The 285,531-nt window shown below is 49.6% G+C and overlaps 2 protein-coding genes across 14 annotated transcripts; both read right to left on the reverse strand.

Moving 5' to 3' along the window:
• Nucleotides 1–8,316: 8,316 nt before the first annotated feature.
• Nucleotides 8,317–174,392, reverse strand: MAN1C1 (mannosidase alpha class 1C member 1). 2 transcript variants are annotated; one of them, XM_016956569.4, is made up of 12 exons: nucleotides 173,570–174,392; nucleotides 105,386–105,482; nucleotides 45,283–45,398; nucleotides 42,731–42,811; nucleotides 38,561–38,655; nucleotides 33,434–33,551; nucleotides 28,190–28,283; nucleotides 20,978–21,093; nucleotides 14,431–14,650; nucleotides 11,643–11,815; nucleotides 10,070–10,185; nucleotides 8,317–9,104 (listed from the first exon to the last, which is right to left on the reverse strand). In XM_016956569.4, the coding sequence occupies exons 1-12, from the start codon at nucleotides 174,107–174,109 to the stop codon at nucleotides 8,978–8,980; spliced, it is 1,893 nt and encodes a 630-aa protein (XP_016812058.1). In that variant the 5' UTR covers nucleotides 174,110–174,392; the 3' UTR covers nucleotides 8,317–8,977. The 2 variants fall into 2 exon arrangements, with proteins under 2 accessions (XP_016812058.1, XP_054520030.1); XM_054664055.2 differs by lacking the exon at nucleotides 105,386–105,482 and having other exon boundaries at nucleotides 173,570–173,589.
• A 25,311-nt stretch (nucleotides 174,393–199,703) lies between these two features.
• On the reverse strand, nucleotides 199,704–247,241 carry LDLRAP1 (low density lipoprotein receptor adaptor protein 1). 12 transcript variants are annotated; one of them, XM_016956563.4, is made up of 11 exons: nucleotides 247,021–247,203; nucleotides 236,772–236,914; nucleotides 235,868–235,980; nucleotides 233,574–233,688; nucleotides 231,706–231,768; nucleotides 228,143–228,215; nucleotides 227,706–227,789; nucleotides 227,072–227,202; nucleotides 225,656–225,690; nucleotides 205,517–205,574; nucleotides 200,599–200,691 (listed from the first exon to the last, which is right to left on the reverse strand). In XM_016956563.4, the coding sequence occupies exons 1-11, from the start codon at nucleotides 247,106–247,108 to the stop codon at nucleotides 200,683–200,685; spliced, it is 912 nt and encodes a 303-aa protein (XP_016812052.1). In that variant the 5' UTR covers nucleotides 247,109–247,203; the 3' UTR covers nucleotides 200,599–200,682. The 12 variants fall into 12 exon arrangements, with proteins under 12 accessions (XP_063660241.1, XP_016812052.1, XP_054520015.1 ...); XM_063804135.1 differs by lacking the exons at nucleotides 200,599–200,691; nucleotides 205,517–205,574 and adding exons at nucleotides 221,968–224,010; nucleotides 225,278–225,295; XM_063804171.1 differs by lacking the exon at nucleotides 231,706–231,768 and having other exon boundaries at nucleotides 199,704–200,691; nucleotides 247,021–247,221.
• Nucleotides 247,242–285,531: the final 38,290 nt, after the last annotated feature.

The following is a 285,531-nucleotide window of genomic DNA, read 5'->3' on the forward strand; positions in this document are numbered from 1 at the left end:
ACTTTGGGAGGCTGAGGCGGGTGGATCACCTGAGGTCAGGAGTTCAAGAACAACCTGGCTAACATGGTGAAACCCCGTTTCTACCAAAAATACAAAAATTAGCCGGGTGTGGTCCTGTAGTCCCAGCTACTCGGGAGGCCGAAGCATGAGAATCGCTTAAACCTGGGAGGCGGAATTTGCAGTGAGCTGAGATTGCGCCATTGCACGCCAGCCTGGGCGACAGAGTGACATCGTGTCTCAAAAAAAAAAAAAAAAAAGAATAGTGCATTTTACACATTACTGTATCTACATTATATCTCAAAAAATTTTTTTTTAAAGTTTCACTTAAAAACTCAAGGAGAAATAGGACTGGTTTAAAACACTGGAGCCACGGAAAATTAAAGCACAACAAAGGCTTAACACTGGAGCCATGGAAAACAGTAGTATTTTATTTTATTATTTTATTTTATATTTTATTTTATTTGAGACAGGGTCTTACTCTGTTGCCCAGGCTGGGCTTGCTAGGGCACAATCATAGCTCACTGCAGCCTTAGACTCCTGGCCTCAAGTGAACTGCCTTGAAACACCGGTTTGAAACACTGGAGCTTTGGAAAATTACAGCATGATGAAGGCAGACATGCTGACTGGGCTGGAGGAAAGGAGTGATTTCTCAGGAGACAGCTGGGACATGTGGACACAGATGAAAGGGAAGAGGAGGCAGATAGTTCCTGACTGCTCCAAAGATAGGCTAAGGGGATCGGGAGATATTAGGGATCCAAATGGCTCCATGACCCCTGGGAGGACCTTGAGAGCTATAGTTGGTGGCACCAGTCAAGGCTGTGGGGTGGTCCCTTGGTGATCAGGTGAGCTGTGGACAGGGAAGGTGTCCAGACCACATGGTGATCATAGGTGGGGAACTGTGTGGAGTCAGGACCCTTCAGGAAGCACACGGAGAATGACACAGCAGAAGGTGACCCAGCCAGGCAGACTTAGGTAGAACCTGGGCAGGTGCGGAGCACTCAATGTCCTGCTTGGAATTACCCATGGAGGAGGGGTGAAGGTAGACAATGTTATGTTTCAGCAATATGTGCTTTTGAGAGACCCAGAACTCCCTGACTTCATACCTGCCACAAATCCTGAAGGTTTCAAAGAAGAATGAAAAGAAGGCCCCAGGCCCCACAAACAGCCTCCGTTGGCGCATGTGCGAGAGAAGGAGCCGGGCCACCTTGGGAAGCAGCTTCCATTTTTTAAAAGTGCAGCTGGGCCCGCTTGAAAGGAGTGGTAGAAACAGAGCGGGCAGCAGCCTGGAGGCTTGATCCGTGGCTACAGGGAAGAAGGGTCAGAGGAAAGGTTTCTGGTGCCCTTGAAGTCTCCCAGGCTTCTCAAAACCCAGGGAGTAAAAAAGCAGAGGAGAGGTCATGCACACAGGGCAGAGGGCACTCGGGCCTCGCAGCACTCCTGGGGCACAGGCTTCAGAAGCTTCCGCTTAGGAATCTGAGAATGGTTTTCCACTGAGACAGATGTAAGAGGAAAAAGAATTCCTAGGTCTCTCCACTCAGAAGTTGGAGGAAACTTTCAGAAATGTAAAGTGGGTCATCTCATGTGCTGCTTTAAACTCTTCCTAGCTTCTTGCTGCTCTCAGATTAAAATTAAACTCTGTCTTAGTCCATTTTATGTCACTATAACAGAAAACCACATACTGGATAATTTATAAAGAAAGGAATGTATTTCTAGAGGCTGGGAAATCCAAGGTTGGGGGCCTGCATCTGGCAAGGGCCTTCGTGCTGCGTCCACTTGTGGCCAAAGGCAGAAGGGCAGAAGAATGCCAGAGAGCAAGCAAGCAAGCAAGCAAGCAAGCCAGCGAGGGCTGAATCGGCTTTCAGAACAACCCACATTAATGCATTCACAAGGGCAGAGCCCTCATGGTCTAATTACCTCTTAACAAGCCAGGTTCCACTTCTTAATACCATCCAAAGGCAATTGCATTTTGACATGAGTTTTGGAGGGGACATTCAAACCATAGCAAGTACTTACCTGCCCACCAGGCACTGAGGGATGGAACCCCTTCTGCCGACTTCCTTTGACCCCCCAGACCCTCCCACTCGCTTACTGCCTTTCTGTGTCTCAGATGCAACAACACTTCCTGCCTCTGAGTCTTTGCATTCACTGTTCCCTCTGCCTGGAATGCTCTTTGCACAGCCTGTCACAAATGTCAGCTCCCCAGGGGCCATCCCTGACCTCTCCATCTCTAGTGATCTCCGTGTGAACTCAATTCCTGGAGAAGGTGGTCCATGCAGGTCCTAAGACCTGGGAAAGCCACAGTTGAAATTTTGTAACTTGTGCAAGACGATGGAATTATCCCTAAAGGTCTCTCTCTTTGAGAAGTGGCCCAGAGGGGTATGGCGCTGGCCCACATCTTCTCCGTTCTCTGCTCTGTTTACACTCTGTCCTTGCTCTGGTCCCTGGATGGCGAGGACATCGTGGATCTGGGTTATCTGGGTTCTGGGAGCATGATTTTGCTAGGATAACTGCCAGAGGAAAAGGAGTGTGCTGGTATTTTCTAACCTCGGGCAGCTGCTGGGGGTCTCATCTCTATTGAGTCAGACTTTGGAAGAGCAGATGCTCCAGAAATTTGGGCTAGGGTTAATTCAACAGTGGAGGAGGTGAAAGTACGACACCAGCAATGTAGGAGTTGACCCAGGAGGTGGCTAGGGCTGCAGAGTCTGACCCTGGAGCAAGCCTGTTAGGGCCTCAGTTCCCTCCTCTATAAATGGGGGTGCCATCTTTTCCTGCCCATCTCCCTTCCAAAGTTTTGTAGACAGGATTTATCAGGTACTCCATGAAGAGGAAACACTAATCGGACCTCAAACATTCCTGGGCAAGCTCTCGGCATCTTTCTCAGCCCTAGGCCCCTGCCTGAGCATCCCCCACCACCAGACGGGTCCCTGGAAGACCTTGGACAGTCAACAAATCTTCATCCCAGTTTCCCAATTTCTGTAGATTCAGGGCTAGCTAATGGCAAAATGCTTGCTCAATGGGAAAAGCAGAAAACGTTCAGATTTATTGCTTTGAGATTTTGGTCTGTCTCCTGGGCCTGGTTGATGCGGTTTCCCCCAAGTTTCAGAGCATTTTGTTTAAAAAGAAGAATTTTTGACAGCAGTGTTCTGCCTCACATTTACACAAGGTTTTATAGTTTACAAAGAGGTTCACATCATAACAATCACTGCTAGGATGCACTGAGTTCTTACAAGGGGTGGGGTGGGGAGGCTCGATTAACCCTTGAAAGCACTTTCCTTTTCCATGGATGGAGAAGCAGAGGCTCAGAGGAGCTTAACTAAGGGGCTTGCCCAAGGCCACACAGTCCTGGAAAAGGGCAGGGCAGAGCTGAACACAGGTCCACCAGTTTCAAATGTTGTGCTTGTATGAAACCGACATGGGTTGTCCTCTCCTGTCGCACCCCTCTGCCTCTCTTGCCTTCAGCCTACCCACTGCATGCCCTGCTGCAGACAGTGAGTAAGAAAACACAAAACCAAACCAAACCAAACCCAGAGGCTTGTGCAGAAAACAGGCTGGGATGAGTATAAAAATAACCAGGTATGTTCAAGGAAATCCTTGAGTCCCTAAACAATGTATTTTCTGCTAACATGATTTATGTAGTGGTGCAGGTGATGGAGGTCTTCGCAGCACCAACAGGGTAGTTGCTTTCTGAGTTCTAATTCTGCACTGTCCAAAACAGCAGCCAGCAGCAATGCATAGCTCTTTAAATTTAATTAAAATGAAATGAAACTGGCCAGGCGCGGTGGCTCACGCCTGTAATCCCAGCACTTTGGGAGGCTGAGACGGGTAAATCACAAGGTCAGGAGTTCAAGACCAGCCTGGCCAAGATGCTGAAACTCTGTCTCTACTAAAAATACAAAAGTTAGCCCGGAGTGGTGGCATGCACCTGTAATCCCAGCTACTTGGAAGGCTGAGGCAGGAGAATTGCTTGAACCCAGGTGTCAGAGGTTGCAGTGAGTCGAGATCAAGCCACTGCACTCCAGCCTGGGCGACAGAGCAAGACTTCGTCTCAAAAAAAAAAAAAAAAAAAATTAGCTGGGTGTGGTGGTGCACGCCTATAGTCCCAGCTACTTGGGAGGCTGAGGCAGGAGAATTGCTTGAACTCAGGAGGCAGAGGTTGCAGTGAGCCGAGATCGCGCCACTGCACTCCAGCCTGGTGACAGAACGAGACTCTGGTCAATTAAAAAAAAAAAGGAAATAAAATTAAAAGTTTAGTTCCTCCATTGCACTTGCCACATTTTAAGTATTCCAGATCCACATGGGGTGACCCTATTGGACGCCACTGTTCTAAGCCACCAGCAGCCTGCTCCTGTCTTATCCTGGCTGTCCTGAAGAATGGAGAGCTGTTGACATAGGTGGCAGGCACACACCTGTTTTAAGGTAGGTCGCTTTGCAGTCAAGGTATCTATAGATGCTACCCTAACACCTGAGCCCCTCTACTCCACTCTGGAGCAGTTACAGCTCCAGGGATGCAAATAAAAGGCAGAAACCAAGGCAGTGGCCACCAACTGGGGTCTTGCTACTCAAAGTGTGGTCCAAGGACTGGCAGCATCAGCATCTCCCGGGAGCTTGTTAGAGAAAAGCAGAATCTGGCTGGGCACAGTGGCTCATGCCTGCCATCCTAGCACTTTGGAAAGCTGAGGCGGAAGGATAGCCTGAGCCCAGGATTCTGAGACCAACCTGAGAAATGTAGCGACAAAAAAAAAATCAGCTGGATGTGGCGGCACACCTGTAGTTTCAGCTATTCAGGAGGCTAGGTGGAAGGACTGCTTGAGCCCTGGAGATGGAGGTTGCAGTGAGCTATGATGGCCCCACTGAACTCCAGCCTGGGTGACAGAATAAGACCCTGTGTCAGGAAAAAAAAAAAAGGCAGAATCTCAGGCTCCATGCCAGAGCCGCTGAACATGAACCCGGATTTTAACAAGCTCCCAGGTGATTCCTGTGCACGTTCGAGAAGCTCTGACTTAAGAGACAGGCTGAGCAGGAACAAAACAGTGCTCCAAATATAGGAAACCAAACTGATATTTTCAGATACAAAAAATAGAATCAGCCCCCCTCCTCCAGTAGGGTGTAATTAAGCATTAGTCACAGAGGGCCGAGCATCTTTGTGCCACATGACCAATGACCATACTTCCAAGGACAGGCCCCCAGGGGAAACGCTGGGGGAAGCTGGCCCATTCATCTCTAGCACTTTCTCAAACCACAGTGGGGTCACCTCCTCAAAGCAGAGGGAACGGAACTGAGCATCCATCTTGGATGCTGCCTTTAAATCAGATTTTCCATTTTTGCTTTTCTTCCCAATGCATTTGGCTGGTCTGACCAAATAGCCAGTCATTTAAAGGGATGCACCTAGAAAAGGACTGTGCCCCGCTCGTCCCCCTTCCCGGGGCCTTGAGGCTCTGCAGGCCTCAGTGCCAGGAGCTGGGTGTTGATGAAGCTTTCTGGGAAGGAGCTGACATCACACCCTTCTATGAGGGAAGCAGGTGCAAATGGTGCTTCCATCCTCAGCGAGGGCGCAGATGAGGCTTAAAATGAGCTTGGCAGCCACAGGCTGACCCCCAGCCGGGGAAGGAGAGGGCTGCTTCAGGGAGAGGTTTGGGTGTTCAGATTCTGTGGCTTGCAAAGCTCTCTCCTACCTTCAGTGAGGATGAGTCATCCCTTAATTCCTCTCTCCTCTCGGCCTGTCTTGAGTCGTACTTATTTTTATCCGTGGAATGGAGTTAAGTTGCCAAAAGGATGATATTTCTCCACCTGCAAGGGCCCTCCTGGAGGATACATTTTGAAATATTCATTTTTACAATTTCCTCCCAGCAATACAGCAGAGGACAGGAGAGGAGAGGTAGACAGCCGCACGGGCCTGGCGGGGGAGCCTGGGGCTTGGGGAACTGCAAAGTGGCTTTGAGACAGAGAGACATTCTAGAAGTTATTCTGAGGACATAATTGGACAAAAGTGAAAAGGAGGATGGTTAAGTATGCTCTTCATAACTCTCTGTATAATACTGAAGAAATCAAAGCTAACTGTAAACAGTCCTGCTGTTTTTGCCTGTGCAGCCTGCAGATCCCTTATTTTGGTGATGAATCTCATGTTTTTCTCTAGGGAACAGCCCAACACCCATTGCACAGGGTAATCTTAGGGGGTCTGCCAAGCCAAGATGCCTGGCTCTGCCCTTGGCTGGGGCGGGCACGTGACCCAGGCCAGGCCACATGGAAAGGAGCCACAGTAGGATCTGGAAACATTTGGATTCAGCCCTCCTGATGGTGGTGCCTAGAGAGGCTTCCCTGGTTCTTGAACGGGTCCCTGGCCAAGTCCTCTTTCTAGCCCTTATTGAGGTTTGGCTGTTTACTCCTTCCTGAGATTCCATAAGCCACCCCATGGCATTTCAGTAAATCCCTTTCTGTGCTTAAGTTGACAGAGTTGGTTTCTGTGATTTGTAACTAAAATCCCAGATGGACACAAACCCAAATGCCTGGCAACAGGGGCTTAGATCAGCAAAGTAGGCTACAGCACACAATGGAATACTCCACAAGCACGTACAGCGATGAGATAAACATGTATTTGTTGACATGGAAAGAGGTTCACAATGTACAGTTAAGTGCAAAAGCAGATTATAAGAAAACAGTGTGCATAGTAGGATACCACGGTGGCAAAATATATATTCTATATATTCATAGAAAAAGGCCTAGAAGAAAATATAACAGTATTCACCCCAGAGAGTGGGATGGCCAATGAGTCTTCTTTCTGCTTCTATTTTCTAATCTTTCTACAATGTTTGTGTAGTCAGTTTTCCTGGTTTGCTTTTTTTTTTTTTTTTTTTTTTTTGAGCACAGGTGGGTCATGGGAGTCATGCTCTCATGCTGCCTGTCAAGAGCATGGTACTTGCTACAGGGGCTACTCCCCAGCAGCTCTGCTTAAGAAGATTCTGGGAATGTCTTGAGTCTCCAGAACAAGGAACAAGCACTTCCTGTGCCCAGGGAACCAGCAGCTTCCCACTTCTTCTCATAGCAACCTTGTGGGGTTGAGGTTTTCTGTCTGCTTGATGGAAAAGAAGAGCCCAGAGAGGGGAGGTACCTGCCTAAGTTCACACAGCAGGGATTTAAAGCCGGGTCACCTGGCCCAGAGCCCCAGGGGCTATTAAAGCTTATGAACAGAGCAAGCAGCTGAGCCCAGGGAAGGGCTCAACATTCTCCCGTGATTTCCGCTGTGTTGACAAGCTGCAAATGTGCCAGGAAAGGACTGGGTGTGGTGGCTCATGCCTGTAATCCCAGCACTTTGGGAGGCTGAGGTGGGCGGATCACCTGAGCTCAGGAGTTCAAGACCAGCCTAGGCAACATGGCAAAACCTCGTCTTTACTAAAAATACAAAAAATTAGCCGGGTGTGGTGACGCACCCTGCTACTGGGGAAGCTGAGGCAGGAGAACTGCTTGAACCCAGGAGGTGGAGGTTGCAGTGAGCCAAGATTGCACCACTGCACTCCAGCCTGGGCGACTGAACGAGACTCTGGGTCTCAAAAAAAAAAAGTGTCAGGGGAGGAAGAGCTGTCACTTCAGTGTTAGGACCTGAACTCCTTGCTCTGCACAACAGCCCCAGTGTTTCAGGCCCCCTCCCAGGGAGGGTGGGAAAGGGGGCTGGGTTATGGGAGGTTCATTCTTCTGCCAGATAGTCTTTCGGCTGCTCCTTTTTATCTTCTGGGTCTTGGCTTGAAGGTCACCTGCCCAGAGAGGCCCTCCCTGACCCCGTAGGGTAGGTCCTCAGCTGTCTGTCTATCTCCTTTGTAGCATTTCCTATGACCTGCAGTCACTTCACTTACTTGTCAGTTTCCCTTACCATCGCTTTCTCCCCTCTTGACCCCTTGACTGCAGGGCTTATGACTGTCTCACTCTCAGCGGTGTCCCTGGCCTCTAGCCCAGTGTCTGGTCCGTTGCAGGCACTCACCAAGCATCTGCTGAATGATGGAACAGACGGACACTCAACTGGGGTGGCCAGGAGACGGCAGGGGCGAGACTCTCCTCTGCCTTTTTTGGGCTGTGTGACCTCAGGCAAGTTGCTGCTCCTCCCTGGGCCTCTTCCCAATCTAAACCTGAGTATAAATAAACAACTCCATCTGAAGGGCTGGCCTCGTGCTTCTCGAATATATCAGGACCGATTTCAGGGGAGGTAATAGAAGTTGGAATCGTTTACTAAATTATACCTTAAATCAACTGCTGGCTGATTATTCTTTCTGATGGTAACATTGCAATGGTTTTTCTAGGAGTCACTGATGTGCAATGAGCCCAATCATATTTCTTACTCAATAAACTCTTTTATTTTAGTCCACAGATTTTTCCATTACAATAATAATGAAAATAGCACTAGTAATTTGTAACACTGAGGCCCAAAGGGAAACCCCTCCTCAAATTATAAGGTAAATGACACAAAGTTGAACATAGGGTCAGTGTTGGGCAAAAAGCATTTAAAATATAGATAACAGGGTCAAGATTTTGTGTGTGTGCAAACACTGGGTTTTGTTTATCAGGATGACACCATTTTAGAAAGTGCATGATTTTGAAAACTATATGTATAATTGTGACAAAACTAAACTGTAGAGAAAAGACAAAATCAAGCAAAAACAAAAACCAAGAAACCAAAAGGAAGCAAATCAAATACAAGGGGCGGATATGCAAACCTCCGGTCCTTTGGCCCTGGAATGGCAAGTGAGTGGGCTTCATAGAAATTCTCTGTAGAAAGGAATGTGTGGGCCAGTGTGGCCATGGCCCTGGCCTGACATCGCTGAGTCTCCAAGTCTTGTCTCCTCACAGAGGAAAAGAAGTTGCTTGTCCGACACATCTGCTGGGGGTCTGCCCGAGATGGGGCCTTCGTTCCCAATCCCTTTGAGAACAGTCTCAAATCCTGAAAAGGCAAGGCATCCCTGCAGCGGCCCCAGGGCGGCGGCAGGAGATGGGGTCAGTGTCTGCCCCAGGCTCTGCCGGAGCTGTCTGAGTGGTTCACCGGGAGTGGGTGGGCCTCGGTGTTGAACACCCAGTCTTCCAGGGAGAGCAAGTCATCTTCAGAGAACAGAAGATAGAGATACCTGTGCCCCATGCAGGGCAGGGAAGCAAGACACAGTCTGTCAGTGGCCTGGGGAAGAAGGGTGGGCCTGGGAACAAGTCTCAGGGCCTTTGTGATAGGCCTATGGTCAAGGTCTGGAGCCTTGCAACCCCAAAACTGTGGGCAGCAGGGTGGGGGTGCTAGTCCTGGGGAAGGAGGCTGTGGCTGCAGAGAAAAGCCTTGAGCTTTGGGGTCAGAAGGACTTAGTTTACCCTGGCTCTGCCATCAGCCGGCTTCACCTGCCCGGCCCTGTATGTGAGCCCTTATGGTCCAGATTCTCCTCTGCAGGGGTGCCTGAGGGCTGCTGCAGTCCAGTTGACTCTCACGTGCCCCGCTGCTGCCCACTAAGACTCTATATTCAGAGTACACATTGGGGCACTGAGAAGAACATGGGGTTGTGACTCTAGAACTCCAGCTTCCACGTTGTGGGTTTTTTCCCCACTGGAAGGAACTGATCATTCTGACCCACCCTAAAGGGTTAAAGCACAAGGGGCTTGCTTTGGGGAACAGTGAGGAAGTGGGATGGCCAACTTCCATGGCATGAAATCGAGGAGGGCACAGCAGCCACACTGCAGAGGCCACAGGAGGGAAAGTCAATGCCAGCAACCAGCACTGACATCATCATCGTTAACCCTATCCCATTTTACACACGAGGACGCGGTTCCCAGAATGGAAGCAACCTGGGGAGATAGGTGAGAAACTGAAGGAACCTGCGGTATCACACGGTGCGTCCCTAGGGAACTTGGATTCTAGCCCAGTCTCACTCTCCGAGAAAGCGGCCTGGCCCAAGGCTCACACCTGGGGTGCAGCCCTCTGGATCCCAAGCCCTTCACCCCTTTTGGGCTCCCGTCCTGTGACCACAGAACCTGACTGTGGAGGGGAGGGACTGCGGACCCCTACCCCCAACCTCCCACCTGTCCATCCCTAGGAAGAGCCCACACTGCTCACTTTAGTGTCTCCGCTAGAAAGAAGCTCTGCTGCTTGTTGTCGTGGTTGGGGGTGCTACTGTACACGTCTTGGATCCCGGAGAAACCGGCTTCTGTCCGACAGTATTTCTCCAAGGCCTGAGGAAGGGGAAGAGGAGGAGGAAAACAGCTTTAACACGGGACAGGAAAGGCCCCTCAAGACTTGTGCATGCCTGGCAGGCTGGAGCTAGAAGAAAGCAGACAGCACCCTCACCCCTTGACTGGGGACTCCTGGCATTTGTGGGAACAGAAGGTCAAATTATTCTTTCGGGGTTTAGCCACCTGTCCCCAGGCTGGAGGGGCCACACTCCTTCCACCCACACCTCTGAGAGCTCTGGCCCGATGGGCTGCCTGTCCTGACTTCTTCACCTGGTTTGAACTTAGAGGAAGCTTCTCTTCGTGTTTCAGGGGACTAGGCTGGTCTTACAGATTCACCCACAGTGGTAGGCAGAGGTGAAGAGAAGCCACTGGTGATGGCCATGGGCTGGGATTTGGGGACAGACTTGGTACTCCAGGGATTCTCAGGAGAGATGGCCCCTGGGCTGGAGGCAAGTGAGCCAAGCCATTCATCTTTCTATATAAATGCATTTTTTTTTTTTGAGACAAGGTCTCATTTTGTCACCCAGGCTGGAGGGCAGTGGGGCGATCAGAGCTCACTCTGCAGCTTCAACCTCTGCAGTTCGAGCAATCCTCTTGCCTCAGCCCCTCAAGCAGCTGGGACTATAGGCGTGCGTCACCATGCCTGGATAATTTTTGTATTTTTTTGTATAGATGGGGTTTCGCCGTGTTGCCTATAGGCTGATAAATACAATTTCTACCCACGGAGGGCATAGGAGCACAAGATGCTTGGCCTTTGAAGGCCAAGAACAATGGTCCTGGGGAAGCAGGTGGACTTAACAGGGCCAGTGAACCTGAGCATGCCCTGGACCCCGTCTGAGTGCAATGCTCGGAATGAGCACGGGGGTGGTGGGGGAGATAGGGGCAGAGAAGGCTCAGCATCCACCAGGGAACCTGCTGGAATCCCCACACCTGCCTTTGACACCTCCCCCAAGACAGCCATTAAATTTCCACCTAGGTGTGGGGCCGGAGGCTGAGGGCAGGGTAGGCCTCAAGGGCCAGCAGAGACTAGGGTGGGGGGGTCCCTCAGGCTGGGCTGCCTGTGGGAAGAGGAGGGAGGTGGAGGTGAGCTGCCCAGCTTCGAGATCAGGAAAGCGTCTGTTGGGACAGCGGTGGCCGCGTGGTGCCTGCGTGGTGCTCTAGGCAGCTGCCTAGCCTCTGACCCTCTAAGTTTGCCGAGGCCTGGTCCCAGGCCCCAAGGATATGGGCACTCAGAACCCTCTTCACAAGTCTGGCCTGTCCTGTCTCAGGACAACTTTGCCCAGCTGGGGACTCTTGGCTCTGTAACCACCACCTTGACCCTTTGCACTCTGAACTGTGGTCAGAGGTCAACGTGGCTTGGCCTTCCACTCCATGCCCAAGCCAGGGCACCTAGCACCCAGCCTGTAAATTCTCAGGGGCATCTGGCACCTTGCTGCCCATCCCTGGGGCCCACTCACCAGCACCACCTCCCAGCCCCACTCCCTGTAGATGGGGTTGTGGGTCTGTCGCCACAGGTACATGTAGCTCTCCACCACCTCTGGCCGGAGGATGTAGTAGCTCTCGCTCAGCTGGGTGGCCACGGCCTCTCTGCCGGAGTTAAACCAGAAGGCCTCAGGCCCGAGTTTGGTGTCTGGGGAAACAGCCAAGCAGAGGGCCCAGGTCAGACCTCCCACCTCCTGCTTTTCGGGATCCAGGAGAGATGTCAGTTGCCTTGAACCCGCAGCCAGGGTGATGTCAGGGGTGTGTGGGTGTGGGGTGCCCCTGCCTGGACTGCTGTGTAAGGCTGCACCGGGCAGATGCACAGCTTCCCTCTTGGCCTGGGCTGGACAGAACAAGACCCTCGGGGACTGGAAATGTGAGCAGCTTTGGACTCTGAGAGTCCAAATGAGCTACTCAGCAGTCTGGGTAGGTGAAGGTTTGGGCGGGGTTCCACAACTGTGTACTTTGAGGCAATAGCTCTGCAAGAGGTTAGCCAGACCTCAGCCAAGAGGGTTTCGGGTTTCAACACATCTGGGGAACCGAGGGTTAAACAAAATGAGTCTCCCATCTGCAGGATTTATCAGATCCTTTAATATGCTAATGTGAAATGAGGCTTCTCCTTGGGACCCTTTGTCTTAGAAAACTGCTTTTAACACCTCCCAGGACAAACTTCGAGAGTCTGGGAACAGCTGAGGTAGAGATGGAGGGAAGACTGCCCAGGAATGCACCTACTCCCACAGAGGGAGCTGAGGAAGGAGGGCCTGAGGGAGCCTGGGTTCTGTCATTGTCACTGTTTGGTTTTGAGGCAATTTGCTGTCATTCTTGTCATATGGCCATAATTATAACCACTTCTGTAGCCACTATTTATGATTTCAAAGGCCGTGCTGGGTGCTTTAATACACTATTTCTATCCTTAAAAAATGTTTCTTTAGTAAGGTAATTGCTACTATCCCTCTCACGCATGTGGAAACTGAGGATCAGAGAGGCTAAGTAATTTGCCCAAGGTAACACAGCGAGTTGTGGCTGAGTTGGGACTTGACCCTGGATGTGTCTGATGCCTCTCCTAGGGCGGTGCTCTTTCCCTCCTGGGTCTAACCCTCATAGGCCCAACATGTAGGGTATGAGGGCCAGATCCTTCTCCCTTTAATGCCTGTCCCTCCTGTCCAGGTCACCCAAGTCCCCAGCTCCATTCCTAATGTGAGCCCTCTTCCCTACTACCAGGGTTCAAAACCCTGAGAGGCCCTAGGTTGCTTTTACTTTAGAGGCAGGGGTTAGAGGTTTGCAGGACTTCCTGCTCTTCCATGGAGGGCTTCAGGGAAGAGGAATTAGCTAGACCCTAGCCTCTCTAATCTTTTCAAATGGTGTAGCGGCTCCTGGCCACCAGAAAACAGTCATTTTGCCAAGTCGCTAGTGGGGTGAAGGCAGGAGCCACTGCTACAGGCGTCCACAGGACAAGCCGAGGCTGGCTAGAACAATATGCTTTATTAAGCGGCTGTCTTTTATGGTCTGGGCTGATTGTCTCAGACAAATAGCGAGCCTTTTATTATTCCTGAGATTTCTTATTTGTTTATGGCCCTGGCAGAGCAAGCTCTTTGAAGAGAATGGACAACCAGTTTTAAAGACCCATTGCGAATCTCTGACTTCCTGGAAACAGCTCCAGGAGACCCCATTCAGCTGGGGCGGGCACAGACACATCATGATGGGCGGTCAGCAAGTGCCTGCAGTGCTGCTGGCCAAAGGTGGCTGCCAAGGTACTTTCTCATGGGACCCTGTGCCTCACTCTGAGACCTGTGTCATGATTCCCATCGAACAGATAAGAAAACAGAGGCTGCCCATCTGGCCTCTCTAATCTTTTCAAATGGTGTAGCGGCTCCTGGCCATCAGAAAACAGTCATTTTGTCAAGCGCTGCTTGAGCCTGGGATTTTTACTGTAAATCTTGGGTCGTCCCCTCCAACCAACACTGGGATTACCACTCAGAGCGGTGGGCGTCTCCTGGGACCACACGGGGGCTGGGGATTTTTCTGAGGGGTGCAGTTTGCGCACGGGGTGGAACCAGGCATCAGAAGGCCTGGGTTCCAGCCCAGGATCAATTCCTCATGTGCAGTGTGACTTTGGCTAAGTCACTTCCCCTCTCTGGGCTGACTCCACTTCTCCGTGTAGAATGAGGAGCCAGGCTCAGGCTCTCAAATGTGACCTCTGATTCTAGCATCGGACAATTCAGTGGTGAGTGGTGGGTGGGGAGGACCAAGCTGTCAGGCTTTCCGGTGATCATGGGTCAAAGAGGGCGACTAAACAGGTGGGAGCAGGAGGCGGTGAAACCCCCTCTAAGGAGGGTGCCGGGGGAAAGGCAGAGGCACATTTGAAAGTAGGAGACTCAGGGTGGGACATGTGCCGGGCTCAGGAAGCCGCCGTTTCTGCCTCCGGGGCTGGAGGATCCTTTACTCTGTGCCCCTCTCAAGGGACCTTGGCCAAGTAATCTCTGAGCCTCAGTTTCCTCATCTGTGTGGTGAGGTTCAGTGATGTTGTGTCAAGTGCGGAAGAGTACCAGGTACATGCAAAGCGCTTCCTGCGTCTGTACTAGTTTCCCTTTCATTCAAGGTATGGTCTCGGAGCCTGGAGAGTACCTCTCTCAAATTCTACTTAACTTCCAAGGGGAGGCTTCCCTAAGGCCATGTGCTCCCTTCGCTCACTGCTGCCGGTCTTTCCAGTTCTTCCTGGTGTCTAGCCTCAGTCTCTCCTGCTGCCCCTTCCCCTTGCAGGGTTACCTGAGCGGGCGTATGACTCGTGACACGTCTTGGTGATCTGGGCTGCGAGCTCTCGGTAGTGGGCCCTCTTTTCTTCCTTGGCATCCTCGGCGCCAAGGGCGATCATGCCCCCGGAGAAACAGGCCAGGTGCCCCATCTTGTGGTCCAGAATCCCCCCTCGCCACTCGGCAATGTAGGTCAGCCCCCCGGGAGAGACATTCAGCAAGTAGGTCTCTATTGCCTGGGAGCAAGGTGGGGATTGGGCAGGGAGAAGGGGCGTGGGAGGGCACAGAGAAGGGGGGGAAAGGATGGAAAATGAACATTTTGGAGACAGTAGCAAGGGCAGCTCTGCCAAGCCCTCTATCCCAGGCAAAGGAGGCCCATTGATCTCTGCTGGTCAAGATGCCTGCCAGGGCACAGGAGGGGCTGCTATTCGCTGGGAGGCTCAGACACAGGGCAGCTCCCCAGGGCAAGTCTCTTACACAGCCTTTAAAATCTTCCACGTTTTAAAAAACGTTAAAAAATATTTTAAGGTGATCCTCCTCCTCCATTATGTCCTCTGTTTGATCTTAACCAGAAGCCCAGCTGGCCTGTGGATGGGCTTCAGGGGTCCCGGCCCTTAAAACTGTACCCAACACTTTCTGGTGGATGTGCATCTTTATGGGAAGAGTGTCCATCTATTCTTACCAGTTTCTCAAAAAGAACCTGCAGAAAATTAAGAGCTGTTCTCTAGGGGTATCTTGTCACACGTTTCCTCATTTAATGCCTACAGCAAGCCAGGCACCTGGGCTGCAGCGCCCTACACAGACAAATGGGAGGTGTGGCAGCTTGTCCCAGGCCACCCAGCCACACCAGCCTAGAAACAAGACCCCACAATGTCCAGAGCTCTGCTTCTTCCACTACCCGATGGCCATGCCTTTTGGTGGGAAGGGAGGTGATGCTGTTGTAAAGACTCTGGGATGTCGGGGGCGTGAGGGGGTCAGACTGCTGTCACCCCAGGAGCCCTGGGGACCAAGGGGAGGGAGGAAGCTGCTCACACAGTCTCGAGGCCAGACTCCATGGGCTGGTGGGGCCTGGCCCATGGCTGGGGTCCTCTGGGGCCCTTGCCAGGCCTCTGCCTCCACTTTCACTCCTCCAATCTACTCTCCAGGGGGTCTCTGTACTCTGCAATTAACAAACCGGATCATATCATCTGCCTGCTTAGAACCTTCAGTGGTTTCCAAGTGCCCTTATGTGAAAACACCAGAGGGGCCTCCAAGACTCCACGATCTGGACCCTGAGGGTGGACCTGATTCTATGGACATGGCTCTGGGGCACAGACTCATCAGGTTCAAATTTCATCTCCACCAGTTCCATGCTGTGTGACACTGGGCAGGTTGTATGTTCTCTCTGTGCCTCAGTTTCCTAATGTGTAAACTGGGGATAAGAGCATTAACTGCCTCATAGGGTTGTGAGAATTAAATGAGATATGCCTGCAGGACTTGGCCTATTTCCCAGCACAGAGCGAGTCCCCACTAATTGCTGGCCCCTATGATTCCACTCTAGTCTGTCTCCTGCCCCTCCCTCCTCACACCCTACCTCACCTACACTGGCCTTTTTTCACTCAGGTACCCTCCTGGCTTACAATATCTCGGCAGCCATGTAATATTTCCTTGGTGTCAGCGCTGTGCTAGGTACTGGGGCTACAGGTGTGCTGGAGAGGAGCCTGGACTCTGCCTCAGGGAGCTCACCCATTAGTGCAGAGAATTCCCAACCAAACCAAATATATATGAGAGGTGCAATTCGTTTTGTTTTGAGACACAGTCTTACTCTGTCACCCAGGCTGAAGTGCAGTGGCATGATCTTGGCTCACTGCAACCTCCGCCTCCCAAGTTCAAACCATTCTCGTGCCTCAGCCTCCCAAGTAGCTGGGTAATTATAGGCGTGTGCCACCACCCCCGGCTAATTTTTGTATTTTTAGTAGAGACGGGGTTTCACCATGTTGGCCAGGCTGGTCTTGAACTCCTGACCTCAGGGGATCCACCCACCTCGGCCTCCCAAAATGTTGGGATTACAGGCGTGAGCCACCACAACTGGCTGAGAGGTACAATTTGTGATCAGCATTTTGAATAAAACAAAGTGAGAGGATGAGATTAAAAAATGCAGGGGTAGGCGGGGAGGGGCTGGACACAGTGGCTCACGCCTGTAATCCCAGCACTTTGGGAGGCTGAGGCAGATGGATCATTTGAGCCCAGTAGTTTGAAACCAGCCTGGGCAACATGGCAAAAACCCATCTCTACTAAAAATATAAGAATTAGCCAGGCACGGTAGTGCATACCTGTAGTCCCAGCTACTTGGGAGGCTGAGGTGGGAGAATCACTTGAATCCAGGAGGCAGAAGTTGCAGTGAGCCAAGATTGCACCACTGCACTCCACTCTGGGCAATAGAGTGAGACTCTGTCATAAAAAAACAAACAAACAAAAAACCCAAGAAAACAAAACAAAACAAAAAAAACTGGGGTGGGGGCAGTGCTGTACTTTGCAGAGGGAGGTCAGGGAAAATCTCTCTGCAAAGGTGACATTCTTGAAAGCTGCATTTTTCTTCCTGCTTCGGGGCTTAGCTGGTGCTGCGCCTCCTTCCTGCATGCTCCAGCCCTGACTCTGCTAACCCCACCTCCTCCAGAATGTCACTTCCTTGGAGAGAATGCCCCAATTTAAACCAGCACTGCCACTGCCATTACCTATGGGCCCCTGTCACCCTTCTACATGGTGCCATTCCTACTTGGCATCTGTTTCTGTTGTATATCTGTCTCTCTCTCAGACTCTGAGTGCCGTGTGACAGCAGAAGCCACCAGCAGCAGCCTCCAGCCAGTGCCCGACACACAGAAGATGCTCAAGGAACACTCGCTCACTCCTGGGTCTGTTTTTTCCTTTTTTCTCTCCTGTCAGGGCCCAGGGCTGGTGGGCTGGCTGCAGGACCCACACTGAGTGGCAGATGGAAAAGCGCTGACAATGTGACATGCCAGGGCACCTGCTCCACATGGGGGAGTGCTGAGGACACCTGCAGAGCAGCCGGGCTGCAGGCAGGGGTCTGCTCTGGGCCCGGCCTGGCTCCCGGGCAGAGCCATGTCCCTGGCAGCTGCTCGGCGTCACTAAGCCTGCGGTGCAGGGGAGGAGTGTCAGGGCTCAGAAACCTGGGTCAGAGTCACCAGTTGTCAACACTTTGGAGAGAACACAGACATCTGAGGGAGACCTCAGGATGCTGCGCACCAGACCTGGCACCTGCAACTTCCAGACGGCCTCCCACGGGTTATTTCCACTGGGGGTTGGCCCCAAGCTAAGTAATTGCAGTCAAGAGGAAATTATAAACCACCGCCTCTTTGAAGACACAACTGAGACACGCAGATGCAAAGATAAAAAACAAGGCTTTCTAAAACAAAACACAAGACAGTGCAGGCTGGCAGACGACTGGTAAAAGGTTTAAATCACAGCAAGCAGTGGTGCAAGGAGCTAAGTGGGGCACAAGACCAGGGTTTTTTTTTTTTAATGTATTAACAAAAATATTTGTGCTGTTCCTTGTGGAGCAGGGCTAACCCATAGGCAGTGAGCCCAGCGTGGCGAGAGGCCTGGGTTTGAATCTCAGCTCTGCGATTTAGGAGCTAGATGACCTTGGGCAAGTTATTTCACTTTAATGAAGACTCACTTTGCTCATCTATAAAATGGGAATAATGATTCCTGGGTTGGTTGTGAGGATTAAAGGAGAGGATATTCGAAGCCTGGCTCAGTGCCTGGCGCTGGCTGTTCCTTCCTTTGCCGCCTGCAGGAGCCCCATCTGAGCACTCGCGGGAGGGGTTTCAGGCAAGCCAGGCCCCTCTGTGATTTGGCTGCTGGTAAGTAGAGGCCGGCCCAATGGATCTGGAGTCGGACCCGTGTTTGTGTCCTGGCTCTGACACTTGTTGCTATATGGACCTTGGGCCTTTCTGACCCTCAGTTTCGTCATCTGTAAGATGGGGGCTAAATAAGATGAGGTACTTAGAGCACTAGCTCAGAGGAGGCCAAAGTGACCAAAGCTCCACCTGTTCTTGTTTGTCTCCTGCCGTGACACTCAGGGGTGTGCCCAGTCCGATCTGTCTGACCCTCCCGGGTCCATCCCAGCTGGACACTGGTTTAACCTGGTGGTTTTCTGACCCCAGGTGCACAACAGAATTGTGGAAGGAACTTTTTAAAAATCTCGGATTGGGATTTATTGGCCTGGGATGAGGCTAGACATGGGATTTTTAAAGCTCTCCAGGTGATCCTAAGGTGCAGGCAGGGGTGAAGGTCTTTGGTCGGTGGTTCCCAACCCTGACTATACACGAAATCCCAAGGAGGTTTATGTGTGGCCCGGGCCCGGTGCCCAGAGGTTCTGAGTCAGGGGTGCAGTCTGAACATCAGGACTTTGCAGCTCCCTAGGTGATTTTAACATGCCAACAAGGTTGAGAACCACCAGAAAATTCTTCAAAACCCCAAACTTGCCAGAGGCCCAGCCTTCACCCAGGGTCAAAGATGCTCCAGGCTCTTCACTGGGAAGATCAAATGCAGAGAGCAAAGCCTCTTCTATTCAAAGTTCTCTCCTACAAAATCAAGTGCTCTGAGTTTCCTTAAATAATTCATGGCCATTTCTTCCCTTGATGGCTCAACTACTGTGTGCCCTGAGGGCAGGGAGCCTGGCTGCTCATTAACTTTATGTTTACTCTGCAAGGGAAGGCAGAAAGGGCCTCTGGGCAGCACACTCCGGCCACCACCAGCTGCACACTAATTCTCTGACCGGGGCTCTGGTCTGAGCTCAGCCAAAGACAGGAGTGAACAAGACTGGGACCCAGACTGAGATGGGACTGCAGTCCCAGAAGCTGCTTCATGACTGAGGTCTTGTGCCAGGGAGCTGAGCAGGGAAAAGTCATTGCTGAGCCTACAGTTTAAAGGGTCCATGGCTCTAGCAGTCCGTTTCAATGTGTGTCTTTTAAGCACCACCATTCCTGGCCAGATTCCTGTGATCAGAGGGTAGTCAGAGACCATCTATCCATCCATCCAACTGCCCACACCCACCCACCCATCTATCTACTCACCCATCCATCCTTCCCTCCATCCATCCTTCCCTCCATTCATCCTTTCAGCATTCATGCACGCATGCATTCATTCGTTCACAAAACAGTTACCATGGGCCTGCTATGTGCCAGGCACTGTTTTAGGAGCAGACAAGATCTCTGATCCCAGATAACTGATATTCTATTTGGGGAAGATAGAGAATGAACAAGTAAACAAATATGTGCCTGTGATAATTTTAGAGGCTGATGAAGGTGAAGAGAATAAGCCTGAGTATGTGACAGGCTGGGAATGGTAGTTTCAGTGGCATTTGAATTGAGAGTTGACTAGTGAAAGGGACCCAACCATTGGAATGATATTCCAGGCAGAGGGGACAGCAAGTGCAAAGGCCCTGAGGTGGGAGTCGCCTGGGGTGTCTGAGGAAGAGCAGGAAGACTGGTGCCCAGGGCCCAGAGAGCACAGAGCAGAGGCAGGTGTGAAGTCAGGGTGATCAGCAGGGCCCAGGGAAGGCGGACCTGATGGGTAAAGGAGAGGAGTTGGATTTTTCCAGGTGCTAAGGGAAGCCAGAGAGGAGAGGGATGTGCGTGTCCAGCTCTTCTGGCTTCTGTTCCCCACACAGCATTCAGAGGGCAGGGCAGAGGGGAAGCCAGTTTAGAGAAAATAAGGAGGTAGTGTAGACCAAGGTGGTGGCAGAGTAGATCCAACTTGCTCAACTTGCTTTATGGGGAAACTGAGGCCCAGAACAGGCCCAGTGCCTTTTCCTTAGTTGGGCTCCAAGGTATCTGTTGAGTGGTGGGATTCCTTAGCCCTCTTCCCAATGGCTCAGGCTAACTGATTCCCTCTTTCGTCCTCGTCTCTCCTCTTTGGAGGGACTCACCTCAGCCTTCCAGCCCTCGTTCATTCCACACCCCACGGACAGACCAGCAGTGGTGCCAGCTTGACCAGCTCTGTGCTGTGTGGCCTTGGGCAAGTGCCTTCCCCTCTCTAGGCCTTGGTTTCCATCCACACAAAGAGAAGGAGCAAAACTGGATGCTCTACTGAAGGAGGCCTCTTCCAGCTTGGACATACTTCTCATGTCACCTCTACTGTCCAAGGAAGACACAGCTGAGGGTCTCACTCTGGCAGCCACCCTTGGGGTTGCCAGCCCACAGTCTAGCTGCACTCTGGGCTCTGATACATCAGCCAAAGCATAGACACCGAGCAGGTGGTGGTTTCTGAATCAGACTGACGGTCACTTCCCGTGAGACCTTGGATAAATGACTTCACCTCCCAGAGCTTAGGTTTCACATCTAACAAAGCCCCAGTCTTAGAGCATGTGGGAGGGTCGCAGGGTGTAAAATGCCTGGCTGGGAGGGGACTGTCCTGTCAATCTTCTCACCAGTTCATTGCAGGGGGTGGGAGCAAGTCTCGGCCCATCTGGCCCCGCTGCCCGCAGCACTCTCGCTCGGCCGTGAGACAGCCGGGGGCTGGTGACCAGCAGCCTGTGAATAATCCAGGGCTTGTCTTACCTCCAAGGCTTCGTAGTACATATTTTTAGCCTCCATATCTGTCTTGCCCGACATCAACCAGGATTTGATCAAATATTCATAAAAGCTGTCCCCGAGTCCTCCAACTGAGACATGGTCTGTGAAGGGAAAGAGGACAAGAACATTATCTCCATCTGCCGCCGGCTCTCATGGGGCAGGGCCTCGCACACCCGCCTGGCCTCAGGGGCCCGGTGCCTGCACGGGTAGGAAGCGGGCATCTCGCCAGCAGCCACCGAACCTGGAACGGGTACTGCGAGGCAGACACAGCCTGCGACTTGGAGGAAACCAGGGCTGTCTAGAGAGCGCTTGTCCTGCACGAAAGTGCACGGGCTCATCCGGCGGCTGCTATAAATCACCTCGCCTTAGCAGGCTGGGGACGGCAGGGCCTCTGGTTATTAACTGTAAGTGAGTTGCATTTCTTTACAAAGATAATCTGGTGGCAGGGAGTTCAGAGATTTTTATTACCCAGTGACAAACATGATAATTAATGCTGGGTAGCTTCATAAAAGGCCACGGGAAAGAGGAAGAAAAACCTTAATTTAGCTGGCCAAGCCCTCAAGTAGAGCCACTCTGGAAAAACGGAGTTTAAATTTAGCAAATTGAGATAAATGGAGTTCAAAGGAGCGGGAAAGAGAATTGAGTTGGAACACCCCCTCTCTGCCCTGGTGGCCTCTGCCTGCTGGATAGTGGGCCAGCCAAGGAGCAGGGCCTCACAGGCTGTGGCTGAACCAGAGGTCTCTCCACCCAGGGCCGTCCCAGGAGGAAGACGGGTTGCCCGAGGAACACTTCACCGCAGACGCAAGACAGAAAACACTTCGCTCCCAGGCTTTGAAAATTAACAACAGGGAAACGTAAAGGCATTTGATAGATTTAACAAAGAACAAACCAGTTCTGTGTTCTGATTCACTTAAGCAGAGAGACAGAGAGAAGAAAGAAAACGGGGGTGGACTGAAGGCGGGGCGGGGGGAATGGGCAGAGTGTTTTCAACTCCTCAGCAGAAGGGGGCAGACAGAGAGGGGAGAGGGAAAGTGGGCGGGGGGAAGAGGGACAGAAAGAGAGAACACGTCAACAGCTACCATTTATTGTGGGCCAGGAGCCTCACTGTATTATTTATAACTTAATCTTCCTGGGCACCCTGCAAGGCAGGTGCTATCGGCCCCATTTCCCAGGTGGGAGAACGGCAACTGGGCCTACATGGCTCATCCAAGACCATCAAGCTGGTGAAAGGCAGAGCCTCACCTTCCACAGCTGCACACAGTCAACCAGAGAGTGAAGACAGAGACACGTAGAGAAAGAAAGACAAATGTGAGGACCAAGGGACCAAAAGACAGGGCAAAGACAGATGGGACCCAGGAATGGGGGTCGAGAGGAGGCCAGCCACATGGTACACTCGCCCTTCCGGCCCCCTCCAGCCCTGATCCATAAATAAGTCCTGGCCCAGCAAGGGTTCCAGAACGGACCAGCATCTGCAAAAATTGGAACAGACAAGATGAAGCATGTGCTTTGGGGAGGAGCTGGAAAGGGCTGGTGTGGGCTGGACTGTGCTCTGGTGTGGAGGAAAGAGAGAAGTGGCTCCTCTCTCCTTCCTAGGTGCCCCACAGAAGAGAAGGGCTGGGCCAGGCCTGGCATGTTGAGGAGGGGCAGGTCTGTTGCAGAGGAGGGGCCGGGGAGGCTGGAAGTCATGGGTTGTCCTCTGCTCAGAGCCCTTCTCCAGCCCCGTCATGGGCACGGCAGCTACGAGAGCACTGTCACCTCTCGGTGTGGCGCACCCTCCCCACCTCATTCCCCACGCGGGGGCTCAGGCATTCTCACAAGCCTGCTCCCGGTCCCTCCCCATAGGGTGGCCACGGGGATTAAGTGAAACAAGGCCAGGCACCATCTGAAGCCCTCGGCGGCAGCACTCCCCTTGGGTGGTGGGCCCCCCTTGCCATCGGGTGCCCGCCGGGTGTGCGATGAGTGCCTGCGTACGGGTCTGCCTCCCTCACTAGCTCGTGGGCTCTTTGTGGGGAGGGATTGCATGCGACTCCCGCTCTGTGCCCAGTAACTACACGGCGCACAGAGATGCCCACGGAGTGCTGAGCGGGTGAATGGAAGGGAGGCTTGGGTTCTGCCGGGATGGGAGGCTTGGGCTGTGCCAGGAAGGGCCTCGAATGCCAAGCCAAGGAGTTTAGCCACAATCACGCGGTGGTGGAGTGTGTGCGTGACAAGGTCCAGGCTTCCTCTGGAGGGGCATGCAGGGGAGGGAGCCAGGTCATTAGGGTCCGCGGTGTTGAGATGCAGCTTGTGTGTGTGTGTGTGTGTATGTATGTATGTATGGGGTGTGGGGTGAGTGTGTATGTGTGGTGAATGAATGTGTGTGGTGTATGTAGGTGTATGGGGGCGTGTGTGTGTGCTGAGGGGTATGGGTGTGTGGATGTGTGTGTAGGGAGAGTGTGTGTGTGTCAAGGAGTGTGGTGTGTAGTGTATGAGGGGACTATGTGTAGTGTGTGGGGTGTGTGCATGAGGCGAGTGTGTGTAATGTGTGGGGTGTGTGTGGAATGTGTGAGGGGAGTGTGTAGTGTGTGAAGGGAGTGTGTAGTGTGTGTGTGGGAGGGAGTGTGGGTGATAGGTGTGTGTGTGGGAGTGTGGGTGGTGTGTAGTGTGTGTGGGAGTGTGGGTGGTGTGTAGTGTGTGTGCCTGAGGGGAGTGTGTAGTGTATGTATATGTGAGGGGAGTGTGTGTAGTGTGGGTGGTGTGTAGTGTGTGTGCCTGAGGGGAGTGTGTAGTGTATGTATATGTGAGGGGAGTGTGTGTAGTGTGGGGGTGTGTGTAGGGGAAGTGTGTGTAATATGTGTGTGTGGTGTGTGTGAGGGGAGTGTGTGTAGGGAGAGTTTATGTAATGTGTGTGTGTGGTGTGTGTGAGGGGAGTGTGGATGTGTGTGAGAGGAGTGTGTGTAATGTATGTGTGAGGGGAGTGTGGATGTATGTGAGGGGACTGTGGGTGTGTGAGGGGAGTGTATGTAGGGGGAGTGTATGTAGTGTGTGTGTGTTAAGGGAGCGTGGATGTATGTGAGGGGTGTGTGGGTCTGTGTGTGGGGGGGAGTGTGTGTGTGTGAGGGGAGTGTGGATGTATGTGAGGGGAGTGTGGGTGTGTGGGTCTGTGTGTGTGGGGGAGTGTATGTAATGTGTGTGTGGTGTGTGTGAGGGGAGTGTGGATGTGAGGGGAGTGTGGGTGTGGGTCTGTATGGGGGAGTGTGTAATGTGTGTGTATGAGGGGAGTGTGGATGTGTGTGAGGGGAGTGTGGATGTATGTGAGGGGAGTGTGTGTGGGGGGAGTGTATGTAATGTGTGTGTGTAGTGTGTGTGAGGGGAGTGTGGATGTACGTGAGGGGAGTGTGTAATGCGTGTGTGTTAGGGGAGTGTGGATGTATGTGAGGGGAGTGTGGGTGTGTGGGTCTGTGTGTGTGAGGGGAGTGTGTAATGTGTGTGTGAGGGGAGTGTGGATGTATGTAAGGAGAGTGTGGCTGTGTGGGTCTGTGTGTGTGGGGGAGTGTGTAATGTGTGTGTGTGAGGGGAGTGTGGATGTATGTGAGGGTAGTGTGGGTGTGTGGGTCTGTGTGTGTGTGGGTGTGTGAGGGGAGTGTGTGTGAGGGGAGTGTGTGTAGGAGCGTATGTAGTATGTAATGTGTGTGTGTGTGAGGGAAGTGTGGATGTATGTGAGGGGAGTGTGGGTGTGTGGGTCTGTGTGTATGGTAGAGTGTGTAATGTGTGTGTGTCTGGGAGGGTGGGTGGGGTGGTAGGGGTGTGTGTGAGGGGAGTGTGGACGTATGTGAGGGTAGTGGTGTGTGGGTCTGTGTGTGGGGGGAGTGTGTGAGGGGAGTGTGGGTGTATGAGGGGAGTGTAGGAGTGTATGTAGTGTGTAATGTGTGTGTGAGGGGAGTGTGGATGTGAGGGGAGTGTGTGTGTGTGTGTGTATGGGGGAGTGTGTAATGTGTGTGTGGGAGGGTGGGTGGGGTGGTAGGTGTGTGTGTGTGTGTGTACGAGTGTGGTCTTCCCCAACACTGCGAGGCGGGCTGGGAGAAGCACAGGCATAGGAATGAGAAGACATTGTTCTGCATTAGCTCAGGGTGCACCCCTGCCCACTCTGGGCCTTGGTCTCCCCATCTGCAGATGTGTGAAGGGGGCACGAGCTGGTGTCCGTGAGCCCCAGAGCAGAGGCAGGCTCTGCTGCTTCCTGACCGTGCCAATGCGCTCGTCACACCTGGCAGCAGGAGGCTGGGCCACAAGCCTGGAAATCAGCCGATCTGATGCCAGGGAAGCTGCCAGGCTGCAGCTCACACTCCTGTACCTACCAAGGAGGTCTGGACTTGCCACTTCCCTCCCACAGAAGAAAGTGTGGGATTCAGGCAGTGGACAAGTTACTCAGGTGCCGCACCGAGGGGCTGGTGACCCCTCCTCGGCAGCTCTCAGGGGGTTGGCCTCAGGGTCGTCTCATTTGTGTTGGGCACCATCGGGAGCCTGGTGGATTTATCCTGGATGTGAAGTCTTAGCAGTAGGACGGTCTTGGGGCTCCCCTGTTACCCCTGAAGCTCGGTTTCCAGGAGGAGTGGGAAGCCAACAAGAGCAGAGGCCTAGGTAACTGAGATGCAGTCCTAATTCCTCCTTCGTTTCTCTAGGCTGCAATTTCTGTGGTTGCAAATGGGCTATGCAGACCCTGCCTGTCCTGCCTTCAGGCTTGTTCTGAAGATTCAAGAAGAGAAAATGATGTACGTGCACTTAAGCTTATGCAAGGTGGTAATGCTATCAAGTGCTAAAAGAATACGTATGCACCAAAAAAAACCCAACAAAAAACCACAGGAAACCTGAGATGACCCCGGGCACCAAGGCCAGGGGAGGAGGAAGGCAGACGTTTGGGCGAGCTGGGCATTATAACCCCCTCTGCTCTTTAGCAGGCCGAGGGCTCAGATTTTATTAATAGGAAACAATTTCCCATATGCGACTGACTTTGCCCAGACCTGCAGGCCCTGGCTCTGCCTGAGAAGAAAATTATGCTTCCCGGCAGGGGCTCCCTTATAATTTGCCAAGGTAACTGTTGAGCTAGGAAGCCCACACCCCTTTCAGCCCTTTTCATGGGTTCTGCTGCCTTGCCCTGGAGCAGCTCAGAGGGGTTTATCTCTTTATCCAGTCAGGTCTCGCAATTAAAACCAGCAACTGTTATCGAACTGCCTCTTCCCGTGGCTATAATCTGCAATTCAAGCTTCATTTTCTCCCCGTACTTTTGGATTCGGCAGTGTGTTTTGGTTAAAAATACTCTGCATTTCTGTAAGTGGTTTTTACGGGAGGCCACTTGGGGTGAGGTCGTCACTGGGGGAAATTCCTGGGTTGAGTTTTCTGGGGGAGGTTCAGGTTGGAAGGAAAGGCCTCAGCTGCTTCGCCACAGTGTCCCCAATGCCGCCTCTCTAGGCCCCACTTGCATTGTTCCCTTTTGGGACAACTTGGACGATCTTTGGAAGATGGAAGTGAAATCTGTTTCCTGCAGCCTTTGACCATTCTTCCTACGCCCCTCCATGGCACACAAAGAATGCATCTCATTCTCTTCTTTCATTTTGCAGGACGGGAAACCAAGGTTCAAAGAGATACAGTGAATTCCCCCCTAAGCCACACAGTCATTAGACTCATACCCACTTTGCCCCTGAGCCCTTGCTGATGTCACAAAAACTGGGTTGGAGGCAGGGGAAAGGGAAGGGGGTCCTTGTTTGCACACAGACAGTGGGGGTGGGGGCTCTGCCAGGTCTTGGGAGGCCCTAGAGGCAGTGCTCACGGAACCTGTCACTGCCAGTTCCAGCTGACCATGACCATGTGACCAGGGCCTGCCTCTGCTTCCCAGAGCTGGGCTTCTCAACAGGCATGCACATTCCAGTGGCCTGGGGGACTTCTCCACACTCTCACACCTAAGCGACCCCAAACCCCATTCTGTTGCAATGGGTAGGGCTGGAGGCTTGTGAATGATGTTCCATGGGTGACTGGCTGTTATCTGGCTGAGAAACAAGTCTCTGAACAGAGACCTTCTGAAAACTCTGGGACTGATTCTTGTAGGTCTAAGATGTATAGATGAATTCATGATGTCTTTTGTTTTTTTTTTTGGGACGGAGTCTTGCTCTGTCGCCCAGGTTGAAGTGCAGTGGTGCGGTCTTGGCTCACTGCAACCTCCGCCTCCCGGGTTCAAGCGATTCTCCTGCCTCAGCCTCCTGAGTAGCTGGGACTAGAGACACGTGCCACCACACCCAGCTACTTTTTGTATTTTTAGTAGAGACAGGGTTTCGCCATGTTGGCCAGGCTGGTCTAGAACTCCTGACCTTGTGATCCGCCTGCCTCGGCCTCCCGTCAGGTGCTTGGCCTGAATTCATGATTTCTACACTGTTGTATGGTTTTTGTTTGTTTGTTTGTTTTTTAAATTAAAGTTGGAGCCAGGCGTGGTGGCTCACGCCTGTAATCCCAGCACTTTGGGAGGCCGAGGCGGTTGGATCATTTGAGGTCAGGAGTTCGAGACCAGCTTGGCCAACATCTCTACTAAACCCCATCTCTACTAAAAATACAAAAAAAGTAGCCAGACATGTTGGCACATGCTTGTAGTCCCAGCTACTCGGGTGGCTGAGTCAGGAGAATCACTTGAACCTGGGAGGCAGAGGTTGCAGTGAGCCGAGATCACGCCACTGCACTCCGGCCTGGGTGACAGAGAGAGACTCTGTCTCAAAAACAAAAAAACAAAAAAAAATTGAAGTTGGAAGTGGGGAGCCTGATCAAAGAGGCTTGGAAAGGATGCCTGGCCTCTCTTGGAGCCACTTCTAGAATGGATGACTCCACCTGGGACCCTCCCGAGAACCTGGGGTATAATGCAGGAGGCTCCCGCAGCAGCATAAGAGATGGAAGGCTGCGCCATTGATGGGGCCAGAGAAGGTAGGGTTTGGAACGCACAGGGCAGGCCTTCAGTAAACAGCAGCCATCACGTCCGGCACTGCAGCAGCAGACAACCACAGGCAAGCCCCCAGGATGCGTGGGAAGGCAGGTGGTGTCCAGGAGCACCGAGGGAATGCCTTGCTGGCTGCATGGCTCTGACAGACACATCCTGACTCAGCCCAGGGGCCTGGCAGGGTCTTCCTAGGAAGCCTGGGCAGGAACCCGCTGAATAAGGGGCAGTGGCGTCTCTGTACTCACGTTGCACCCAGTTCCCACTCACTGGGCTGAGGAAGTTGGGGTAGAGGCCAAAGGGCTTTTCGATCTTCCTGAGGACCTTGCGGATGTTCCTGACCTGCCGAGAGACGGACACCAGGTGAGCCTTCATGCTTCCGAAGAAGCCGACTGCACCCAGCCTGCTGAGGATGGGAGGCAGCTGGTTCAGATGCATGGAGGAAACCTTATGAGGAGGCAGGAAGGGAGAGCTGCCCAACGGACTGCAGGCTCCAACCCGGGGGTTGACGTGGCCTTGCCCTGGTGCCACGTGAAGGGTGTGGTGGGGCCTGATCCCTAGCCTCTCCACTGACTGCTCTGCCTGGCGCCTGGACAGTCTCAACCCCAGAACCACTGCCTGGCCGACTCCTACCCCACCCAACTCTCAACACTTCCTCATTGCTTGCTGCTTTAGGGGTCCTTTGAGGGATTCTTTTGGGGAGGGTTTTTTTTTTTTTTGAGACAGTCTCACTCTGTCACTCAGGCTAGAGTGCAGTGGCACGATCTTGGCTCACTGCAACCTCTGCCTCCCAGGTTCAAGCAATGTTCGTGCCTCAGCCTCCTGAGTAGCTGAGATTACAGGCCTGTGCCACCATGCCTGGCTAATTTTTGTATTTTTAGTAGAGACAGGGTTTCACCATGTCAGCCAAGCTGGTCTCAAACTCCTGACCTTTTTTTTTGAGACAGTCTCAATCCATCACCCAGGCTGGAGTGCGGTGGCGCAATCTCAGCTCACTGCAACCTCCACCTCCCGGGTTCAAGTGGTTCTCCCGTCTCAGCCTCCTCAGTAGTTAAGACTACAGGCATGCACCACCACACCTGGCTAATTTTTGTATTTTTAGTAGAGATGGGGTTTCGCCATGTTGGCCAGGCTGGTCTTGAACTCTTGACCTCAAGTGATCCACCAGCCTCGGCCTCCCAAAGTGCTGGGATTATAGGCGTGAGTCACTGTGCCTGGCCTAGGGAGGGTTCTTTTAAAGGTGGGGTTAATTGACAGTAGCTCATTTATTAGCTTTAGGTAAAATTGCCTTGTTAATAGGTCAAAAATGGTCAAATCCAGCAATCCCACTATTGGGTATATATACAAAGGAAATGACATCAGTATGTTGAAGAAATTATCTATATTCCTGTGTTCACTGCAGCATTATTCAAATAGGCAAGATGTGGAATCAACCTAAATGTCCATCAACAGATGAATGAATAAAAAAAATGTGGTATAGCCAGGCATGGTGGCTCACGCCTATAATCCCAGCACTTTGGGAGGCCAAGGGAGGTGGATCACTTGAGGCCAGGAGTTTGAGACCAGCCGTGGCAACATGGTGAAACCCCCATCTCTACTAAAAATATAAAAATTGGCCAGGCATGGTGGCACAGGCCTGTAATCTTAGCTACTTAGGAGGTGGAGGCACAAGCACTGCTTGAACCTGAAGGAAGAGGTTGCAGTGAGCAGAGATGGCACCTTTGCACTCCAGCCTGGACTCTGTCTCAAAAAAAAAGAAAAGAAAATGTGGTATAGTATAGGCTAGGGGTGGTGGCTCACTCCTGTAATCCCAGCACTTTGGGAGGCTGAGTTGGGCAGATTGTTTGAGCCCAGGAGTTTGAGACTAGCCTGGGTAACATGGCGAAACTGTCTCTACAAAACAAACAAATTAGCTGGGTGTGATGGCACATTCTCATAGTCCCAGCTACTCAGGAGGCTGAGGTGGGAGGATTGTTTAAGTCCAGGAGATTGAGGCTGGAGTGAGCTATAATCGTGCCACTCCACTTTAGCCTGGGCAACAGAGTGAGACTCTGCCTCAAAAAAAAAAAAAAAAAAAAAAAAAAGAAAAATAAAAAGAAAATGTGGTATACACAATGGAATATAATTCAACCTTAAAAAAGAAAGAAATTCTGTCATTTGCAACATGTATGAACCCAGAGGATATTGTGTTAAGTGAAATAGGCCAGTCCAGAAAGACAAATACTTGATCTCACTTACACGTGCAATGTAATAAAGTTGAACTCATGGAAGTGGAGAGTAGAGGCTGGGTGCAGTGGCTCACGCCTGTAGTCCAAGCACTTTGGGAGGCCGAGGCGGGCAGATCACCTGAGGTCAGGAGTTCGAAACCAGCCTGGCCAACATGGTGAAATCCCATCTCTACTAAAAATACAAAAATTACCCAGGCATGGTGGCAGGCACCTGTAGTCCCAGCTACTCGGGAGGCTGAGGCAGGAGAATCACTTGAACCTGGGAGGTGGAGGTTGCAGTGAGCCGAGATGGTGCCACTGCACTCCAGGCTGGGTGACAGAGAGAGACTCCATCTCAAAAAAAAAAAAAAAAAAAAAAGTAGAGGCAGAGAGTAGAATGGTAGTTACCAAGGGTTGGGGAGATGCTGATCAAAGGATATAAAATTTCAGTTAGGAGGAATAAGTTCAAGAGATCTATGGTATAAGACATGATGACTGTAGTTCGTAACAATGTATTGTATTCTTAAAAACTGCTTAGTGCTAAGTGTTGCTAACTTAAGTATTCAGAATGCTTAAGTATTCTGGCCATTTAAAAAACAGTTAAGTATATAAGGCAATCAAAAAAAGGTCCGATATTGGCAGTTTCATATGGCCCAATCTAGTAATATGCCATTTTATCTGATACCCTGGAATTATTTCGGGGGAGAGGCTTGGGCTCCTGAATAACCCCATGCCCTAACAGGCATTTCAGGGTTTTAATAAAAATAATAATAATTATAAAAAGCAATAACAGCTGTTATCCTTTTTCAGTTCCTTTGAGCCAGATCTGTTATATACATTATCTCCAACCCTCATAACCGACAAGGGATTATCTCAGTGTAACAGACAAGAAACCTGAATCTCAGAGAGGTCTGGTGACTTGCTGATGGCCACCTGGTCCTTAAGTGGCAGAGCCAGGACGTGAATGAATTCTGACAACATAAACCATACATATTCCTGCCCAACACAGGGCAGCACTGGGCCAACACAGATCAGGGCGGTGACCATGGAGCACAGTCTGCCCCAGCTGGAGCAGAAAGAGGCTGGGTTTGCAACCTTTGGGGCTATGAAGGTGAGAAGTGGAATTCAGGAGGGCTTTATCTATAGTGCCTGCTCTCCGACAGTGGTTAAATCCTACTCAGCACGTCCTAGCCAGCACAAGACCCCTTGGGAGAGAAAGGCCCTTGGGACCACACTGTCTCATGTTGGTAGAGTTATGTGTGTATGGGGCCGGGAGTGAGGGAGAGCCACCTTTCTGCAGGCAGACCTTCCTTTCCAGGTGACAGCACTTGGCTTTGCCACGTCAGATTTCATATCCATTTATGTTAACGAAGTCCATTACGGGGACAGGAATGTGCTTGTATCTGCGTTACTCTCGACTGTCCTGGTGGTGAGCAGTGAAGCAGGCTAAATTAGCTCCCCTGGAGGGTGCGGGCGCTTCTAGAATTTGGGCCAATTTGTTGACTGCCAATAATTGCCTCTGTGGGAGGCATGATTGGGGGATGAAAATAGCCAGAGTATGTAAATGTAGAGGAGACAGAGATAGACGGATGGACTCTAGAGCAAAAGCCTGCAGCCTGCTCTATCAATCTGGTCTGGAAGGAGCCAGCACGTCCTGGGCTTGAATCACGGCTTTATCACTGACCAGCTGGAAGGCCCAGGGCAAGTGACTTGACCTCTCTGAATCTTAGTTTCCTCCTCTGTAAATATGGGAACTCCAGGAAGACCCACCTCATAGGGTTGTTGGGAAGAGTAGAGCCATTATAATGTGCCCAGCACATAGCGGGTGCTCAGGCGGGGGTAGCTACTACTCCAGAATAACCAGGGACTGGAGTGAGCTCCCTGTCCCACTCCATTCGGAGCTGGTCAGAACCTTCCTAGAGGAGTCTGATTTAAGAGCAATGGCAACAGGGAGGTTGGGGGATGGGACTTGGAGGTGGGAAAGGATCAGAAAATAAGAGCTACCAGGAAGTGAGGTTAAACTCATTCCACGAACTTTCAAATGGGGGAGTTTCAGGGAGGCAGAGTCCCTCTCAATGTAAGGAAAACACTTTTGAAGGAAGGGCTGCCAGGAGGACGGACTGTTTAAGGGTGGCAGTGAGCTCCTTGTCAGAGAAAGTAATCAAGAAGAAGCTGAACAGCTCTTCTTGAGCTTCTTAAGGACACTCAGGTGGACTCCTACATTGAGTAAGTAGTGGTCCCAAACCATGCGTCAAAAAGCACATGAATGCATATTAAAAATGTAGATGCCTGGCCCTGGAGTGAAGCCCAGAAATCTGTTTCCTCACAGCTGTGCCAGGTAATGCTTTGAGGCTGGATGGCGACATGATACTGGGAGCCATGGGGTAGCTGTGGGAATCTATCATCTCCCAGTTGCCATGCTGGGAGCCGTGGCATAGAGGTGGGAATCTATCAGTCATCTCCCAGCTCCCGTACTGGTCTAAGAGGCGGGCATTCCAGGGGGAAGACAAGGCTTTGGGAGTGGCACTGCCACAGAGTTCTCCTTGGAGGGCTCCAGAGGATGGGCAGGGCTTCCATCTCCCCAGGCAGCCCTCAGGGAGGGACTGTAGCTGCTGGAGCCTGAGTGCCATATGAGGGAGGTGTGAGCACTTCCCTTCTTTGGATTTGAGGTCAGACCTACAGCGACACTTCTAGCTAGTGGGGACTGCCCAAGGCCAGGTATGAGCAGCTGTCAGGGCTGATTGGTGTTCTAAGCTTCCCATGTGGCCTTAAACAGCAGGAATGAACAGTCGGGGCATCTGCCATGGCAGGGTATTGCCATGCCAGCCTGCTGATGGCATGAGCTAAACAGGCACAGGGAAGAAGGCAGGCAGATCTCACATGGAAAAGCTAAATGTCTCTGGAAAGGGGATTTCTGCAGCGGGTGGCCAATTCCTGCCAATGCAAGGTGGTGCCTAGATTTCAGTTGCACTTTCTCCAGATTTCACATATGGGTGGTTGCCACTGAGCTCAAGCAGACCAGTGAGAACCTTTTCCCCGGCAGAATCTTGTCTCTCCTTTTCCCTCTGTAGAATCTTATTGACTCTGCGTGCTCACCTTCCCTGCCACCTGGCGTTGGGGTATAGGTAGCTACTATTTGCTATCTTAGTGGTAGCTTGGGCTCCCGGGCTCCCCACTGCCCTCCTGCTGATCCATGAGGGAGGACCCACTCGCCTCTGAAAACCCTGTGGCAGCCGCACGCTCATCCCTCTGCTCCGCAGGAAGAAGGGTGGGGAGGAGACTTGCCTTTTCAGCGAAGACCTGGTTGCCAGAGAGTTCAGTGAGGTGTAAGAATTCCAAGTGCAGGGATCCAAACTCCGCCAAGATGCTGCTGCTGCCGGCTGTGGCCCAGCCCCAGTTCCCACTGAAAAGACAGAAGCAGCCTCTGTCATCCCCCTTTGGCCAGGCTGGCTCCTCTGCTGACAGTAACAGCAGCTGCTCGGTGGGGGCACCTACTATGTGACAGGCATGGAACCAGGAGCTTTCGCCATACAATTTCAGTGAATCCTCCCTGGCCCCATGTCCTGATGAGGACACTGAGATAAAGTGACTCACTGAAGTTCATTTGAACCCAGGCCTGTCTGACTTGGAATATTCTTTGTCTCCATCATCAAGCAACCCCTGTAAGACTTGGGAGCTCGAGACCTGGTACAAGAGTTATGCTGAATTTACAGATGATGTGGATAATGCTATCAGGGGCCACAAAGACCCCACAGAACACCCAGTTGCTGTCCTCTGGCTGAAGGCACCGGATGGCTCACAACCATTGGTGGTTCTGCATGTGGAGGATAAACAGTGCTGTGATTCGGGTGCAAATGGGACCAATGAAAAGCAGAGTCCCCGCCTAGCTCTTTCCCTCTCCCAGCACACTGTCAGTGCTGCCCAAGGACATGAAATGGCCCCGGCCTGGAATTTCATGGAACCTACATAGGACAGGCAGGGAGCTCTGGTGTGACCACACATCTGGAGCTGTGTGCTTTCAAAGACAAAGAATGCAGAGGCAGGATCCTGGTTAATCCTCACAGCTGCCCCTTTTGCAAATGCGGTAAACAAGGCACAGGACAGTGATGTCCCCTGCCTGAGATCACACAGTAATTTGAAGAGCTGGGACCCAGAGCTGGCTCTGATGCCAGAGCCTGTGCTAACTGCCGTGCAGTTTGCTTCTCTTTTGATCATAGGATAGGGAACAAGGACACTGCCTTTCTGGGAGCATTCACTGAAAGTCTCCCTGAGATCTGGAGCCAGAAGGTGCAGGTTCAAGTGTCGCTCAGCTGGAGACCTCGGGCAAACCACTTAATCCTCGCATGCCTCCGTGCCTGCATCCGTAAGACACAGTGAAGGTGATGCCTCCATCTCCTAGGTTCATGCCTCCTCCTTCCTGGGCTTTTGTGGGGATAAAGAGGAAAAGAAGGTGCAGAATGGGGGTGGTTCTGGGCAAGCTGCCCCCCCCCGTGCCTCAGTTTCCTCATATGTATCATGATTATCTTTCCTGTGGGATATTTAGGACAACCAAGGGCACAGGGTCTCTGCAGGAAGGCTGTGGTGGACAGAGGTGGGGCAGAGCAGGGTGGTGTGACCTCCTCCCATTTGTAGACGCTCTGAGGTGTAGTTAGTGTGGAGCAGGTTGAGCGACTGGCTCTGCCAGGGGCACTCTGCTTCCTTGCTCCTGGTCACACCGCCCTCCCAGGAACTGGCCCCTGTCTGCCCCTCCATCTCCATGGACAGGACTTAGGAAGGCAGGCGTGGGGGTGTGGAGGTCACTGTTTGCCACTAGAGGGGTGCTGCTTTTCTTGGGATAGGGCTGGGGATCCCCTGATACTGCTGTTCTCTCTAAACTCCATTCTTGGGGCTGGATGTGGTTTCTGGGAAAGTAGGGACACTTACCAGCCTCCCAGCTTGTGGGAACAGATGAAGGGCTCGGGTTTTGAGATCTTTGGGGTCAGGTGACCTCAACACATATAGAGACAGCCACCTTCATCCTGGCTTGGGGCAGGGGACAGTGGGGGAGGGATGGGTTGCACAGGAGGGGAAACTTGGCTCCTGATCTGAATAAACAAAACAACTTCCATTTATTGAGCCGGTATAGTGTGCCAGGCACGGGGACAAGCAGTTTGCATCACTACTTTCATTGAAAGCCCATAACGTAAAGCATCATTCATACCCCTATGCAAAGGAGGAAACTGAGGCTCACACAGGGAAGTGAAGTGTTCGAGGTCAGAGGCGGAAGACGATGGAGACAGGATTCAAACAGGTCTGCTGGGCCTCCCACCCTAAGACAGCCCCGCACTCACCCAGAGGGAAAGAGAGAGGTGCCACCCTGCCCCATCTCTGTCCCTCTTCCCCCAAGGCTAACTGAGACTTCTCTCTCCAGCTTGTGATCTCAGTGAGTCTCAGAGAGCTTCCTGAATAATTGATTCTTCCTGCATTCTCAGGGAAGTTTAAGGTAGGAAAAAGCCACCAGCCCTCCAACAGCCTTTTGTTCTCCTTTTCCCCAACATGGGCCTCTCCTTCCTCTCTCCCACCCCCACACGCTCACCCTCCCAAGTGGGCTTCCTGTGGTGGAGACGCCCTGGCAGACAAGTGAGCTGGCCTGGGCAGAGGCAGGCAGGTGGCTGGGCGCCTTTCCTCTCCTGCCCAGCTTCCAATGGTGGCTTCTCCGGATCCCAACAAGGTGACCTCGGGAAGGTTGGTTAACTTCCCTAGAACTCAGTTTCCTCATCCCTTAAGTGACAGCACCCACACTTCATAGTTATTGTGAGGTATAAATTATGCATGTAAGTATTGTCATTTTTATCATTATGTAATTATGCACATGTAAATGTTGTTGTTACTAAGTTTCTGATCTGTGCCAGGTGGTTCTGGTGGTTCTTATTTTACCTTCACAACCAACTTCGGAGGTAGATACCATTGTCTTTATTTCATAGAATGAGGGCGAGGCCACAGAGTAAGTGGTAGAACTGAATCCAATTCCAAATCCTAGGTGTTCTGTGCCCCAAATGCATCTGCTCTGGGCAGCATCCCAGAGACCAGGAGGGCCTCTGCTCAGCCCTGTGAGCCAATGGGCCAGCAGGAAGCTCTGCTCTCCTCTCCCAGCCTTTCAAGTGCAAGTGGGCCCATAGCCTGTGTTCTCTCTCCTGGCAGGAGGGGCTGCTCCACAATGCCCCTTCCCACCCTGGCTGTAGCTTCTAGGCAGGTACACTCATGAGTATGGTGTAATCATCAACTTTGGAGGTAGACAGACCTGGATTCTAATTAAGTTTGCTTTGCTGCTGTGTGACCTCAGGCAAGTTACCTCACCTCTCTGAGCCTCAGTTTCTTTACCGGTAAAATGGAGTCCCTGTGGTTGCTGTGAGGTTGAAAAGACAATCCATGTCACGTGCTCACGTAATGCCTGACACACAGTGACTTCTCACCAGACGTTTGCAATTGTGAAGACATGTCTATTTGTGTGTGGCGGGAGCATGCATGTGTAAATGGATATTCGTTTGTGAATGTGTGTGCCCATGTATGGATGCCAGCATGTCTGTGACAAAGGCCAGCTTGTGTATCCAGGCCTTTATGATCTATAAGGGTGGCAGGAGAGTGTCTGCATGTGTGTGAGAGAGCATGAGTGAAAAAGACCAGCTTGGCTGCAGAGGTCCTTGCACAGGCCACCGTCACTCTCCCAGGCAGTCCAGTGTCCCTGAAGGTCCCAGGTCAGGCTGGCCCTGCCTCAGTCTCCCAGGCCGGTCTGTGCAGACACCAGTGAGGAGGTGCAGCTCACACCTGCCAGGGAACAGCCTCCCCTCAGGGTCCTTCCCACCCTGACAAGTAGGGCAGGGCTGGTTACCTACTCTCCTGAAGGGCCCACGTTCTTGCCCCTCCTGTTGGGGCTGCCCACAGCGAGCCCTGCCGGGAGCAGGTGCAACAACAGTAGCCCAGCTCCTGCCAGGAGGCGCCCTCCGAAGAGCAAACTCAGTGCCACATGGGCCCATACAGCCCTGCCACTCTCTGAGCCAGGCATTTTTAGCAACAGACTTTCTTACCAAGAACAAAAAGGCGGATGTTGCCAGGAAATATACATGAATGTACATGCGCACACGGCATGGACAGCACGCAAGCAGCCTAAAAGCAAATGCGCTTCCTTAATCAGAAATGTCAGGATTCGTGTCAGATCAGGCCCTGCTCTGAGAGACCTAGGGAAGGGCTGGGGACAGAAGAGGAAGGGATGCCCCCAATGAGGTCCTACCCCAGACCCGGGGAGGGGGAGCCAGAGGACAGTGTGTGTGTGTCTGGGCTTCATGACAGCTGGCTGTGTCTCTCCAGGATCAGTGTTTATGGAAGAGGGATCTGAGCAGAGATCGAGGAGTCCAGCTCTGAGGAGTCAACCCTGGCATCGAGACTGGGATTTCTCCGGCCCCCGAGAGCACCCCCCTCCCTGGCCTATGGTGAGATTCCAATGAGTTCACACCCTGAGAATTCTTCCCAACTACAGGGGAGGACAGTTGACGAAGATGCTGAACATGCCAAGCCCTCTTTTTGCAAGACCAGAGAAAGGTGGTGAAGCCCTTGAGGCCAACACGAAGGTGCAACCTCCCCAGGACAGTGATCGGAGCCACGGGTCCTCCAACCAGAGCCCAGGGCCCCTGCCTCCCCTCCCAGACAGCTGGCTGAAGCTTCTGTTGGTTTGAGAGCCCTGAGATGAGAAATCACTTCAGGAGATGGGATGGGAAGTCTGGTGCAGTGGAACGTCACAGCCTTCCTAGCGTCGGGGTTGTTGGAGGGCCTCGAGGATGGCCCCAGAGAGCTGCAGGGTGCCCGGGGATGTGGCTTCTACTAAGTAGCTCCATGAAGCACAGGGACAGTGGCTAGGGCTCCTTGAGAGCTAGGCTCCTGTTTGGGAGGGCTGGGATCCTGAGATCTCCTAGCAGCTTCAGGGACCTCCTCGTTGTGGGAGGAGGATGGTGTGATGTGCCTGCTGGCTCCGGAACCCCAGCGGGGGAAGTGTTTGGGGCCATTGTGGAAGACTCTCAAGTCAAGACAGCACTGTGGGATGTCCAGAGGAACTGCCCCCGCCCGCCCCAGGAGGCTCAGGCTTATGTGGACTAAACCCTGACACCCAGGTTTGGTGACAAACACCTGTCCAGGGAAGTCGCTGGCACTTTCACCATGCCACCGACTCACTGTGGCTCCCAAGGTAGGTATGGTCCTCTCCCTGTGCCTCAGTTTCTACATCATAAAAGAATGGGTTCAACAGAGGTGGTCCCAAGGGTCCCCCCTCCTGCTTGCCTGCCTACTGCCCCTGGAGCCTCCTCACCAGCACCACCCAGAGAAAACACAAATGGTGGGCATGGTCGCAGTAAAGCCCCAGTGGGGAACGCGATGGCGCCCTACCTTTTGAAGCTCACCACGCCCTTTGGGATTCCCGTGGGGGTGTTGAACGCCGGCAGGAGCTTCTCTCCCAGCCTGATGGCCTTTATTCGGAACACCTGTAAAGGAGGGGATCAAAGGGCTTTTGACTCCAGGCTGGGTGAGGGAAGGTCAACCCCAGAACTGCTGCAGGCAGGATGAACCCCCCAGGGCTGCAGGTCTAGAGTAGGGGGCAGTGCTGCAGTCCACCAGCCCGGTTCTTCCAACTGCTGGCCACGTGGACTTTGGCAAGGTACTTCTGAGCCTCAGCTTTTGTCCATAAAATAGGATAATACTGGCCTTCTTAGAGAGTTGTTGGGAGAAATGAAAATTAGATAATTGTGGCAAAGCATCTACCACAGTGTCAGGACTCTGGTGGCAAAGGCTGGATGCTGCTTATTGGGATGGGGCAGCCACTGGGAAGATGAGGGAGAAAGCAGTGAGGTGCGGGGGGTGGGGGGCACCTCCAAGTCCAGATGAAGACCTAGCAGAGACGGGCCGGTCTCCAAAGGTCAATGCCTGCCCACACCGCAGGACTACGATACCACAGGCAGAGGGCATGGGAACAGGTGGTGCCGTTCGGACAGACTGTCAAGAGCACTGAACTGGGAGCCAAGACCATCCTCAGGTTCCAGAGACCACTTCCTCCTGGGCGACAGTTTCCCTCTTCCTGCGTAAGAGCAGTGGACAGGCCTGTCCCGCTTTGACATCCTGATCCTGCCCACTGTTCCCATTTCACAAATGGGGAATGAAGGGAGAGGGTGAGTGGCTTATCCTCAACTACCCACAGGACAGCAAGGGAGCCACAGCGAGGTCCCAGGCCTCACGGCCCCTGCCTGAGGCTCAGACCCCTTCAAACTGTTCTGAGATGTCTGATTAATTCAAAAGGACCTGTGACCTTCTGACCCAGCCGTTTCCTGCCTGGGAATTTATTCTGAGGAAATAAATAATCGAGAATGTTGTAAAGACTTATTTATTCCAGCATTGTTTAGAATAGTGGGAAAAACTGGAAGTGTTCTAAATATCAAACAATAGGAAAGTGGTTAGATAATGGCTCCATGCAACAAAATACCATGCAGCTATTGAAATGATGCTGTGGGCCAGGCACAGTGGCTCATGCCTGTAATCCCAGCACTTTGGGAGGCCGAAGCAGGTGGATCACCTGAGGTCAGGAGTTCGAGACCATCCTGGCCAACATGGTGAAACCCCGTCTCTACCAAAAATACAAAAAATAGCCAGGTGGAGGAGCGGGGACAGTGGGAGGAAACCTCGCTGCACCTTGGTTTCCTCATCTGCACAACACAATGGTGGCACGAGCCTGGCTGCTGCAGGGGTCTTTGTGGAAATCAAATGAGAGGATGTAGAGAAATGAATGTACTTTATAAACTGTGAAGTGCCGTGCCAACCTCACGAGTGCAGCTGTGGTTATACGAGTTACTCCCATGGGCACTGGCTCTCGGTAGGACTGGCCTACCCAGCAGGGGGTCTCCCTCTGAAGCTTCATCTTAAGCAAAGAAAGGCCTCAGCCCAGGAAAAGTGTGGGGTCTCCTTCACCCTTCATTCCACAAACCTTTGTGGGAAATTTTAAGAATGGAAAGACCCACCCAACAGGCACCCACTGCATGTGAGCTCAAGGACTAAGGGAAGAGAGAGGCCTCAGTCTGGTGTGGCTGAGCCCTGGTGACAAGCAGTGATGCCATGCCAAGCTGTGACCCAGGCCCATAGCACAAAGGCCACAGGGTCAGGAGTCAGGCCCAACACAGCCCTCAGACACTGTGTGACCCGGAGCCAGTTACTGCTTCTAAGTCTCAGTTTCCTCATCTGCAAATCGGTGATAACATGCACCTGATGGGGCCATCCGAGGCTCCAGTGAGAAAGTACACGAGGTATGCAGCACGGCATCTGGCTCAGGGAGGTGCTCGGGGGATAGATCAGGAAGGTGTGGCCAGAGGGCAGGGGCTGCATTGACTGACACAGGAGCCTGCCTGCCTGCCCAGGGGTTCTGGCCACGTTGGCCCCTCCTTGAGTCTTTTGAGCTGTTTTTCAAGTCACAGGTGCTCCTGTCCACACCCCACTATCTGGTCTATGTTCTGGAAAGCTGGGTTGCTGGTGCCTTCTAGGAAGTTGAGGCCTCAAAGCAAGTTCTCAGTACCACAGATGCCCTTGAAGAGAGAAGGGAGGAAGGGAAGAAAAATGCAGGGAAGATGCATGGAAGGAGAATGATGGAAGGATGGATGGAAGGAGAAAAGGACAGAAGAAAAGATGGATGGAAGGAGAAGGAAGGAAGGAAGGAAAGATGAATGGAAGGAAGATAAGACAGAAGGAAAGATAAATGGAAGGAAGGATGGAAGGAAAGATGAACGAAGGGAAGGAAGGATGGAAGGAAAGACGGATGGAAGGAAGGAAGGAAAGATGGATGGAAACGGGGGAGGGAAGGGTGGAAAGATGGATAGAAGGAAGGAAGAACGGAAGGAAAGATGGATGGAAGGACAGAAGGAAAGATGGACGGGAGGAAAGATGGATGGAAGAGAGGGAAGGAAGAAGCAATGTGTCTCAACTCTTTCCTGAATTGCTCACCCCCAAACCGCCCCCTGAGAGCCCTGAGCTGTGTCCTCCCCTCTTCCTTCCTGCAGGCCATCTCCACTGACCACGGCCAAGTAGGAAGGCTGGGCATATGCCCTGAAGAACACAGATGCTTTTTCTGCTCCTTCTGTCATTTTCCTGTTCTGGAGTTTTCAAATGAAATTCAGGCTCCGGGTGGCTCAAAGCCGAGGGCTTCCATCTACAATTATTTGGGGACAAATTGGTACAAGCGCTAATCTCTGCTGAGGAGATTATGCTCGATGGAGAGAGGCCTGGAGCAATTGGAGAGATAAGGTGCCCGCCTGTTGCTTCGAAACCCTTGACTTCAGCCCCTGGCACCTTCACAGATGAAGGGAAGCGGAAATGACTTTCCAGACAGCAGCAGTGGAGGTGAAGAGGGATTATTCTGTGGCTTGCCCGCCTCACCTCCATGGCTCCTTGGGTGGCGGGGGGCAGGCATCATTATTTGTCTCTGGGTGGTCAGAGCAGGGGGGCGTCCAGCCTCACAGCAGCCTCTCTGAGTAATGGGGAACAGAACTGACCAATGACTGATGTTTTGGGGACTCAGCCAACCTCGCCACCAGATATCTGGGCTGTGCTTTTACCGGAGCTCGGGAGCGGGGATGAAGAAGCCTCCCATTTCTAAGAGCTCTGTGGTTTTCAAAATTCTCTCACAGGGAGGAGAAGATGGGCTTTGGAGCCATCAGCCTTGGGGCCCCACCCTTTCCTTCCTATCCCATGTCCTAAGAGGTCTTTGAGCGAAGGGGTATCAGAACCATCCATGCTGGGGAAGGAAGCGAGGCCCAGGGTGGGACAAGGAGCTCGCTAAGGCCATGAGTAGGTGAGGGTGGTGTGGAGTGAGGGCCAGGTTTCCTGACTGCACCAGCTCTGCCTTCCTGTAGCGTGCACTTCCCAGCCCTCCTTGTGGAAACCAACACAGCTCACCTGGGGGCAAGGCCTGGCACTGGCAGATACAGCAGTGGCTGCCCCACCTCACCTGCTGCCCCCGTGAGACCTGGAGCAGGTGTCTGGCTGGTGGTTGGCCCAGGAGGGGAGGGCAAGGGGTGGCTGTGGAGGACAAGGCCTGGGGGTCTTGGTCTTGGCTTTATCAGTCCTAAGAACCAACGCTTGTGAAAAGCAGCCCAGGTGCCTGCTGGATGCTGAGTGGGATCCCAGTGGATGATGTATGGACCCAGCTGCTGCTCTCAGAGAACATACAAGCACCTGTGGGAGCCAGTTGGGCTCACCTGGGCAGCAGAATGGAGGGATCAGAGAGTAAAGGAGGAAGAGCCATTCTCCTCTTGCTGCCGCTGCTTTGTGTGATAGATTCAGCCCTGGGGGGCCGTCTGGGGTGGGAGCAACATGCCCATGATGAGCAATGACTGATTAAACAGGGAGCGGAGGGATGGTCGGAGGGAAAACAGGCCCTCAGGGGTGGACTTGGGTGGCCCCAGGCCCATCCCTGCCCCCTTAAGTCCCTTTTCCCATGGATGGCATGAGGGGGAAGGACTGGATATTCTCCAAAGCCCTTTCCAGCCTGGACAGTTCAGGGGTCATGAAAGGCCAACCCACCTCTTCTCCTGTCAGGTAGAAGGCTGAGAGGAGTCCCCCGATGTAGCGGATGTTCACCTCAAACAAGGATGCTTCTCCGCTCTGCAAGACAGAAAGAAGGAGGGGGACAGTGGGGACACTTGTAAGATGCAGGCCCTTGAGACAGGTCACCCTGGCCACTGATATTCCTCCCATACCTGTCCCCGGCTCTGGTAAGCCAGGCAAGGTGACGATGGTTTCCATAACAAAAGTCAAGAGGAACCTGCACCTGCCTGGCAGAACTCCTGCAATTTCTAGCATTCCAAATAAATGCTGGGCTTGGCTTCCTTCCCCAGCCCTTGCTGAGATGATGGCAGCAAAGCGATGCCTGGTTGTGCTCCAAGGAGCGCCAGAACCTGCCGGGAGAGCTGCTGGCTGGAGCTTAGACTGAGGGGAGGTAAATCCCACTCTGGCCAGGCTACTTCGCCTTCCTGGAGGAGACCCCAAGGCTTAGCAGGAAGACAGCAAGGCCCTTTCCTGGTTCTCTGAGGAGGCTGTGGGGCAGACAGGGAAAGGCTGGGGCTAAGAAGGAGGGAGCCAGGCAGCTACATATTCAGTGAACAGCAGTTTCTTGGGCCCTCAGCTCGGAGCGCACAGGGCATGCCCACACTTGCCTTAATCTTTTCTATTTTCTTTCTTAAGTTGGGATTGCAAATCAGGGGTGCTGGAGCATCATGCCAGGACCAGATCTGGGGTAAACCCCACCTGAGCCACTGACCTGGCTTTGGCACCTCAGAAAAGATGTGCAGCCTTTCCCTGCCCCATTTCCTCAGCTGCAGAAGGGGGCTGCCAACCCCTCCCGTGCAGGGTGAACACAGGACACAGGGGAGCTGCAGAGAGAGGCCTGCCCACAGCCAGACATGCCTGTTGTCACCCTCCTTGCCCCAGAGGGTTCCCTCAGCATGCTTTGCACACCACCGTCTTTATTACTGAGAACAGCAGTGCTCATCTGTTAACCTGGGGGAGCTCTTCATCCACAGAGCACCTGCAAAACCGCTCCCCTTCAGCTTCCCAGGGCTCGGTGAGGTCAGAGTGTGGCGAGGGTCATCATTCCCATTTCTCAGATGAGAAAGTCAAGGTTCGAGGTCGAGTGACCCCACCTTGCTTTCTTCCAGGGACATTTCCTCACCTGCCCCACCTGCCTGAGTGTCCCCCAGCTCCTAAGGCACTGTGGGCAGCTGCCTGAGCCCGTTCTGTATCCCAAAGAGCCACTGTCTACACAGGGAACGAGGCAGGCCTATGGGGACACTCCTTCCTTCTCCTTCCTCCGCCTTTCTCCAACCCAAAGAGGGGTAATGGGGGGATTCTCAGCTTCCTTGGCCTCACACAAACAACCAGAAATGTCAACAAGCCTCAAAATCATCCTAACAATGACAAGGGTGACCTCACTTTACATCAGTATCAGACTTCATAGTGTTATAAAATGCGGTTACAACTCTCCACTGTATTTAATCCTCATGATAAGCCTATGAGTTAGGCATTATTAATATTGTTGCTGTTGTCATCATTCTCATTGTATAGTTGAGGAATCTAAGGCTCAGGGAGGGTCAATGACTTTTCCAAGAGACACAGGGCAGCCAGGACTCCAGAGGTCTCTGTCTCCAGGGAAGCTCCCCTAAAGTGTTGCGTTCCCAGGCTCTCCCAGACTCTCTCTCCACCCTGCTCTGTGCTGGCAAACTGTCTCTCAAGGAGGCAGGGTCCTCGCTGCTGCCAGGAGCTGCAGGAACCAGCCCCAGACCTGTCTGCAGCAGGACCTGGCACTCCCGGAGCCCACATGGAGCCTGGTGTGTGCTTGGATGCGGCCCCTCCTCCCCTCCCGGTCTCCACTGCTTACTCCCCAAGTCTATGTAAATAGCCTCTCTCCGTGGGGAGCTCCCCTCTGGGATGCATGCCTTGCTTTAGTCTGGGCTGAGAGATCAACATGGTGGGGTGTGGTGTTCAAGGCTGTTGTGCCATCCAGACACATGACCATTCCCTCTGAAAGGCTCTGGTCCCTGACCAAGTGTGCCTGCAAGGCTGGAGACCAAGAGGTCCCAGGCCTGGTCATGGGTCTGCAAAGGGATATGCACCACCCACTCCACGCCCACCCCACCCGGCCATCTCAACAGGCCAGTGCAGGGCGGGCTCAAGGCTGGAGCAGCTCTGAGCAGATGAGCCACTTCCCCCCTCCACAGAGCCATTCCCTACTTGCTGCAGCTGCTGTGTGTGATAGATCCAGCCCCAGGGGCCGTCCAGGGTGGAAGCAATGTGCCCCAGATGAGCAATGACTGACCTTGCAGGGAGGGGATGGATGGTCGTGGCTGGTCCCTCCCCAGGGAGGATGCTAGACTGGGGAGGATGTCCCCACCTCAAGGCTGTCTTAAGGGAGGGACTCAGCACAGACTGCACGGCAGCTCCGGTTCCGAGACTGCTGGGCTGTGCAGCCGTGGGAGAGACCCTCAACATCTCTGGGTCTCAGAGATGACAGGGTGAAGCTGGCTGTTGGGCCTCTTCTGGCCCCCACCCCCCTCCCCCGCCGAGGGCCTCTGACTCACCACGTTCAGGTGGAAGCTCTCTTCCACCCAGGCCTTGGCCTCCTGGAACTCCTCCTTCAGCTCCATGAGGTAGAGGGTGTCGAGGGAGTCAATGACTGTTGCCCCGCTGAGGCCTCCTGCAGGCACAGAGCATTGAGGGTGTGACCCAGGGCCATCTTTCTCTTTTCCCCAACTGGACAAGCCACCGTTCTCAGGGCCCCTCCAATGCCAGCGCAGGCTTGGTGGCAAAGGCTGGCCTCAGGCACCATCCGGGGGACTCCAGTGCCACCATCGAAGGTGACGCCGAGACCCAGAGTCCCCGCCATGGGCTGCTTCCTCCTCAGGGCAGCAAACAGCGGCCAGAGAGACCGAGGGCCCAGGCTGAGCCACTTCCCAGACTCGGTCCACTCTTCTGTTGGTCAGCGGGTCAACTATCAGTGCCAATCAGCCACCCACTTTTCTCTGCTTTGGCATATAAAAATCTTTGTTTGTTTGTTTTTGAGACAGGGTCTTACTCTGTCACCCAGTCTGGAGTGCAATGGTGCGATCTCGGCTCACTCCAACCTCTGCCTCCCAGGTTCAAGCGATTCTCCCACCTCAGCCTCCCAAGTAGCTGGGACCACAGGTGTCCACCACCACGCCCAGATAATTTTTGTATTTTTAGTAGAGATGGGGTTTCACCATGTTGGCCAGGCTGGTCTTGAACTCCTGGCCTCAAGTGATCCACCCACTTCAGCCTCCCAAAGTGCTGGATTACAGGCGTGAGCCGTGAGCCACCTCATCCAGCCTGGCATATAAAAATCTTTTTTTTTCGGAGACAGAATCTTGTTCTGTCACTCAGACTGGAGTATAATGGTGCTATCTCAGCTCACTGAGACCTTCATCTCCTGGGTTCAAGCGATTCTCGTGCCTCAGCCTCCCAAGTAGCTGCGATTACAGATGCATGCTACCACACTCAGCTAATTTTTCTATTTTTAGTAGAGAGTGGGTTTTACCATGTTGGCCAAGGCTGGTCTCAAATGCCTGGCCTCAAGTGATCTGCCTGCTTTGGTCTCCCAAAGTGCTGGAATTACAGGCGTGAGCCACCACACCTGGCCCAAAAATCAACCGTGCCAATCCTCTGTCTCTTCAAGATTAGTTGTAGCTAATAGAGGGTGAACTATGGCTCAAATATAAAATAGGATACCATGCAGTCATCCACGCAGGTGAGGTCGACCTGTGCCTATTTACCTGGGGAGACATCCACGGGATCTTTTTCTTTCTTTCTTTCTTTCTTTTTAAGTAAATTGCAAATAAGAACAAAACACAGTATAATTCTTATTGTACATCAAAGTGTAAGTGTACAGAACTAAGTCTGGTATGACCCACTGACTACCTCTGAGTGCCGGGATTACAGGTGCTTTTTGATTTCTTCAGCTCATGGGTTACTTTTTTATAACCAGAAACTTATTTCCATTTAAAAAAAAAAGGAAAGAAAATTTGGGCAAAGAAACCAAACAAATACACAAAGTAAAAATTTGCGGCCATTCTCATTCTAGTGCACGAACCAGCTATGAGGCCTGGCCCCTACCACTGGGCATCAGGCACCTGTCCTGGGAGTAAAGGCTGAGATAAGTGCAAAATGATAGTTTTCCATCCCATGAACCAGACAGAAGAGTAATGAGGAAGACACCCTCTGGCACAACCAGAGCCTTTTGCACTCAGTGCAGAAAACTGTGAAGGTGGAGGGGAGGGAGAAAGAGACAGGCCTGCTACTATCTGAAAGGCTTCCTGAAAGAGGTGGCGCCTCCCATCAACTCCTTACAACTATGGAGTCATTGCAGGCAGCAGTAGTTTCCTTTAGGGACCAGAGTGTAACCCTAAGAGGAGTAATTGTTCCTTCAGTGTCCTCCCTGCAGAGGCTGAAAACATTGAGAGTCACAGGCTCCACCTTCCGCAGTGGAAACTCTGGAGCCTGTTGAGCCCACTTGAGTCTGCAGCGTGGGCTTTGCGGCACCTCCTGAATTCAGAGTTAGCCTCTAATCTCCTTAATGAGTGCTTCCTAACTGCTCACTTGTGTTGACTGAAGGCAGAGAATCCTTCTGAAATTCACACACTTAACCACCTCTCTAGGCTGGGCAAGGTCTGAAAAAGGACACAGCCTGGAAAAAGAACGGAAGTGAGGGTGAGAGGGAGGGAGAAGTTAGGAGGAGGATGAGGCTGGAGGTCAAAGAATCTATTACCAGAAGGGAGGGCCCACCAAGGAGGGAGCAGAGGGCTGGAGGCCCCCAGCCCTGTGTCCTGGGATGGGCTGGAGGTTGGAGAATCTATTACCAGAAGGGAGTTCGCCAAGGAGGGAGGAGAAGGCTGGAAGGACCCAGCACTGCGTCCTGGGATGGCTTCCCTGTTTGGGCTGAAGCGAATTTCCAGAATGTCAGCCCCTCCCACGCTTAAGGAGTGGTAGGAAAACACATCCCAAAGCCAAACAGACTTGATCCTTTGCCGGTTCATCCCAGCTGCTTCCCCTGTAGGTGGCAGGGCTGAACAGAGTTCCTGGCCCGTATTCACCCTCTCGAGGTGCTCAAGCAGGGAGGCACTGAGGAGCCCAGGCAGACTGAGCAAAGCAGATCGTGCCCAGCACACAGGGTACAGGCCTGGTGTCCATGCTCCTGGCTGTAGCTCAGGCCCCTTCCTGTTCTATCACAGGACCTCAAACCAGACGTTTGAAGGGCCTGGAAGAATCTGGGGGATCCTGCTGCCCCTACCCCTTCATTGTCATAGATGAAGACCTCAGAGAGGGGATGGGACACACTCAAGATTAGACCAAGGGGGGACTGGCCCAGCCCCAGGCCAAGTGGAATGTGTTTTCCACGCATCAGGCATTGCAGGGCCGCTCAATTCTCTGTGAAAACAGTTGCAGATCTGATTGCTCACCCCACCCCACCCACTCTGATCAGTTACGGATCAAGAGAGGCCCAGGCCGTATGTCCTTCAAGGCCAGGGGAGAGGCAGCCGCAGTGTCTGATTTCTGAATCCTGCCCTGAGCTCCCTGGTGTTTTCACCCCATGCGCCCTTCTTCCTCTAGATCAGGCTGGGAGGGCAGCCAGGACTCCTCGTGACCAGCTCTGCCCCGTGATGTCCCTGGGGACGCTCTATGAGGCCAGCTGAGAAAGCAGCTTGCTAAGAGATTTGTTGGCAAGTTCCTGCCCCTGCTCTCAGGCTCCTGAATCCTTCTCTTGGTTGGTCTCCCACCCCCATTCCCACCTGGCACATGGCTGAGCTGCAGTCCAGCAAGGCACTTACTGGAAAGCCTTTCATTCCAGGCCAGAGGCTACTCAGCGGTCAGGCTGGGCAGGAGAGAAGGCCCTATCCTGAATTCAACCCTATTTGCACCTGCAGCCACCCTGGGGCAGATCCCCAGGAGGAAAGACACACTCCCTGTTCAGTAAACAGACCATGATTTATACACAAAGAGCCAGCTTGGACGCTTCCCTAGGGCTGTGGCTGGGGCGGGCTCCATGTTGGTCCACTTTCCTGTTCCAGTTCTGAAGCCATGGGGTTCACCCGTTCCTGCTAGTGCAGAAGGCAGTGAGGTGTCTTAGAAATAATACAGGCCCAGAAATCAGCAGCCCCGCGTTCAAATCCCGCTATGAGCCAGCAACACATCTGCTCTAAGCATCAAAGTTCTCATCTATAAAATGAGGTTAAGACCACTGGACCAGGGCGCTGGGGAGCCACTGCAGGTTCCTGAGCCAGGATAAATACATCACATACACACCTGGCCTAGATACATCTGATAAATACAACCTATATGCTTGGCACAGACTAAGTGCTTGATAAATCAGTTCATTGAACTGATTGTTCATCAGTTCTGGGGTCCCTTAGTTCACCTTGAAATAGCAGCCTGGCCAGGGAGTGAGGAAGGGCAAAGAGGTCAGGGAGACCCTCTTGATCCTTTCCTTTGGGAGGGTTCGGACCTTTGGCTACTGAATAAAGCCTTTGCAAGGCAACCTCACACATAGCTAAGAGGCTGGCTTTGGTGTCAGGGAGATGTTCAAATCCTGGCCTCTTATACCCTAGCTGTGCAATAGGGCAAGCCATCCTACCTCTTTGTGCCTCGTTTCCCTCATCTGTAAAATGGCAGTGACACTAGGACCTGCCTCATAAGGCTCCTGGGAGGGTTAAATGGGGTAGGTTGATGGACAAGGGCTGGCGTGATAGTGAGTACATGTGGCCCTCCTTGCCCCCACTGGCACTGGGCAGCCCCTCCACAAAAATCTTCTTGGGTCAGTGAGGCCTTGGGGTGCAACTACATTCCCGGCCCTCTCTCTCACCCTGCAGGGCAACGTGAGCGTGAGATTGCAGCTTGCAAAAACCCTTGGCCCAACTTAAAAGAAAACCGCCCCACAGGTCCCATCTGTATCTGCTGCCGAGGCCATCACTACCTGATCTGGTTGTGTAGTTGCCTCCAAAAGGGTCCTCCTATCTCCAAGACCCCTTCCCTTTACCTCTTATTCACTCTAAAGCCAGATCCAACTTGGGTCTCTCCCCAAGCTCAGGAACTGCCAATGGTTCCTCAGTACCCATGTAGGAAGGGGTGCAAGCTCCTGCTTCCATATCTTGGCAATTGTGGTCTTCTCTGCCAAGAAATCTTCTCTGTGCATCTTGGCATGTTCAACACTAACATGTTCTTCAAGGTCTACCTCCCAGGGGCAGCCTGACCTGGTTCCACTAGCTAACCTCTTCTTGCCCTGAGAGTGCCCACAGCACTTTCTTGGGCACCCACCACTACCTCCCTGCACTGTGGGGCTTTGCCTCCCTAACTAGACTGTGAGCCCCTTGAGGTCAAGGGTCCCCACTGCCTCTCTCATACCCCTCCCCACCAACCTTCCAGCCTTGTCTCCAAGCATCCCAAAGGTCAGAACCCCCCAACCCAAATGGGCCACTTGCCATTCCCTCCTTACATACCGATACTTTTATGACTCTTCTACAGACTCTGCCAGAACTGCCTTTCCCCATCCCACCTTCTCCTGTGGAAATCTAGGGCCCACCTCTAATGGCTCATTGCCCACAAAGCCATGCATGCGATTTCACCCTCTGATGTCCGGCTTAGAGCCCTTCTTCCGTGAGCGGGTCTTCCCCAAGCCCCATTGTCCACATTTTAGGCCCCTACACTGTGCACCTCCACCTCCCCCCATTCTCATCTCATGCTAATGGACTCATGCGTTTCCCTGTCCCTGTCACTTTATAATAGTGGGGACTGTAGTCTGCATCTGTGTCCTCCCCACAGTGGGACGGCAGGAGGGCAGGAGCCAGGCTGGTCTCCGGGTGTCACGGATCCTGGCTCCTTACTGGATCTTGGCCTTCAGGCTGCCATTCTTCCTCTTGCTTCTCCTTCTACCCTGGGATGGCTTCTTCCCAGTGTCCTGTGCTGGTTCCTCCCCATCTCCAGACCTCTAAAGACTGGGGTGCCCTGGGGCTCTGCCTTTGGGCTTCCTTTCTGTCCTCCCTCATTCTCTTAGTGATTTCAAATCTTAAAATCCATCGGCCAGGCACAGTGGCTCACGCCTGTAATCCCAGCACTCTGGGAGGCCGAGGCAGGCGGATCATGAGGTCAGGAGTTTGAGACCAGCCTGGCCAACATAGTGAAACCCTGTCTCTACTAAAAGTCACATATCCAACTCTGCATGCATGTCTCCACTTGAAGGTCTTTGGGCATCTCATGTTTCACTGTCTGAAAGCCAATCCCATGCCTTCCTCCAGACCTGTTCCTTCCAGTCTTCCCCATCTTGATTAACGCCAATGTCCTCCTCCCAAGAGCTGTGGCCCCCAACCCTTGACCCTGTCTCACACCCCCTCATCCAGTCCTGCAGCAAATCCTGCTGGCCGTCTCTGCGAGATTTCCAGACACTGCCCACATCTCACCTTCTCCGTGCTACTGCCCTGACCCAGCTACCTCCTCTCTCTTGCATTTATTCCACTGGCTTCCTCCCTGCCCCCTTGGCATCTACCCTTGCCCTTCCCTCTTCCCCGATCCACCCATCTGTCCTCAGCATTGCAGCCAGAGAGATTTTTTAAAAAATTCAAGTCAGCCGGGCGCGGTGGCTCACGAGGTCAGGAGATCGAGACCATCCTGGCTAACACAGTGAAACCCCATCTCTACTAAAAATACAAAAAATTAGCTGGGCATGGTGGCGGGCACCTATAGTCCCAGCTGCTTGGGAGGCTGAGGCAGGAGAATGGCATGAACTCGGGGGGCGGAGCTTGCAGTGAGCCGAGATAGCGCCACTGCACTCCAACCTGGGTGACAGAGCGAGACTCCGTCACAACGACAACAACAACAACAACAAAAATTCAAGTCATATCATGCCACTCCTCTGCTCGAAACCCCCCATGGCTCCCATCTGACTGAGAGTTGAAAGCCTTAGTCCTTCCCGTCCCCGGGGCCCTGTGATCTGTCCTGGTTCCCTCACTGCCTCTCCTCCTCCACTTTGGCTGCACTCTGTCCCTTCAGCCTCCACTTCGGCCTCCAAACCTGCTCCTCGCCTAGGCCCTGGTAGCTGCGGGCTACTCTGCTGAAACTGTTCCTGCCACTCACTGTCCCCTTGTCTTCTCTGGTTTTCCCCAGCCTTCATCACCAGGGGCATCACGCACGGATCTGCTTTCCCAGCCACTCCGTCTTCTCCTGAGGGGTTGGCTCCTAGGGGGAGAACTCGGTTCACCGCCAACTTCCACTGCCCAGAACACTTTCCAGCCCCCACGGGGGCCCGTAAGTATTTAGGAATGAAAGAAAAGCCCCCTCCAACTGGATGGGGAGGGCTGTGGCACATTCACAACTCCCAGTGCCTGGCTACAGTCTGACCCTAGAAGGCATTAAAGGTAGGGGTTGGGCTGAACAAAACGAGCCCACAGCATGGGCGTCTGTGGTGACTACGTCCAGAGCAGGGTTAAGTGTCTACTCCAGGGGCTGCCACCACTAGACAAAGACCCTCCCACCAGGCTGCCCAGAATGACAACATGTGCCCAAAGCCTCGCCCTGCACAAAGCTTTCTGTGAAGAGCGTGTCAATCTCTACAAGGAAACGAACCTCCAGCTCCCAGAACCTCCTCCCCAGGAGCTGCTGAGCCAGGAACCAGCCTGCCTCCCTGGATCACCGTCTGTATCCCACCCTGCTGACTCTGCCATATTAATGATGATGAGGTTTTTATGTGATATCATATTAGCAAAGAGAAATGGTCAAGCTGGCAACACAAAGTCCAGGAAGAACATTTAGAAGAAAAAAAATCACCCAAGGCATAGCCTATTCCCACAATATCCCCAGAGCCACATACTAATGGCTGCATTTAATTTAATGAGACAATGCACAGAGACTTTTCTTAATCTGTAAAGAAACAACACACACGTTTTTCTCAGCATCCACAGAAACCCATGTGGCTGTGTGGCAGACCATCTTTTCAAAGGCGGCTGCTGTGGTGTATCTTATCCCACAAGAAGAACGAAGCTTTTCTTGTGACACTGACACACCTCCCATGGCTCCTCCCCTTGAACCTGGGCAGACCATTGTGATCATCTGGACCAACGGAATGAAGCAGAAAGGATGAGGTGCTATTTTCTTTATTTTTTTGAGACAGGGTCTCTTGCTCTGTCATCCAGGCTGGAGTGCAGTGTGTGATCATAGCTTACTGCATCCTTGAACTCCAGGGCTCAAGCCATCCTCCCGAGAAGCAGGGACTACAGGAGTGCACCACTATATGCCTGGATAACTTTTAAATTTTTTTTGTAGAGATGGGGGGTCTCACTATGTTGTCCAGGCTGGTCTTGAACTCCTGGCCTCAAGCGATCCTCCCATCTCGGTCTCCCAAAGCACTGGGATTACAGGTGTGAGCCACTGTGCCTGGCTTGACCTTAAGGCCCAGACCTTAAGAAACTGGCAGCTTCCATTTCCTGCCTCTCAGAATGTTGGATCTTGGAACCAGCCACCATATTGTAAGGAAGCCCAAGATAGCTAGCTCTCAAGGAGAAAACATGTAGACAGCCATGTATCAGTTTTCTGACTGACAGTCCCATCTGAGGTTCTAGCCAACAGCCAGCATCAATTGCAACGCATGACTCAAAAAGCTTCCAGATAATACTAGCACCCAGCTGTCGAGTCAGCCTCAGCCTTCAAGCCTTCCCAGCTGAGGGTCTATACATGACTGCACAGAGACAAGCTGTCCCCTGTTGTGCCCTTTCTGAATTACTGACCCACTCAATCTGTGAGCATAATAAAATAATTGTTTTAAGCCCCCAAGTTTTGGAGTAATTTGCAATGTAGCAATAGCAACTAGAATGTTTTTGCCACATGGGTTTTTTAGGAAGATGAATTAAAGTGACATCCCCATTACCCAAAGTTTATTGTTTAAAACCAGATCGTCTAATATGATGAGGTCTTCTGGTGGCATAAAACCCATTTACGGACTGGGACCTCTCCATTTCTATCTGGTCCGTTTTTCGTGTGTCGTGTTTTAATTTTTTTTCCTCGAGCAGGAATATTTTCCTTGAATTTTCCCATGATAGCTATTTCCTGGGTGACATAGCACTGTGCTCTGAGGCTGAATATTTCCAGGCAAAGGTTTCTCGAAGCCTCTGGAAGGAAAGATATTTTTTAGGGATTCTTCCTGGAACCCAACAGAATGCTCTTACTGGAGGCTGACACATGAAAGATGAACATAATGATCACATCACCGCCCTGTTTAACAGCCCTCAACCTCACCCCTGCCTCGGTTCTCCAAGTTCAAACTCCTGGACACAGCGTGCAGAACCCATGGTCCCAGCCGTGGCAAGTTCTCCAGCCTCACCTCTTGTCCTGCTCTCTTTGCAAAGTGATGCTTGACCCACATCAGACCACCAGCAGCTCCTCAGACTCCCTGGCGTGCCTGCTGATATGGGTCCCTCTGCCTGGGATGCCTTCCTTTGCAGAGATGGCTCGGTAAACACCTACTCATCTTTCTGGCCTTGGCTCATACATTCAGCCTTTTCCCAAGATGTTCCTGAGCCACCAAGCAGAACTGACCATGCCCATTGATGCCCACCAACTCTGCTGCATGTGACTTTGTCCCAGCACTGTGTACACGATATTGTATGTCTCTGCATAGGTGCCTGTGAATCCCAGGGTGCAGTGGCTGGGTCTAACATTTCCCAGTGGCCCCAGCATCCATCCTCAGGCTGGGCACAGAGAAGGCAGAAACGAGTGGTTGTTGAATGAATGAACGAATGAATGGCGATTGGAAATGCCAACAGCTCTTTCTTGGGGCTCTCCAACACTTTACCAGGCCCCTGGGACTCGGAGAAGACACAGCACACACAGTAGTGGCCAGCTACCAAGGAAATCCCTGTCGGGGGGGCGAAATGGGCAGCCACAGACGTCAGGGCCCTGGTGGAACTAATGGCTTCCTCCACCCTTCCTGAGCAGATGCCACGCTTTGCTGCCACAGCTGGCTGGAGAATGATTACCGCAGCCAATGGCTGGAGGAGGTTCCCTGTGACAAGTGGCTGGACACAGTTCACTGAAGCAGTCTGCTGGACACAGCTCCTCATTGGAAAACAGGGTGTGTTTGTAAAATGTTAATGTTTGTTTTTAAGTAAGAGCTGAGGGTGCTGTCTGATCTGGAAACCTGTGTTTAAAAACTCCCTCTGACCGTGCTGTAGAGCAAGCTCTGAACTGCTTTCATCTCAAAACTGAAGCCCAGAATTCCGGAGTGATATCTCCAAAGTCACAAAACTCAGGGCAGAGCTGTGACCAGAAGCCACCTTCCAGACCACACGAACTTTATGTTTCCTGCGAGGCCTGGATAGGGAAGACAGCGTGGGCTTTGAAGCCAAACAGACCCGGTTCTGATCTCAGCCTCATCCATCCTTGCTGTGTGAGCTTGGGCAACTGACTTGACCTCTTGCACCCTCAGTGAAATGGGATAATGAGCCGGGGTGCAGTGGCTCAGGCATGTAATTACAACACTTTAGGAGGCTTAGATAGGTGGATCGCTTGAGCCCGGGAGTTCAAGACCAGCTTAGGCGACATGGCAAAACCCTGTCTCTACAAAAAATGCAAAAATTTGCCAGACATAGGGGCATGTGCCTGTGGCCCCAGCTACTTGGGAGGCTGAGGTGGGAAGATTGCTTGAGCCCAGGAGGTAGAGGCTGCAGTGAGCTGTGATGGCGCCACTGCACTCCAGCCTGGGCGACAGAGCAAGACCCTGCTGCAAAAACAAAAATTAAACAAAGTAAAATGGGACAATGAGGTCTCCCTTTTAGGGTGGTATGGTGATGAGTTTGGAAGAATACATATAAAGAACCCCCATACACTGTCCAGCACTCAGCAGGCACTCACTACAAGAGAATATGACACACCCAGCATACCAGTAGGTACTCAATGCATGGGGCTGTTATCACAAGGTTCAGTTCCAGCAGAGAAAGTCACCCTCAGGCTTGGCAAAGCTATGAGCCCTGGCAGATGATTGGCCCAGCAGAGAAGGTACTACCTTTGTGCCAGGCAAGCAGAAAGTGTGAGCCATGGGGAAGTCAGGACAGAGCTGGGCAGGGACTGGGGCATTTTAACTACCCAATAGGACTGCAGTACTCTTTTTGCCTCAATGGGGAGAAGGGCAAAAAATCAGAGCCCTTTGCCGCTCATCCCACCAGACATCAAAGTCCAGCTACTGCTCTGGTCAGCTCCTGACAGCAGACACAGAGACCCTTCACACTCTGGCCTCTACTTGCCTGGGGAAATTAGATGGTTGTTCAACAAACCTTCACTCCTTCCCTCTCCCTCCTTGGGAGGAGTAAATATCCCTATCCCATTAACCTTGTGCTTTTCCATGTAACTTGCTTTGGCTTCATAGTGGGTGGGGAATTAAACTCTGCCCTTGATCTTGGGTTTGGCCATGAGACTTGCCACAGGGATTAGAGGACATGATCTGAAACATGCTTGCATGGCTGGGCTTGCTCCGTTAGGCTCCCACCCTTCACCATGAGAAGAATGAACCTCAAATGGCCACTGGTCCAGGAAGGATGAGATATGTGCAGAGCAGACTTGGACCTACCTAGATGCAGCCTAGATAAACCAAATTCCAGCCTATCTGCAGTCACAAACAACACTGTGGTCTGCCTCTCACTGTGGAATACTTTGTTATAATACAACCCTATTATGGAAATAGATGACTGATACAATGCTCTTACAGTCCTATGTCATATATATACATATATACATACACATATACATACACATATATACACATACACATATATACACACATATACATACACACACATATATACACACATATATATACACATATATAGATACACACACATATATATACATACACATACATACATACACATTTTGAGACACAGTCTCGCTCTGTCACACAGGATGGAGTGCAGTGGTGTGATCTCTGCTCACTGCAATCTCCACCTCCTGGGTTCAAGTGATTCTCGTTGCCTCAGCCTCCCGAGTAGCTGGGATTACAGGCATGTGTCAGCATGCCCGGCTAATTTTTGTATTTTTGGCAGAGGCGGGGATTCGCCATGTTGGCCAGGCTTGTCTCAAACTCCTGGCCTCAAGTGATCCACCTGTCTCGGTCTCCCAAAGTGCTGGGATAACAGGCATGAGCCACCGCGACTGGCCGCCTATGTCTTAATCGTCTTTTCATGTGTTCCACATTCTAGGCAAACTACTGCTTCCATGTGGCCCACTCTCTCCAGCCTCCAGCCCTTTCTTCAAGCTGTTTCGTCTACCTGGCATGCCCTCTTCTAACCCACAATGTCCCCACAAGTCTCAATCCAATGTCTACTTTAACTTCTAGATAAAATGTTTCTTCCTCCGTGAAGACATTCCTGACTCTCCCACGTGGACCTGAGGTTTTTCTCCTCCAAACATTTATATCAAAGGCATTGTTTCTCAACTTCTATTACAGTAATTTGTGTCCTTTTCTCAAGTCCGTTCCAGGCAGGGAGTGTCTTCACGGCTAGATCTAAGCCTGGTTGATTTAAGCCTACACAGACCCCGCAGGGTCAAGGTGCCTTTGGGATCTGCGGAGTGAAGGATTGGACACCCTCCCTGCACTGCCTCTATGTGAGGAGGCCACCTAGACAGCCAGTGCCCTGGCCAGAGGCAATTCCTCTGTGGTATGAGGTGCTGGGAGCCAGACACTGACTCCAAGAGGCTCTGAGATCCTAGCCCAGCGTAGACACCCCCACAAAAGCTTCTTGTGGAATGTGGAATTCTAAATGCCAGCCAACCCTTCCTTATCAGAAGTTAAGAACAATCCTTTTGTGCCTGGCACTGTGCTGTTTGTTTCACATCCATCTTTTAAAAACTCTATCATTGGGCCAGGTGCAGTGGCTCATGCCAGTAATCCCAGCACTTTGAAAGGCTGAGGTGGGTGGATCATTTGAGGCCAGGAGTTCGAGACCAGCCTGGCCAACATGGTGAAACCCCATCTCTGCTAAAAATACAAAAGTTAGCTGGGCGTGGTGGTGCACGCCTGTAGTCCTAGCTACTTGGGAGGGTGTGGCATGAGAATCGCTTGAACCCAGGAGGTGGAGGTTGCAGTGAGCCGTGATTGCGCTACTGCACTCCAGCCTGGGTGACAGAGAGAGACTCTGTCTCAAAAATAAATAAATTAAAATAAATTAAAAATTAAAAAAATAAAAACTCGGCTGGGTGCAGTGGCTCACGCTTGTAATCCCAGCACCTTGGGAGGCCGAGGTGGGCAGATCACGAGGTCAGGAGATCAAGACCATCCTGGCTAACACAGTGAAACCCCGTCTCTACTAAAAATATAAAAAATTAGCCAGGCATGGTGGCGGGTGCCTGTAGTCCCAGCTACTCAGGAGGCAGAGGCAGGAGAATGGTGTGAACCCGGCAGGCAGAGCTTGCAGCGAGCCAAGATCACACCACTGCACTCCAGCCTGGGCGACAGAGCAAGACTCCGTCTCAAAAAAAATAAAAATAAAAATAATAAATAAATAAATAAACAAAATAAAAACTCATTGTCCCCCTCTTACAGATGAAGATTGAGGCTTAGAGGAATTAAGTCACTTGTTCAAGATTCATTCATTCATTCATCCCAAATGTATTTTTTGGGTGCTCGGGGTGTGCCTGGCACTGGAGCCTAGTGGAATGAGGGGAAAGACACACAGAGACACATCTAAATGTAACGTGTGTGATGCAGAAAAACAGAGTGGCTAAGGAGGAGCTCCATTTAGGTGTGGCGGGGGAGCACAGCCAGGAGATGGGCAGCGTTCGGGCAGAGGCTTGAAGGAGGCCCAGGAGAAAGGGGCCAAGGGCACGGCGGGCAGAATGCACAGCACATTGAAAATCCCAAGATAAAGGTTGTGTGCAGCAGGAAAGGGGGAAAGTAGTGGGCAGTGAGGGGGTGGGGGCCAGATCACACATGGCCCTGGGGCTTCAAGAAAGGGGGTCTGGATGGCTTAGGAACTGGATCTGACTGGCTGCTGTATGATGAGTGGCTGGGCCCAACGGGACTCCAGAGCTACCCATCTTGGTTTGGTGAATTGTCCTCTAGGCACTTACAGATGAGGACGGGGGCAGGAGCACCTAGGTCTGTGCTTTGAGACCCTGTGAAGGCAGCTGGAGATGCTCCCCAGCTGTGGGGGTAGCTGTTTACCAGTCCAGGAACAAGAATTCAACAAGACCACGGGGCATGTGAGCCAGGTGCCTCACCTCAGCTCCTGGGGGAGCCTCCAGCTGTCTTTGACAGTGCCAGAGCCTCCCAGGCCCACGGGCACAGGGTTGCAGTGCTGTCTTGGGTACACATTGTGGCCACACAGAGCTATGCATTGATCATGGCAAACACGGCCTGTGGACCACAGCCAAGAGGCGCAGATGCATGGCTCTGATAACAAGATTAATGATGATTATTGGAAAAGAGAAAAGAAAGGAAATCAAAGAGGTCCCATTCACCCCTGTAAAACATTAAGAGATAGCAGAGGCAGTGCCAGGAGAGCCTGGTAGGGAGCTGAGCCCCAGGGAGGGTCTTTGTAGTTGCTGGGATGGCTTAGCTGCAGGCAGTGGGCCAGCAGAATGGGTTGAGTCCTGGAAACCCACGCTTGGATCCACCACTTACTAGCTGCCTCAGTTTCCTCATCCTCCACAGTGGGAGCAAGACCTCCATCTTGCAAACCATCCTGAGGGCTAGAGATCATGCAAAATGCCGGACGCCGCAGACGCAAACCTGCGTGAAGGCCGACACCATGTTGCTGAGCGCACCACAGACAGCACCTCTTTTAAGTCTCACAACACCTGAGGAGGAGGGTGCAATTCCTGCCCCTATTTTACAGATGGGGAAACTGAGGCTTAGAGAATCATCTAAACCTCCCAGGGCTGATGAACAGGGAGCCAGGACTCAACTCCGGCCATCTTCCTTGGTTGCTCTGCCCTTCACTGCTGTGCCATTCCATTCCTGCACAACTTGGGAGACTGGGCCTGGTTTGGAGGGTCCAAGAAGGTTCCAGGGAAGTACTCTTGGCTTTGAGACCACAGGCTACCTCCTGAAGGCCTGTGGCTTAGCCTGACCCTATCTCCCACCTCTGGGCTGGAGCAAGGCCCCCCTGCAGCAGGCACTACCTTGCAGAGAGCTGCCGCCTCTCCCTAGGAGCCTGGGCACCCTCTGCAGGAGCCTCCCCAGATGACCTCGAGGGATGGCTCTTCTTACCTACACCATTCTGGGCCCCACCACTGATCCCCTGGCCCAGGCTCACTCATAGGAGGGTCTGAGTTGGTCTTTTTCTCTGACAGATGGTAGCCCTGGAAGGAAGAGATCCTGCCAGATGCATCTTTGGAGCCACCAAAGAGCCTAGTGTGATGCCAGGTGCATGGTAGGTTTGGAGTAAATATATAGTAAATTAACCCTGACATAGAACAGAGCAGGAGCCGAGAGCACGCATGACCACAGGCCAGACAGGTGGCCCTCTCTCCATCAGGCCATGACGAATCCATCTGGTTTACTCCCAGCATCAGTAAAGAGGAGACCAGCCCACACTCCTATAGACCAAGGGCCTCCCTTTTCTTTGGTCCACAAGCCCCTTCCAGAACCTCACAGAAGCCACTCAGGCTTCCCCTTGCCAGACTTACCTGTGTTAGGGAGGGAGGCAGGAGCCTGAGACAGATTCCTACAAAGGACAGAGTAGGGCAGAAACTTTGGAATCAGGTAGACTTAGAATAAAATCATAATTGTCCTATTACTAGCTGTGTGACTTCTGGTCAGCTACCTTATCTCATGAGCCTCAACATCCTCCTCTGTGAAATGCAGATAATGTAGACGACTGAAGCCACTGATGCTAGTGGATACACAATGAGGTTTGTTTTCCTTAAATGTAAATGGACTACAGAGGATACCTATGAGTTGCCTATCATTTGATGATGATGATGATGACGATGATGATGATTATTGTTATTTTTTGAGTCAGGGTCTCACTCTGTTGTCCAAGCTGCAGTGCAGTGGCACGATCACAGCTCACTGCGGCCTTGACTTCCCTGGGCTCACGTGATCCTCCCACCTCAGCCTCCTGAGTAGCTGGACTACATGAGCATGCCACCACGCCTGGCTAATTTTTTTGTACAGACGAGGTTTCGCCATGTTGCCCAGGCTGGTCTCAAACTCCTGGGCTCAGGCGGTCTGTCCACCTCGACCTCCCAAAGTGCTGGGATTACAGGCATGAGCCACCAGGCCTGGCCTCATTTGATTTTTTTAAAGCAGCAGCGATTGTGGGGGAAGCACAGGCTTCTGGTGAAACCATGTGCCTTGGCTCTGTGGCTTACCAGCCTGTGACCACAGCCAAGTGACTTAACCTCTCTGAGCCAGCAGCGAGTCTGCATCTGTCCAAGGTACTAGCAATAACCCTGTTGCAGATGTGGGTGGCCTGAATCAGGTGAAGGGTGCAGGACTCCATGCACAGAGTCTGGCAGGAGAGTGAAAAGGAGGAGGAAGTGCCCACACAGGGAGAACCCCCTCCCCACTTGCCCTGTCCACCCACCCACAGCCAAGCCAGGCCTCATCCAGTCGTGACAGCCCTGAGCATGCTTCTGGGGCAAGAACTGCCTCTGTTTCAGACCTCAGTGCCCAAACAATTCACAAATGCAGCAAACGTGCCACGGCCCAGGAGACAGCTCTCCGCTTCAGAGAAAACACACAGTTCAATTTCCTAAAGATCGAAGCCCAGGAGCATTTCAAGGCTTTCCCGGCGAGAGCAGTTCTCAGAACTCAGGAGGCACCACCCTCATGTGACTGAACAATTAAAGCCCCTAGTATTTGTCATTCTCAGCTAAGGTTTTCGAGGATGGCTGAGAAAACTAAAAAAAAAAAAAATCTGATTTTGGCAGTGTGGCTTTCAGAAATATATGGTAATCCATTTTTGTCAATTCACAGAAGGCACAGCTCAAATCATTAAAAAGCCATCGTGCTTAATCATGCGTGGAGAAGGCCAGTCTCTGCCTCTGAGATCATTTTAAAACGGTTTCAGGGTAACTGTCAAAAACTGACAGGGAAGCAGGGAGGGGATTATGACAGACCATAATCTGAGGAATTTCTCTTTCTGGTTCTCAGAGGGTAAGGGATTTATCTGAGAGGAAATCACCACCCAGATCTTGGCCTTGGTGCTGGTGGGGACAGTGGTGAGGAAGATTCTAGGATGCATCAGGCCTGACCTCTGTCCTTACGGAGGCTGCAGCTGCTTTCTCAGAAAGACAGTAAGCAATTTCCCAGCAAAACAGCAAGTAAATGAATGATTATGAAGCCTTGTGACAGGTGCTAAGAATAGGTGGAAGTTTATGCAGCTGTTAAGGCCTGGCTGTGAGCCACGGGGACCTGGGTTTGGAATTTGACTTTGCCACTCTGCAGCTGTGTGACCTCACACACACTCCTCACAGACCTGGGTTCCTCATCTAGAAAATGGGATGCCTGGCCAGGCACGGGGGCTCATGCCTGTAATCCCAACACTTTGGGAGACCGAGGTGGGCAGATCATGAGGTCAAGAGATGGAGACTATCCTGGCCAACATGGTGACACCCTGTCTCTACTAAAAATATAAAAATTAGCTGGTCATGCTGGCGGGCGCCTGTAGTCCCAGCTACTCGGGAGGCTGAGGCAGGAGAATTGCTTGAACCCGGGAGGCAGAGGTTGCAGTGAGCCGAGATCATGCCATTGCACTCCAGCCTGGGTGACAGAACTAGATCACATCATTGCACTCCAGCCTGGGCAACAGAGCGAGACACCATCTCAAAAAAAAAAAAAAAGAAGAAAAAGAAAATGGGGTGCCTGCCTTGTAGGCTTGGGAGCTCAATGAGTTAATTCCTGGGAAGCTTTTATTGCAGTGCCTGGTACACAGTAAGCTCTCAATAAATGCTGGCCGAGTGGCTAACTCTGCTCAGGAAGCCTCATGGACCTGTGATGGCTCGGGAAGGATGAGCGGGAACCCGCAGGGTGGAGAGCAACAGGGGGGACATTCCAGGCAGAGAGCACAGCACGTGCAAAGGCCCTGAGGTAGGAAGCTGGTCAGGGAGGAGCATAGGTTTCGGCGGAGGGAATAAGGGGAGCAATGTGGCCAGTCAGCTGGAGCCATCCTGGGAAAGACTTCAAATGCAGGCCAAGGGGTTTGGTCTCTATGTTGAGGGCCATGAGGAGCCACAAAGGGGTGTCTCAGGGCTGGGCCATGAGCAAACCATGTACATTAGAAGCTAACGAAGGGGCAAGAGGCTGCCGAGAAGGCTGGAACAGCATTTGGAGATCCAGAATCCTTCTGGGGTCAGAGCCACACAGCGAGTCTTCTTCCAGGTCTCAGACCACACTGGGCACTTGTTGACGCCTAGGTGACCAAACTCTCACTAGGGGTCCCCAGCCTTTATTTGAGGGTAATAGCCTCTACTGTGCCAGCAACGATTCTGCGCCTGTTCCCCTTCCTTAGACAGAGCCGTTGAAGGGAAATAGCCGCCCAGGCAGGCACTGCGTTTCCCAGCCTTTCTGCATCTAGGTGGAGCCGCAGGACCCAATGGGGTGTGGGCATAGGCTCCATACACCACTTTGAGGCCTGGCCCATAAAAACCATTCATGGATATTCCAAGGCCGAGGCAACCTTGGGGGTTACAACCTGAAGATGATGGCGCCTCCATCACCCTGAGTGCCTGAGTCATCAGAGGGAACAGAGCTCTCCCCACCATCAACATGACTTTACATGAGCAAGAAAGAAATGTCTGTTGTCTCCAAGCACTGAAGTCTCTGGGTTTATCTGTCACAGCAGCCAGCATTACCCTAAACAGACCCACCAGGCAGAATGACCTTGGGCACTTCACCTCCCTGAGTCTGTTTCTCTCAAACAGATTGTTGTGAGTGCCTAATACAATGACAAGTGTGAGTGCTTTGCAAGCAGCGAGGAACCACAGAGATCCGTCTGTCATGGGGTTACTGGCTTTGGTCCCTCTGAGAACCCGAGGTTGCAGAGGGGAGGGGACTCTGGCCAGTCCCTGCTGAGGCAGGGGAGTGCAGCAGCTAAGGCCTGGAGAAGCTCGCAGCAGGGGCTCAAGATCCACCAGCAGGTCCTGGCCTAGGCTGGGGACTCTCACTCCAGGCTTTAGTTCAGCCCTTTGAGAGATGCTCCTCAAATAGCTGAGCCACCCAAAGGGAGGAGGCTGGGGCCTGGCTTCCATCTCCTGGAAGCTGCCCTGGGAAGCAGTCCTCCCAGCCTCTCTCTGATAACTTGTTCCAACCTCTCACAACTCATTAACAGGAAACTGCATTCCCTGCCAGGAAGACGCACACCTGATTTTTCAGACATGGCAGGTAGGCTGTGTTATCAAAGCCTTGTCATGTGTCTGCACGGCCCCCATGCTCTCCTGCTCTCTGGTGTCCTCGGCCAGGCTCTGTGCTCAGAGCACACATTGCCTTTGGATGTGGCTGGGCAATCTGCCAGCTTGTCTGGCCAGGGCCAGGGGCCCAGGATGGATTCCCGTGAGGGTGGCTGAGGCTCAGCCTGTACCCCGCTCCTAAGCATCCCACACTCCCTGCCCAGGACTGGGGCTGAGACCCCACAGGGGGACAGGGTGGGGAAGGCCTGAGTGACACAGGATGTGAAGAGCTGTCTCTGGCCTCAGCGACTTTCACACAGAATACCATGGGCACTCCGTGTCCTTTTGCTGCAGGGTTCCTCTGCCATAGCTTCGGGATGGGGGTAGAGAATGCTCACCCCCAGCCTCTGGAGCCTGGAGTCGGGGGCAAGGCCATTTTGTCCTGCACGTATCCCCCACTGTCCCGTTCTCGGGCAGGGTGGGTGCAGACACCAACCTCCTCCACCTCCCATGCTGTCTCATTCCTTCACATAGTCGCTCACCGCCTCTCACTGGGGACCCGTGAGGAGTTCTCAAATCACCTGGCAGAGGAAATACCACCAGTGCCCTGGACTACGACAAAGACATGAAGTATCCATTTCCAAAGTCTATCCACAGGCAGGACTTAGCCTGTTTGTTCCTTATCCCCACCCTGAGCGGTGTTGTTAAACCTGGTTCACAGAGGAGGAATTTAAATGACTAGTGCCTAAGGTCATCCAGCTAGTCCACTGGGTAGTAATCTGAGCTGGGTCTAGCAGCCTCCATGATCATCATGGTTATGTGTCTAATACAGCCTTCATGCCAACAACTAAACCAAGAATTTTACTTTTTTTTTTTGGAAACAGGGTCTTGCTCTGTCAACCAAGCTGGAATGCAGTGGCGCACTTTCAGCTCACTGCAACCTCCACTTCCCAGGTTCAAGCCATCCTCACACCTCAACCTCCTGAATAGCTAGGAGTACTGACACATGCCACCGCAGTTGGCTTTTTTTTTTTTTTTTTAATAGAGATGAGGTCTCACTGTATTGCCCAGGTTGGTCTCACACTCCTGAACTTAAGTGATCCTCCCACCTTGGCCTCCCGCAGTGATGGGATTACAGACGTGAGCCATCATGCCTGGCTGAGAATTTTATACTCTTAATCTTCATAATTATACTGCAGTGTAGGTGGTTATATTATCTCCATTTCCAGATGACAAAACTGAGGCTCAGAGAAGCTAAGAAGCTTGTCCAAAGCTGCACAGCAAATAAGCAGGAACCATGGCCCGAATGCCTACTGTACTTGTGCTCTCTCCCCACACCAGCGGCCTCACACGTGAGATGGGGCCCACCTGGGGAAGGCAGATGATGAGGCTTCAAGATCCTACCAAGCAAAAAAGCAGGGTATAAAATGCACACATGCTGGTCACCACACCCCATTACAAAGTGTGTGTACATGGATGACATTGGATGGGATCTGGTAGTCAGTGGCTGTGTGTCTCAGAGGGAGGCAGGGCCTGGCAGCTTCTATTAGTGCCTGGTCACTCTTGGCTGAATTCTTCCTTGTAAGGATGGCTAAGGGTTAAGGTAAATAGGAACGAGTTGGGCAGAGGTTTGGTGGGTCCACCTTGCCGTGGCCCTGGAGACAGTGGTCGTGGTGGTCCTCCCTCCCTTTCCCTTTCCCCAGGTGCAGGAGCCACCTGGTCAGATAACCTCTCCACCTCACTGCATTCCAGACAAGCTCTGCCTTTAGGCAGAGATCCAAGCAAACCAGAGACCACTGCTCTGAGCACTGACCTCTTTTGAAGAAGTGAAGACTTGCAGGAGAGGGGCTACAGTCGGAGCAGTGTTAAGAGAGTCCCCCATCATAGAGGCCAAGGCCAAGGAGCTGGTCTGCAATGGCCTGTAAATGGCCCTTTGTGATCCAGCCCATGCCCAGCTGGGCAGCTCACTCAGATGAAAGCCTCACCTTTCATTTCATGCCACAGCCACACTCAGCTCAGCATGCCATACCGCTGAGCCTCAGCCCAGGATGGACCTTCTGCCCTGAGCACCCTCTCATTCTTCAGCTCTACCATGTGCATCTGTTGTTCTCAGGTGCCTTGAACCCAGCCCCCGGCTTTCAGATGGTGCAGTCTCCCTCAAATGCCATACGCCTTCGACTTCCATTAAAACAAACACTGGGAGAGAATCCTTAATAATGCCATCTAGAGGGCAAAGTGGGAGGCGAGGCAGGATCCCCAGGCACTGAAAAGTTGAGGTGGGATGGCCCAAGGACACTTTATTCTAGGAGGAGCTAGGATAACCCAAGAAGCCCTCAGCAGGCTTGCTCTAGTGGACCCCTAACAAGTACTCCTGTACTCTCACACCACCATGCCCTTGCACGTGCTGTGCCCTTTACCTAGAATGCCCTCCTCACCTGGGAGACTCCAGCTTATTCTTCAAAGCCCAGCTCAACGTAAACTGCTCTGTGAAGTTCCCAGAGGCAGAATCAGTGGCTCCTTCCTCTGTATTCCCGTAGCACTTTGACCACATAATTACGTGTGAATCCCTCCTCTAAGAAGAGAACTCTTTCGAGGCAAGGGACATGGCCAGTGCACCTTTGCATCTCTAGCATCCATCCCAGAGCTGGCCTAGAAAAGCCTCTGAATGAATGAATTAATGAGCTTCCTTTTGCTAAGATCCCAAGATACCTATTTTCCCACCTCCTGCTGGGCCTTCCCTCTCCAGTCACAAGAGGAGCAAACTGAGCCTTTTGTCTTCACACCACATTGGTATTGACCAGAGCTGGGTTTTAACGGTGCTTTGACAAAAGGCAGCTCCCACATTCATTTTCCTTGGCTAATTACATTTCCCAATTGAAATGCTTATCTCTGGGCTGGTGTTAAAGACATAATCAGTTTCTAGAATGGATTCAAAAGAGGTGAGAGCAAGAAAATAATTAAGCCAACTTCTGATTGAATCAAATAATTAAGCAAATTTAATCGGTTGCCTGTGATCTACAGCTCCAGCCTGGGCCTGGAGAGTGTACTACTCTATCAGAGAGATCATGTCTGATTGTTTTAGAGATGGGCAGCATTTCTTCCAGTAGCAAGTAGAGGATTAGCTCTTTTAACTGAATGCAAATCAGGGTGGCAGAACCCCAGGTTCCTTGTTTAGGCAAAATATTCTGTGTTTGCAGGAAAATAATCGAGGCTGGGGGGTGCTCTGTTCCTGAGCCATGCCTAGACACTCATGGTGGAGTTTGCACCAATGGTCCCAATTCCTTACCCCTTCCTGCATTCATGTCCTTTGCACTGAGTAGGATGCCTCTCCCCACTCTCTTCCTCTGGGCTCAGACACGTGTGGCTAACTTCAGCCAATGAGAGCAAATGTGACACACGCAGAGGCTTGAAAAAGCACTTGCATGTTTCTGCTTGCTTTCTTGTCCTTTTGCCACCTCCATGGGAATACATATGAACTAGAGCTGAGAAGCAGAGATGCGTGGAACAGAGCTCAGTTGGCCCAGTTGTCCAAGCCAAGGATCTCTTAGATCATCCGACAGTCAGCTGCCCCCAGGCATAAGGGTGAGCCCAGTCAAGATCTGCAGACATAGGCTAGGCGTGGTGGCTCATGCCTGTAATCCCAGCACTTTGGGAGGCCAGATGGGCGGATCACAAGGCCAGGAGATCGAGAACATCTTGGCCAACAAGGTGAAACCCCATCTCTATTAAAAATACAAAAATTAGCCGGGCGTGGTGGCGTGCACCTGTAGTCCCAGCTACTCTGGAGGCTGAGGCAGGAGAATCGCTTGAACCCGGGAGGCAGAGGTTGCAGCGAGCCGAGATTGTGCCACTGCACTCCAGCCTGGGCAACAAGAGCAAAACTCTGTTTCAAAAAAAAAAAAAAAAAAGGTAGGCAGTCGTTTGGCCTGCCCAGCCTGGATCAGGTGAACTCTGAAGACTCCTGAGTTACCTAAACACTTATTGCTGCATGCCAGTGAGGTCTGTGGTTGTTTGTAACTGATACAGTATCCCGCAGCCCAGGCTGGCCTTTTCTCCAGTCCCAGCCTCTAGAGGGTACCCCTCAATCCTTTAGTCCAAGCACCACTTAGAACAGACAGTCATACATCCCACTGTTTGAATGGTAAATCTTTATGCAAAAACCCATCTAATCTTCACAAAGGCTCCTGGGCAGACATCAGGAAAGGGATCTTTTGTCCCACTCTACAGATGATGATGTTGAGGCTCAGGGAACCCAACAGAAGAGCCAGAGATCGTGGTTAAAGATTGTGAGTTCAATGAATGCACTAGCCCTATTTCCACCCAGAAACTCCACTAAGACAACGGTATAATTTTTTAAATAATGCATCAATCCACAAAGATAGAACAACCAGGGAAGAAGATGATAGTAACAAAGTTTGGCAGCTGGGAAAGAGATGTGGAGTGCTGACTCAACAAAGCCAAGAAAGCAGAACCCTAAGCCATGACGATGCAAGCAAACAGGCACTCAGGTTTGTGCTAGAAAACCCCAAAGGCTCTGGGATTGGTGGCAACACCAGGTATCTCTGGAAGTGAAATAAGAGGAGAGCTTGTTGCAAGTCAGCCTAAAGGCAGTAAGATCCCTAGATTCTCTTCCTACTTCTGCCAAGAAAATGTTTCCTCTCATCCCAGCAGAAAACCAGAGGCAGAGTCTCAGAAAGGAGTACGACAGAGGGCCTCTTGATGCCTGGCTGAGGCACAGGGTGCCATCCTGGGAGCAGAGGTGGTAAGTGAAGATTTTTGGATTGCCCACCTTTGCCCTCTTGCCCACATGGATCTCAGAAGGTCCATTAATTTCCCGGCACAGTGAATGAAAAGAGACCTACACTGAGATATATTGTCATGAAATACTACACTGAGGTATATATGTCATGAAACATTGAGGACAAAGAGTACGCCCTACAAGCTTCCAGAGAAAAGACAGGTCACAATCAGAAGGCTGTGATCAGGAGTCCATTTGCTAGGTAGGAGAATGAAAAATTTTCTATGCAGAACCAGACTAGCTCTAGAGAACAAACACCTATATTGAGTTCCCATTGGATTATCCTACTGGGATTATCAGTCAGCAGAGCCCACTCACCACACAGATCCGCAACCATCTTCTTTTCTGCCCCACATTTAACTTGAAGACACAGCCAAGGAGCCACAAACATTTAAGGGAAACCTAACACGAGAGATGGACAAATACACAAACAGGAAAGGTAACTGGAAGGACACAGAGACTCTGCAGGAAGAAGAAAACTTCAAAAACAAAATATCATCAGAGACTAAAGAAAATGGTGCGTCTGTGAGACAAGAACAGAATGCTCAACAAATGAACATTCACAAAATAAAATGGAGCTCTTGGAAATAAATACACAGTCTGACAGCAGAAATGCAAACTCAATAAAAGAGTTGGAAGACAAACTTGAGGAAATTTTGTAGAGTAGAAGCAAAAATGAAGAGACAGATAGAAAACAGAAGATAAATTGGAGGACCAGCTCAGGGGTCTAACATACAAAATGTAGGAATTCCAGAAACAGAAAAATAGGTGGAAGGAAATAATCAAAGAAATCATTCAAGGTGTCCCAGAACTGAAGGCATGGATTTCTAGACTGAGAAGGTCCATTAATTTCCCAGCACAATGAATGAAAAGAGACCTACACTGAGGTATATCGTCATGAAATTTCAGAACATTGAGGACAAAGAGTAGGCCCTATAAGCTTCCAGGGAAAAGACAGGTCACATACAAATGACGAGATATCAAAATGGCATCAGGTTTCTCATCCGGAATGTCAGAAGCTAGAAGCAATGGATCAGTTTCAAAATTCAGAGGGAAAATGACTTCCATCTTATAATTCTTTATTCAGTCTAATTATCGATTAAGCGTGAGAGTAGAATAGAGTTTCAGATTTCAAAAATCTCAAATATTTTACCCCTCCCCTATGCACACTTTTCCAGGAAGCTACTGGATGGTGCTGACCAAGAAAGAGACAAAGGAACCAGCAAATAGGGGATGGAAAATGAGAGAGATTCACAGCTCACATCACACTTATGGGGAAAGGCCAAAAGCTTTCCCCCAGGATCAGGAATAAACAAGGATATCCACTTCTATTTAACACTGTAATGGAGGTTCTAAACAGAGCAACTGGGCAAGAGAGAGAAATAAAAGGCATCCATATTAGAAAGAAGGAAGTAAAACGATCTGTTTGCAGATGACACATCTTGTATATGAAAAATCCTACGAAATCTACTAAAACACCATTACAACTGATGAATGAGTTCAGCAAGGTTGTAGGATACATCAATTGTAATTTTATATACTAGCAATGAACATTCCAAAATGGAAATTAAGAAGACAATTCCATTTACAACGCATCAAAAAGGAATAAAATACTTAGGTATAAATTTAACAAAATAATTGCAAAATTTGTATACTCTAAACTATAAAATATTGTTGAAGGAAATTAAAGAAGATCTAAATAAATGGAAAGACATTTCATATTCATGAACCGGAAAACTTAGTATTATTAAAATGGCAATATTCCTCAAATTGATCTATAAATTCAGTGTAATCCCTATCAAAATCCCAACTGGCTTTTTCGCAGAAGTTGACAAGCTGATCCCAAAATTAATATGGAAACTGAGATTACACCTGTAATCCCAGCACTCTGGGGGGCTAAGAATGAAGGATTGCTCGAGGCTAGGAGTTTGAGACAAGCCTGGGCAGCACAGCAAGATCCTTGTAAAAGAAATTCATATGGAAATAAATATAAGGGATCCAGAATAGGCCAAACAACCTTGAAAAAGAACAAAGATGGAGTACTCACATTTCGTGTTTTAAAAACTACAAAGCTACAATAATCAAGACAGTGTGATACTGGCATAAAAATAGACATAGATCAATGAAATTGAGAGTCCAGAAATAATACCTGATACTATGCTCAACTAAGTTTTGACAAGGATGCTAAGACAACTCAATCGGAAAAGAACAGTCTTTTCAAAAAATTGTGCTGGAACAATTGGATATCCACATGCAAAAGAATGAAGCTGGAGTCCTACCTCACACCACAACCCCAAATAAACTCAAAATGAGTCATGGCCTAAAAGTAATAGCTAAAACTATAACACTTCTAGAAGAAAACACAGGAATTATGTTCATGACCTTGGGTAAGGCAATGGATTCTTAGACGTCAAAAGTACAAGTAACAAAAGAAAAAAATCGATACACTGGACTACATCAAACTAAAAACTTTGGTGCTGAAAACTATTCCATCAAGAAAGAGAAAAGATAACCCACAGAATGGAAGAGAATACTTGAAAATCATATGTCCCATAGAGAACTGGTATCCAGAACAAACGGAGAACTTCTACAGCTCAACAATAAACTACCCAATTAAAATATGGGCAGCTGGGTGCGGTGGTTCACACCTGTAATCTCAGCACTTTGGGAGGCCGAGGTGGGTGGATCACCAGAGGTCAGAAGTTCAAGACCAGCCTGGCCAACACGGTGAAACCCCATCTCTACTAAAAATACAAAAATTAGCCGGGCATGGTGGTGCGTGCCTGTAATCCTGGCTACTTGGAGGCTGAGGCAGGAGAATCACTTGAACTCGGGAGGTGGAGGTTGCAGTGAGCCGAGATTGCACCACTGCACTCCAGCCTGGGCAACAGAGTGAGACTTTGTCTTGAAAAAAATTAAGAAAAAAAAAAAGGATTTGAATATACATTTGAATATACATTTCTCTAAAGACAACACACAAAGGATGAAAAAGCACATGAAAAGATGTTTAACATCATTAGACATTAGGGAAATGCAAATCAAAACCACTACGAGGCCAGGCACTGTGGCTCACGCCTGTAATCCCAGCACTCTGGGAGGCTGAGGCAGGTGGATCACTTGAGGTCTGGAGTTTGAGATCAGCCTGGCCAACATGGCAAAACCCTGTCTCTACTAAAAATACAAAAATTAGCCAGGTATGGTGGTGGGTGCCTGTAATACCAGCTACTCAGGAGGCTGGGGCAGGAGAATCGCTTGAACCTGGGAGGCGGAGGTTGCACTAAGCCAGGATTGCGGCACTCTATTCCAGCCTGGGTGACAGTGAGACTGTCTCAAACAAACAAACAAACAAAATAACAATGAGATATCACTTTCCACCCACTAGAATGGCAATAATAAAAATGTAGGTCAGGTGTAGTGACTGACACCTATAATCCCAGCACTTTGGGAGGCCAAGGCAAGGAGTTCAAGACCAGCCTGGGTAACATTATGAAAAACTTAAAAATAACTAACCGGGAAAGGTGGCATGTGCCTGTAGTTCCAGCTACTCAGGAGGCTGAGGTGGGAGGATTGCTTGAAACCAGGAGTTCAAGGCTGCAGTGAGCTAAAATGATGCTACTGCACTCCAGCCTGAGCACAGAGAGACCCTATCTCGATAAATAAATAAATAAATAAATAAATAAATAAATAAATAAAAGATAAAAAATAATAAGTATTGGGGCTGGGCGCAGTGGCTCATGCCTGTAATCCCAGCACTTTGGGAGGCTGAGGCAGGCGGACCACCTGAGTTCAGGAGTTTGAGACCAGCCTGGCCAATATGGCGAAGCCCCCTCTCTACTAAAAACACAAAAATAAGCCGGGCATGGTGGCGTGCACCTGTAGTCCCAGCTACTCGGGAGGCTGAGGCAAGAGAATAACTTGAACCCAGGAGGCGGAGGTTGCAGAGAGCCAAGATCGCGCCACTGCAGTCCAGCCTGGGCGACAAGAGCAAAACTCCGTCTCAATAATAATAATAATAATAATAATAATAATAAGCATTGGAAAGATATAGAGAAAATGGAACCCTCATATATTACTGATAGGAATGTAAAATGGTGCAGCCTCTTTAGAAAACAATTTGGCAGTTCTTCAGAAAATTCAATGTAGAGGTCCCAAGAGAAATAAAAACATATGTTCATAGAAAAGTCTGTACACAATGTTCATAGCAGCATTATTCATAGTAGCCAAAAAGTGGAAACAACCCAAATGTCCATCAACTGATAAATGAATAAATAAGATGTGGTAGATTTATAATGAATTGTTCATCAATGTAAATAAATGAAATACTGATGCATGCTACAATGTGGATGAACCTTAAAAAACTTATGCTCAGTAAAAGAAGTCAGATACAAAAGACCACAGGTTGTTGCTTCTATTTTTATGAAACATCCAAAAAAGGCAAATATATAGAGACCGAGGGAGGTACTGGCTGCCTGGGGATGGCAGTGGAAATGGGAAGCAACTGTGATGGGCACAAAGTTTCTTTTTAGGTGATGGAAGCATTCTGATGATGTTTATACAATGCTGTAAATATACTGAAACCTACTGAATAGTACATTACAATTGGCAACCTTTTATGGTAATGTAAATTATGTGTCAACAAAATTATTTAAAAACAAAATGAATAAGAGAGAGGTAAAAATATCCCAGGGACAGCAGCTGTGCAGCAGGCAGAGAGTCAACTGTCCAGAACAGGACAGGTCAGAAGCCTCCAGGAGAGACGTCTTCAAGAGGATGAAGCTGACGTACCACCTAATGCGCTGGGACACACTGCGAGGAGGTTTACACAGGTAGGGGGGACCATGGAGTTAAGAAGTGATAAACATGTGACAAACTAAGCATCAAACAAAGAGGATGATTATTAACTCTACAGAAAACAAACAGTTACGTAGGAAAGGGAAGGAAATCATACTAATGAGAATCAGCCATGAAGAGTGTGTACACAGCCATAGGAGGTTACACCCCGAACAACCAATATTTTGATGTAACTATAATAGAAAGAATGGGGGAATGGCTATGTGTGTGTGTGTGTGTGTGTGTGTAAATAAAGCTATAGTGTGATATCAACACACATCTACTAGAACAGCCTTAAAAAGAAAAAGACTGATTTTACCAAGTGTTGGTGAGGAAATGGAACAACTAGAACTCTCACACACTGCTGGTAAGAATGGAAAATGGGGCCGAACGTGGTGGCTCATGCCTGTAATCCCAGTACTTTGGGAGGCCAAGGTGGGCGGATCACCTGAGGTTGGGAGTTCAAGACCAGCCTGACCAAAATGGAGAAACCCCATCTCTACTAAAAATACAAAACTAGCTGGGATGGTGGCGCATGCCTGTAATCCCAGCTACTCGGGAGGAGAATCACTTGAACCCGGGAGGCGGAGGCTGCAGTGAGCTGAGATCGCGCCACTGCACTCCAGCCTGGGCAACAAGAGAGAAACTCCATCTCAAAAAAAAAAAAACAAAGGAAAATGGTACATCTGCTTTGAAAAAGACAATTTGGCAAATTCTCTGTTTTTGAAACAGGGTCTCACTCTGTTGCCTAGGTTGGACCACAGTAGTATGATCACAGATCACAGCAGCCTTGACCTCCCTGGGCTCAGGTAATCCTCCTGCCTCAGCTTACTGAGTAGCTGGGGCTACAGGCATGCACCACCATGCCCAGCTATATATATATAATTTTTTCTTTTTTTTGTAAAGACAGGGTTTTGCCATGTTGACCAAGCTGCTCTTGAACTGCTGGGCTCAAGTGATCCACCCACCTCAGCCTCCCAAAGTGCTGGGATTACAGGTGTGAGCCACTGTGCCCAACCAGCAAATTCTTACAAAGTTAATAAATTTAACATATGACCCAACAATTCCACTTTTGGGTATATACCTAAGAAAAATGAACGCATACATCCACATGAAAACTGCTTGTGAATGTTCAAAGCGGCATTATTTTTAATAGCCTCAAACTGGAAACAAATCAATTGCCAAATGGAAAAAATAAACCATAGCATATCCATACGATGGAATACTACTCGGCAATACACAGGAGCAACTATAGACAGACAAAACACCATGGAGGAACCCCAAAAACATGATGAGTGAAGGAACCAGACACAAGAATACACACGGTGTGATTCTAAGGAACTCTAGAAGGCTCAGGCTAATTTAGAGTGACAGCAGATTGGTGATTGCCTAGGCCAGAAGCTGAGGAAGGATGAACGGCAAAGGGGCCTGAGGAAACTTTTAGATATAAAAATGTTCAGTACCTTGATTTTAGTGGTGTTGAAATACATTTTATTGCATTAAATTAAACTTTAATACAGTGGATTTAAAAATTTAGAAAGGGTAAAGCTATTGATTCCAATTGGGATTAAAACCCAGGAGACTCCATAAAGGAAGGCAGTCTGTAAGCCTGGTCTTTAAAACTGAATTTGAGGGCCGGGCACAGTGGCTTATGCCTGTTTGGGAGGCCAAGGTGGGCGGATTGCTCAAGCTTAGGAATTCGAGAACAGCCTGGGCAACACGGCAGAATCCTGTGTCTACTAAAAATACAAAAACAATTAGCCAGGTTGTGCCTGTGGTCCCAGCTGCTCAGAAGGCTGAGGTGGGAGGATGGCTTAAGCCTGGGAGGTGGAGGTTGCAGTGAGCCGAGATCATGCCACTGTACTCCAACCTGGGTGACAGAGTGAGACCCCGTCTCAAAAAGAACAAAACTAAATTCGAGAGACACACAGAAGAAAGAGCAGGGACCTGTCAGGCAGATCTGAGTATGGCCAAGTCTGCTAGTTGCCCCTAATATCCATTCTCCTTCAATTTCCATAGAAACAGAAGCAACAATTTTAGCTGAGCACATGGCCATGGGAATAAAAACTACATTTCCCAGCCTCCCTTGCAGCTACGTGTAGGCATATGACTGAGTTCTGGCCAATGGGATTCAGTTGAAGTGCTGCATGTGACTTCTGGAAAAATATGTTTAAAGGGAAGTGACACTCTCTATTCTTCCTCTTTTTCCCTTCCTGCTGGCTGGAATGTGGACACAATGACTGGAGCCACAGCAGCAATTTTGGACCGTAAGGTGGAAGCCAGTACTGAGGGCAAACAGTGGAACCTAAGTCCCTGACGATGGTGGGGTCGCTACTCCAGTCCTAGACTACCTACCTGGACCTGTAAATGAAAAAGAAATAAACTATTTGGTTAAGGCTTGCTATGTTGGGTTTCCTGAGTTCCAGCAGAATCCAATCCTACCAGATAAAATGAACAGTAGCAGAGAAAGATGTGAAGTGCTAGCATCCTTAGTGCCTCAGGCTCTCCTGAAACCACCATCGTTCTTCTGCTCTATACTGCTCAAGGGAGAGGCCCTGGCTTTCCTCATCTTTCTGTTTCCAGGGCTTGGCACATAGTAGGTGCTCAGTAAAGACGTCTAGTCAGCTGAAAGACCATGGCATGGTTCAAGCCCTGGCACAAGACCAGCTAGATGCTCTCTGAGGGCAGAGCCTGGACCTTTCTGTTCACCACAGTAACTTTCACACCTAGGTCCACAAAGTCTGTTGTGAGTGCTTAGGTATTTGTTGAGAGAAGGAGTGAAAGGCTGATGTGGCAGAAATCTAGGGTTTCACAGCCCAGCATCCACCTATACTTTCTCTAGTTGACGGGTCCCTGAATCACCTTCTACACCTCCCCTCCTTCCCAACTCCTAGTCCATGTTCTGCTTGAGGTAGAACTGCCTTGACCCCAGCAATGGGGATGATCATGTGACCTAGGCCTTGGTCAGTCCAGCCCTTTCATCCCTCCGGACATGAGGATGAGTTAGGGATAGGCAGAGCCATGGGCCCAATTAAAGCTCACCAGCACTAATTTTGGGCTTAAACTGAAACAGAGTGGCACTAGCTCTTCTGTACCAGACACAGGTTGGGCAGGCTAAAGTTGTTGTACCAGCTTGTTCACATCAAGGAAGAACAACCTGAGAATGAAGACAGTGAAAACAGGCCACAGGGAAGAGAAATAAACAGAGTGTCCGTCTTCATTTGAGACATGGATCAAGCTGTGCCTGAAGTCTAATCCTAGTGACTTTCAATCAAGTGATCTAGTAAATTGAACTTAAATGGGCTTGAGTTTTTTTGCATCTTGCAAACTGGAGAGTGCAGACTAACATAGTTGACCTTGAGGGTCAATGTCACCCTTAAAATATGTCATCTTAGGTGTAGTGCTAGCACTTAATACAGGTGGGAGCCAGGGTACCACCAGCTTGTGGCATTAACTCCACTTCCTTTAGAGTGTAGCTGACTCTGAGAGCTCGAACAAAGCTTCATTGATTCTACCTGGTATGTGACATTGTAAACCAATCTCACATTATCAGCATTGCAAAAATTCCCCTATAAAAACACAGGAGTCTAAAATGTTAATCTGAGAATTAGTGGACATTTATCTTCTTTTGGATCGGTATAATTTCCTCCCATTTTTTTAATCTGCTTTCTGAGCCACCTCATTGATCTAAGCTTTCAAAAGCTCATGCAAAACACATAATGCACTTCAGCTACAAAAATCAATGCTTGAGGATGCATTTTTACCAGGGTTGGTACAGAAATTCTTCTACTGCTTCTCAGAGGCCTTACTGCAAACATTTTTATTCATGAATAAGAGCCAGAATAGTTTTACTTATAAACAAAGCTTTTCCCTAATTATCAAATTAAGGAGTCAATGTCACTTAGAAATATATTCTTTTTTATTTTTGAAGGGATAAAAGTGTGTATTAGTTTGTGCTTCAAACCCCTCTCCTCCCCTAACCATCCAAGACAACTGACTGACTTTAATTAAAGACCATTTACCCTGGGAATGGATTGCTTGCTGCAATTTGTACCGAAGAGACACATTTGCAGACAAATGAATCGCAGTCCTCAGATTTCGCCCATATGACAAAAGAAGTGATTATGTTCCCTCATCACTTCCTCACTCTGAAGAACTCTATTAAGAGAATAATTTGAACTGACTCTCTGCTACGCTGCATTTTAAAGTGTGATCTATTTCAACGCCACCAACATTTTTTTCCCCTTTTAAAAATGAGTGGTATTTAAGGAAAAATGCCAGCTGGTGTGTCTATTTGAGGAGGGGCTACAGGAAACACGAAGGTTGATTTAACTCCCTCGGAAGCTCCAGTCACTTGCAAGTGCATGAGGAACCTGGAGCCTTGGTTCCCGGCAGCAAAGAGCAGACACTGGGCCCAGCGAAGTCCAAACTCTGGTGCTGTGTTAAACTGAGCCCAAGGAATGCCTTCTCCATGGCCCTCTGATCACCTGTGCAGGCTGCATTATAACGATTTATGTGTCTGTGTACCCTACAGTCTGAACAGAGGCCGGTGATGAGGCACATCCATAGGCCTCTTTTCAGACCTCATACGAATCAGGAAGGCTTAGGAGACAGCAGCATCCAAACACCTCTAGCAAAATAGTTCCAGCCTCCAGAGAGCTGCTTTCAAGAGCCAGTGCCTAGATTGTGCACTGTTGTGTCCTGCTTATCTGTTTCACCCACTAGACTGGACCCTAATAACCTCTTTCTAGAAAGTAGGTCTCTGCCTGCTGCTGTGGAGACTCAAAACCTGCGTATGAATTTTGCTTTGCCATTTGGTATGCTTATGCTGGGCAAACCACTCAGCTTACCTGGGTCTGTTTCCTCATCTGTAAAGTGGGTATGGCACCATCTCACCTGACTGTGATGAGGGTGCAATGTGGTAACACAAAAGCACCCAACACATCCCTCCATCTCCTTGTTCCCCACCCTCACCTCATTATGAGAGGACATGACATATAGTAGAAAGAGCACTGGACTGAGAGGCAGGCAGGAGGCCTGTGTGACCCCAGGCAAGTTATTTACCTCATCTGTAATGACCTCAGTTTCCCCATCTGTAATGGGAAAATGGGAAGACTAGTTCCTAACTCTGGCCAGCCTCAAAGGGGTAAGGTTAGAAGGATTATGCAAGAAGATTCATATCAAAGTATTTCTAAAATATAAAATATTGGACAACTGCATAGATGATCCTAGTATCTGAGGCAGTGGGGAGTTTAATCCCAAGTCAATATCAAAAGGCCACTGGCTTGGAAAGTATCTGAGAAAGTCCCTGATAAATTTCATTCCATTCCAGCTGGGGTCTTGGCACTTGCATTTTCCTGAGCCCAGCCCCAGGGACCGTGGGAATCCACAGATCTGCAGGGATAAGACACAGCCGATGCCCACTGCCATGCAGGAGCCTAAGACCTACTAGGCTGAAAGTCACCCCAGGGCACTAAGCCAGGGAGGGTTGAAGGGGGTGGAAGATCATCAGGGAGAGAGTAGGTTTTCCTATTCGAGAAGTGAAAGGCGGTTTGAATGGCTGTCCTCCATGCCTTGGATTGTAGGTGGCATTTACTGCTCAAGAGAAAGGGACTCAAGACAGGTAAGCCGTTTCACAAAGACCTCTAAACATGCTAGAACCATCAGGATAGCTCACCTTTCTGCCACCTTTACAAACCCTCCCAACAGGCCAAGGCCCCTTCTCCCAGGAAGCCGCCCCAGATTACCAGCATGAGCCTATGTGCTCACTCACTTCCTCTGCTAGGCTGGGGCTGCTGTGGAAAGCTCCATAAGTGGCCCATCTCCTCTCCAGACCCTCCCTGAGAGCAGCCCACCCAGGGGCTTCCCCAGGGGCTTTACAGCAAGTGAAATCAACAAGGTACCTAATGGGCACGTTAGTATGTGCAAACCACCCAAAAATGTCTTCTATAACTGGAGGTTAGACGTGGGGAGCCAGACAAAAGAGCTCCCCTGCCAAGACGCCAGCCGAGCATAGCAGAACGCTGGTTTGATCCAGTACTGTTACTTTCCACAAGATTCATTCATTACTTCTGCAGACATTTATTTAGCACCTACTATATGCCAACATTGAGGGCCTGGAGCTGCTGTTGTTATGACTACAAAATAAGTAGGTGGCCCTGCTGGACTTTCCTAAACTCACCCAGCTTAGCTGGTCTTGTCGCCTCCTCTGTGGTCTGCATCAGGATGAGCAGGGCCTGGGCAGAGGGATGGCGCTCCCTGACACACTCACTGTGAGTCCATTTAAACAAACATTCCTGAAAGCTGTTTACACATCTCTTCTTAAAGACCAAATTTTTAAATTTCCCAATTCTGTCTCATGATCTGAATGAAAGGAATCTTTTAGTGAAATAAAGAAAGTATCCTCTTTCACACACAGGACAGCACGGCTTGCAAAGACTGATCACTTCCTCCCACCAAGACAAGCAGTGGCCTGGGCTGCGCACGCACGGAGGAGGGGAGGAAGTGGGGCCCGGGGCAGGCTTGCAGCATGCAGGGGAGGGGCGGGGCCGCAGGGAGGAGGGGCGGGGCCGCAGGGAGCAGGGCCTGGCACACAGTGGTGCTCAATACATGCAGAATGAGTGCTTCAATAAAAATATGTCCTTTAGTTCTGTCCATTTGATCAAACGGAGCTGAGCTCAGCACCAACAGGGACCAGGTATCTGGTCCATTTATCTCAAACCCAGGAAAGGCATGTCCAGCTTTGGCCTGAGGAGATGAGAATTCGACTTCTTTCTCCCACACTGACCCATCCATGAGCGATTTGACTTTAGAGATGTCTGAGTGGGAAGGAGTCTGGTGTGATAGAAGGCAAAAATGTTCCTGGTTTCCTACTTCTCCCTGTAGCCCTGACTTTGGCCATGAGACTTAGCGGTTGTTCCCATCAAGAGATGGAGTCTCTCTCTTCACTCCTTGTGTCCAGGCTGGCCAATTAACTTACTCTGACCAACAGGATGCAGAGGAAGTGACTGTGTGCCAGTTCTGAGCCTAGGTCTTAAGAGACTGTGTGCTTCTGTCTGTTCTTTTGGACCCTATCTCTGCCATGAGAGAAGTCCAGGTCCACATGGAACAGAGCTGAGTCATCTAACCAAAGCCATCCTAGACCAATCCTGGCCTAGCCAAGACCCACAGACTCAAGAAATAATAAATGGTCTTTGTTTAAGCCATTAACTTTCAGGGTGGTTTGTTACACAGCAACCGTTAGTTGATACAATGAGTTCAGCATTCCAAACAAGTGGGGACCCCGAGGCCTAGAGAGGGGAGAGACCTTCCCTAAGACCACAGCTGCCAACGCAAGAGTCCAAGTAAGAAACCACTCACCCAGGGTCCCATCAACTATACTCAACCTTGACCTTTCTTTAAGAATTCATTGTTTTCATCTTTACTAAGTCATCAGCCTTCAGGTTCTGAACAAAGGGCAGCAGCAGGTACTTGAAGGTCACTGAGCAGCCATGACAAGGGAAAGTCTATCTCGCTATTTCCTATCCTGCTACCTCTGAGGTTCTAGAATCATGCTTCCAGAAAGCCACTGGGTCCCCGCAATTTACAACCAAGTGTTTCCATGAAAATCAAACCATAGTAGCCTTTCCCCACTCTGTAAAAAATTACAGAAATCAATAGGATTTTTAATATTAATAGTAATCTATAAAAGGTACTTAGAATAGCACTTGGCACACAGTACATGTTCAATAAATGTTAGCAGCTATTATTATTAAGGTCTGTTCTGACACAGCTTTCTTAAACCTTTGGTGCCTGTTACCATTTGTCAGCCAGCAGGCAAGATGAATGAACAACAACAAGCACAGTGAACATTTACTGAATGCCTGGGCAGGCCAGGCTTTTACATATGACATTGCAGTTCATCTTCTCAACACTTGTTTGAGGTACCAACCCCATCTTACAGATGTGGAAACAGAGGCTCAGTGAGATTAATTTACCCAAGGTCAATAAATCTAGGAAGTGGCAGAGCAGGATTCCCACTCCAGCTGTCCGACCCATGCCAGTGGGAGAACAGCAATGATTACTCACCTCTGTTTTCTCCAGTGCTTAGCAGAGTATGGATTGAACAAAAATGCAGAATGAGTACATAGATAAACTTCCAGGGGCTCAACAAGAATATAGTGTTTCCGGCTGGGCGCAGTGGCTCATGCCTGTAATCCCAGCACTTTGGGAGGCCAAGGCAGGCCGATCGCCTGAGGTCAGGAGTTCGAGACCAGCCTGGCCAACACAGTGAAACCCTGTCTCTACTAAAAATATGAAAATTAGCTGGGCGTGGTTGCGGGCGCCTGTAATCCCAGCTACTCGGGAGGCTGAGGCAGGAGAATCGCTTGAACCTGGGAGGCAGAGGTTGCATTGAGCCGAGACTATGCCACTGCACTCCAGTCTGGGCGACAAGAGTGAGACTCCATCTCAAAAAAATAAAATAAATAAATATAGATAGATAGATAGATAGATAGACAGACAGACAGACAGGTAGATAGGGTTTCCTTCTGCTAGAAAGGCTAACGTTACGAAGACTGACAGTATCAGGCATTGGTGAGGAATCTTCATGCATTCCTCTACCCCTGCCACCCCAGGCCCTTGCAACTTAAAGGACATTTACTGTAACCAAGAGGGCGGGGAGGCAATGCAGCCGCATCTGATTAACACAACTGAATAGGGCTCACAGAGGCCTGGGTAAGAGCATGGGCTTTGGAGCTGGAGAGTTAGGGTGCACAAGAAACATCTGTGTGCCTGCCTCCCAGAACACTGGTTTGATTCAGTACTGTTACTTTTGACAGGACTCATTCATTGCTTCTGCAGACATTTATTGAGTACCTACTACATGCCAGCATTGAGGGCCTGGAGCTGCTGTTTTTATGACTGCAAAATAAGTAGGTGGCCTGCTGGACTTTCCTAAACTCACCTAGCTTAGTCGGTCTTACTGCCTCCTCCATGTTCTGCATCAGGTCTCTGAGTGTCCCTTCTCCTTGAGCAGTAAATGCCACCTACAATCCAAGGCATGGAGGACAGCCGTCCATACCGCCTTTCACTTCTCAAATAGGAAAACCTACTCTCTCCCTGATGATCTTCCACCCCCTTCAACCCTCCCTGGCTTAGTGCCCTGGGGTGACTTTCAGCCTAGTAGGTCTTAGGCTTCTGCATGGCGGCGGGCATCGGCTGTGTCTCATCCCTGCAGATCTATGGATTCCTGCGGTCCCTGGGGCTGGGCTCAGGAAAATGCGAGTGCCAAGACCCCAGTTGGAGTGGAATGAAATTTACCAGGGACTTTCTCAGATACTTTCCAAGCCAGTGGCTTTTTTTTTTTTTTTTTTTTTTGACAGCGTTTCGCTCTTGTTGCCCAGGCTGGAGTGCAGTGGTGCAATCTCAGCTTACTGCAACCTCCACCTCCCAGGTTCAAGTGATTCTCCTGCCTCAGTCTCCCAAGTAGCTGGGATTACAGGAGCGCAGCAACTGCCCAACTAATTTTTGTATTTTCAGTAGAGACAGGATTTCTCCAGGTTGCCCAGGCTGGTCTCAAACTCCTGACCTCAGGTGATCCGCCTGCCTCGGCCTCCCAAAGTGCTGGGATTACAGGCATGAGCCACTGTGCCTGGTTGCAACTCCATCTTGAATAGGGACTGGGTAAAATGAAGCTGAGACCTACTGGGCTGCATTCCCAGGAGGTTAGGCATTCTTAGTCACAGGATGAGATGGGGGGTAGCTGAAGATACAGGTCACAAAGACCTTGCTGATAAAACAGGCTATGGTAAAGCAGCTGGCCAAAGCCCACAAAAACCAAGATGGCGATGAAAGTGACCTCCCATTGTCCCCATTGCTCATTAGGCACTAATTATAATATATTAGCATGCTAAAAGACACTCCCACCAGCGCCATGACTATTTATAAATGCCATGGCAACATCAGGAAGTTACCATATATGGTCTAAAAAAGGGAGGAAACCTCAGTTCAGGGAATTGCCCACCCCTTCCCTGGAAAACTCATGAATAATCCATCCCTTGTTTAGCATATGGTCAAGAAATAACTGTAAGTATATTCAGTCAAGCAGCCCAGGCTGCTGTTCTGCCTATGGAGTAGCCATTCTTTATTCCTTTACTTTCTCAATAAACTTGCTTTCACTTTATGGACTCGCCCCAAATTCTTTCTTGTGTAAGGTCTAATGAACTTTCTCATGGGATCTGGATTGGGACTCCTTTCTGGGAACAAAATGAGCAAACAGCTGCTCTCCTACAGCCAGTTCATGACTTCTGACAGGGTCCATCCTGGGGGTCCATCCCAGCCTCCCCCAGATAGGAACAGAAGCCACAATCCTTGCCCCAGGCAGTTCCTCATAGAGTGACTAAACAGAGGCTACAGGCCCTTCCTTTCTACTCCCAATATTTGTTTCCCATGCCTGCATTTTAACTGTTTGCAGCTGTCTTCCATTTGACAATTACAAGCAATGTAAATGCAGATCCAGGTCGGGTTTATCTCTGAAATCTCCAGGGCCTAATCCACTACTTGGATTTCTGTAGTGGCTCACTGAATGAACAAATGAATGAATGAATGGTAAGTCCTGTCCAGTGGCTGGCTCATTGTACCAGGGACCCTAATGATAAGGAGGAAGAGGGGAAGTTGTTCAAGTTTACAGCAAAGCTCAGAGCAGAACAGAAGCTGACCTTCCCAACCTCAAGGCCTGCAGTAGCCTTTCCCAGTTGGTCTGTACCCTTTAAAAGCCCTCAAATGCATTTTCTCCTCCAGATCAAGTTACTTCAGAGGCAAACCAATTCTCTTGTTAAGTAAAAAGAATGTGAAAAGATTACGTATTGATTGCCTTCCTCCCTGGGTTTTACAGATAAAGCCCCCCTACCTGGGCTCTGCACAGAGCACTGATGGGCCAAGTGGCAGCTTGACGGGAAGTCCAGGGGCCAGCACTTTGAATGGTCTGATTTTAGTGCTTTGGAAATCTCTGCCTCGTGCTGATGGCTTTATACGTTGGCATTTCCGCTCCCTGAGTTTTAAAGAATAAGAAATCTGTGGCTGATCACATATTCAGCAACCAAGTGTACTTATTTGAAGACCCAAATTGCAGAAATAACTCATGTGATTAGTTGAATGAATATGAGTCTGGATCATCAAGCTCAATCTATGGATAAATCGGGAAGAGATAACTGGGCCAAGTGGAGGGCAAGCCCTCCCCATTCTGTCTCTTCTGCTGGACCAAGACATTCCCTGCAAGGCAACTAAGGTGGGAATCCTACAGCCCCTGCTGCTTGGAGATGGTATGCCCTATTCTGCCTGTGTACTGGAACCAGCCACACCCTGTTCCCCATGGCACAGGCAGCTGGAACTCTGATTATCCCCAAAGGACAGAGCCACTGACAAAGAGCCAGGCCTAGTAGGGTCATGAGAGGAGGGCTCTGCTCTTACCTCTGGGCCACAAGCCTGTCTTAAGTGCTTGCAGGTGAGTAGTCTGTGCAAAACAGGTGGCCCGCTTCAGAGCCCTGGCCTTAGATTTGCCCAGTCTAGGGGCATTCTCACCAAGTAAATCACCCACATCCCCTGTCTAGCATTGTATCTCACTCAGCATTCTTCTTTTCCCAGAACACTCTCTGCTGAGGACTCAGACTCCCAGGCTGCCCTGCGCATGTCCAACTCTCCCTAGAATGGCCTGCAAGGATTCCCCCCCGCCAGAGTCCAGTCTCTGTAAAGAACCTGGTCTAGGGAGAGCACAGACTCTCCCAGCACAACTTGGCTGAGCCCTGACCAACACGCCCACAACTCCCCTAAGGCAGGTCTCCAGTGGCCACATGTTCCTGTCTCTGGATGGTTCCCTAGAAGGTACCTCCCAGGGACTGAGAATCCAGGAAGGGGTGCTAGATGCACATCTGGGTCATGTGGGACAATGCTTTGTGATCCTTCAGGCATGGCACAAACACTGCCGATTCTTCCTTCCCTGTTCCTGTTATGCAAGTGTGGGTGTGAGAGGACTCCAGGAGACCACAGGGACAGGCATCCTTATACCATGCAGCAAGGCTAAACAGACCTAACCTTTTGCATCAGAAGCTTCTGGGGTCAGAGAGCTTGGGTTCCAATACTGGCTCTGCAGTTTGCCAGCTGTGTGACCCCAAACAAGGTACCCAACCTCTCCATGACTCAGTTTCCTTATCTGTAAAATGTGGATATTTCTGTATAGAATCATGTGTAAGATTCAATAGATTATTTATTTATTTATTTATCTGACATAGGGTCTTGCTCTGTCACCGAGGCTGGAGTGCAGTGATGCAATCATAGCTCACTGCAGCCTCAAACTCCTGGGCTCAAGTGATCCTTCCACCTTAGCCTCTTGAATACCTAGGACTACTGGCATGTGCCACCATACCCAGCCAATTTTTAAATTTCTTGTAGAGACAGGGTCTCCCTATGTCGTAGACTTTCCAGGTCTCCTGGCCTCAAATGATCCTCCTGCCTTGGCCTCCAAAAGTGTTGGTATTACAGGCGTGAGCCACCATGCCTGACTGATAATATACTTAAAGCCTTTAGCAGAGTGGCACGTGGTAAATGCTTGAAAATGTTAGCTAGTCCTGTTCTAAAAACTTATCCTAAGACAACACTAAGACAAATGTGTAAAGATTAGTGAACCAAATTAAGACACTCATCTCACCAGTGCTTAGATTGGCCCAAAATCAGAAATAACCTAAATGTCCAGTAAATGCAATATAATAGACTATATAACAACAGTCCATCCATGTGATAGAATACTGGACAGCCATCGACTATGACACTTCAGGTGTTTACCATCTGACAGCTTCAGAAGATCCCAAAATACTGAAAAGTGAAACTGCAGGTCACAAGACAGCATTTATCAAATGATTCTGTGTATGCAGAAATACATATCTTCTCTTTCCTTTCTTCCAAAGTACAGATTTATATCTGTTCATCTGTATGGGAACGCATCTGCAGGGATACACGGTAGTGGAACTTCAGCAACTTTTCCTTCTGGTTCTTGTTTGTAATTTCTAATTTCACTATAATGGGCATGTATTAAACTGATCATTTAAAAAAGAGAAAAAAACGGATCGAGTAATTTTAAGGGCAGAAAAGGATTTTCACACTCAGATACTTCCAACATAAATAAAGGGATTTGTTCAAACTTTATCACTCTCCAACTGAGAAGAGGCATGAAGACTGCAGCCTTAACAAGAGGGAAAATCCCACGCATTTTAAGGCTTTGCATTGGAGGAGAGGAGCTTAAAAATGCAAGTGTCTCCAGCTATCCTCCTGCATCCTTCTCCATGGCTCCGTCCCATGGAAACCAACTGGAAAATCAGCAACAAACCAGATAGGAAACATGCCTTCCTCTCAGATAATGCTAAATCAGAGTATCTGGATGACAACAGATTTTTCTTTTTTCTGGCAAAGAGACCCTGCCTGCTGAGATGAGAAAATTTGGGGGCACAAATCAGCTCTCTGGAAGGAGACATTTTAACAGGATTAGCCGGAGGTCGGGGAAAACTGCAAAGTCTAAGCATTCTTGGTGTCATAACTTTGTCAGCTGTGTTAAAGTTGACAAGATGCTTACCCAGCACCTCTACACATGTGCCAAAGGGAAGTGGTTAAATGTGTAAGCCATAACAGCCATCAGGGATTCTCTAGCAAGCACGTGCTGAGCGGCCAAAGCCACGCTGCCAAGTGATGCCCAGATGTCGCTACTGCTTCCCTCTTATCTCCACATTGGGAGCCACGTGGTCCTGCTGTCCGGGATTGGGTCTAAGGATAGGATATGGCTTGGTTCTGTCGGCCGCCCATTCCCAGCATCTGTACTGCAGGCCCCAGGCTGGCTTGGGGGCAGCTCAGAGGCAGCTCCTGCCTTCAGGAAGCCATTTCTACTGCAGAGCTGTTCTCCAAAGACAGAAACACAAGTCTAACTTACCTCACAAAGGCAGCAGCAGGACTGGGGGCAGGAAGGAAGTTTAATAAAGGGGCTGGGTGGCTAGAAAGAGGCTGTTCTCAGCCTCGGGAGAGATTAAAGGAGTGGGCCTGAAACACTGCGGGACTGCTTTCCTGGCTGGTTGCTATTGATCAGGGAGACGAGGAGAGACAGGAGCCGGGATGAAGGGACAGGCAGCCAGAAGCATGTGGCAGGGGCGTCTGTGGGCAGGCTGGATGATGGGATGGGCTTGGGCAACCAGGAACTGGGCAGACGGATCCCGCCAGTGCCCAAGAAGGTGGGCCCTTTGTGACCCGAAAGCTCCTTGGAGGTTTGTCCTACCCAAAGCATCCAAAAGCTTCTGGGTGGCCATGAAGGAAAGCAGGGCTGACATCCATCCACACCTCAGCCCCTTTCAATCACACTTCAGAAGCAGTGAGGAGAATCTCCTGTGATACCTTGAAGGTAGGATTAGCCCCCAGGCATCACATGGCCAGAGGACACCTCATTTTCACAGTTGTTCTCCTCCCATCTGCAGATCCCACTTTCTTTTTTTTTTTTTTAGACAGAGTTTCGCTCTTGTTGCCCAGGCTGGAGTGCAATGGCACGATCTCGGCTCACTGCAAACTCCACTTCCTAAGTTCAAGCAATTCTCTTGCCTCAGTCTCCTGAGTAGCTGGGATTACGGACATGCGCCACCACGCCTGGCTAATTTTGTATTTTTAGTAGAGATGGGGTTTCTCCATGTTGGTCAGGCTGGTCTCGAACTCCCGACCTCAGGTGATCTGCCTGCCTTGGCCTCCCAAAATGCTGGGATTACAGGTGTGAGCCACCACGCCCAGCCTACAGATCCCACTTTCACCAAACATCTGCTGAATGAAAACTCCTAGATGTGCCGGCTCCACTCACGCCTCAGGGCTGTTCTCCAGCCACCACTGCTTCCCGTGGAACTGGTGACCTGCCACACCTAGTAAAGCGGGACCCCCACCCAGGCAACAGCCTCAGAACCCACAGAGAGGGCAGGAGCTTCCCCTTTGCTAAAACACCACCTGAGCTAATGGGAGTGAGGGAAGGGGACCAATCACTTCAGGATCCTAACCCAGTTAACTGTGGCTCCCAACCTGGGTTGTGCATCAGAACCATCAACAGAGATGCTATTTTTAATGCAGATCCCTGGGCCAGCTCCAGACCCAATGAACCAGAATTTCAGGAGACGGAACTTGGAAGTCTACATTTGCAAAAGCCCTGCAGGCAATTCTGATGCTTTCTTCTGGCGAAGAGCAGCACAAATTCATCCAAACTGTTCAATTCACAGGGTCTCAGTCCCAGGGAAGGGTGAGGAAAGTGATTTGTCCAATGCTACATAGGCAGTCACTGGCACGGCAAAGATGCCACCCAACTCTCCTGCTTCCCTGGGCAGCTTTGACAATACTAATGGTAAAGATAATGGTAATCATGATGACAGCAGCTGCTATTTATTGGTAATACTTTAAGCCCTTCACAGTGTATTAACTAAGTGGATTTTCACAACTACCCTATGAGGTAGGTACTATAATTCCTATTTTTCCAGAAGAAACTGAGGCACAGAAAGGTGAATTCACTTGCCCCAGGTCACACAGCCAGAAAATGGTGAACCAGGCCCCCTGGTGCCAAAGCCTGTGCTTCTGTTTAACTGCTTCAAATCCCTGGGATCCTCCCTCCAGGGTTTTGCTTCCTCCCCATTTCAGTGAGTTGAGCTGTAGACTCTGGGATGTTTTGGGGGGATGGGCCCTGAGGAGCTGCCTGGCTTTGCTCCTTGGAGGAGAAGGAAGAGCTGCAGCCCCGACCCTCAGAGCCTGGGAGAGCCCAGGGAGCGCGCCTCTCCACTGACTGTGGGACCCACTTGTGTACTTACATCTGGATCTGGGCAAGTTTCATGTCCTGGGAATTCAAGGCCCTTCGGATGAAGCCACACTGCCAGGGGTGATGTGGGCCCTGCTGTCAGCTCTGGCTAAGAATGAGAAGCGGCTTGCCCTGGTCCATCTGGGTGCTCAAGTTCTTTCTAAGCAGCCCCACGGGGACATCCTCTTAGGCCGGCGATTGTCATGCATTAGCCTCCTCTCGGGTGTTTGGGATTTTATCCTCCTTGGTTTGGGGAATAGTAACTAACTAATTTGGCTTTACTTTTATTTACTTATTTATTTTTTGAGACAGCATCGAGCTCTGTCACCCAGGCTGGAGTGCAGCGAGATCTAGGCTCGCTGCAACCTCTGCCTCTCAGGTTCAAGCGATTCTCCTGCCTCAGCCTCCAAAGTAGCTGGGATTACAGGTGTGCACCACCACGTCTAGCTAATTTTTGTATTTTTAGCAGAGTTAAGGTTTCTCCATGTTGGCCAGGCTGGTCTTGAACTCCTGACCTCAAGTGATCCACCCGCCTGGGCCTCCCAAAGTGCCGGGATTGCAGGCGCGAGCCACTGCTCCAAATCATGGCTTTATTTTTAAAGCCTAACAAGGGAGGAGGGACACAAGGGTGAAGACGAATAGGGTCAACAGAGGCACGTCGCACGCCCTTTGAATCAATGGCACACACACAGACACTGTTTTGCCGTTTATCATCTCCAAATACCCCAAAAAGTGCCACCTGGGCCAATACCATGTGTTGCTGCACAAGGTAAGTTGAATGGGAGGTCCTGCCTGCTGGGCAGTTCCCAGTCCCTGAGGCAGAGGAAACAGGGAATGTGGGCGTTGGAGGCAGACAAGCCTGGCTATGACCTGCTGCACGCCTCTTTGCCAGGTGTGCAGGCCTGAGCAAGTCACCTCCCTCTCAGCCTCAGTTTCCTCATCAGAACGACACCCACTTCAGAGTTACTGTAAGCAACACATGAAACTCACAGGAAGGGGTCTGCACTAGCCGGTGGGCACCCATGGCTATGCCCTTCCCGCCCAGCACTAGAACTCGAGTTCTCAGTGGGTTTATTTGCCAGCTTTTGTGACAACAATGCAAAGGGACCCTTCCCATGGAGCCTGAGCAGGCGCAGGCTTTCAGGCCCCTGGGCTGGGGAGGAAGCCGAGGACCAAGGGAAGGGCTGCACGATGACTCCTCTGGCCCTGGCAATGGTGCCTTTGCCGCCCCTTCCTCCATAAACGAATATTAAAATGATCCTTGACAATTGTATTGGCATAAAGATGGATATAATCCAGGCTGGCTTCATTATCATGTTCGCTTTTTCTCCTTGGATTTTAAAAGAAATTAAAATGAAAACATTTTTGTGGGCCCTAGGCGCCAAGCCTAATGGAGAAGTTAGCCCTGTGCAGACAGCTATCTGGGGAGTGCCTGGCTGGTGCCGGATGCCCCAAGAGGCCTCTTCCCTCCAAGCCTGCATTCCCCGCCTCCCATCCCAACCCCATCTGCAGCACCAACACTGCCCAGCAGGGCCTCCTACGCTTGGCCTGGCCTGTCCCCCCACCTGTCACAGAGAAATTTACTGATGTCTGTCAAAATCTACCACCCCAGCCCACCTCCTCCCAGCCTCCATTCAAATTCTAGTATCTGTGTGATTCCCTGGCAGTGAACTGTGGGGAACTTTATGAAGACACTTAAAGAGTTCGAGGAGTATGACAAGCCTCTCTTCTTAAATGCCCGCTTTCTCATAGATGTGTTCCTTAGGCCGGCATCATGTCTGCTAGCACAGGGGGATGGCCTGTGTCTTCTCTCCGAGGAGCCCACTGTGTTCTGCTCATTTTCACATCCTCTGCCCAACTCTGCTCCCAGCTCCCAGCCTGGTAGAGAGAAGGTCCTCAAGACAAACTTGCAGAAACTGAAGAAATTACTCAAATAAATTCTCCATGTCCCCATGCACTGTCAGTTTCTTGTTGCAAAACAATCTCCAGATGCATTTCTGGGCAAGTGCTATTTCAAGAGGAGCATTATCTGGGAGCCATGCCCTGAGTGCTGGAAGGAAGGCAGGGAGCCAGGGTGACTCCTCTCCTCCCGGTCCTAAACATTTGTGCAGCCATTGGAGGGATTAGACAGCAGCAGTTATCCCCACATGGTCTATTCCCAGAATTCAAAGTTATTGGGGGAGAAAATGCAATTGTGCTTTATCCAGTCGTTAAAAACAAAAACAACAACAAAAAAACAAGGGCAGTGGATTTCCAACTGCCTTTCAGACTTTGATGAAAAGAGAAACAAACTTGAGTATTAGCACCAAATTGTGCTGACAACATACTTCCGGGGCTCTTTGTCTTCCTCCGGGCTCTCTTTTCAGAATTTTTCAACAATTCCTATTGATCCCTGCATAGTTCTCATGCTGACCGTTTATGCTTGGGAGAACAGCTGTCTGTGGAGCTTGGAAACAGATCTGCCTGCCTCAGAGGCCCCGAGTGGCAGCGGGAAGTGAAGCCCTGGCTCCCACCTTCCAGAGAGGTGGCCGTGGCTCAGTCTCCACTGGCTGTGGGGCCAGCATGGGGCCACTGTGACCCAAGAAGCACCTCTGTCTCCACGGCTGACCCTGCTGTCTGCCTGGCTGCACCAGGCTGTCATCAGCCAGGATGAAACACACCCAGTAGTGGCCCAATCACCTGCTATTTTAGGACCTAGAAGTAACTCAAGAGACCATATGCCAGACACCCACGCTCTGTGATGGAGATCAGGCCTCATCTGGGTGGCAGAGTCGACTGACAGCTGAAAAGCAATTAGAAGGCAGGTATCGTGGCTCTTGGGACCTGGAGTGGGGAGGAAATACCAGGAGCTGCATTTATGACCCCATTTATATGCCAGCACCACTCACAGATGGTCTCTTACCATGGCCCCCACCCAGTACAGCCACACTGAACATCTTTTAGACCCCAAGGGGCCGAGGTCTTGCCACATCTCCCATCTAGGCCTTTGCCCATGTGTTTCTGTGCCATAATCCCTCTCTCATGTTTCTTCTTCTTCTTCTTCTTCTTTTTTTTTTTTTTTTTTATTTATTTAAGATGGAGTTTCGCTCTTGTTGCCCAGGCTGGAGTGCAATGGCGCAATCTCAGCTCACCGCAATCTCAGCTCACCGCAATCTCGAACTCTCCGGTTCAAGCGATTCTCCCGCCTCAGCCTCCTGAGTAGCTGAGATTACAGGCATGTACCACCAAGCTCAACTAATTTTGTATTTTTAGTAGAGATGGGGTTTCTCCATGTTGGTCAGGCTGGTCTCGAACTCCCAACCTCAGGTGATCTGCCTGCCTTGGCCTCCCAAAGTGCTGGGATTATCGGCGTGAGCCACTGCGCCCAGCCTTTCATGCTTCTTCATTTTCCAGTCTCAGTATGGAGGTCAGCCTTCCCAAGAAGCTTTTTTTTTTTTTCCAAGACAGAGTCTTGCTCTGTCTCCCAGGCTGGAGTGCAGTGGCACGATCTCCACTCACTGCAACTTCCGCCTCCAGGGTTCAAGCAATTCTCCTGCCTCAGCCTCCCAAGTAGCTGGGGTTACAGATGCACGCCACCATGCCCGGCTAATTTTGTATTTTTAGTAGAGATGGGGTTTTACCATGCTGGCCAGGCTGGTCTCAAACTCCTGACCTTGTGATCTGCCTGTCTCCACCTCCCAAAGTGCTGGGATTACAGGCATGAACCACTGCACCCGGCCCCAGTAAGCTTTTTTGAAGCTCACCCCTCCAAGAATGAGTTGAGGAGCCCTTGGTGTAAGCCTGTACCTCACAGCATTCGCACGGACGGTCTTCACTGGAAGTATGATTCATGCGTCTGTCTCCTCACTGGCCGGGGAGGGTCACAGAGCGTCTGTCTTGCTCCCTGCTACTTGTCTTATGCCTAAACAGTCTGTAGCGCATGGCAGGCACTGAACAACCACCCACATGAAGCAACGGTCTCATGAGATCCCAACACCAATCCTGTAAGAGGGCATTATCATCCCCATTCTACAGGACAGAAAACTGAGGCTAAGAAAGGAAACGTGATCCCTGCCCAGTGAGTTAGTGGTGGGGCCAGGGTTTGAAGAACCCAAGCCTCCTGACTCCTAGGTCAACACTTTCTCCATTAATACCCCTATCCTGGTACCAAACTGGAGAAGCTCTACTTCAATAGAACCTTAAGCCTGTCACACCAGAGCTGCAGTGGAATGGGAAACAGAGGCCACCCCATGGCACCAGGGAGTGTGAAGAGAAGAGGGTGAAGGATGACTTCACTGATTGCTCCTGCTGCTGCAAGAAGCACTTGAGGCAGCTGGTGTGGGAGCCCCAAATCACCCGTAAGTGAAGGCAGGAAGGGCAGGGACCATCTCTAGACCAGCGTTTAGCAGGCAGTGCAGGGGAGCTCTGGGCCAGGAAGCTGGGGCTTTGAACATTGTGGGGTTTGACGATGAGAGAGGCAGCATTCAGCAGGAGGCGAAAGTTAAACATACTGACAATAGCAAGCACGGGCAAGGATAATGGGGCAACTAGAATTCTCACACACAGCTGGCAGAACTACGAATTGGTTTAACTACTTTGGAAATCTGGCAGCCTCCAACTAAAACTTAACATACCAATACAGTATGACCCAGCAATTCAAATCCTGGGTGTATTCCAACATAAACGACTCCTCATTTCCACCAAAAAACATGCACAGAAGTGTTCATAACTCTTAAACACCCCTGGTGGGAATTTAAAATGGTGCAGCCCCTATAGAACAGTCTGGCAGTTCCTCAAAAAGTTACATGTAGAGCTACCAAAAGAGCCAGCAATTCCACTCCTAGGCATGTACCCAAGAGAAATGGAAACCTATGTCTACACAAAAGCTTATACATGAATGTTCGTATCAGCATTATTCGTAACAGCAAACAAACGTAGAAACAATCCAAACGTCTATCAGCTGCTGAATGGACAAATAAAATGTGGTATATCCATACAAAGGAATATTCCTAGACAATTCCAAATAACACTAGGAATGAAGTACTGATAATACATGCTACAATGTGGATGAACCTTGAAACCTTATGCTTAGTGAAAGAAGTCAGTCACAAAAGACCAGATACAGTATGATAGCATTTATATGAAGTGTTCAGAACAGGCAAATCTATACAGAGACAGAAAGTAGATTAGTGGTTGCCTAGGGCTGGGGAAGGGGGGAAAGAGGATGAGAAATGAGGAGTAACTGCCATTGAGTACAGGGTTTCTTTCTGGTATGATACAACCAAATCCTGAAAATAAAAATGTCCAGGAACAGAACGGAAAGAAAAACAGGAAAAACAAACTAGTGTTCATGATACAATAACAACGAAAAAAGCACACCATAAAAGAGTACACGCAGTATAATACAGAATTTTAAAGCAGACAAAACTAATCTATGGTGATAGAAGTCAGAATAGTGGCCACTCAGTCAGGCATGGTGGCTCACGCCTGTAATCCCAACACTGTGGGAGGCTGAGGCAGGAGGACCCCTTGAGGCCAGGAGTTTGAGACCAGCCTGGGTAACATAGCAAGACCTCATCTCTACAAAAAATTTAAAAAATTAGCCAGGCGTGGTGTCCTGTGCTTGTAGTCCTAGCTACCCAGAGGCTGAGGTGGGAGGATTGTTTGAGCCCAGGAGTTAGAGGCTGCAGTGAGCTATGGTCACACCACTGCACTCCAGTCTGGACAACAGAGCTAGACCCTGTCTATATTTAAAAAAAGAAGAAAAAAAAAAAGTAAAAAAAGAACAGCAGCTACCCTTGGGGAGCCACAGACTAGGAGGGACCTGAGAGAACCTTTTAGGGTGATGGAAATGCTTTTAATCTTGACCTGCATGGCAGTTACACAGAGGTAACTATATGTAAAATCCATTAGACTGTGCACTTAAGATTTGTGCATTTTAATGTAGACATGTTATAAGTTATACCCCAATTTTTAAAAAGTAATTTTAAAACAAAAAAAATAGAGGCTCAAGTTAGAAGACCAGGGTTCGATCCTGGCTGTCTGACCTCAGGTAGTCCCGGCCCTCTCAGGACCTGCCTCCCGGTCCTCAGACACTGGACCACAGGCTACAAAGGATCCAAGTGGCCTGGCAGTCTGAGATTCTGGGAATGCACATACCTATTTGTCACAGGGTTTGCTGGGAAACTTGGCAAGTGCTGCCATCAATGCGGTGAGAAGAAAAGGAGGCTGTTGCTGTAGGCTCAGCCTTGTTTCTAAGGAAGGAAAGGTCTTCGCAAAGTGGGCGGAACACGCTGCCACCAGGAGAGAATGTCAATTTCAATATGAATCATCTCCTACATCCCCAGCAACTTGCTCTGGGAATAGACACCCTGACTCACTCCTCTCCTGACAGGAACAAGACTTGTTGCTGAAATCTCAGATTCCAAGAAGACCAGCCCAAATACCCCCTTCGAAATGAAAAAGAAAGAAAGACAGAAAGAAATCAACCTAGTAACCAACCAGCAGTCACAGAACCCTGGGCAGAGACAAAGCAAACCCCTTTGTACTGATGAAGAGACGAGGCCCAGAGGAGGCCGGATCACTCGGCTGCTGGCGCCAGAGCGGGGACACGAACCCAAGGCTAGTCCTAACCTCCAATTTTCTTTTGACAACAACTTGCTACTATATTTTCTAGAGAAATAAATTATGCTCTGTGCTAGTGGAAAGCCTTTTAAAGAACAAGAAAATGGCCAAGATGCATCTTAATTAGAAACTGCTTGGCAAAAAACTCTTTGAAGAAGGAAAGGGCAGAGTGTGGAGCGGTGAGTGGTCGGTCGGCGGTGTGAGTGCACGACACTGCAGCAAGCTAATTTCGAGGCGTGCTTTGCTCTGATGATCATCCCTTGGGCCCCAGGAATGTTCTGATCATCAGAAGGTGGCCGAGGAATTGTGCACATGTCACTCAAGGCCACAAGGAGACCACCATGGGGCCGTAGCATCTGTCTAACAGCAGGTTCTCTTATCTTCCTTGGGCTAAGGGCCTGGCTATCAGTGACCAGTGCTCCTAAGCCATTTCCTCCGACTTTTATATCCTCTGGCCTCCGGATGGAGCTTTCAGGGCTCTCAAAGCATGTGACTACCAGGAAGGTTTGCTTGCTGCCCTTAAGCCTGACCCATCCTATCCAAGGAATTGCAACATCACCACTTACAAAGCTGATGACAGCTTTTTCTCAAAACAAACTCAAAGCCTGGGTCAGGAATGTGCACCGCGGCCTGCCAGAATCAGTGAGCAACATAGCCCAACACTGAGTTTCCAGGAGCTATGGATTTTTTTTCTCCAGAAAAAAACCTCCAAAAACCAAAACTCATCAAGTAGTTATGGTATTTTCAGCCAGATAAGTCAAATGTATACACCGGGAAGGGTGTGTATACCTGCAGGGAAGAAAAAAAATGTAATGTTTGGTGAAGGCTTACTATGTGCTAACCCCCCATTTCACAGGTGAGTAGACTGAGGTTCAGAGAAGTTTGTGACTTGCCCAATTTCACTCAGCTGGTAAGTGCTAGGGATGGGATTTAAACCCAGGCATATCTCTGAAGTCAAAGCTGCTACCTCCCAGAAACATACGTGGAGATCCATGGAAAACTAGGGAAGCAGCTGGTTTTCACAAACTATCTATCTGGCAACATCTGCAGTTCCCAAGGCAGCCACACTGGTGGAGTAACTCTCACCCCCACAAAAAGACCCACCAAGGCTGGTGTGTGTGTGTGGAGGGGGAGAGTATGAACAGTTTGCAGAAGGCACTACTAAGTCACACGCCAAAAAGCAATTGTAAAAATGACATCTTGGGGCCTGGATTTATTCCCTCTTCAACATCACATTTGCTCCGTTTACAAGGCAAAGATGATTTTTCTCTCTGCCAAGGCTGAACATTCCCAGCCTGTGATCTGAAAATCATGCTGTGTTCATTTTGCCTCTTAACTCACCCAAGGCCATAAATCATCCCTCAAAATGGGGATTTGGCTGGCAGTTCTATTGGGGATTTGCGAGGCAGAGGCGGAATCCAATTTGGGGCTCCTCATGGTCATCCTGGGGCTGGCTCAGAGCAGGGAGATGTTACTTTTGGCCACACAAGCACAGAGAAGATGCCTGAACATCAGATCTGCTGACTAAGCAGAACTGCTACTTGTTACAGGGTCTGTCTGCTGATTCGGAGTGTACTCTGTGACGAGAGGTCAAGGCAGCTGCAGGGGATGCGAGGAATAGAGAACACAGCAAGACACAGCCCTTACCCAGCCAAACCCAGGCCGAAGGACATGAGGGAAAATAGGGCACTCAGAGACTGCACTAGGCAATTTATTTATTCTACAAAATGTACTGAAAGCCTACTCTGCGCCAGGCACTGTTTCTTTCCTTGGACTATACTTATTCTCATTATTACTTTTTACAAACATAATAATGACAGCAGCCTACATTTTATGAATGTATATGGGCAGGTACTATACATCAGGTGTTTTACACACATCAACTTTCTTTAATCCTTACAGCTGTTGAGTGAAGTAGTTGTTATCCCCATTGTACAGATGGGGAAAATGAGGTGCAGAGAAGTTAAGAAACTCGCCCAAAGTGACATGACTACAAAGTGGCAGAGACACGATTCAAACTTAGGCTGGTCTAGTTCTCAAATCCATTCTCCTCTCTGTCCGTCACACTGACAGCCAATGGTATGTTTTGCAAGTACATTTGGCCTTGATCAACAAGAACTTGTAATGCGTGGGTCCACCTAATCGCAAATTTTCTCTTTTTTTGAGATGGAGTCTCATTCTGTCACCCAAGCTGGAGTGCAGTGGGGCGATCTCGGCTTACTGTAATCTCCACCTCCCAGGTTCAAGCAATTCTCCTGCCTCAGCCTCCCAAGTAGCTGGGTCTACAGGTGGGCGGCACCGTGTCCAGCTAATTATTTTGTATTTTTAGTAGAGACGGGTTTCACCATGTTGGCCAGGCTGGTTTCGAACTCCTGACCTCAGGGGATCTGCCCACCTTGGCCTCCTAAAGTGCTGGGATTACAGACATGGACCACCGGACCCAGCCAACGCAGATTTTCTTTTGCCTCTGCCATTCCTGAGACAGAAGACCAACCCCCACTTCCTCCTCCTCAGCCTGCTCAGCAGGAAAATGATGAGGATGAAGACCTTTATGATGATCCACTTTCACTTAATGGACAGTGAATATATTTTCTCTTCCTTTATTTTCTTAATAAGATTTAATTTTCTCTAGCTTATGTTATTGTAATACAGTACATACACAGAACATACAAAATATGTATTAACTTTTTATTATTGGTAGAGCTTCCAGTCAACAGTAGGCTAATAAGCAGTTAAGTTTCTGGGAAGTCAAAAGTTATACTCAGATTTTCAACTATGCAGGGGGTTGGTGCCTCTTACCCCTGTGTTGTTCAAGGGTGAACTGTAGATGTTTTTAGGTTATTAGGCACGGATAAAAGATGTTCCTATGGTGGAAGAAAAGAGGGAAATCTGAGTCTTCTGTTCGACCCCTGAGTACTCAGCTGATGTCTAATAAATGATGATGCCTAGAGATGGGAGGCTGCAGACCCTGACCACGATATCACATGCCTTCCCTGGCCTTCCACTGGGGGCAGTGGTGTACAGGACGTGGCACACACCAACCCAGAGACCATTCCCCTACCCCACTGTGTTCTTGGCGGCCACTGCATGTGGTCACTGGGGGACATGGCAGCATGGTAGTTTATGGCTTGGGTTTTGAAGTCCAGCGGAACTGGGATTAAGACTTTGCAAGTCCTCAAACTTGCCAAATCCCAGTCTCCTCATCTGTGCAATGGGGATAAGATGGGTAATTTAGATTTTATAAGGGCTGTGAGGCAGACAAAGGGAATACAGCTATGGGCTGGACGTAGTGGCTCCCGCCTGTAATCCTAGCACTTTGAGAGGATCACTTGAGCACGGGAGTTCAAGATCAGCCCAGGCAACATAGCAAGACCCCGTCTGAATTAATTAAGAAATATATATATTTTAGAAAGAGAGTGAATACAGCTATGGTGCCTGGCATAATGTATGTGCAAGGAATGGGTTCTTGGGCCCGAAATCATACACCTCCTAAGAGACAGTTTCCCCCTGCTAATGCTCTGAGGATTTCTAGTTGCTAGTGGTGACTTGGCCATGATGGGCAGAGCTCTGTTTTGACAGCATGGCCTTGAACGATCTAGCTGATCTCAGAGTGTGCGGTGCAAAGAGCGCTGCACTGAGACTCAGGACACCAGAGTTCCAGTCCCAGTCCCCCAGTTAACACTCTGGATCACACCAGGCAAGCCCTTTCCCCTCTCTGAGCCTTGGTTTCCTCAACTCTAAATGAGGGGGTTGGACTCGCCATCAAAGAACCCTTCTAGGGGTGACATTCCAGGACTTTGTGCCCCTTGACAATTTCCCCTGCTGCCAAGGGAGGATGAATTTCTCACGGACTACACAGATTTATTGGAAAGATGGATATCTGTTAAGTACTTTCAAGGCTGGCCAGCTGACCCCCATTGGCCATTGGCAGGAGGCTGATTTATTCCAAGATTGTGAACCCTAACATTCCCCACCTCCTCCTGTTAAAAGTTCCAGTGTAAGCTGCTTAAATGAAGTTGTGAGAGGTACACAGCCTACCAATGATCGGCTCACCCAAGATTTCTGCCATGGGCATTTGAGGGCTGGGGGAAAAAACGGGGAATCAGGGCTGGGAAAGCCCTGAAGTCCTCATGGGGGTTCCTGGGTCCAGGGGACTTGGACTCCCACCCCAATCAAAATGGGAGCAGCACACACTGTTCTAAGGGTTTTGCAGCATCCTCATCGCAGCTGATGCTTGATGAATGCTTCCTATGTGTTGTGCATGAATATAAGCACTTCACGTGTGTGAACTCATTTTGTTCTCAAAACAATCTTGTGAAGGCGGTACCATTATTGTTCCCACTTTATAGATGGGAAAACTGAGGCCCAGAGAAGTTAAGAAACTCGCCCAAGGTCATGCAGTGGCAAAGCAGCATGCACGTGCAAACCATCTGGCCCCAGAGTCCAAGTTCTTTTTAATTGTTGTTGTTGTTGTTTTTGAGACAGGGTCTCTGTTGCCCAGGCTGGAGGGCAGTGGCGCGATCTTGGCTCATTGCAACCTCCACCTCATGGGTTCATGCGATTCTCCTGCCTCAGCCTCCCGAGTAGCTGGGATTATAGACATACGTCACCACGTCCAGCTAATTTTTGTATTTTTAGTAGAAATGGGCTTTCACCATGTTGGCCAGGCTTGTCTCGAACTCCTGACTTCAAGTGATCCACCCGCCTCGGCCTCCCACAGTGCTGGGACTACAGGTGTAAGCCACTGCACCCGGCTGAGTCCATGTTCTTTAGCTAGCTTATTTAATATTCCCCCAAAGCCTAGCAGCAGGTGTAACATCTGTACCTTTTTACAGGCGAGGAAGCCGGGCCTCAGGGTACTGAGCCACTTCACGGCTGGTTCCTCCCCTGCCTCCCCTGACTCTGCCATGCATTCTTCAAGCTGCAAATTCACCTCTGTGACATAATGGCAATAACAGCACCCCCCTGATCAAGTGCCTGCTCTGTGCCTGGCACGGGGCTAAGCCTTTGCAGGTCTCCTCTCTAATCCTCACCACAGACTGGAGGCGGGACCCCTGCCCCACTCCACAGCCTCTAAGCAGTAACCCAGACTTTCCACCCAGGCCTGTCTGGATTCAAAGCCCATGCTCTTTCTGCCACCCAGCCAGACAATAACTGCCCTGTCTGGCCACCTCTCAGCAGAGGAGAAAGAGGCAGATATGCGCCGGGCGCAGTGGCTCATGCCTGTAATCCCAGCACTTTGGGAAGCCGAGGAGGGAAGATCACAAGGTCAGGAGTTTGAGACAAGCCTGACCAACATGGTGAAACCCCGTCTCTACTGAAAATACAAAAATTAGCCGGACGTGGTGGCACACGCCTCTAATCCCAGCTACTCAGGAGGCTGAGGCAGGAGAATCACTTGAACCTGGGAGGCAGAGGCTGAAGTGAGCTGAGATCGCACTACTGCACTCCAGCCTGGGCGACAGAACAAGACTCCATCTCAAAAAAAAAAAAAAGAGGCAGAGATCAGCCTTAGCCTGAGCCACAAGGTGAGGAACGGGCTGCATCCTCTTTGTTGGTGGCCACTGGGGTTTGGGGAACATCTTCTGACAGGGCCTGCTGAGCTGGATGTGGGTAAAAACAAAGCCACTTTGACACTGACTTGCTTAGGACACAGAAACTGGCTTCAGAGACGCCTCACCCAGAGATCTTGTCCTTAAAGTAAGAATAGATTCAAGGAAGGGCAAGTGGGCGACTGGGAGGGGGATTCACTTGGTGAAGTGCCGCACCAGGAGACCAGGCTTGGGCATCTGACTGCCCTCGCTGCAGCTCCTGTAAATCTCAGCAAAACTAGGCACCTGTGTGAACTCATTACCCTTCCCCACACACAGCCCTGCCAGCCCTGCAGGCCAGGGACGAGGCCATAGGAACCAGTGTCCAAGCCGAGCACCAGGAGGCGGGGCGCTGCTCAGGGTCTCCTCGTATACCCTACTCAGACAGCACAGCAGAATGGGCACAACCTGCCACCTGACTGCACCCAGTGTCCCATGTCTGCAGGGCTCAGCCTATAGGGAGGACATTAAATGTCCAGGAATGATGCAACCCAGCAGCCCCCATAAGTCCAGAAAAGAAGGTGGGTGACAAGCTGCTTCATTCAGGCCAGTTTATCTCCTACCTTCAGGAATAGTCTAGCTTCAATGCCCCTCATGGGTTCACCCCAACTAGAACCCCTCTCAGGCTCCAAGAATGCCCCTCAGCCCTCCTCCTTTGGGTGTGTACCCATAAGCCTCCGTATCCTATGACCCATTTGTGGTGACAGTAATCTGAGCTACTACCTACGAACAGGTTCTATTTGTCAGGCAGTCCTTAGGTCAGGATTTGAGTATATCATTAGTTACAATTTACAGAAAAACTCAGCCTTGGAGAGAAATGACTTGTCCAAGGTCACACAACCAGGAAGTAGTAAAGTCTGAATTTAAATCAGGTCTGCCGGAAGTTCCAGCCCGTAAGGATGGTCCATGTCAGCACTTGTGGTCACCCCCACTTGTCCCTCTCTCTGAGAGCACCTAGACAGACCTCCAAGAGGCTCCAGGAAGGGTTGCCAGTGCATGTCTTGGCAGAGTTGGTAGAACTTTCGCTGTCCCATTTATCCCTGTATCCCCAGCAGTCACCACTAGGCACTGGCACCTAACAAGTTACATATGGAGTGAAGGAGTCAGTCAAGACCGGCTTTCCCCACCCAGCACCTGGTCCTCATGCATCTCCCTTTCCCAGGTGCCAGCCGCCCACTGCGGCTGATCTGCTAGCTGCAGAGGGAAGGCTCTGCCTCACTGCTAGGAACGCTACATGTACTGGATGACAGGGCTCCCTGGGCCCTGCCAAGGCCACTCCTGAGACAGACAACCCAAGGGACCTCAGAGCCTGCCACGGGCTCACTGGGACAACTGCCAACCTCATTTATTACAACAGAAATCATAAATCACTCATGTAGACATGGCCCTTTGCTTGTTCGTACATACTCATTTATATCCTTATAGCAGTCCCAGTATGAATGATGAACTAACAGGGGCCAAGAGAGGTTAAGTGCCTTGGACTTGGCCACACAGCTCAGGACAGAGTGAGGACTTGTGCCCAGGTCATCTGATTCTAACTCCGGGTTCTTTCCACCATTCCAGACGGCTCAAGCATGCGCCACCAGGCTTGATGACTGGAAAGGGGCCAGAGGGTTGAGATTTAAATCCCAGGCCCTGAGGAATTTTACAAAATGGAATCCCTCCCAGAAGTGTTTCCTGTGATGGTATAAGCAATAGCTGCGCCCATGCTGTGTGCAGTTTCAGGAATCATCAGCCCCTCCCACCCCACCACCAATTCCCTGAATATTTGCAAACTGTGTTTAGAGAGAAGGAGGAAGCTTTCTTGATAATGTCCCTGTTTATACTAACAGCAAAAGCTCCACAACTTTGATGGGATCTGCACCAGCAATCTTTCCCCAGGGCTGATGTAGGATATGCGTGGAAGTTCTCTGTTCTAGGCAGGTAAGACAGCCAGGTTCCTAATGGGAATCAATACATCTCTTTAATTCATATTTGAAGTAAAAGAAACATCTCTCTTCCTCCCATTTGACTCAGGAATTCATCTCTAAAAATCCATCCTGAGACAAAATTTTATGCACAAAGATAAGTCATGCATTATTTTTAATAGCAAAAAAATGGAAACAATCTTTGCCCAACATTAGCAAGATAGTTAAATGAATTATGGCATATCCATACAATCACAGACACCGTTAAAACATTCTTTATGAAAACATTTAGATGACTTCGGGAAACACGATATAACATGAAGTCAAAAAAAAAAGTAGAAAGGACATAAAATGGTATATAAAAGGGAAAAAAAGCAGAAAGAAGATTGAGAGGAAATAAGCAAAGATGTCAATGAAGGCTGCATCTACAGAGCAGAACAGATTTTTTTTTTTGCCTGATTTGCACTTTTTTGATACTTTCCTTTTCCCCCATACACTCCTAGGATAATGAGAGAAATAAATACATAAAGCTGCCCCAGTCCACACCCCACTTCCCGCAAGGGGAGTGAAATGTCTGAACAGTCAGACAGGTGACGATCTGACTGGTGAAGGGGAGGAGGGCAGATTCCTGTCACTCTTTCCATAACATGGACATCTCTGATAGGGCTGCACACGATGGGGGTGATGGGGGGATATCCCTTGTAAATTTGCCTTGAAGATTTTCCTGGGAATTTCCATCTCAGACTCAGTTATTTGGTTCCTGACTTCAGGAGCCTGTATCTGTAAGGGGTGAGGAATCCAGGTATGGGACTGCCCCTCTCCAGCCCCACACTACTCCTGTCCCTCAGGGGAGATGGAGGCCAGGCTGCAGACAAGGGGGCTGGCAACTTGCATGGGTGTTACTGTTGGAATCTGAGCCCATGCCCACAAGAAGGCACCCTGCAGTCCCTCTGAGCCACAGAGAGAGACTCCCAAGGCTCTAGGTTAGGAGAATCCTGTGGCTGGAGGAGGACAAAGACACCAGCAAGTGCGGCTGCAGATAAAATACAACGAGTTGCCAGGCAGTAGCAGGCCCCATGCCCCATGCCCCCGCTCCTGATGTGCGGCTGCTCCACTTGGCTTCCGAGTAGCTTGTGAGCCATGACTCTATACCCTTTTGTTTTTGCTGCTGTTGTCGTTTTGAAATGGGGTCTCAATATGCTGCCCAGGCCGGACCTGAACTCCCAGGCTCAAGGGATCCTCCCACCTCATCCTCCCAAGTGACTGGTACTACAGGTGAAGGCCACCACGCCCGGCCCTCCGCCCCGACTCTAAATAGCATGTACCCAGCCCCATCAGATATGTGTTCAGCAATCTACGAAAACATCCAAGACCATTTCACGGCCACACTCCAGAGGAGTGGATTTAAACCTGGTCCTCTGTGTCCTTTAGGTCTCCAAACCTCCACGGAAACAAATCTCCATCCTTCACTACCCCTACTCCATTTCTTCACTCTAAAAAATAAATGATAATTTCATACAAAGCAGTCTCTAAGGCTAGAGAGAAGCATATAGGATTCCCCCTAAATCTAGGAGGACTCAGAAGCCTGAACAGCCCAGAGGAAACACAGACTTGGAAGGCCCCAGATCTGGAGAACTGTGGAGCCCCCCACAACTCAGGAGGTGAAAAGCCAAAAGTAAAATTCCACTCAGCCACTGGCGGGGCGGTGGGTCCCTCCCGATATCAAAGTGGTTTGAATCGACTCACCGAACATGTTACCCTCGTAGCCATCTTTTGTTAGTGGACGGAGTTCGTTTTTCCCCATTGCATAACGCTTATAGCTCTGCCAAGCAAACTGCATCATCTGCAAGAAAAAGCAGCATAGAGAGAACCTCAGTGTGACGATTCCTGGCAGTGCGCACTGGCCGCCTGGCTTTGCCCTTTGCAACAGGATTTTAAACTAAAAGATAACCTTCCAAATTTTCCAAATTGAAGAAAGTGACTTCCTCTCAACATGATTTTATTTGTACAGTTATAGCTGCTGGGAAGGTCATTCTTCTTAGACAACGCCATGTGTCTAGGGCCTACCCACAGATTTCTTAGAGAAGACAGAAAAAGCACTAAATTCTAGATATCCTTCAGTGCCAAAGTGAAAAGTCACCTCTTCCAGGAAGCCTTCCCTGTTTTGCTCTGGCTTAAAGTCATCCTCCGAAGGGAAGGAAAATGAGTGCTTGCTATAATGGAACATTCCCGAGCCAGGTATTGTTAACCCATTTTATAGCTAAGGAGACGGGTTGTAGACATGAGGTAACTCATCCGAGATCGCTCAGTGAGTCAGTGATAATGTTGGGAATTGAGCCATCCCCTCTGGCTCCAAAGCCTTAGGTCTGTCCCCAAAGCCTTGGTTTTGTCCCCTAAAATCACCATACGAGTCTCTTTGAACTCCTTTGACCTACCCTGGCCTCCCATGCACTCCAGCTCACCCCAGTTACTTGTTGTTCCTCTGGCTCTGGATCATAAACTCCTTGAGGCTAGAAACAACACTTGCCTTGCCTCAGTTTCTCCCACAGCAACCAGCACAGGGCTTGGCACAATGGATGCCTATGGACTGTCACCCAGAGTATGCACAAGTTCTTCCTATGTGGACTGTCACCCAGAGTATGCATGAGTTCTTACTATGCAAGGCAGCTGCATCAGCTCTCAGGAGCATCACGCCAGCACCTTGCTCCCCAGCTGCCCCAAGACCTTCAGGCTGAAGCAGATGCAAGGTGACAGTCCACCCCCAACCCTGTGCTGCAGCCCCCAAGGTCTCCCTCACTTGCCTTTATGGTGTGCCCCTTTTCCCTTGGCATGGCTGGCTGCAGAGGGAGCACAACACAGCAGAGTTCTGGGGTGACCCGTTGAGCAGAGGAGGAGCCAGGGGCCCGCGGTGGCAGCAGAGCTGAGGCGCAGGTGGATGGGGAGGCAGCCTAGTGTGCTGGGAAATACTCAGGCTCCTAGATCAGAGATGCCGAGGTTCTAATCCCACCTCTGCCGCTATCTCTGTGACTTTGGCGTGAAATCAGTTGCATCAGCTGAGATCTGCTTTAGCAAGGGACAAGGCAGGCCTTGCCACCATCCTGATAGGTTTAAATGAAAGAGTGTAGTGGGAATGCCCAGTTTCCAACCAGACACAGCAAGTGATTGACAAGCACTAGCTCGATTTCCTCCTTGACCTTTAAAATACTGGCTCTCCAAGCCTCATCTATCCACCCCTCCTTTCATCCAGTCTCTTAGTTCTCAAATGTTAGCTTGCATCAGAATCACTGGGGGACTTGTTAAAACAGACTGTTGGGCCCCACCCTGAGTTTTTGATTCAGCAGGTCTGGGGTGGGGCCCAAGAATCTGCTTTTCTACCAGTTCCCCTGTGCTGCTGCTGGCCCAGGGGCCACATCTGAGAAGCACCAATCTGTTATATTGTTTGTATCACTCACCTCACTTCCAGACACTGTCCTGTGTCCGCTGGCTTTCCCCTCCTCTCTCCCAGCCTGTGTTTCCCGCCTTAGCGGCCCGCTTTCTAGGATATCACCACCTGTATTCTCCATGCTCGGCCACTCCTGGTGCCCGCGCTTAGGAGACGTCTCTTCCAGGCACACCGGGATAGTAAACAGCTACTCTCACTGCTGCAGCCCACACGCACAGACCAGGAGGGCAGGCAGACCCGACAGGTGCATGGCCTGGACTCTCCGTGAAATGGCAGAATAATCTAGCACCACTGCCCCATTTCACAGATGATGAAACTGAGGCCCAGAGACAAGAAGTGGTCATGGCAGCACAGCAGCCAGGCCAGAACCCCGTTCACTCATCTCCCAGGGCAGCTGACACCCCCCAGGCTTGGCCAGACATGTGGCTTCCCACGTGACACACAAGCAAACGTCATGGTAACACAGCCAAGGGCTTGGCGTGGGCTTTGAGTCCTGGTTCCATTCCTCTGTTATTTTCTACTTATCTTGAATTGGCAATAACGACAAATAATTGCCAGGCATGAGTGCTTGAGAGAGAATGGCCTCCTCCTTCAGTCTCTCTTATCTGAGGGCTCTATTAAGTCAGTATCGGGGGAGAGAGGGCAGGTGGCTGGGGGGCTGGCAGGGGCAAGCAGCAAGCTGTTAAAGCATAAATGACAGCAGAAAAGGAGGAAAGGTCTAAGCGGGGGGCCACACCCTACCCTGAAAATTCCCCCTACCTAGAGAGAGAGAAGTGGGTGTTCCGGAGTAACTACGAGAATCATAGGTATCTACGTGGTCTCAAAGAAGCTGTCACTGCAGGAATGTGAGGTTTGGAACGTGGCCCGTTTTCATAGTCATCCATACCAAGGGAGGGAATGAAGGCACAAAACATCCCAGCATCGCTGGGGACTGAATTCACAAGGCAATCAGAGCTGCCTCTTCTTGCTTTCGTTCCTTCAATGCACACATGCCTCCCGACTCCGGCCATGGGTGGCTCAGCCTAGGTGCTGGGTGAGCAGGGGACAGGGGATGAAGCGGACAGCCTCCTAGCCAGGTGGTCCTTCTCTCTCTCCCTAACACACCCTAAGCAAGCCCCTACCAGGTATCCTGTCCTGTGTCTGGGCTATAGCCATGGTGGTAATGCACTTCCAGCCCCTACCCCCCACCCCCCTGCCAACTGCCCATCTTCCTTCAGGTCCCAGCTGAAAGGGCACTTTTGCAGGGAGACCTTCCTCCCAGCCTGAAGTCATCCTTCCCACATTCCTGATGCAGACCCATGGTGGTCTGCAGTCAAGCTTTTATACCTGCAACTATTTGGTCAGACCCTCCACCCCCATTCACTGCTACGTGCCCCACAATGCATCCAAGGACTGGCACAAAGAAGGTGCTTGTTAAGTATTTGCTGAATTGGCTCTGGAGCTTAACACGTGGCTGGAAGACTCAACGTGGACCACACGCTTCACAAGCAAGACATATAACAGGCAATCAAGCCAGAGAGGAGGGGCTGCTGGGCAACAGGTGTTCAGAAGGGGGCAAGTGTGTGTCTCAAGGGAAGCTTCGTGGACAGATGAACAAGAGTTCTGATGGACAGGTAGGACTATGAGGGGCACAAGAAAGGGTGACCTACAGAAAGGCTAATGTTTTCACTCTGGAACTGGGGATGTGTGCCGTGGGTAATACCTGGACTTTAGAGATGGACAGTTCCTGCTGTCATGCTTAGGCAGTTTTAAGACCTCAAAGGTCTCCTGGGAAGTTCCTTAATAGTAGTCTCTTTTTTTTTTTTTTGAGATGGAGTCTCGCTCTGCTGTCCAGGCTGGAGTGCAGTGGCGAAATCTCAGCTTGCCACAACCTCTGCCTCCCAGACTCAAGCAATTCTCCTGCCTCAGCCTCCCGAGTAGCCGGGATTACAGACACGTGCCACCACGCTAATTTTTGTATTTTTAGTAGAGATGAGGTTTCACCATGTTGGCCAGGTTGGTCTCAAACTCCTGACCTCAAGTGATTTGCCAGCCTCGGCCTCCCAAAGTGCTGGGATTACAGGTGTGAGCCACCGTGCCCGGCCAGTGGTATCTTTTTGAACACTCTCAGTGATGGGCTGCTCTCCACCTTCCCAGGCCCATTTGATTGTGGAGTTTCACAAAGTTCTTCTTTAATCAATTGAAATCTGTTTTCCCTTATGGGCCACAGGGGAGACAATTCTTCCTGCTTCCATACCACAGACCTTCAGCCACGGGGAGCCAGCTCTTGAAGTGCACTCACCTATTGAGCCCTCTGAAACTGCAGACCCACATGACATAGTGTTCTTCCAGGAGCCCCACACCTCTGTCACTCACTTGTCATGGCTGGCTGTTCTTTTGGAAATGGGCAGAAACCAAAGTGCACACTCGCTCTGGTCACCTCTGTGCCAGATTGTGTAGGTGTGGACTTGTCATTTGTCCCTAATAACTTCCATCTCTTTGGACTTTGCCTATCATTCCACGCTGTAAGGATCTCTCTGGTTCCAGATCCAACCTTTCTGGAACAAGATCTTATTCAACACGTGTGTCTGCCTGCTTTGCATAATCTGCAGACTTGATGGGACTGCTATCTGCATCTACCCTCAGGTTTTGAACGGAAACATAAACAGCCAGCTGAGGACTAAGTTGGGAAAACAGCCTCAGGAGTCTCTCTCCTGGACCCAGCTCTGTTCTTTGTTTGTTTGTTTTGATGTCATTCATCAGCAAATAAGAAATCTGCCAAGCAATCCGTACACCCCCCGATTCTCCATTTTTGTACACCAAGATATTGTGAAAGACAGGCTGAAATATAAAAACACTCTGCCCTAGTACAGCTAGTACAGAAAAATAAATTGCTTTTTTTTTTTTTAAGGCAAATAGGGGGTTAGACTGGCATGATTGTTCTTAGAGAACCCATTTTGGCTCCTACGGATCATCATTTTTAATCCTAAATGCTTGTAAATCACTAACTTAAAAACCTATTAGTCCCACTAGGATGATCATACTAAAAAAGATGGACAATGAAAAGTGTTGGCCAGGATATGCTGAAATCAGAACCCTCATACATGGCTGGTTGGAATGAAAACGGTGCAGCCACTTTGGAGAACAGTTTGGCAAAAAAAGTTAAATATGGAGTTACCATATGACCTAACAATTCTAATTCTAGGTACGGACCTGTGCAGAAAAGTTAATGCAGCAGGTCTTAGACGTCTGTCCTCAGAAAGGCCTGCTTGCGAGGTGGGTCCTCAGCTGGTGTCTAGGAACTGGGGTTTTGCGAGTGCTCCTATCAGTCTCTAACTGATAAAGGTGGTGTCCTGTGTCTCGACCGTTTGTACAATGTGGCTTATGCTAAACAGCTACTTTCCTTCTGGAGTGTGGAATGCTGGTACTTGTTAGGAAGGGGGTGCCTACCTTGGGCACCAAGTCTCTAAAGAGCTTCCCTGGTCGATAACACCTTACACATCTTCACTGGGAGAGAACTCTTGGAAGCCTGCACCTGGTTTCCTCCGGGTTGTCCCCATCCACTGTTTCCTTTGCTAATTTTGCTCTGTAACCTTTCTTTTTTTCTTTTTCTTTTCTTTCTTTCTTTCTTTTTTTTTTTTTTTTGAGACGGAGTATTGCTCTTGTTGCCCAGGCTGGAGTGCAATGGTGCGATCTCAGTTCACCGCAACCTCCACCTGCCGGGTTCAAGCGATTCTCCTGCCTCAGCCTCTTGAGTAGCTGGGATTACAGGCATGCTTTTTCTCTTTTTTAGTAGATTTTTTTTTATTTTTAGTAGAGAAGGGGTTTCTCCATGTTGGTCAGGCTGGTCTCAAACTCCTGATCTGCACACCTCGCTTCCCAAAGTGCTGGGATTACAGGCGTGAGCCACCGTGCTCGGCTGCTCTGAAACCTTTCACTGTAATAAATCATCGCCATGACAAGAACTATGGGCTGAGTCCTATGAGTCTTCCTAGTGCATCACTGAACCCAGGGGTGGTGTCTTGGGAACCCCTGACACATACCCCAGAAAGATAACAACATACAGCCACACAAAAACTTGGATACAGATGTTCACAGTGGCACTATCTGTAATAACCAAAAAGTGGAAACAGCCCAAATGTCCATTGATTGAATGGATCAACAGAATGTGGTATACCCTGCAATGGAATATTATTCAGATGGAAAAAGGAATGAAGCACTGTCGTAGGCTACAGCATGGATGAAACTTGAGATACTACGATTAGTGAAAGATGCCAGATGCACAAATGCTACCTGGAGTATGATTCCATTTATAGGAAATGTCCAGCATAAGCAAATCCATCCAAGCAGAAAGCAGATTAGTGGTCGCCAGGGACTAGGGGAAGGGAGAAATGGGGAGTGACTGTTCATGGGCATGGGGTCTTTTCAGAGTAACGAAATTTTTCTACAGTTGATTGTGGTGATTATTCACAATTTGTGAATATATTAAAATGACTGAGGCTGTGCGTGGTGGCTCACACGTGTAATCCCAGCACTTTGGGAGGCCCAGGTGGGCGGATCATCTGAGGCCAGGAGTTCAAAACCAGCCTGGCCAACATGGTGAAATCTTGTCTCTACTAAACATACAAAAATTAGCCAGGCGTGGTGGCAGGTGCCTGTAATCCCAGGTACTTAGGAGGCTGAGGCAGGAGAATTTCTTGAACCCGGGAGGCAGAGGTTGCAGTGAGCCGAGATTGCGCCACTGCACTCTAGCCTGAGCCACAGAGCGAGACTCCGTCTCAAAAATGAAATAAAATGACTAAAATTTATACTTTAAAAGTCAGATATTATGGTATATGAATTTTATGGTATGTGAAATATATATATGTGTGTATGTGTGTGTGTGTGTGTGTATATATATATATATATTTTTTTTTTTGAGACAGAGGTCTTGCTGTGTCACCTAGGCCTCTACCCAGAGGAAGGCTCTATCTCAAAAAAAGAAAAGAAAAAGAAAAATGTCATTCTTTTTGGAAATATACAATGAAGTATTTAAGGGTAGAGGACATTATATTTGCAACTTTCAAATTGGTTCGCAAGACAATATGTATGTACATGTGTATATATATATTATACACACAGTGTGCATATATATGATATATATGTAAAGCAAATGAGTGAAAAACAGAGAGAGAAAGCAAACAGGGTAAAATTAATGTTAACGTTTGCGGAATCTGGGTGAAGGTAAACGTAAGATCCTTGCTAGATTTTTGTAACTTTTCCGTAAGTCTGAAATGCTTTTTTTTTTTTAACTCATTTAGGAAATTTTACTGGAGGCTGTTATTTTCACCCAAATTTATACATTACAGAATTCTATTTTCCTTCACTTTTTATAAATTACAACAGAATGTGGCCATTGTCAGTCTCCCTGAAGTTCTTCTTAGCCCCCAGTTCCTCAATGGCCTGGATGGGTCTTCGTGTCTGTCTCACCAAGCCTGTTCCCCACGCTGGTCAGAGAAGGAAGAAGTCTGGTGAACAAATTAGGAACTAGCTATTTTGGTTTCTCCTTTTATAATTATATTAGCATGCTCAAAGGAGGTGCCTGTTTTCTTCCCACTCCAAAAAAATTAAAAGGCTCCTTTGGTGGTTCTGAGAATTTTCTACAAGTCTCAGCTCAATTCAGGCTTCAGCCCTCATGCCTGCTTCTCCCACTTCTGGGTCACTCCCTTCTCTTGAACTCAGCTCTGTGCCCCTTCCTTCTCTCTTCTGCATAAATCCTTTCAGGTAATTTTAAAAACAAGGTTCACCTCTCTCTCTCTTGTCTCATCTCTCTCTCTCTCGTCTTGTTTCTCTCTCTCTCTCGTCTCCTCTCTCTCTCTTCTTGTCTCTGTCTCTCTACCTTTTAATGTATAAAGGCACACAAGCTCACTGAAGAAAAGCAGAAAAAGAGAAGGAAAACAACTGTCCATTATTTAACAACCACCATTCCCATTTTGGCGTCTTTCTCTCCAGGTACCTTTGTTTTTCCCTCTCATATTGTACCTTTGTTTCTTCCCATAATTATGACATATTCCAATTTTATTACAAAAGCTTTGTAAACATCACTTTTAATAGCTATATAATAGCTTAGAAAGTGGGTTCATCATCATTTACTTCACCTCCTTCCCATATAATTAGACATTTTGGTGATTTCTAGTTTGGGGCTATTGTAAATAATGCCATAGTGAACATCTCTGTGCACATAACATTTTGAATAATTTCCTTATACCAGAGTTTCTAAGAAGTTGCTAAGAAAAAACTTTTAAAGTTATTAATATGTAATGCCCTTTTAAGAGATTACAGCCAGACAGCATGTTTTGCCCACCACTGTGCAAAACTTGGTGAACAGGAAACTGTGTAACGATTTTGAGACAATACGGTAAAGTAGTTCACTTGGGGAGATAAAACTAACAAAATGAACAATCATCACTTACATCTGTGCAGCTCTTTGCATATTTTATCTCATTTGATTTGGCCAGTTCAGTGGGCTGGACAAGATAGATATTTGTTCCATTTGGAAATAATTATGCAAGGGCTAAAGTAGGAGATGTAAAGTAGTAAATAGGTATTAAAAATTATGTTTACAAATGTTTCATGATAGGCAAAAATGCTCAGTATATATTATTAGGTGGAAAGGCAGAACACAAAATTACATAGTATGAAATTCACTGGCCTATGTATGAGTGTTTACAAAAAAGACTGAAAGAAAATACACCAAATTCTTAACAGCAGTTATGTCTGATAGAAGTTTAGTGATTTCTATCTTTTTCTTCTTATTGACCTATATTTTCTGAATTTTCTACAGTGAATATCTAGAAAGGTTTTGTGATGTGAAAAATACAGGTTGTTAAAATGAAAAACAAAAAGAAGACATCGTATGGTGCTACCCTTAAGTCAAAAGCAAGTGCCTGGGTGGTCAGCCATGGGGTAGGTCAGACCAAGTTAGGTTTTGATTAAAAAAAAAAAAAAAAAAAGGAGGTCTTTACAGCAGGGAGTCAGAGAGAAGGTCACCCAGCAAGAGAAACAACATCAAACAGAAGCACAGATCCAGAACTCCAGAGTCAAAGAGAATTTTAAGACCAGAAACATCATCTATTCTCAAAGCCACATTTTATAAGAATATAGACTCAGAAAGGGAAGGGACTTGCCTCGGCCAGGACACAGACACTAATAGCACAGAGATAACCATGTCTCTAAGAAACATGGGCCAGGGCAGTGCAGTAGCTGACTGGGGAAAGGGCCAGAGCTACAGCAAGAGATACTCAGGACAGGTGCAAGAACATGACAGTCGGAACCAATCAACATGAGAACTACGCACCAAAAGAAACTGTACCCCTGTCCCCACTAGGTTCTAGAAATGCGCAACAGGCAGTCATTGTGTGTGTGTGCGTGTGTGTGTGTGTGTCCATGCTAGAGATAGAGGGTGGCTCTAGATGGTCTCTGGAAGCCCCTCCCTTCCTGTAGCCTGTGATTTATTGATTCAAAGAGCACCTAACAATAGACCACAAAGCCTTCCCTTCACTCAAGTCTTGCAAAGGCGGAAAACAAAGCTCCAATGATAGAGAGATACAGGCAGAGCCATCGGAGCTGAATCCCAAGAAATCTCTTCAGTTCTTCCTCAAACAAAAGATGTTCTTGTCTACCTGAACAAATCAAAATGACACGGAATTTTTTAGTGCAAAATATTTACTAGTGTGAGGCAGAACATTATTATTTGGTTTAAGATTTTCTTTCTACCTGTCTCAGAGCTCAAGAGTTCTCTCCTGCAGAAAAGAGACTAGAATCGATCACCCAGGCACAGATGCCCACTCAGCTGAGGACCCCAGAACAATGCGATCAAGAGAGAAAGGATGCATTAGAGGAGGGGAGGACATGTGGGTGCCAGCAGACCACTCCCAGAGTGGAAAACTCCAAAGTTTGCTTTGGACAGTTCTCTGGGGGGACAACTTGGAAGGAAGGGGGTGAGCACTGAATATTGAGACATTCTCCCCCACTTTAAAAAATCACACACATACACACAAGGCCGGCTCTGGCAGTGACCCAGAACCACAGTTGCTACATTCAAAGCTGCCAAGGAAGGAAATGGATTTTCCCAGTGATTAAAGACAAGTGCTCACACCATGACGTGCAGCCTTACTGGCGTCTCCCAGCAGTGACACCTGGCCCCATTTGCAGGGGCCAAGTGGGAAGGGATTTGGTCTCTAATGATCCTGGGATCTAATGACTATGTAGACAGAGAGCTTAGAACATTGGGTTGATTTTTTTCTCCTCTTCCACTTTCAGCACAGTCCAAGGGAAGAGCTGACAGCTTGGCACCTAAAAACTATCCACGTTAGATTTTCTGATCCAGTTCCATTTATTGGGGCAACACAACATGACCTGGTTGGTGACCCCAGTGAGGCTCCTGCAAATACACAGCCCAGGTCTATCGCTCAGAAGCTGGGCACAGGTGGGGTTTGGTTGCCCTGGGAGGTGAAGCGGGGGAGTAGAAGGGGAGATGCTGCCTCCAACCCTCTCAGTTTCGGGTTTACTCAAGCTATTGAAAGGCCAATGTGGGAAATGAGCATGTGATACAACTCCCACCCACCTGAGGTCCAGACAGCTCACCCACATCCTGCCCATGGGGTTTCAGGTTTGAGCAGTCTCAGGAATCGCATCCTGTCTGCAGCTGTTTCTAAGGCATCAGGGTCGAGAGTGTGGGCCATACAGGCAGAGAAACCCTTGCTGCTCAAAGTGCTCCAGGGACCAGGAGTAGGGCCACCCAGGGGGCACGTCAGAAACAGAGTACCTCAGTTCCACCCTCCCACCTGCTGAATCTGTAGCAGCAGTTTAACAAGAGCCCCAGGTGATTCAAATGCACATTGAAGCTTGAGAGGCTGCTCTAGGGCTCTGCCACCTTACTGGCTGTGTGGCCTTGAGTGAGTGACTTAACCCCTGTAAGTCTCAGTTTCCTCATCTGTAAAAGGACAGAAATACTTAATCCTTAGAATAACCCTAAGAGTAAATAACAGATGTAAAGTGTTGAGCACAATGGCTCGTATATAGTATGTGCTCAATAAAAAGCAGCCATGGCATGGATGTGGTGAAAAGTGAACACTTTTACACTGCTGGTGGGAATATAAGTTAGTACAACCACTATGGAAAACAGTATGGAGATTCCTTAAAGAACTAAAAGTAGAACTATCATTTGATCCAGCAATCCCACACTGGGTAACCACCCCCCCCCCCCCCCCCACAAAATAAGTCATTATATGAAAAAGACACATGCACACACATTTATAGCAGCACAATTTGCAATTGCAAAGATACGAAACCAACCCAAGTGCCCATCGACCAATGAGTGGATAAAGAAAATGTGGTATATATACACCATGGAATACTACTCAGCCATAGAAAGGAATGAAATAATGTCCTTTGCAGCAACTTAGAAGGAGCTGAAGGCTCTTATTCTAAGTGAAGTAACTCAGGATTGGAAAACTAAATATTGTATATTCTCACTTATAAGTGGAAGCTAAGCTATGAGGACACAAAGGCATAAGAATGATATAATGGACTTTAGGGACTCAGAGTTGGGGGAAAGACTGCAGGGGTTGAGGGATAAAAGTCTACATATTGGGTACAGTATAAACTGCTCAGGTGACAGGTGCACGAAAATCTCAGAAATCACCACTAAAGAACTTATCTATGTAACCAAAAACTACCTGTACCCCAAAAACTACTGAAATAAAATGAATCAATCAATCAATAAAAAGCAGCCACAGGATACTGCTATCCTATTAACGTATCCACTAAAAGAGAAGTTTCTCTCCATCCACTTCTCTTTGTACCACCACATGAGCACCACCCTAATCCAAACCACTCCCATCTCTCCATGGAACTCCTGCGACTGCCTCCTGACTGGCCTAGATGGGTCCTCCCTGGCTTCCTACACTGCTCTCCACATTGCAGCCAGGGTGGTTATTTGAAGTGCAAATTTATTCATATCGCTCTGCTTCATCCCAAACACACACTTAAATAAACTCCTTCTTGAGGCCCATCAGGCCCCAGGAAGTCACCCACTCACGCCTTCAGTCAGCTCATCCTCCCCATTGCTGCCACAGCCACACTAGCTTTCTCTCTCTTTTCCTCAAGGAACCATGCCTCCCCCTGCCACAGGGCCTTTGCACACAATAGTCCCGCTCCTTGGACAACTCCTCCCTCCTCTTTTTGCCTGGTGAATTCCACTCATCTTTCAGTGCCCAGGCTTGGTTGCCACTTCCAAGAGAGGTCTTCCCTTCAGGTTGAATCACCCTATTATGGAGGATTATTAAAGTCAAAATTTTACATTAGTTGTGTGATCAATTAGTATCTATTTCCCCCCATGATTATGCAGGCTCCACATTGCTCATTACTGCTCCCTAGCACCTAGGAGAGTACCCAGCACATAGAGACTTTCCATAAAAATATGTTGATTAAATGACTAAGGATGGTGACAACACGAGGCAACCTCTAGGGCTGCTCATGTCAAAGGATTAAGGAGGATGCCTGGGACAGAAGCACTCACTGCCCAGTGGCCTTGACTCAACAAGGATTTATCAAAGGCCCAATACAGGGACAGCTCCAATTGTGAGGCCACAACAGCAAGAGCAGGTGAGACCCTTCCCGGCGAGGCTTTGGTCTTGGTGCAGCGTGCAGACAGACAAGAGCAGCTGCACAGAGAAGGCCACCAAACCTGGGAGCCATTGCACTGGGACAGGTCCCCAACCGCTCTGTTCTATCACAGATTGGGTGTTAGGTGGGGGCAGGAAGACAGCATGTGGGGGACAAAGATGAGTGACAGTGGGAAAGATCTTAGGTCACCCACAAGTGAAATTCCAATGCGAAATGGTTCAACAAAACCTGCCCATGTGCAGGTGTCTCTACCATTTCCAAAATGCTTTGCCTTTTTCATTTGAGCCTTACAGTCACCTGTGAGTTAGGCAGGGTAGGGGTAATCACCCCCATTTTACAGCAAAAGAAACCGCACTTCCACATACAGACATTTATGGGACATATTGTGTCATGCACACTGCTAAGTGCTTTTGTATGCATGTGCACATGCCGTTTTCACCACATCTCCGTGACGTGCTCCTGGGGAGGAGGTAAGGCATAGCAGTTCAGAGCCTGGCTTTGGATCCTGGCTTTACCCAGCTGTGTGTGTCTTTGGACAAGATACTTAACCTCTCTGCGCCTCAATCTGTTCATCTGTGTAAAAATAATGATACTGTTATATTTACCTAGTGTTTTCCATGAGTCATCAGTGCTTTACATATAAACTCATTTAATCTTCACACTAATCTTATAGGATTGGTGTAACATTACTCTCATTTTCAGGTAAGGAAACTGAGGTACTTGCCCAAGTATCATAGCAAGCAAGCAACAGAGACAGGATATGAATACAGGTGGTCTGTGCTCACGGCCACAATACTCCACTGCCTCACAGAATGGAGCAGTAACCGTGCCTGCCTTCTCTGGGTGCTGCAAGGATCAGTTACAATGCCAAGGCCCTCGGCACAGCACCTGGGCACAGCATACTCCACTAAGTGTTCGCAGGTGCTCCGCCTGCCCCGGGCTTCCCATTCATCGTCTTCCCTGCATCAGGAGACGGCGCTGTCATCCTGCTGCTGGCTCACATCAGAAACCAAGTCCTCTCAAGTCTCCTTTCCTCCCCCACAAATCTATTCAACAGTATTTCTGGCGACGACATCTCTGACTCACCTCCTTTCCCCCTCCCCGTTCACCTCTGGCTGTCATCTGATTGTCTGTAATGGTCTCCGGCTGCCCTCTCTCCCCGCATGTCACCCCCATCCTTTCTCCAAACAGCTACCAGGGCCACCCTTTGAAAAGGCAAACCATTAAATGCCATTCCTCTGTGTAAGAGCCTCCAACGGCCAGCCCCATGGCACTGAGCCTCAAAACACCTACCTGCCTCTTGGACCTTTCCCCACCACACTTCAGCCACAGGGCCTTTGCCCATCACCTCAAACACACACAGCCCCCCTTGCCTAGGGCAGGAAGATCAATGGCCCCCAAATGTTCTAATCCTCAGAGTCTGTGAATGTTGGGTTACAAGGTAAGATGGAATTAAGGTTTCAGATGGAATTACAGTTGCTAATCAGCTGACTTGGGGAGAGGGAGATTAGCCTGATTATCAGGGTGGGCCCAGTATAATCAGAAGGGTCCTTATAAGTAGGACAGAGAGGCAGGAGAATCAGTGTCAAAGTGATGAGATGTGAAAAAGACTCCACCACTGCTGGCTTTGAAGATGGAGGAAGGTGGCCATGAGCCAAGGAATGCAGAGATGCAGGTGGCCTCTCAAAGGGATTCTCCCTGTGATGGTTCATGGTAGATATCAACTTGACTGCACTAAGGGATGCCCAGATAGCTGGGAAAGTATTCTTTCCAGGGTACTGGAAAGGGTATGTCTGCAAGGGTGTTTCTGGAAGAGACTAACATTTGAGTTGGTGGGTTGAGTTAGGAGGGCCCACCCTCGCCCAATGTAGGTAAGCACCATCCCATCAGCTGAAGGCCTGCATAGAAAAGGTAGAGGAAAGGCAAATTATCTCTCTCTCTCTCTCTCTCTCTTCTGGAGCTAGGGCACCTTCCTCTCCTGCCCTTAGAATCAGAACAACAAGTTCTCTGGCCTTTGGACTCTGGGACTTGTACCAACTGCCCCTCCACCCCCAGGTTCTGAGGCTTTCAGCCTTGAGCTGAGAGTTAGGCTGCTGGCTGCCCTGGTTCCCAGGCCGTTGGGCTTGGACTGAGCCATGCTACTGGCTTCTCTGCTTCTCCAGTTTACAGATGGCCTGTTGTGGAACTTCCCAGCCTCCATAATCATGTGAGCCAATTCCCCTAATAAGTCCCACCTCTACCATCTCCTACTGGTTCTATTTCTCTGGAGAATCCTAATTAAAGCACTCCCCTAGAACCTCCAGAAAGGAATGCAGCATGGCCTGGCCAACACCTGCATTTTAGCCCAGTGAGACCTGTTTCAGACCCCTGACCTACTAAACTGTAAGAGAACGAATTTGTGTTCTAAGTCACTGAGTTTTTGTGATTTGTTACTAGAGCAAGATAAAACTACCTCACGGCCTTCGTACATGCCAATGAATAACCAAATGAACAAACCAACCCACCAAATCTCCAGTGCATTTTCCATTCCACCACAGCACATTCCTACATGAGGCGTTCTGATGTTCTGGGGCACAGGCACCAGCATTCTGAATTCACTATCCTCCTACGGCCCCCTATTGTCCATCAGTGACAATACCTAACACCTCTACGGGATAATCATTTATTTCATGTCTGTCTCCTTTGCCCTTGAATGCTGGAACCTATTCCCCTCTGTATCCCCAAACCCTAGCACAGAGCTTGGCCATAAAGAGGGAGTCAACATAGCACATCAGTACAACAATGGCTCATGCATTACCTCTATTATCCAGTAGTGGACATCCACTGAGCACTTACTGTGTGCCACCCACTGGGTTAGGCCCTTCACAAGCATTTAATCCTACGCCAGCCCGTATCCTTATTTTACAAGATGAAGCAATCAGTCCTGGAGGGTGAAATAACTTGCCCAAGGACATGGAACAAACAGCAGCAGCGACCAGGTGTTGTGGCTCAAGCCTGTAATCCCAGCACTTCTGGAGGCCGAGGCAGGTGGATCGCTTGACCCCAGGAGTTTGAGACCAGCATGGGCAACATGGTGAAACTCCATCTCTACTGAAAATACAAAAAAATTAACTGGGCATGGTGGCACGCACCTGTGGTCCCAGCTACTTGGGAGGTTTAGGTGAGGGGAATGCTTGAGCCCAGGAGGTGGTGGTTGCAGCGAGCCAAGATCACGCCACTGCACTCCAGCCTGGGTGACAGAGTAAGACCCCATCTCAAAAAAAGTAGTGGCAGAGGCAGGCAATGGATGCAAGAGGCTAAATCAGAGCTGCAGTCTTAACCATGACAGCAAATTACTTCTTACCCAACCACCCTCAGAGGTAAGATCAGCCTCTCTCCTTTTGCCAACATTTGGGCTCTGTAGCTGGCAGGTGGCAGAGCCAGTGTTTGAAGCTGGGGTCTGGCTGATTCAGAAAGCTTTGTCTCTTCCATCTCACCAGGCTGCTCTACTGTCTAATGAATGAACCAACACGACATAGACCCAGCACCTCTGGACAGCATGTGGCACACAGAGCATCAAACGAAGGCCGGCTGCTGCCCTGTGCCTGGCTCAAGTGGCCCATCCTTACGTCTGCTTCTCTTTGAAAATGAGAAATGTCCAAATTCCCACCCCCTGAAGGCTCAGTCTGCTAGAAGGAATGGATGACCTGCTTTAAAGCTGCCCCAGCAGAGCCTGGAGCCTTTGGAAACATGAAAGAGGCGGAACCAGTTCTTTTACCCAAACTTTAACAATTTTTTTTAAAGAAACAGGTTTAAGTGAAAACAAAGAAAATACCAATGCGAGTGGCAGAGAGATCCTGCAAGGCACATGGAACGCAGGAATCTCCAAGTGCTGCTTTCCCAGGGAGGTGATACTATTTGAAATCTAGAAGTTCAGCCTTGATAATCTCCATCTAAAGACTCCTTAGTGGCGTCTCTGCATCCACAAGGGGATTTGGGTGATGGGTTTCAGAGCCTTTGGGGCTTACAGGGAGGCCCTGGGCCAAGCACAAGAACAAAGGCTCCAGGAGGGCAGGAGTCTTGTTTTCCAGGCAGTGTTGTCATTTCTGGAGAAACCAGCTGTGGGCATAGACTGCTTTGGAAATCCATTTAGAATCATGTGAAACCATCTACATTTTCTGGTAGTTCTACATTTTCTGGTAGTTCTTGGAACCGAAAGAGGATCAGCAACATTCTCCTGACAGATTCCTTTCCTGGACTCAAGAAGGGGGCCTGAGAACTACCAACATTCATGGGCAGTAAAGGGCCTTGTTTCTTGTCCTGTGAAAGGATTTCAGTTAAGAACTGGAGAATAAGCCAGTATTTATTTGTATCTATGTATTTTTAGAGACAGAGTCTTGCTCTGTCATCCAGACGGGAGTGCAGTACAGTGGTATGATAGTAGCTCACTGCAGCCTCAAACTCCTAGGCTTAAGTGATCCTCTCACCTCAGCCTCCCTAGTAGCTGGGACTTCCAAGTAGCAGGTGTGTGCCACCACACTTGGCTGATATTTACAATTTTTTTTAAAAAAAGATAGGGTCTCAATACGTTGCCCAAGCTGGTCTTGAACTCTTGGCTTCAAGTGATCCTCCTGCCTCGGCCTCCCAAAGTGCTATGATTAAAAGCACAAGCCAGTGTGCCCGATGGTGCCAGTATTTATTGAGCACCTCCATGTACCAGCCCTTCTGCCAGATGTGATCACATATTTTATCTCATTTAATCTTCCATTGCTACTCCCAGAAGCAAGTATTGAGCCCATTTTATAGATAAGAAAACTGAGGTTCAGAGCGGTTCAGTAACAATTCCAAGGACACACAGCTAACTGTGTGCCCAAGAACTGAATACACCTTCTCTAGGTCTGCTGCTCTGATTTCTAACAAGAGACCAGAATTTTCTCATTCCTATGCTGCCTCCAGATCTGGGACTTCCTGCTGGGGCCTGTAAACCAGCTACAGGAAACGGCAGCTCCCGTCAGTGGGCAAAACAGACCTTGCCATACGCAGGGCACAAATGAACCCATGGCCCATGACAGGTGTTTCAAAATCGTCACAAAATTCCTCTCTTCCCTGCACTTGCTTTTGAGGTACAACTATGGGTGATGGTGGCTCACCCGGACTCTTTCAAAATTTCAGAGACAGGCCCTTTCAGTTTCTCCCCATAAAAGAAAGGCCTAGCTGAGATTTCTGTCGCTGATGGCTGTATGCTTTGTATAAAGGAGGAAACCATCAGGTTTTCTCAATTCTGAGCACAGCAGCTGAAAAGTAGAAGGCTTGGGCAGGGCGCGGTGGCTCACGCCTGTAATCCCAGCACTTTGGGAGGCCGAGGCGGGTGGATCATGAGGTCAGGAGATCGAGACCATCCTGGCTAACATGGTGAAACCCCGTCTCTACTAAAAATACAAAAAAAAATTAGCTGGGCATCGTGGCGGGCATCTGTAGTCCCAGCTACTCGGGAGGCTGAGGCAGGAGAATGACGTGAACCCAGGAGGCGGAGGTTGCAGTGAGCCGAGATCGTGCCACTGCACTCCAGCCTGGGTGACTGAGCAAGACTCCGTCTCAAAAAAAAAAAAAAAAAAGAAAAGTAGAAGGCTTGGATTCAAACCCAGGTCTGTCCGATTCCAATCTCTGCATGTTAACCGTTCTTTTCTCTACCTCTCCCCACCTGACATCCATTCAGAAAATATTTACTGAGCATCTACTATGTACCCCATGTTCTAGTACATATGGGAGTAAACAAGATAGGAATGGCGCCTGCCTTCATGGCCTCTACATCCTAGTGTGGGGAGGCAGACAGCAGCCAGCAGGAGAATTCTGAATGGTGACAAGCACTATGAAGGAAAGTCAAGCAAGGTAAGGGGGTGGGGGGTAACTGAGTGGGTGGGGTGGCCAAGGAAGGCCTCCCAGATGACAGCTGAGCTGAGAACTTAATAAATATCTGAAAAAAATGCACCTCGTTTCCCATTTATAGCCTGAGAAATGCATTCGGCTTTTCTTTGTTCCTCCAAGCCCCCATGAGAAGAGATTCCAAAGTACATATTTTCTTTTCTTGGCTAGAAAAGCTTGTAAAACCCACTGATAAGGTTACCAGTTCACCCCAGGAGAGAGAATTCCAAAGCAGTAAACAGACCGGCCTAGCCTTACAAATGCCACATAAAATAACTGAGGTCCTGGAGTCATTCTTCCCATGAAGCCAAGTAGCTGCCACCCCATAAGCACTCCTTGAGTTTGCATTAATCAGGCAGCTCAATGTGGGTTTTCTTTTCATTTTTCCAGGTTTGTGATGATGGGTGATGTGTGGTGGCACTTCTGGGTTCATAATAGGGGCTGGTGGTGTTTTCTCACTCCTACAAGACTGAATTTCAGGGGCCACTTAGGATATTGTCTTTGACACTGCTGAGCTAAAGCGCTGTGTTCTTGAAAGGATTATTGCAGCTGTATTATAAAAGATAACCTAATCACACAGGAGAGAGAAAAGATCGAGCAATTTGATTTCAAAACCCTGAAATAGAATGCCGAAGAACAATTAACTATGAAAATCAAAAGGCTGTAATCGTGATGAACTAATGGGGACAGAGAGAAAACTCAGATCTTCAAGTTTCATTGTTTCTTTTTCTTTGAATTGCTTTTTTTTTTTTTTTTTTTTTTTGAGATGGAGTCTCACCCCATCGCCCAGGGTGGAGTGCAGTGGCCCCATCTTGGCTCACTGTAACTTCCAGCCTTCCGGGATCAAGCGATTATCCTGCCTCAGCCTCCCAAGTAGCTGGGATTACAGGCACCTGCCACCACGCCTGGCTAATTTTTGTGTTTTTAGTAGAGACGGGGCTTCACCATGTTGGCCAGACTGGTCTCAAACTCCTGACCTCAAGTGATCCGCCCGCCTCAGCCTCCCAAAGGGCTGGGATTACAGGTGTGAGCCACCACTCCCAGCCTCTTTGAATTGTTTAAATGGCCAAAATTAAAGCTCACACAGGCCTTCAACTGGTGGGATTTTGAGCTCTCTCCTCCTACCTCCCTCCCATCCTCACATCCTCCTCCCCAAGAACTGTATACACCTTCTCTAGGTCTGCTGCTCTGACTTCTAACAGGAGACCAGGATTTTCTCTTTCCTATGCTGCCTCCAGAACTGGGACTTCCTGCTGGGGCCTGTAAACCAGCTATAGGAAAAGGCAGCTCCTGCCAGTGGGCAAAACAGACCCTGCCATAGGCAGGGCACAAATGAACCCACGGCCTATGACAGGTGTTTCAAAACCTTCACAGAATTCCTCTTCCCTGCACTTGCTTTTGAGGCACAACTATGGGTGATGGTGGCTCACCGGGACTCTTTCAAAATCTCAGAGACAGGCCCTTTTAGAATATCCCCATAAAAGAAAAGCCTGGCTGAGATTTCTGTCGCTGTAGGCCGTATGTTTTGTATAAAGGAGGAAACCATCAGGTTTTCTCAATTCTGAGCACAGCAGCTGAAAAGAATCTATTACATAAAACGATGTCTGCTCAGCTGCCAGTTGTGGGGGGAGTGGGGTCCTTTCCAGCTGCTGTTAATTAAACACCAAGTCTGCCTTTTCTAAGGAGGGTGGCTTCTACTCAACCTGCTGCCCTGAGAAGCTGCTCTTTTTGTCTAAGCAAGAGGAAGAAATTCCTCTCCCTTTCACTATGGACTTGGTGTTCCGTTTGTGAACCTGAGAAAGATGTGTGCTACCATTTGCTCTCAGATTTGACTCCAGGTCTAGCTGGGACCACTTAAGAGGAGTAAAAAGATGAGGCTCATTAGCTGGAATTCAACAGCCCCCCTCCTGGATGTGAAGTCACTAAGTGAAAAATGGGGTCGGGGATGAAAATGATGCAAAAAGATGGAGAACTGAAATGCAAAAATGTTTCCTGGGTGGCTAGCTATGGCTATTTAAACCGTTAAAAGTCTAAACCCTCCTGAGGTCAGGGAAAGAGCCAGAAGAAATCAGAGGCATAATTCCTCCTTCCTATGAACCCAGTAAAATTTTAAAATGCAAAGCATCTCTAAACAGCTATTTGATTAGAGGGTTTTTTTTTCTTCCAACTAGGCTATGATAATTAGCAAATGCCTGAGAGATGAGATTTAAATATGCCAATCAGTCCATCTCAAGAGTTTAGCATGAACAATGTGGAATGTAATTATCTTTAAGCGATAGCCACTTTTGTGGAGTTACAGCCATAACTTGAGATCTGAAACCCAGTAGATGACCTCTCCCCATGGCTGGAGCAGCTGCTTTCCCGCAAAAAAAAAAAAAAAAAAAAAGCCAATGCCAAGTATTACCTGAAAATTCCACTAGTGTGACCTTTCAAGAGAATGATTTTGAGTACTTCTGGTGATAACTCTGACACCATTTCTTCTACTAATGGGCCATTTTCAAAATCAGCAGGATGATGGAAATAACCTGACTTCACAGAGGGGCCAAACAGACTCCACCTGCAATATCTAATACCCTGTTTTCTCCATCAGTGATCATTTCTTAGGTGGGAAATCATCAAAAACCTAAAGACTCCCAACTTGTCGTGTCTCGTGTGGTCCACAGGGGTGTGCAAAATGGCTCTCGAGGCAGAGATTGGTCTGTAATGGGACACAGCGTTATCCAAAGATGATGGCAGAATGCAGCTAACTATTTGGAAGCGTTTTTCTGTCTTGCTACTGGGGAACATTGCATCGTGAAGAACTACTCTGGTTAAAATTAAGTCTTTTTGAAGATGCAGGCTGTTATCACACCAAGTCCATTTTTCACCCCATAGATTGGGCACTCTCAATTCTTAAAATAGCTTTTTATAATATTGTGATGGCAAATGACTGAGAGGAAGGTATCAATTCAACAGCCCGTAACTACAGAGACGTGTTACGTGTGTCTCAGGCACAAAGGGACGTTACCAGGCAACATTGCAGAAACGAGTAACATTGATAATCCATTCCATAGTAATAGCCTCTATAATTAAAGATTACTGCAAATACAATAGATCGTAACACAAATGGAAATAATGAAGAGACACAACCATCTCTCTGCCTTTGTCAGAAACCGTTTCTACACAGGCCGTGCACCTTTGTGGGAATGGAGGGGCCTATAATTAACCACCTGCCAGCGTCAGTGGCCATAACTCTTAACCAGGCTAGCACTTTCTTGACTAAGTTCTCACAAGTGATAATTAAAGCCGCCAGCCTCGCTTGTGAGGTCTGCTCTCAACTGAGCAGTATATATATTTGTTGGCATGTCTAACAGTGACGGATCCTCCAAGTAGCACTGGCTGGAGACTGGGCCGCCAGCATGTCCAATCGTGAGATAACTGCCTCCTTATATGAGTGCCTTGAGTCACGGCCCCCGCCCAGCGAGTCTTCCCCTTTTCTTTTAATCGAACAATGCTTTGCAATTTCAGCTCCATCTATCAGATGCTTCCATTGTCTGCTAATAGAGTTTACAGAATCCTATTTCCCACTCTGTAGCCAAGGCCAAGAAATCTTCCGTCATTCCTGTCTGTCCGAGAACATTTCAGATGCACTGTAAACTCAACTTGAACTCTGTACACCATTGGCTGCCGAGCTGTAAAAGTGCCAGCCAGGGCTTTAATTCATAATTAGATGTTGGCTAGACAAATTATCTGTCTACAGTACCTTTGCCTACCACTATTATATGGCAGAATATTGTTCAACGTGGGGATACATGGAAAGTGAGCACTCTCCTGGGAGGAAATGTTTTGCAAAATCTATTTCCTTGACAACTGTTTTCCAAGCAAATTCTAGTACTGTAAGGTTTTTTTCCCCATGGTTTTGAACTATTGTGGTGTCTAAAAATCAGCATTGCCAAATGCCTCATACGAAAAATAGGGATTAAAATTAAAAAAAAAAAAAACTAGTAGGGTTGAACATTTTAAAAGCCAGGATTGACTACTTTTTGGGGTGGTAATGAGCAGCATGGGGTGCCACTAACGCTCAGGTCCCCCAACACAGGTGACCACAGAGAGTGTGGAGGGCAGATGGGCTGCCATACTGGGCCCCTCTACCCAGAATAACCTAGTCTCTGTGGGGAATGCAGCCTAATCCCTGATCATCCCCCTTCTGGGAGGCTTAAAGAAGCACCAAGAAGAACCCTACCACAAGAAGAACCCTACCAGCCTCAGGAAGAACTAAGTCATGTTCTTTTAAATTCATATAACCCTGGTTTTGTGAGACAGGCCCAATTTCAAATATTCTGTCCCATTATCAGACAATGTGTCAGACACCGTGTTCTAACTTTTTATTTGGAAAGTGATCTTATGGACTTGGTGGGCCTCCTGGGTATGGGGAGAACCCGCAGGGCCAGGACAGAGCAGTGGTATAGAGTGCTACCACTCTGCTCAAGTGGCCCTCTCCCTCGCGACTTCAATGGAATTGTCAGCTCAGCTCTATGTAGGTCATGGCAAACCCAGACACTTTTTTACATACCCATCTCCCCATTCGTCCCACTGTGCCCCCGACACAGTAATCCCCGATACAGTAATCCCCCCATATCTGCAGTTTCACTTTCCGCAGTTTCAGTTACCCACAGCCAACCAAGGTCCAAAAATAGGTACGTACAGTACAATGAAGTATTTTGAGAGCAAGAGACACCACATTCACATAATTTTTATTACAGTAGATTAGTTGTTCTAAACATGTTGTTAATCTGTTACTGTGCCTAATTTGTAGATTAAACCTTATGGCAACATATGTATAGGAAGAACATAGTATATATAAGGTTCAGTACTATCCGAAGTTTCAGGCATCCACTGGGGGTCTTGGAACATATCTCCTGCAGGTAAGGGGGAACTACTGTATTACATAATAAGTGCTCCCATATGCTAAGAACTGTGTTAGATATTGGGGCTATAGAGGAATAGGAGGTGTGTCTGCTATGGAGATCATATTATTTATTTATTTATTTTAAATATACGTATTGTATATATATGATATATATTTAAAATAATATATAAATAAAAAATATATACATGTATTTAAAATAAATAATATATATAAATAAATTTAAAAATATATATATATATAATTTTTTTTTGAGATGGAGTCTCACTCTATTGACCAGGCTGGAGTGCAGTGGCATGATCTCGGCTCACTGCAACCTCTGCCTCCCAGGTTCAAGCAATTCTTCTGCCTCAGCCTCCCAGGTTCAAGCAATTCTTCTGCCTCAGCCTCCCGAGGAGCTGGGACTACAGGTGCCTGCCACCACACCCGGCTAATTTTTGTATTTTTAGTAGAGACGGGGTTTCACCATATTGGTCAGGCTGATCTCGAACTCCTAACCTCGTGATCCTCCCGCCTTGGCCTCCCAAAGTGCTGGGATTACAGGCGTGAGCCACCGTGCCCGGCCTAAATATATTTTTTAATAGAGAGGATTTTACTGTGTTGGCCAGGCTGGTCTTGAACTTGGGCTCAAGCAGTCCTCCTGCCTCAGCCTCCCAAAGTGCTAGGATTACAGGTGTGAGCCACCATGCCCAGATGGGATCACATTTTTTAAAGCAGAGTTCTTGATTTGGAGTTTACGGATGGGCTTTAGGGAACCGTGTTTGTGTGTATGTGTGCGCATGTGTGCACGCCATGAGCATTATTCTGGGGAGGAACGTTTATAGTTTTCATCAGGTTAGCAGGGAGTCTGTGACACGAGAAAATGTTAAGAATCATGTATAAGCTGTAATACAAACTGCTGTGCTCTGTTCTAGAGGTCTCTCCACAGAGGAATATGACTACACAATGGAGGTGTTGTCTAGCCGCACCTTGACAAATGCTGAGGAGTCTGGATTCACTTGCCTGATGTCAAAGAATGAAGGCTCGTTCTCCAGGACACCCCTGAGGTTTCTCACACCATCTCCCTCCTCCACTCTCAGTCCTCCCTGCATTTGCTTATTCAACAAGGTTTTCCTGAGCATTTCCTCATGCCAGGCTCAGTGAACAGGACAGACATGGGTCCCTGCCTCCTGGAGCTGACATTCTTGTGAGAGAGATAGACATCAATCAAACACAAAAACAGATGCAGAATTATAAACTGAGGTCAATTATAAGTGAGGGGACAACAGAGAGAGAGGAGGCTGACTACCTGCAAGGGCCTGATGACTCCAGAGAGATGGGGAAGGTTTCCAGAGCATTCTGACCACTGTTCGCTGGCCAGCAATCTGGATTATAAATTGCCCCTAAGTTAAAAAATTCCTCAAGGGGAGAGACCGTAGATCATTTGGCTTTACAGTTTATAGCGCTTATAGCACCTGATGTGGGGTAGGACTTGTATTTGCAAAACAAATAGATGAGGGAATGAGCAGGCTATCCCGTGATATTTCTTTCATTACATATTTTTAACTCCTTGCAGGTGCAAAGGTTTCATCTTAGATCTCCCTTCAACCCCACACACAGCACTGAGAACAATTAGCAAATCATTACATTGGGAGGAGACATCCCATTTTCACGAACTCTAATGAAACTGTGGCTCTGCTTCCTGCTTCCTGCCTGTCTTCCACAAAGCCAGGCTTCAGTCTCGAGTTCCCAGCTATGCACACATCTCTGCTCAGACCCTGTGCTCAAGCTAAGCCTTGTCTCCTTTGGTGTGAGGTTGAAAGATCCTGCCACAATGGAGGCAGAACTCACCCTCGGTGGGGGAGAGCAAGACACAGAGCGGGACATTTGTGCTCTGGGGAAAAGGGGGAAGAGTTTGAAACTGCATACCATGCCGTTAACATATTTATTTTGCTTATTGTTCCTCTAACTCCACTAGAACAGAATTTGTATTTTGGGTCTGTCTTGTTCATTGCTGTGTCCCTGGTGCCTGGCACATAGTCCACACTGGATACTTATTTGTTAAATAAATGAGTCAGTGAATGAAACGGGACTCGGGCAAGACAGTAAAAGGAAATAGCCAGGAGCAAAGGCATAGAGGTGATGAAATACATGGGCCACGCAGCACAGCTGCATCCAGCAGTGTGCGGTTTAACAACTAACCCTCTGCATGTAGTTCCAACATGGGCGATGGTTGATATTTTCATGTACCTTAACAAATAAAACTGAAATTTAAAAAAAAACAGAATTTCATGTGTTTATCAATGATGTGAGCCACTCCTTTGCTGAATTGGATGGTAAGTTTTGAATACTGTCATTTACAATGACACACTTTTGGCCAGGCATGGTGGCTCACACCTGTAATGCCAGCACTTTGGGAGGCTGAGGCAGGAGGATCACTTGAGCCCAGAAGTTTGAGACCAGCCTGGGCAACATGGTGAAACCCCATCTATACAAAAAATAAAAAAATTAGCTGGGCATGGTTGCATGCACCTGTGGTCCCAGCTACTTGGGAGGCTGAGGTGGGAGGACCCCTTAAGCCCAGGAGTTCGAATCTGCAGTGAGCCATGACTGCACCACAGCACTCTAGCCTGGGTGATAGAGTAAGAGTCTGTCTCAAAAATGGAGTTTCAGGCCAGGCATGGTGACTCACACCTGTAATCCCAGCACTTCTGGGAGGCCGAGGCAGGCGGATCACGAGGTCAGGAGATCAAGACCATCCTGGCTAATTCGGTGAAACCCCGTCTCTACTAAAAATACAAAAAATTAGCCAGGCGTGGTGGCGGACACCTGTAGTCCCAGCTATTCGGGAGGCTGAGGCAGGAGAATGGTGTGAACCTGGGAGGCGGAGCTTGCAGTGAGCCGAGATGGCGCCACTGCACTCCAGCCTAGGCGACACTCAAAAAAAAAAAAAAAAAAGAAATTTCACTCTTGTTGCCCAAGCTAGAGTGCAATGGCACAATCTCAGCTCACCGCAACCTCTGTCTCCCAAGTTCAAGCGATTCTCCTGCTTCAGCCTCACGAGTAGCTGAGATTATAGGCATGTGCCACCACGCCCAGCTAATTTTGTATTTTTAGTAAAGACGGGGTTTCTCCATGTTGGTCAGGCTGGCCTTAAACTCCCGACCTCAGGTGATCCGCCCACCTTGGCCTCCCAAAGTGCTGGGACTACAGGCGTGAACCACCACGCTGGGCCATATATAAACACTTAAGTTTAATCTGATTAGCATTCTCTCTACCACTTTCCTAAGTCTAGGCAATTATCAAAACAATAAATCAAACCCGAGTTTATAGTGTTTGCCAATTTCTGTGGCAAACAGAAATATTCCCACCAGGGCTGATTTAGAGCTACCAACATGATGTCACTGAACATGGATTTGGTGTGGGCTGCGACATATCATTATGCATAGATACAACAGGTGAAATAGATAAATAATACAGTAAAACAATTAGGAAGGGATGAGTTTTGAGTATTGGCTACCCTTGTTTTTGATTTATTTAACTATTATATAATTTGTTTTTAAAGAATGGCTATTATTAACCATTGGCACACAACATTTCTGAAAATTTAACAACTGGCTCTCAGGAGTCATCCCTGAGTGCATCCTACAGGCAGACCAAGCCTTGCTTTGGGCACTGGCAAAGCTGGAGTCCAGGAGATTCTGCTTCAGTGGATTTACCTGGGACTGCACAATTAGAAATGCTAGAAAGAAGCTACATCAATGTTTGTACAACATGTAACTTTTATCACTAAAAAAGAAAGATTTCTTTTGAATTATATTTTAGGCTCCATAATCTCCCCCAGGTTTAGGGATTCTAAAAGTCATGTTCTGGCCACATCCCAGGCCTGTTCAGTTCCTGGAGGGAAGAGCTTGAGAAAGAGGTAGCCAGCACTGTGCTTTTTACATAAGGAAGTATGTAATGTAGGAAACTGCAGTCTGAGGACCAAAGCAGCAGCTCCCTGCAGGTCATCCAGGTGAGACGTATTTCCAGGTCTGACGTAAGGGTCGGAGGCAGAGCCAAGGCTGCTACAGAAATAGAACTGTAAGCCCCAGGGAGTGTGGGGAGATAACCCTGGAGACAAGCCACCTAGAACCAAACAGCCTTGACTCTGAAGGCTTCCCAGGATGCTGGCTCAGCAACAGGACAAACCAATCCCCAACCCGAGTCACATCCAAGTCCCAGCTGGATACAGCTGGGCTTAGATCAGGGAACATCCGAGGCAGGCGGGTGCCTTCGCAGCTCCAGTCCTTCCTCAGCCCTGCAACAGCCTCCTGCTCTTCCCAATGCGTCCCCTCTGGGCAGCAGGCTCAGGCACGATGCAGGGGTGTCTGGCAGGGCCAGGGCCACCGATGCTGCTGCTGGCCAGGACTGAAAAATGCAGACTGCAGGCAACACAAGCAAGCAGGACAACCCCGCTCAGATTGTGTGTGTGTGTAAAGTTTGATGGAACTGCACAGGCTGGGGGCGTCTGGGGAAGTATCTATAAGTGGCAATCGGCTGAGCAGCTGGGAGGAACTTCAGAGAAGAGACAGAATATTAAGAGGTGAGTTTGGGGCTGGGCACAGTGGTTCACGCCTGTAATCCCAACACTTTGGGAGGCTGAGGAGGGCAGATCACTTGACCTCATGAATTCAAGACGAGCCTGGGCAACATGGTGAAACCCTTGTCTCTACATAAAACACAAAAAAAATTAGTCAGGTGTGGTGGCATGCGCCTGTAGTCCCAGCTACAGGGGAGGCTGAGGTGGGAGGATGGTTTGAGCCTGGGAGGCAGAGGTTGCAGTGAGCTGAGATGGTGCCACTGTATTCTAGCCTAGGCGAGAGAGCCAGACCGCATTTAAAAAAAAAGAAGCAGCAGCAAGTTTGGATGTGTCTCCTTACTAGGCTCATTCCAAACCTGGGGCCACCTGCCTTCACTCCCCATGAAGCCTCGAGTCCCCTCCCACTCATGCTAGCCCTTAGGGTCTATGGTTTGGGATAACCAAGGGCTTCACTCTAGATTCACAGCCAGGCTCCAGGTTCACAACCTGACGCTGCCACTTTCAAGCTGTGTAACTCTGGGCACGCTGTTTAACACCTCTGAGCCTCAGCTTGCTCACCACTGTGAAGGTGAACAGTTTATGGGAAAGGCCCACCCTCTGCAGCAGTCACTGAGTTTTGATTTTGAATTTCTAATATCTACTAGGCCACCCTGCACAGGACCAGGGGCTCCCAGAGAGCAGGAAAGGTGGTCTCATCTTCAGACAGGTCAAGGCCAGGGGGCAGGGCAGCAGGCAAGGAGATGGTGTCGAGCACCACAGGGCCTTGGCTGGAAATGCTGAGGTTGGTGAGCCCTGAAAGTGAGCAGTGGTCTGGCTGGTGGGTCAGGCTGTGTGTGTGTCTATCCACTTCCTTCCATCCACACACAGGCTCAGCCTGGGGTTCATATCCCTGGGGCCTCAATGCAGAGCAAGCAACTCACTAAGAGTTACATGGGTGTTTTCATTCTAGTGAGGATGATATATACAAGGTGGTGGTAGCCAGTAATAACTTACTGAGGCCAAAGCCCCCATGAGTAACAGGGCATGACAAAAGGTTCCCATGTTCCCAGGGCCTGTCATCTTGTTTGTCTATGGCTCCGGCTGTATCAATCTCCTTTTTGTGTGTTTGTCAAAGGGCAGCCCCCAAACCCCCAAATGGGACATAAATAGAACTGAAGTACAACAAGCTACTATATTCTCAGCACAGGGAGTGTGAAGCCCTTAGTCTTAAAGTGACAAATGGGTAGGAAATTATTTCTTGCTAAAGAATAATGAGGAGCATAAATTGCTTCTGTGTGCGGATGATTCACTAGAAGGTAGGCACCTCCGGCTGCAAGAGGAAGGCACCACCACTTCAAGCCTCAGGCCCACGCTTCATGGCTTTCCCCCTACATCAAGCACCACCACCCAGCTGCATCCTGGCCAGGCTGGCCTGATAACCCTTGCCCTTCCTTCTCCCCAGCCTCTGGGGAAGAGGCACTGAGAAAGGCGTGGGGAAGGGCAGTCTGCTCAGTCTGAAAGCTCCTTTACTCCTAGAAAAGGGTTTTCAGGACCCAGAACTGTGCCCTGGGTAATGGTAAGCATGGCTATCTATGGCAGGCTCTCCTTAGAAGGCTGAGGGCCCCAGGCAGGAGACCTTTCCCCTGCTTGGTTAAGACCCAAGGTTGGGGCTGGGCACGGTGGCTCACGCCTGTAATCCCAGCACTTTGGGAGGCCAAGGTGGGTGGATCACGAGGTCAGGAGATCGAGACCATCCTGGCTAACACGGTGAAACCCCGTCTCTACGAAAAATACAAAAAATTAGCCGGACGTGGTGGCGGGTGCCTGTAGTCCCAGCTACTCGGGAGGCTGAGGCGGGAGAACGGTGTGAACCCAGGAGGCGGAGCTTGAAGTGAGCCGAGATCGCGCCACTGCACTCCAGCCTGGGTGACAGAGCAAGATTCCATCTCAAAAAAAAAAAAAAAAAAAAAGACGCAAGGTTGGTCTATCTTTCCATCTCTCTCTCCATCTCTCTCCCCTCCTTGGCTACTCCCTGAATAGCAAACCTAAACAGACAGCAAGATGCCAGCTTGGGCAGGACCCAACAAGTGTCTTCTCCTTTAATTTGTACTTCTAACAGCACTTTCAAGTGAACCACTGCAATTAAGCAGGCTTAAGCACAGCCTGACATACAGCAGAAAGACACACACAGAAGATTAACCACAGAAGGTAGAGACCCCGGAAGGAATTCAACACTCAGGCTTATTTATCCAAACATGAAGCTGACCCTGTAACATTGAAGAAAGTATTTCAGTGAACACTTGGGCAAAGCACTATCAAAGCAGGCAACTCAGCCGCCCAGTGCAGGCGCCAAATGTCTTCGTAGCCGTATTATGAAACGACGTCTTTAAAAGTACATTATAGGCCCGGCGCAGTGACTGATGCCTGTAATTCCAGCAGTTTGGGAGGCCAAGGTGGGCAGATCACTTGAGGTCAGGAGTTCGAGACCGGGCTGCCCAACATGGTGAAACCCCGTCTCTATTAAAAATAAAAAAATTAGCTGGGCATGGTGATCCATGCCTGTAGTCCCAGCTACTTGGGAGGCTGAGGCAGGAGAATGGCTTGAACCTGGGAGGCAGAGGTTGCAGTGAGCCGAGATCATGCCACTGCACTCCAGCCTAGGCGACAGAGTGAGACTGTCTCAAAAAAAAAAAAAAAAAAAAGACTGATAATCCCAACCTAAGACATACATCAGCTTTGGACTGCTAGTCCATTTGGGGCCCTCCCAAAAAGAGGAGGCAGCTCCTGAGCACCCTGAATCCAGGGCCTATACTCACTCCCTCATTCACAGCTCCTGAGCACCCCCAGTCCAGGGCCTGCACTCTCTCCCCGACCCACAGCCCTGGGGGAGTTATTCCATACTGTCAGCCTCAAGGACAAGACTTTTCTTCTTTAAATCAAACTGCAACAAGAGAAATGGAGGTTTGGGGGCAAAAGTGAATTTCTCCTATTCACTCTCCTATTAACTCTCCTATTAACCCCCAGAACAAGTCCCTGAGGAAAAACTGGCATCTTTTTCCGGAGGAAAAAATGAAGAATTTCATCCAATAGACTTGCAAGTCAGTACCCCTAATTAGAGGCCGATAAGAGACACAAGGAGAGAAAGCAGGAGTTGCAGAGGATGTCGGAGGAAGAGTCTGCCTTCTAAAAAGCTAGACTCTGCCCCAGACATCAGTCATCCGCTATCCCCAAGGGCCAGAGGAAAGAACCTGAGAACAGTTTTCCATTTGTGCTTGTCAAACTCAGCTCACTCCCTTGAAGCCAAGGAAAGAGATTTAAACTACAAGTGTCCACCAGTTCCCTGTAACTAAACTAGTTATTTGGTATTTTGAGAGCATCTGAGAATCATAATCACAGAGGCAAGAGGGGCTCATTTCTTCAGCTCGCCCTCACCTTGCAGAAGGGGAACTTTAACCCTGGAAGAGCAGTGTTGGACAGCAGGTTCCCTCCCTGAGATCCACGGACTCCAGGAGCTGAGTGAGAGGCTGCAGCAAGGGAGCTTGGAGATCGAGTTTTATCCCCACATTTTGTAGTTGAAACTCAGACCTGGAGAAGTTGAAAGGACTTTCCCAAGATCACACGGTAAATAAATTCCTTACTTAGTCCGGATCTCTGGGGGTGAAGGAGGCTGAAGCTCTCAATTGGAGATATGGTGTCAGCTTTGCTTTTGTTTTAAAAAAGCACAAGCGCACATGATGGTTTGTTTCAAACCAATAAAGACTTGTTTTGTTTTAAGCCACTTCAATTATCAGAGGACAGCATGTGTTCCAGTGAACTCTACAGCACTTTGGAACCATGGAAAATTTACAGCCTAGGCCCGACACGGTGGCTCACGCCTGTAATCCCCACACTTTGGGAGGCCGAGGTGGGCAGATCGTGAGGTCAGGAGATCGAGACCATCCTGGCCAACATGGTGAAACCCCGTCTCTACTAAAAATACAAAAATTAGCTAGGCGTGGTGTGTGCCTGTAGTCCCAGCTACTCGGGAGGCTGAGGCAGGAGAATGGCTTGAACCCGGGAGGCGGAGGTTGCAGTGAGCCAAGATCGCACCACTGCACTCCAGCCTGGTGACAGTGCAAGACTCCATCTCAAAAAAAAAAAAAAAAAGGAATAAAGGAAAATTTACAGCCTAAACATGAGCAGATTACGTTCCACAGCATCTGCCATAAAGTTACCCTTTCCAGTGCAGCCACACACAGATTAAAGTAAAAGCAAAGCATAAAGAAAGCAGTTATTTGGAGAAGAGAAAAGCTGCTTCGGCAACAGCTAAGTCCTGGGACCTGGCAGGCTTGCGGGTGAGCACCCACTTGGCGTGAGACAGTTTCCTCGACTAGGGGCCTGGATCTCACTCAGCAGCAGCAGCAGCAGCTCAACAGTCTCCCCACCCCAAAGTAAAAGTCAAAACTGCTTTCCTTTTGTAAAGCCTTACCCTTTGGAAGGGGTCAGATGCCTCATGGATCGGTATAACAGCCTGGGGTCCTCTAGGACCACATACACAAGACTTCAAGTCTTTGATAGATCTTCAGCTGGAAGGCAACCCCAGGACCGCTGTGTCTAAGAAATGCAAGCCAAGGCTCTGGTGAGGGGAAGGAATTTGTCCATAATTACACAGCACATCAGCAAGGATAAGTGACTCGGGTTGGGGGATGAAGGGATGAAGGGCCCAGGCTGACCCATATAGGTGATACTGCTTCTATAACCCTGGGAGTTCCAAAACTTGTCTCACTGCGCAACCAGAATAGGTCAGGGTTTCCCAGTCCCGGCACTGCTGACATGTTGGGCCAGATAATTATTTGCTGTGGGGTCTGTCCTGGATGCTATCCTTTGGTTATCAGCTTCCCTGGCCCCTATCCACGAGATGCTCATAGCATCCCCAGTGTGGCAGCCAAAAACGTCTCGAAAAACTGACCTTTGACTCCCCTGGGGGAGCAAAAGTAGCCCAGTTGAGAACTGGAGAAGATGGATGGCAAGTTTTGAAGCGTGCTGCTCCCCGCCCCGACCTGGCCCTGCTCTGCCCTCCCAAACATGCCTGATCCCCTGCCCTCTAGGGAAGAGCTGGGCTACTCAGCAAACTTCCTGCAGAAGCCAGACTTGTGGGGAGCCAAGGCCAAACCACAGCAGCCTTGTTCTGGGGAAAGCAGCTCTTAAGACCAACAGCCTCTGTGATGTGACCCCTTGGCCCTGGACACTGATACCTACTAGGTCCGAGAACATTCAGAAAAATCAGGGAATCCGTGGAGCACCCCACCTGAGAAGCCAGAGGTCCTCCTCCAGGGTGGGATGACAAGACACCTAATTTGGCTTAGGGCCACACGAGTAGTCACAGCACAACACAAAAAGATGGTTTCCCATAAAGGCCCCTAATAAGGGACCAGCAGTATTGGGAAATGGTTGGGGGTTTCAACAGAGGAGGGACAGCTGTGCATGGTGGCTCACACCTGTAATCCCAGCACTCTGGGTGGCTGAGGCAGAAGGATCACTTGAGCCCAGAAGTTTGAAACCAGCCTGGGCAACTTAGTGAAACCCCACCTCTACAAAAAATTAATAAATTAGCCTGGCATGGTGGCATGTGCCTGTAGTCCTATATACTTGAGAAGCTGAGGTGGGAGGATGGATTTGAGCCCAGGAGGTCAAGACCACAGCGAGCTTAGATTGTGCCACTGCACTGCAGCCTGGGAAACAGTGAGACCTTGTTTCAAAAAATAAAAACAAAATGAAACAAAACAAAAAAACAGGCTGGATGTGGTGGCTCACGCCGATAATCCCAGCACTTTGGGAGGTCAAGATGGGCAGATCTCTTGAACTCCCGAGGCCAGGAGTTCAAGACCAGCCTGGGCAACATGGCGAGACCTCATTTCTACAAAAAATACCAAAAAATTAGCCAGGCATGGCGGTGCATGCCTGCAGTCCCAGCTACTCTGAAGGCTGAGGTGGGAGGATCACTTGAGCCTGGGAGGTTGAGGCTACAGTGAGCTGTGATCACAATAAAGCCGACATTGATTAAACACCTCCTACGGGCCAGGCACCCTGCTGAGCACTGCAACCCCGAGGGTGATCCCACTGTCACTCATTGTGCAGAAAAGGACATTGAGGCAGAGGTTGAATAACTTTTGCTCCGGGCCCACCACTGATCTTGCATGTCGGTGGGAGGGCACCCACGCTCTGCTTCAGGAGGAAGCAACTTCATGCCAGTGCCAAGACCCACCAAGGCAGGGGAAAAGATGACACGGCTTCAGGCAGGCAGCAGGCTCTGGTCTTTGCTAACCAGCCATGCACCAAGGGCTGCCAGCAACTCGGCCCCATGCCTGAGCGGGTGCTGGGGGCCTCCAGCCTGTGGGGTGGGAAGGGCTGGCGCCAGCTGGAACAGAACTTGAGAACACATTTGCAGAGTCTCACTTCCCAGGAGAGCGCCACTGCCACACTGAGCAGACTCCTTGGCAGTGAGTGATCCTTACAAGAGTTCCAGCGTTACTTGGAGAAGCCATTTGTTTCCCAAAAGCAACCAAGAAGGCAGCAGCTGTCCTGCACAGGAGTCCCTCCTGCTTCCTGGACCTCTGGTCAGGGAGGCCTCTTCCAGGAGCTACACAGGCCTTCAGGGCCTGACATGCGGCAGCAGGAAGGCTCCTCAGCTTAGACCCCAGGACAAGAGTGTCCACACATGTCCTCAGGAAGTGCCTGGAGGCCTTGGGGTCAGACTTTTAGGAGTCAAGAGCTGCTATGAAGAGGCCAATCAGAAAGATCAAGCACTTGGCTTTGAGTGGCCATTGCTGGGCAGCAGGAGAGTTTGGGTTCCCAAACTACTCCACAATCCCTGCTCAGGCCAGTCTCTGGCCCCGGCAGGCAAGCAGGCAGCAGGGTCTTCTCTCCTCATTCACAAGCACCCGTTATAGTGACATGGGAACATGTTGCTAACACCCTACATGGAGCAGGACTTAGTTGCTTTTCTAAACCTTACAACCTATCAGTCTGAGGAAACACCTGAAATCAGCCTGATATAACCCCCAATGCATAGATTTTTCCCATGGGGAACATCTTATTTTCTTTCTGACATTTAACCTCAGGTCATAGCCAGGGTGGGGATTATAACATCTTTGAACAGGCCAGAAAGACCCGTGTGTGGTTACAGAATAAGCATGTTAATTCTGAGCACCTGCTCCGTGCAAGGGCAGAGGGAGGCAGCACTGGTCTCTCCCTGCAGACAGCATTTTCCTCTAAGAAAAGGATTTTCACCTTGGGTCACGGCCCTTCCAACAAGGGAAAGGCTGGATACTTCTTTGAGGAGACTTGGTCCACAGTGCTAGGCTGCCCCTTCCTTCCTGCCTGTCACACATGACCAGGGCAGAATGGGAACAGGAGTCCATCCCACTCATACCACTTGCAGGGCAATGAGCAGCCCAGGCGCCAGCAACAAGGCAGTGAGCTCGGGAGAGGCTTACAGGCCAGCTGAAGAGCCGTGCAAGGCCAGTGCAGGCCGGGACCAACCAGGGCCTTCCTGCCCCTCACTCGGGGAAGTCTGTCTTTCTGGCCAGCTGAGGCTGGTCACTGTCAGGAGTCTCCAGCCAGGGCCAGTCTGCCCGCTTCTCCTCTGGGACGGAAGAAAGTGTAGCAGAGGATTCCCCACTGGTGCTCTAGAATTGCAGTAGCCGTCCCGGGTCCTCGGGATCTGCTGATTTCCAGAACACCTGTTCAGTTGGTGAGCGGCCCCTATTGTGAGTGTTCACCCAGTGGGAATCTCTCCTACCAAGCTTCCACTTACTCACCTTCTCCCCTTCTCCTAAGCCAACCCCCTCCAGGTCTCCTTGGAGGAGTTCTTACTTACTGAATGAATAAGTAAAAAAAAAAGTTTTAAAATAAGCCTGGATAAGAGCAATAAAGCCTCCCTTTAGCCTTTGCTATTAAAACTGATTTGAAATAGGAGAGCTAGATTTTCCAGGTGAGAATTACAGGGTTTGTGGATTAGGGAGACAACCAAGTCTCCTTTATTCTCCTTCTGTAAGGACTAAATTGATATTTACTTGCACAAGCCAAGAGTGAAAGTGGGCAGCCAGCTCTCCTAACAGCCATTTATACATCCAAGTTTGGTAGATTTATCAGTGTCTAAAACAGCAGAAAGAAAGAATGAGAATACACTATGTCAAAGCCAAGTTCTCTATTATCCCAAATAGAATTTACTATTGTTAAAAGCCCTGTCCCTTGCTGAAGAGATTTGGTTAGGCCATGGAGGGGCCACAGAGTCAAGCAGGCCATACCTGGACCTGCTCTCTCTGCAGGGTGTCATGAGCTCCCCAAACAGGACCCCAAATAACCTCAGAACAACCTCAGAAGCAAGAGTTACGTGGAAGTAGACTGGAGCAGTGGCCACCTGCAGCAGCCTCAGAAGAGCAAACACTGGACACTGTATTTGGTAATAAAAGGCTCTGAACCCCTACGGAGTTGCTGGTACGATTTCCTCAGCTCTTGGTCAAATTTACACACATTCATTAAGGTCACAGCCCAGCCATGAGCCAGATGCCTCTTGATTAATCCCTTTAGGGCCAGAGAAATAAACACTGGGTAAGAAACAATGTTAAGGACCTGATTTATAAAAGCAAGAAGGACATTGTCTTTTGGCAGAAATGACCTGCTGCTTGACCCACGGTAAGTGGAGACCCACACGCCCCAGTCAGTGGTGCAGAGCTGTGGACATGGGAGTGTACAGAATTTATAGCCCCTGCTTTGAGTGTCAGAAGCTGGGTCTGTGCACTGCCCCCTCCCCTGACTTTGGCAACTCAGCCAGGCCAGTGGCTAAAGGTCTTCTCGGGAGCCAGTACAACCACAGACAAGATGGAGCATCCTAGAGTTTTCGATACTAAAAGCAACAAGGCCAGGCCGGGCACGGTGGCTCACTCCTGTATCCCAGCACTTTTGGGAGGCTGAGACAGACGGATCACTTGAGGCCAGGAGTTCCAGACCAGCCTAGCCAACATGGCGAAACCCTGTCTCTATTAAAAATACAAAAATTAGCCAGGTATGGTGGCACACACCTGTAATCCCAGCTACTCGAGAAGCTGAGGCAGGGGAATTGCTTGAACCCGGGAGGGGCAGGTTGCAGGGAACTGAGATTGCGCCACTGTACTCCAGCCTGGGCGACAGAGTGAGACCCTATCTCCAAAAAAGAAAAAGGACTGCTACCCAGCCCCAAAACTGGGGAAAGGCAGCCCAGTGACCCAGTCAAAGGGTCCGCTAATATGGACCAAGGATCCCCTCAGAGACTGCTGGTAAAGTCCAGAAATACGAGGACCTCATTGCCCACAGAAAGGCTCAGTTAAGAAAGTCAAGAGGACAAGTGAAAACAAGAGTGAGGGTGAGGATCAACCTGAGCCTGAGCCGGGAAGACCAGAGGCATCCAACCAGCCTTAGGTCCCACACTGTGGACTCACACCACCACTAAGAAACATTTGGGATTTCCGACACTCAAAAAGTGCCTTCGTATTGGCATGCTCTATATGCTGTCACATCATGGCCTTGTCACAAAGACAAAAGCTCTGGTGGGAAACACAAAGCCTCTTCAGAAGTCCTATTCAGCCTGCACTTGCCACAGAGAAATGGTGCCAGGAGTTCTTCTGAGTACTCATGCGTGGCAAGTGCTAGACAGTCCAGGAAGGTACCTTCTAAGCTTCTAGGTGCAAACTCAAATCAAGAAGACCTGGTGTCCTTCCTGGTATGTGCTTGACATAAGTGTTAAGAACAATGCTTGTGAAATTCCTAAGGAAATGTGAGAGACCCAGTCCTGCACACTGATTTGCCTTCCCCTGTTCAGTTGCTGACAGGAAGTAGAAGACAGGTAGTCAGGGAAGAATGACAGTTTGGGGATTAGTGTGATGACAATTAGCCAAGTTCTGCTCTGCTTTTCTTTTCAAAGAAAACTTCCCTTCTCTTTGCTCTTGGAATGCCATGTTAGAAGACAGACATTTCCATGGCAACCACATACACATTTGGTGATGTCTCACTAAATTTGTGTGTGCACAAAGGCACATGAGGAGATTTTTTGAATGTGTAAGAGAAATAGATTTTCATAATTGAATTATGCCCTCAAGTAGAGTTTACCATTTGCTGAAAGCCAGGGCCAGAGCAGAGGATGCTAATTGTGTCTCATCAGAATTGAGGCTCCACTCAAAGATTTCTGCCAACTCCAGGTGAGGGCTTGTCTCTCGGGGAGGCTACTGCCCAGTAAAGGGCAGGGACAGATGGGGCAGAGCCAGGGGTCAAGATGGCCTTGACAGAGCTGGGTAAAATAGATCCATTTCATATGTGACCAGAGCCTGGGGAGGAGAAAGCACCCTACATAAGAATCAGGTGTCACCCTCCTCCTCCTCCTCCAGGTTCTTTGCAACTTATGACCCCAAGACCATCATCTGCTCTAACAAAGAGAGGGTAGGAAAAGATTAGCACCAATATCAGATAGCTTCTGCAAGAAATGCAACACAACAAAAAGAATGCTGAATCTAGAGCCAGAAGCCTCAGATGTGTGTTCTAGTTCTGGCTCTTCCTAATCATGGAACTTAAAGCCACTCCTTTTCTAAAGCTCAATCTGTCAACTGGGAATATGCTCCCTGATGAGCAGATGCTTCCAGGAGGCAGTGACTGTAGAAGTGTCACCAGGAGATGGTAGCACTGCTAAACCCTAATGCTGCTTATAAGATGGCACTGACTTGGCCCACATGCCCCAAAGGAAGCCTCTGCCAGATGCAGGCGGGGCTCCCAGAGCTTGGGCACAGCGACAAGTGCCCAGCCGACACTACTTGTGTTGATTGGGGCTGCTGTGGGCTCATGGTGGCCTGGCTCCAGGTCTTTCCAGCAAGGGGTGGGAGGATAGCCCTGCAGCACCTGCCCAGCACCCCAGAGGCTTTAACGTCAGCCTTTCTGGTCCTCTTAGACCCCTATCCTACCCTAGGTCCTAAGCCATTAGCCAGCAGCCAAGAGAGCCTGGGGACTCACAACCCACATGCATTCAACTCACACATATCCCATTCCATCTGTCTGTACCCCTCATCCAATTTCTATTCCCCCATCGCTCTTCCCCACCCAAACCAGACCTTGGCTTTTTCTGCCCTGAAGAGAGAGAAGCTACCACTGGGAGCAAATAAAAGCAGCCAAATCTTGGCTCTTGAGCTTCCAAGGGACTGGGTCCTGGCCAGAGATTTTCGAGGGTAGTTTTGACCATGTGTGCTTGATTCAGAACCTAACCCCCAGGTAAGAATCAATCAGTTGCCTTGGCCTCAGGAGAGGGGCATTGCTTGGAGTTAAGACGAGGTACCTCCATACTGGAGCCCAGTGAAGCACCCCCAGCGCCATCACATATCAGCCTAATCTGTGGGCTGGGCTTGGACCCACCTCTTCCTTTGGACTCGTAACCTGTCTTCCCTGGGCGAGCCCACACTCTGCCATTATCCCAGCCCTAGGGTCAAACACCTTGCAACACAGGCACCACCTGGAACAGCCCTCCCAAGCTCCCATGCAGCCTTTCACCACCCTAGTCCCCTGGCTTCCCACCACATGCTCCCAAAAAACTGGAGAGGGCTCAGCCACCCCTGAGGACCAGACCCTGGCCTACCCAGCTGCACTTGTGAATGCCACCTGACTTCCCCAGGCCCCACGTGCCCTCCCTGCTCACTCCTTATGCCACTGGTCCCAGCAACCCTCCACTGAGGGTCACTCCAGGTAATTCTGGTTTATGCTAGAGAGGGGCTGGCACTCTCAGCTTCCAAAGTCACCACCTCCCCTCATACACTGCTATTGAGAGTGTAAAGTGGTGCAGCCACTGGGAGAAACAGTCTGACCGTTCCCCACCAAGTTGAACAGAGTCACCATATGACCCAGCAATCCCACTCCCAGGTATATGCCCTAAAGAACTGAAAACATGTCCACCCAAAACCATGTACACAAATGTCCACAGCAGCATTATTTATCACAGCCCAAAGGTGGAAACAATCCAGATGTCCATCAACAGAAGAATGGAGAAAGAAAATGTGGTCTACCCATACAATGGGATTTTATCCGGCCATCAAAAGAAACTCTCGCACACACTACAACACAGTGAACCTCAAAACTGTCATAAGACCTCATATTCTATGGTTCCATTTATATAAAGAATCCAGAATAGAAAAATTCAGAGGCAGAAAGCAGATTCGTGGCTGCCAGGGACTGGGCTGGGGGTAGTGGGTCTGGAGTGACTGCCTAATGGGTATGGTTTTCCATCTGGGGAGATAGAGTTGTGAAACTAGGCAGTGGTGATGGTCACATAACACTGTGAATGTATTATACCTAGTGCCATTGAGTTGTACATTTTAAAATGGCTAACATATATTTTTATGTTATATGTATTTTACCACAATTTTTTAAAAGCCACCACCTCCCACAGCCATCTATGCAGTTCCTCAGTGCTCCCCGCACCCTCTGCAGCCTGGAAGGCCCGGGACGATGAGGGCACCATCTCCAAGCGGCCAGGCCTGGGCCCAGCAGGGAGGCTGCACCGCACACGGGCGTGGCGTCAGAAGTCAGATGCGTTTCGGTGTAGTTGGTGAGATGGCCACAGGGTCCTCCACCACAAGCCCTGCGGGGACCAGCACGGAGGAAGGAACAGGAACTCAGGTTAGCTTTCCGCACCTATCCGAGAAGGCTAAGTGCCCAGCACTGGCTGCTGAAAACGCAGCGAACACAGAGGAGAAAGTCCCCGCACACTTCTCAGTTCTGCAACAGTGAACTGGAATAGACATGCACCGGCCCCATCTCACCTGCTACCCTGGGGGATAGGCAGACCTCAACATTCATTCTTCAAGATGCTCACACCACTGAAGAAAGCTCAGAGTGATTTGGGCAAGACAGCAAAAGCCAAGGCTACTTGTTGCCAGAGACAGGGACTGCTGTGGCATCGAGCCTTCAAGACCTCCTTAGACATGCAGCCCAGCTGAGGAGCTGTCTTCAAACCCAGGCAGGGCCAAGAAGCAGGGCGGCTCTGGTGGCAGCAGTGAGGGCTCAGATATCGGGGAAATCTGGAAGGATGGCTGGAGCCAGAATGCCACTTAGGCATAAGTGGATGGCAGTTTCAGCAGGAACTTTGCCAAATGACTCTCCCTTCAATGGTCGGGGCTTGGTTTCAAGTGAATGCTACCGTTCAAGTCGAGGATTCCAGGCAGAAACTGAAAGGAACATGGTGTTATCTATTTGGCCCCTGTGTGCTTGTGGTCACTGAGTAAAGACAAAATACATCTTCACCACTCTGCAATTTCTTCCTTTCCTCGAGAGCAATGAAGATGAACTTCTTTCCTGATGAAGGAGCTAGCCTGTGAATCTTCAGTGTGTGGCCAGGCCAGAGATGCATCCTGTTTCCAGAAAGGCGATGGAGGAACCGCTCTGGGCATTCTGCTGGGATAAGGAATGAGCTACAAGCCTGGGTTCCTGCAGCACAGCCCAAGAGAAGAGGCACAGGACAGTCCTCAGGTGAGCTCTTGCACTCTCAGTGGGAAGCCAGAAAGCAGACAGCTCAGAGCGCCTGGAGCTCCTTGGCAGAGGTGGAATGGTGAGCCTTGACCAACGTCAGAAGATGGGGGAGAAAGAGGCTTTCCAATCCTTGATGCCAGCAAGGAAACAAAGCCCAGGAGCCTGCAGCCAGTGAAGACGCCCTCAGCACACCAGGCGAGGGGAGAGGACAAGAGGAAACTGCAGGAAAGCCCCCCCAGTGGCTGAGGCATGCTCACCAGGGTCAGCAGGCAGTCAGGTTTGGCAGAATCAGCTAGTAAAGGGAAAAGCAGGCTGGATGTGGCACTTGGTCTTTCTGCTACCTGACTCAACCTTCTCACCCAACCTCTGGTTGTTCTTTAAAACACTGGTGTTCCCAAAGGCTCTGAGCCCTCTCCCTTTCCATCCAGGTTTTCCTCGAATGGCTCTGTGCTCAAGCCTTCAAGCCCTGACTCGCTAAACAAGGACCTCTAAATCTACATCTCTCGGCCGGGCGTGGTGGTGCATGCCTGTAATCCCAGCACTTTGGGAGGCTGAGGCAGGAGGATCGCTTTGAGCCCAAGAGTTCAAAACCAGGCTGGGTCACATGGCAAAACCCCATCTCCACAAAAATGCAAAACAATTAGCTGGGTGTTGGTGGCATGCTCCTGTAGTACCAGAGAGGCTGAGGCTGGAGAATTGCTTGAACCCGGGAGACGGAGGCTACAGTGAGCCCAGATCGCATCACTGCACTCCAGCCTGGGTGACAGGGTGAGACCTTGTCTCAAAAAAAAAAAAAAAAAAATATATATATATATATATATATATATATATATATATATATATAATGTCTCTGGTACCATTACCCCAATCAGTCCTAAGCCCATATTTCCAACAACCCATTAGATGTGTCCGCCTAGATTTCACAAGCATCTCATTTTTATCACGCCTAGCATTAAACTCCTCTCCCCCTTCCAAGATGTCTCACAGTCTCCCACTTCTTTATGTCACCTTGTGTCCCAGGTAGAAGCCTTGACCTTTCCAAGCTGCACCTATATCCACATGCACAACACCTCCCACAACTCAGTACACGGAGCTTTCTGCTAGTTTGCAAACCCACTACCCCCAGGATTGCCCACATTCTCCTGAAATGCCATTCTTTCCCCCACGCCCATGGCTCACGTCATCTTCAGGTGACTCTGCAGCCCTTTGCTCACACCTTTATCTAGCATCTCCATGGTGTTACCACGGTGCACCCGTAAGACCTTTCCATCCTCAGCATGTCAGGCATTGCCTGGCACACAGTAAGAACAAAGTAAGGCCCTGAAAAAGCTGAAGTGGAACAAAACAGTTAAGCAGCACTTAATATTCCTCTCACTGCGTATCAGTTCAACTACATTATTTCATGAAGTCTGGTTTGGACCTGTTTGACAACTAGATTTCCAACATGAATCAGTTCTGCAAATTCTACCAGCCACATGAAGGCAATTTTTAGGACAATAATGTTAGGGGGTAGAAAACAGCAGATAAAAGGAGGTAGGGCTGGGCACGGTGGCTCATGCCTGTAATCCCAGCACTCTGAGAGGCAGAGGCGGGTGGATCACTTGAGCTCAGGAGTTCGAGACCAGCCTGGCCAACATGGAGAAACCCCGTATCTACTAAAAATACAAAAAAATTAGCTGGGTGGGGTGGCGGGTGTCTGTAATCCCAGCTACTCGGGAAGCTGAGGCAAATAATAATAATAATAATAATAATGATAATAATAAATATATATATATAAAAGGCCAGGCGTGGTGGGTCAGGCCTGTAATCCCAACACTTGGGGAGGCCGAGACAGGTGGATTATCTGAGGTCGGGAGTTCGTGACCAGCCTGGCCAACACAGTGAAATCCCATATCTACTAAAAATACAAAAAAAAAAATTAGCCAGGCGTGGTGGCGGGTGCCTGTAGTCCCAGCTACTCAGGAGGCTGAGGCTGGAGAATCGCTTGAAACCAGGAGGCAGAGGTTGCAGTGAGCAGAGATCGTGCCATTGAACTCCAGCCTGGGTGACAAGAATGAAACTCTGTTTCAAAGGTAAGTAAATAAACAAATTAATTAATTAATTAAAAGGGAGGTAGGACTAAGGATTGCAGCCAGACAAAATAAGAGGATAGAGGGAGAGGATGGAGAACTAGAAGGTCCCTCCCCAACCCCGTCCCTCTGCAACCTAAGAAATGGCGTCCACCTGGGAGAATGGGCAGAAATGGACCCATGCAGAAATGCCTCAGCATCTAATTAAACATCTTAGACTGTGCTGCGCATGAGAAGGGAACCTATGTCCCCCACAGAACCCTGACAAATGAGTCATTTCCAATCAATCTATCACCATAGCATCTGGGTACCTCAGGAAGATGAAAATAAGACCAATACATAAATGAAAACCAATATACAAACAATCATCTCCCCACACAGGCCTCCAGGAAACCACAGCTACAACCATCTGCCAAGCTCCATCCTCGTCACTGCTTCCTGCAGCCAGCGGCCTCGGAGCAAGCTTGGTTTCATATACGATTTAACAGAGGGAAATATCTTCTCTGAAGTCTGACTCTCTATGAATGCTCTTAGGCTAAATGTCCACCCCTTGAAGCTGGAATGAAATAAGTCTGGGACAAATAGGATGTGTTTTCTATGCTGTATTAGCCAAAGAATTTGCTAGAAATAGTTGGGGCAGATTGAAGAACGATTGCAAGTTGGCAAAGGTTGAGAATTCACAGGTTTCTTGCATAGAAACAGAGCTCTCCAAGGGACCATCATTAAGCCCTGGGGAGGATTCTCACACTAATCTACAGCATATTCTCACTTTCTGCTGCTCTGCCAGAGGTGGCCTGGATAGATTTGATCTGATCAACCCAGGTCAGCAATTCTCAGGTGAAGTCATGTCTAGCACCTGGCATGGCTGAGATGAAACAGCAGAGCATGGCTGCAGAGTCGGAACCACCTGGGACTGGGTTAGGCTCTTTCACTTCTTCAGTATCTCTTATTTCCTGAGCATCAATCAGTTACTGGATTTTACAGATGACCACCAGCTTTGTTGCCCTCAGGATCTCTGTAAGGCCCAGACAGCAACAGGGCAAGGCTGCTTAGCTAATGAGAACAGCAGAGGCAGCCACAGGAGGGAGGGCGATGGCCTGTGGGGAAATCGACTTCGGGACAAGCAAATATTTTCATTTCAGCTGTTTATGTCCTGGCTACTTCCTCAAAAAAGATTTAGGTGGGACAGGCAAATATTGATGCAGCCAAGTAATATTTCCCTACATCCATGCATCTGTATGTGGTTAGAAGTGATTCCAGTACATGCCAAGATTACACAATAAAATTCCTTAAAGCCAGAGACTCGTCTTTGTCTTTCCTTCAGCTCATGCAACTGAGACTCAATAGATGGTGGGTGTTTTCAATATTTCTCTTACAGTTTTAATAAATTCATGGCTTATCCGGATCATGTAAACAGTGTCTGCTCTTAACTCTGGAAAACTCAGTTTTGACTCTTGTCTCCAGCTTTTTTCTCACTCAATTTCGGTGCAGGTCTTAATAAATATAGAAAATTTCCAACCTCTCCCATAAGTGGGTCAAAGGGAACTACAGCCAGAAAAGAAATAAGTCGAGGCTAAGACAAAATTGCCATAGGTTCATTCTAAAGATTTTTCAATCCCTGTGCTCAGGCTACACCCAAGACCAATTAAATTTGCATCTGTGATTTAATTGGAGGAACTCAGGCATCAGTATTTACTAAAATGCCCCAGGTAATTCCGGACTGCAATAAAGGGTAGATACCCTGGTCTAAAGATTCACAAGACCGGTTCTTTTACATGCCTATCCAGGCTATGACAGTTTCTACTCTCTTCCATTCCAAAGTGAAAACTCTTCCTCTAAGTTATCACCCACTAGCCTTCAAATGATGTCACAGAAAGAACATCACCCTTGGAGTGGGGAGGGGAGGTTTAAGTCTAGGCATCACAATTTAAACTGGTGGGACCTGGGGTTGGTCACATCCCTTTTCAGGGTCTTCAGCCCCTCAGCCATAAAACAGGATGACAGCCCATGCTCTGTATGCCGCAAGGCTGTTGGCTGGATCAGCTAAACTCTTAAGAGGATGTGTGGGCTCTAAGAATACCCCACGCACTGGGAATTTTTGACCTGATCTGTCCAGGAAGCATTGTTCCAGCCTAGCCCCGACTACCCTTCAAAGCAGACTCCCTGGGGATTCTTACATTTAAAAGACTACAGGCTATACAGAATCCAAAACCCCCTTCTCTAACAGGCAAGTCGACTTCGAGTTCCAGAGCTCACAAACCTGAATCCCGCTCCTATTAGCGCCAAGTTGAAGAGCACTTCACTCAGAGCACAGAGAACCTTATCATGCTATAATCTACTCCAGTGCCTAATCACAGAAATGTCTAATGTTGGTCTCCCTTGGCTCGATCTGGATTGATACCTTTCTGGCACCATTTTTAGCTACTCAAGGATCAACAATCAGGCATAGATATCCTAGCATGATTATAGGGAAGTTATTACACAATACCACCTCTGAGGGTACATTAGTGTGGGGTCTCTACCCCTCACCTAATTATACACACAAAAATGCCAGTATCTGAAACTGCTAGAGAAGTTTCTAGACTGAGCTATTATTCTGCCAAAACATGAACCTTTCTCTACAAAGGGTTTCCTTATAATCTGAAGTAGCAAAATTGATTCTATTTTATAGGCTGTTCTCTAAGGTCCAGTTCTGAAAGGAAGAAACTAAAGTCTTCTTTTTCTTATTGATTATTATAATTAAAAAACAAGACTACTCCAGAGCTCTGTAAGGTATGTGACAGACATGGAGAATGGCTTCTGGGAGACTTGGAAAGGAGGAAGATTTGCTAATTTAGGTCAAGAAAGTGCAGAAAAACAGAAAAGGTGCTGAAATGTCTTCCCAGGAAATCAGCATTTACTTGGCAAAGTATAGGTTTAACCTCTCAAAAGTTCATTCCAAGAATGAGGATGGGGGAGAGGGATCTCAAGTAAGATACTTAAAACTTTCATTCAACACCTTCACCCATCCCAAATCAGACAAATGAAATTAAAGGCAGCCTTTGCAATAAAATACGATATTTACTTCACATTGAAATTTTCTGAATGAGGAGAGACAAGAGATCAGACCTCACAGATGGTGCCTTGGAAACTCCTTCAGCTACTTAGCATCCCTCTGATTAGTAATTCAGCAATTTGGCTTATGTGAACGATTCTCTTTTTAAAAACTGTTTTAATGTGAGAATTTACAAACTAAGTTTTAAAAAGCAGTCATTAGGCTTAAGGTAAAAAGCCCAGAGAAAATATTTGACAGGTTATAATATACTGAAATTCAAACTGATAGAGGCTACTAGAACACGACAAATATCAACAAACATTTTCTTCTAATAGCTAAAAGCAGATGAGCAAAAAATACACAAATAACTTGAGATGACATCAGCCAGAAATTAGGAGCCCTTTGGAGAACTGTTGTCTCTCTTCAGGTCATAGTTTCAACACAAAATTATATTTCACTCATCCAATGCCAATTACAAAAAAATAAGTAAGAATCTTTAAATATCTAAATTATGCAAAAACCTGTACACTGAAGTTCATGCATTTGATTCAGGAGTCTTTAGAGATCTACTCAATGTCTGTTTATTTGTACTTTACATATAAGGCCAACAAGCTAGATTAAATAGTATCCTAGCCAACCGCAGGTTAGAAAATAACAAAGAAGGAAGGGTGGAGAATATAGTAGCCAGAGGCAAGTATTCTGACAGCTACAAGAAGTAACAGCTGACAGCCCAACAAAAAGAGGGGAGAAAAACTGTTTCAAAGCAGATGAACCTAGAATCTCAAAAAAGTAGCATCCACAATGTGTAGCATAGAATAAAAAGTGTCTAAACATGTTAAGATGTAGGAAGCTGTGACCCATACTCAGCAGATAAGTCAGTCAATATAAACAGGCCAAATGATGACAAAGATGTTGGAAATAGCAAACAAAAACTTTTTTAAAAAGCTATTATAAATATGCTTTAGGATTTAAGGAAAATATGGAAACAATCAGTGAACAGATGGGAAATCTCAGAGAAACAAAAACCATTAGAAAGTCCAAATGGAAATTCTAAAAGTAAAAACTGCCTGAAATAAAAAAGTCATTGGGTGAGCTTACAACATATTGTACATTACAGAAGCGTTCAGTGAACTTAAAGATAGGTTACTATAAATTATCCTCACAGAAGTACAGAGAGAAAGGAAGACCAAAGAAAAAAAATGAGCAGAGCCTCAGTGACCTCTAGGATGATATCAAGTAATCTAACTTATATGTAACTGGAGTTATAAAAGAAAAGGAGATGGGCTGAGAAGAAATATGGGCCAAACTTTTTCCAAACTGACGAAAAAATATCAATCCACAGACAAAATAAGCTCAAGAAACCCCAAGAAAGATCAACAACGACAATCACACCTAACTACAATAGTCAAATTGCTGAAAACAAAGATAAACTGAAAATCTTATAGCATCCAAAGGGAAGGAGAAACCAGCACATGCAGGGGAATATCCTGTAACTTCTCATCAGAAAGAATTCAGGCTACAAGACAATGGAATGACATCTTTGGTGTAAAGAGTCAACCTAATATTGTATATCCAGCAAAAATACCCTTTTGAAATAAAGGCAAAATAGAGATGCTTTCTGATAAAACAAAAGCTGCAAGGATTTGTCACCAGCAGATCTACACTACAAAAAAAATGTTAAGAAGGATTTTTCATGCTGAAGGGAAACAATACCAGATGGATATCAGACATATAAGAAGAAATGAAGAATATTGGAAATGGTCAGTATATGGGTAAATAAAAGGGATCTAAGTTATTAATTTATTTAAGACAACTGACTGTTTAAAGCAAAAATAATACCAATGTATTGTGAGGTTTATAACATACATAGCAGTAAAACACATGACAGCAACAGAATGAAGACTGGGAGAAGATAAATGGAAGTATATTGTTGAAAGGGCTTACATTATACATGAAATGATGTATTATTTCAGGGTAGATTGTGATAAGGATGAAAATTCTAATCATCAAAACAATAACTTAAAGTATGTTTCTCTGTGTGTGTATGTGTATAACGGATGACATAAAAATAGAATCTGAAATACCTGATTAATTCAAAAGAAGGCATGAAAAGGAAAAACAAAACAAAGGATATGAGACTAATAAAAAATGCTATACAACAGATTTAGATCCAGTTATATAAATAATACATTAAATATAAATGGAATAAACACTAATTCAAAAGCAGATTGTCAGACTAGATTCAAAAAGCCAGACCCAATTATGTGTTCTTTATAAGAGGTACATTTTAAATACAAAGATACAAATGGGTTAAAAAAATAAAAGGATGGAAAAAGTTCTACCATACAAACACTAATCATATGAAAGCTGAAGAGGCTATATCAATCAGGTAAAATATACTGCAAACAAAGAGAATTATCAGAAATGAAGAAATACATGTATAATGTTAAAAAGGGCCAATTCTTTAAGAATAATCCTAAATGTGTACATATCTAATAACATAAATATAAAAAATACGAAGCAAAACCTGACAGAATGAAAGGGAATCATGGAACAAATCCATAATTAGAGTTGGAAAGCAATATTTTTTTCTCCATAAAAGATTTTAAAAGTAGACCAAAAAAAAAAAAAATACATAGAGTTTTGAACACTATCAACCTATCTGACCTAAGTGACAGTTATTGAACATTCCACCCAACAACCATACAATACACATTTCTTAATTCAATGTACATGGAACATTTGCCAATATAGACCATATAGCTGGCCATAAAACAGGTCTCATGTTTCAAAGGCTTCAAATTAGAGTATGTTCTTTGAACATAAGGGACTTAAATTAGAAATCAATAATTAAAAGATATCTGGAAAATTAAATCCCAAATCAAAGAGTCTCTATCTTAAGTTAGAAAAAACAAAGTGAATTAAGCTCAACATAGGCAGAAGGAAGGAAATAAAGACTGAAAATTAATAAAATTTTTAAATGGATATTTTTAAGAAGACTAAAAGTTGATTCTTAGAAAAGATTAATAAAACTGATAAAGTATGGCCTAAATTATTTTTTAATTTAATTTTTTTTTTGAGACAGAGTTTGCTCTGTTGCCCAGGCTGGAGTGCAGTGGCGCGATCTCAGCTCACTGCAACCTTCATCTCCCTGGTTCAGGTGATTCTCCTGCCTCAGCCGGCCAAGTAGCTGGGATTACAGGCACATGCCACCATGCCCGGCAAATTTTTGTATTTTTAGTAGAGATGGGGTTTCACTATGCTGGCCAGGCTGGTCTCAAAGTCCTGACCCCAAGTGATCCACCCTCCTCGGCCTCCCAAAGTGCTGGGATTACAGGCGTGAGCCACCATGCCTGGCCGAGTGTTGTGGGAAGTCAGGGATCCTGAACGGAGGGACCAGCTGGAGCCACAGCAGAGGAACATAAATTGTGAAGATTTCATAGACATTTAACAGTTCCCAAATAATACTTTTATAATTTCTTATGCCTGTCTTACTTTAATCTCTTAATTCTGTTATCTTCACAGGCTGAGGATGTACGTCACCTCAGGACCACTGTGATAATTGTCTTAACTGTACAAATTGATTGTAACACATGTGTGTTTGAACAATATGAAATCAGTGTACCTTGAAAAAGAACAGAGTAACAGCAATTTTCAGGGAACAAGGGAAGACAACCATAAGGTCTGACTGCCTGCAGGATTGGGCAAAATAGAGCCATATTTTTCTTCTTGCAGAGAGCCTATAAACAGACGTGCAAGTAGGGAAGATATCGCTAAGTTCTTTTCCTAGCAAGGAATATTAATAATTAATACCCTGGGGAAGGAATGCATTCCTGGGGGGGAGGTCTATAAACGGCCGCTCTGGGAGTGTCTATCTTATGCAGCTGAGATAAGGACTGAAACACGGCCTGGTCTCCTGCAGTACCTTCAGGCTTATTAGGGTAGGGAAAAAACTCTGCCCTGGTAAATTTGTGGTCAGACCGGTTCTCTGCTTTTGAACCCTGTTTTCTGTTGTTTAAGATGTTTATCAAGACAATACGTGCACAGCTGAACATAAACCCTTATCAGTAGTTCTGATTTTGCCCTTGTCCTGTTTCCTCAGAAGCATGTGATCTTTGTTCTCCCTTTTGCCCTTTGAAGCATGTGATCTTTGTGACCTACTCCCTGTTCGTACACCCCCTACCCTTTTAGAATTCTTAATAACAACTTGCTGGTTTTGTGGCTCAGGTGGGCATCACGGTCCTACCGATATGTGATGTCACCCCGGAGGCCCGGCTGTAAAATTCCTCTCTTGGTACTCTTTTATTTCTCAGCCAGCTGACACTTATGGAAAATAGAAAGAACCTACATTGAAATATTGGGGGTGGGTTCCCCCAGTAGCCGAGATAAATTATTTTTAAGAGGAAACAGAAAAAGCAATTGCCATAACAGGAATTAAAGAAGGAATACCACCATAGATCTCACAAACATTAAAAAGAAAATGAGGTGGGGTATAGTGGCTCATACCTATAATCCCGGCACTTTGGGAGGCCGAGGTGGGTGGATCACATGAGGTCAGGAGTTTGAGACCAGCCTGACCAACATGGTGAAACCCTGTCTCTACTAAAAATACAAAATTAGCCAGGCGTGGTGGCACATGCCTGTAATCCCAGCTACTTGGGAGGCTGAGGCAGGAGAATCACTTGAACTCAGGAGGCAGAGATTGCAGTGAGCTAAGATCGCACCATTGCACTCCAGCCTTGGAGACAGAGTGAGACTCTGTCTCACACACACACACAAAAAAAAAAAAAAAAAAAGAAAGAAAAAAGAATGAGAATCTTAGGAACAATTTTAGACCAGTAAATTTTACAACTTAGATGAAATAGACAAATTTCTTGAAATACATATTGAGAAAAGTGCCACAAAAAATTCTGACTACCCTATATCTGTTATATAATTAATAATTAACCCCCCCCAAAAAAATCTTCTTGGCTTTATATAATGCTGTACTGATGAAGTCTATGAAATATTTAAGAAAGAGAAAACATTAGTATCCCACAGACTCTTTCAGAAAACAGAGAAGCTGAGCATGGTATATGGTAGCACACATCTGTAGTCCTCATTACTCTGGAGGCTGAGACAGGAGATCACTTGAGCCCAGGAGTTCGAGGCCAGCCTAGGCAACATAGTGAGACACTGTATCAGGAAAGAAAGAAAACAAAGGGACATTGAATACAAGTCAACATACAGTTTATTTTATGATGTCAACATAATGTTGACACCAAAAACCAGACAAAGGATTTACAAAAAAAAAAAACTATAGACCAATATCCCTCATAAACATAGATGCAAAAATCCTTAACAAAAATATTAGAAGATCAAATGCAAGTTTGATTTAGCATTCTTTTATTTTATTTTATTTTATTTTTTGAGACAGAGTCTCGCTCTGTTGCCCAGGCTGGAGTGCAGTGGCACAATCTCGACTTACTGCAACCTCCACCTCCCTAGTTCAAGCAATTCTCATGCCCCAGCCTCCTGAATAGCTGGGACTACAGGCGTGTGCCAAGAAGCCCGGCTGATTTTTTGTATTTTAGCAGAGATGGGGTTTTACCATGTTGCCCAGGCTGGTCTCGAACTGCTGAGCTCAGGCAATCCTCCCACCTCAGCCTCTCAAAGTGCCAGGATTACAGGTGTGAGCCACCATGTGTCCAGCCTAGCATTCTTTTAAAAATATAATTCACTGTATTGACTGAATTAAAGAGGAAAACAATATAATCTCCATAGATGCAGAAAAAGCATGTGACAAAATTTAATCCCAATACAGATAAAAACCTCAGCAAACTAGGAATAAAAGTGAACTTCAACTTGATAAAAGGCATCTACCAAAAACCTACATCTAACAACATACTTAATAATGAAAGACTGGCTGCTTTTCCCTCGAGATCAAGAACAAGGCAAAGATGTCAGTTCTCACTACTTCTTTTTAACATTGAACTGGAAGTCCCAGTCAGCGCAATGAAGCAAGAAAAGGAAATAAGAAGTATATAAACTGTAAAGGAAGAAGTAAGACTGTCTTGACATAGACAACATGATTGTATACATAACAGATCCTAAGAAAGCTACCAAAAAATATATATACATAATAAATTGGTTCAATAAGGTCATATGATACAAAATCAATATACAGAAAAAACCCTATTATATTTCTATGTACTGGCAACAAACAATTGGAAAACAAATATTTAAAGAATATCATTTACATGGTGAGGGAATTTGTCACTACCAGACCAGCCCTACAAGAAATGCTAAAAGGAGTTCTAAATATTGAAACCAAAGCTTGATATGCACCAAAACAGAATCTCTTGAAAGCATAAAACAGAGCCTATAAAACAACAACACAATAGAAAAAAACCAAGCATCTAGGTAACAATTAACATGATAAATGGAACAGCACCTCACATCTCAGTATTAATGTTGAACATAAATGGCCTAAATGCTCCACTTAAAAGATACAGATTGGCAGAATGGCAGAAAACGAACCAAATATCTGCTGTCTTTAAGAGACTCACCTAACGTATAAGGATTCATATAAACTCAAAGTAAAGGGGTGGAAAAAGATATTCCACACAAATGGAAACAAAAGCAAACAGGAATAACTATTCTTATATCTGATAAGACAGACTGTACAGCAACAACAGTAAAAAAAAAAAAAGACAAACAAGGTCATTACATAATGATAAAAGGATCAATCCAACAAGAACATATTACAATCCTAAATTTATATGTACCTAACACTACTCCCAGATTCATAAAACAATTACTACTAGATCTAAGAAATGAGTGAGGGACTTTAATACTCTACTGACAGTGCTAGACAGATCATTGAGACAAAACATCAACAAAGAAATAATGGACTTAAACTACACTCTAGAAAAAATGGACTTAACAGATATTTACAGAACATTCTACCCAAGAACTGCAGAATACACATTCTTCTCATCAGCACATAGAGCATTCTCCAAGACAGACCATATGATAGGACACAAAACAAGCCTCAATACATTTTTAAAATATCGAAATTGTGGCCAGGCACAGTGGCTCATGCCTGTAATTCCAGCACTTTGGGAGACCAAGGATGGTGGATCATGAGGTCAGAGATCAAGACCATCCTGGCCAACATGGTGAAACCCCATCTCTACTAAAAATACAAAAATTAGTTGGGTGTGGTGGCACGCACCTGTAGTCCCAGGTACTCGGGAGGCTGAGGCAGGAGAATCACTTGAACCTGGGAAGCAGAGGTTGCAGTGAGCCAAGATTGTGCCACTGCACTCCAGACTGGTGACAGAGCAAGACTCCGTCTCAAAAAAAAAAATCAAAATTGTATCAAGTATCTTCTCAGATTGCAGTGGAATAAAGCTAGAAATCAACTCCAAAAGGAACCCTCAAAATGGTACAAATACATGAAAATTAAACAATCTGCTCCTGAGTGATTTTGGGTTAACAATAAAATCAAGATGGAAATTCAAACATTTTTTGAAATGAGTTAACAGTGACACAAGTTATCAAAACTCTGGGATACTGTGCTAACAGGAAAGTTTATAGCACTAAAAGCCTGCATCAAAAAGTCTGAAGGATCACAAATTGACAACGTAATGTTACACCTCAAGGAACTACAGAAACAATAACAAACCAAACCCAAAGCTAGCAGAAGGAAAGAAATAACAAAGATCAGAGAAGAAGTAAATGAAATTGAAACATAAAAAAATACAAAAGATGAAATAAAAAGCTGGTTCTTTGAAAAGATAAACAAAATTGATAGACCATTAGCTAGATTAACCAAGAAAAAAAGCAGATTCAACTAAGCTCAATTAGAAATGAAACCCAAAGTATTATAACCAACACCACAGAAATACAAAAGATTATTCGTGACTACTACAAACATCTCTACGCACATAAACTAGAAAAATCTAAGAAAACTGCTAAATTCCTGGAAACATACAACCCTCCTAGATTAAATCAGGAAGAAACAGAAACCCTAAACAGACCAATAACAAGCAGCAAGATTCAATCAGTAAATTTAAAATTGCCACACACATACAAAAAAGCCCAGGGCATGATGGATTCACAGCTGAATTCTATCAGACATTCAAAGAAGAATTGGGGCTGGACACGGCAGCCCGCACCTGTAATCCCAACACTTTGGGAGGCCAAAGTGGGTGGATCGCTTGAGGTCAGGAGTTCAAGACCAGCCTAGCCAACATGGTGAAACCCCATCCTACAAAAAATACAAAAATTAGCCATGCGTAGTGGCACACACCTGTAGTCCCAGCTACTCAGGCAGCTGAGGCAGGAGAATCACTTGAACCTAAGCAGGCAGAGGTTGCAGTGAGCTGAGATCGCGCCACTACACTCCAGCTACTGAAACTATTCCAAAAGATTAAGAAAGAGGAAATCCTCCCTAAATCATTCTACGAAGCCAGTATCACTCTCATAACAAAACCAGGAAAGGACATAACAAAAATAAGGAAAACTACAGACCAATGTCCCTGATGAATACAGATGCAAAAATCCTCAGCAAAATACAAGCTAACCAAATCCAACAGCACATCAAAAACGTAATACACCATGATCAAGTGGGTTTCATAGCAGGGATGCAGGGATGGTCTAACATATACAAGTCAATAAATGTCATATATCACATAAACAGAATTAAAAACAGAAACCATACGATCATCTCAATAGTTGCAGAAAAAGCATTCAATAAGATCCAGCATCCTTTTATGATCAAAAACTCTCAACAAACCAGGCATAGAAAGGACTTATCTCAAAATAATAAAAGCCATATATGACAAACCCATAACCAACATCATACTGAATGGGGAAAAGTTTAAGGCATTCCCTTCTAAGAACTGGAACAAGACAAGGATGCCGACTTTCACTACTTCTACTAAACATAGCACTGGGCTGGGTGCGGTGGCTCACGCCTGTAATCCAGCACTTTGGGAGGCTGAGGCGGGTGGACTGCCTAAGCTCAGGAGTTTGAGACAGCCTGGGCAACACGGCAAAACCCTGTCTCTTCTAAAAACACACAAAAAATTAACTGGGCGTGGTGGTACATGCCTGTAATCCCAGCTGCTCAGGAGGCTGAGGCACAAGAATCACTTGAACGCGGGAGGTGGGGGTTTCAGTGAGCCAAGATCGTGCCACTGGACTCCAGCCTGGGCAACAGAGCGAGACTCTGTCTCAAAAAAAAAAAACAAAAACCAACCAAACAAACAAAAACATAGTACTGGAAGTCCTAGCCAGAGCAATCTGGCAAGAGAAAGGAATAAAGGACATCCAAACTGGGAAAGAGGAAGTCAGACTATCACTGTTCACAGATGATATGACTGTATACCTAGAAAATCCTAAAGATTTCTCCAAAAGACTCTTAGATTTGATAAATAAATTCATTAAAGTCTCAGGTTACAAAATCAGTGTATACAAATCAGTAGCACTGCTATACACCAACAACAACCAAGCTAAGAATCAAGTCAATAACTCAATCCCTTTTACAACAGCTGCAAAAATAAAATGAAATAAAAAACTTAGGAATATACTTAACCAAGGAGGTGAAATTTCTCTACAAGAAGAACAACAAAACACTGCCGGAAGAAATCACAGATAACACAAACAAATGGAAACACATCCCATGCTCATGGATTGGAAGAATCAGTATTGTGAAAATGACCATACTGCCCAAAGCAATCTACAGATTCAATGCAATCCCAAACAAAATAACAACATCGTTGTTCACAGAATTAGAAAAAATAATCCTAAAATTAATATGAAAATTTTAAAAAGAGCCTGAATGGCCAAAGCCCAACCTAAGCAAAAACAACAAATCTAGAGGTATCACATTACCAGACTTCAAATTGTACCACAAGGCTATAGTTACCAAAACAGAATGGTACTGATATAAAAGTAGGCACATAGACCCATGGAAAAGAATAGAGAACCCATAGATAAAGCCAAATATTTACAACCAACGGATCTTTGATGAAGCATATAAAAATATTTATTTTTTAAATAGGGTAGAGGACACCCTATTTAATAAATGGTGCTGGGAAAACTGGCTAGCCACACATAGAGGAATGAAACTGGATCCCTATCTCTCATCTTATACAAAAACAAACTCAGGATGAGTCAACGACTTAAATCTAAGACCTGAAACCATAAGAATTCTAGAAGATAATGTCAGAAAAACTCTTCTGGACATTGGCCTAGGCAAAGACTTCATGACTAAGACCCCAAAAGCGAATGCAATAAAAACAAAAATAGATCAATAAATGGGATCTAGTTAAACTAAAAAGTTTCTGCACAGCAAAAGAAATAATCATCAGAGTAAAAAGACAATGCATATAATGGTAGAAAATATTGCATACTATATACCCAACAAAGAACTAGTGTCTAAAAACCACAAGAAACTCAAATCAGAAAAAAAAAAAAAAAAAAAATCCATTAAAAAGTGGGCAAATGGCCAGGTACAGTGGCTCACACCTGTAATCCCAGCACTTTGGGAGGCCGAGGTGGGCAGATCACCTGAGGTAGGGAGTTCGAGACCAGCCTGACCAATATGGTGAAACCCTGTCTCTACTAAAAATACAAGAAATTAGCCAGGCATGGTGACACATGCCTGTAATCCCGAGGTAGGAGAATCACTTGAACCTGGGAGGCGGAGGCTGCAGTGAGCCAAGATCGCACCACTGCACTCCAGCCTGAGTGACGGAGAGAGACCCTGTCTCAAAATAAATTAATTAATTAAGTAGGCAAATGACATGAATAGACATTTCTCAAAAAAGATATACAAATGGCCAAGAAACATATGAAAAATGCTCTACATCACTAATCATCAGGGAAATGCAAATTAAAACCACAATGCAAATTAAAACCACAACCTTACTCCTGCAAGAATGACATTACTAAAAAGTCAAAAAACAATAGACATTGGCATTGATGTGGTGAAAAGGGAACACTCATACACTGCTGGTAGGAATGTAAATTAGTACAGCCTCTATGGAAAACAGTATGGAGATTCCTTTAAGAACTATAAGTAGATCTACCATTCGATCCTGCAGTCCCACTACTGGGTATCTACTCAGAGAAAAAGAAGCCGTTACATGAAAAAGACACATGTACACGCATGTTTACTGCAGCACAATTCACAATTGCAAAGACATGGGACCAACCTAAGTGTCCATTGGCCAATGAGTGGATAAAGAAAATGTGGTATATATACACCATGGAATACTACGGAGCTGTGAAAAGGAATGAAATAACATCTTTTGCAGCAACTTGGATGTAGCAGGAGGCCATTATTCTAAGTGAAGTAACTCAGGAATGGAAAACCAAATATTGTATGTTCTCACTTATAAATGGGAGCTAAGTTATGACTATACAAAGGCATATAAAGTGATATAACAGACTTTGGAGACTCAGAAGGGGGAGGGATTAAAAAAATCCTATATATTGAGTACAATCTATACTACTTGGATTAAGGGGGCACTAAAATCTCAGAATTCACCACTATATAATTCATCCATGTAACCAAAGACCACTTGCAGTACAAAAGCTATTAAAATTTTTTAAATGGCTGGGTGTGGTGGCTCACACCTATAATCCCAGCACTTTGGGAGGCAGGGGCAGATGGATCACCTGAGGTCAGGAGTTCGAGAGCAGCCTGACCAACATGGTGAAATCCCACCTCTATTAAAAATACAAAAATTAGCCAGGCATGGTGGCGTGCACCTGTAATCTCAGCTACTCGGGAGACTGAGGCAGGAGAATTGCTTGAACCCGGGAGGCGGAGTTTGCAGTGAGCTGAGATCACGCCATTGAACTCCAGCCTGGGCAACAAGAGCGAAACTCCTTCTCAAAAATAAAAATAAAAATAAATGAAATTTTAAAAATATTTAAAAATAAAAATAAAGAATATCATTTACAATATTTAAAAAGTAAAATATAGTTAATGAAATACATTAAAGCTCTCTTGAACATAAACACTATTCAAAACACTGTTGAGAGAAATTAAAGAAAATCTAAATAAATAGAGACAGATACCACATTCATAGAATGAAAGACCCAATACTGTTACGATAACAATTTGATCTATGGATTCAAGTCAAACTCAGTCAAAATCTCAGTTTTTTAGACAGTGCCTCACTCTGTCACCCAGGCTGGAGTACAGTGTTGCAATCATGGCTCACTGCAGACTCAACCTCCTGGCTCAAGTGATCCTCCCACCTCGCAGCTTTTCCAGTAGCAGGAACCATAGGTGTGCACCATCATCATGCCTGGATAATTTTTGTTTTTTTTTTTTTTTTTTTTTTAGAGATTGGGTTTTGCCATGTTGCCCAGGCTGGTCTGGAACTCCTGGGCTCAATCGATTCACCCATCTTGGCCTCCCAAAATGCTGGGATTGTAGGTGTGGGCCACCATGCCTGGCCTCCCAGCAAGATTTTTCATGGAAAGTGACAAATTTGTTCTCAAATGTATACAGACATGCAAAGGAACTACAATGGCCAAAGCAATTTTGAAAAAGAAGATCAAAGATGGAGGAATCACTACCTGTTTTCAAGACTGACTTACTATGAGGCTATAGCATCAAGAAAGCATGGATTGGCTGGGCACAGTGGCTCACGCCTGTAATCCCAGCACTTTGGGAGGCTGAGGCGGGCAAATCACTGGAGGTCAGGAGTTTGAGACCAGCCTAGCTAACATGGCAAAACCCCGTCTCTACTAAAAATACAAAAATTAGTTGGGCGTTGTGGCTCATGCCTGTAGTCTCAGCTACTTGGGAGGCTGAGGCAGGAAGATCGCTTGAATCTGGGAGGTGGAGTGAGCTGAGATCACACCACCGCACTCCAGCCTGGGCGACAAAGCGAGAAAAAGAGAAGAGAAGAGAAGAGAAGAAGAGAAGACAAGAGAAGAGAAGAGAAGAGAAAAGAATGGAATGACATAAAAGATAAATCACTAGAGTGGAAGAATCCAGAAACAAAACCATATTGTATATAGTCAATTAGTTCAGGGAAGGCATCAAAGCAATTCAGCAGGGAAAGGAAAGTTTTTTCAACAAATAGTGATAAACAACTGGACATCTAAATAGCAAATAGTGAACTTTAACTCCTACCTTACATTATATACAAAAATTAACTTGAAGTCAATGAAAGACCTAAATGTAAATACTGAAATGATCAAGCTTCTGGAATTAAAAAATATTCATAACCTGGGGTAGGCAAAGATTTTTTTAAACTAGATACAGAAAGCACTCATCAAAAGGAAAATACTGATACACTGGCCTTTATAAAAATTAAAACTTCTGCTCTTTGAGTGACACCATTAAGAAAATGAAGAGACAAACCATAGACTGGGAACAAACATTTATAATACATATATCTGTTAAAGAACTTGTATCTAGAATATATAAAGAATTCTTGCAATTCAATAAGACAGTAAATAGACCAGTTTTTGACATTAAAAAAGAACAAAAGTTTTAAACAGACATTTATAAGAGAGATACAGAAACAGCAAATAAATGGCCGGGCGCAGTGGCTCACACCTGTAATCCCAGCACTTTGGGAGGCCGAGGCGGGCGGATCATGAGGTCAGGAGATTGAAACCAGCCTGGCTAACACGGTGAAACCCCATCTCTACTAAAAATACAAAAAATGAGCCAGGCGTGGTGGTGGACACCTGTAGTCCCAGCTACTCAGAAGGCTGAGGCAGGAGAATGGCGTGAACCCAGGAGGCAGAGCTTGCAGTGAGCTGAGATCGTGCCACTGCACTCCAGCCTGGGCAACAGAGCAAGACTCCATCTCAAAAAAAAAAAAAAAAAAGAAAGAAATAGCAAATAAACACATGAAAGGACATTCAATAACAACAGTTAACAAGGAAACAAAAATTAAAGCCACAACAAAATATCACTATAAACCTAAAAAGGCTGACAATAACAAGTGTTGGCAAGGATGCAGAACTCTCACATATTGCTGGTGGAGTATAAAATGGTCTAACTACTTGGGGAAAGCGCTTCCAGTTTCTTATAAAGTCAATCACACATCTGCTCTATGGGCCAGTAATTCCACCCCTAGTTATACAGAAGAAATGAAAACATATGCCCACACACAGACTTGTACATAAAATGTTTATAGCAGCTTTATTCACAATAGCCAGAACAACTCAAAAGGCCAACAGGTGAACGAATAAACAAATTGGGGTACGATCATACAATGGAATACATCTCAACAATAAAAAGGAATGAAGTACTGATATGCACAATATGGATCAATTTCAAAAACTGTCTTCAATGAAGGAAGCCTTGTCCACAGGGCATGGACTGTACTATTCCACTTATTTTGTACCTTTTTTTTCTTTGAGACAGGGTCTCCCTCTGTCACCCAGTCTGGAGTGCAGTGGCCTGATCAAAACTCACTACAGCTTCAGACTCCTGGGCTCAATGAATCCACCCACCTCAGCCTCCTGAGTAGCTGGGAACACAGGTGTAAACTACCACGCCTGATTATTTTATATATAGAGAAAGAGAGAGCGACAGGGTCTTGCTATGTTGCCCAAGCTGGTCTTGAACTTCTATCTTCATGTGATCCTCCACCTCAGCCTCCCAAAGTGCTAGAATTACAAGCATGAGCCATTGCACCTGGCTTACTACTCCATTTTTCTGAAGTTCTAGAACAGGCAAAACTAATCTCAGCTAATAGAAATCAAGACTGTGATAGGGGCTAGGTGAGAGGTTTATGATGGGGGAATCGTCTGGCAAGGAGCAAAGGAACTTTCTGAGATGATGGAAATGTTCTGTATATGATACGACTGTGGTCTACACGGTTTTCTGCATTTCTGAAAATACAACAAACTGTATATTTAAGATCTGTGCATTTGGCTGGGTGCGGCTCACACCTGTAATCCCAGCACTTTCGGAGGCTGAGGCGGGTGGATCACCTGAGGTTAGGAGTTCATGACCAGTCTGGCCAACATGGCAAAACCCCATCTCTACTAAAAATACAAAATTAGCTGGGCATGGTGGCAGGTGCCTGTAATCCCAGCTACTCGGGAGGCTGAGGCAGGAGAATTGCTTGAACCCAGGAGGCAGAGGTTGCTGTGTGCAGAGATTGTGCCACGGCACTCCAGCCTGGGAGACAGAGCAAGACTCCATCTCAAAAAAAACAAAAAACAAAAAACTGTGCATTTCGCTATATGTATTAATAAATTATACTTAAATAGTAGCTACAACACAAGGTTGTTGTATAAAAAATAAGATGAGATCACAAAGAACAAACATTGGGAAGCAAACAGTCTTAGTGATACAACCCATCAGCCCCAACAGGACATCGCTGCATTGTACAGTGGATTTTATGGCGACCACGAGGCCAGCAAGAATGATTTGTGTTTAGCATGATGCTTAAGAAGATGGCAGAGGTGGAAGGAGGAGAGAAAAACTTCCTTTTGTTTGGCCATTGAAAATGGTTGCTATTTAGTGACAATTGTTTGCCCAGAAGGTTCGCCTTGGCAGCAGCTGACTCCCAAGAAGATGCCAGATAAAAGCACAATTATTGATCATCTATCAAGGCGGGCACTAATCAATATAGCAAAGTTTCTTCTGTAAAAGTTACCACTAAAACAGATGGACAATTGCCCTGGTTGTAGCCTTTAATTAAAGAAGATTCCAAGTTAAGAAATTCAGACCCCCTTGTGAGTAAGAACTGTTCTGACCACCTGCCTGCCAAGTGTGGGGAGCTCTCAATCAAATCTTAGGCAACAGCCTTCTAGGGGAGGAAACACCCGCAACTGAGTCCCCACACTGAGGCTGTGGTCTCTGTGGCTTCTATTCTCTTTGAGGGTGGAGACACCAAAGCAGGTCTGACTTAACAGCAATCTCAGTTGCATCAACTCTACATTTAGGACATCCAAAACCCTGCTGTCTGAGCTACTGACCAGCCCCCAGAGTGAAGGGGGAGTGAGGAGGAAGACGGAGGGGCCTAAGTTCCTTGAGTCCCTGGAATTCTTTGAGGAGTCTCCCGTTTGGCTTCTTACCATCATCTGCATGGCAACACAGAGCTAAGAACATTTGTTGTTTCTTTTCCCCAAATTATGCAAATGTTTATGCATAAAGGCCTTGCTTGGCCCAGGAATAGCAGAGAATCAAGAACCAGGGCTTATTGTTTGAATGATCCTTGTCTTTTTGGACTGCAGGTGCACAGAACTGGAAAGATAACAATCCTTGACTCATGACACTTGTCCCTGCTCCATGCATGGCCCCTGTTTTCAAGAAATTTAATCATAAATCCATGAGCTCGCCTGAGGCAACTAGCCTACGTCCGTCATTCCCTTGGGAAATCCTTCCCAATTTTGCCAATGAAAGCAACGCAGGGAGAGCCTAAAGCTCCCAACACTTCCTCTAACACAGATTCAACTTAGGATGCAAAGAGAGGTTTCTTCTCCAAGCCAGCGTCAGTATCCACAAGGCTGGGTGCTCACCTGGATTACCAAGCAGCTTCCCTGCACGGGGGCTTTACAATCTGCAAGACTGATTTATTTTTTTCAATAAGAGAAAAGATGTAAGTCCCTTTGAGCAACGTATGCCTGATATATATCACAATATTTATTTTTGGTGGAGTAATGGATCTGTCTTCTGGGAAAGCTAGAGAAAAAGCATTTCTTGAACTCGGATGTAAATCAGTCACTGTGAAAACCACAGGGGAATCTATATTCTTACCCCCCCACCACCACTAACTATACTGTGAAATAGGCAGCAGACTTTTAAAAATCATCCTTCTATTTGTTTCTAGCCCTGACACTAAAGACAGAGTTAAGAATACGGGGCCTGAGATGCAATTGCTCCTGGAATGCCTAATTCCCTCAAATGGTACAACTAGAAATGAAAGCAGAGACCCAACCAACGTGTGGGAGTTAAGTTGTATACCTGGTAGGGACAAGTGCTAAGCTTTACTCAACTGCACACTTGGTCCTACGGAAGGAGGAGGCGTGTGGCTGGGCTGAGGATGTAAGGGTTTTCCAAGGGGCCTGTCCAGTTATTACAGGCCAGTCTCCACCTATGTTAAATGCACTGTAGAGCAGGACAAGAGGGAAACTGAAGAGACTGAAGGGCCAGGGAGGAGGGAAAGGATCTTGAATGGATTTACAACTCAAACAGAGCTCTTGGAAGGAAAGCTATTTAAATCTGAGCTGTTCCTAATATTAATTATCCTGAACATCTCACAGGCTCAGATTCACATGCTACAAAGCCTTTTAATTTTCCTACCTGTCCCTGGCACTAGTGACGATAAATCAGATATACAGAGAAAACAGAAAAAAATCACACATGACTAACGAACCAGCCCGTTAATGGGGAGCAAAGATCATTTGCCAAGATGACTTATTCAGACACTGTCACATATCATAACCAGCAATACCCTGGTGGTTGAACACAGCAGGCACAGAGGGCAAGAGCTGGGGTGCTCCCTCCCTGCCAAGTTACAGGCACCCTCCGATGCCTGCTCTCTAGGCATGAGAGATTTTACTCATGAGTGTCACCTCCACTCCCTCAAGTCAGATTTACCCTCGGAAAATTGCTGCAACTTCTAAAAGGCCTCTTGGGTCACTGAGCCGCTAAGCCCCTAAACCTGACTACAGCTCTTACTGTGAGGGTCCTTTGAATTCCAGGTACCCTAAGGGAGAAGACCCAGCCTTGGCCACTAGCAACCTTAACTGTTAGTTTATAGATCTTTAATGTAGCCATTCATTAAAGTAGGTGAGTTCCAACTAAATGTTAGACCCTATTCTAGGTGCTTGGGCAGATCCATAAACAAACAGTAAAGAGGTGGAAGAGAAGAGAGAAGGGTCCCCTAAATGCCAGCCTCTTGGTTTACCATGAAGACTGAGGCCCAGTAATAAACAGGAATTTCCAATCAGAGTTGATGGAACAGCTAGGACTTGACCCAGCTTGGATTCTTAACAGAACTGCAGCATACAGCGGTTTGCAAGAACACTGGGCCAACAGCACAGGGAAGGTGGGGAAATTCAATCCACATTCTCCTCACCCAGCCCTGCACTCTGGAGTGATGCTGGTGCTGCACCTAACCAGAGGAAGGAGCCCTTTCTGAGGTTTGTCTGAAAACACCATATGGGCAAGGGCAAGTCCCAACTCCAGTACCGTGTGCTCAGTGCCCCAGCCTGCCTAATTCCCTTTTATAAAAAGCCCCCTTCACTGGAAGGAACTGAGGTTCCCCAGAACAACAACCAAGCACTGGCCGGGCGCGGTGGCTCGTGCCTGTAATCTCAGCACTTTGGGAGGCTGAGGCAGGTGGATCACCTGAGGTCAGGAGATCGAGACCAGCCTGGCCAACACAGCAAAACCCCGTCTCTACTAAAAATACAAAAATTAGCCAGGTGTGGTGGGGCGCCTGTAATCCCAGTTACTTGGGAGGCTGAGTCATGAGAATCGCTTGAACCTGGAACCTGGGAGGCGGAGGCTGCAGTGAGCCAAGACCACGCCACTGCACTGCAGCCTCGACGACAGAGCAAGACTCAGTCTTAAAAAAAAAACAAACACAAACAAACAAAAACAACAACAACAACAAAAACACAACCGAGCATCACGGGTAGGACCCAGGGCAGTCTGCATTCTTCCACTGAGATATAACCCTGAAAAGCTGTACATTCCCATGTGTGAGACAAGTCTGTTTGAACTTGAATCCATAAGAAACCCGCCTATGAATGACATCCCCCATTTCCTATATTATCCTCAGATCTGAAAGGCAAGGCTACTACCAAGCCTTCACCCCTTTACATTCCAGCCAACACCTTTACTCTTCGTGATTCCAAGCTGAGGGTAATGGGAATAATTAACTTAACCAACTACCTGAATATCTACTCTTGGATAGGTGCTAGACAGAGATACAGCAGTGAACATCACGACCCCATCAACACCACCACTACCACCACACCATTGTCCCTGATTTCCAGTACGAGATATCTCAAAACAGAGTTCGGAAAGCCCAACCGCTATGGAGTCCCTGACCAGACTGGCAGTTCACTTAGGGGCCAGGGCCAGAAGCAAGAGGGTCTATAACCAGCTTATTCTCCTCTCCCTCACCCCATTTTACAGGAAGGTCCAGGAAGGAGAGGTGGATTGCCCAAAGTCAGACAGTTGAGAGTGTGCTGAAACTCCAACCCATGTTCTGTGGGTCTCCTCTCTCCACCACATTGCTTTTGCCAAGGTTCCAAAATTGGAAAGTGAGGAAAAATAGTTGGTTCTAGTGACAGAGTGTTTCCTGACATATGCATGCCCAGAACCTGCAGCCTCAACCATCTTAACAACACAGACCTGGTGACCATGTCCATCTCTCGGGATGCTCATGAATGCACAGTATTGATCTAGAGTCCAAGTGTCCAGTTTTCATTCATGCTCATTTATCACCTTCTCTGACTCTCTCCTGATATTTACTTTCACTTTAAAATCTTATAAGAACAAGGCCTTTTTTTATCTGATGCCAGCTCCCCCTCTGTTCCTTGGATTTAATCAATCCATGTCTGGAAATAAACAAACCAGAGAGGAAAGCAACAGTCCCTTTTGTGAAAACAGGCACCTTTCTAAAATGATCTACCCCTGGGCATGACGCAGATAGAATTTAAATGTGAAGGAAATAAAGACATTCTCCAGCAACCATCATATGCGTTCTTCCTGGGGTGGGACAGCAGGAATGGTAACTGTGTTAACAACTAAACCAAAACCCACTCTACATCTTTCAGGTTGTCATGAGAGCGTGGTCAGTGGCAGGAAGCCTGAAGAGACAATAGGTTTCAAAACAACAGAAACCAGCCCTCTCTTCTTCAAGATTAGTAAGAGAGGGCTAGCTGAACACCAACTCCAAGTATATGCAGCATGCCTCCAGCTAGTACCAGGGGTGCAAGGAGATGCCAGCTAGAAAGATCCAGACATCTGGTCACCAACTTAGACCTTCTCCCATCATGTTATTTTATACCCACCTGCAAAGCACAGAATCCTCATCCCTCTTCCCACCCTCCAGCCGCTCCAGCAAGCATCATCCCAGACTCTGCTGGCAAAATAAATTGTCTTACACAGAGAGGGAGAATCAAGTTCCCTACTAGCCAGCCCTCCCTTCCTGCCATGACTCCCCAGCCCCTGGCATTCGGAAATGGACCACCATCTAAGTGCAAACACAGAGAGCATCTTTTCTGAGGAAGATGATAGTTAATTCTTAATCCTTTGGGGGATGAGTTTGAAAATCTGATGGCACCTCTGGATGCCCCATGAAAAACTGCATGCATGCAATTTATATGTAATTTCACTGGGGGTCACTGCCCTACTAGGAGGTCGAGAGGGGCAAAAAGAGCCACTGTGCTCAGAAGCAGCTTTGAGAAAGAGCTATGGGTGGTCCAGGTGAGTATTCAACAGCGTAGTTCCTTAACAAGAAAGGGAGAAATGAATGCCCCTTACTTAGCTACTGTAAGTTCCAGCTGTCAATCAACCTGAGATTTCAACAGGAATCTGGAAATGAGAGCACACAAACATGCACACACACACACACACCAAGCACTCAGCTTCCTTGTGGCTTCCTATTGTAACTTCACAAAATGTCCTGTGATTGCTAGTTAAGCCTCCAAACAGAGTAACAGCAGAGATAAGAAGTGGAAGAGAGGTGGGCGCTGGAAGGGAGGATGGTTCAGACAAGGAGAAGGGGATAATCTGGCTAAGCCCTCCATCGGCTCTGAGCAGGTCTTGACAGGGCAGGTCCTGATCCTTGCTGCCTGCTCTTCCTGGAAATCAGGGTCGAACTGCTGACTTCTTCGCAGCAAATCAAGAAGTCCAGGCAGAAGCAGCCCTTTCTTTCCTTTGAGTCCATGGGGAGGGGAGAGCATCCTCTCGTTTCTAGGGAGGAGACCCTGGCCCACAGCTTGCCCACGGCCCCCTCGTGGCCTGGGGGTGTCACTGCAGCCCCCTCTGCATTGCTGGGCACCATCCGCACGCAGGCAGTTCTAACAGTGGTCCAGCAGAATATTTAGTGGCAGTGGCAAGCTGGCAACTGTCTTCAAGCCTTGTGAGGCTGTGTTTGCTTTTGATTTCTTAAACTAAGACTCAGACTTAAAGTGATCCTTCTAAATCCCTCCTGGTACAATCCCTACAGGGAACCAGCTCAAGATCTGCTTCATTATGCCAATAACCTCGGAGCTTCTGTAATATGACCACTGCTTTATCATCTCTTCCTGCATCATATGCAATTATGTACAATTGTGTACAATTGTTCCAAAGCTCAATAAGCTCAATAGAAACAGAATGCACAACATCCTCTGGTTTGTAGGTTGCTTACTAGATTACAAAATATTCGCAGGACACCAAATACCCCCTTAAATCCTGGGTTTTCAGGTAAGCAGGTCCTACAGGGGTTTTGGACTTAAGGTCACACAGTGAAAAAGAATGGGACCAGTGGCTCTGTGTCCACAAATGCAAAAAGAGGGTGCACTAAGGAACCTGAACTCCACTCTCATTAGCAACTCCACAAAGGGAAGGAGTGGAGCTCACTGGGCCTGGGGGTTGGATAGGACAGACCAGAGTCTGGGAGTGAGGGGGCAGTTGGTCTAGGGGTTCAGCTGCCATCTGTCACGGTGGGGACGATTAACTGACCCGAGTGGTGGGAAACTGTGTAGGGAGGAAAGAAGGTGGGACATTTGGGAGGAAAGGGGAAGGTGCAAAGTGCAGTCTGCAGGGCCAGAAGTAGACCTGGGACCAGGAGTGACTGAGGCAAGGGAAAGGGGTGGGAGCGCCAGAGGGTCTTCTCTCCTTAGTGGGGGCAGTTGGTGGGAGGAATTGGGGGGCTGAGTCCATACCTCCTTGATTTTCTCCCGCTGGGCTCGCACTTGGCTCTGGGGCTCCTGACTCTCATCGGCCCTCGTTCCCAGGACCGGGTGGCGGAGGCGGCTCCGGAATGCGTTGAAGTCAAAGCGGAAAGGGACGCCCTCGTCCCCGGGCCTGGAGGCCGGGATGCTATTGCCCCGGGCCGCCGTGGCCTCCACGCGGGGTCCAGTGGGGCGGGTGCGCCGCAGCCCCCCTTTCCTGCGGCGGGGACTGGCCCAGCTGCTGGGGTCATCCTCGCCCGGGGCCGGCGCGGCGGGGGCCGGGTTGGGAGGCGGCTCCTGCTCGCGGGCCGGGGCATGGCCGGCGATTTCAGCCACCACTTCCAGGCCAGGCTGCTGGGTCCGGGGGGCCAGGAAGAGGCGCTTGAGGCGAGAGGAGTGGGGCAGCAGGAAGAGGGCCCCGAAGCACAGGGTGACCAGGCCCGAGAGGAAGAGGAGGAAGAGGAACTTCTGCGGCAGCCGCAGCCCCCACGGGGAGGCCGGGACGAAGCCGGGCACTTTCCTCATGAGCATCGTGGCCCGGCCGGGGGCTCCAGAAGCCCTCGGAGTCCAGGCACGTGTCTGCGGGGGCGCGGTGAGGGGAGGGCGTCCGGAGCGCCGACCGGGATGGGGGTCCCTAGGCAGGGTTGCCAACCCTGAGAGTTTCGCCGCTTCGGGGGACTGTCCCCGAAGTTCAGGGAGTTTGGAGCGAGTCCTCCCGCGAGGAGGCGGGGGCGCAGCGGCCTCGGCGGGGCCCGGGCGAGCGGAGCGGCACGGCTTGGGGCCCGGGCCCGCAGCGACCGGCCGCGCGCCGCAGCCTCCCCTCCGGCCGAGCCCTCCCCGCCGCGCCGGGGCCCGCGCCTTCCCGCGCTGCGGCCGCCGGGGCCGTCACATGCCGTCCGCGGCGTCCCGGCTGTCCGCGCCGAGGGGCGCCCGCAGGCCCGCACCAAGCCGCCCTCCGCCCCCTAGGCTCCCGCCCGCGCTGGTGGGCGCCCAAAGTTTCAGCTTCAGAAGCAGTTTCCGGAGGGGACCGAGGCGATGGGGGGCTGGCGTGTCAGCGCCGCCCCGAGCGCGCGCACACCCGGCCCGGTCGCGACAGCGCCCGGGCTCGACTATCGGGACACGTCCACAACTTTCTCCGCCGCGAACAGGGCGCCGGGAGCTGGGAGCCGGGAGTGGCCAGGGAGCAGGAGCTGGCACTTCCGAGCCTGCGGGGGCAGGGGGCTTCCCCCGGGCCCCAGACAGCGCAGGGATGCCTGGGTCCGGAGCCGCGGCTGGGCGGCTGCAGATGCGCCCGGGAGCGCGGGCTCCCGCCCCTCGAACTCGGCAGGGCGCGGGGCTCCCGCTGGGATCACCTGTTCCCGGCCCCGCCGGCTCCGCGGAGCGCGCAGCCCTGGCTGCGCCTCCCCCGCTGCAGCTGTCTTCCTCGCAGCGGCCGCTCCAGACCGGCCGCTGCCGCCGAGCCTGCGCCCCACACGCGCGCACAGCCACCCGGCCGCCTCCACCGCCGTCCCCGCCGCCGCCGCTCGGGCTTTCACTGCGACAGCGCCCGCCGCCCCGCCTCCTGCCGCCCGCCGGCCACGCCCGCCGGCCACGCCCACGCGCGCGCCCCGCGCCCCCTCCCGCCGCCGCCGCGCCGCGCCGCAGCCGGGCTGAGGGCCGCGCGTCCGGGGGCGGGGCAGAGGCCGAGCGCGGGCGGGAGCGCAGCCCGCTCCAAGCCCCGCCCTCCCCGAAGGGCAGGCGTCGCGCGCACCCCCCATCCAGCGGGCGCCAATGGTCCAGCGGCGCGGGGCAGGCGAGGGCGGGGGCGGAGAGCGCAACGAGGGCATTGGCTGCATCCGAGGGATCCCCGTTGGGCCACAGTCGTCCATTGGTTACTGCCCAGCCTTCGCTGGACCCCAAGCGACAGAGACCACCCCCCAGCCCGCCCGCGAGGCTCGGGTTGGTGGCCCCCGGAAGCGGTGTTGCTCTGGAGGTGTGTGCCCGTCGCTGGGTGACCTCTCTCGCCCCTGAGTGCCAGCCCGGGGTTGTCAGGGAGCTGGCAGCCCGCGCCCTGGCGGCTGCCCCGGGCTTCTCAGCGCTAACGCCGGGCTGCAGGGGTGCTGCTCGTGGCTGGAGCCAAGCCAGAGAGCTGTGACCGCGGCCGGGTCGGCGGAGGTGGTGTTTCCACTGGCCCCCTCGCAGACCCCTGGCGTGCCTTCCTTTTCCCACAACCCTAAACGGGGCCAGGGCCCCTGGGTGGAGCACGGAGGGAGGCTGACCGCAGCCTTGAGAAGCAGCGAAAGGAAGAGAGCCCCGGGCGTGTCCACAGAAGACCACACACATAATGTGACGGACGTCTACCTTGATGCCTACGTGTGTTTATATGCACATGTCTGCGTCTGGGCATAGATCTATATGCACACAGAGACTGGCATGTGGGTGTGTACATGCACTCAAACATACACTTAATTTGGGTATGGACACCCAAGTGATTATACCACAGTATGCATAGACATATATGTAAATTAGTACAAACATGGACATGTGCACCCGCATACCCACAGACACTCAGGCAACAGATAACCTCCAAAAACAGCCAGGCATCAACTCCCAGACACGCGTGTCCTCAACCCCAAGGCCCTCACATCTTCCTCCTTGGACTTAGTCTCTGCATCTTCCCTTCCTGTTAAACCTAACCCAGGGTGAAGCAACATTGTGCTGTGTGGGTCTTTCATGCAAAACACTTTATAGAGACAAATAACAGCAGAGGGAGAGACAAATTAAGAGGTTTGTAATAGGCAAGAGGGAAAATATCTACTTTCAGCTGCAATTTAAAATGAAATGCAGTGTTGACGAGACAGAAAATACTGCAGGGAAGCCTTTCCCGACAGAAGAAGCGGGCCAGGCAGGCTCTCGCCTCGTAAATCTTGCTTCTTCCCTGAGGCCTGCTGGGGATGGGCGGCTGGGACTCAGTCATCCTTCTACCTCTGGCCAGACCACTGACAGCAGACCCACCCTCGATGTTTAAATATCCCTGGCATGCAACTTTCTCTCAACTGAAAATGAAAGTGGGTAACAGGTGCAAACATTTTGGTCACTGGAGATGACTAATCCTTCCCAATCCCACAAATATATGCAGCTTAAATATAAAATTCTAATTCAGATATTTCAATCTCTTGTGAGTTTCGTTGGCAGGTTGATGTGGAGCCAGCTGTGCACATCAGAGATAAGCATGTGACCCATTTGGGTGCAGGAGCCCAGAGACCTGGCCTGGCCTCACCCATGTCTCCAACACCCAAGCATCGCCTCACTGGGTCCCATTGCAGGAAAGGGCAACCTTGTCTTTGGAGAACCAGGCAGGGACCCAGCATTCATTAGAGTCATCATCTGCGTTGTTCCTCACTGAGAGTGTAGGGGAATCACTGTTCAGTCCCCTGTGAAGGTAGGATCCAGAAAGGGAGAAGAGCAGAGCTGAATCTCAGAAGGAAATGTCTGTTTGAACTAGATGCTCACTGTGATGTGACACTCTGACCAAACTTTGGTGTGCCCTGTGAGCCAGGGTGGAAAGTGGGGCTGCAGCAGGACTGACGTGCCTTTCAAACTCAGACTATGAAAACCAGAGGCCCCAGCAGGTAACTCCATTTCAAAGTGATGTGATGTTGGTGATCACACCAAGTTGTTGATACCATCACTTGCTAGGGAGATACCAGTCTCTCTAAAAAGCTCTCTGAAACCCTGGGTCCCTTTGCCCCACACCTCTAGCCCCCAGAGACCTCATACATCCCGTGGCTCTTCTCCCACTGACTTTTAAAGACTATTGGTGTGCTGTCCCAAAGCAGATGCTCAGTTCTTCACCACGGCTTGCTCACTTCTCTAACTCTCTAACTTCTCTAACTGCCCTGGGTCTTAACCACAATGCCTTCCACATGGGCACTGTATTTGCTCAGTAAATGAATGAAGAAATGAGTGAGTAGATGCCCATTTCACAGAGGTAGAAACTGAAGCTCGGGGAATGGAACAACAGTGAACTAACATTTTCTATGTGCCAAATACATATTGTCTTATTTACTTTTCAGAATAATCTTTGTGGTAGATAATTATTAATAGCCCCATTTTACAGATAAGAATACCAAGGCTTAGAGAGACTTGGGATGAGTTATAAGTATCTATATTAATCAGAGTTCTCCAGAACAGAACCAATAGGCTATATATAGATAGATAAAAAGAGATTTATTATGAGGGATTGACTTCTGTGATTATGGAAGGCTGAGAAGTTCCACAATCTGCCATCTGCAATCTGGAGGTCTAAAAAGCTGGTGGTGTAGTTCCAGTCCAAGCCAGGAGGCCTGAGAACCACAAGAGCTGATAGTGTAAATCCCAGTCTGAGTCTGAAGACCCGAGAACCAGGAGAGCTGATGTCCAAGGGCAGGAGAAGATGGATGTTCCAGCTCAAGCACAGAGCATGGATTTGCCATTCCTCTTCCTTTTAGTTCTGTTTCAGCCATCAGTGGATTGGATGCTGCCCACCCATACTGGTAAGGGCAGATCTTCTTTACTCAATTTACTGATTCAATTACTAATCTCTTCCAGAAATTCCCTTACAGACACACCCAGAAGTAATGTTTTACCAGCTATGTAAGCATCCCGTAGCCCAGTCAAATTGACTCACTAAATTAACCTTCACAGTATCTTTCTCAGTTTAATTCAGAAATTCAAATGGAACTGGGAACAGAAACAAACAGCTATTTCTAAAAAATCTATTTATTCTGTCAACAAATATTTATTCAAATTAGATGCAAGGTATTGCACTAGTTTTGGACACAAAGGTGAGCAAAGCATGGTCCCTTGTTACTATTGATTTATTCATCCAGTGAAAAACTACTTATTGAACATCTACTATGTGCCAGGTACAGAGAGGCAGGGGATACAGCCCTGACACAGACATGAAGCCTACCTTCATGGAACTTCTTGTCTAAAAGGCAACAAACACAGACCAATCCAGCCCATCAGGAAGGGAACCCCCAGGCACCAGTGCTAGTGCTTCACTCACATCCTATCTCACCCTCGCAACAGCCCTCTCTGAGGTAGGTTTCAAGACCCCAGTTTAGCAGATGGGGAAACTGAGACTCAGGATGTGACATGACTTGTCCAAAGCCACACAGGGCGAATATGAGAAGAAATCAGGCCCATCTAATCACAGAATCTATGTGTTTTCTGTTAATGATATTAGCAACTACTAAGATGGATGGAGAACTTACTATGCGATTGAGCCCTTTTAAAAACAAGTTAAAGACTAAACTGGCCAGGCACAGTGGCTCATGCCTGTAATCTCAGCACTTTGGGAGGCCAAGGTGGACGGATCACCTGAGGTCAGAAGTTCGAGACCAGCCTGGCCCACATGGTGAAACCCTGTCTCTACTAAAAATACAGAAATTAGCTCGGCGTGGTGGCATGTGCCTGTAATCCCAGCTACTCAGGAGGCTAAGGCACGAGAATCACTTGAACCTGGGAGGTGGAGGCTACAGGGAGCCAAGATCACGCCACTGCTCTCTAGCCTTGGTGATACAGTGAGGCCGTGTCTCAAAAAAAAAAAAAGACTAACTTATTTAATCCTTACAACACCCCATGTGAGGGGTACCATTAAGCACAGAGATGTTCAGGAACTTACCCAAAGTCACACAGCTAGGAAGTGGCAGAAGAGAGATTTGAGCCCAGACAATCAGGATCCAGAGCCCTCTATGCCTGTCAGAGTCTACTGTCTCCCTCTTGTAATGCTGTGAGAGCAGGTTCTATACGTAGTGAGAGCAAGGAAAGAGCACTGGCCTCAGGCAAGATCATCACAGGCTCATTGGGAGGATTATATAAGTTCATTCAGTCATTCAACAAGCAGGTACAAGGCGCCTGATGTATATACCCAACCCAAAGCAATACACTAAGCTTTAGGGATACAGTGGTGAGGAAAAACAGACACATTTCTCCTATCATGAAGCCTACAGTCTCATGGGGAAGATGAGTTTAAACAAATAACTTCCAAAGGAGTATGAGCTGAGATCAGAGAAAGGAAGGAGAGTGAAACATTGCCCTAAGAGCAGGTAACAGTGGACCTGGACCCAGGCTTCACTGGGTGGGCCAGGGGAGGCTCCCCCTGAGGATGAGTGCAGTTACCTAGCAGAAAGAGAGTGAGAATGCCCAGGCTGAGGGGGCAGCACAGGCAAGGTGCCTGGGTTGGAGGGAATATGGTGCTTTTGAGAATAGAAATCAGTAGGTCTGGAGTAGAGAAAGTGATGGAGAAAGACAAGAAGTGACACCGGATGAATTAGGGTAGGAGTGGGAAAGTGTAGGGGGAGGTGGGTGGGTAGGTTCAGATGAACACTTTTAAAGGTTACTCTAGCTACAGTGTGGAAGACAAAATGGAAGACAGGGGTGAATGAAGGGGGTACCTTTCAGAGGATATTGCAATAGTCTGTGCTAGACTATTTTGGGAGTGGGAGATGGATAGCACCACAGGATTCAAACCATATTTAGAAGCCAAAATTGACAGGATCAGGTGATGGCTTGAACTTGGGCAGTGATGGAGAGGGAGGTATCTCCAGGGTCTCTTATTGCCTGGTGGGGGTATTTGTTGAGATGGGAGCAGTGAACCAGGCTGTAAGGGATTCCCCTTCAGCTCCTTCACTGAGGAGGCAGCTGGGCAGTTGGTGCAGAATCTGAATCTCAAATGGTCATTAGTCTCATTTAGAATCGAAGACTAGAGATAAAGCCAAGCTTGAGCCAACGGATAATCATCAGGCAGCTTCCTTAATAGCCACCAGACAAATTTGGCACTGGGCAGAAGAGACACTGATGACTGTGGGAGGGGCTCCACCCCCGAGAGCACACCAAGTTAGTCTTGAGAGACAAAAGGCCCTCCAGCCATCCTGGGCTCACCCCAGCAGGCTGCGGGACCCAGTCAATACCTCACTGTGCAGTGGGGGTCAATTTCGGGGTCATAGAGCCAGGAACACCTGGCATGAGGCTTTTAAAATGACAGCGTAAAGGTTTTATTTTAACTCTTCTTACCCGAGACCCCGGTCCTGCAGCAGAAGCAGCAGTCAGCTCGGGCTTTGCCATGGGTCCTAGCACTGGGTACTTAGTGGTTAGAGCAGGGGAGCAGGGGTTGTCCACTGGGGGCAGTTTTGCCCTCAGGGAATATTTGGTGATTTCTGGAGATAATTTAGATTGTTGTAACTGGGGGCAGAGTGCTACTGGCATCTAGTGGGTGGAGGTCAGAGATGCTACTGCACATACTGCAATGCACAGCACAGTCCCCTACAACAAAGAATTATTGGGCCCCAAATATCAATGGTGCAAAGGGTAAGAAACCCTGGCTCAGAGCCAAGGCTGTGAGGTCAGACAGGTTCGGGTCTGAAATCCTGGTTTTACCACACATTTGGCTGGTTGATCTTGGGCAACTTGTCTGACCTCTCTGAGCCTCAATTTCTCCATCTGTCAAACGGGATTAATAGTGATACTCACCTCAGAAAGATGATGTGAGGATTAGATAAGATCACTGACTGTAAAGAGCTTGAGGCAAATGTTTACTCTTCCTTCGAGTGAGCAGATCTACTCCCAAAGCCAAGTCCTTAGTATGCTGGAGAAGGGAACACAGAGTGATAAGAATGAGGACCCTGTAGCCACAGTGCCAGATCTAAGCCTGGACTCAGTCACCTACTAAAGTGACACCTTGGGACATTGCCCACTTTTTGAAGCCTGAGTTTCCTCATCTGTGAAATGAAGATGATCATAGTACCCACGAAGTAGCATGGATATGAGGACTTAGGAGCTAATTTTTGTAAATATCTTAGCATAGTGTCTGGCACACAGCAGCACTCAATAAATATGAACTGATGTTACAAAAGACAAAAAGAATCAGCACTGCCTCATTTCCTAGTGGCAGGCAAGATAGCAACCCAAACTGCTATATTGTAACTCAAAGCTTCCAGAGATGCTATAATCTCAAATACTCTGTCCATGGTCCCTATGAGAACTTTCACTTGTCAGACTGTACACGCCGCTTTTCATTTCAGAAGACATGATCCCTGTTTGGATGATAATAGTGGCTGTTTAGGAAGCCCTGTTGTGCTGAGCACTGCTCAGAGAAGCCCCTCCTCTCCGGGAGTTTCGAGATCATTCAGCCCAATGGTGGAATGTTGCAATTTAAGGATCAGAGCCTGTAAGTAACTTGCAGCTGGAGGCAGAGCAGACGCTGGCTAGCAGTACTTGAGAATCCCAGCTGATGCCGCTTCCACAAGCACAGGAAGGCATCAAGGTTCTTCTTGTTTCCATGGTCCTGGGTTATGTTTACCTCACTGACATTGTGAGGCTAAAATGAAATAATCCATTTTAATGTTTAAGCAGTGTGCCTGGCATATAGTAGGAACTAAATGTTAGCTATTATTATTTACAGTCCTGGCACTTTTTAAAGGGCATGTAAAATAAATATCTTTGATTCTCATAAAAATACATTTCTAAAAGCTTACATCAAGCACCATAAAGCCAGAAATAAAACAGTCTCTTTAAAATGCAACCCTGACATAATTTAGTCACCTGGTTACCTTTGCTAATATCAAGGAATTTTTGTTTGTGTGTGTCTGTTTTTTAAATGTCCATGAGTTGAGGCTCCAGGTTCTATGCAGGGTGTCAAAATATCTGCCCTTCTAGGGTTAGGATGGTAAGAAGGGCTGAAGGCATCAGGCAGGTGTTGCTGGGTGAACACCACCTGGACCATACAATCATGGGAAGTCCCCTTAAAACTTATCCCCTATGCCATTCAAGTTTTTTTCTAGAAGCAGGTCAATAAGCCAGAGTGGCAGAAGGGCATTGTGGTTGTAGCTTTGATTCTCATAAATCCACATTTGAATCCAAGTCTTGCCTCTTCAGGGCAAGTCTCCTCCTCTGAGCATTAGTTTCCTTAGCAGTGATGACAGTACTCAGTATGTTAAATGTTAGTGTTATTAAACGAAGTAAAGAATACCAAGTTTAAGATTTGAGGTTGATATAGGAAAGAGAAGAAATATTGGGGTTTGAAGAAGTCTCATGGGTTATCTTACTTGTTCCCAAGTCCCACTTCTGCCACTTGATTGGGTGACCTGGGGAGGTCACTCACCTGTCTTAGATCAGTTTCTTCATCTGCAAAGAGGCCCATTATACCTTAAATGAGATGACCCCCGGGCAAGCACTTTGTTAGTAATAAAGCCAAAAAGACATATTCATTATGGCTGTGATCCCTTTTCAAAAAGAATTGTCAACATTCCACAAATATTTATTGTACTTCACACGATATAAAAAAAAATAAACATAACCTAATATTTAAAGTTTTAAATTAAAAATTTTAAACATACTATATTTCTTATTTTATTCCGTTCTACGTTTTAAAAATTATTCTATTCTATGTATTTTAAAGAAATAAAAAAGCTGCACGGAGCTAGTCATTTTGCCCTGTTCGCCAAATAGTTCCAGATCGCTGCCTTTGGGGCACTTGGTGAGATTGCCCCGCCCCCTTGTGGTTGAGTGGAGCCGTGTGACTAGTTGTGGCCAATAAGCTGTGAGCAGAAATCACAACTGTCACTTCGAGTCCCAAGCATTTAATTGAGGGTGCCATATCCTCTAGAGCTGCGACTGTCCCACTAGCAGGGCGACTGACAGTGATGAGATGGTAGCTGCACCCTCCGCCAGGGCCCCGGTGACCAGCAAAGCCTTCTGAGGATCCGCACTGGCTGCACCGGCACGGGGCTTAAATGAGAGATTAATGTGTGTGGTGTAGACTTCTGAGTTTTGGAGCCACTGAATTTTTAACTCTTCAAAAGTTTTTTTTAAGGTAAAATTAATTTTAGTAATATATTTTATTTAACCCCATGCATCCAAAAGATTATCATTTCAATTTTTTTTTTTTTTTTTTTTTGGAGTCAGAGTCTCACTCTGTCGCCCAGGCTGGAGTGCAGTGGTGCGATCTTGGCTCACTGCAGCCTCCGCCTCCCGGGTTCAAGCGATTCTCCTGCCTCAGCCTCCTGAGTAGCTGGGACTACAGGTGCACGCTGCCACGCCCGGCTAATTTTTTGTATTTTAGTAGAGACGGGGTTTCACCATATTGCCCAAGCTGGTCTCAAACTCCTGAGCTCAGACAATCCACCCGCCTCGGCCTCCCAAAGTGCTGGGATTACAGGCGTGTGCCACTGTGTCCGGCCAAATCTTTTTTTTTTTTTTTTTTTGTAAATCCTTCGTGAGGCTAGGCGCAGTGGCTTATGCCTGTAATCCCAGCACTTTGGGAGGCCCAGGCAGGTGGATCACTTGAGGTCAGGAGCTCGAGACCAGCCTGGCCAACATGGAGAAACCCCATCTCTACTAAAAATACAAAAATTAGCCAGGCCTGGTAGCACAAACCTGTAGTCCCAGCTATGCGGGTGGCTGAGGCAGGATAATCTCTTGAACCCAGGAGGCGGAAGTTGCAGTGAGCTGAGATCATGCCACTGCACTCCAGCCTGGGCAACAGAGCGAGACTCCATCTCAAAAAAAAAAAAAAATCCTTCATGAGAAAAGTTATATTCTTTTTTACATACCAAGTCTTACAATCTACAGTGGGTTTTACATTTATAGCCCATCGCAATTCAGGCGAGCCACATTTCCAGTGCACTGCAAGCCCCAGTGGCTTATGGCTGGTTCCTATGGACAGCTGTGCTGTCCAGCAACTTATCATCCCCTAAAACTGAAACTCTGTACTCATTAAACACTAACTCCGCATTCTTCCCATCGCCCAGCCCCTGGTAACCACCATTCTACTTTCTGTTTCTATGAATTTGACTACTTTAAGCACCTCATATAAGTGGAATCATACAGTATTTGTCTTTTTGTGACTGTCTCACTTCACTTAGCGCAGTGTCCTCACAGTTCATCCATTTGGTAGCATGTGACAGAACTTTCTTCCCATTTAAGGCTGAATAATAGTCCATCATGTGTATCTGCCACATTTTCCCTGTCCATTCATCCATCGATGCACACTTGGTTTGCTTCTATGTTTTCATTATTGTGAATATGCTGCTATGAATATGAGTATGGGTATATAAATGTTGACTCGTTATGATATGTGTGTTGTTGTTGTTAAAATGGGATTGTACCATGCTCACTGCTTAGGCAGTCTGCTTTTTCTAATGTACTAATATGTCAGGAGCATTTCCATGAAATTAAATACTCTTCTACTTAATTGTTCTGAACAGCCAAATAGTATTTCTTATGTGGCTCTATGATTATTTATTTACCCAATCTGCTACCGTTAGACATTTAGGTCATTTCTAATTGTTAATTACATTTGACAAATAGTTTCTCCTTCTCATAATGCCTCATCTCTAACACAGCAGACAGTAGGAGGACACATTCAGATGGAAGATGGCGTGGTCACCCCAGGGCATCCACTGTCACCAGGGTTTTGCCACAGAAGACCCAATATCTTTGTAGCTGTGGAGGGCACAACCTTCTCTGGGCATTGCAAGGAGAGCTGTGCACAGCTGTGCAAAGAGTGTTGGAGTCACGGGGCCGTGAGCAGTTCCGGGTCCTACCACATTCAAGCCCTCAGACATCCACTCTGAGCCTGTTTCCTTATTTGGAAAATGAGGATAATGATACTGGCCCCTTGGCATTTTTTTATTTTTTAAATTGACAAATACAACTTGTATACATTTATGGTGTACAGCACGATGTTTTGACATCTATGCACATTATGGAATGGCTAAATCAAGCTAATTTATATATGCATTATCTCACCTATTATTTATGGTGAGAACACTTAAAGTCTCCTCTCAGCAGTTTTCAAGTATACAATACATAGCTATTAACTATAGACACCAGGTTGTACAATCGATCCTTGAACTTATTTTTCCTGTCTAAGTGAATTTTGTATTCTTTTACCAACATCTTCCAATCCTCTCCCCTCCTCGCCCCTGATAACCACCATGCTGCTTTCTGCTTCTATGAGTTTGACTTTTTTAGATTTCAGTTTTCAGTGAAATCACACAGTATTTGTCTTTCTGTGTCTGGCTTATTTCACTTAACAATGTCCTCCAGGCTCATTTTCTTTATCCGTTCATTTGTTGATGGACACTTAGGTTGATTCTGCATCTTGGCTATTTGAATAATACTGCAACAAAATGTGAGTACAGATATCTCTTGGACTGACTTGATTTCATTTCCTTTGGATACATACCTAGTAGTGAGATTGTGGGATCATATAGTAGTTCTATTTTTAGTTTTTTGAGGAACTTCCATACTGTTTTCCCTAATGGCTATTTTTTTTTTTAAGTCAGAGTCTCACTCTGTTGCCCAGGCTGGAGTGCAGAGGTGCGATCTCAGCTCACTACAACCTCTGCCTCCCAGGTTCAAGCGATTCCCCTGCCTCAGCCTCCTGAGTAGCTGGGACTACAGGCATGCACCACCATGCCTGGCTAATTTGTGTATTTTTAGTAGAGACGGGGGTTTCACCATATTGGCCAGGCTGGTCTCAAACTCCTGACCAGCCCATAATGGCTATTCTAATTTACACTCCCACCAACAGTGTATAGGTTTCCTTTTTTCCACATCCTTGCCAACACTTGGTATCTTCTGTCTTTTTTATAACAGCCATTCTAACAGGTATTAGGTGATATCTTGTGGTTTTAATTTGCATTTCTCCGATGATCAGTGATGCATTTTTTCATATACCTGTTGTCCATTCATATGTCTTTTTTTGAGAAATGTCTATTCAAGTCCTTTGCCCATTTTTTAATTGAGTCATTTGTTTCCTTGCTATTAAGTTGAGTCCCTTATATATTTTGGATGTTAACCCCTTATCAGATGCATAGTTTGCGAATAATTTCTCCAATTCCATTGGTTCTGGCTTTACTGCGTTGATTGTTTCTTTTACTGTGCAAAAGCTATCTAGTTTGATGTAGTCCCATTTGTCTATTTTTGCTTTTGTTGCCTATGCTTTAGGGATCATATCCAAAAAACCATCACCCAGACTGTCACGGAGCTTTTCCCCTATGTTTTCTTCTAGTAGTTTTCTTCTAGTTTTGAAGTCTTTCATCAATTTTGAGTTGATTTTGATGTAAGAGAAGGGTCCAATTTCATTCTTCCACATGTGGATATCCAGTTTCCCCAACACCATTTCTTGGAGAGACTATCTTTTCCCCATTGTGCATTCTTGGCCCCTTGATGTTGTTGTGGAGGTTAAGTTAGACTGACTGTGAATTCTGTTAAGGAAGTTAGACTGAGCACACAGACAGAGCTCTGCCTTCTCCCGATGCTCCACTAAACTCGAAGGCAAAAAGGATTATTTTTTAAAGACATAAAATCATGAGGATAATTAGCACAAAAGAGGAGATGACATTAGAAAAATTTGGAAGACAGAAAAGCAGATCGATGGCCTATAACTTAGCGGAAGCAAGAACCCCTAACCCACCGGGTGCAGTGGCTCACAACTGTAATCCCAACGCTTTGGGAGGCCGAGGTGGGTGGATCACTCGAGGCCAGGAGTTTGAGACTAGCCTGGCCAACATAGTGAAACCCCGCCTCTACTAAAAATATAAAAATTAGCTGGGCGTGGTGGCATGTGCCTATAATCCCAGCTACTCAGGAGGCTGAGGCAAGAGAATCGCTTGAACCCGAGAGGCGGAGGTTGCAGTGAGCCGAAATCGTGCCACTGCACTCCAGCCTGGACCACAGGGTGAGACTCTGTCTCAAAAAAATAAATAAATAAAAATAAAGAACGCTGAACCCTAAACTGCCAATGGGGAAAGATGAAAGCAACCCAGTTTATGCTGCAGAACCCCCAATGGCTCAGTGATTATCTGCAGATACCGAGGTGAGGCGGAGCTGATGACAGCAGAGTGCTTCCCTTCCCTTCTTTGCCTTCCCTGCGCCCAGTTACTGTGTCTGATGGAAACACTGGTCAGGTCTGAGGCGCAGGGGTGAGAGAGGCTGTCCCCTCTATGGGCACATGCAGCTGCTGTGTGCCAGGCATTCTGATGGGCTCCAGGTGTCTGGGGTGGGGGAGGGTGGCAGACACAGAAGGACAGCCGAAGTGGGTCTGTCCCAGGAGATGGACTCTGCCGGACCTAGAAGAAAGCCTGCAGAGGCAAGTTAGAGACCAAGACAAAGGGGATGCAGGCAGGGAGGTCTGGCGGGCTGCCTCACCCAGAGCATTTGCTCCAACCACCCACATTAAGACAGGGACTTAGAGGCCTGAGGGGACAAAGGCCTTGCCCCAAACTCATACTGAGCCTGGCCCTGCCCATCACTCCAGCCCTGGCTCTCTCCCTGCCTCCTTTTCCTCCGCCCAAGCAGACAATGGCTTCCTCCAGACCTCTGCTCCAGGTTCTTTCTCTTCAGCCCTCGCTTGGAGAGGTGCAGGGGACGTCCTGCCAGTAGCTAGGCACAGAGTCCCCAATGTGGGGCCTTCCCACTCCCACACGAGACCATTCCTGCCCTCTGTTAGCACCATACCCCCTTCTAGGAAATCAACCCTGAATCCTGCTCTCAGAAACTCCTGCTCCCCATTGGTTGTCACATAAAGTGCTCGCTAACTTGCCTTTAACCCTCCCGAGGCACATGTGCTCTCCTAACCATCTGAAAAGAAACAAGCCTCCAGCAGGACACAGTGGGTCACGCCTGTAATCCCAAAACTTCGGGAGGCTGAGGCAGGCAAATCACTTGAGTTCAGGACTTTGAGACCAGCCTGGCCAATATCATGAAACCCCATCTCTACTAATAATGCAAAAATTAGCCGGGCATGGTGGCAGGTGTCTGTAATCCCAGCTACTCAGGAGGCTGAGGCAGGAGAATTGCTTGAACCCGGGAGGTGGAGGTTGCAGTGAGCCAAAATTGCGCCACTGCACTCCAGCCTGGGTGACAGGGCAAGACTCTGAGAAAGAAAACGAAAGAAAGAAAGAAGGAAGGAAGGAAAGAAAGAGAGAAAGAAAGAAAGAAAGAAAGAAGAAAGAAAGAAAAGAAAAAGAAAGAAGGAAGGAAGGGAGGGAAAGAGAGAGAGAAAGAGAGAGAAAAAGAAGAAAGAAAGAAAAAAGAGAGAGAGGGAGGGAGGGAAGGAAGGAAGGAAGGAAGGAAGCCTCCAAAGGTCAAAGGGTTGTAGTTATAATGGTGGATACCTAGGCAATGGGACCAGTCATTTAGACAAAGGAGTGCTGCTCCAATCTCACTGGCAGGCAGCCAGCCTTCTCCCGTGTAGGTAATGCCCACTATGCTAAGGGAAAGTAGGGGGAAGGTATTCCAGCTCCTGTTTACCCACATGGAGTCAAGCGCCTTTAGCCAAGGCAAACACTCCCATAGGACGAGGGCCAAGTTATTTCAGGGCCATGTCCTCTGCCCCTGGGGTTGCTAGATTTAGCAAATAAAAATACTGGGCAGGGCCGGGGTGGTGGTTCACGCCTGTAATCCCAGCACTTTGGGAGGCCAAGGCAGGTGGATCACTTGAGGTCAGAAGTCCAAGACCAGCCTTGCCAACATGGGGAAACCCTGTCTCTACTTAAAACAAACAAACGAACGAACAAAAAAACAAAAATTAGCCGAGCGTGGTGGTATACGCCTGTAATCCCAACTACTTGGGAGGCTGAGTCAGGAGAAGTGCTTGAACCTGGGAGGCAGAGGTTGTAGCGAGCCGAGATTGTGCCACTGTACTCCAGCCTGGGTAACAGAGCGAGACTCTGTCTCACAAAAAAAAAAAAAAAAAAAAAAAAAAAAAAAAAATACAGGCCAGGAAATCCAGTTAAATTTGAATTTCAGATAAGCTACAAATAATTTTTACTAAGTACGCTCCATGCCTTATTTGGGGACATACATATACCAAAAGGACACTGATTATTTATCTGAAATTCAAATTTAACAGGCTTTCCTGTATTTTTCCTGATGATTCAAGCCCTTAGCTGACTATATCACACACAGGGGCTGGCACACAGTAGGTACTGATTGAAGGAGGGATTTGTTTCACCTTCTAACTGGAGGCGAAATCAAAATTTTACATTTCACTGGGTCAGAGTGGACTTTCTAGTTACTGCTGTGAGTTTTAATTATCAAAATGAAACTGTTTACTTTGACCAAAAGGGAACAGAAAGCCATAGAACTGCCTGAATTATCAGCAGGAGTCAAGAAGGGAAATCTGTTCTTTATAGAGCAAGTTTGCAGGTAAAGGAGACCATTTCCTCCTTGTCCCCCCTCAATTCCAGCCTATTCAATTCATTTATTCAACAAATATTTATTGAGTGCCTACTGTGTGCCAGGCACTGCTCAACAAATCAATGAAATTATTATTATCATCCTTCTTATGGTCCCATTTGATTGAAGAGGAAAACTGAAGTCCAGAGAAGTTAGGTGACTTGTCCGAGGTAACACAGCAGGTGGGTGTTGGATATAAGATTAACACCCAATATATCTGATACCTGAGCCCTTGCTCTTTCCATTGTGTGACTCTGTAGAGGTACAAGGCCCTTAGAAGGAACTAGGCAGGTAGAACTCATACAGAGAGCCTGCAGCCCCTCAGCCAACACCCAGTATTATCCTTTTATCTCTGATGCATCTACCTGGCTCCCCTTCAACCACTACCCCCCGTCCCAAGCCACACTCAGCTCTTGCCTCAACAACAGCAATAATTTCCAGGCTGGTCCACCTCTCTGGCTCCCTGCAATCTGTTCTCCATACAGCAGGCAGAATGGCCCATATGAAAGGTAGATGCAACCATGTCACCTTTCCACTATGTCATTTTTCCACCTTTCTTTCTTTTTTCTTTTCTTTTCTTTCTTTCTTTCTCTTTCTTTCTTTCCCCTTCCTTCCTTCCTTTTTCTTTCTTTTTCTTTCTTTCTTTTTCTTCTCCTTTTCTTTCTTTCTTATTTCTTCCTTTCTTTTCAGAGTTTTGCTCCTGTTGACCAGGCTGGAGTGCAATGGCACAATCTCGGCTCACTGCAACCTCCAACTTCTGAGTTCAAGCGATTCTCCTGCCTCAGCCTCCCGAGTAGCTGGGATTCCAGGTGCTCGCCACCACATCCAGCTAATTTTATATTTTTAGTAGAGACAGGGTTTTGCCATGTTGGTCAGGCTGGTCTCGAACTCCTGACCTCAGGTAATCTGCCCACCTCAGCCTCCCAAAGCCCTGGGATTACAGACATGAGCCACCATGCCTAGCCACCTTTCCACCTTTCTACCTTTCTATCTATCTCCTCGGATATCCATAAAGCTGCTAACCATGGCCTGGCTAATAATCCACCTTTGCTGACTCCTCTTGCTTCCCTGGCCTGTAGCAGTCAGTGTTTTGTTATCTTTTACTGCATATCATCCCAACATTTAGTGCCCTAAAACAACTGTTTATATCTCTTGTGATTCTCTGGGTTGACTGGGCTCAGCTGTATGGTTCTTCTGGGGCTGTAGTCATCTGGAGGCTTGACTGGGCTGGCTTTCCAAAGTGGCTTACTCACGTGTCTGATGGTTGATGATGGCTGTTGCCTGAGAGTTCAACTGGGGCTGTTGCCTGGAGTGCCAACATGCAGCCCTCCATGTGGCTGGGGCTTCTCACAGCATGCCAGCTGGGTTCTGAGACAGAGTGTCTCAAGAGTGAGCATTCCAGTAGCTCTTAATTTCCAGGCTAGGCCTGGAATTGACAGAGCATCAGTTCCACTTTCTTTTTGGTTAAGCAGTCACAGGGCCAGTGCCAGTTGAAGAGAGGCGAAATAAGCTTCATTTCTCAATGGGAAAACTTCATGGTTTGCTTTAATACACCACAGTCAGTCTCCGTTTCAGATCACAGGAACTGCAGCAGCTTGTTTAGGAAGAAAGGAATTTAATACAAGGGAAAGGTACTTACACCAGTGTTGGGAGGGCTGGAGAGGCTGACTCTATGCTGAGCTTCCAGAAATGATCCCCAGAAGAACACTGCAGAACTGGCCTGCCAGGGGAGCTGCAGCCACCACCATGATCAAGAAGCTGTGAAATCAGGTGACCACCACCCCTGCCGGCTCCAGGAAGGACAGTACTCTACCCTGACCCATGCCACAGAATGGGTGACCCAAGCTCTTCCCCTACAATCACAACACATGGATCTAGACGCTGAGCCCTCTGCAACAGCTGCTGTGGAAAAACAAATACCTCCTTGACTCTGCTTGTCCAAAGACCAGAGAAACATGGCCCCTGACTTAGAACATTAACATCCATGGTACATCTGATTGGTAGAGCCTAAGTCGCATCTGACCTGCACCCTTGGCTTCAGAAACATCTAGCTTCTGAGTCTCTCTAGTACAAGAAGACACACAACAAAAGAGGCTGAGCGAGCCAAGCTGTCGCCTCTCTGCAGTCCTGGGCCTTCTCTCAAGTCTCCCTGCCTCTTCTTGCTGCTACAGTGCTTTGCACACGCTGTTTGCTTCTGTCTGTGATTCCCTTCCTTCTCTCTTCTTCTCCTCTTCCTTCGGTTCCCAGCACAAGTATTTTCTCTGATCTTCCTATCATTTTATATATCCATTCTACAGACGAGGAAACAGGCCAAAACTGGTTAAGTAATTTGCCCAAGAGCACACCAGTGAACAGCGTAGCTGAGATTTGAACCCACACAGCCTGACTCCAGAGCCTGCTCTTAACCATCGCATGATGTTATACAAAGGTGAGTTCACCTGTGTTAAAAGGCCCTGGCAGGGCAGATAAACAAGGATGATGCTTCAGCAAATGCTGGTGAGAACAAAAAACTCAGAGTGACAGCAAGTGCAGGTGGAAGGTCGCAGGACAAGGTCAGATGCTAGAGAGCTTGGCCCTAGATCCCAGAGAACATCAACAGGCTGAGTTTCAAATGGAGCTGAGCTAGAGGAGTACAAAAATCCCCAAAACTGCTGCCCTCCACTCAGGGAGCAGAGAGCCATTTGCCCCGTGTATCGGGGGAGGAAAGCATCCTGTGTCTCTCCTGCGTGGGACTGCCATTCTCAGTGGCAAAACCCACAATCACAGTGAGCAAAATGTGCTCAGCTCTCATAACTTTAACAGAATTTGTAAGGCAAAGAGACAGCTATGAAGGGGAGGGCTGGGCACGGTGGTGCATGCCTGTAGTCCCAGCTACTCAGGAGACTGAGGCAAGAGTTTGGAGTTGTAGCACGCTATGATCATGCCTATGAGTAGCTACTGTACTCCAGCCTGGGCAACATAGGAAGACCCTGGTTCTAAAATATATATATATAATTTTTTTTTTTTTTTTTTTGAGACGGAGTCTCGCTCTGTTGCCCAGGCTGGAGTGCAGTGGCGCGATCTCGGCTCACTGCAAGCTCCGCCTCCCGGGTTCACGCCATTCTCCTGCCTCAGCCTCCCGAGTAGCTGGGACTACAGGCACCCGCCACGACGTCCGGCTAATTTTTTGTATTTTTATTAGAGACGGGGTTTCACCGTGTTAGCCAGGATGGTCTCGATCTCCTGACCTCGTGATCCACCCGCCTCAGCCTCCCAAAGTGCTGGGATTACAGGCGTGAGCCACCGCGCCCGGCCTAATTTTTTTTTTTTTTTGAGACAGAATCTCACTCTGTCTCCCAGGCTGGAGTGCAATGGCACAGTCTCAGTTCAATGCAACCTCTGCCTCCTGGGTTCAAGCAATTCTCCTGCCTCAGCCTCCCAAGTAGCTGGGATTACAGGTGCCCATCACCATGCTCAGCTAATTTTTGTATTTTTAGTAGAGATGGGGTTTCACCATGTTGGCCAGGCTGGTCTTTAACTCCTGACCTCAGGTGATCTGCCTGCCTCCCAAAGTGCTGGGATTATAGGCATGAGCCACTGGGCCCAGCCTTAAAATATATATTTTTAAGAAGAGGAAAAAAGGAGAAGGGAAGAAGCCATCATACAGGAGGGACTTAGGGTACAATTTTCACCCTGCCTGCCTTCCCTCAGCAGCCAGAGTCTCCCTCTGTCACCCAGGCTGGAGTGCAGTTGCGCAGTCTCGGCTCACTGCAACCTCTGCCTCCCGGGTTCCAGCAATTCTCCTGCCTCAGCCTCCTGAGTAGCTGGGTTTACAGGTGTGTGCCACCATGCTCAGCTAATTTTTGTGTTTTTAGTAGAGATAGGGTTTCACCATGTTGGCCAGGATGGTCTTGAACCCCTGACCTCAGGTGATCCACCCGTCTCGGCCTCCCAAAATGCTAGGATTACAGGCATGAGCCACCATGACCGGCCCACATTTGATTTTTTCTTAAAGTGTAGTATCTCATCAGTTTATGAACAGCAAAATTGCAGCATTTGCCTTCCCTAAGCCAGATCTGGGAATTCCTGAAATAGAAGAGTAGCATTCCCTCTTCCCTGGCCACCACAATTCAGGTCCCTCTAAAACCAGCAGATGCTTAAGCAAATAAAAATGACAGGGCCAGGAGACCTGATTTAGTGACCCAGCTCTTCCACTTACCTACTATGAGACCTTAAGTAAGAACCTCTTCCTCCCTGAGCCTGCTGCCTTGTTCATAAAGTGAGGGCATTGGATAAGAACAAAGATTTTAAATCTTTTTCTTAGCAGCAAAATCTCCTGTTCAAAAAAATCTTACATACTCCTATCCTGTGGTTGAATAGGGATGTAGGAGCCAGGAGAGGTGGCTCACGCTTATAATCCTACCACTTTGGGAGGCTGAGGCCAATGGATCACTTGCGGTCAGAAGTTCGAGACCAGCCTGGCCAACATGGTGAAACCCCGTCTCTACTAAAAATACAAAAATTAGCCAGTAGTGGTGGTGCATGCCTGTAATCCCAGCTATTATGGAGGCTGAGGTAGAAGAATGACTTGAACCTGGGAAGTAGAGGCTGCAGTGAGCCAAGATTGCATCACTACACTCTAGCCTGGGCAACACGGTGAGACTCTGTCTCAAAAGAGAGAGAAAAAAAGAAAAGAATAGGAATGTAGGACTCAGCAACTAGACCATTCCCAACCTCCTTCTCTGTGAGACCCTTCTCCTTGAGTGAGAAAACACTGAATGAGCTGATGTCTAAGGATGCTTTGAGCCCTGTCATTTTAGAAATCAATACATACTTCTGGGAACTGGAGGATTTAGTTTGGGAAAGTAAAGGTTCCTTGCACTGTGAGTGGCTCACACTGTCACCTTGCTTAAGCACCTTGCCCACTCTAGACCTCAGTTTTCCCATCTAGAAACTGGAAGCACTGGACTTGGTTGTCCAAGTCCTTCTAGCTTTGACACTCTAGGCCTCTGCCCTGGTAAGGTTGTGGGAAAAGAAGACCCAGGGAGGAGTATATGGGGGCAAGGGGTCAGGGACAGCAAGAATAAGGTGATTTTCAGAGATTCTATCCAGGAACAATCCAAGAAGCAACTCAGGTAGGACTGAGGGTTGTATGAAGCAATAAGACTCCACATTCGAATCAATTAAAGAGGTCATGGCCACAGTTTCTGTGTTAGAAAGAATAGGAGGAGAACTAGGGAATTGTATTATGTGGGACTGTATTTCGTGGGATAGATGGATAGATAGACAGACGGGTGGACAGATGGGTAGATGGATAGATGAATGGATTAACAGATGAACAGATGGATAGATGGATAAGTGGATAGAAGCTTGGGTGGACATATGGATGAATTGGATGGATGGATGGACAGATGGATGAAAGCTTGGGTGGATGAATAGATGGATAGACAGCTGAATGAAAGTTTGGGTAGAAGAATGGATAGACAGATGAATGGAAGGTTGGGTGGATAAGTAGATGAATGGACAGGTGAATGGAAGGTTGGGTGGACAGATGGCTGAATGAATGGGTGGATGGATAGATAAATGGACAATGAATGGAGGGACAGGCAGGTAGATGGAGGAAAGGATGGGGAATGTTTAGAAAGTGGTTTGGTGGAGAGAGTGGGTACATATATTTGGCAGGTGGGAAGATGCTCAGATAGAGGGGCAGGCAGATACAAGTGGGTAAGTAGATGGGTTTGTGAATGGGCAGGCAGATAAACAGAAAGGTCAGTGGGTGTATGGGCAGGCAGGTGTATGCCCAGGTGATTGGATGGGTGGATGAGTGGATGAATAGGTTTTACAATGTAAGGGAGTGAGAGGACAAAACTTGACTGATTGATTGATTGGCTTGTTGGTTTTCTTAGCTATCTACCTCATTTCCTCTTCCATATCCTACTCCTATTCAGCCAGACACCTGAAAAGTTTACAGCAAGTTTCTCTATGTGTGGAAATTGTACCACTTATAAGATTATTTGGCCTGGTGCGGTGGCTTACACCTGTAATCCCAGCACTTTGGGAGGCCGAGGAGGGCGGATCATTTGAGGTCAGGAGTTTGAGACCAGCCTGGCTCACATGGTGAAATCCCATCTCTACTAAAAATACAAAAATTAGCTGGGTGTGGTGGCGCGTGCCTGTAATCCCAGCTACTCAGGAGGCTGAGACAGGAGAATTGCTTGAATGCAGGAGGCAGAGGTTACAGTGAGCTGAGATTGTGCCACCGCACTCTAGCCTGGGTGACAGAGCAAGACTCCGTCTCAAAAAAAAAAACATTATTTTATGTAATTACTGAAATACAGTAATCTTAGAAAGAACCGAGACAGAAAGTTCCATCTGGTGCTACCATGTCTTTAACACTTTGTTGACACTTGTGATTCTCCCTTTTTAAAAAGAGAAAGTAGACTGTAAAATCAGAGTCTTAGGCAATGAAATATAACACTGCAAACAGTCCCTGACTTAAATGATGGTTCAACTTACAATTTGTTTGACTTTATGATGATGCAAAAGCAATGAGCATTGAGTAGAAACTGTACGTGGAATTTTGATTTTCGATCTTTTTCTGGGCTGGCAATATGTGCTTTGACTTGGAGCTGCAACTCACAGTCAGCCACAGGACTATGAGGGTAGAGAGCAGATACTCCACCATGGACTGGGTTGCCAGATGACTTTGCCCAGCTGTAGACTATTTTAAGTGTTCTGAGCACATTTAAGGGAGGTGAAGCTAAGCTATGATGTTCAGTAGGTTAGGAATATTAAATGCATTTTTGACATAGGATATTTTCAATTTACGATGGGTTTATCAGAATGTAACCTCATGTTAAGTCAAGGAGCATCTGAATTTTGTTTTCATTTGGTTTAGTTTTACTGTTACTTTGTGTATATCATACAAATTAGGATAGTGTTACAGAGGGTTTCCTTTTTATATGAATGTATTTAAGTAAAGTGATTCAGCTATAAGTAAAATATTAAGCAAATAGTATTTATTACCAGGACAAGAGATGCTGGATATGGCAAAGTTCCTGGAGCTATTTGCAGATATTTGTTCTGGGCATGTCATGTCCAGACTTAAGAGCCACTCCAGATCCTTCATGAGCCCACCCTGTTCTCCCCATTCTCATACACACCCATGAATCTTCTTTATTTTCTACCCACTTGCCAGACTCTCTCTTGCCTTCAGAACTTTGCTCCTGTATGTCCCTCTATCCTGAACTCTCTACTTCTCTCTCTCCTTTTTTTTTCTTTGAGACAATCTCGCTCTGTCACCCAGCCTGGAGTGCAATGGCCGGATCTCGGCTCACTGCAACCTCCACCCTGGGTTCAAGCAATTCTCCTGCCTCAGCCTCCCAAGTAGCATGATGGCACCCACCATCATGCCTGGCTAATTTTTGTATTTTTAGTAGAGACAGGATTTCGCCATGTTGGCCAGGTTGGTCTGGAACTCCTGACCTCAGGTGATCCACCCACCTCGGCCTCCCAAAGTGCTGGGATTACAGGCGTGAGCCACCGCGCCCGGCTCTCTCTCCTCCTCTTTAAGAGAATTCCTACTCAGCCCTCGGATCTCAGTTTAGATGTGGCGTCATCCAAGAAGCCTTGCCTCGTCCTCCCAGCAGGGCTGCAAGTCCTTCCTCGGGCTCACACGGCATCCTGCACTGCCTCCATCACAGCGCCCGCCGGCCCGTGCAGGAGACACAGCTGGGCCAGTTGCCTGCGCTGCTGAGAGGGGGCTGGTGAAGGACTAGGACGCTGTCCTCACTCACTCATTTGGCACAGTTTTACCAAATGCCTGCTTAGGTGCCAGGCGCTCTTCTCGGTGCTGGAGATAGAGCAGTAAACAGGACAAACTTACGTATTTATTTTTAAAAAACGAAAAATGGGCCGGGCGCAGTGGCTCACGCCTGTAATCCCAGCACTTTGGCAGGCCAAGGCGGACGGATCACGAGGTCAGGAGATGGAGACCATCCTGGCTAACACGGTGAAACCCCGTCTCTACTAAAAATACAAAAAACATTAGCTGGGCGTTGCGGCAGACGCCTGTAGTGCCAGTTACTTGAGAGGCTGAGGCAAGAGAATCGCTTGAACCCGGGAGGTGGAGGTTGCAGTGAGCCGAGATGGCGCCATTGCACTCCAGCCTGAGTGACAGAGCGAGACTCCATCTCAAGAAAAAAAAGAAAAATGGCCAGGCGCGGTGGTTCCCGCCTGTAATCCCAGCACTTCAGGAGGCCGAGGTGGACAGATTACGTAAGTCCAAAAGTTCAAGACCAGCTTGGGCAACATGGCGAAATCCCATCTCTACAAAAAATACAAAAATTAACGAGGCATGGTGGCATGCGCCTGTAGTCCCAGCTATTCGGGAGGCTGAGCTCAGTAGGAGGATGGCTTGAGTCCCAGAGGTGGAGGTTACGGGAGCCAAGATCGTGCCACTGCACTCCAGCCTGGGCAACAGAGCAAGACTCTGCGAAAAGAAAAGAAAAGAAAAGGAAAAGAAAGAAGAAAAGGAGAAAAGGAAAGGTCAGGAGCGGTGGCTCATGCCTGTAATCCCAGCACTTTGGGGGGCCAAGGCTGGTGGATTGCCTCAGGTCAGGAGTTTGAGACCAGTCTGTCCAACATGGTGAAACTCCATCTGTACTAAAAATACCAAAAAAATAGCCATGCGTGGTGGCGAGCTCCTGTAATCCCAGCTACTCAGGAGGCTGAGGCAGGGGAATTGGTTGAACCGGGGAGATGGAGGTTGCAGTGAGCCAAGATCGCACCACTGCACTCCAGCCTGGGTGACAGAGTGAGACTCCATCTCAAAAAAAAGAAATAAAAGAAAAAATAATGTATTTTGTCCAACTTCCCCTCTAAAATGAAGAGGGAATCAGATAAAATTAATAAAAACAAATATATCTTATATACAATTTCAACTTGTAATAAGCCCTTTCAAGAAATTAAGGCAGGGTGCAGTGGCTCACGCCTGTAATCCCAGCATTTTGGGAGGCCAAGGTGGGCAGATCACCTGAGGTCAGGAGTTCGAGACCAGCCTGGCCAACATGACGAAACTCTGTCTCTACTAAAAATTCAAAAATTAGCCGGGCATGGTGGTGCATGCCTGTAAATCCCAGCAACTCAGGAAGCTGAGGCAGGAGAATTGCTTGGGCCCAGAACCTGGGAAGCTGAGATTGCAGTGAGCTGAGACTGCGCCACTGCACTCCAGCCTCGGAGACAGAGGGAGACTCCATCTCGAAAATTAAAAAAAAAAAAAAAAAAAAATTAAAACAGGGTTAGGGGATTTTTTTTTTTTTTTTTTTTTTTTTTTTTGTAGCCCAGATGTCCTTTATTTTTTTTTTTTTTAACACCTATTATGCCATGAATTCATAGGGAATAGGTTCCAGCAGCTCAGGCTCCTTCCCATTGGTTCTCACAAAGTGTGCTTCTCTGGGTGGAGCAGGCTGGCGCTTTAGTTGAACCCAGGTACCTTTCTCTTTGGCTTCTTTCTTTTTCTGATCATTTTCCTTCACACGTTTCAGGAAGCTATCTCGGCTCTTAGAGTGCTTAATGTGCTCAATACGCACATTAATTCTCTTGGCAAGAATCTTGCCCTTAACTTGTTTGTTTACAACAATGCCAACAGCATGCTGGGTAACATTGTAGACTCTTCCCAGTTTTGCCATGGTAACACTTGTGGGGCATTCCTTTTTGAACAGTACCCATTCCCTTGATGTCTACAATATCACCTTTCTTATAGATTCGCATATATGTGGCCAAAGGAACAACTCCATGTTTTCTAAAAGGCCTAGAGAACATATATCGGGTGCCTCTCCTCTTTCCCTTTGTGTTCGTCATTTTGGCGAATTACTGGAAGATGGCGGTTCCGGCCGAAAGGGCGGGATTTTTTTTTAATGGATAACTATGGCAACAGCAGCTGCTATTTTATTTTATTTTTATTTTTAAATTTTTCTCAGCATATTATACCTCTGTGTGGCTGCTAATTTTTAGTGGGGTCAGATGAGGCCTCTCTGAGGAGGTGACATTTATACAGAAACCTGAAGGAAGTGAGGAAAAGAGGAACAACGGAAGAACACAAGTGAAGCCCCCAGGGGCAAACCAGCATGGCATGTTTAAGGACCATCTAACTGGGTCTGACCGCACACTGCATCCCTGCATAACTGGGTCTGACCACACACTACATCCCTGCATACCTGGGTCTGACCGCACACTGTGTCCCTGCGTACCTGGATCTGACTGCATACTGAAGTAGGGTGAGCTTCCAGGATGCGGCAAGCCTGGGACTGTGGCACCCATTCTGGGGTTCAAGAAGGAGGCTCCCCTAGGCCTGAGAACATGTTCTGAGCAAACAGGAGGCAGGAAGTCTTCTTCACCAGCATGCCAGCCTACTCTGAGCCCAGCCTGAGAGACCGCCAACATTTGCAGAAATACTTCCTGTTAACATTTACCTTGGCTGATGTTTATTAATCGGGTCTATTAATAGACTTTTTGTTTGGCCTTTCCTAAGGAATAACTTCTAGAAGAAGCATTCCTACCCAATTATGCCCTGCCTTGCACAATGCTTCGGGTTTGTAAATTGCTCTTCCATCCTTATCTCTTGATCCATTCATTTACTTATCCATAGCACACAATTATCGAGCAGGGAACAAGACAGACTCAACCCCTGTCCTTGTGGAGCATATATCTTTTATGAGAGACAAGTGTGGAGGCCCCTGGTGGCTCATTTTCTTCCTGCCTGTAGTAGTTTAGCAGAGCTGGCTCTGCTGGACCAGGCCAGTCTGCAGGGAATAGCTGACATCAGCTTTGGCGGATAGCAGTGTTCTTGTGTGTAGAGGATTCTTCGAGACTCTTCCTGAGTCCTGGGCATGCAGCCCTGGGCCTTGGCGTATTAGTCAGGATCTCTGGAGAAACAGAACAAATAGTATACAGAGAGATATACATATAAGAGGGTATTTATTTATTTATTTAGAGACGGAGTCTCCCTCTTTCACCAGGCTGGAGTGCAGTGGCACAATCTTGGCTCACTGCAACCTCCACCTCCTGGGTTCAAGTGATTCTCCTGCCTCAGCCTCCCAAGTAGCTGGGACTACAGGCGCGTGCCACCATGCCCAGCTAATTTTTTTGTATTTTTAGTAGAGACGGGGTTTCACCATGTTGGCCAGGATGGCCTCGATCTCTTGACCTTGTGATCCGCTCGCCTCGGCCTCCCAAGGTGCCGGGATTATAGGCGTGAGCTGCCACACCCGGCCCGTAAGAGGGTATTTATTATGGGAGTTGGCCCACACAATTATGGAGGCCAAGAAGTTCCATGACCTGCCATTTGCAAACTGAACAGCCAGGAAAGCCTTGGTGTAATTCAGCCCAAACCTGAAGACCCAAAAACCAAGAGCTTCAGTGCTGGAGGGCGGGAGAAGATGGAGGTCCCAGCTCAAGGAGAGAGAGGGAGAATTTACCCCTCCTCCAGCATTTTATTCTATATTCTATATTATTACTCCATTCTTTCATTCTATGAGAGACTGGATGGTGCCTACCCACATTGGTGTGAGTGGATCTTCTTTACTTAGTCTATGGATTCAAATGTGAATCTCTTCTAGAAACGTCTCACACACCCATAATGATAATGGCTTTATCTGGGCATCCCTTACCCCAGTCAAGTTGATGCATAAAGTCAACCATCACACTCAACAAGCATACTCCTTAGTGTTGCTCACCCCCAGCCCTTGATATATTTCTTTCTTTCGAGATGGAGTGTTGCTGTGTTGCCTGGGCTGAAGTGCAGTGGTGTGATCTCGGCCCACTGCAACCTCCACCTCCCAGGTTCAAGCAATTCTCCTGCCTCAGCCTCCTGAGTAGCTGAAACTACAGGTGTGTGCCACCACGCCTGGCTAATTTTGGTATTTTTAGTAGAGACGGGGTTTTGTCACGTTGGTCAGGCTGGTCTCGAACTCCCGACCTCAGGTGATCCCCCCGCCTCGGCCTCCCAAAGTGTTGTGATTACAGGCGTGAGCCACCATGCCCGGCCCAGGAAGACTTCTTAGAGGAAGGAACACTACATCTTGCAGATGCAGAAGTGGACATGGAAAGAGGAGTGGTCCAGGCAGCGGGGAGAGCACATAGGACCTAAAGACAAGATGGAAATGGCACTCTCAAGGCGCTCCATGACCCAAGAGAAAAGCAGGGCGGACCCACTTTAAGACGGAAAAACAGAACCTCTGTGAGGCCACTTTGAAGGGGTGGGTTGCCCCTCCACACCTGTGGGTGTTTCTCGTTAGGTGGAATGAGAGACTTGGAAAAGAAAGAGACACAGAGACAAAGTATAGAGAAAGAAAAAAGGGGGCCCAGGGGACCGGCGTTCAGCATATGGAGGATCCACGCCGGCCTCTGGGTTCCCTTAGTATTTATTGATCATTATTGGGTGTTTCTCAGAGAGGGGGATGTGGCAGGATCATAGGATAATAGTGGAGAGAGGGTCAGCAGGTAAACAGGTGAACAAAGGTCTCTGCATCATAAACAAGGTTAAGAATTAAGTGCTGTGCTTTAGATATGCATACACATAAACATCTCAATGCCTTCAAGAGCAGTATTGCCGCCCGCATGTCCCAACTCCAGCCCTAAGGCAGTTTTCCCTTATCTCAGTAGATGGAATATACAATCGGGTTTTACATGAGACATTCCATTGCCCAGGGACGAGAAGGAGACAGATGCCTTCCTCTTGTCTCAACTGCAAAGAGGCATTCCTTCCTCTTTTACTAATCCTCCTCAGCACAGACCCTTTACAGGTGTCGGGCTGGGGGACGGTCAGGTCTTTCCCTTCCCACGAGGCCATATTTCAGACTATCACATGGGGAGAAACCTTGGACAATACCTGGCTTTCCTAGGCAGAGGTCCCTGCAGCCTTCTGCAGTGTTTGTGTCCCTGGGTACTTGAGATTAGGGAGTGGTGATGACTCTTAAGGAGCATGCTGCCTTCAAGCATTTGTTTAACAAAGCACATCCTGCACAGCCCTTAATCCATTTAACCCTGAGTTGACACAGCACTTGTTTCAGGGAGCACAGGGTTGGGGGTAGGGTTACAGATTAACAGCATCTCAAGGCAGAAGAATTTTTCTTAGTACAGAACAAAATGGAGTCTCTTATGTCTACTTCTTTCTACACAGACACAGTAACAATCTGATCTCTCTTTCTTTTCCCCACACACACCTGACCCATCCAAAATAAGGTTACTGATATGCGGTGGACCCTAGATTTGAACCCCAGCTGTGACTGCACCCAGAGTCCTCCCGCCACGCCCACTCCCACCGTGGATAGCAGTTCTCGGTAACTCTTTCTCTTCTCGGGTTGGCCATTTCCATTCTCCACATTCCCACTCCACGCCTATGTGCACAGTTTCCACAGCTCCGCTCGGTGAAACACTAACTTTCCTTCTGGCTCCAGCACAAGTCCTGCCATTGGAAGGGATCTTGCGCTCCCATTTGGGCTAGGTTTGAGGTTAACGGTTGGTTTGTTGTTCGGAAATTAGGGGTTAGACTGTGGTCACAGGCACAGATCAGCTAAGGACGGAGGTCAGGACTGAAATTAAAAGTGAGTCATGGCCGGATGCAGTGGCTCACACCTGTAATACCAACACTTTGGGAGGCTGAGGCAGAAAGATCACTTGAGGCCAGGAGTTCAGAACCAGCCCTGGGCAACATGGTAAGACCCTGTCTCTACAAAATAAAAAATAAAATTAGCAGGGCATGGTGGCACATGCCTGTGGTCCCAGCTACTTGGAAGGATGAGGCAGGAGGATAGCTTGAGCCCAGGAGGCTGGAGCTGCAGCAAGCCAAGATCACACCACTACACTCCAGGCTGGGCGACAGAGTGAGACTCTGTCTCAAAAATAAAATAAAATAAAATAAACAAAATAGAAGTGAATCATGACAGAATTTCTGATCGGAGTCAAGGTTTAGTTAAGGGCCAGGATTAGAGTTTAGAGTATAGTAAGGGCCCAGCCTGGAACAGGGTTCAAAGAATTGTCTAAAAGACGAGGGCTCAGTTTTAGAGCAAGTTCAGGGCTCAGCCTGGAACCAGATTGAGGATCCATCCTGGAACCAGGATTAGAGCTCAGTCTGGGACTATGATCATGGCTAAGCATGGAGCTGGGGTCAAGCTCACTCTAGGGTCAGCTTTGGGTCTCAGCTTAGAACTAGAGTCAGGGTTCAGCTCAGGCTGGGGCTCAGAGATGTGAATCTGCATCTGAGAGTGGATTGAGGACCATCAGGGCTCAGGCATCCCTGGTCAGGGCCCCCATCTGCTCAGGCCTGGAGTGTGAGCTGTGCCCAGAGTGGGAGTGAGGCGGGAGAAGCCCAGTGAGGGCAAAGACACACCTCAACAGAGCCCCCACCCCTGCTGCAGTGCTGTGCTCCAGACCTCCTAACTCAGCCCCCTCCCTGACCCAAAACACATACACACACACACGTGCGCACACACGCATGTACACACACATATGCACACACCTGTAGGCACACACACATGTGCATGCACACACACACACATGCACACGCACGTGGGAAGCAGAGATTTAGGTATGTGGCCCTGGGAAATGCTGTGGCCCTGATGGACGCTGGTGTCTGCAGGGACCAGTCTGCCCTGATCAGATGCGGCCGCAGCACAGTCAGCTCTCAGGCAGGCCCAGAGATGAGTGTAGGGACAGGGAGGGGCTCAGGCTGCAACTCTCTCCAGCCAGCCTATCATGAGAGCCCCTGGGCCACCCAATCTGAATACCAGTTCTTGGTCACGCTTTCTCTTCTTTGGATTGGCTATTCCCATTCTCATATCATGAGAGACCCTGGGCCGCCTATCTTTAGAAGTCTGGGCCTCTACAAAAACCATCCATATTGCCTACAATTAGTCCGCTTGGACTGGCACTGCCCAGACCCCTGGAAAGATGATGGCCAGGTGTAGGGGAAACAGCCCTGGGCTTGGTGCTGGGCTCCTGGGTGCCACTGTCTTGCTTCCCTTCTCTGGGCCAACTGTAAAATGGGAATAAAATGACACTCTCAAGGAGGGTGGGTATTTGACAAAGGAAGAAACTGACAATCAGAGAAAAAGGAAGAATCTGACCGAGGGTCACACAGCCCAGTGAGGGGCAGTGTGGGGACTAAAACCCAGGCCTGCTGACAGCAAAGGCCTTACTTCTCTTGCCAATCAGGCCTCCTTTGTCTCAGAGGCTGACCTGTTCATGCTCACCTCAGCCCCTCATACAGGCTCCCAAGAGTAGGCAGTAGAAAGGGAGAAGGGGTGGGTAGGGGCAGGACAGACTGCCCCTTCCTTGGGTCTGCTGGGATGTCGGAGCACAGGAGAGTCAAATAGGCCCAGAGGCCAGCTCCAGCTCTGGACCCAGGTTAAAACCCCAGCTTCCGCCGGGCGCAGTGGCTCACGCCTGTAATCCCAGCACTTTGGGAGGCCGAGGCAGGTGGGTCACAAGGTCAGGAGATCGAGACCATCCTGGCTAACACGGTGAAACCCTGTCTCTACTAAAAATACAAAAAGTTAGCCGGGCGTGGTAGCAGGCACCTGTAGTCCCAGCTACTCAGGAGGCTGAGGCAGGAGAATGACGTGAACCCAGGAGGTGGAGCTTGCAGTGAGCCGAGGTCGTGCCACTGCACTCCAGCCTGGGCGACAGAGTGAGACTCCGTCTCAAAACAAACAAACAACCAAACAAAAAAAACCCAGCTTCCCCACACACCTGCTGTGTGCTCTCAGGTGAATCGCCCCACCTCTCTGAGCAAGATGCGAACCTCCATCTACAAAAGAGAGATAATCAGAGCTACTTCCTCTTTTGTGATTATTAAATAAGAAATGCATAAACAGAAATGATCTATAAATGTTGCTGTTGCCACTGTCGCCACCGCCAGCTTCAACTCTCACCGCTCTGCCCTCAGTCTCACCACCCCACACCCACCAGTCTTCCCATCTCCCCATGTGCCACACTGCTTCTTGCTTTGGGACCTTGGGACATGCCATTCTTTTGACCTGGTCTGACCTACAAAAATCACTTCCTCAGAGCACCCCCAGATGAGATCAGAACATTCTCTGCCCTGCCCTTTGTAGCACTTGCCAGGACTGTAACATGAGGCTGGGGTTATAGGTGGAACAGGATAGCAGCAGGAACTTTTCCATTTGCCCCAGAATTGACAGCTGGGGTCCAGAGCCAGGGTAAAGAATTGCAGAACACCCCAAATCCTGAAGACAGGCCCCAACAAATAGGGCCAGATGCTCCCTCTAGGGCTTGCTGAGAAGGCAAGACTGGCCCTCCCATCCCTCTACTTCTAGATTTATGTGGGGGAAGGGATTCTTCAGGGATATGAAGCTTCAGCTTCATATGGAAGCTGTGGATTTTCTCTCCTCTTCCCCACCACCCAAGACCCCTCTCAACCAAGCCCAGTGGGAGAGGCACCAAGAAAATCACATGTTATTATGGAGGTAGGAAGGTCCCTGCTGAGAGGCAAGACTGGCATCTCCCTCCTGGGGACCTTTGCTGGTGTGGCCAACTTGTTCTGTCCCTGGGCCTGTCTGAGCAGGGGAAGAGAGTAGTGGAGAGAAATGGCAGGGTGGAAGGCGCTGGCAATAAGGCAGTCCACATGCCTGCCATTTGCTGAGGCCAGCAGAGAACACAGAAAAAAGAACTGAACTTGTACCATCTTTTGGGACCCAACCAAGAAGACACCCACCACACAAGGGGCCCCAGCAACAGGAACCATGGGGCGGACTGCTGCAGGCAAGAGCAGGGGGTTGGGGGGCATTGGAAGAGGTTATCTAGGAGCCAGATAACCACATCAGGTGACTGTGGAGGCTGAGGCCCCCACAGGACCTCCAAAGAGCACACACATGTTCCCACAGAGCCAGCATTCAGACACCTGCCACGCGGAGGACCTTGGCAGCTGACAGGCTCAACCCACAGACAGGAGCACAGTCTGGGTGGATGAAGAAGGAGATATTGCCTGTCGAGCCCCTGTTCTCTCAGCCCCTGTGCTGGAGAAGCCAGATGTTAAAAATAGAGAGGGAGACACGAAGCACTGGCATGTGCTACAACGTGACGAACCTTGAAAACATCCCACAGAGTGAGAGAAGCCAGACAAAAGACCACACATGTCATAGGAATCCATTTATATGAAATGTCAAGAACAGGCAAATTCATAGAGACAGAAAGCAGATTAGTGGTTGCCTAAGGCTCGGGGGTTGGGAGTGCAGAGACATGGTGGAGGATGGCATAGGGGTTTTAATGGATAGGGATGGGAAACTACAAAAGGTGTAACATACATATAATGGGCATACCAGAAAGAGATGACAAAGAGAAAGGAATGGAAGCAATATTTGAAACAATGATAACAGAAGTTTTCCAAATTTATGTCAAGCACCAAACTACAGATCCGGGAAGCTCAGAGAATACCAAGCAGGATAAATACAACAACAATAACAAATCTACACCTAGCATATTATTTGCAAACAAGAGAATATCAAAGATTTTTTTTAATCCCAAAAAAACCTGGGCTCAGTGGCTCACGACTATAATCCCAGCACTTTGGGAGGCTGAAGTGGGCAGATCACTTGAGGTCAGAAGTTCGAGATCAGCCTGGCCAACATGGCGAAACCCCATCTCTACTAAAAAAGTATAAAAAATTAGCCAGGCATGGTGGCAGGCTCCTGTAATCCCAGCTATTCGGGAGGCTGAGGCACGAGAATCACTTGAACCTGGGAGGTGGAGGTTGCAGTGAGCTGAGATGGCTCCACTGCACTCCAGCCTGGGCAACAGAGTGAGACTCCACCAAAAAAAAAAAAAAATCCCCAAAAAAGCCAAAGGAAAAAAAACACCTCACCTACAGAGGAGCAAAGATAATTATATCCAACTTCTCAGAAACCATGCAAACAAAAAGAGAGTGGAATGGAATTTTTGTTTTTTTTTTTTGAGATAGTCTCACTCTGTCCCCCAAGCTGGAGTGCAGTGGCACGATCTCGGCTCACTGTAAGCTCTGCCTCCCGGGTTCAAGTGATTCTCCTGCCTCAGCATCCCAAGTAGCTGGGACTACAGGCCTGCGTCACCACGCCTAGCTAATTTTAGTATTTTTAGTAGAGACGAGGTTTCACCATGTTGCCCAGGCTGGTCTTGAACTTCTAACCTCAGGTAATCCGCCCACCTCGGCCTCCCAAAGTGCTGGGATTACAGATGTGAGCCACTGTGCCCGGCTCATTGTATACTTTAAATGAGTTGTATGATATGTGAATTATATCACAATAAAGCTGTTATTTTTAAAAGGATGGGGATTCAAGTCTAAGGTGATGAAAAGTTCTGGAGATAGACAGTGGGGAAGGCTGTACAACAATGTCAGTGTATGTAATGCCATTGAACTGTATACTTTAAAAAGTCAAAATGGTAATTTTTTTTTTTTTTTTTTTGAGATGGGGTCTCGCTCTGTCGCCAGGCTGGAGTGCAGTGGCACGATCTCGGATCACTGCAACCTCTACCTCCCAGGTTCAAGCGATTCTCCTGCCTCAGCCTCCTGAGTAGCTGGGACTACAGGTGCATGCCACCATGCCCAGCTAAGTTTTGTATTTTTAGTAGAGACGGGGTTTCACCATGTTCGCCAGGATGGTCTTGATCTCCATATCTAGTGATCTGCCCGCCTTGGCCTCCCAAAGTGCTGGGATTACAGGCATGAGCCACCATGCCCAGACCATTCTACCATAATTTTTTGAAATAAATTTTAAAATAGAGTGGGGGAAGTATCTTAGAACCAGATAATGCATCCCCAAATATCTGGAGTCAGTGGGCCAAGGACGTACCAACTCAGTCAATGTCTGATGAAAGAATGAAGAGCTTCCCTTATTTGAGAGACAAGAAAACTGAGGCCCAAGGGGAAGCCATGGCACTGCCCAGGGCTGCACAATAGGGCCAAGGCAGAGATCAGGACCAGAACCCAGATAAGTTCCACCCCTGGGAAGCCCAGGCCTGCGCTGGGCGGGGCTGGATTTCACCAAGCCCCTCCCCCAGCTGTGCACATCTGTCCATCTCAGTGGGATGAGGCCGTTGCCCAGGCAGCTGGCCAAGGACTCAAACATCCAGGACAGAACAACAGAGGCGCTTCCAAGGGGCAGTATTGGCAGCCTCATGCTTGAACCTGAGCCCTACGGGGCTGCCCCCTCCTGCCTGGCTCTGGGGGCTGTATTCCTAAGGCCACACTTTGTCTCCTTACCCCAAATCCTCCTACCTCAGCAGGAGTACCGGGATGCGGTCCAGGTCAGCTACTGCCTGGGGGAGGCACTCAGCAGGTCCCTGCCCCTCCCGGGGTCTCCATTTCCCCTTCAGCATAGTCAGGTTTCATCCAGCTCTGCCGGTCCCACTCCTCAAATCTGCACAGCCTTTGCTGACACTGCTGTCTTGGAACACTTAGCCCTTCAGGTGCCCTAGTTGGAGGGAAGAGACGCCCTGCCGTTAGAAGCCTCAGCCCGAGGTGGGAGACAGGGCCCTGCACACAGGAGCTCCCGATGTGTCAGAGGAGCGAGAGTTCTGCCCTTCAGAGCTTCCAGCCTGAAGAGGGAAACAGACCACCCCGGATTCAGCAACTCCTGGTCTGATGGGGGAGACCTGAACCATCACAGGAGTCTCCTGTGTCAGTGCTTGGGCCCTGTTTGGTATCTCTCTTTTTCAGAAACCCTCTCCTCTCCCTGGCTCAAGAGGCCAGGGGCCCATACCTACCTCTCTGCTTCTCAGAATTCAGCTGCCCTCCTAGTTTACTCAGCAGTGCCCCCGCCCCAGGCTGCTGGCTACAGCAGGCATCACGACAGAATGCCCATGTGCTGAGGCCCGGCAGAGAACACATGTTCCTCACACCCCATTTGCTTTTGGTGAGAAGCTCTCCAGCCCAGCACGGCACCCTCTTGGTCCAGGACTGGCCCCCAAGCAGGCCAATGGCAGTAACATCTAGAATTAGGAAGTACTCAGTCTAGACAGGCTCTTCCTGCTTTTGCTAAGGCCAACAGACTAAGGCTGGCCTAAATTTAGGGAAACTCCTCCAGAGCCTGGTTCTGAGCCTTCCAGGATTCATGGTGTCCTGCCGGGTTCTCACAGTACCCCAAAGCCTGGGGTTACTACTGATGAAGAAACTCAGAGCCTGGTCCCCATCTATAAAATGGGGTTGATAAAAGCAACACCTCTTGAAAGATAATTGTGGGCCAGGTGCAGTGGCTCACACCTGTAATCCAGCACTTTGGAAGGCCAAGGCAGGAGGACTGCTTGAGACCGAGAGTTCGAGACCAGCCCGGGCAATGTAGTGAGGCTCCATCTCTACAAAAAAAATTAAAAAGTTAGCCAGGTATGGTGGCTCACACTTGTGGTCCCAGCTACTTGGGAGGCTGAGGAGGGAGGATCACCTGATCCCAGAAATGTCAAGGCTGCAATGAGCTGTGATTGTGCCACCGCACTCCAGCCTGGGCAATGTGAGACCCTGTCTCAAAAATAATAATAATTGTAAAGATTAAATTGAGATAATGAAGCCAAAATGTTAGCACAGTGTCTAGCCAAGGTGAATAATTTCTAGCTTTTGGTTTTGTTTTGTTTTTTTCTCGCTCAGCATTTAAACCCCCTTTTTAATTTAATTTTTTTGTTTTAGAGACATTCTGTTACCCAGGCTGGAGTGCAGTGGTGCTCCTTAGCCTCCCAGAGTGCTGGGATTACAGGCAGGAGCCACTGCGCCCGGCCTCGAGCCTAGTGAACCTTACAGGAGACAGCTCTGCCTTCCCGTGCAGAAGCTGATGTTCAGCCTAGTCAGCTAGGAGCAGGCATGACACCGACTGCATCCACCAGGAGCCTACCCTGAATCTGCGGAGAAGAGACAGAACAGACAGAAGCAGACATCTTCTGTAGGGGCACCCTGCCTGTGTCCTGACTGCCAGCCTCCCTCGACAGCTGTTCTCTCTCTGAGCCCACTTCTCCAGCCGATTGCCTGAGCTCCTTGGTGTCTTTCCAATAAGTTCCTTTCTGCTTAAATTAGCGAGGGTCAGTTTCCATTGTTTTCAACTCAGAAACCTGGCGGGTTTGGAAATTGGTTGGAGGGGGTGGGTTTCGAGCTCCATACCCTCGGGGAAATGATGATCTGGTCTAGTCAGAGCTGAAGGAAGGGAAAATCCAGTTAGCGTTCAGGGATGAGAATCTAGCAGCTGTGGTATGTAGTGGTGAAACAGCTAATTAAGTTATATTAATTAATTAAATTATGGCCTGTGGCCATCTGGGAAAAAAGCGCCATTGAAGGCAGAGCTTCGAGGGTCTGAGTCGACACTGCTATTGAACACATGAATGGCACGAAGATTTCAGAGATGGGGTAGCTGCTTCTGTGGCACTGGGCGATTCAAGGAAAAAGAATAACAAGCTTAAATCCCTACATTCTTGGCTCAAGGCATGGACTGGAGCCTAGGAACTTTCTATAACTGTGCTGAAAACAATTCTCTTATCTTTGATGGCAGCAGGATTAAGTCTGTGAAAAACCAAATGTAAAATCTGACCCTTAGCATCACCACGTGACAGTGGCAGCTGAGCTCGCGGCCTCCTCTTCCTCTGCCTGCTGCATAAATCCTATCAGTTCCTCTGGGCTGCTCCTGGGTTTTCTTCTCTTCTTGCCCTGCAGCCCTGCAGGGTGTGGGACGCATTTGGCCCCAAGTAACAGAAAGCTGCGCACGTGGAGGCGGATCCTGGTGCAGATGTGTGTGCAGGTGCTTTTCACTCCCAGCTCTGCTGTTCTCAGGGCTGGCCTCACCGAGTGGGGTGCTGGAGCTGGGTCTTTCTGCCTTGCAAGAACAGACTGTGTGCATCTTAACTCCAGGTTAAGTGATGTCATGTTGGTAGCCTGACATTGGCCATGGTGGCCATATTTACACTAGGAAATCGACAAGCGCTACAAGTCAAGGCTTTAAACAACACACGGAGAGGTGGCACACTGCATACTGTTAGCGTCATCCCAGATCTGGTCCTCTGAAGGCGTAGCATGGGTCACATAAGACAAAGTAACAAATTTAAGAAGCCATGTTTCTCATTTCTGCATGCCAGCATAATTTCACAAGCCCCTGATTCTGTGACATTGTACAGCTCTCCAGAAAGATGCTTTAAAGACAAAACCCTCACGTCTCTCGCCTGAGTCACTATATTCTTTAAAAGATAAATGGCCCCACACCAGGCACAGTGGTTCACACCTGTAATCCCAGCACTTTGGGAGGCCAAGGTGGATGGATTGATTGAGTCTCAGGAGTCTGAGACCAGCCTGGGCAACACGGTGAAACCTCATCTCTACAAAAAATATATAAATTATCCAGGTGCAGTGGCATGTGTGTCTGTAGTCCCAGCTATTCAACAGGCTGAGGTGGAAGGATCGCTTGGGCCGGGGAGGTTGAGGCTGCAGTGAGCCATGATCACACCACGGCACTGCACTCCAGCCTGGGCAACAGAGTGAGACCTTGTCTTAAGAAAAAAAAAAAAAAAAAAGACAAACGATCCTAGTCCTTGCCTTTTCCTACACATAAGGTAATGATGTCTAACGGGGTTAGTGATGATGCCTCTGTAATCTATCACCAGATGGACTCCTGCACCCAAATTTCAATGTGATTTTGCACTACCGAACCTCCACCAGCTGCATATCAGCAGTGGGCTCAAATGCTGTGCCGGAGTTGTCTGACAAACCCTCTCTGGAGGGCTGCTTGCGGGCCATAGGCCTCTGTCTACAGTCATCAGCAAGACTTCTGTATAAAACTAATTTTAACGCTTTAAAAGCTTGATTTTTGTCTTTAGTCAACGGTCACCCGCTTCTTTGTGTGCTGAGGAGAGAGAGACAGAGAGAGAGAGAGGAAATAACTCTCCCAGTGTTCCCTGAAGAGCCAGAGCCCTGTTGGGGTGAGATCTCTGAACAAAACTGTCTTTTTCAGGGAATGAGGAAAGAGCAAATGGAGGTGGGGGGCTCACCCACACCTGCCGCTTCACTGATGACAGAGCTACATCCCCAGCCCAGATGCCCCCTGAGCTCCCGACCTGTGTAACTGATGACCTGCTGGAGACCTCCACTGCGACAATCCTAACAACAGTCCCAATAGCTGGTGCACACGCACTGACGCGGGCCAGGCACTGTTCCAAGTGCTCTCTGCAGCTCCTCTCATCCACACAAGAGCCCCACTATCACCCCCATTTACAGATGGGGAAGATGAGGCGCCGAGGGTGGCATAACCTGCCCAGGTCACTTGCCAGAGCCAACTCACGGTGATGCTGGGACCTGAGCCAGCCACCCGGCGCCAGGCCTCTGCTATGCACCCTGTCTTGTCCCCGCCAGGTGCCTCAAATGCTCCGCCTTCCCTCACACCTGCTTTGAGCCCTTCCCCTCCTCGTCTAACTTCAACACAGTGAGGTCTCACCGCAGGCCTCCCTGCTGTAGAAAGCCTTCCTAACCGCACACCAGGCTCGACGCTCATCTCTGGCTGGCATGTGACTCTGCCTCCTGCACTGGGCGTGGCAACTGTCTGGCTCCTCGTCTGTTCCCTGCATGAACCTCGAGTTCCTTGAGGGCAGGAAACCAGCCCAGGACCTGCCCACAGGGCCACCTGGTAAGGAACAGGTCAGGGAAAGCCCAGCCCAGGTCCTGGTGGTCCTGGCACGTCCCCTCTGCCTAGCCATCCAGGCTCGCATCCTGGCAGCCCCTCCCCCACTCCACCTCCCAGCTGGGTCTGCTCCTCACGCTCAGCAAGGCTCTCCTCAGCTCCGTTCATCAGCCTCCTTCCTGCTCTACTCTTTTATTAAGATTCTAATTAAATAATTCTAATTAAATGTAATGAGCTGATTCCACAAATTTATTGCAATAAAGCAGCGTTCAGGACATGCTTCCTCCCGATCTTTCTCAGGAGGTGGATGCGGGGATGGCACAGGGTCTCTGCTGCCTGGGGTGACTAAGTGGGGCTAGGACGGACTGCCACGCTCACAGGAACATCGCCACGGGAGGGAACCACTGGCTGGACATCCACAGCCCGGCCAAGGCCTTCCCATGTGGAGCCGCCCCAGGCTCCCTGCACCAGGCAGAAGCTCCTCTGCTCTTAGAGACAGCAGGTGCAGGCCTGAACCCCACTGCTGGCTCCTCCTTGGGTCTGTGTCTCAGGCCACTCCTAGTGCCTCTGCCTGATGGCACCATGCTGCCACCTCCACATCAGGAGGGGCAGCCTCCTTCTGTGTGACCTTAGCTAAGTCCCACCCCAAATCTGGGCCCCATCTCAGTTTCCACTGAAGGGCAGGCCGGACGGGGTGGGAGAGAGCCCCTGTGAAAGATAAAGTGGATGGTCTGTTGGGTTAGGATTGGCCTTGAATCTTGGCCCCGTTCCTTCCTGGCTGTGTGGCCTGTGGCAAGTTGCTTCATCTCTCTGAGCCTCAGTAGTAACAGCCACCACTGGCCGGGCACCCAAAGCCAGGCGCTTTGCTTTCCTTTCACTGTCTCATACTGCTACTTTTGTTTTTATTTTGTTTTATTTTGTTTTTTGTTTTTTTGAGATGGAGTTTCACTCTTGTTGACCAGGCTGGAGCGCAGTGGCACGGTCTCGGCTCACTGCAACCTCCGCCTTCTGGTTTCAAGTGATTCTCCTGCCTCAGCCTCCCCAGTAGCTGCGATTACAGGCATGTGCCACCACACCTGGCTTATTTTGTATTTTTAGTAGAGATGTGGTTTCTCCATGTTGGTTAGGCTGGTCTTGAACTCCCGACCTCAAGCGATCCACCTGCTTTCACCTCCCAAAGTGCTGGAATTACAGGCGTGAGCCACCACGTCTGGCCTACTTTTGTTTTTTCTGAGGAGTCTCACTCTGTTGCCCAGGCTGGAGTGCAGTGGCACGATCTTGGCTCACTGCAACCTCTGCCTCCCGAATTCAAGTAATCTTCCTGCTTCGGCCTCCCGAGTAGCTGGGATTACAGGCACATGCCACCATGCCCGGCTAATTTTTTTTTTTTTTTTTAAATAGAGATGGGGTTTCACCACGTTGGCCAGGCTGGTCTCAAACTCCTGACCTCAACTGATCCGCTCACCTTGGCCTCCCAAAGTGCTGGGATTACAGGCGTGAGCCACCACACCCAGCCTCATGCTGCTGCTTTTGAAGTCAGACTGCCTGGTTCAAATCCTGGCTCTACTAGTTCCCAGCTGAGTGACCATGGGCAAGTCATGCCACCTCTCTGGGCCTCAGTTTCCTCTTCTGCAAAATGGGGCCTGTACCCATTCCAGAGAGTTATTGTGAGAAGCCCATGGGGTTGTTCGTGTAAAGCTCTTAGCCCAGGGCTGGGCACATACTCAGTGCTCATTTAATCTCCACAGTAGGCCCAAGACGCCGGTCCCGCCTCTACAGATAAGGAAACGGAGCAGCCATTTGACTAAGGTTTTTGAACTAGGAAATGACAAAGTGAGATTTTTGTTTGTTTGTTTGTTGGTTTTTGTAAGACAGGGTCTCATTCTGTGGCCGAGGCTGGAGTACAGTGGTGCAATCACAGCTCACTACAGCCTTGACTTTCCAGGCTCAAGTGATCTTCCCACCTCAGTCTCCTGAGTAGCTGGGACTACAGATGCATGCCACCATGCGCAGCTGGTTTTTTTTTTTTTTTTTTTTTTTTTTTAGTAGAGACAAGGTTTCTCCAGGTTGCTCATGCTGGTCTCAAATTTCCGGACTCTAGTGATTCACCTGCCTCAGCCTTCCAAAGTGCTTGGATTACAGGCATGAGCCCCTATGCCTGGGCAAAAGTGGGATTTGAACCCAGGTCCTTTTGACTTCTACCTCCATGCTCTTTCCACAGTGCTGGAGTCCTGGCTTTCCCAGGAGGCCCCCAGGTTTAGAGATCTGACCCTTCCTTGGGGCTGGCAAGGCCCAAACATCATACAGTCTTCCCACCCGGGTAGTGAGAGCCCTGGTCCAGCCTTGCGGCCTGAAGAAAGGGTCTCTGATTTAAAGCACTGCATTTGGGGACCAGGACGGTGAGTCGTCCCTACCTCAGCTGTCAGAGACCCTTGGGGAGGAGACCCTGAACCCAAGTACCCAAGAAGCACAGGCCAGTCCTACTGGGTCCTGGGTGCTGTTTCCATTCGTTCCAAGAACTAGAGCTGAGCTGTGGAATGTCAAGTGAGCATGAAACAGACAATGACAGGCCAAAGTCAAAGACACCCCTCACTGCTGCCCACTACAGACAAGCAGGAACCCACAGACGCACAAGGAAACACACAGGCCTCTCACCCTTGACTCATGTACAGACCTTCAGGTCTACACGCTCCTGGCACATACAGGCCCACAGAGCCAACACAGGCTCACTCATGCACACCCAGAGAAATGATATAGCATGCCCAGAACATTCGCTGCATCAGCCTCTTGCTCGGCTGGCAGGGACCAAGAGACACCAGCCCTCCACATCACATGGGGATACACCAATCTCTGACTCAGGCTACTGCCAGAGGCCCACAGACACCCACAGGGCTCCCGACACACAGATTTGGGACCACCACCAAACCCAGGCAGCTGGCCATGCACACATCCTTTTCTTCAACCTGGAAGCCCCCCGCTCGGACAACAGAGCAGGAGGACATGGGGTTGCCTTTTCTACCTTCCATCTGCCTGCTTGCAAGCCCCGAGGTTGCTCTCTCTTGGGCTTGACCCTGGATGACAGCCTCAGTATCCTACAGCCTCAGTCTCTGCATTGCCCCTGGCTGTGCAGCCTTTGTGTCCTCGAGACCCCACACTGAGCCCTGCACAGCAGGTCTGAGCCTTGCCACCGCCCTGTGGTCCAGGCCTGCACCTGCTCTGAGCCCATTTCCCAGTCCACCTCCTTCCTCCCTCCTCTCCAGCCTCAGACTTCCTCCTGCCCTTGGCACATTCCAAACTGCAATCCTGGGGCTTTGCGCTTGCTCTTTGCCCTCTCAGGTGCCCTTTCTCTGGGGCCTCCCTACCTCCTCCAGCACTCTGTCCAACTCCGACCACCCCAGGTGCAGCAGCGCTGCCAGCCAGGCCACTCCCCATCCCCTCCCCTGCCCTTTTTCCTTTGGAGTGCTTACACCACACCTATTTTTATGTATTTACAAATATTTATACATATTTGGGGGAGCGTCAGCTCCATGAGGATGGGGATTTCTGCTGTTTTGTTTGCTGCCATGTTCCAGACGCCTGGCATGCATCCTGGCATGTGGTGGGCACTCAATCGCTGGGCATTGGATGAATGAGCCTGGCTCAGGGAGAGGCAGGAGCAGGCCCCGCCTGTGTGAAATAGCCCTGGGGTGCTGTCCTAGCTTTTCACATCTCGATCAGGTCAGTTCGTGGCCTCACGTGGCTGTCCTAAGGATTACATAATGTGTGCAAAGCCTCGGCATAGCTCCCGACATAGGTGTGGCAGCCAGGTTTTCTCTGGGCTAACCTCCCTCAGCTCCTTTTACCCTCCCTGCCCCCCAACAGTGTCGGGGTGGTGGGGTGCCAGGGGGTCTGCTGCATCTCAGCACCATTTCCCTTCCCTTCCTTGTGCCCTCCTGAGCCGCAAGGGCTGATGCCTGCAAACCACCTCTTCCCAACTTCCCTTGCCAGCAGCTTCCGGCCAGCTAAGCCCCGGGATGCAGCCACTGGGACCTACAGGAGCAGCAGCCGCCAGATCCCTGAGCCCCTGCAGGGACCACCTGCACCCTCGCCCTGCCAGGGCTTTTGTGATCTGGTGCTCTTCACTAAATCCCTTCCTACTGGAAACAGCTAGACTGCAACGCTTTCCTCACTAGACAGTAGAGTTTGTTGAGTTTTTCCTGAGGGCATAATGTGGTGGTCTCAACATGGCGGGGCCTGAGTGTGCACCTGGGTGCATCAGGGGAGCTGGTAGGACACAACTTGTCTCCTCCCCACCTTGGCTACCCTGGGTGGGCCTTACCCCTGGGGAGAAACTGGTCTTCCCCACCCCCATCTGACCTCCCCCCGCCCCGCAAAGCAGCCCCTGTTTGGACTGCACCTTTATCCTATTTAACAGGTGAGGAGACTGAGATACAGGCTACTAAGTTGTTTCTGCGGCTAAAAATCGGCCGTCTGGGATTGAAAGCCAGTCCTGACTGCTGTGGCCCCAGAGGCTGCACTCGGAACTGCAGCTCCATGCCCCCTCTTCTAGGTGTCTGGCCAGCAGCCTGAGCTGCAGATGAGACTTCAGCGTCCTTGAGGGGGACAGTGGAGAGACGGATGATGAGCTGGTGCTCATTACATGCTCAAGAATCCACCAAGGTCCTTTCTCCAGCCTCTTCTTACCAACATCACATCCAGTTCCCCGCAAGCACATGGCCCCCTTCTAGCAAGAGTGGGAGGGACTTCTCTCTCCTTTACTCCAGGTGGATGGAGGACTGGGCATGGAGTCGGTGGAAAATACAGCTCAGATCCCAGCTCTCTTAACTGCCTGTGAGTCCCGGGCAAGTCCTGTGCCCTCTGCAGGTCTCAACTCCCCATTATAAGCTCAGTGCGTGGGCTGGGGAACCATCAGGGGCTCTCCCAGCACTAACATTCTAGAATCTCACTTTGAAGACAGCATGAAAACCAAGATCTTGGTTGGGGCAGAAGGTGGACCACACAACGTTTTACCAAACCAGGCTGGGCATGCCATGCCATCGGCTGTGTGTGACGGAGACCCAGAGTGCCTAAGCCCAGTGCACCCGGTGCACACTGGGGAGCTGTCACAGGAAGGGTCTGACAGCAGGCAAAGTGGACTCCCAGGCTGCAGGGACTCCAGCACTGCCTGCTGAGCCAGGGCTGCCCTTTCTCACAGCTCTCATGGGAGCCAGGCTGTTCTCCCCTCCTGATGAACTGACTCACTGATGGCCGCTCTGTGCCAGGTGCTAGGCTGGGCACTGAGGCCGTGGGGCAAATCAGACAGGCATGTCCTCAGGGAGCTCCCAGGCTAGCACATGCAGTCGCCAACCATTCTACCCTTCCTTTGATGCCCAGCAGGAATATGCCCCTCTCCCAGGAGCCTGCCCTGGCTTCCCCAGCTGCCATACCTCAGCTCTGACTTCCAATGTCCCGCTGGCCTAGTGCAAGCCCAGCTCATGCCCGGTGACTTTCCAGGGCACCATGAACTATAACCCCTGGACTGCGAGGGGGTCAAGGGCAGCTGTGCCTCAGTCACCCTGAGACAGGCCGTGCTGGGGCTCAGCAGGTGCAGTCAGAATTGCTGTCTGGCAACAAGGATTCATGACACAGCCCACATCTGTCCTGGCCACAAACGCACCATCTGATCCAGTACCTCTGTGCTGGACACTTGGCTAAGGTTACTCTGGGCTGGGTTCAGAAGTTCCTAAGCAAGCAAGGTCATCCTGATTTGCCAATGTCCCAAGTGACCTGCAGAGGCAGGGCCACCCAGCACAGTGGGGAACACACTGGCTCTGAGTCCCAGGCCTGCCTCCTAATAGCTGTGTGAGGCTGGCTGATCACGTAACCTCCACAGGCCTTGGTATCATCATCTCTAAAATGGGCTAACAATACCTGCAAGCACAGGCGCCGTGCAGCAGCTTCAACTAGCTGGTACGTGTGGATGCTGCTGGTGTTCAAGATGTGCACCCTCCTTCCTGCCCTTCCAAGGCTGGCATTCACCTCCCAGAGGAAGCCTTCCTTCTCTGAGGGGCACCAACGCTCACTGTGGGCCCCACTGGCAGGCTGAGCAGTGCCACTGGGGACAAAGCAGGGTCTCAATGCAATGAGACATACCCCTGCGGAGTTCTAAACTAGGCATGTCCAGAGAAGTGGCCCCAAAGGGCAGCCACTGGGGAAGAGGTGGGATCTGCTCTGGTGTCTAGCTAGGAAGTCAGCCTCTGCCTGTGGAGACACCCACTGGCCAGCAGCTTTCCAGTGTCTTCCGTGGTAGCTGGGGCTGCTGGCGAGGCAGAGCAGGGCACGCCAGGTCGGTTGGGGTTTGCCTTGATCTGCACGGAGAGGCACTGTGCAGTGGAAATCCGGAGCGCTGGGGTCAGAGAGCAGGGTTCAAATCCCAGATCCCCGAGTGGATGTGAGACTTTGGTCAACTTGTTGATCCTCCTTCACCCTCAGCTGCCTCATCAGGAAAACGGGACTAGGACCACCTACCTGGTAGCATGTGAGGTTGCAAGGACTAGTATCACCAGTGTTAGGTGCAAAAGACCTAACAGGCCCAAGGGTTACTTTATTTTTATTTTTATTTTGAGAAGGAGTCTCATTCTGTCGCCCAGGCTGGAGTGTAGTGGCGCGATCTCGGCTCACTGCAAGCTCCACCTCCTGGGTTCACGCCATTCTGCCTTAGCCTCCCAAGTAGCTGGGACTACAGGCGCCCGCCACCACGCCCGGCTAATTTTTTGTATTTTTAGTAGAGACGGGGTTTCACCGTGTTAGCCAGCATGGTCTCGATCTCCTGACCTCATGATCCGCCCGCCTCGGCCTCCCAAAGTGCTGGGATTACAGGTGTGAGCCACCGCGCCCAGCCGGGTTACTTCTTAATATACAAACGGGCACCTCCTCTGATGAGTACCTGGGAATGGCCAGAGGAAGACCAGGCCCCAAGCCGGCCCCCCAGATGCGAATCTGCCCCTATTCCCTAGCCAGGCTTGTTGAAAAGTCCCCAGATGTACATGGGATGGGATCTCTTCCTGGGAGAGCAGACCCCAACATCCACCCAGTGAAGCTGAAGGTCACGTCAAATCTGAAAGGCGACTTTGTTCTCCCTGGCTTCATCCCTTATGCATGAAAGAGCAGACGGCTGGCGCTCAGGATTCATAATCCGAGACATCCGGAGACTAAAGACATTGGCCACATTTAAACCGAAAGATGAACTTGTTGGGTGTCTTTTCAGATTATGAGGGAAAGAAGAAAGGGGAGGATCTTAGTCATCCATGAACCACTGAGAATTCACAGGGAGTCAGCCTGATGCTGATATGAGGGCTCTGCCTCTGGGTTCTGGACGCTTAAAATACCACTGTTTCAAAGGGATAAAGAGATACATGTCCAAGTGGACCCCCACAAGCCACAGCTGAGGGGCAGAGGCCTGGGGAATCTCCGGAGAGTGGCTGAAAGAACCTGAAGAGAGTGGCCTTTCTGTGAGGGTCACCGCACAGGTCAACAGGTGATCTCGGGCAGCATATGGCCAGACTGGGCTCCTGGGAAGCCAGGACATGGCGGGGTAAGGGCCACACAGGTTGGCGGCTCAGCTGTGGCCCCGCCCAGCACTTGAAGCACAGCTGCCTTCCTCTCCCAGCCCAGTGTCCTCAGCAGTAACGGAAGCTAATGCCATCTGCCATCTGCGCTCAGCACAACCGTTCCAATATGGTGCAGAGCTCAGCACAACCCTCGGCACATAGTGAGAGCTCAGTTAACACTGGTTGCTAACGATTTTACTTTACCATTTTTAAACATATTGAGTTCCAGCTGCCTTTGGTTCTGAGATAACCTGAATGCACAAGTGTTCTACCAACAATGTGATGATGGTCACCACTGAGTCACACAAAACCCAGGGTGGTAAAAAGCGGGGAGGTCATTGCACCATTTTCACACGGGAAAATCAAGGCTCAAGAGGTGATGATCAAGTGTCACAGCCTCTAAGTGGCAGAGCTAGGGCTAGATCCTGAGTCTCTCAAGACACTGAAATACTTCACACCATCCCCCAACACACCCAAACCACACATCCCGAGTTCATCTGGGCCACGCCTGGACCCCTGTCCCCAGTACTGAGACCCAGGCCCAGTCCACGTTCAGCCCGGAGCAAGTCTGTGGAATGATAAAGTGTTGCGGATCCAAAAAGTGATGGAAATAATGGACATCCTCTCTGTGGAAAACGCCCACGTGGACACGTACACAACCTCATGCACATTGCAGGGGACTCACAGCCTGGCCACAGTCCCCCGCCCGGGCTCTCAGACGCTTCAGCCGATGCACCAGATCCCTGGTGTAGCCTCCGTGAGTCATCCAGAGGTGACCTCATCACACACACACCCAGCTGCTGGGTGAAAAGGGGGCCCCACTGGGCCTTCAACCCCAGGAACCTAAGACCATCACCCCCACTCAGTGCTGCCCCTGGGCGCGCGGCCCCACCCAGCCTGTGGTCACTGCTGCTGCCATCCCCAAAGGGCAGGAGCCGCCGGACGCTGCCGCCAGTCTACTCCACCTGATGAGCGTTGCTTGCGTTTCAAAACAAGAACATTTATTATGTGTTTTTTCCTCATTAAAGTTTCACAAATAAAGCACAGCAAGACTTGTCTACAGACACACAGGAGGCACACGGACAGCCCGTCAGCCAGAGATGGAGACGAACGCCAGCGTGGCTCTCACAGGGCAGCGCTTCTCAGAACCCCTGGGCCCCCTCGTGCCAAGGCTGGCCTGTGTCAGGCCTCGCCCACGCCGCCTTATGACAAATACAGAGGCCGGTGCCAAGGAGGTGGCTACAGAGCCGGGGCAAGGAAGTTATCCTCAAGTTCTGATAATGACCCTGCAAATCCCACCCCACCCTCAGGCACCTCCATCTAAGGTGTCCGGTTACTCCAGGTAAGGAGGTTCCCAGGAGGGCCGTGTTTTCCCTAGGGCTGATGAAACTTGCTCCGACAAGCCAGGCCACTGGGAGGCACCTCAGGATGGAAAAGATGCTGCAGACTTTGCTGGCTTTCAGGATGCCGGGAGCCCCACGGGGGCAAAAGGGGAGGAAGGAAAGAGATTCTAAAGACAGATTGCTGCTGGTCTGTCCCGACCCAGGGTCACAGTGTCAGCAAAGAGAACAGCGTGATTCTGACAGGGTTGGATTTTGTTTCACCCTCGGAATGAGCAGACTTCAAACACTTGCATTTTCACGGAAATCAACAAGAGAGACAGCTAGCAGGACACGAGGCTCCTGCCAGTTCTGTGTGGAAAGGCACCAGATGGTTTGTTATGAAACACATTTTGGTCAGAAAATAGCTGGGGTTTTTTGGTTCCTGGGAGGACAACAAAGCTAGAAGAAAAGGAGGTGTGAGTTGCGTGAGGAGGAGGCAGAGAAGAAAGCAGCTTTGGCATCAGACCTGGGTTCTACTCTTCACTCTACCCCTCCACGCTTGAGGCCTCAGTTTCCTCATCTGTAAAGTGGTCATAGAATATTTCCAAATAAATCTAGGTGTCAGGTTTCACACATCATCCCAGGAAGTATGGGGAGGCGGGGCGCAGACACTCAAACGGACACACAGAAACCAGAGGAAGAGCACAGCCTTGCGTGGAGGGGAGAAGGCAGGGAGGGGCCTGACGGAGGGCGGTCACAGAGATGATCCCCCTGTCAGTCCCTGGGAGCAGGGAGCAGCCAGTTACACTGGTTCCAAGCACAGGTGGAGACCATCCACGGGGACCTTGGGCCCCTTCTCCTGGAGGAAGGGCAGAAGGAAAGCTGGACTCAATGCAGCACCATGGAGAAGCCCTCAGGGTCACACCTGCTGTTAATGCTTTAAAGTGCCAAGCTGTATCGTCTTTGGTCAGGAGCTGCCCCTTAGTCTCTAAGAGCCTGGGGTCCAGGGCTCAAACCCCCGCCTGCTGGGCCCTGAGGAAGCAGAGCAGGAGGACACATTCCCCTTCTGCGGCTGTGGGTGCTCTCCTGTGCTGGGGGGTGGGGGGAAAAATCACTGAAATCCAACAGCTTTCAGGAAGCAGGATGCCCCCAGGGAAATCTGGGTCCTTAGAAAGAGAGAAGGGACTAGAAATGCTTTGGTCACAGTCCTGATACCCACAGCCAGGGCAGAGCTTGCTCCAGGAGAGCAAGCGGGAGCCGATTACAGCACTGCACATGTCACGCAGCAGGAGACGTGCCTGACGCAGACTGGCTTCTGAGCATAAGCCAGAAGTCACTGAATAAATATTCAAGGCATCTTTTGGTTCTCAGAGAAAGAGCAGGGCTTAAAAGAAAAGTCTCTCCCCTGCCTGACTGGCTGCAGCTCTGATCTTCAGGCTGACAGTGCTGAGGGCTGGGAGAGGTGGCAGGCGGGCCCCGGAACTGGCTCCCCCGCAGCAGGTGGCTTTGGTCCGTCACGTGTCAGGGCTGCTTGTGTCCGGCTGGCCCCGGGCCCTCAGAAGCTGAAGAGGTCATCCTGCTCTGTGCCGCTGCTGTCAGGCTTGTCCCAGTCGACAGGCGAGAGGCACTGGGCGTAATGCATGTCCTGGGCTGTCAGGCCAGTGTCTAGGACCTGAGGGTTTGTCCGAGACTGGGCAAGCCTGGAAGGCAGAGCTGTGTGAGCCGAGAGCCTGGGTGAGGGCTGGCGTGCCCCAGGGTCAGACGCGAGGGGGCACCAGTGGGGAACAGCAGGGCACATGGCCCAAGAAGGAAGCCCCAGGTTCAGGGGAGGTGGAGGAACCTCAGATCAAAGCACCTCCCCTTGAAAGTCAAACAGCTCAGAAAAGTCAGGGGCAGCCAGCGGTGCACCCACCCCCGGGAGAGGCCAGAGCACCCACTCTGTGCCCCAGCTCAGTCGGGACATGCCCAGGAAAGAGGAGAAGGGGCTGGTAAAGGGAGCAGCGAGGGTGGGGGTGGGGTGGGGAACAAGCTGTGGGAGGGAACACGGAAGATTCTTTGGCTATAACTGTGTCAACACCATGCTGTTCGAAAAATAAATTTACAAAGGGAGACAACCTACATGTCCAAAAGAATAGGGGAGAGTCAAGTAAATTATAGCCGCTTCCCTTAAGAGAATGTTAGGCAGTCAATGGAAGAGGTGTTTACGAGGAGCTTTTAACAGCCTGGAGCAATGCTTCTGACACATCGCTGTTAAGTGAAAAATCAGGATCCCAAAATGCAAATACGATGAGCTGATCAATGCAAAATAATGTATATGTATAGGATTAGTATGAATTAAGCCCAAAACTCTGGGCTGTGGGATTACGGGATGGTGTTACTTTCTGTTTAATGCTTTGCTGATTTTCAAAATTGTTAATAAAGGGCACATGATGCTCAAAATAATGTGGAAAAAGCAAACAAAAGATTTTCCTCAGAGGGCGGGTGTCGTCAGCCAGTGAGGCAGGGAAGGTGTCGCTGTCGCCCTCGCCCCAGGCTGGACCAAGGGGTTTCCACCAGTCCCTGGCAAGAAGGAGGCAAGGAAGAGAAAGGAGGAGGCAGGAGGGCAAAGACCCTGACTCTGTCCCCACCCGCTGGACCAAAAATCGCTGACTCCAACCCCAAACAAAGCCCCTGATGTGGGAGGGCCGTAGGAGGCTGCTGAGGGTCTCAAGGGAGAAAGGGAGGCCTGACAGACGGGGACCCAGGGCTTGGAACCCTGACCTGCCCAGGCCTCTCCTCAGCCACAGCCTTCTCAGTGGCATGTCCCCAAGCTGCAGGGGGCCACAAGGATGGCCCCTGGGAAAATGGGGAAATGCCACCAAAGGCTATACCAAAACACCTCCTCGCTGTGCCTGACCTTCCCTGCTATGGAACGCTTCACGAGCTTCATTAAACACTTTCTCCCTTCCCCTGTTCATAAACACAGACCTGTGGAGGGAGCAAAGCCTGTAAAAAAAAAAAAAAAAAAAGCCCATTTTTGAAGGCCACGCCTCCTCAAGTCGGAGGAAATCAACTTGAGCTGCAGTGTGTTTCGCTCAGCTCAGACTGCGGCAGAGCAGCCACCGGGAATAGTTTTTGACTCAACAGTAAGAACTTTCTAACAGCTCTGGACAACGCTGGAAGGGGTTTCCTCCCCAGTGAGCTCCCTGCCCCTGGAAGCATTTGAGTGGAGGGATGGGACTGTTGCTCTGGAGGGGGTCCGAGTGGCTTGTGTTCTTAATCAGGGGAAAGGTCCCCAGGGGAAAGGGCAGCAGGGCCAGCCCACGCACACCAGGCCCCCTGCCCAGCACAGGAAGCTAGCATTACCTCGAAAACGCTTCATCCAGGCCATCATCCAGCTCCTTGGGGAAAACAAAGCAGGAGATAAGAACTATGTTTGGGGGAGCCCATGCTCACAGCTGGGGCTTGTCCCAGCCCTGGGTAAGCTACAGGGACTCAGGACACAAGCTCAGGGTGGGCGCCTGGAGGCACGGCCTCAGGCAGGCCTCCTGCCTGGGTGCATCGCCAGCATCTCAGCCCAAGGACCCAAAGCTGGAGACGTGGGAGAGGAGAAAGGCCACGTCCCAGGGTGTCTGGAGACCCAGGTGGGTTCAGTGCCCTGGTCCATGCTACCTGCCAGTGAGACCTTGGGCAAGTCACTGCTCTACGTTGAAACTCAGCTTTTCCTTCAATAAGAGGAGGGCATTGGACCTGATGACTTCTATGGCTTTCAAATTCCAAAAGGAAGAGGGTGGGGAAGGGAGTTTTCTTGCCTTCATTTACTTCCAAAAGCCAAGCCAAAATTCCAAGTTCATGAGGGATAACTGATGCCAGGAGTCCCACAGCCTCAGTAGAAAAGCGACAGGTGAGGTCCCTCCATGGCCTTCTGGTGAGGATGGGCAAGTGGCAAGGGTGGTTCCCAAACAGCAGAGAACAGGCTCGAGGGACACCAGGGGAGCCCCCAGTACCCAGATTTTTAAAAATTAAAGAGACGACAAGTTAACATGTGATTCTGCAATGGATCCTGGGCCAGAAACAGGACACTGAAGGGGCACCTGGAGAAATGTGTAAGTTCTATAGATTATATAACAGCACAGTATCGTGTTTGTTTCCTGATTCTGACCAGTGTAATGTGGTCATGCAAGATGTTAACAATTGGGGAATCTGGATGACGGGCGAACAGGAATTCTTTGTACTAATTTTGTAACACAGTCTGAAATTATTTCCAAGTGAAAAATTAAAATTAAATTTCAGGTTCCTCGGGGAGATTCTGTTGGCAGAGGTCATCACCCTTACTGAGATGAAAAAGCTGAGACAGAGAGGTCAGGGGGCTTGCCCTGAGTCCCTGAGGGAGTCAGGGACCAAGCTGGTGACTGCCCAAGTCTCTGGGTCCTCATTCAGGCGGCTGAGGGGGAGGGGTGTTAGGAGCGAGCTCTGCCACACCAAGAACAAGGGCGCCTTTGGCTGGTCTTCTGGTGGGCAGAGCCGTGGACGCTCAGGCCAAGAGGCCAAGCATTGTGAGGAGACAGCTGTGCTGGGAGCCAAGCCTGTTGGGGACGCAGCCTCAGGTTCAAAAGGGACATTGTTCATCCCCTATCCTGCGCCTGGGCACTACCGGGCTGGGTCTGGTCCTCCCAGAGGCCCACAAGTCACGGGTCCCAGGGCCTGGTCCCTGGAGCAGCCCCAGGCTCACCCAGAGGTCAGGCTGAGGATCACCGATCTGCTGGCCACACAACCACTCACCCAGACAACACTGCTGCCACTCAAGGCTTGTGGCCGCGGCACCTCGTCCATATTGGTGGTGTTGGCGCTGACCGTGGACAGCGGGGCCTTAGCTGTCTCCTCTAAGTCCAGCAGGTTCCCAGTGGCGACCACTGTGAGGGATCCGGTCAGGCTGTCAGTGGGAGATCAGCCTCTTCCTTCCTGGCCCCCTCCCTGGGCTGTCCTGGCCCTGACCCTCCCCTCTGATGTGGCCTTGCCCAGGCCTCCCAGCCGAGCCCAGCCCTGGCACCTCCCCACGGCAGATGCGCAGCTGCCCACAGAGTGAGAACCTGACTAATGGCTTAGACTGAAACTTTTGTATTCACAATAGTTAAGTTTTCTTAAGCAACCACACGATAGTATGTTAAGTATATAGAAAGACACATATTTATATATTTGCATAGGGACATATCTAGAAGAAAATGTACTAAAATGAGTTATTTCTTCCCCTTATCTACATTTTCTAATTGATCTGTAATGAACGTGTATTATTTATTTAACAAAACACAAGTGAAAAACCAAGAGGCTCTCCCAGCCCAGGCAGGAGTGGGACCCCCCTGGGTGAAGCGCAACCCCAACACCGCATGGCCAATCCCCCTTCCCCGTCAGGACTCACAGCTCTTCAAAGGGGGGGTGCAGTCTTGGCGGGCCCCCAGGACGTCCCCTCCCTCTTGGCTGGCTTTGTCCCTCTTCTCTTTCTCTGCAGGACCAAGGCACAACATGTTGGAGCCTCAGACCCCAGCACTCTGTCTCCAGCAATTACCGGGCAGGGGTGATTAGCCGTGGCCAATCTCAAGGGGCAGTTTCAGGTTTCCAGCCGGGAGGAAAGAAACCTTTCGGATGTCAGTTAATCCTCACAAGCACCCTTGGGGAGGGAGACGGCTGTTCCCATTTTTCAGATGGGAAAACCCAGACTCTGAGCGGTGAAGGGACCTGCTCACAGTCACAAGCCAGGTGGGTGATGAGGCAGGAAGTCGGTCCAGGTCTGACCCCAGGGCCTTTATGTGTCTCCCCACCTCCCACCACACCCACAATGTAGATGCAAAGTCTCACCTTCCTTGGACACCTGCCAAAACTCAAAGGCGACTTTGAAGGCCTGGGCTACGGTGAGGGTAACAGCCTGTGCCTGAAAACAGGAAGTGGGGAAGGGGAGGGGTGCAGTGTCAGCCAGGGCAGAGCAAGTCTGCACTGGAGGGCTGGGGACTCCAGGCCAGGCCCCCTGGCTCCCTCCCTGCAGCTTCTGCAGCTCCATCCCAGGCTCTGGAATGCCTGCTGGGCAGAGCAGGGTCCTGGCCCTTCCCAGGTCTCCAAAGCAGCCTGGGATGTCATAAGGCCACAGCCTCGCAGAGGCAGTAGGGGCCCCATCTTTACTATCTCTGGCCCCACCAAAGTTCTCACTCTCACTCTAGGGCCCCTGCCTGCAAAGGCTGTTCTTCTCCAGGTCTTTTCCCTCCCCTTTGGGCTTCCCTGAATTCAATGAACTGTGAGGCTTACTTCCTCCAAGAAGCCCTCCCTAATTACCTGTGGACTTAGCCCTTGGAATTGGAGAACAGAAAAGCCAGAATTGGAAGGGCCCAGCCATTGCCCCAAATGAGCCACAGCCAGAGAGGTGAAAGTTAGGATCCGGTTGGGACTATAACTGGATCCCACAAAGAGAGTAGAAGGCTTGTCAATTTCCTGATAGGAGCAAGATGTCAATGAAGGCCCGGGGACCAAATCCGGTCAGTGCTATAACCCACCTGTAAGGAAGGGCCACACCTCGGCCCTTCACCCCAGGGGAACTCCCCCTCACCCCTCCAAACCCAACTCAGATGTCACCACCTCTCTCCTGTCACCAGTCCCAGACTCCTCTAGCCCCACCCACCTCCCTCTGGCACTATGCATGTGAAAGTGTCACTGGCTCCCCTGCCTGTGTTTCCCCCAGCTTTGTGTACCCTAAAAGCAAGAATCAATCTGAACACCCCTGCCCTCGGGAGCAGGCCAAAGCCTCCCAGAGGTGGCAACAATGCTGGGTGAATTACATTCACCTGAAGCGCAGGCCTCATTCCACCCAGGACCTATCCCCAGCCCATATTCATCTCAACACCTTCCTCTCTCAGCCATTCCAGTCCAGGGTTAATCAGCTCAGCTTCTGGGAGTGGAAGTCCCAGAGTTCGTAGCTATAGCCGGAAACATCTAGCTTCCTTCTGAAGCCCTGGCTGAGAGAAGAAAGCACCAGCCTCTTTCAAGTCTACAAGTTCAGGCCTCACCAGCCTCAGCCCCGCTCCCTGTCCTCCCCCAGACAACTCAATTTAATTGAGAAATGGACCTGTGGCCACTGCCTTTAAAACTCCTTTTAAAAAAATATTTAAAATTCCTAAACAAACTGACTGATCCGTGCCAATTAAACTTCACAAAAGTATAAAACCTCATTTGAATGTCTCCAACATTTACATTTTTGATGGAAGTACAGGCACTTTATGGCAAAACTTAAATATGGTAATTAAGTATGAAACTCTTCGCAGCTGTTTACAATTTAAGCTGTCATATCTGAATCAAGTTTAATAGACCCAGTTACCATTGAGAATTGCCCATGAACTAAAAATATGGGCTAATTACCAGCCCAAGTCAGATCACTATCCACCCAAGCAAGGGCTGGACACCCAATGTGGCAGGGATATGAAAACGCCATTATTTAAGCCTGCTGGAAATCTGGAGACACAAGCTTAGACTGTAGTTGCATAAATCTGCTTGTTCATTTGCATACATTCCTACCGTTTTGCCCTGAAGTCCCAAGCTGTAAGTTAAACTGAATACAACCCAAGAGGTGGATGTGTGCAGGTGGCTGCAAGCCCAGGCTGGGCAGGGACTGGGAGTGGGGTGGGCCCTGCTTCCTGGGGTGGCTGCAGGGATCCGAGGACGAGCATTAGGTGGAGGGACTGCTCAGGCCTGCCCAGGCGGGATGCCCACCCCTCCTGACTGCCTCTGGCCTTCGGGTCTGCCTTATTATCCTGACTGGATGCTACCTTGCCCAGTTTTTCACATTCCTTGTTCCCAGGAACCAGGCTGCTCATGGCTCAAAAGGGGCCAGAAACTCGAACCAAGACAGCCACATGCCCCCCAGCAGCCCTGCTGCCCCAGAAGCATAAACCTTGCACAAGGATCACTCCAAGATGCCAGTGGTCATGGGGGAGGGAGCAGCCTGGCCCCGTGCTGCCTGGGTGGAAATGGGGGTAGCACTTTGCTTACCATCAGCCCAGGCCCAGCACCTGCACGACACCTTCACTTTGGAGCCCAGAGGCCTCCCGGTTGGGCAGATGGAAGGGATTCCCTGGAGGAACCCTATGCTGGCTGTGCCCAGCAGCACCAGGGAGGGGAGACCTGGGGTGGCTGTGCTGCCCCAGAGTTGAACGGACTGGTGGGTGATGTAGAAAGGAGCCCTTCTCCCCCAACCTCAATGGGTCATGAACTCATTCCGGCAGCCCAGCCAGGAAGAGTAGGGATGTGGAAGCCCCCAGCCACAATGAGTGACGTTTTGTCAACATCCCGATTCAAGGCCCTCAACATCCTGATTCAAGGCCCGCTGCAAACGGAAGCTGCCTCACCACCCACCCCAGGGGAACCATTTCACTTCGCCCCTCTGCGTTTGCACGTGTGTTAATCCCATGCTGGTGTGCACTCCCCACCCACCACCCCACCCCCTTCTCTCGGCCTGGCAAACTCCTCCTGGCTCCTCAGCCTTCAAAGCCCCATTCAAGGTGTCTGTCTCAGGGAAGTCTCACTGACTCTAACTTCAGGGAAGTTAGTGAGATTTACTACCACCCCAGAACTAAGCCCCCCTGGGTTCCAGGTACTGATGCTGGGCTGTTCTCTACCGCCTTGGATGTTTTCTCCATGGCTCAGGCCAGGACAGACGGTGCCAAACCTCTGTGGTGGAGCTGCCAGCAGGTGCGGAGGCTGACGCAGCTATTCCATCTCCTGCCTCCCCCAAGAACACTTCCACTTAGCCCAAGAATCTAGGATTTCCAACATGTCTAGGCCACCAACACACTGTCAGCCTGGGTTGGGCTAAGACCTTGAGGTAGCAGGTGATGTATTTACGCCATGCTGGGCTGCGCTGTCTTGGAGAGGGCTCCGCAGGGCCCCTGAAGCAGGGAGGCCAGGTAGCAAAGGGTAGGGAGAGGGATAAACCACTCCAGCCATCAACCCAACCCGAGAAGAACACATTAAGAAAGATGAAGAGTTTGGGTGTCTGGCAGGGGCCCTTCCTGCTGCCTGGTCAGGGCTCTGCAGTCAGTGGCTGAGCAGCGGCCTGGCTCTGTTTTCCTCGTAACTGACCTCATGGCCTGAGGGTAGGCTGATTTCACTCAAGTCTGTGTGAAGTTCTCTGACCACAGGCCAGGTCTCCCTTGTAAAAGCTGGGCCTGCACCTCTCTCTTACTCCCAGACCCCTCATCCCAGAGGAAGCCTCTGCACCGTCGAAGGCCCCTCCCACCCAGGGCCAGCTGTCCCTGCCCAGGGCCTGCCCTGGTCAGCGGGGAGGAAGAGATGAACAATGGGGACATAAGGAGCTGTATTTTTAAGTCTGTGTGGCCTCCTAAAAGACAAAGCCACGAGTCACATCTGTGGGAACTCACGGGAGATGCCACAGCAACTTGGAGCCCTGGGACCTCACGAGGCAGTAGCCAGCGACACTGAGTCTGCAGGAAAGAAACAAGGTGTTCAAAAGAACCTGGGGCCTTTCAGAACAACCCTGGAGGTCACTGAGGCAACCTTCTCATTCTGCTGATAGGCAAGCAGCCCAGAGAAAGGCAGAATCTTCTCCAAGGTAACACAGCAAATCAGCCAGGATCAGACCGCTAGACTGTCTCCTCCTATGGTGCCTCTTCCATGACACCTGTGGTGGGCTGAATCATGTGTCCGCCCCCAAGATGTCCACATCCTAATCCCTGAGACCCGTGAATGCTGCCTTACACAGCAAACGGGCTTTACAGATGTGAGTTAAGGATGTGGCGATGGAGATTATCCCAGATTACTCAGAGTGTCCAAATGTCATCAGAAGGAGTGCTGAGTGGGGTAGGAGAGTCAGAGCTAAAAGCAGCAATGTGACGATGAAATCAGGAGACCAGAAGATGCTACATTGCTGGCTCGGAAGATGAGGACAGGCCCACAAACCTGGAAATGCAGGTGATCAGTTTCTGGGAGGTAGAAAAGGTAAGGAAATGGATTCCCCCCAGAACCTCCAGAAAAAAACACAATCCTGCCGACCTAGTTTAGACTCCTGATCTACTTCTGTCACAGAATACATTTTTCTTCTCCATAAGAGAATACATTTGTGTTTTAAGCCACTAAATTTGCGATCATTTGTTACAACTTACACAATATCTAAAGTGTGTCCTGATGGGCAGCAGGAAGCCTGGGGACCACAAAGACTGTGATGTACCTGACATGTCCTTTGATGACAGGGGAGGGAAGGGGATCTTGTCTCCTAGGTTCCAAGGGCTATAGGGCATGGGGACTGGGGCTCTGAGCTGTCAACAGAGGTTAACAGGTGTCAATGCTACATCAATGGATGTCAGGAAGCACCTTATAGGGAGAATGCTCAGATCCTGGGGGTCTCAGAAACAAAAGCTGCAATGCCAAAGGTTGACCCACTCCACTTCTTGCCCCCAAATTCAGGACAAATCCCCCGTGACCACCAAGGTTCCCACTCATCCCAGCTAAGATGTGGTCAGGGGGTGTCCTGGAAATGAGACAAGGAGCTCTGAACTCCCCAGTCACGCAGGGAGGGGAAGAAACGTGGGTTTAAACCCCCACTCTAACCCTGACAGCAAGATAGCTGGCCTCTGGGAGTCTGTTTCCTCATTAAAACTTTAAAAAAAGAAGAAGAAAAAATGGAGAGAGTAACAGTTGCCACCTTGCAGAGCCGTGAGAATTAAACGAGTGAAGACCTGGAAGCCCAGCACTAGAATGCACACACAGGAGGCACCGAGAGACGGTCACTGTCCTCCACACTCTGGTCACAGCTGGAATGAACACACAGGAGGCACCAAGAAACAGCCATTGCCCTCCACACTCCAGTCACAGCAAGCCTGGTTCTCTGACGGCTCTCGCCTTTGCCTTCCACCCTAGGCCCCCCTGATCTCCCATTTCCGAGGACCAATCACCAGAAGGCCCTGCATCCCTAGACCATATTAAAGACAGGAGATCCAAAACAATCTCAACCCAGCAAATCCCGTTACAGAGAGAACAGGCCCAGACACACACTGGGGACATGGGCCAGCTACTGCCCACACAAAGCTGACCGGCGGTTCACCTGCCTGCCTGCAGCCCCACCACTGTACCCCTTAGCTCTCGGCACCCACTTGGGGTTCCCAGATATTTCACCCTCTTCTTAAGTAATGGTCACCTTTGGGTCCTGCCTCCCACACCAGACAGCCCCCCACCCAGAGCAAGGCTGCCAAGGCCACTGGACCCTGTGCCAGCCCCAGCCCTCCCCGCTGACCATCTTCCGCTTGGTGCAGAGGAAGGCGTGGCACTCGAGGCTCTGGTTGTGCTGGCTCTGGGCGATGTATGCAAACACCTTGTCGTGCATCTTGTCTGCTGTGCAATAGGAGATCCTGAAAGGCAAGGAGGAAGCATCACCGGACCTGGCACAGGGGCCTGAGCACATGTGGGATGCCCTGCAGGGCAGCTCCCCTGAGTTGCAGAGAACCTGCTATTCCCACTCCACCAGGGCAGACTCTGGGAATCCAGCCTTGGCCTCCAGGCTGGGTACCTAGGCCATCTGTGCAGGAGGGGCCCAGGCCAGGCAGGCAGGAAGGAATGGGGTAAAGACTGGAAGCAGGGCACTTCCCCCTCTCCCTCCCATCCCACACTGAGCCACACCCCAAAACAGTAATAGCTGAACCCTTACCACATACCAGGCAATGTGCCAAGAGCTTTCTAGACCTCACCTCATGTGATTCTCAAAGCTACCCTCTGAGACGGGTTCTATCACTATCCATGTTTTTCAGATGAAGTAAACTGAGGCTAAAGACCTGAGCCCAGACCTGAACTCACTTGTAGGACTCCAGAGGCCATGACTGCCACGCTGCCTCTTAAGGCTGTGTGCCAACTGGCCAGAAGGGGAAGCAGAAAGCAGGACACTCCCCTGCTCACCAATGCCCTTCACCTGGCCTCCCCTACCCCACCTGCCCTCCGATCCATGCCCCTGCCCAGAGGTCTGGTGAGATTCAGGTCCATCTCTCTCAGGGTGACTGGGATACTTGCAAGTTCTGGAGCTGTGGCCAGGGGTGAAGAGCTGGGAGTAGGGGTGGGGTGTGTGTGTGACGAGGACCCAACAAGGAGCCCCAGTGGGCCCGGGAGGAGACACACAGCAACTCCCTCTGCATGGAGCACCCTCTCTGCCCCCAGTCGCACCTGTAACCTAGGGGCCACCCGAGCCCTCGGCCTCCCACCCTCCCTCACTTGTCTGGTCCCTCCTCGTTGCCTCCAGTCAGCCTCAGAGTCTCAATCGGGGAGGGGCCGGTAGCCCAGAGGTGGGGCAGGAGCACCACAGACTCACCCCTCAACCCAGAGGTGGGACAGGAGCGCCATAGACTCACCCCTCAACCATGTGGCCCGAGCTTCAATCACAGGCATCAACACCCCGGTGGGCAGAGCGTGAAGGTGTCAGGTCCCTGCCTACCTCTTCTCCATCTCAGGGGGTCCAGCTTCCTGCTCTAAATGTCACTGGGTCCTTGGTAACAACAAACTAGATCCTATTATTCTTCAAGCCCCAGCAAGGTGCCACCTCCCCTGGGAGGCCTTCCGGGATTTCCCCAGGCAGATCTCCTCCTTGCCTTTTTGGAACACTATGCTCTATCTCCTGTTTCCTCCCGACTATACCCAACTAGAGTGGAAGCTCCTTGAGGGCAATGAGCAGGATTGGAGTCCTCATCTGGCACAGATGTTGGCAGAATAGGTATCTGAAACTGTTGACTAAAGGAAGGCAGGTATGATCAGGCCGGTGAGAGGAAGACATCAGCCGGACCCCCACAACACACATCTATTGACCCTACTACTGGCCTGTGCACCAACGGGCTGAGCCATCTGCTTAGAGACAAAGCAAGAGGGTGGAGGGATGCCAGGCAGACGGGAGCCTGCTGGACAGGGCTCCGGCCCGGGAATCCTAGTTCCAGTTTAGCTACTACCTCACTGTGCAGCCTTAGGCAATTCCCTCTCTGGGCCTCACCTTCTCCATCTGTAAAATGGACCTGAGCTGTCCCTTCCAGTTCTGAAAAACTACAACTGACCAGCCGAGAGAGGTGGGGATAGTCTGAGGCTCTAAGGGCTGACCAGAGGACCCACTAAGAGAGACCATCTACACTCTGACTTCAGACCTTGGCTGAGGCCTCCCTGGAATGTCTGGCCAGATACCCAGAGCTGAGCTGCTGCATTCACAGCAGAAGGAAAAGGCAGTGACTGCAGTTCTCTGCTCCAAGCCCAACTCAGCGGCATGCTGGTGGGGAGTAGAGGGGAAGGGCACGGGTGGGCTCAGCTGTCTTCTGCAACTGGTGATGATGACAGCAGCAGCTGCCACTTAATCAAATGCTCATCATGAGCCAGGTGCCGTGCACTCCATGTTTCCTAACAGCGCTGTGCAGCAGGATCTGTTCCCACCCCCATTTTACAGATGAGGAAACTGAGGCTCCAATGTCACCCAGGTAGGAAGTGGTAGAGCCTGGATTCAGATGGGATACTCCACCCACTGCCCCAAGTGGCAGAGTGGATGGGCCAACCCCATGCTGAGCGTACCTGTATATGGACACGTTCTCAATGAGCTGGTTGGTGAGGTTGTCTGTCAGGATAATTCCCCGTGGCGACACCTTCAGAGTCACCTTCTGCAGCTTCTTCCCACTGGCCTTAGCCTTGGGAGCAGACAGGAGTCAGAGGAGTCTGCCAGCCTCACTTGAGACCTACCCTCATGGCTTACACTTCACTGTTCCTAAGCCCCAGACACGGGGCCCATCTCAGCTCAGGTGACTGGCAGCAGTGTGGGCAAGACCACTCAGCCAGCACCTTCTTGCAATAGAAACAGGAGCAGCATCTGCTGAGCACCAGCTATCAGGCACCGTGGACCTGGAGTCATCCTCCCTCTCTCCAGAGATGGACTCAGAGAGGCTAAGGGACTTGCCCAAGGACACACAGCTAGGAGGGCCTGCAGACTTGGCACTGAATGAGCTAGCACAACCCAGCAGGAGGACTCCTGAGTACTCTGCTCCATCCACTGAGCTGAGGGGTCTGAGGCCACCAAGGGAAGTGGATTTAAAAGGCCCACCCTTGCTCAAAGTTAGGGAGGGGGCAATCTGCTCTCTGATGGGCTATGCTGTCTCTCAGGCCATTGGGCAGGTAGTCAAGGGAAAGCAAACTCCCCACCCTTCCTGGTGCTGATAAGTCACCAGTGCATTGGTAGGGAGCCTGAGCTGGGGGTAGGGAGGCTGGAAGAGGCCATAATGGCTGGAGGGAAGCCACTAACCGTGACCTTGCAAGTCCAATGGTTCCCCTCTGCCAAGGCCCAAAAGCTGGATGGAAGGAGAATCAAGGGCAGGGCCAGGCTCAGACACACCCAACTGGAGTAACAAGCTGGGACGAGGGCACCCTGGGAAGAAGCTGGTCCTTGGTCCCTGGTTCCCCCACCCTTCCTGACTGGGGTGCTCACCGTAGCCACAATCCTCTTGATGGCGGCGGCCGACAGCTCCTCGCCCTTGGGCTGCTCCACCAGCGTCATGCCCAGGTACTTGAGGCTGAACAGCATCCCCTCCAGCAGCGTCTCCCGCGTGTCTGTCCAGTTCTCAGGCAGCTCTGGGGTAGCACAGGGTAGGCCCTCAGACCCTGCGGCTCAGGGCCCACCACAAGCAACAGCTCTCACCAGCCTTCTTTCCTAGGAAACCCCAGCAAGGGGGATGGGGGTCTCCCCCACCACTACTGCCACTCTTTTTTTTTTTTTTTTTTTGAGACTGAGTTTCACTCTGTCACTCAGGCTGGAGTGCAGTGGTGCGAGCTCAGCTCACTGCAACCTCCGCACCCCAGGTTCAAGCGATTCTCCTGCCTCTGCCTCCCGAGTAGCTGGTCTCGAACTCCTGACCGCAAGTGATCTGCCCGCCTCAGCCTCCCAAAGTGCTGGGATTACAGGCATGAGCCACCGTGCTGGGTCTGCTGTCACTTTTAATAAAGGGCTAAAGCTTTCCGGCACATACCAAGGCTCCATGTAAGCAGCTTTACATAAAATGTTCTCATTAATCCTCCTAAGAACCTATGAGGTCAACGCTTTAATCAAACCCATTGACAGACAAAGACACGGAGGCCATGGAGGCTCAATCACATAACCAAGTCCAGAGAGCCAGGAAGTGCAAGAGCCAAGTTTCGAGCCCTATTTTCAAGCCCTGAGCCCTCTTTACTTCAATGCTACCACTTGCTGAGGGCAAATCATACCATTTCTTACTGAATCCTTAGTGCAATCCTGTGAGACAGTGATTCTACAGATTAGGAGACCGAGGCTCAGGGAGGCAAAGTCATGAGATGAAGGCCACATACAATGAGTCGGACTTCAACCTTGAGTGGTTCCCATGGCCCCAGCCTGCACTGCTTTCCTCCCTGTGCGCATCCGTAGAGACCAACAGGGGCATGCGGGAGGCTGGGCAGGAGACAGTAGCCCAGGGAGAGCAGGGAAGGGTAAGGGTGGGTGGGGAGAGGAGAAGGTGATTTCCCAAATCGGAGAAGGTTCGAGACCCGCTCTGCTTCCCACCCGCTGGATGGTCCTAGGGAAGTCCCCTCTCCTCTTTGGGACTAACATTCCCCCCTCTCTGGGCTGTGACAATGGTGCAGAACAGGGTCCACAAGGAGAGTTCTCTAAAAGCACCAACCACACAAATGTCAGGAAATAAGGGGATGAGCCTGCCTCACTGGGTGGGCAAATGGACCAGGAGGGACACGTGGAAAGAGCGCCCCACCACGTAGGTGAGGGCCCCGTGGAGGCAAATGGGCATGAGGGCAAAAGCAGGCTGCACTGACAGTTTCTGACCATCCCCGGCTCCTCGGAAGGAGGACATGAAGAAAGATGAATGAACACCTCACACTTCCACCTGCCAGAGCCCCTTCCTGTCCCCTACCTCTCTGTCCCATTTTACAGAGAGGAAACCCTCACAGATGCTGTGCTTGTAGGAGGTGTTTGTTATGACTGCACCATTTTACAGATGAGAAAGAAAACTGCTCTTCAGCCTCACACACAATCTTGTTAAGGACAGAGCAGGATCCAGCCAGGAATCAGCTTCCAGGGGCCACGAGAGGTAGCCAGGGCCAGCTTCCCTAGACCATCCCCCAGGGAGGAGCTGGGAGATGTCCTGGGCCCTCCCTACCTCCTCCTGAGGCCTTCCTCACTGGCTCCAATTGAAAAGCCACAGGAAGAAAGTTTGGGTATTGCTAGTTCCAGGGCAGCTGAGGCTCTGGCAGGGATGTGGGCCCCTACTACAAGGCTCAGCTTGGCTCTGGAGTTCCGGCTCTGTCAAGAGCAGAAGTCTGGGTCCAGGTGGCATCACCAGGTCCCCTACCCAGTCTGGATCCCTGCTGCCCCTCTCAGCTCCTATCCTAGAGCCCTGGGCCTCCAGGGGCTCTGGTCCCCCTCTCCACAGCCAGAAGGAGCCTTGTACACCCACATTTCTCTGGATTTGCCTTGAGCAAGCCACTGTCCCTCTCTGAGGCCATTTCTTCATCTGAAAGAGGGTGCGGGTGTCAGGGCTGGGGAGGGTTATACAGGAACTTACAGATGTACCCAGTTCCCCTCATGTCTTGAGATCAGGTGAGCAGGGACTTACTGACTGTCATCTAGAACCTGGCATGCAGGTAGCGCTCAATACTCGCTCAAGGAAGAAATGACGAGGACAACCCCATCCCATCCCCAGCCCTGGCCCCAGGCCCACTGACCCTCCAGCCCTAGACCTCATCCCTGGGCCTCCACCCCAACATGAGGCCAGGTCTCCACTGAGATGACCCCAAAGCCCAACATGACCTTATCCTCTGTCCCATCAACCACAAGCCTATTCCATTTGATCCTCCAAAAGAATGTGAAAGTCCCTGAGATGTCCCCAGTCCTGGGTTGAGTGATGGGGCCCTGGAGCAACTCAGACACAGACCCTGCTCTCAAGTTCAGAATAACAGCACCATCATCAGGGAAAAACAGCGCTTTCATATAACAAAGATGCAACGATAATAAAGCCATAGCTATTACCATCACCTCTAACACTCACAGCCACCTTGCAAGCAGGTATTCTTTCATTCCCATTTTACAGAGAGGAAACTGAGACTCAAAGGACTGACTCTAAAGCCCAAGCTCCTGACCATGAGACCATACTACTTTATCATGCAGCAAACTACCTTAATTCTAGCAAAAGATCAGGTTTTTGGAGGCGGAGGCATTTCTTCTCACCTGGAATTAGGTATTCCTAATACCTAAGGCTTCCCCTCTGCAGGCTAGGATACCCAGGCCACCAATTTCAACCTGAGACCCATCTAAGCAAGGACAGCAATGGAAAGAAGTGCTACTGTGCCTATGACCCGCGCCCTTGGCAGACATTGATAATCAATTGCAGCTCTACTTCCCTCTGATCCTTTCTCAGCACAAGGCCCCAGGCAAGCAATACTAATTGATCAAGGTTTGAACATCTCATTATCCATTCCTACCCCTGGCAAACATTCTCCACTCTCCCTCTCCAGCCCCCATTTTCATGTCCCCATTCTCCCATTTCCTCTGGTTCAGCCCTTTCCTGGCCCCTTTCCAAAGTCACTTCCGCTCCCTCCATTCCAAAGAACCAAAGCCTGCCAAGGTCACTGGTGATCTCTCTGCTGTCAAAACATTCCCTAGTCCTCCCTGACCCCTGAAATGTTCAGCATTTTTCTGCATTCCTCCTTCTCTGGCCTGACCCTTCCCCTCCTCTAACCACATCCTTACAGACTGGTTGCCACTCATCAGCCTTAGGCCCTCAGCTCAAGCCCCTCACTTGATGATACAACTGAAGCCCAGACAGGGATGGGACCTGTGCAAGGTAACATGGCAAGTCAGAGGGACTCTCCTCACCCCACCCAGTCCACTATAGACAATCCCCACAATGACCAGTGACTGTGAGGGAATTTTAAGTTTCCCCGTCTCTTCTCCCACAATATCCCTACATACCCCCTACCCCAAGAAGCTCCAACCATGCAGAGCTTCTTCCTTATAATGTAATATTTACTGTCTAACTTCTTTGCCTTTGCTCAAGTAGTTCCCTCTATCCTAAATGCCCTTTCTTCACTTGATCAAACCCCACACATCCAACCTCTTCCAGGAAGCCTCCTTTGAGGCAATATAGCCTCGTGGTTAACAGCAAGGCCTTAATCCTAAGATATCAGCTCCAATGCTTCATGTCTGAGTCATCTTGAGTGAGCTCATTACCTTCCCTGAACCTCAGTTTTTCATCTTTAAAATGGGGGAAACAACAGCTCTGACTCCTGGGGGCTGTTGTGACCTTGGATAAGTTTATAGAATTCAGCAGAGAGGCAGGCCCATCGCAGGTGCTCAGTACACCTTCCAGTGCGGCCTCATCCCTCCTGTGGGCGGGCTGTTGGTGCCTTTCTTGACTGTAAATCTCTTCTTCCTCCTGCAGCCACACCACCCACTGCCAAGCACTGCCTACACGTCTCTTCCCTTTAAAGTACCTGCCATTCATGTCTGCTTCCCCAGGACCTGGCATGGAAGCGTACGCCTGCCCAATGTGGCCGTCCAGTCTGGTCCTGTTTCTCCCTTGTACCCCATGTTCCCAGGCCCCACTGAGATGCTCCTTTCTCTCTAGGAAGCTGCTTGCCTCCTGTGGTCTGTGCACATGACTCATGTCTTCACTAGAGTTTAAGGCCCCTCATGCCCACACCCTCCCCACAGAAACCAGCACCTGGGAGCTCTCAGTGAAGGCCCATTGGTAGGGCTCAGGGCCACACCTGCCCTACTCGCCAGCCACAGCCGGAGGCCTTATTGCCGGGAGGAGCCCACGGCTTCAGGAGGTGCTCCCAGAGGCCCCTGGGCAAATACAGGCCTGAGTGCACAGCCCTGTTCCGGTCCTAGTTATTTTTGGCCCTGTAGTGGGTAATGACTGCGCTATTTTAACGTTGCAATTTTACAGATGACCTGCTGCCGGAGTTAGCTGGGGACAGACCATATGCCTGGTCTAAGGTCTAAATTACAGCTGTGAACACGTGTTCTTTCCTTGTTAAGGCCCCCCAACCACCCGGGAGTCAGAGCTGGGCTGAATGCCCTTGTGCCCCTTCTGCTGCTCCCGGAGACCCTGCCTGGCTGGTGTGTCTGCAACATCAGAGCTGCAGCCAAACCCAGGGGCCAGGGGAGCCTCCAACCAGGGCTCTGGCCTCCAGTCTCCCCCAGCCTGGTGGGGAGATGGCCTCAGAGGCCAGAGTGACAACATCTCAGAAGGGGGCTCAAGCTCTGCCCTGACCTGGAGTGTAGCTGCTTCTCTGGGCTGTAATTCTATCTGACAAATGGGTTCAGCCCCTCAGGAGCGTCACCAGAAGTTTCTGGATGTGAAAAGTACTAGGAAAATTTCAGAAGTCAAAGCTGTTGAGATTGTTATCAAAAGAAAATAATTTTTAAAATGACAAATTGCAGCAGCTACCATTTCCTAAGTACCTACTTACACAGTAAGAGAAAAATATGCTATGGGCTGTGGAGTTCATAGTCACTGAACCTCCCTGGATCTCAGTGTCCTAACTTTAAAACAGGGACAAGACAGGCACAGTGGCTCATGCCTGTAATTCCAGTGTGCTAGGAGGCTGAGAAGGAAGGATTGCTTGAGGCCAGGAGTTCAAGACCAGCCTGGACAACATGGTAAGACCTCGTCTCTACAAAAAATAATTAGCTGGGCGTGGCAGTGTGCACCTGTAGTTCTAGCTACCCAGGAGGATCCCTTGAGCCCAGGAGGTCGAGGCTGCAGTAAGCTATGATCATATCACTGCATTCCAGCCTGGGCAATAGAGTGAGACCTTGTCTCAAATAAATAAATAAATAACAGGGACAATAGGAGTATCCACCTCAGCCAGGCGTGGTGGCTCATGTCTGTAATCCTAGCACTCTGGGTGGCCGAAGCAGGTGGATCACTTGAGGTCAGGAGTTCAGAACAGCCTGGCCAACATGGTGAAACACCGTCTCTACTAAAAATACAAAAAAATTAGCTGTGCGTGGTGGCAGGCGCCTGTAATCCCAGCTACTTGGGAGGCTGAGGCAGGAGAATCACTTAAACCAAGGGGGTGGAGGTTGCACTGAGCCAAGATCCCGCTGCTGCACTCCAGCCTGGGCAACAGAAGGAGACTCCCTCTTAAAAAAAAAAAAAAAAAAAAAAAAAAAAGAGTATCCATCCATGGGGTTGTCTTGAGGATGAACTGAGTTCACACCCGAGGTGAGCTGAGAAGCTTGTCTGGTACATACCAAGTATCACAAGTGTGAGCTACTGTCATTACCAACGGTCAAATGCAAAGAGATTTAACATGTCCATGACCATTCTCATATTGAGAGAAGAGTCCAGGATAGATCAGTGTTCCCATTTCACAGACAAAGAAGCTCAGAGGAGTTTGACCATGGCTCATAATTGACAGCACTGGGACTTCAGTCCATACCTGCCTCCTGCAGCCCAAGCCCCTTGCTGGGGTCAGGCAGAGCTCTGCAGGGCTGCTCAAAAAGAGTATCTGACCCTCAGTGGGCAGTGGGTGACCTCTGACTCCTTCAAGCCACATGCCCCTCACACAGCCCCCAGACCCGTGAGAAGCAGAGTCCTAGCCTCCAGTTCAACATTCCCTGCACTTGCTGTTCCCTCTAGCTGGAACACTGTTCCCAGACTCCTCCCTCCTGGGATTCACCGGTGTGTACCGAGTCACCTTCTCAGAGGTACCTTCCCTGGTGCTGTCAGTGGCCGCCCTTATCCCCCCTGCACACCATTTCCATGTTGTGCTGACTGCCAGTACCTGCCACTCTGCCTGCTGGAGATGCTGAGGCTGGCGCAGACTGGGGAATGAAGATCTCCCGACCCCAGGAGTCCCCTCCACTGGGCTTCCGGGAACTGCCCCTCCAGTGGAACGGCTCTGAAGAGCACGTTCTACACTGCCTCCCACAGTTCCCACAGCAGGGTTAAGCTCCAGGAGTCCCTGGTGGTAATTTGCTTTATTTATTTATTTATTATTATTTGAGACAAAGTCTCACTGTGTCCCCTAGGCTGGAGTGCAGTGGCGTGATCCCGGCTCACTGCAACCTCTGCCTCCCAAGTTCAAGCGATTCTCCTGCCTCAGCCTCCCAAGTAGCTGGGATTACAGGCCTGCACCACCCCACCCAGCTAATTTTTATATTTTAAGTAGAGATGGGGTTTCATCATGTTGGCCAGGCTGGTCTCGAACTCTTGACCTCAGGTGATCTGCCCACCTTGGTCTCCCAAAGTGCTGGGATTACAGGCATGAGCCACCGCGCCCTGCCGGTAATTTGCTTTATAATGTCCACTTTGTGGACTCCCCTCCCTTCTCACTTGTCCTAACAATATTTCCTGCCATCTTGTACCAAATAAATGACTTGCACTCCAATCCTTGTCTCTAGAGGAACCCAAATGAAGACACTATCCTATCTTACAAAGCTGTCCCATCATTTCCTCACCCTGCTTTATTTTTATTTGTCCTGCTACCAATGTCCACAACCACACCACTGATCTACACCCTTGTTGTGGTGCACCAGACTGTAAGCCACAGATGTCCAATCTTTTGGCTTCCCTGGGCCACACTGGAAGAATTGTCTTGGGCCACACATAAAATATACTAAAACTAATGATAGCTGATGAGCTTAAAAAAAAATCACAAAAAAACTCATAAGAAAGTTTATGAATTTGTGTTGGGCCACATTCATTTGCAATATCCTTTATTATAAATATTATAAATATGATTATATCCTCCCTCCCTTGCCTTCCACCATGAACTAGCTTTACTGGAATCTGCACCTCCTATTTCTTCACCCCTTCTCTCTGGGTAAGCACAACCCACAAAAGAACCGGAGGGCCTGAATGATCCCAGTACCTCTGGAAAGAGTGCTGAGGGGCCAAGGTGAGCCCCTCTTCCAGGCAGCTGGAAGGAAAATGCCTGGCCAGGGACTGAGATAAAATATTGATGTCTCCCCAGGGGATAGGAAAAGCCATGTGTGGGAGAGGAAGAGAGCCCTCTTTCAAGGTCAGGACAACCAGGAATCCACTGCAGGCATGAAGCTGGGTGGAAAGAAGCCTGGGGTGCTGGCTTTGCTGTGTGACCTCAGGCAAGGTGCTGCCCTTCTCTGGGCTTCTTTCTCCACAAATAAGCAATGCTCATGCTAATCCTAGTGAGGACCTTGAGGAGGAGGAGCAGGTCACAACTGAGAGCAGGGTTCGAGTCTAACTTTAACTCCACTGGCTTCAGTTTGGCCTCAAAACTCAACCACAGGGACCAGGTCCAAGGCTAGGCTGGGTCACAACCCTGAGCAAGGTGACCCTAGCACCCCCACCCCCACATACCCCATGGCCCCTGCTCTAATCTGTGGCCACTGCTGTCAGAGGCTGCCAGCCCAACGTGGGGCAGGTGGGGCCTGCTCCCAGCTCCTCCCATGGCAGAGTTCACCAAGCACACTGGTAAGACCCCTGCGCTAGGAATGTGGAGCTCTGCCTCTTAGACGCTCTGTGTCTGGGGCCAATGACTCCAATGCTCAGAGTCTCAGTTCCTTTGTCTCTAAAATGGGTCTGCTCTGTCACCTCACAGGAGTCAATGAGAGAATGGAAGCAAAAACAGGTTGTAAAACAGTTACAAAAGCAGCAGTTACCATTTACCAAACTCCTCCTCTATGCCAGGCAAACGCAATTCCACTTGATCCCCACAAACAGCTGGAGGCAGGTACTACTGTTATTTGCAATTTACAGGTGAGGAAATTTAGACCTCATCACGAGGGACAGGTGGGGCTCGGCCTGCCCTCCTTCAGGTCCAGAGGCTCCAGGACAGCACTTTGGGCTTACCAGGGCCTGGAGGAGGGGAAGAGGTGCTCCTCTCCTTTCCTCCAAAGGGGCAGACAGGCTCGGGGCCCCCAAAACCCATCTCACCACAGTACTAATCATGCTGGCAGCGTCCCAAGGATAGGCAGGGGGAAGAGGAGCAGAGGAGAAGAAAGCCACCAGTTAGGAGGGAGCATTATTACCAATAATCTCCTTGATACTCCTGCCAGGTAAGAGTTTTTATCCCCATGTTGCAGATGAGGAAACCGAGGATCAGAAAGGACAAGTGACTTGCCCAAGATTGAAGATGGCAAGAGAAATTCTCTTCCACCATCCAAAGCGGCTACCTCTTCCACGTCCCCAGATTCAGAGATATTTCTTTCTAGCCTCCCTTCCCTTGCCAGCCCCACTTCCTTCAAAACCACTTCCCTGGGGGCTGCCCCACCACCCTCCCTCCCTCATTCCTGGAGAAAACCGCAGGATTCTCCCACTGGAACAGATGGCCATCTCAGAAGTCCTGGTCAAATCTTGCCAGTTTTTAAAGGGTCTATTTTGGGATGCAATCAGTGTGATAAACAGTACATCCCCTGGCCTAGTGGCCCAGCCCTAATGGGTCTCTGACCCCACCCCCCACCAGCAGGCACCACCCCACATTCCCAATGCCAATGCCAGTCTCAGCTGGGAGGCGGCCACAGCTGAACAACAGAGTGGGGCCAGAGGAGGAGCGAGGCGGGCCCTCTAGGCCCAGACACGCTGGCACTCCTTGGACCAGGGAGCTCGGGCTCCCCTGGCAGAGCCCTGTAAGGCCAAGAGGGGATGGGATAAGGGGGTGCTGTACTGTCAGTTGTTTCCTGATGAGGGGAGAGGCTGTGGCCCGAAGTGGGTGGCAGGGAGGTGGGAGTGTGCAGCAGTCCTGGGCTCTGGCTCCAAAACCGGCAGGAAGGTGTGTGTGACCCCAGGCAAGCCACTCTCTTCTCCCTCCCAAACAACGAGACCTGCGCTAGGCTGGGTCTTCTGGCTTCAGGGGAAGGTGCTAGGTGACAAGTTCCCTGAGCGTAATCAGAGACTGGGGGAGAGAAAGTGGGGGGAGGCCCCTCCCAGCCTCCCAGACGCCCCAGGGAGAGGTGGCGGCGAGTCTGCCGTTTGCCTGGGCACCCAAGGGACTCTGGAAGCCCGACGGGAAAGGTGCCAGAGAAAACAGGTTTCAAAAATAGTCGGGACGCCAGGCTTGCCACCTGGACCCGGCTAGAGGAAGGGACGTAAGGGTCTAGATCGCCTGATGTGGGGCTCTCCCGAGGCACCCCAGGCGGGGCCTCGCTCCCAATTTCAAGTACGTACCTGCGACCCCGGGCTCACACCTGGATGGGTGTCTGGGCACCCGGAGTCAAAAGTTGGCCCGGAGGGTCGGGCAGGGGGCGGGAGAACGGGCCAGTGGGCTCCTGCCCGCCGCAGCTGCTGGCTGGGGCGCAGGGGTGCGGGACGGGGGCGTCTTCCCAAGCCCCTGCGCCCTCTCCTCCTCCCCTAGGCACCGACGACGAGCGCCTGCCTCCCCCTAGCTGGCCAGGACAGCAGGGCGGGAGGTGCCGCGGGTGGCGGGGGCCTCTTCTCCCAACCTGCACCCCACCCCATGCCGGCTGCACCTGAGGACCCCGAGCTCCGGCTCCTTCCTCAGCGCTGCCCCTCCTCGCAGCGGCTTCGAGCGGCCGGCGAGTAGGTGCACAACTTGACCCCGGCCGACCCCCTGCCCCGCAGGGCCGGGAAAGGGCCACGCCGGGACCGGAGCGCCGGTCAGGCCCCGCCTCTGCCCAACTTGGCCGCACTTCGGGCGCCCGCTGAGGCCCCGCGCGCCTCTGCCCGATCCCGGCCCGGCCCGGCTGACGCGCGCACACTCACTGCGGTGCCGGCCACCGCCCCCCCAGCTCTGCTTGGCCAAGCTGGGGCTCCGGATCAGCGCCCGCCCCGCCGACTTGAGCGCGTCCATGGCCCGCTCCGGCCGCCGCCGCCGCTGCCGCAGCCAAAACTCCGTCAGGAAAAACTTTCCGCCCGGCCCTGCGGCGCGCGGGCTGCGCGCTCCTCCCCTCCCAGCGCCAGCTCCGCCGCGGCGTCCGACGGGGCGGGGCGAGAGAGAACAGGCCCCGCCCCCAGACGGGCCCCGCCCCCGACGGCCGGTCTCGCCCCGCCCGGTCCCTGTCCAGGCTCCAGGTCCAGGCACCAAGAGTTTCCGAGGCTGCCCGAAGGCGCCAGAAGATAGCAAATCGCAAGCCCTAGACGCCCCCGCTTTCCTCCTTTTCCCCAATCCCCACCCCGTAGGGGCCTGAGGGCCTGAGAGCAGCGGCCTAGGATTTCCAGTGACCATTTTACAGATGGGGAGACTGAGGGCTCCTCCAGTGGTGAAAGGTCTTGTTCAGGGACAAAAGCAATGCGATGTCCAGGGCAGTGGGAAACTTAGGAAATAGTGGAGGCTGTAAGCCAGGGATATCCAAACTTTTGGCTTCCTTAGGCCACATTGGAAGAAGTGTCTTGGGCCACACATGAAATACACTAACACTAACGACAGCTGATGAGCTAAAATATATATATACACACACACACTCATGTTTTTTGTTTTTCTGTGTTGTTTTTTTTTTCCTGAGACAGAGTTTCACTCTGTTCCCCAGGTTGGAGTGCAGTGGTGCGATCTCGGGTCACTGCAACCTCTACCTTCCGGGTTCAAGCTATTCTCGTGCCTCAGCCTCCCGAGTAGCTGGGATTACAGGCATGCACCACCATGCCTGGCTAATTTTTGTATTATTAATAGAGATGGAGTTTTGCCATGTTGGCCAGGCTGGTCTCGAACTCCTGACCTCAAGTGATCTGCCCGCCTCAGCCTCCCAAAGTGCTGGGATGGCTGTGAGCCACCACACCCGGCCCAAAAAAATCTCATAATGTTTTAAGAACCTTTACCAATTTGTGTTGGGCTCCATTCAAAGCCGTCCTGGACCTCACATGGCCAGTGGGCCACAGGTTGGACAAGCTTGCAGTATAGACCCTTGTTAGGCGCAGGGTCGGTATATAAAAATTTGCCTTTAGCAAGTCCAGCCAGGCACTTTACTCATCCTCGTAGCTCCCAGGCTGCTCCCTGGCACCACCTGAGCATGCTGGGCCACCCCATGCCCCCGCAACTTCCCAGGTAGCCTCATAGATGGTATGATCTGGAACGTGCCCCTGACACTGACTTGCTGTGTGACCTCAGGCAAGTACTTCCCCTCTCTGAGTCTTGTTTATCTGTGAATGAGAGTCAGTGCTATCTCTAGTGATCCTTCCAACCTGCCAGGGTCAAGAGTCTGCATGACCTTGACCCTGACCCCAAGCTGCTTCCTAGGAGCATTCGGAGGGCAGTCTGAACCCCAGAATTGCTCAGGCACAGATGTTCTAACTCCAGGATTGGAAGGATTTGTTCTAACTCTCTAGGATGCCATGCCTTCCTTTCAAACTGTGCCAAAAGGAGCCAGAGGGAGGACACACACATCCAAGCCACAGCCTGGCTTCTTTTAGAAGGGGGTGCCTCAGGCAAGGCCAACTTCAACCTCTGTAATTACTCCCGGCTCAGAAGCCAGCAGTCCTCTCTGTGTCGGGAGAAAGATAGTGCTGTGCTGTCCCCAGCTGGATAGGGCGGCCTCACTGACATTCCCCTGTTTATAAACCAAGTGCTTTGTTAGCCAGTCTGTCCTTGGCTTCCCCAGCAACACTGCTTAGGTGGACCCACTTTACAGATGAGAGCCCTAGGTCAGGGAGGGAAGCATTCACTGATAGTCTCTGAGAGTCAGAGACTGGGATCAGACTCAGGCCCATAGGCAATGGGGTAGAGTATAATGCCAGGGGTTAGAACCCAGCTGTCCTTCTGGTGGTTGTGAACTCACCTTTCTGAGCCTCATCTGTAAAAGGGACAACTATATCTATTTCACAGGGCTGTCCTTAAGGACTAAATAACAGGAGTTGGAATGGCTGAATCCTGTTCTTGAGAACCCACCTTTAAAGTTGCCTCCTCCAGGAAGGCTTCCCTGACTACCACCCATGGATTAAGTTTCTCTTTGTGGGTGCCCACAGTCCTGAACTTTCAGGATTGCAAGCACTACTGCTGCCTGTTTATACTCTTCTCATCTCCATTAGACTTTGTACCCTCCAAAAGCAGGAAGTTTTTCTGATTCATTTCTGAATCCCAAATGCCTAGTAAGGGGTCCAAATGGAGTTGGAACACAGTCAGTGTTCCTATCCTTCCTCCCTCCTTTCCTCCCCTTCTCCCTTTCTCCAGCTTTTCACCAAACCAGGCTGCCTTCTGCAAAAGGGCTGTGGCAATAGGTAGATGGGTCCACAGGGCTGAGTGCCCCTAGCTCACTTATCCCAAGCCAGCTAGATTCTGGAATAGTAGAGAGAGCATTCTGAAGCAGGGAGGAAAAGTGATCACCCAGGGCAGACTGGCCAAGGGCAGCTGGTGGTGTCCGGCTGGCAGGGGGCACCATATGGGCCTGATAAGCAGGAAGGCCTGGGAACGCTGCGTGTGCAACGAGAACTGTTTACCGGCCTTTGCAGTTTCCCGGAGATGGCTTGCTGGGAGCTGTCAGCCATGTGTCCCCTGCAGAGGGGCAGCCTGCTAGTGCCCCTTCTGCCAATCCCAGAAACAGAAGCAGAAACAGAAGGTCAGAGCTGCGAGTGGCCTCCTCTGAGGTCACTGTGGCCAAACCCTCATTTCACAGATGAGGAGCCTAAGGCCCAGAGAGGGACAGGGACTTACGCAAGGTTACACAGCAAGCCAGGAACAGATGCCAGGTCTCCTGCCTCCCACCTTGGATGCTTGTAACAACGAGGAGGAGGCAAAGAAGTAGGGCCGCGTGCGGTGGCTCGTGCCTGTAATCCCAGCACTTTGGGAGACTGAGGCGGATCACCTGAGGTCGGGAATTTGAGACCAGCCTGACCAACGTGGAGAAACCCTGTCTCCACTAAAAATACAAAATTAGCTGGGCGTGGTGGCACATGCCTGTAATCCCAGCTACTCGGGAGGCTGAGGCAGGAGAATTGCTTGAACTCAGGAGGCAGAGGTTGCAGTGAGCCGAGATCACGCCACTGCACTCCAGCCTGGGCAACAAGAGCAAATCTCCGTCTCAAAAAAAAAAAAAAAAGAAAAGAAAAGAAAAAAATAAGTCCTGAAATTGAAGAGGGGCTTGAAAGGGGATTTTTCTTTTCTCTTTTGTTTGGTTTTCTGTTTATCTGCTCTAACTTTGTAAACATTTCTGCAGTGATCATGTTCCTTTAGTAATCAGAAAAAGAACAATAAAAGGGGTGGGGGAGCTACCTATGAGAATAAATGGCTTTTGTCTTTAGTCAAATGGCATCAGCTACAATCTTACTAATTTCTTCCTCATTGGACCCACAGGACCCCAGCGAGATAGTGGATGCCAAGGAGTTGACAGGGCTGTCAGCCTCTCTCCAGCCATCATTTGGGCTTGCACTGGGACCAAGACAAAAGCCTAAGCTGGGATGAGAGTCCCTGGTTTCCTCAGGTGGTCTGTCCTCCCTACTTCCCTGAGCCAATCCCTTCCTCTGTTTCTTCATCTGTAAAATGGGAGTTATTAGTGGAAGACACCAGAGCGCAGTAGTTAAGCACACTGATGCTGCATCCCGGGATCCAGGCTTCCCTATTTCTTTACTGCATGGCCTTAGGCAAGTTATTTAAATTCCACAGGCCTCAGTTTCCTCTAAAATGTAAAATTGGTGCAATGGACTGAATGTTTCTGTCCTATCAAAATTCGTATGTCAAAATCCTAACCTTCAAGGTATCAGCAGATGGGGCCGTTGGGAGGTAATCCCTTCATGAAAGCAGAGCCCTCATGAATGGGATGAGCATAAAGAAGACCCCAGAGAGATTCCTGGCCCTGTTCACTCTTACAGTGACAAGACAGCCATCTATGAACCAGGAAGCCGGCCCTCGCCAGACGGAATATGCCAACACCTTGAACTTGAACTTCCCAGCATCTGCAACTGTGAGAAATACATTTTTGTTGTTTATAAGGCAGCCGGTCTTTGGTATTTTTATTAGAGCAGCCCGAATAGACTAGAATAATGGGGATTACACCTCGTGGAGTCATCAGGAGGATTAAAAGTTAAGGTTGGCTGGGTGCCGAGGCTCACGCCTGTAATCCCAGCACTTTGGGAGGCCCAGGTGGGCGGATCACCTGAGGCCAGGAGTTTGAAACCAGCCTGGCCAACATGGTGAAACACCTTCTCTACTGAAATACAAAAATTAGCTGGGTGTGGTAGCAGGTGCCTGTAGTCCCAGCTACAGGCTGGGACATTAACAAAAGTTAATGTTTGTGACATGTTTCGAATTCTGCCTGGCATATAGTAAGTGATATATATGTTGCATATATATATATATATATATATATATTTTTTTTTTTTTTTTTTTTTTTTTTTGAGATGGAATCTAGCTCCATCTTTTTGTTTTTTTTTTGAGATGGAGTCTAGCTCTGTTGCCCAGGCTGGAGTGCAGTGGTGTCATCTCGGCTCACTGCAACCTCCGCCTCCCAGGTTCAAGTGATTCTCCTGCCTCAGCCTCCTGAGTAGCTAGGATTACAGGCACCCACCACCACGCCCAGCTAATTTTTGTATTTTTAGTAGAGAGAGGGGTTTGACCATGTTGATCAGGCTGGTCTCGAACTCCTGACCTCGTGATCCGCCTGCCTTGGCCTCGCAAAGTGCTGGGATTACAAGCATGAGCCACCATGCCCAGCCACATATTTTAATAAAACTAAAATTGCTTTCCTAACTGGGTGAACAATGAAGATGACATGGCTGGAGTACCTATGAATATCATAATTCTTGGCTGGTCCCCAGGGAAGGGAGCTCTCTCTCCGGGTTGGAACCAGCATAGCCCAGTCTGAGGGGGCAGGCAGGCTAACATCACACCCTCAATGGACAGGGTAGGGTTGCCCCACCCTAGCTGGGGCCCAGGTTGGAGACAGTACTCTCCTAGGGAGTCAGAGGGAGCCTGGGTTACTTACTGGTGAGTCACAAGCCCCAAGGCTCTGACCTTTTACCCCAAATGCAGGGCCTTTCCTGCCTGCTGTGCCCGCTGACCTGACCACCCCAACCAGTTGCCTCTGAACCCATCCTTCCTCAGACCCTTCCCATGCAGCTGCTTCTTCCAGGAACATCCAGCCAGACTGCTTCAACTCTCCTGGCCTCCCTACCTTTGCCCTGAACAGCTACTTGGCCTCCTCCCTAACACCTATGATCACAGCCACCCACACACCAGTGTTCTCTCCCCAACACACACACACTCCTAAACAACTGTTAGACCTTGGAGCTCCACATACCTTGGCTCTAAAACAAATCCTCCATGTATGTATATGTAACCTTAGCTATCTCTGAGCCTCAGTTTCCTCATCTGTATAGTGGGCATAATACCTACCTTAGAGGGCTTTGTAAGCCTTCTGTGGGATAATATATGGAAAATGCTTAGTCTAGTGCCAGGCGTGTGGCGAGCGCTCAGTAAATGGTAACAGGGTTGGGCACGGTGGCTCACGCCTGTAATCCCAGCACTTTGGGAGGCTGAGGTGGGTGGATCATCGCTTGAGCTCAGGAGTTCAAGACCAATCTGGGCAACAAAGCAAAACCTTGTCTCTATAAAACAAAATTTAAAAAATTAGCCAGGTATGGTGGCATACATCTGTGGTCCCAGCTTCTCAGGAGGCTGAGGTGGAAGGATCGCTTGAGCCCAGGAGGCAGAGGTTGCAGTGAGCTGAGACTGCGCCACTGAACTCCAGCCTGGGCGACAGAGACACTGTCTCAAAGAAATAAAAATGAAGATAAACTTTTTTTTTAAAGGGAAACTCTGGTTATCATTATTATGATTATGGTGAGCCTGTTTGCCTCTTCCAGCAGCTGGGTGTGCCTCAAGCATGGGGGCTGGAAATCAGCATTCACTCCAGGGGCTCCTGGAGCTGCTGACCAGTGCCTGGCACAAAGGAGATGCCCCATACACATCCAATGGCTGAATTTCTGTCTCTGGTTCTCATAGTGTCTGGCAAGTGGGTGAGGAAGGATGAGAAACAGCAGCCCCTAATGGGGCTGGGGAGGTGCTCCTGAGGGGAGCCCCTCGGTACCTACCTTTCCAAATCGCCCTCCGTGGTGGGACCAGCAGCTGTCTCCTCCCCCAGCCTAGCATCCACAGGGAGATCTCTAGGCTGTGGAGCCACTGAGCTAATTAAGAATGACAAAGCACCGTGTAATTGCCAGCAATTGATGAGTCCCCTGCCTCCTGCCCCCGCTTCCCTCATCCTCCTTGGCACTGTCTGGCCTGGAGGTCACTGCACAGACATGGAGGCAGGCAGAGTGGTGTGACTGAGCACAGGCTGGTGTCAGGAGACCTGGGGGCTGGCCACCTCTGCCACCCTCTTGCAGTGGCACTTTGGGCAAGGAAGTTCCCTTCTTAAACTGGCTCTATTTCCCTTTTTCTGTCTACAGGGATCTTGACCTTGTGCTGAAAGGAGGTAGGAGGAGGGACAAAGTGAAGGGGCCAGGCCAAAGAGGACTCCGCTAAGGGGTCTGCTGCACCTTCCAGACTGGTTGAGTACAAGGCAGACAGCCTCAGGTTTGAGTCCCAAGCCCCACCCAGCAGCTGTGTGATCGTGGGCAGCCCACCTACCTACCGTCTCCATGCAGCAGGTTCCTCAGCTCTAAAATGGGACTCGCCTGAGAGCACTTAGCTCTTACTAGGACAACCTGCATGTGTCCTGAATCTGGGCCTATAAAGAGACCTCTGGACAAGCCCAATGCTATCAAAGAGAGTGTAGATATTAAGGGTTGAGAACTTTTAGAGCAATTTGATAGAGTAATTTTATGTCTGTTGAATCTCATTTTTAAAATTAGGCTTGTGTTTTTCGTCATTTTATTGTATTTTTCTAGTAATTCGTTTTCCTTGTATTTTACAAAAGCATTGGTCTGTGACAGAAGAGAAATTCTTTTAAAAACGGTCCTGCTCCACTGATGCTTCGAGAAGCATTACTTAGTGGACTTCATAAAACAGACATTGGTGGCAATCTTGCCATAATATCTGTATAGTTCCAGGGTTTGATTTCCAGAAACCTTCAACTTCTCCAAAGCCTGTGAGATAAAGACCAAACCCCTTAGCCTGGCTTTCGAGGCCCTTCTCACTAAAGTCCCAACCCACCTTCCCACCCCTCGTCCTCCCCAGCCGCATAGCCTTGTGATACTACCCTGTAACCCCTTCCCCTAAACTTCCTGTGTCCTCCTACTTCTCCATGCCTTTGCTGTTCCTTCTACCTGGAATGCCTTTCTCCAGTTTGCCCTCCAACTGGCAAACTCCTATTCATCCTTCAAAGCCCAGACTAAATGTCACCAATCCTGGGAAGCCTTTCCCAATGCCACTCCAGCACTCACCCCAGGTGGGGTTGCTCCCTTCTCCATACTTCACATGGAGCATGTGTGGGGACAGGACATCGCTATGGTTAAGGCTACAGGCTCAGCAGTCAGAACAATGTGGGCTTCAGACCTGACTTTGCCAGCTGCACAATCCTGGGCAGGTGACTTAATACTGCCGAGCCTCATTTTCCCGTCTGTGCAGTGGAGTCTAGAGGTGATATGTGAAAAGTTTCCAGCACCATGGCACACGGTAGAGACCTCAGATACGACAGCTGCTGTCAATGGTATCCCTTTGGTTCATAACTTTCCACATTGCTTTTCTGTCTCCCTACTAGGCTGGTTGCTACTTGAGAGGAGGGGCACTTGAGAGTGTCTGATTTGCCTAGATGTTTCCTGTGCCCAGCCCAGGGCTTGCACAGAGCCATGCGTTGAGTGTGGGTCTCTGGGTGCTCCCTGCCCCATGGTGCTGGCAGCTTGCTACCTTGTCAGTGGCGTGCTGATTAACCCAATTTCTGATTTGTACTGTTTGCCAATTTCCATGATGCAAATACACCCACCACGACCAATTTCAAGTTACCAGAAGTTTAATAACCATCTCGCAAAACTGCTAAATATTGAACAACCTGCTCATTTGAGCCACCCGGCTCCCGCACCCCTCCGGGTGTGACTATGGCGAGCATAAGACGAACCAGAGCAGGCTTGGGTCCTGGTTGAGGGACCGGCTGCCTCCCATGCCCTCTGCCCAGCCAGCACATTGAGGGCCACCCAGGGAAGGGCCAAAGGGTCAGCCATGCCCCACACAGAGGCCTTCGCTCATCTCCCTCCCCTAGGCCTCCAGCCCCTTTGTTTTCTGAGATAAAAGCTGTGAAATTGTTCATCTGTCTCCTCCCGCAGAAGGAAGAACAGGGGCTGGTTAAGGGGCCTGGCAGATCCATCCATCAGTGGTTCTTGGGGGCCTGGGCAAGAGGGTGCTAGCCATGCAGGCCACAGGGCCCAACTTGCAATAGCCCTGTCCCCACAGCTGTTGCAAGCGAATCAAGTTAAACCTGGTCACAATGGGGATCAAAGAAAGCTTGTGCACAACCTCCTCTAGCCTCCTTTCCTATGACCCCTTTATCTCCCAGGCTCAGAAGGGTCCCCACTTGGCATCTGCCATTACTGTCCTGCAATTCTTCATAATTTCTTTTTTTTTTGAGACAGAGTCTCACTCTGTCGCCCAGGCTGGAGTGCAGTGGCGCGATCTCAGCTCACTGCAACCTCCACCTCCTGGGTTCAAGCAATTCTCTTGCCTCAGCCTCTCCAGTAGTTGGGACTACAGGCACGTACCATCACGCCCAGGTAATTTTTGTGTTTTTAGTAGAGACAGGGTCTCACCATGTTGGACAGGCTGGTCATGAACTCCTGGCCTCAGGTGATCCGCCTGCCTCGGCCTCCCAAAGTGTTGAGATTACAGGCGTGAGCCATCACACCCAGCCAATTCTTCATAATTTCATCTTTGAATTTGTGTTTTGTACATGAAGTCTGATGGGACAGTGGAGCATGCCTAGAGTCTTTGGAGCCTCAGCTTAAGTGTGTGCCAGCTCCGCTGCTGCTCCCCTTCTGTTAGCACCTGTTCGCCTCCTATGCCTAGCTCCACTCTGCAGCTGTGCTGTCTCCTGTGCCAGGCAGGACCCTGGGCCCAGGCATGGGGGAGGGGGGACGGTTTGGAATCAGGTGCACACACCCTTCGTCATCTTGGGCAGGGCATGGCAGCAGCTCTCCCCACCCTGGGCTGGCAGCACCATGGCACATCTGGTGGGTAGCTGGCTAGAGGCCACATCTCAGCGGGGGAAAGACACCGATCCAGGGACTCAGCACATCCTGGTATGGTTTAAAGACCCTTGGGGGTGGCCCATCTGCCAAGGGTTGGGGAAGTGGACCCGTGGGAAGGAGAGGCCTGGCTTGGCTTCAACACACCCTACTCACACCCGGCGTACCTTGCATCAGTCCAGTGTCTGGCTAGAGGGGAGCCTGGGAGAGCTGAGTGCTCACAGTAGGGTTCACGTGGACAATCTGACCACTGTCAGTCTCCAGAGAGTGGGCGTGTCCTCCACTGTGGGGTGGCGCCCCTGGGCACCTATGAGGGTCTTTATGAGTCTTCCTGTGCCCAGAAGCACTTTCTCACCAGTGCTGAGGCGATGGCCTCTTCTTTCTTCCAATCTTCCTGCATCTGACTTATGTCTGTCTCTTCTGGCCGGCTTGAGGCACCCTCAGGGATGAGCCATGAAAGAAAAATTGAGTAATTTCTGTGATTCCACACACAAGTTAAAGGCTCTGATATTTGCATTGTAAACTGACATTGCATAATACAAAGATGAATGGTAAAATTCATGCTAATAATATAAATTTTTAATTTTTCCTTACTTAGAACCACATAAATAGCCAATAAAAAAAACACAGTGACAAGAGGAAAACCTCAGAAGAAAGAAAAAAAATTATGAGTGTACCTTCTTTTTTCTTTTCTTTAGTTTTTTTGTTTAGTTTTTTTTTTTTTTTTTTTTTTTTTGAGACAGGGTCTTGCTCTGTTGCCCAGGCTGAGTGCAGTGGTATGATCTCAGCTCACCTCCACCTCCCCAGTTAAAGTGATTCTCCAGCCTTAGCCTCCCAAGTAGCTGGGACTACAGGTGCGTACCACCACACCTTGCTAATTTTTGTCCAGTCTCAGCCTCCCAAGTAGCTGGGACTACAGGCACATGCCACCACACCTGGCTAATTTTTGTATTTTTAGTAGAGACTAGGTTTCACTATGTTGGCCAGCCTGGTCTTAAACTCCTGACCTCAAGTGATCCACCTGCCTCGGCCTCCCAAAGTGCTGGGATTACAGGCGTGAGCCACCGTGCCTGTTTTGTTTTTTTTTTTTCCAAATAGAGACAGGATCTTGCTTTGTTGCCCAGGTTGGTCTCAAGTTCCTGGGCTCAAGTGATCCTCCTGCTTCGGCATCCCAAAGTGCTAGGATTACAGGCGTGAACCACTGCACCTTTACCTGCCCACATGTACCTTTAATGACCCCTTTTGTCTGCTTTTTGAACAACAGGCCCACACACATTTTCATTTGGGATTGGGCTTTATAAATTATGCAGCTGGCTTCATCTGGTCACTCCTGATCCCTCTTATCCTGTGGTTGTTTTGTTTTAAATAGCGTGTATTGCATCCTGACAGTCTATATAATTGATTTATTTTTTAAGGTTGTTGTTTATGGTCTGCTCCTGCCACTAGAATGTGGACCCTTAGAGGATGGGGTTATGAATGCTGGGTTCAGGGCATAGCCCCAGGGCACGGAGGAGCCCAGTACACAGTAGGTGCTCAGTAAACATCCTGGGAGTGTGGCATGATGAATGCTCTCCAGCCTGACTTTGGTCCCTCATCTTTCCACTCCCCAGCAGTCTGGGCTTCAGTCCCTTCCCTTGTCCGTTTCGCCCATTTTGGTTCCGATATCTCACGTCAGAACTTGGTGGTTCCAGCATTCTTTTCCAGACCTGAGTGATTCAGCCCTTCTGCTTCCTGCCAGCCCCGGGACTGTGGGTGTGAATGACGACTGCCCAGCAGGCTGCAAGGCACTCAGCCTGGACCTCCGGGCTTCCCTCCTTCCTGGGATTCCTTAGGTCACTTCCATCGATTGTCTTTGGCTGCAACTTCTTGAGTTAATCTCTCCATGTTGGAAAGCTTCCCTTGCTGGTTTCCCCATCTGCTTCCAGCTTCAAGTCCTTTTTGGCTTCAAAACCACATGCCTGTGGTTCCAGCTACTGAGGAGGCTGAGGTGGGAGGATCGCTTGAGTCCAGGAGGTGGAGGCTGCAGTGAGCCGAGATCGCACCACTGCGCTCCAGCCTGGGCAACAGAGTGAGACCCTGTCTGAAAAAAAAAAAAAAATCAAGAAACTTGGGTTCTGCTCTGTGTATTCCATCCAGGGCAAGTCCCTGCCCCTGTCTAATTTCCTCACGGTGTCTACAGGGTCATCACTAGCATATTTGATACCCATGTCAGAACAACTGATAGGTTCCCTCACCAATGGACAAAACACAAACAGGTGTCCCTTCCCCTATGCTGAGACATACAGCATGGAGAAAGGCTGTCTTTCAGCCACCCTACCCATTCACTTTATGCCCTTGTGCAGTGCACAACCCACACAGCTGTGTTTAGGCAGCAGTCTTGCCAATCAGCCTCCCTCAGATGTATTTTCCCAAGGCCGTAACTGCTATGAGAATGGGTCTAAGCATCAATGACCCCCAGAAAACCCTTCTTTTTTTTTGAGATGGAGTCTTGCTCTTGTCACCCAGGCTGGAGTGCAATGGTGCAATCTCAGCTCACTGCAACCTCCACCTCCCAGGTCCCAGTGATTCTCCTGCCTCAGCCTCCAAAGTAGCTGGGATTACAGGCGCCTGCCACCACGCTTGGCTAATTTTTGTATTTTTAGTAAAGACAGGGTTTCACCATGCTGGCCAGGCTTGTCTCGAACTCCTGACCTCAAGTGATCTGGCCGCCTTGGCCGCCCAAAATGCTGGGATTACAGGCATGAGCCACTGTGCCTGGCCAACCCTTCTAACCAGCAGGTTTTCTTTTTCTTGGGTTCTGCAGTAGGGCTGGGACTAGTGTGAGGCCTGGGATACAAAAGTCAAGACTCACATTCAGGGCTCGCTGAGGATGAGAGTGCCTCCGTAAACCTTGCACACGAGGCACCTCGCTGGCCTCACCTTCGCCCTGGTCTGTTCTATGGATTCCCAACAGCTATAGGAGGTGGTGGCAGTGTTTTAAAGGAAAGTGCCAGAAAACCACCTCAGACTCACAGAGGGCAGCTTCTTTCAGCAGCTGGGAGCCACGGAGGAGGCTGACTCTGCAAGAGGAACCCAGGGCAGGAGACAGTCCAGGGAGTGGGTGCCAGGGGAGGCGCTGTGCCAAGAAGTCAGCCTCGCCTAGAAGGAGGGTGACCTGCCGCCCATGGGAGGGGAGCGAAGGGAGGGCCGGATAATCAGCCCCCTTGCTTGTGATCGAGGAGTGAAGGGAGGGCTGGGTAATCGGCCCCCTTGCTTGTGATTGAGGGGTTTATAGGAAAAGTTGTGGGGAAGGGGGTCGGGAACAGAGAAGGCCACGGCAGACCCGGGCTCTGCAGGCTGTGCTCACACTCTGGGGAGGACACAGGGTCCAGGGGGACAGCCCGAGCAAGGCCCGGCCCTCACTCAGGAGTGGCCTTCTTGGCCCCCAGCACCCTTCCCTCCAGTTGCTTTGGAGACCCAGAGGCTGACCCCCTGATGCTTTGAGATACAAGGCCACCTGTGAGTCAGTTACCATTGTCAACACCCGGAGAATACCAGGACTACTGTCTCACCTCCCAGATCCCAGAAACCCTTTAGGCTGTGTTTCCCAAACCGCTAACATCCAAAATCACTTTCATCTTTGCCTGCACTGATAGCTATATAGTGTGTTTTGGAAAACCCGCTCCTCTTTACTTAAATAATTATTTTCAAAGGAAACTATGCAAATAGAAAACAGCTCAGTTGCCATAAACAGATGCGGGTGTTGTTCTTTCTGGCTGGATTCTGGTGCCCCCAGGACTCTGAACCCAGAGCCAGTCTCTGTTCAAAGAGGAGGTGAAGAAGGCAGAAAGATAAAGACCCGCAGCCCCGCAGCCCCGCAGAGGCTCTCCCCTCTCACCAGGGATGGAATCACTTTGTCCCTTGTTGTGGAGGCTGTGCCCACATGCCTCATGAATGTGTCTCCTCCTTGTGAAAAATGTTCCCAGGGGAGTCCCGGGCAGTGGCTGGAAGAACTACCTTTTGCGGTTGGGGAGGGGAGACCGCTGGCTCTGGGAATGGCTGGGACCTGAGCACGCCCCCAGCCTCAGCCTTGTCCCCCCTGTCTCAAGTGAGCAGCGGCTCTCGTGACAGAGGTGTTCAGAGGCTCTTCACATGAGATCCTCTGAACCCTGCAATCCCAGGATCCAACCTGATCACGGGTGCAGCCTCCACCAGGCACTGCAGGAACGGGAGGCTGGAGGAGGCTCGGGCCCTGCCCTCTGGGTCTAGTTGGGGCTACAGGATGGCGCAGACCCCTGGAGATGGCATCGCTAACGGAAGGAACAGGAGGACGCTGAGCGGGTGGGAGGGCGCTGGGGGCTCGCGGGTGGGCTTGGTGGGGCTGGGCGGGGAGGGAGGGCAGTGGAATGAGCCAGGTGTGTGGGGGTGGGCAGAGGGGGTGTTGAGGATCCCTAGACAGAGCAGAGGGACCAAGCCCCCAGGGTCTCCCACACCAGTGAGAAAAATTAGGACTGACTCCATCAGGGGGCACCAAGGGATTCTGAAGAGGAAAAACTAACCAAGGCGGTGTTTTCAGAAGAATGCCCCGCACCTGCAGTGCAGCGTGCCGTGCGCACGCCCCTCTTCTCGGTTATTCCCTGGGGCAGATGCCGTAGGCGCCTCCATCTACAAATGAAGAAAGGGACCCCCCTGCCGAGGCCCATGGTGGAGCCAGGGTAGGAGTCCTGTGGCAGGAGCATGGGCAGCGCCCCCATCCCACTGCAGACGGGACTGGGCACCCCTTCCTTCTTCTGCTCCAGTGGGTGAAGTGTGCCAGCAGGGGGCCGGCTCTCCACAGCCCCTCCCTGACCACCAAGCCACTTCCCCTGCTGGGAAGGGAGAGGAGGGGAGCTGTCTCTGCTGTCCCCTTGCACTGCGTAACACACAGCGCACCACAGCACACACAGTATACACATGACCCACAATACACACAACACACAACACATACACTCAACACACACAACACATATACACAACACAACACACACACACCACGTATACACACACAAAACAGACAACATACACATACAACACACACATTCACACACCACATATACACAACATAACACATACATACAACACGACACACATACACACAACACATACACAACGCACACATATACACAACACACATACACATGACAACACACATGCACACATACCACATATACACAACACACATGCATACACACATACAACACACATATACAACACACATACATGTACACACACCCCCACATATACACAACACACATCACATATACATGCAACACAATACACACATACAACATACACATTCACATACCACATATACACAACACAACACATACACACAACACAACACACAACACCTATACACAATGCACACATACATGACACAACACAACTCGCACCACATATACACAACACAACTCACACAACACACATACACAACACACACACAACACATATACACAACACACACACAACACACATACACTCATACATACACATAACAGACATACACATACCACATATACACATCACACACAACACACATACACTACACATACATACAACACACATACAACACATATAATATAGACACATAAATAGCACACAACCTAAATACACACACCACACAAACATGCATGCAGCACACAACACAGCACATAGGCACAACCCATACATACAACACAACACAACATACACATACACATAACATACATACACAGAAACAACATATATGCACAACACACACATACAACACATCACACACAACACACATACACAACACATGCCACACACATAATAGACCACATACAACGCATATACAGAATACACTCATACGACATACATACACTTAACACATACAATATATACACAACACACAGCACACAACCCTCATACACACAATACAAACATGCATGCAACACACACACATGACACACACCACACACACAGGCACTATACACACAACGTACAATACACGCACAACACATACACGCAACATAAACATACACAAAACACACAAACACACAACACATGCACACACTAAACACAACATACAACACACACAACACATATATACAGGCACAACACATACATACACACAAACGCATATCTCAACACAACACACACACATACAATACACCACACACAACACACAACACACCACACACACGCACATACTATAGACAAAACCCACAGACTCCCCATCTGGTCCATGCCCAGGAGCTACTCCACTGAGGGAGGCAGCAGGCTGGGAGAGCAGAGGGAGGGGCTGCCCTCCACCCGCTACCCCCCAACCCCCGCTTCAGGCCCCACTTAGAGAAACTTCTCTGTGCCCCCAGGCCAGGGCAGGGCTCCCACACATGGTTCCCTGTGTGTCCACAATGACCAGTCTGGGCGGTGGCGATGGAAAGCTTGATTGTGGGATTGTTGGATGCCTGTCTCCCCCTCAACTGTGCGCTCCATGAAGGAAAGGCCTGTGCCAGTTTTGCTGTCCCCTTAACCCCAGCCTGTGGTATAGGAGCTGGCACACAATGGGTGCCCAATAAATGCACGAACACAGAGCCCTTGGAAGAGGGGAAAGGTTGGGCCTCAGGGAGCTGCGGTCCTGGCTGCCACAATGGCTCCCAGAGGGCTGGTTCATCTCAGGGTCCAGCCCCATCCCTGACACGGGAACCCTAGTTCTGTGAGCCTGGAGCAGGAGGAGGGGTGTTTGCAAAGGGAAGCCCATGAGTTTGGCATGGCTGCGGTTTTGTGGTAACGGCTGTCTCCATGATCAAAACATGGCGTGTAATAAGGACGGCACTGGGACCTTCCCCTCCTGATTTCAGCCTCCCGATGCAACCAGCCCTCTGTCCTTCCACATCCTCATACACCAGGCGGGCCATCTGCCTGGTGCAGGGGTCCCCTGGTGCTTGCCCAGCCCTGTGGGCCTGTCCTCTGGCGTGCCAGCAGCAAGGAGGGCACTGGGTGGCTGGGCTCTTGGTCTACTCTTGCTTTGTGACACTGGGCATCTCTCTCTGTGGCCCTGGCTTTCCTCATCACTGAATGGAAGGGGGTGGATGCTTGGCGGCCAAGGGCTTCCCCGCCGGGCATCTCATGGGGTCTTGGGGGCAGCAGTAGATGGGCCTGGGGAGACCCGAGAGGGGAGGACACCCCTGTCATGGAACGGATGTGAGACCAGTTCCCTGTAGGCTCCAAGCCCAAGCTGCACACGGAGGGAGGGCACGGGCACAGCTTTGGGAGTGACGGCAAGAGCGCACGGGCTGGACACCTGATGCTGCCTGCCCGCCAGGGCCTGGGGCTGCAGAGAGGAGCAGAGGTAGCCCGGCTTCGCCCTGCCCTCAAAGGGTTCCAGGGGCGGGGAGGCAGACCAGTCCACGAGAAGTGACAACACAAAAACTCTAGTGGGCGGCTGGCAGTGCTTGGGTGGGGGCGAATAACTCTGTAGCGGGGAAGGGAATATTCCCCATCGTTTATTTATTATTTATTTTCTGTGGTTTTAATATTATTGAGATATAATTTACATGACATAATGGTACAATTTTAAAGTGTACCGTTCAGTGGCTTTTCATACATCCACAGTGTGGTGCAACCATCCCCACTAGCTAATGCCAGAACAGTTCCATCACCCCAAGGAAACCCTGTACTTTGCAGCGGTCACTCCCATTCCCTCCTCCCTCCAGCCTCTGGCAACCACTAATCCACTTTCGGTCTCTATGGAGTTACCTATTCTGAACATTTCATATGAATAGAATTCTATTCTACGTGGCCTGTTGTGACTGGCTTTCTACTTGGCATGTTTTCAAGGTTCATCCATGTTGTAGCATGTCTCAGTGTTGTTCTAGGCCACCAAGATGTGGGGGCTCTTGGTTACCGCAGCAGAGCCTGGTCCTCCTTCTAACCAGCCTGGCCCTCGGCGGGCGGGGTCCCACACAGCCATCGTGCACAGGAGCGAGTCCAGGCTTGCATATGCACAGACACAGCCTGGGTGTATTTTTAAAACAATTAGTTATGTGCCAAATTGGATAAAAACCGAGATCAAGCTGTGCGGCTCGAGTTTCCAAGTGATCGGCATGTACATTTTGGGAGCTGATTTTCATGAGAAAAATCTGTCTGCATAGTGGCTGAAACTTTACCTAGGCGAGGCTTTCTCCTGGATCAGCCTCATCTTTGAGAATATCCATTCAATCGGCAGATAATCAGAGCCAACAATGAGTACTTACGGAGAACTTACTAGATACCATGTTGAGCGCTTCTCGTATATTTTGTCTTCCTAACCATCCTAAGGGATAGGCACTGTCATCATTCCCATTTTTCAGATGAAGAAACAAAGGCTCAAGAGAGGTTAAGAGATTTTCCCAAGCTCCCACAGCAAGTAGGTGGAAGAGGCAGAGTTTGAACCCAGGTGGGCCTGCCTCTGAACTCACACTCAACTCACCATGTTTGGCCTCTGAGGTCATCTTGATAACCTGCAACTGACTCAGCATCCACCTGTGTCTTGTGCTGGAGTCAGCAGTCAGATCCTTTAGGGTGACACACATCGTGCTTTGGTAGACAGAACCCAGGATTAAAAGTTGGGAGTCCTGGCTTTAAGTTTCAGATCCAGCTTTAATTTACTCCATGGCTTACGGCAAATTCCTTCCCCTACCCTCAAGGTCCCAGCACCCACATCCACGGAATGGCACATTTGGACGAGATCAGTGGTTCCCAGTGTTGGCTGTGCATCTGAACTCCCTACCGAGCTGGTTAAAAATAATGATTTCTGGGCCAGGCGCAGTGGCTCATGTCTATAATCCCAGCACTTTGGGAGGCAGAGGCGGGTGGATCACTTGAGGTCAGAAACTCAAGACCAGCCTGGCCAACATGGTGAAAACCTCTCTCTACTAAAAATACAAAAATTAGCCGGACCTGGTGGTGCGTGCCTGTAATCCCAACTACTCTGGAGGCTGAAGCAGGAGAATTGCTTGAACCCGGGAGGCAGAGGCTGCAGTGAGCTGAGATCATGCCACTGCCCTCCAGCCTGGGTGACAGAGCGAGACTCTGTCTCAAAAAAAATATAATAATAATAATAATAATAATAATAATAATAATAATGATTCCTGGCTGAGCATGGTGGCTCATGCCTGTAATCCCAGCAATTTGGGACACCGAGGCAGGAGGATCACTTGAGCCTAGGCGTTCAAGGTTGCCGTAAGTTATGTTCATGCCACTGCACTCCAGCCTGGACAATAGAGCAAGACACTGTCTCTAAAAACAACAACAACAATAATGATTACTGGACTCTTCCCCAGACCTGAAAATCAGGCCTGGGAACCTTGAATCCACAGGTAGATTCACACCTGAAGCAAGCATTAGGAATCTTGCCTCTAGGGGCCCTTCAACAGCTAAGCCTTTGTGAGTTTATGGAGGCAGAAGAGACCAACCCAGTAACCATTCCAGGCAATCTGAGTCAAACACCAAAGAAAATTGTCTCTGATGGAATCCAGAAGATAAAGATGTCAGGTTGGACCGTGGACATTGGGGAAGTAGAAACTGAAGCTGGCTTTGGTTTATTTTCATGACTTCATCTCTCCCTTGCAAGAAAAATCACATTTCCAGCTAAACCACACTTCCTGGCCCCTTTGCAGTTAGGAGAGGCCCATAAAGTAGGTAACTGATGACCAATAAAGTAGGTAACTGATGAGCATCAGTTCCAGACACAGCCATGAAACTCCTGTGGGATCCTCCATGCTCTCTTCCTCTTCTGTGGTCAGCTTGGAAGTGAAGTGTTGATGATGGTAGCATTTACAAAGGGAAGGAATTGGGGTTCCTGTGGCTGCAAGGAGCAGAACACCCCTGCTACTTGCAGTGGACTGCAGGATGAGTGAACAATAAACTTAGATTATGTTGAGTCACTGAGATTATGGGGCTGTTCATTATAGCAGCTAGTGGTACTCATCCTGACTAATGCAGTCTGGAAGAAGTGGGACCGTAGCAGGCTCTAAAAAGGCGAGTAAGATTTGGATACATGGAGAGAAGGAAAAGCGTATTCCAGAGGGAAGAAATAGCAGGAGCAAAGGGGTGGGAGTAGGAACAGGTGTGATGTGTTTGCGCCCTAGAGAGAAATTCAGCCTGATTGGCACAGAGGGCTATGCTGGGTAGGAGTTGAGATCAAATATGTTCCAACTAGTGGGGTACTAGAGCCAGCTCATACTGGCTCATGAGAGCCAACTGTTAGCATCTTTGCCCAGCTCTGTGTTCAGTGACATTGCTTTGGTAGCTTAAAATTGGCCGTGGTGGGAGTATTTACATCACGGCGATTAGCAAACACCCAAGTCAGGGCTTTTTTCCTCCCTTCGTTAACCATTTATCAGCACACTGCTGACTGCAACCCACACGAGGAGAGATCCTGCCTATGTGGGAGGCAGTGAAAAGAGCAAAGATCCAGGAGCCATGTCTAATCCTGCTCCTTCTGAGCCGTGTGGTCTCGGGCAAGTGTATGTCACTTCTTTCCGCCTCAGGTTCCTCATCTGCAAAGTGGATCTAATAGTACCTTCCTCATAAGGTTGATGCGAGGATAAGTAGGATCATGTATGGGGATTGCTGCCTTAATCACTTCAGCATTGTTCCTGTGCACGTGGCACCTCCTACTTCAAGTCCCTGGGACTCTCTGGGGACCTTCTCTGGCCGTGAGGCAGGTCCAGCCTCCTTACAGAGGATGTCGGAAGGGCAGGGGAGCTGCTGTCTTTCAGAGCAGTCCTCAACCAGAGGTGGGTGGGAATTGGTGGATAAATGTCCCAACTTTCTCAGCCCTTGATTAGGACAATCTGAGGCACATCCTGTCCAGTTCCCAGTGGACTCCAGCAGGATTGAGCCCCAGCATCCCTGGCCATAGCCAGTTCGCCAGCGCAGCCTGAACTGGTCCTGCCTCATTTCCCCACTTCCCACCTTGCTTCTTGGGGTCACTGCCCAAGGGAACTACCTGCTCGCTCATCCTTGTCTCAGGGTCAGCTTTTGGAGGACCCCAACCCAGCAGCAGCCAAGATGATCAATAACCAGAATTGCCTCTTAATGCTACTGAAATTTACACAGTGAGGCCACACGTGCTCGGTCCCTGCAGTGACCCCGCAGGCAGCGGGACCCATGTACTCCACTTTACAGATGGAGAAACTGAGGCTCAGAGAAGAGCAGTGATTTGCTGAGGTCATCCCACTGTCAAGCAGAAGGGCTAGCACTGGGCTGGCTATTTCCCATGGGCTCAGCTTTGAGTGGCTCTGGGTCCCCAGAGGACCTTGAGCTGGCTGGGCAGGTGGTCCCTGCCCCTCTGATGCTCTCCCTGACTGGTTGGGCTGACTCTAGCCCCTGCGTGGGGCCTGGAACAGTGAAGAGCAAATGGGCTGGTAGTAAGAATGGCTGGTTATTAAAACCATCTATCACTCAGAAGGCCTGACCTCATTCTGTCCCAGGAAAGCCAGTCCTGCCTGGGCTGGCCAGGGGGTTACCGTGGGGTGGAAGGGGTGGGGCTGACCCAGGAGGAAAGGGTGGGCAGGGGCTACGCAAGGCCAGAGAGTAGCTTGGGTGGGATGAGGTCAGAGACAACTGCTGGGTATCTGTGTCTCCGCAGTGTGAGGGTAGCCAGTGCCCCAGGGACAGTGAGAGGAGGCGACAAGGCTAGTGTGATGCACCTTTGGGCCGTGGCCTGAAGAGGGGGCCCTTGCTCAGGAAGAAGGGGTGGGTCTCTGCCTTTAATTCCCTCATCACTGCCTGAGCCATGCAAGTGCTGAATCCACCAGATCCAGGTTCCCAAGTGCCAGAAGACGGGGATCGGGGCAAAACGGTGGCTATGACGTGAACCCTGAATGTGCCAGTGAGTGGCCACTATTAGTGAGTACCAACAATGTGCCACGCATTTGTGTTGGGCACTCAATACACATCTCATTTCACCCAGGTGAATGGTTAGGGGCCTGAGTTCTGGAGGAAGAAGGTCCTGGGTCAGAATCCAGGCCCCCACCATGGGTATCTGTGTGCTTTGGTGAGTTGCCTCGCCCTGCTAGCTTTGCTTTCCGTTTCCACACCTGTAAAGTGGAGTAACAATGGCACCCGCCTCATGGGAAGGATGTGGCAAGGATTTGGTGATGGATCATGTTCATCATGCTCAGCTTAGAGCCTGGCACGTGGGACACTTATTAATTGGCAGCATAAATGATGACAGGGGACCCTACTCTGTCCAGGGTGCTGTGCCGAGTGCTTTTCATGGATTATCTGATTTAAACTTCATAACCACCCAGAGGCGGTGGGACTGTGATTGGCCCCCCTCTTACAGGTAAGGAAGCCAACTCAGAGGGGTGAAGTCTCTGACCCAAGGTCACACAGCTGCTGGATGGCAGAAGTGGGATTTGAATCTAGGTCTCTGCCTTAGAAGCCTGATTCGCAAAAACCCCTCACCCTTCTTCTTACCACCCCCGTACCCTCATATATGAGGTTAATAACTCACTATGGTTCATCTCTCTGGTCCTTTAAGAAATACTTCTGGGTGAGGCTTTACTGGAGGCTCAGAGAGGGCAAGGGACTGGCCTGGGGCTGCAGAGCTAAATGGTGGCAGAGCTGGTCCTAGGACCCAGGCCCTCTGGCTCTCTGGCCAGGCCTCATGCCCACCCATAAGAGATCATTCAGGACCCTGGATGTCATTTCCATCTCTGCTCTGCTCTCTCGAGGTGGGGCTCTGATCTCCCATCCCTGTCCCCGCCTCACTCCTTTGTAGAAAGGTTCCAGGCCCCATGGGAGCTGCTGGGCTTTTCTTCCTAAGGCCACTGAACTGTGGGATTGAAGCCTCATTCTTTTCTCTTCCATCGATAGGTAATTTGCCTGGAACATGTTGAGCACTTTAAAAATTTGGTCACATTGCAGTGTCTGGGTTACCATGGTGACCTCACTTTGAATTTGCTTCCCAGGGGAGGCTGGTAATAATTAATACAGCACTTAGTGCTGGCTGCCCGCAGAGTGTGGGGGAGGATTCCGGAGTCCCCTGGGATCCGCTTCCCTAGGGGGAGCACTGCCTCCTCCTCTGAGCAGGATCCTGGGGTTCTCCAAGGAGAAAGTGGGTGGGGGAGAGGACCTGCCCAACCTGCCCACCCCTTCGGCAGGCCCAGCAGCCATGCTGTCAGAGCTGGTCTATATCGGGATGGGGAATTCAGGGCTCAAGGGAGAGTGTGTGACTTGACCAAGGCCACACAAGATCCAGACAGCATCACCATTGGGTGGAAAGCTGATTTCCTAAGCTTTAGGACAGAGCTCCAGTGATTGCCAAGTTTGAGGAAGCCCAGCTCCAAAACTTCTCCCCTTCCAGAATACCTGGAACACAGTGCAAATGCCCCAAGCTGGGGGTGGAGTGGGGAGGTCAGGGTGGGTGGGAGGCAGTCATGGCCCATTCAATGCGAAGTGGGTTCTCAGATGACCCAGGGTGTTGGGGACCAGGCTCAGAGGAACTTTGGCGGAGGGAACTGGAGAGATTGGGATGGGGAGAGGAGCCTGAGAGGGAGGTCCTACAGGACAGGCCTTAGACATTTCCAGCAAAGGGTGGAAGAGCAGTGAAGGGGCATTCTGCTTCTCATGATCTTCTCCATTCCTCTCCTCCCCAGCATTTCTTGGTCTCCACCCACGCCAGTTCTTGTAGAAAGAAGAGTAGAAGGACGTGTAGCAGAAAGAACAAGAAATCTCTGTTAGGGCTGAGTGCAGTGGCTCATGCCTATAATCCCAGCATTTTGGGAGGCTGAGGCAGGAGCATCTCTTGAGCCCAGGAGTTCGAGAGCTGCCTGGGCAACATAGTGAGACCCCACCTCTAAAACAAAAAACAAATTAGCCAGGCATGGTGGTATGTGCCTGTAGTCTCAGCTACTTGGGAGGCTGAGGCAGGAGGATTGCTTGAGCAGAGGAGAAAGAGGCTGGGTGACAGAGTGAAAATGTCTCAAAAAAAAAAAAAAAAAAAAATCCAGGCTGGGGATGGTAGCTCACGCTGTAATCCCAGCACTTTGGGAGGCCGAGGCAGGTGGAACACCTGAGGTCAGGAGTTCAAGACCAGCCTGGCCAACGTGGTGAAACCCTGTCACTACTAAAAACACAAAAATTAGCCGGGCGTGGTGGCACATGACTGTAGTGCCAGCTACTCGGGGGGCTGAGGCAGGAGAATCGCTTGAACCTGGGTGGTGGAGGTTGCAGTGAGCCAAGATTGTACTCTAGCCTGGGTGACAAGAGCAAAATTCCATCTCAAAAAAAGAAAAGAAAAAGAAATCCAGACTGCATCCCACTTTTTCCAGATGGGGAAAGTGAAGCTCAGAGAGGCCTTAGAGATGTAGAGGGACCACAGCCAATAAGTGGTCAGCTGGAGATTCAAACCCACATCAGTGCATGTAGCATCTGCACTCTTAACCTTTACCCTCGGGCAGGGTTCTCTCCCTGATCCACATTCCCCTTGGGGCCTGGGCCGAGGGCTTGGGGAGTTTAGCTCTGACGTAGAGCTGGAGGGCAGGATGGGCCTGAGGCAGGAGATGGGGAGGAAAACTAGGCTGGCTTCTCTGCTGGAAACTGGAGCAGGTGTGGCTGAATCAAAAATGCTGGAAGCTTGGGAGCTCCAACCATGGAAGTGGGTTTTAGTAGAGGGTTGGGGAGAAGGGGAAAGGGGAAAATGGCTTTGGTATCTTTGCTCACATCCAAAAACAACTGAGTTTGTGGTGTACCCTTAGTCTCAAAGGAAAACAAACCTGTGACTTTAGTATGCTGCCACCAGGTGGCGGTGTAATGTGGCTACTCATATCACAGATTCACCTCTATTAAAATAAATTGCACTCATTTTTCAAAAGGATAAAAGTCTTTTTTTGTTTTTTTTTTTTTTTTGAGATGGAGTCTCGCTCTGTCGCCCAGGCTGGAGTGCAGTGGCGCGATCTCGGCTCACTGCAAGCTCCGCCTCCCGGGTTCACGCCATTCTCCTGCCTCAGCCTCCCAAGTAGCTGGGACTACAGGCGCCCGCTACCACGCCCGGCTAATTTTTTGTATTTTTAGTAGAGACGGGGTTTCACCGTGTTAGCCAGGATGGTCTCGATCTCCTGACCTCGTGATCCGCCCGCCTCGGCCTCCCAAAGTGCTGGGATTACAGGCGTGAGCCACCGCGCCCGGCCAAGGATAAAAGTCTTTAAAGAATTAGATTTATATATTATTTCACTTGATTCTTAAAAACTAAGGTAACATTTTAGGGGAAAATACCTGAGATATAGTTTGGTTCATTCTTCCCTGACCCTTAACTTTCATCTACCTACCCTAAGCCTGGGCTTTCTGGTGATCTGTCTGTATGGTCCTAGTCAACAGCCAGTGAAGCCCACCCCAAAAGTTTTCATGCCAACTCGAGAAGCCAGAAAGAGCAAGGGACACAGTCAGCTCTCATCCTTCCCCTCAATTTGCCCAATTCTGGAGATAGCTGCCCACCACCCCTAGGCTGCCTAACTTCTACATAGACTTTACATATATTGTGGCTCTCCTCCCACTGGGTTTTAATTCCGGTTTTTGTTTTTTTTTTTGAGACGGAGTCTTGCTGTGTCGCCCAGGCTGGAGTGCAGTGGGTTATCTCGGCTCTTGGCGCATTGCAACCTCCACCTCCGTGTTCAAGCGATTCTCGTGCCTCAGCCTCCCAAGTAGCTAAGACTACTGGCGCACACCACCATGCCCGGCTAATTTTTGTATTTTTAGTAGAGACGGGGTTTCACCATCTTGGCCAGGCTGGTCTCGAACTCCTGATCTCAAGAGATCTGCCTGCCTCAGCCTCCCAAAGTGCTGGGAATACAGGCATGAGCCACTGTGCCAGGCCTGGGTTTTAACATGACTGTCCGCCACACCAGAAGGTTAGTCCCTCCAAGCAGAGACCATGACTCATTCATCTGCTACTGTTCTAGGTCTTAACCACAATGGCTGGCACATGGGCGATGATCAGCAGTTGGTTGAATGAATAAATGAATTGCTATTTCACAGCTGAGGAAACTAAAGTTCCTGGAGGGAAATAATACCAATAATAATAATAATAATAATTGGCATTTGCTATGTACCTACTATGTCCCAGACATAGATTAACTCTAGTTTCCACAACAATTCTAGGATACCATTATTATGCACATTATGCAGATGAGGGGACTGAGGCTGAGAGACATTTGAGATGGGGGAGGGAGCAACTGAAGGGGACACATGTCCAGTTCAGTAGCTCATTTGGGAGAGGAAGTTGAGGGCAGGCATCACTCATCCTGCTGTTCATTTATTCAGGGCAAGTTTACTGCAGTTAGATGTCCCTGCTAGGCCTGTGGTGGGTGAGCACACAGGAGGGATGATTGCTCATCACTCTGGCTGAGGCAGGAGGCAGCCTGAGTCCAAACCTCAGTGCCTTAGGCCAGGCCTGGCAGCTCACGCCTAGTAGTGCTTTGGGAGGCCGAGGCAAGGGGATCACTTGAGCTCAGGAGTTATGAGACCAGCCTGGATAACATAGCGAAACTCTGGCTCTCCAAAAATAAAAAAGTTAAAAATTAGCCAGTCGTGGTGGTCCATGCCTCTAGTCCTAACTACTCAGGAAGCTGAGATGAGTGGATGGCTTGAGCCCTGGAGTTGAAGACTAGAGTGAGCTATGATCATGCCACCACCCTCCAGCCTGAAAGGTGACAGAGCGAGACTCTGACCCTAAAAAAATAAAAAACGGGCCAGGCGCGGTGGCTCACGACTGTAATCCCAGCACTTTGGGAGGCCGAGGCAGGTGGATCGCGAGGTCAGGAGTTCAAGACCAGCCTGGCCAAGATGGTGAAACCCCGTCTCTACTAAAAATACAAAAATTAGCCGGGTGTGCTGGCAGGTGCCTGTAATCCCAGCTACTCGGGAGGCTAAGGCAGGAGAATTGCTTGAACCCAGGCGGCAGAGGTTGCAGTGAGCCGAGATCGCGCCACTGCACTCCAGCCTGGGCGACAGACTGAGACTCTGTCTTAAAAAAATAAAAATAAAAATAATAATAATAATAAACACTGTAATCCCAGCACTTTGGGAGGCTGAGGCAGGTGGATCGTTTGAGGTCAGGAGTTTGAGACCAGCCTGGCTGACATGGTGAAACCACGTCTCTACTAAAAATACAAAAATTAGCCAGGCGTGGTGGTGGGAGCCTGTAATCCCAGCTACTCAGGAGGCTGAGGCAGGAGAATCACTTGAACCCTGGAGGCGGAGGTTGCAGTGAGCCGAGATGGCGCCATTGCATTCCAGCCTGGGCGTCTCAATAAATACATATAAATACATAAATTAAAAACAAAAAACCTCAGCACCTCGTGTACAACCTGAGAGGCTGCGCCCCCAGCAGCTTTCAGCAGCTCTCTCTGCAAGGTCTCAAAAACTGCTGCCACCATCTTAAACTTAATATCCTCGCGCCACGTGGTCCAGGTATGTTTGTTTGTTGGGAGAAGAGGGAAACCGCCCTGGCAGAAGGCCAGGGAATGTCTTTTTGCATCCCATTGGTAGCGCCTCATTAAGTCAAGCGCTACCCCTGAACCAATCAGGGGCCTGAAGCATGGCCTCGTGGGTTGGCTCCGCCCCCACACGCGGGGAGTGTTGATTGCAGCCTCAGGCATGTTGGCGAAATCAGAGGTGATGGGATGGAAAAGAGGAGGCGGCCACATTGTGTACTCGCTCCCTTTGCACAAAGCTGCGACCTTCCCCACCTTCCTCAAGGGAGCTGCTGGGTGGAGACAAGCCAAGAACTCCGAGTGCAGGAAGCCCCCTTCCACCCAGCACCCTGTAGCTGTGAGAGCTTGGCCCAGGCCCAGCCTCCTCACCTGCACGGAGCTAAGGTGAGGGTCCCACTGAGGCAGGGCACGAGAAGGCACCTCGCGCACAGTAGCCGCCTTTCCAACCCGCGTGATATTCTGATTGGCCTACATCTCTCTCCCACTGCCAATCCGTGCACACAGCCCCTCTCCCTAGGCCTCTCCCAGCTGCGACGTGGCAAGAGGAGTCCCAGAGATGTGGGAGACTGGCCGACTGACGGCAGCCAAAGGCTGACCCTGCTGCGCACTTCCCTGGAACGGTGGCAGGGGGCGTGTCTCTGAGTGGGTGGGGACAGGCCTCCCCCAGGTGTCAGCAGCATCTCCTGTTTTTCGTGTCCAGCACCTGCTTACCATTGCGGTAAGAGTGTCCCAGTTTTTTCCTGGGTATAGGGTGCCCAAGTCCAGTCCCAGCCATAGTCTGTGTCATGTTCCACCGTGACTGGTTCAGGGGTGGCCAGAGCCAGGCAGAGTCAGTCTGAGTGGCTCTTAGGACTTTTGCTTGTTTACCATTGGAGGGAACCTGGCTGTAGAACTAGAGGCTGCCAGTACCTTCTTGCCACCAGGTAGAGAGTGACAATGAAGCCAACACTCAAAGGAGACATAGCTGAGGCAAGACCGGGGAGAAAACAGGTCTGATGGTGACACCTGAGCCCCTTTGTCCACCCTTCCTGAAGCCAGCTGTACCCTCTGGAGTTTTCAGTGATATGAGCCAATTAACTTCCTTTGCTTAATCCCATTTGATTTGGTTTTCTGTTGCTTGCAACCAAAAGATCCTAACCCTAACCCTAACCCTTGGTGATACCATCTCAGCTTGGGGTACAGAAGAGAAGGTGGAGGTGGTAGGGAAAAATTGGGATTCAGGGTCTCCTCCAGAGAGCTTCCAGGCCACGGGGACAGAGCTGGACAGAGACCCCTTCCTTACAGCCAGGCTGAGTGTCAGCCACATAAGGCCCTGGTACAAGCCTTGGAGGGTGAGGCCTCCCAGAGTGGGTGTTGGGTGTTGGGTGTTGGTCATGGCAGCTGCAAGTGGTCACTCAGGTTCAGATGCCTTCCTGGACAGCTGGGGAAGACAGGTGTCAGCAGCTGTGGAGACAGCACTCTAACGGAATGGGGCAGCTGCGTGGCCAACATCAGGAGCAAAAACTGGGGTGCAGTGGGGGGAAGAGGCTATTCAAGGGTAGCATTAGGGACTCCCCAGAGTGACCTCTTTGTCGTAGCCCCTTCAGCCCCTACCTCAGAGCCTCAGTGTTTCCTGCCCACAAAATAATACAGCACATTGGGAGGGGGTGACATCCAGGGGGTCCTGACTTCCTAGACACCCTCACCCAGTCTTGGGGACTTGTAGGACAATCTTGTGATTGAAGCACCCAGGCCCTGGAGCAGACCAGCTTGAGTTTAAATCCCAGCTTCTCCACTTCCTGCCTATGTGACCCTGGGAAAGGTTCCCTGCCTCTCTGAGCCTCAGTTTCCTCACCTGTGAGGTCAAGGTAACTCTCCCAACCCCCCAGGATTGCTGTAAGAGTAATGAGAAGGGCACGTGGGGTCTGGCATGAGGGAGGAGCTTTGAAAGCTTTTCTCTTATTGGTGTCTTCAGGACTGGGCAGGCTCTGAGGAGGAAGAGAGGCAGGAGTGCAGACTACGGATGGAAAGAGGATCTGGAGGCTGCCAGTCAGATTCTAGTGCTCTTTCCCTCATTCAGCAAACATTTATTGAGCACCTACTATGTGCCAGGCATGATTCCAAGTGCCAGGGATACAGCAGTGAAAAGAGATAAAAACCCCTGCCCTCATAAAGCTGACATTTCTGTCAGGGGAGACAAACCACAAAGTAAGAAAGTAAAAATAGCAGGGAGTGGTGGCTCACGCCTGTAATCCCAGCACTTTGGGAGGCCGAAGCAGGTGGATCACCTGAGGTCAGGAGTTCCAGATCAGCCTGGCACACATGGCGAAACCCCATCTCTACTAAAAAAAAAAAAAAAGAAGAAGAAAAAAATTAGCCAGGCGTGGTGGCACGCACCTGTAATCCCAGCTACTCAGGAGGCTGAGGCAGGAGAATTGCTTGAACCCAGGAGGCAGAGGTTGCAGTGGGCCAAGATCGTGCCACTGCACTCCAGCCTGAGGAAAAAAAAAAAAAGAAGAAAGTAAAAATTAAAAATACGATAGACGGTGATAACAAATAATATAAATTAAATAAAATAAAAATATGATAGTGCCAAATACTGAGAAGACTAAAGCAGAGAAGAGGGATAGAGACTGTCTGATTAGCTGAGATGGTAACATTCAAGTGCCGATCATAAGGGGTGAATGAATGAGTGAGGCATTCTAAAAAGAGGGAACAGAACTGTCACAGCTAAAGGGAACCTAAGGAAACATGACAACTAAATGCAATGTGGCATCCTGGATGGGATCCTGGAGCAGAAGGCTATTAGATACAAACTAAGGAAATCTGAATTAAGTATGGACTCTAGTTCCCAACAATATATCAATATTGGTTCATGAATTGTACCAAATGTACCTTTAATGTAAGATGTTAGGAATAAGAGAAACCAGGTGTGGGGTTTATAAGAACTCTTTGTACTATCTTCTCAAATTCTCCGTAAATCTACAATTATTCTAAAATAAAATGTTTATCCAAAGTGGGGAGGCAGCAAGTGCAAAGTCCCTGGGGCAGAAGCGTGCCTGACGGAATCAGCAAGAGGCACAAGGGAGAGTGGGAGGAAGGAGGTTGGAGAGGCAGGTGGATAATGGACTGCGTTCAGGCTGCTGGGACATTCTCAGGACCCTGTCCTTTGGATGTGGAACCACTGGAGGCCTTTGAGCACAGGAGTGACACGATCTGATTTGTATTCCAACAGCTTCCTCTGGTGGCTTTGTTGAAGCTGTGTGGGGCCAGGACTGAAGCGGGACAGTGAGGAGGCTCCTGCGGAAGTCCAGGCAAGAGGATGGTGCACAAGACCAGGACGGAAGCCATGGAGGAGGTGAGAACCGGGCAAGTTCTGGAAACATTTTGTAGGTGGAGCTGACCATATGCTGACAGGTCAGATGTGGGGTATGAGAGAAAGAGAAGAGTCAAAGACAACCCAAGGACAGTCTGAGCAACTGGAAGGATGGAGTTGACATGAAATGAGACGAGGAGGATGAGGGGAAATGAGGAATGGGTTTAAACATACTGCACCTGGCCCGGTGCGGTGGCTCACACCTGTAATCCCAGCACTTTGGGAGGCTGAGGCGGACGGATCACAAGGTCAGGAGATTGAGACCATCCTGGCTAACACGGTGAAACCCCGTCTCTACTAAAAAATACAAAGAATTAGCTGGGCATGGTGGTGGGCACCTGTAGTCCCAGCTACTCAGGAGGCTGAGGCAGGAGAATGGTGTGAACCCAGGAGGCGGAGCTTGCAGTGAGCTGAGATCGCGCCACTGCACTCCAGCCTGGGCGACAGAGCAAGACTCCATCTCAAAAACAAACAAACAAACAAACAAAAAACATACTGCACCTGAGACGCCCATGAGCTGTGAGTGGAAACGTCAGGAGGTGAGAGATCAAAGCTGGAGATTATGAATGTGGAGTCATCAGGAAAGAAACGGTGTACGCCCTGCCACCTGGGATGAGGGGTGAAGTCAGCTGGGGGAGGGGTGAATGCAGACAGACACGTGCACAAAACACCATTTTATACACATAGAGACTTGCATTTGCTCATTTCATCCTTGCAAGAAGCTCCCCAGCCCACTCCTTGTCTGTTCCTCCTAAAAGACTCAGGCAGGATGAATGAAGTGGTAGGTGAAGTACTAACCAGCCCAGTGCCTGGCAGGTACCAATTCACTGAGTTCTTACAGTAAAGCCTGTGACCTTTGGGATGTCATCATCTCCACTTGGCAGATGAGGAAAGGGAGGCATTTGACCCAAGCTCTGTCCACCTGACAAAGCATCCTGGGGGGTTCACATCACACCTGCTCTGCTCTCACAAGGAACTCAGTTTACTGAAGTCAGGGCCAGTCAGTCTGCACAGCAGCCTTAACCACAGGATTTGCAGCAAGGCCTGCCGCTATGCCTGAAGCGCCCCGCTGGGCCAATTCCTTTGGCTCTTGAGGACATTTTTGGCTTCTAGTGGGCTGCTAGAATGATGCACTCTCAGGAGAGGAAACATATTAAGTTGTCGCTTCCCACCTGGGGGCCCAGATGCCTGGGAAGGTGGTAGTGTATACTCCTAGGGCTATTTTTGGTATTTCAAAAAGCATGATAAGGCTGCACAGGTGACTTGAAAGATTGACTCTCTTTGCAGCTCCACTGGCCATGTTGGTCAATCAGAAGTTCTATGAGCAATTACACCCTGGACTAATACAATATTTGTAATGAATTAATGCATATAGTTTGTTTCATTTGTTGGCAAAATCCTTAAGAAATTGAGCTTCTGGAAGATGAAGATAATAAAAAGGGCCTTCGTGGCAGAAAGGCTAAAACTCTTTGCTTTGAGCTTTGGCCACTGGAACTGTTGGTGTGGTGAACATTTGTGGAGTTCTTGGCCCCTCCAGCCCAGTGGTACTTTGGTTTCTTTTTTGTAAAAGCTACCAGTTTCTGGCCAGGTGTGGTGGCTCACGCCTGTAATCCCAGCACTTTGGGAGGCCGAGGCGGGTGGATCACCTGAGGCCAGGAGTTCAAGACCAGCCTGGCCAACATGGTGAAACTCCGTCTCTACTAAAAATACAAAAATTAGCTGTGTGTGCTGGTGGGTGCTTGTAGTTCCAGCTACTTGGGAGGCTGAGGCATGAGAATCGCTTGAAACCAGGAGGCGGATATTGCAGTGAGCTGAGATCGCACCACTGCACTCCAGCCTGGGTGACAGAGCAAGACTCTGTTTCAAAAAAAGTTAAATTAAACGTTTTAAAAAAGCTACCAGTTTCTGTGTGCAGCCTTGGAGGGGCCACAGCTCTGTCTCCTGCCATGAAGCCCAGGGGGCCTGTCTTGGTCTGTTCAGGCTGCTACAACAGATACCATAAACTGAGTGGCTTTTAAACAACTAAAATGTATTTCTCACAGTTCTGGGGGCTGGGAAGTCCAAGATCAAGGCATTGGTAGATCTGGGGTCTGGTGAGGGTGCCTCCTCCCTGTTCACATGGTGGAAGGGGCAAGGCAGCTCTCCTGGGCCTCTTTCATAGAGCCACCCTCATGACCTAATCACCCCCCAAAAGGCCTTGCAGGTGAGGATTTCAACATAAGGATTTTAAGGGTACACAAACATTCAGACCGCAAAAGGGCCCTGAATCTCCTTCCCTCAGCTAGTGTTCTCCAGCCCAAGATTCAGCCAAGGGGAGGACATATGACTCAAGTTTGGACTCTTTGTCTATATCAGTTTTTGCTCTGGTAACAAACAGCCCCCGAATCTCAGAAACTTAAGACCAGTAACACATATTTTTTGCTCCCACGTCTGAGGGCAGGCTTTGACATGGCTCACCTCTCACCCAGCTGTGGCCCCTCTCTGGGAGATGCTGTTCTCCCGCAGAGAGGAGCAAGAGGCTGATGTAAAGCACTCAGGTGCATTTCAGGCTGCCCACACCTGGCACACGTGATGCCCACTCACATTCCATTGACCAATGCAAGTTATATGGCCAACTTGGACGCTGAGTGGAGTGGGATGGATCAACCTCGCTGCAGGGATGGAGTGGATAATTGGGAGCAGTAGCACACATCTACCACCATCCCCCAAGACTTTGACTTGAGAAGCTGGGACATGGACTCACTCAGCCACGGGCCCTGCTGAGCAGCTCCTGCCTCCAAACTGCCCATGCTGGCTGGCTCCTGTCTTTCCCATATGGCTTCTTCAGCCCTCTCGACAGCCCCATATGTGCATGCCCCATCTCTTTTCATTCAGTTCCTCTTTGGGCTTATACTGGCCGCAGTCAGCTTCTGTGGCTTGCAATAATAATAATTTAAAAAACCCTCATAAGCTGACACATAGTAACCACAAATTGGGGTGATGCTAGCAGAATTCCTTTTTGGAAATGAGAGGGCTAACAATTTATATTTGCAGACAGTGTGATAAATGTGGTTGACAAGGGGAATCTAGGACAAGGGCCTGGAAGGAAGCCCAGGGGCCAGAAGAAGAGACACGAGGGTCTCCACAGGGGAGGTGGGAAGACAGCAGAGACCAACTTTGCTCATATCTCCACTTGGCCAGCTAAAAACATTTGAAGTCCTAGCCCCAGCTCCAGCCCCCAGACACCTGCATGCATCCTCTGAGGTCCCAGGCCCCAGCAGGATGGAGGCTTCCTCTTACTCCCGTCTAGTTCCCAGTTTCTCAACCCTGACTGCACATTAGAAACCTCTGGGGAATTCAAACAAACAAACAAAGCCCAGGTTCCTCCCCAGCCCAGTTAAATCAGGCGCTCTCAGGGTGGGCCCTGGCCATGGGCAGTTTTAAGAGCTCCCCAGGTGATTCTAATGAGCAGCCAGGGTTGAGACCCACTGCCCTACTTCTCCTGAACTCTGCAGTGCGTGGAGAGGCCAAGGGACTGGGAGCAAAGCCAGAAACAGGAAAACGCAGGCACTTTACAGCCTTAGGTTCCTATTTAGCAGCTTCCAGACATATTTTGTTTGATCTGCAGATAATACAGTTGAGCTAACATTTAAAAATTGGGAGATTTCACATTATCCAGATTCTTTTTGTTTTTGGTTGAAAAATCTCAAGTTCTGGCATCTCAGGGCTTCTGCAACACATGACTTACACAGGTGACAGGCCGAGTCCTCACAGGTAACCGTCTATTCCTCGGTCCTAAATCACTTTCTCGAGCACTCGGCCAACTGTGATCCCACTAGACCCCTACGCCTAGGCAGATACCTCAGCAGGACCAACTGAGGGGCCAAGTGCCAGCTGGGGGCTTTCTCCTCACCCCACGCTGCTCACTCCAAGTTCCTCTTTGAGTTGGTTTTTATTATTTTGGAGTTGTTGTTTTGGCTTTTAGTCACATTTAAAATGTGTTTTAAAAATCATTTTTTGTTATATGAATTTTAGATAATTTGGAATATACAGTAAAGTATAAAGAAGAAAATGAAAATCACCTATCATCTTAACTGCCTTTTGGGTTCTGAATACACAAAGATTCTACGATGTTCTGAAAGGCAGTCCCCACTTCAGTGTGATGGAAGCCCTGGAAGCCTCCAGTGTGAACCATTTGTTCCATTGCTTTTTTCCTTTTCTTTTTTTCTTTTTTGAGACAGGGTCTCACTTTGTCACCCAGTCTGGAATGCAGTGGTGTGATCTCAGCTCACTGCAGCCTTGACCTCCCAGGTTCAAATGATCCTCCCACCTCAGTCCCCCAAATAGCTGAGACTATAGGCACACTACCACACCCAGCTAATTTTTGTATTTTTAGTAGAGATGGGTTTCCCCATGTTGCCCAGGCTGGTCTTGAACTCTGAGCTCAAGCGATTGGTCCACCTCAGCCTCCCAGAGTGCTGGGATTACAGGCGTGAGCCACCCTACCCAGCCTGTTCCATTTCTTAAAAGTCAGGACATTCAACACTTTCAAAAGGCTGATCCATCTGACCTTTAATATTTGTCAGAGACAGACTCTGAGAACCCACCTTATGTTTTAGATCTGCGTTTCTTCTTCCTAATACATAATAACAAAAATTACAACTAGAAAGAAATCTTTTGGAAAGAACCTCTGCTGGGTGGCAGGCGGGGAGCTGGCAGCTGGAGGTGAAACAAGACCTCTGGCTCAGGTTGCATGTGCCCTCTGGTGGCAGCTGGGGGGTGGCTTTGGGCAGGGCTGTGTCAGCCCTCACGCTCAAGCCAGTGGTTCTCAAGGTGGGGCCCAGCCTCACTTGGGAATGTGTTAGAAATGCAGTTTTTCAGGCCCACCCCCAGACCTCATGAATGAGAAACTCTGGGGTGGGACCCAGTAATCTGTGTTTTCGCAGGTGACTTCAGGCTGTTCTGGTGAACGAGTTTGAGAATGATTGTTCTAAGGAAGTATGGGCCTGGTACTGGAGAAATGTGCCAACAGGGCCTAGGGCTCCAGGAGCAAAACCCTGTCCTCCATGCAGAGGAGGACAGGGAAGGGAACGGCGAAGAACAGGATCCAGGATATGCTGGTGCCAGGCCAAACGCGGCTCATGGAGGTCCCTGCCCACACTCACCTGCACCTCCCTCTCAACCCGAAGGCTGCAGAGCTGGGAAGCGGGCAGAATGGACCTCTCTCAGAGCAACCGGTCCAGGCTCATTCGGACGAGGTTTAAAAGGCCCCGCCACGTGTGTGAAGCTAAGTCTGGGATTCTTAGGAGAAAAATCAGGGTATCACAGCAGAGTGGTCCCAGAACCCTAGAAAGCCCATCCTGAGGGGAAATAAGACTTGAACCTCAGGCAAAGACAGGAACTAAAAGCAAACGTTGAGATGGAACAAACAGAAACACTTAAAATATGCTCAAGGAGGGAGGAGAAAAAAGAAGTGTGGCCCCCTTGGTCAGATGGAAAGGAATTCTCTGAGACATTCAATCACCCAGATACCTTCCAGGAGGAAATGCTTTATAATTCAATTACTGTCAACATAAAAAATCCCCACACTGACTCACAACGCAGCAGTACTGGCTCTTGTGGAAGTTGGTCTAAGGCTCCAGAGGGGTGACGCATGGACAGGCCCCCAGCAGGCCCCTGTTGCGAGGCTTCCAAGACAAGTGATTGTTCGCAGCACATCTAGCTGGTAAGGACATCTTTTTGCACCTGGCTAAATCAAGCAGGCGTTTGTAGAGAAAATCTGACAAAAAAGCAAGGTTTGAGACAGGCAGATGGGAGATGTCATAGTAAATATGCTACTTCAAATGTATCCCTCTCCTTCTAGAAACGATTCTGTTTATGCTTGTCATTCTAATAATACTATTACAGAGATGCTCTGATTCAATCAAGACACGGTATTTCAGATTACATGTCTAATCTAAAACCTTAATCACTCAATAAGTATTTATTGAATACCTACTACGTGGCAGTCATTGTTCTAGGTTCTGGGTTACAGCAGTAAATAAACAAAAAACTTTGCCCTCATAGAGCTTACATTCTAATGGTGAGGAAATGTAATAAACAAAATAAGTAAAAAGGAGTAAGGCTTAGAGTTCATCTCCTGCATGGCCTCTCATCATTAAAATTTTTTTTTTTTTTTTTTTTTTGAGACAGAGTCTTCCTCTTGTTGCCCAGGCTGGAGTGCAGTGGCGTGATCTTGGCTCACTGCAACCTCTCTGCCTCCTGGTTTCAAGCGATTCTCCTGCCTCAGCCTCCCGAGTATCTGGGATTACAGGCACCCACCACCATGCCCAGCTAATTTTTATATTTTTAGTGGAGACAGGGTTTCACCATGTTGGCTAGGCTGGTCTCGAACTCCTGACCTCGTGATCTGCCCACCTTGGCCTCTCAAAGTGCTGGGATTACAGGCGTGAGCCACCACGCCCGGCCCGAATTTTTAATTCTAAATTTTCAAAGCGTGTGTATCAGCTTTTTTCTGGACTAGAAGAGAGAGGGTGACAATGTAAACGAGTCTTCATGTTAGGAAAGTCAGCTCAGGATGGGGCTTCTAAAATAATATGCAACTGAATTACCCATTCACATCTTGTAAAATGCAGATTCAGATGGGTCTGGGCAAGAGCCCGATGCAAGCTCACATAGGACACCGGTGCTGCTGGGCTGCAGTTGCAGACCATGTTTTTGAGTGTCACGAGTTTAGGAGTCAGGCTGTTAAGGATGGAGCAGCCCCAAGAGCAGGAATTCTTAGCCAGGTCCTGCCCTCCTCATGATTCCTTGCGGCAGGTCTGCGCTTCCACCTAGGAGCGCTGTAGATGGTTTTCAGGGTACCCTTTTGTATCATGTCACCCAGTCTCCATAGCAACTCTGTCAGGTGAGGAAACGGCACCCTAGAGAGGTTAAGGGCAGTCACAGAGCCTGTGGAGGCAAAGCTGGGAGTTGACTCCCATCCCTGTCTGGAGGGCTTGGCCGGGCCCTAGGGCTCTGCATGAAGGATGAGGGGGATGCCTTTGGGCAAGTCCTGTGAGGCCTGGGAAGAGGCCAGCTCATCAGTAAGTGTCTTTGAGAGTCATCTATAACCAGGCATTTATGGGGCTCAGAGGCCCTTTAATCTAAACAGGCCTAGCTACTCTGGCCAGTGGCTTGGGGGTAGGCTTCTGGTTTACCTCTTTAGTTCTCTGCTGTGGTGTGAATTTCAAAAGCAGTAGTGAGGGCAGCTGTCAGAAATGTTCAGCCCTCCCAGGTGGCTCTTCATAGCCCAGATTAACACAGGCAGGGGAGAGGGATGGCAGGAAAAAGGATTATGCCCTTCCTGCAGGCTGGGAGTCACGAGGAGTTGTTCATTCTCATTCCATAGGATCTCTTGGAAAGATTGCCACAGGGAGAATGAACGTAGACAGCTATTTCCTTATGTAAAGTTGGGAGATGTCAATAGAGAGAGGTTATTCGGCCAGTCAAAACACACTCAGCCCACTCGTCCTCTAAATATTTAACCATCTAGAATGGCAAACACTGCTTTACAGCATGTAATGAATTATGTACTGAGATGTGGAGCTGCTTTATGATGGTGTGAGACTCCATCTCAAAAAAAAAAAAAAAGAAAAAGAAGCAATGAAACTTGAAGATCTGAGTTTTCTCTCTCTCCTAGTCTGTCCCCATTAGTGCATCACGATTACAGCCTTTTGATTTTCATAGTTAATTGCTGCTTTATCATGGGCCTAAAATAACAAAGACAACAACTGGAGATTTCCTTGGTGGAAAAGAAAGTGCCAACAAGAGTTCTGTAGGCAGACACATTCCTTCAGGGAAGGCAAAGGCGAAAGCCAAGGCAAGCCAATATGTTTCCCCTGGGGAATTCTGCTCATGATATTAAGTGTGGAGTGTCTGCAATAGACTTGATGGCCAAGATTCAGAAAGGCTATCTAGCAATAAGGACAGAGGGTGAGGTGCCAAGAGCAGAATTTTCCAAAACTAGAGCCAAGATCAATTGTAACAATGGCCAAGGGAGGCAGTTGGCTTCTCAGAAGATGAAAACAGACAAAGCCTCTAAAAACAAGGGAGGATGATAAAAGTGTAGGTTAGTTCAGGATCTATAGCAGATAGGAAACCCAATAGAGTATTGGTCACTAAGTGGCCAAGCAAGATTCTAGAAAATAGAAGGCAAGGCATTGATGAAGGAAATTTGCTCTCAAGATTTTCTCACCAACTACCCCCCAACTCCACCCCTAACTTGCTTTCTTAGGAAAGGAGGGTTGTACCAGAAAACAAGTCAGCCTTGGCTCTAATCAGATGCTGGAGAAGGGAGAAAACAAATGAGAATGGACATGTCTTACGCACAGAAACCAA

Source organism: Pan troglodytes, chromosome 1 (assembly GCF_028858775.2).
Source record: "Pan troglodytes isolate AG18354 chromosome 1, NHGRI_mPanTro3-v2.0_pri, whole genome shotgun sequence".
NCBI classification, from domain to species: domain Eukaryota; kingdom Metazoa; phylum Chordata; class Mammalia; order Primates; family Hominidae; genus Pan; species Pan troglodytes.

Coding starts and splice junctions, on each gene's coding strand:
- MAN1C1 (XM_016956569.4), bottom strand. CDS start 174,109: ATGCTCATGAGGAAAGTGCCCGGCTTCGTCCCGGCCTCCCCGTGGGGG. Junction 38,656..42,730: donor TCTACCTGACAGGAGAAGAG/GTGGGTTGGCCT, acceptor CCTCCTTTACAG/GTGTTCCGAATAAAGGCCAT. Junction 10,186..11,642: donor GGGGCTGGGAGGTGGTGCTG/GTGAGTGGGCCC, acceptor CCCCTTCCTCAG/GCCTTGGAGAAATACTGTCG.
- LDLRAP1 (XM_054664013.2), bottom strand. CDS start 247,108: ATGGACGCGCTCAAGTCGGCGGGGCGGGCGCTGATCCGGAGCCCCAGC. Junction 236,915..247,020: donor GGGCGGTGGCCGGCACCGCA/GTGAGTGTGCGC, acceptor GTGCTACCCCAG/AGCTGCCTGAGAACTGGACA. Junction 227,203..227,705: donor CACCCCCCCTTTGAAGAGCT/GTGAGTCCTGAC, acceptor GATCCCTCACAG/TGGTCGCCACTGGGAACCTG.